Source organism: Pithys albifrons, chromosome 5 (assembly GCF_047495875.1).
Source record: "Pithys albifrons albifrons isolate INPA30051 chromosome 5, PitAlb_v1, whole genome shotgun sequence".
Classification (NCBI taxonomy): Eukaryota; Metazoa; Chordata; class Aves; order Passeriformes; family Thamnophilidae; genus Pithys; species Pithys albifrons.
The window spans coordinates 62,942,440-63,191,019 of NC_092462.1; the positions used below are offsets into that span (position 1 = coordinate 62,942,440).

General features: G+C 38.8%; 2 protein-coding genes across 3 annotated transcripts; one reads left to right on the forward strand and one right to left on the reverse strand.

Moving 5' to 3' along the window:
- Window positions 1-21,503: 21,503 nt before the first annotated feature.
- Window positions 21,504-24,100, reverse strand: CYTL1 (cytokine like 1). Its single transcript, XM_071555229.1, has 4 exons — window positions 23,888-24,100; window positions 23,737-23,781; window positions 22,254-22,382; window positions 21,504-22,088 (listed from the first exon to the last, which is right to left on the reverse strand). The coding sequence occupies exons 1-4, from the start codon at window positions 24,032-24,034 to the stop codon at window positions 22,017-22,019; spliced, it is 393 nt and encodes a 130-aa protein (XP_071411330.1). The 5' UTR covers window positions 24,035-24,100; the 3' UTR covers window positions 21,504-22,016.
- Window positions 24,101-50,325: 26,225 nt separating this feature from the next.
- Window positions 50,326-229,733, forward strand: STK32B (serine/threonine kinase 32B). 2 transcript variants are annotated; one of them, XM_071555231.1, is made up of 12 exons: window positions 50,326-50,593; window positions 77,425-77,480; window positions 85,755-85,906; window positions 150,232-150,405; window positions 174,875-174,912; window positions 185,534-185,623; window positions 197,152-197,255; window positions 201,511-201,627; window positions 202,719-202,844; window positions 208,274-208,405; window positions 209,157-209,221; window positions 229,574-229,733. In XM_071555231.1, the coding sequence occupies exons 1-12, from the start codon at window positions 50,518-50,520 to the stop codon at window positions 229,710-229,712; spliced, it is 1,269 nt and encodes a 422-aa protein (XP_071411332.1). In that variant the 5' UTR covers window positions 50,326-50,517; the 3' UTR covers window positions 229,713-229,733. The 2 variants fall into 2 exon arrangements, with proteins under 2 accessions (XP_071411332.1, XP_071411333.1); XM_071555232.1 differs by lacking the exon at window positions 85,755-85,906 and having other exon boundaries at window positions 50,530-50,593.
- The last annotated feature ends 18,847 nt before the right edge of the window (window positions 229,734-248,580 follow it).

Here is a 248,580-nt window from a genome sequence, read left to right on the forward strand (position 1 = left end):
AAATCTGAAGTGCAGTTCCTAAGGTCATTTAATATCAAAGACATTAGATATACTTGTGTCTGTTCCTGTAGGGGCAGTAGGAGGATGAGTGGTTTATTATTTATTCCTCCATCTCATGGATTTCTCAATACAAACCTGATAGAGTTGGTCTTCAGGTCTTATTTTCTCAGAGGTGTTCTAGCCCTCATGATCAGCCAGGGCAGGATGGATTCATGACAATGTCTTGCCTGTCAGACTGACCTGCCAAATGGGTGTGGTTTGCACACTTAAAGCTAAGGCATGAAAGTGTTTGAAAAGTACAAGATGTACTCCAGAAGGAAGAGACTCTATGGGTATGTCTACACCAGCTTTGGTAAACAGCCTGAGTGCCCTGCCAGAGTGGACACATTTGCCCTGACTGCATTTAAGTCATGCATCCCCATTAGTTTGACCTCAGTCGAGTCCCAGTCTATTCTACCTCTCACTAGGTCTCGCTGTTTCCTCCTCAGTGCAGCTCCACATTTCCTGGGTCAAGGCAGCTTGTTGCAGAGGCAAGATCTTGATTCTTCAAGAGCTTATCCCAATCTAAGTTGCACTCTACTCCTCACACTGCTGTGTGATTCTGCTTCCTACTCTACCACTAGGACACAGGCAATTATGGGGTGAGGTAGTGCAGGTAAGCAGTTGTCTCAAAATCAGCACCTTTTGCTTAGGATGGTGTGGGTAGGTCTGCCTGGGTGAAAGTAGGAGCACAGCAGCCCCACTAGATCAGACAAGAGTTTTGAAATCCCTGACTTGCATGAAATAGATGGAGGAGATGGCTGCAGTATATTTCTGTCTGCTTTGGCAAGGATGGAGATGGAGTTGAGCACATCACCATGTCTGAAACCCCAGTACCTGACCCTGGGGCCAGGAAGGTAAGGGTTAAGTAAGACAGATATGTAAGATGAGATAGATGACTTATCTGAGAGATTGCTTTTTCAATGCTTAACTTACTGCATCACTCTACAGCATAAGATGGGGAGGGGAAAATTACTTAGGGAGCCTGGGAACTGGTTGCTAGCCAGGAGGAGAGGCCCTGAATGAATAAAATATGCTTGCACTATAGCTTCAGCTTCTTGTTAAACACTGACCAGATGGTTCTAAGAGCTGACCAATAAACCCCTTCCCACAACAAAATCCACAGCAAGTGGGAATACTTGTTTGTGAAAGGGGGAAATTTACAAGTCCTGTGGTGCTCAGCTCCTGAACTGTTGGAAAACATAGGAGGCAGAGAACAAACTCTCAGCTGTGTCAGCACCCACAGCGCTGCTACCAATGAACCACAAGTGAAATGATGCGCTCCACCTGGTGCGAACAAGTAACCAACCACTAGTCATATTCACCTCATATACACTTCCATTTTAATTGCCCAGCATCTGTGCTGTCACCTTATTCCTCATGGCCTGACAAGGAATTAAACTACTATACATTGTAAAATGAGGAAAGGCATCATGTCTGAAGTTCATATAGCATTCTTGCTTTAAGGTCTCAGGGTGGACTCACGTTCCTGTGGTGATCATACTCCATAAATGCTTCCGAAAAGCTTTTCTCAGCTGTAAGGCTGTGAATCAGCCTATGCTTCCTTTGGATAAGTAAGTAGCAACTCTTGGACAGTTACTTTGCATCTGTATGGATGTTTTTAGGAGTGCCATTTGCCATACTTCACAAAGTGGAGCAGTGTGAACTTGATGCAGTGCCTGCCTCCATCCCACCTAGGAAATCCTCATTCCTGAGTTTATAATCCAACAGAGCTGATACATGAGTTTTCCAAAACTGAAAAGCCAGCTCCCCACATGAGCATCAAAGAGAGACTAAATCCTGCCAAGAAGATGAGAATCTTCCACCTGAAATGATGCATCCATCCTTTCTGAAGACATTTAATCTCCTTTTGTTCTCCACAAAAGGAGGAATAAAGCAATTTTCAGTTGTGAAAGCTTTAACAAGCAGACCTAGTGAGAAAAGAGGACAATTCCAGTCACCACACAAACGCTCCAATAATGCTCTCTAATTTGCTTGCTGGGCCAAAACTCAGCAAAGATCCTTGAGGAAGGGAAGGAGACAGCAGAAAACCAAATAATAGCTGCTTCACTTGTGTCTGGCTGCCTGTGCTGTGACAAGATGGAATGAGTCACTGGATTTAAAGGAGAATGAAAGGCTGGAGATTTTATTTAAGAATATAAAGTTTTCAATGGTATATGCTACTGGTTAATGTAAAGGGCTGAAATCTTAATTCCAAGGGTGCAGGAATAAGTGATTTCTTTCCTTCACTGCAGCCTAAAGATCACCCCATCATCATGAAAACTGAACTACTTTATTGCAAAGACACCGTCCTCTTTCTATACATTTCAGTTAGAACAGCTGTGAGGTTTTCCTTGATGCTAAAAATCTGTATAGCACTGGTTTCCCTTCATTTCTGTTCCAAATAAAAATGTTCAGGGAAACAGCAAATCCTTCCAGTTGCAAAAACTTTTCTTTATTGATTTAAAAGCTAAGCTTTAAGAGGTATGGGAGAAGTAGTAAGAACAGAGAACTCCAAGGATCCTCAAAGATCAATTCCACAGGATGTATTCATCAAAAGGAAAAACTAAACACTCTTATGACTGAGAATGAAGTAGAATTTGCCTTTAAAAATAATCTGAAGACATCTTATGAATTGTATAATGCAGAAAGAACTGGATGTTCTTTGCAAGAGCTGGATTAAACCTCAAAACCAGACTGGCTTGTGAATACAGCTAAAACACCTATTTCAGGTTTAATAAGATTCATTGCATGTTTTCACAATTCTTTCTGGCCTGAATCCATTTTGAGAAAATGCAGTCTGAACCTAGTGATAAGAGAAGGATATAAATCTATTTTAATTAAAAATAGAATCACAATCCCCTAAAGCAAGACAATAAACTATTCTCTTGCACTGAAAATAAGCTGACCAGATTTCTGAATGACAAATCTAGGGTATTGTGGAGCAGGTGTTATGATGCCTTATCAGAAATTGGAGGAAGACGGTTACACTGACAAGAGAAAAATTATTTTTATGGTTTACATACAAGTAGGCAGTAATATCTGAACACAGCATGGCTGCATGGTAAATAATTACATGTTTCTCAGATTCTAAAATATAAAGGGAATAATAAAAAATTCCAAAATCCACAGAAGTCTGTCTGAACAATAATAAAAAGCACAGCTTATTTAGAGATCTGTAATTACTAATATACCTGATAAATATGTCAGATAAAAATCCCTGTGAAAGCCACAAAGGTGTTAGGTAATTTGGTGTGGTGGGAGTGTTAACAAGGTCTTTCAAGCTAGAATTCCTCTAATCTTAAAACTGCATTTTACCAGGAAGGGATGTGGCCATGATCCTTCTTGCAACTTGAATGTGTTTGTGTGTGCATAGGATATTCTTGCAGGGGATACTCTTTAGAAATATATGTGTGTGCAGCTTTTGGATGGGATAGAGTTAATTTTCTTCTTAGCAATTACTGTGGGGCTGTGTTTGGGATTTGTGATGGAAAGAGTGCTGGCAAAGCAGGGATGTTTTAGTTATTGCTGGGCAGTGTTTGCACAGAACCAAGGCCTTTCCTGCCCCTCCTCTCATTGCACCAGCGAGGAGACTGAGGGTGCTAAAGGATTTGAGAGGGCACACAGCCAGGACAGCTGAAACCAGCTGAGCAAAAGATATTCCACACCACATGGCATCATGGTCGGCAATAAAGCAAGGAAAGAAGGAGGAAGAGGCGGGGATTTTCAGAGTGGTGGATTTTGTCTTCCCAAGTAACCATTACACGTGATGGAGCCTCTCTTTCCTGGGGATGGCTGAACACCTGCCTGCCCTTGGGAAGAAGTGAACAAATTCCTGGTTTTGCTTTGCTTGCATGCATGACTTTTGCTTTTCATAATAACTGCCTTTTTCTCAACCCACGAGTTTTCTCACTTTTCTCACTTTTATTCTTCCAATTCTCTCCCCATCCCACTGGGCCAAAGTGAGCAAGCAGCTATGTTGGGGCTTAGTCACTGGCTGGAGTTAAATCATGACAATGTATATGGGAAATGACAGAAAGTATGTCAATTCACATGTTGAATAGGCATGTATGTGTAGGGAGAACTGCTCAGTATACTTCCTGCCTACTTACTGCTGATGTTGCCATAACAGAATAAAGCCACTATGTGGTTTTATTCTCTCCACCTTAAACTTGCACTTCAGCCAGAGCCACTCCTTGGCTGTCTTCAGTAGATGGTGGAAGTGCGATTTCAGCTGAGTCAGGGCTGTTTGTGTTTTCTCTGGATCCATTGGGCATTTGCTCATGTGCTGAAGTACAACTGGCAGGAAATCCCACCAAAGTCAGTTGGATACATGTACTTAAAGTCCATCACTAGCATAAATGGTCTTCCTTGGAACTGACACCTGCTAACAAATGAAATGCATTAATTCCGTTACTGCTCAATGTCAGCATACAGAAGTTCTCCTTCTGGCATTCTTGGCGAGCTGGATAACTTCTCTATATGATGTTGCCATTTTCCCTTTTCTCCTGCAGCAGTCTGCATAAGTTGTGCTGAGCAGAGTGCTGGATTCAAAGTGTAGATACATGGGGGATTAAATGGAATGGGGAGGTGGAGGAGAGTTTGCTGGTGGCTTCGCAGACCACAGAGTGCTGGATTCAAAGTGTAGATACATGAGGGATTATATGGAATGGGGAGGTGGAGGAGAGTTTGCTGGTGGCTTCACAGACCACAGAGTGCCCTTCACTTGTAAGGAGATAAAAAAAGAGGATCTAGCAAAGGAGGAGCTGGAACCTGAAATAAACAGCAGGGAAAGAGAAGATGGGGTGGTGGGGAGAAGAGTAAGTAAAAGAGAGCTGAAGAAAGAAGAGACAAAGAGATGTGGAGGCAAAGATCATTGATATGGGCTGGAAGATGACCTGGCAAGAGAGAGCACTGCAGAAATGAAACTGAAAGAAGTATGAGAAATGAAAGGGGTCTGTGTCTTACTTTTGAAGAGGACTTCAATTTGATGCTGCTTGAGGTATACTCCTTTGTGCAGAATTGATCAGACCTTTGACTTGGGGAACAAGTTCCAGAGAGACAGAGTCTGGGTGGGACACCGAAGCAAAATAGCTTGCTTCAGGCCCAGCAAGAGCTGAGTGACAGCTGAGGGCCCTGAACACTTATAAATATGTGTCCTACCTCTCCTCTCTCTAGGGGCAGTGAGAAATTTTGGTTCTCTCTAGCAATAGCACTTTGTTTCCTTAGCATAAAAGGGATAACTAGAAAGTCAGGGAATAGATGGAAGATTTAACCCCTTCCTGTTGCCAGTGGCTGTGAACTAACAGAAATTTGTGGCTGGATCTAAAATTAGCTCCAAGGAAACCTGGAAGGGAAATACTGATGACAGTAGCATTTTTTGTTTGATGGTTTTTAGTTTTTTGTGGGTTTTTTTTTCCTGGATGTCAAGATTTCATTTATAAAACATGAGGTAAAAGACAATGCTTTATGGTACTGTGGAACTGGAGTCATCACAGTTCTAAGAGAAAGAAGTACCATACAGGTCTTCAGAGCAACTGGGAGCAAAGCTGGTACAGTGAGTGAGTGAAGAGGTATGGGAGGGGAATGGAGTGGCATATGGAGGTAGGAGGACATTTGCTCAGTCCAAGCAGGACTGGATCCTCAAAGACTATTCAGGATCTGGCTGATGCCCACAAGAAAGTTTCTCCATAGATCTCGCTGTCCTGAGTCATCGTCGGGCACAAGAGGAGGGCGGTGCTGGTGCCATATGTGACTGTAAGTGCCAGCAAAAGCATCTTCCTTTCTACTTTCTCCACAAAGCAGGCAGAGAAGATGTGCAGACCCATTTCCACTAGAGTCTGGCAGTTTTCTGAGTTTAAGCTGGTCTTGTTGGACAGATAATTGTTGGAATTGGTTCCCATCTATCCTAATCTTTATTTTTTGATAGGGTTTCCCTTTTCTCAATCTCAAGTTTTACCTCTGTCATCCTTTGCACAAGGGTACTTCTAACACAATCTTCTCTTCTTTGCATTGTCTAGCACTTGGCACTTTGAGCTAGCCATAAATTATACATATTTTCCTTTTTCTGTCAGATCAGTATGTGATCTGTAAATCCTGAGAAATTTCCTCTGAATTGTCTAAGCATTCATTTAATAAATATAGACACAGCAAGTCAAGTCTTTAGTGAGGGTATGATTTCATGAGTCCAGTAACCAGATTATGATAGTTTCAAGTCACACTTTTGCATAAGAAAAAAAGAAAAAAGGACACTTTAAGTGGCAGAAATGCAGTAATTCAACAATCACCTTCCTTCCTAGAAGAGAATTCTCCATCTTGCCACAAGTATGCTGTCTCCAAAGCAGAATTTATCCTTATCACAAGCCAAAACCAATAAGTGGAGACAAGAATAATAGCTTAATAGAGTACTGGTGTGGTTCACAGGAATCTGTGAACTGTTCTCACTTCAGTTGTTGCAACTTAAGGTTTGGAAAGTTTATCTTTGTTTTTGAAACAGAGATTTGTGTTCTCCCCATCTAAATCTTTGATCTGGTCTTACTTCAGAGCTTTGAACATAGACCAGACTCAAAACAAGCAGAAAGACTTCAGGTTTTGGGGTATAGACATGATGCTCCAAAAATGAAAGCTCTGAAAAGAACTAAAGCAAGAAGAAGGGATGGCCTCCTGGCTGTGATTTTTCATAGCTTTATCTGAGCGGCTCTTGCCTCCTGCAATGCTGAATAAAGCATATTGGTTTTCTGTTTTCTCTGCTGTGATATGGCTTTATTTTTCTCTGTGGGATGCCTGGTTCATTTAGGTGACTGGATGTTGTGTTTATGGTTACAATAACAAGCAGGAAGTTTTGGGGAAAGAAATAATAAAGAAATATTCACATATGTATGTATGTATGTATGTATGTACATATGTTCATTATAAAAGTTGGGTATTTATCAGCACCAACAGACTGAGATGGGTGTCTGGGGTGGGGGAGAGTAGATGAGTGAGGAAAAGCATTGCATTATCCTGTTCTTCTGGATGTGACCATTCAAAGCTAGAATTTCTACTTTTCAGAAATCAAACCTGTCTAGACAGCTTCAAATTGGAAGCCAATCCATCCATTAGTTTTTTATTAGATATGCTGTTGAGATAGCAAAATAATTTGATAGATGCAGTGAGGATCTCTTCTCTGTTGGTGATTGTAGAAACTGTCTGACAGAGTACTAGTTGTGCAAATGTCCTATTTCTTGCCTATGTTTTTTTCAATGCTAGGGCATATAATAGTCTCTAAATCTTTTAACACTCTTTTCATTCTATTACAATGGGTATAAATTCTATTCATACTTTCCTGAGAGTTTCTATTACTTTGTTTGTTGCAATTTTTGAGATGCTTGTACCCAGTCTTCTACAAAGTATTGGTGTGTCTAACCTTTGGAGAGTTTGGTGCTTAGGTGTACTGGGTAACTTTTCTTCTCAGAATAATCTCTTCAATTCAAAGGGACTAATAAAATGATGTTTTTCATACCTACATATGTTCAAGGTATGATTTAGTTGTATGATTCCTCCAATGTATTAGTCTATAAGGTATTGCTAGTACTCATAAAGGTTGACTTATTAATATGTCCCTGTATGATCTGAGTTAGTACTCAGAGAAATGAGCCTTTTATTTCCCTAGATACAAAGAGATGCATATCCTTCATGAGAACACCTTATGTAACCTTGCTATTGTTTTTATCTTAATGGAACAGCACGAACCATTAGTTTTAATAAGGATATTAAGTAAATTAGGCCCACCTTACTTGGCCATGTTTCCTGGGAACATATTTTCCTACAAACTGTTCTGGAAGATTCAGTTAGGAGCTCATTCTATGCCGTGTGTTTAAATCCCTTCCTATGTAGCGTGACATTTAAATATAGATTTCAAGAATGCCTATCTGTCTAACCTATTAAGCTGAGCCCACAGTCATTAAACAAAGTAGTAACAGATGATAATAGATAACAAGTTTGTTTGGTGGGCCATCCTGCTCTTGTATTCCCTATGAAGCCAGAGAATGCTTATACATGAACAAACTATTCCTTTTATTGACAGAAAGATACAATGTGACCTTTAGGACCATCAGAAGGCTTTTTACATCACTTCATCCCACACTGCAAGAGGTGGTGATAGTTCTGCTTTTGATATCTTAAATATCTTCTTTGTAGAGAGTCAATTAGGAATTTAATTAAAAAAGGGAGACAAAAGGAAATAGGGTGTCTTCCCTAGTGGACTATTCCTAACACTGAGTGTGTGGTCACAGAACAGAAGGGAAAAGGAAGTGAGCAAGCATGGGAGGGCAGCAACTCATGGAAGGAGGGCCAGAGTATGGCCTATTCCACACTATCAACTGCTACTCAGCTCTGTGCCCTTGAAGAGTAATTGGGATTTTTTTAGTTTGTTTTTCCTTTCTCAAGGAAAATTACTGTCCTCCAAATTAAGACATGATTCAGCTTTTCCCCCTCTCCTCCCTTCTATGACTGTTTCTGCTATTCCAAGCTGAACTTAAGAGAAAACTATTTGCAAGTGTAAAAATTAGCTCTTGTGAATGGAAAATCCCATATGAGCTGTTTAATTAGATTGGAGTTCCTTACTACTGAAACTATTCTTCTGACCAAGTCTGTATTTAATCCTTCTGTCAGAGAAACTAATATTTTTGGAGAAAAAGTTTCAAGAAGGAAAAACTGCACTGGTGGAGTCTGTTATATCTTTTAATTGAGTCCTTTCTCTGCGGAGAACCAAATACATCTCAGATACCTTTGGTAGAGCTGCACAAACCAATATTCCTTAGAGGTGCTTAACAGGAACATGGAACTGCAAAAACACATGGATGTAAATGCAGAATCATGGAAAGGTTCAGATTTAGAGAAAGTCTAGTTCATTCTCAAAACAGAATCAGCAAAACCAGGACCCTGCCCATTTGCATTTCAAATATCCACAAAGATGGAAACTTCTCAACCTCTCCATTCAACCTGTTCCAATGACTGACCACCCTCACAGCAAGAATGAATGCAGGAAGCAGAAGGGAAGGATTGCTTCCCTTGACCTCCTGGCAGCACTATTTCTAATGTAGCCCACAATTACTGTTTTGCCACAAGGACACATTGTTGGTTCATGTTTCATTTGGTGTTCATCAGGATTTCCAGGTCCTTTTCTACAAAGTTCCTTTCTGGACTCTTGGTCTGTGTATTTGTGCCTGGGGTTACTCCTCTCCAGCCTTATACAACAAGCCAAAACTATTGGCCCCAGTATCAGCCCTTGAGGTACATCACTAGGGGCCAGCCTCCAAATGGACTTCATTCTGCTGACCACAATCTTTTAAGCCTTCCATTTTATCCAGTTTTCAATCTATCTTGTCATTAATTTCTCTAGACCGTGTTTCAGTTTGTCTTTGATGGTATTATGGGAAACAGTGTTGAAAGCCTTTCTGAAGCTGAGATAAACAGCATTCATTGCTCTCCTCTCACCTACTACTTTCATTATTTGGTTGTAGAAGTCTATCAGGTTGGATAAACTTGATTTTCCCCTTCATAAATCCAAACCAACTACACCAAATCAGCTACTTTTCCCTTATATGTTCAGAAATGGTTTTCAGGAAGACTTGCTCGGGGATGGAGGTGACATTGACCAGCCTGCAATCCCCCAAATTCTTCTTACCTTGCTCAAAGATAGGAATTACTTTTGCTCTCTTCTGGTCCTTGGGAATCTCCCACAATCACTATGAATTTTCAAAGATAATTGAGAGTGGCCTTGCAATGACATCAACCTTCAGCATTCCAAAGTGAAACCCATGAGGCTGCATAGACTTAAGCAGGTCCATATTGTCTAAATGTTTCTTATATTACTCTTGTGCCCTCTGAGTAAGTTTTCCCTGCTCCAGACTTTCCTACTGGTCTCAGAGGTCTGGGATTTCTGAAGTCTGGTCTTACCAGTAAAGGTGGAGGTGAAAAACACAGTAAGTACCTTTGCTATACCCTTTAGCACTAGCTACTCCTCCCCTTTCATCAGTGACTCCATGTTGCTGTGGAATGCAGGTCCATGGACCTGTAGAAGTCTTTACAGCTCCTCACTAGATTCAGCTCCAGATGGGCTTTGGCTTGCCTAAACCTGTATCAGATTGTTCAGGTGGTATCTCTATATCCTTCCAGGGTCTCCTAACCCCATTCCTCTTCATGGGAGCTTTCTTTTTATATTTGAGTTTTGACAGGAGCATCTTAGTCACCTATGCAGGCCTTTTGGTACCCTTGCTTTACTGTGGGTAAAGACATCCTCTATGGGAAGTGTGGAGCATAGGGAATGTAATTTCAAGGGGAATAGATTTACAGTCTGCAACTTCCATTATATAACAGGATGTGAATAGATCACATGTTTGAGGGTTGATTCATGGGAATTGACTTGAAGGATAAATGACCATAATTTCTATGAGATTCACTGTTTTCTGCACTTTTTTGACAAATTTATCTCTTGCAGTTCATGTGTTGTCTAGCAAAGAGAAATTAAACATGGCAATAAACTTTTCTTACTCCAGATTTACAGAGACAAAACTGATCCTCTTCCTTTCTAGTATTACAGCAATCATCATTCAATTTATCCAAAACTATCTTCAGTATCAAGTAACATCAGAATGTGTCTGGCTATTGTTAATAATAAACCCTGAGTCGGCTGTAGAGAGGCAGATTTCAAAATCAATAATGGCAAGTGGAGTGGAGAAGACAAAAACAGTCCATGCAGCAGCTTTCTGACTTTGCAATTTGACTTGGTGAGTGAAGTCATAAATTTGTGAACAGATGAAAAGCAAAAATGGTGAAACGCCAAAAACTTGATTGTAAAAGCTGTTAAACCAACTAGCATAAAATCTCTGAAAAGGGAGCCTAAGTTTACAAAAAATATATAAATATGAAAGGTGTGAGTTATTGTTGCCAACTTCACGGTTTTCTCTGTAAAACTTACATAGCACCCAGCCAGTTTCAAAAGTTGATAGTAGTGTTTCTGCTGATCTTTTTTTCAGTACAGCTCAATGACTCAGATGGTGTGACACAGCATCTGTTTTCCTGATTGAAGCAATCAACAAGGGTTACTTATAGCTTAACAGACCAACTTGCTCGAAGTAGCAATAATAGATGGCTGAAAAGGTTTTTTAAAGAAATCTATGACCCATGCAGACTCCTTGTGTCCTAGTGTAAGTCTTAGCATAGTGCCAACTCCTGCAAGAGTGTGTGATGAGGAAGGGGCAGGATATTTGCAGAAATGTCTCCTCCTAGGGACCTCCTTTTGAGTGCAGAGCTCTGTGATATGACATAGGCCCCACCAAAGCATCTTACCGTGGCTGTTCAGCTCGAAGCTGAAAAAGGTCAGAAATAAACTGCTAAGAGAGGCTTTTGTCCATCAGCAGTAAGGTATTTATTTCTGTGCAGGGATGTGAGGTAGTTTGCACTGCACAAAACCTACTTCCAAGCACTAATGCCCAAACAGGTATATTGATACAAATACAGTACATGATTACACCATTTTACCATGTATATTAATTTATTACAATATGTGATTAAAATATTCATGCTTTGTGAGTACATATGTGTGGTTAGAGGCACAGCTTTCTGGATTCCTCTCTTGGCATTGATTCTTAGGGTGTTTTGGGGTTCTCTCCCAAGTTTTCAGCTTCAGTCCATACTCCTCCTCAGTCTGACCTTCTCAACATTCTTTCATAGGTGTCCTAGCCAAAATCTTGTAAAAAAATCTTGGTTTCCTACCACTTCCTCCCATTCATGTATCTAGGTTACCTTAATTTACGATTTCTAATATGCAATACAATGGTCTCTAGTAATTGCTAGGCCTAGATACAGTGAGCAAGAAAAGATAACTTCAGCACTTATTGCTGTTTCTTTAGTAACATGGGTTAAGCCATTTTGCCATGCAGGCAACACTTTTGCAAGGTGGAATTATATATTTTACAAAACTGGGGGTCTTTCAGGACTTTTTCTCTTTCAAGCTGCTCTGGGATGGAGCAATAGATCTGCTGTCAAATATCCATGATCACTGGAGTCAAGGAACTGGCAAGCAGTAGCGCTGAGTCAGATCACTACCTGTGAGGAAGGGCCATTGCAGTTTGCCCCAAATGAATGTAGCTGATTATTTAAGGAAGTTTCTGCATTCTGATACAGTGCAGAAAGGGTGGAATTGAAGCTTAGCAGGAATGAAGAGAAATATTGCTGTTGCTTACATCAAATAGGTTTTATAACAAATGGTAGCAGAACCAAAGCATCAGCAATGTCCAGTGAGAGCAATGCAAACTGCATGGCATAAAGGTATTTTGCAGCATATATCTAGGTATGGAGCCTGGACCTTCGAGTAATCTTTCTGAACTGCTGATATATGGATATTTCAATGGGGTTTTGATTTCTTTTTCCTTTCATATGTTTCTTTATATTGGTTGCCCAGTGAATAAATCCCACACTGCATCCAGTCCCACAGCAGTTGCCGTATGGCAGAACATACCATTAACTACTCAGCATATTTGTGTAAGATTTTGGTATTGATTAGTCTGCATAGTTGCATAAAAGGAATATCACTGCCTACTAGAGCTTACCATTTACTAGCATCAATTTTTTCATCCAATCTCTTTCATAGACACTTGATAACATATCCCAAAGGTCACTATGACTCACACTTAAAATACTAGTGTTTGTAACACTACAGTTAAAGCCTCTTGCAAGTGTTAATTCTTTTTCGTCATTTTTTTTAGTTAGAATTGTCTATTCTGATCCTGACAGTCCTCTTGACTCTCTCCAGTTGTTCAGTGGTGTATGAAATTGCATTTGATTGCCCAGGTTAAAGAGAGAAGAGCTGTGAGGCCTTGTCATATAGTATATCTTGATGTCTGACTCAAAACATTCAAAGTGTATGAAGATGCATGATGTGGTTTCAGCGGTCATGGCTGCAGAATTGGCTTTTGAAGACATTACTAATGAATCACTGTGCTTTCAGTGATCTAAGTTAAACAGTTTGATATTGTTCTTCAGGACTTCAACACTTTTTAGGAATCCGTGACTGTTCTGAAGTTATTATTTGCTGCCAAATTCTGGATTATGTTCTTTACAAAAATCAGTTTGTAAAGTGCATTCTGCTGTGATCTCAGGTCTTTGTTTTCCAATATCATGTGTCCTATGCAAGTCACTGGGAGATACATATTCCAAAGAATAGACTCCCCTTTCTTTGCCTTGACTAGATCTTTAACGGGGGAAATATTTTTTCAAACCAGTTCTGGCATATGTAATAAGAATTCATTTTAAACTTGGACCACGAACCTAGCTTTGGTCAAAAGTTTACCAGAAACAGTAAAATAGTAATCTGTTTGATTGCTGTGTGAAATGTTGGCTGTTGGTAAATACAAGAGCCATACCCAGACTATGCAAGGACATGTTCTAGAGGCAGTGCTCAGAGTTCAGAGGAGTAGGCTCAAAAGGCATCTGCTTTATTTTTGGTACTATCATCAATTTGCTGTCTGATCCTAGGCAAACTGTTTGTGTCACAGTGTTCATATGTAGATCCTCAAAATCGCAATTAAATAACTAAATAAGCCGTCTGTTTAGAGGCCTCAATGCCTGAACTTAATAATCTCTTTCTGAGTTGTCAGAGGTATTATGAGCTGTAATTAATGTAAACAAAACACTTCATGATCTTTTCTTCACCTGTCTACATCTGTATCCAGATTTTTATGCCATACTGATTAAAGAGTCTAAGTTGAAAGTAATTACTGTATGTATGAAGAGATGACTGAGAAAGCCTAATAACATAATTATCCTTATCAATAGATTTTCTTGAGACCAACTCTTTGTTGCCCTCCTTTGAAGACAGTGATGATTAAAAATGATTTTATTTGCATAATTTCTCTTCTGCATAAGTCTGGTTTGTGAGGATGTAAGTGATAAAATGCTATTACAAGAGACTGGAACAAGATTGATGCATTTGCAATTGATTGAGGAAAACAGTATTGTGGAAACTGAAGTATCTTTCTTTGAACAAACAAAGGAGCAGGATGCTCTTGCCTGTTTTTCTTTATTCCCACTCCCATTCTTTGCTTTCTTTTCTGCCAAAGTGACCAAGTGAGCTTTAGGATCAGCTGAATAGTTTTTACTCTGCAGGTCATGGCAAAATGACAAGTTATATGTCAAGTTTATCTTAGGCAGTTGGACCAGCCCTTTTTTTCTCCCAAGTGCTGAACAGTGAGCTGGGGCATGGGAGAGGGAGAAGATGTGACTCTGACCTTCTGCTCATTGTTTGTGGCCATGGTGGAAGTTTTTCCAGCCTTACTTCTCCCGCAGACTGTCATGCTGTGTCATTCTTCTTTTCTCATGCATCGCTTCATGACATTTTTTCCTTTGATGAAGAGGATTTCAAGGATGGAATATGTACCCCATGCTGCAAGTAATTTGGTCATAGATTTCTCCTACTGTGCATACAAGCTTGGCAAACCTTAGGACACAGGCTCCTAGGACTTCTTCAGTACTGCACATTCAGATAGTTAATACAAATGAGGCAGCAGTTTAATGGGGATCAAAACACTGAGTGAAGAAAGGTGCTACATAAATGCAACTCTCAGCCATACCCTCAGAAGCAGTTATGGCTTAGTCCAGCTCTGAACTGCACTAGTAGGACAAGGGTTAGGCTCAGGATATACATCCCAGATTCGTGATGTGCTTAAGTTTAGAACTGAGTTTGCAGTTCTTCTAAAAAAAATAAATTAAAAAATTTGAAAAGTGAGTTATGGCTTGTAATTAAAATTTCAGAGGAGGACACTAAGGCAAGCAGTACACTTGACAGCAACTAAGACACAGAGACAGATGCTTGAAGGCATCAAACACAAGTATATCCCAGATCTGTGGCTAGTGACAAGTTAGAAACCTACTCACTAGAAGAGGGAGGCTATAGAACAATCTAAGTGTATTTCTTTGTTCCCTTGACCTGGCCTCTGTGTCCTGATCAAGGAATAAATTTTGATAAACAGCCTGCTATCCAAGCCCACATCTTCTGTCTGTCTAACTGTCATAAGAAGACAGGAACAGCCAAACAGTCATGGACCTCAGAGAACTCACAGTGGGAAAAAATTGCTTAAATTCTGCAACTGCAGAAAAAGATCCTTCTGTATTAAACAGTGGAAAACAAGGAAACAAAAAGAAAATTGTCATGTCCAAATAGCATTTTTCTCTTTTCTAGGTCATTAGCGCTCCGTCTGACCTTGGTTTGCTAAAAATTACATTCTTGCTTCCCTCTCTCTCTCGATAGGAATAACACCTTTCTACCTCATTTAATCCAGTATTCATTCAGTGGGAAAGTCATAAGGAGACTAGAGAGATTCTGAGTCTGTTCCCTGGACTACTTCAAGTTCTCTGTTTGAATTCAAAAATAATATGAAATGTATTAGCAATCTGGAAAGCATGGCTCTTCTCCCAGGAGAATGACTGAACGACTGTGTTCCAAAATCAGTCTTTTATTTATTTTCTCACTGTTAGGAGCATTCCAAATATTGAAACATGCCTGGCTACACCTTGAAATAGTTACAACAGTTCTGAGCACAATTTTGACCCACTCCAAACACGTTTTGGATGTGGTCTAAGAGATAGCATGGACCAGAGACCATTGCCAAAAAGCATCTTGGCTGCAGACACCCTGATTAGGAAGGTAAGTGTTTAGTAGTTAGGACATGATAACAAAAGGAGCAGCTATTGTAATTCATTATCTGTTGTTCTTGTTTGGGTGGGGTTTTTTGTTTGCTCAAAACTTTTTCTTTATTATAGAGTAGTGATGTCAACTTGTACTCTAAACTTCTGCATTTATCTTACAATATAAATAAAAAAGTGAAACATTGTCTCTAGATACTTGTAAATAATTTTTCATTTGTAATCTACTGTTTTCATGATGTTCCCAATAAATCTTTCTTTCCACACTACTTGACATTGATAAAGCCTCGGCTGGATGTCTATATTTAGCTTTGAGCACTCTGCTTCTAAAGACATATGGGAGTCAAATGAATAGAGCTAGAAGAAAGGCAAGAGGAAGGGGCGTGTTTTCTAGACCTCTGACCAATGAAGAAAGTTTGAAAGAGTTGGATTTGTAGAGTAGGGAGAGAGAGACGGAAGTCTGTCAGCATATCAACATCTGCTGCAAAGACAAAAAAAACCCCAAAACAATCCAATCCCCATTTCTGTGATGAACAAATAAGGAAACAAAGGATTTAAATTCTGAGAGGGTAGATTGGGTGCCAGGAAAAAGTTTGTAATGAAAATGGGGTCTGGAACATATTGATTTGAACAGTTGTGAGTTTTCTAGATCAACTTTTTCATAAAAGACTTTCAGGCCAACTGCTAATAGGAATGACCTGGGATAGCAAGATAAGTCTTGGGCTCAAGAGATGCATTAGGAGGCCTTCTTGTTCCATGAATTTGAATATTAATGAAGTAATGTCCACATATTTCAATCATTTGCAAAATATCTTTGAAGAGGTTTTTCTTCCCCTCACATCTGTTTGGTTTCAAAATCCTCTTATCCGTCTGAACACATCCTCTTTACAGACCTGTAAATATGAAGCAAGATTTGAAAGTATATATCTATATAGTTATCTGTATTGAAAAGATAGGTATTTAAAGGGGTTTCTGTTCATTGCTCTATTATTTATTTGAGGATATATGTTTACCCTATTCTGAGGAAACAAACTATGAAAAATCTTTTGATAATAGGATTATGCCCTTACTCTGGACATTGTCTCTGATTTATGACAGCTACCAACAGCTACCTGGCAGATTGTTTTGTTTATTCTGGTGGGCTAACAGTAAAATCTTGGATGGCACAGGGTTCCTGGCCATAACAAGCCTAAAGAAGAGTGTGAATCCAAACAGTTGCACAAATAAAGTTGTTGTGTTTTGTTCATTGTAATTTTCACTTGCACTGTCATACACTCCAGAAATGAGAAGATTTTAATGTGGAAAAAACATATTGGTCAAAGTACAGTGGTTAAATGTTTGTAAGGTAAAATTATTTATAAGACTTCAGCATTGTAGCAAATTTTCGGAAAATCTCTGTCAGCATCCCATTAGTGCAACCCACAAATACCACAAGCATTGGAAAAGGTGTAATGGACAAATGGGCACTCCTAAATCTGGTATTTGCACAAACTAATGCTCTGCTCAAAGTGTACAGCCTAAAATATCATATTCCATCTCAACGCTGCATTAGTATTTGTTGTTTGCTTAAAAAAATAAAATTATAAGAGTTTTACCACATTAATTAGTAGCATGTCACATGCTATCCACTGGAACCTCATCACCTTGAATGATCTAACTATCTGTCAAAGGCTGCCATCTTTTCTCATTTCACCAAAAAATAGTGTATGATGAGTTAAGTGACCAGAGTGCCTCCTTAGGGAATGTCCAAGTGAGTAATACTGGAAAAAAAAAGAAGGGAAAGGAGCTGGTTATAGTAAAATTAATCTATACATTTTTTGCAACATTGTAAATTGTTATTTGTAATGGTTTTGCAAAGGCAGTCCCCAAGACCTTGAGATTCCACATGATATTATAAGGGAGAATTTAGCAGTCCAGGTATTTAGTGAGGCTTCTTGCAGAGGAAGAGAAGTCTGCAAAAGAAAGCCTAATCCTAGGATTGACTGCTTCTTACAACAAACATCCTTCAATAGGCAAGAAAAGGGAACAGATGCTTTGCTTTTCTGCAATTCTTCCCTAATGACTGTACAAACCCAGTATGGTTTCTTAATGATGTGCTTTTAGTAATATTCTGCAATAACTAGGCAAGATGCCAGTTAGGAAATTATAACAAATATGTCCTTCTTAATCCCTCCAGTCTCCCTGTTGGCTCGGGCCCTAATGAGTATGGATTTCTGTGTTGCAGGAATAAATGCTCAGCTGCATAAATGGCTCCACTGCTTCTTATACACCTGGTATAATAGCAAATTAAAAAGTTGGTAAACTTAATGCCTTACTGAAAGGGAGAAGTGGAATTTTTTTGCCAAATTACAAGTGGATTAGATCTCTTTATCAGTGGGTTTTTTTTCCCTGGACTGTGAAAATCTGGAAAAAGATGTAGGTGATAAAGAGGGTTCGTCTAATCACAAATTTCATTAAGACAGTCTGAATGACAGCAGGTTACTGCAAAATGAAAGAGCATAGCTTTGCTTTCAGCACACTTTCCATTAAAATGACATAAGTGATGTGGAGAGTTGCAGCATAAGCCATAGGGAATATACTTGTAAAAACACAACAACTACCAGACAAATCTGATTCTGTGGATAAAATATACAGCATCTACAAAAAGAAGATAGGCTTTTAAGGTCCATTCAAGTATGTACAGTCCCCAAAGCACCTGCTTGCATTTCTCAGCTTCTGCAGAACTAGGATGTAATAACACAGAATGGAGCTAATGGTAAGCAGCCAGGTTAAGAGTGTTCTGCAGGCAGTGGGCCCTTGTCAGTCACGAAACAGCTAAAGTTTTTAACCAAAGCAGTGTAAATGAAGTAGTGATTTCTACTCTGTTTTCAGTTCCAAAGACTTCTTGCAAGGTATTTTGTCCTAAATAAACGAGGCTACATTTTCTTCACAGAGGTAATCAGCCTGAAACAGGAATATCTGGAAGGTCGTTGAAAGAACGGGAACATAATGGGAGAAATTTGGAGTTAGGACCATGAGTTCCATTAAAATATCTAGAGAAGGCTTATTTACATCAATAAAGAAAGACAATGAGGAGTTTTGAGAAGATCCATGAAAAAATCCTTATCAAATACCTGATTTTGGAAAGTGTGTTTCTCTGAGACAAGAAACCAGCAGGGGCAGAATTGCCATGCCGTCCGTGGTTACCTGCCCATTTACCTCAAGTCCAGTTCTTGGGATAGAGTAGTATGGGCTTCTGCAGAAAAGGAAACAACTTGTTTGCAGTTTGCCTGCCGAGTCATAATGCAAGCTTTTCAACAGGCCAGGATTTTAAACCTGTGACATCTAGAGGTGGAAATTAACAGCTTCTGCTGCCAGGTTCTGAGCACATGTATTGCCTGGAGGGTGGGTTAGCTTTATAAGGCCCATGGCCTGTGGTGACTATCGGTGAATGATTGATTATCCACCAACACAGTAGATTGGAGTGGCGCTCCTAGGAGAAGGGCTCGAAGAGCAGCAGCGTGTGCTCTCGAGAGGCCAGCTCCTTAGAAGCTCAGGGATGGCTCCTCCCGCTCCCAACCCGGCAACGATCCTGAAGGAAGAAGTCCACACGAGTCAGGAGTCCACGAAGAGAAGCAAGGTTTATTGGGGTGCCCGGACTTATATAGGGGAGCATGGGACTTTCCAGAACATGGGCAGAGTAAGGGGAGGAGATAGGGAGGAGCGACACATCTCATTTGTGGGCATGAAATTAGGGGGAGGAATGAGGGGAGAACCAATAGGAGAACATAACCATATATGGGAAATGGTGCACTGCACCAACCGGGGACCAATCAGGAGAGGGTTGGCGGGAAAAATGCCCTAGGGGTTTGTGGGAAGGAGAAACCTGGACAGGGATGACTAAGGGAAAAAGACAAGGGTAGCCATTTTGGGGTATATAACAATTAAACTGGGGAAATGTCCAAATAGCTCTTAAAGCCCTCGTTGTCTTTATCGACCTTCTTCAACGGTTTTCCCGGTTCTTGCACCTCCGCGTCTTCATCCACCCAGCGTTTATAATACTTCTGCCATTTGATGAAATCCTCGTCCACTAAGTCTCCTCTGACAGGTGACCATACTACACTTTCTTGCAGGGTTCATCCATGGCTGTCTTTGTATAAACGTATGAAAAACAGAGGTTCTGATGTGATTTGGTACTTGTATGGAAGTAAATAGACCTTGATGTTATTCTAGCACTGCTTCCTTCCCCAGGAGGTATCTCAGTTCCTGGTTGAGGGATCAAAAACCTGAACATGGAGAGTCTGACAGCAAAGGATTCAACTCTACCTGTCTTTTTCCTTGATCTAGGGTTCTGCCAGTGGTCACACACTCCTTATGTGGGTACCAGGCTCCCTGACAGCATGCTAATAGGTGCCCCTATTGCAAGATATGGCTGCTGCTGAAGGAGTTGGCCTTGGATATGGCCAGGTGATGCAGAAAAATAGGGATTAGTGTCTCTAGAGTGCGTAGAATCTCCTACAGAGACTGCTGGCTTGGAGAGAAGGATCCTGAAAGGAAAACTAAGCAATGATTTTCCTGATAGTAGGACTATCTGAGCTGTTACACATTTTTGAGTTTGGCCTGGTAGTAGATCAGATTGCTGAGTTGCTACTGTCTCTACCAGATGCTTGTAGAGACACTTGAGTGGAACCCCTATAGGCAGAATGGCTCATCTAAAGGATTAGTAGGGTTAGCACATGAGGAATTAATCTTCAAGAGAGAAGTACAAAGTCTGACAGGCACATTCCTGAAATGTATACTTAGAATTGAAAAAAACTAGAAATAAAAACTCTTGTTTATTTCTTCCCTCTGTACCTCTCCTGGGTTCAGATTTTCCCACCCTTATTCTATGATTCAAAGGCACAGTCAAATCTTCTTCACCTAAAATCAGACTAGTAGTTTCTACAAGGACAAGGCAATTCCAAAATAGAGGAAAAACCCCTTTCCCACTCCCCCCCAATTTTTTTTCCTTTGAATTAATATTATTATTCACTTGTTTCCGTAGCAGTTGCCAAACATTTTGGTTTATATCATCAGGATGACAAATAGAGGAACTGGGATTGTCACATCAAAAACTGACTACAGGAGATGAGGTTTTTATAAAACATGGTGAGACCACTGACCATTTCATCAGGGTTGGCAGTGCTGCAAATGAATGGCCACCAAATACTATGCAGGAGATGAACCACTTGCATAGAGGGAAGAAAGGGATTCTCTGAGGTAATGGCAGCTAATTTCAAGAAAGGGGGAAGATCCTTCCTACTCTCGTCACGAAAGACCTGTTGGCTGTGAATGTCTCATGTGCTGCAGATATTGAAGACACCCATGACTCTGGAATTATTGCCTGGAAATTTTATTCATCTTAGTAGCTCAAGTATATCGGTTGTGTCTTAAAAAACTGTCTAAAATTTTAATAGGCTTTCCGAGCCTCTCACTCATCATTTATATTCTCATAACATAGAAATACTATTAAAAATATCACTAATTTCCTTACAAAAATGGTTTGCAGTATGAAAAAATTCTTGTAGTAGAAATTTACACACTACCAAATCATGCAGCAAAGTTTGGATTGTTATGGAAACAAAGCTTATGATGTGAAAAACAACTTGCAAGTGACTGGACAAAGTAACTTTGCAAGATTGACACCTTTAGGCTTGATCTTGAAAGACATGTTGTAACACAAGCATCTTGGATTAGAAGGCTGTTTTTATTTAGTTTTCCACAGAGACAGGTTACTTTCACCTTCATTCTCACAAGTCTGACATCAAAAACTACCAACATACATGCATGAGTTTTGCAGGCAGAGAAATCTGCCAGTACGGAGTTACACTTATTCCATCAAACACTTTAAACAAAACAAATACAGTCCCTTCCATGCCCATCTAATAAAAGAAAACCAGTTAAGTCAGGGTAGAATATTAATGATAAAGTGTTTTCTTTATATGAGTCTAGTTATTCATAAAAGAGTAAAAAAAGATCTAATTTCTGATGTTTAAACAAAACATACTTTATACATTTGGCTAAGCTGAAATATCATACCTTGCCAAATGAAAAACTGCTCCCTAATGGTCGGTTCCCTAGCAGCTCAGTAGGTATGCAAGGCATGCAATTCATTTCCTGCCAAGGCAGAGAAAAATGGGTAGGTCTGAGATAATATTGCTAGTGTGCCTGAAAAAGATGTTAGTTTTTAACATTGTAGACTGCAGATATAAATATATGTTGAATCTTGATCTCCTTGAAAATTTCCCAGGTACAACTTTTGAGTTAACTCCTGTTTAGTTCTCGGTGATGGAGTGTTCAATGGGAATTTCCAGAGCATTACAGTCATCAGTGAGGAATACCAAGTCCTGGAGAAACAAAAAAAGAAGGCTAACATTTATAACAAGGAAGGCAGAAGATAGCACAAGGTTGAGAAGCTCAGGCATGATTCAGTTTTGCTGGTTAGGGAACAGTGTGGAGACAGAGAGGGCTAAAAGCAGAGACCATGTCCCTGTTGATGCATCTTGACCTACCCTTCTGCAGTAGGAGATCAAGATGGTGTACAGACTCCGGGCTTTTTCCTTCAGCTCATTCACTTCAAGCACTGTGTCACATCTGGGGTAGGCCACAAAATCACGGAGCTTTGCCAAAACACAGTAATTCTGCAAAGCAGGCAAAAGAGGTCTGTGTAATTGTGAACCAACATAAATTTATGTTTCTTGTTCACCACTTCTAAAATTCTTACTGCTCATGTGGGAACCTTGAATTCCTACATCTATGTACATGTAATTTATGTAACCTTTATTTAGGAAAATTCATTGTCAATATTTCATAACAAAGATTTTTGGTTCAAATAAGTGCTTGGAAAAGTGCATAATACAGTCTTGGTCTGCCAGCTTATTTCTCACACGCTTTAGGAGATAACAGCGCCAATACAATCAAACCTGCTCCTGTAGTAGGCGGAGTTACCTATGGAATAGGTGCATTGTATCCCTTTTAAGGGATCACCTGATTTAGTTCATGAATTATCAAGATCTCACAGATTTGATTCCTCACTTCCTATACAACAGGATACCAGTCAAGATTTTTCACAGTAATTTTTACCTCAGATGTTTTGTTATCAAAATAAAGCACAGACAACATGAATTTAACAATGTCCTTGAGAAACAGGTAAATAAATCCTCCAGCTTTTGCTTTAAAGCAAGGGAAACTGAGGCACTGGACTCACAATTCTTGGTCTTTGCAATGATGTAAAGCACTGGCATCTCTGGAATTGGGATCTAGAGGGTCCTGAATTACAAGACTTGATGGTGTAGTTGCTCCTGCAAAAATGTGTCAGCCATTTGTTTAGTCTGATATTTTCTATTTTTTATTTACTTAACGGAGCACTGGGAAAACAAGTAAGATATATCAAATATCCCAGGGCAGAACACTATGACATTAACTGTGTGTGCAGGAGGTTATTTTGTCTGTGCTGGGAGATGACTACTGATGTCTTTTCTCAGTATCACACTTGCATATCCTCAGGCAAATTTTTTCTTTCTGGATTCAAAAAGTGGCTATTTAAATCAGAAAAATTCAGCAAGGTATTCCTGCACTTCTTTTTATTAACACTACGCACCAGAAAAGACTCAGGTTATAAAATGATGTAAAATTATTAAGTGAAGAAAGTTTATTCTGCATTTCTTCTTTTAAAGTATTATTCAAAGCTTTGTTGCATATATTTGACTTCTGAAAGGGCTCTCTCACAGTGAATTAATAATGCACATATAGTAATCACTTAAAAATATTGATTTCCTCATTTATAATTTTTAATAAATTAAAATCTTAAAAAGTTCATAGAGATTTAAGTAAGGTTCAAAATAAGGGGGTTTTTTGTCACTCCTCTCTCTAAATAGTTAAGATTTTAAACATTCCTTTTAAACCACTCTTCTGGAGTACAATCTTACAAGTTATTCTCACCTTTCATTAACTGCTTTTACTGCACAACAGTAAGAAAGAAGTGTGGAAACTTACATGTATGTCCAAGTACAGCCTGGGCAACGTCTCCACACATGAGTCCTGCAGGAAAGAAGAAAGACCTATTGCAATTTTGTTTTGAGAGGAACCTGCATCAGAAGAAGCAACATGCAGTGACTGTGCAGAACCAGCTTTGGAGTGGGCTCACCACAGCTTTGGAGGTCTGCAACTCCTTAAAAGACTCTGTGATTTCTTTGCTCAGAGACAACACCCTTGAGTAACAAGTCGGAGGGGCTGCTCTGGCCAGCTGGGCAGCAGAGAGCAGAGCAATCAGGCTCAGCAGCATCTTCATCATGGGGAGTTTGTCCAAAAGAGGAGGAAAAGAGGGGAAAAAATCACTCTCAGTGTTTAGGCAGGTACTGGTGAGCCTCAACGAGTAAGTTTGACAAATCAGCCCTCAATTAAATAGTCTCCTACATCAACAGGAAAAAAAAAGTCTGGGGGTGGTCCAAGCAGCAGCTCACTGCCGCCTTAAATTTCCTGCCAACTTTTGAGGCAGAGCTGCGAGTGCTTTCCTGACCGGAGCAGGGAAAGAGGGAATGAGGGTAATAAAAACAAACACCACTGGCCCTTTTCATTCCAGAAAGAAAACAACCTAGCGAGCATCTCAAACAGAAATATGTGTAACAAAGACCACAGTGTGATAGACCCTGATCCTGTGTGTGCTTTGACACATGCATCTCTTCTTTGAGAACCTAATTTACAGCTGTGGGACTATACAGGCTACAGATACAGAGAAATCCTTCCAGGATGGATGTCATGTATTGGCAGTATAAATCAGATCCTTAGAAGCTCTGACATAGTATGGTTACAAAGGAAACCTCTCTTGTCCAGTATAATTTACTCTTTTAATTTAATCATGCATTAATGTAATTTGTGATGGATATGGGTCAGGTGAAGAGTGAAGTTAGGCCCCTGAACTTTAGGAAAGCAAACTTTCAGCTCTTTAGGGAGACAGTCAATAGGACCCACTGGGATATTGTCCTGAGGGACAAAGGAGTGGAACAGAGCTGGTAGATCTTTAGGGAAGTATTCCATAGAGCACAAGAACTAGTGATTTCCAGGAGCAAGAAACCAGACAAGGAAGGTAAGAGACCACCATGGCTGAGTAAGGACGTGCTGGTCAAACTAAAGGGAAAGAAGCAAATGCACAGGCAGTGGAAACAAGGATAGGTAACCTGAGAAGAGTATAGAGATGAAGTTTGGTTGGGTAGGGATGGAGTGAGGAAAGCCAAGATGAAGCTGGAACTGAACCTGACAAGGGATGGAAAGATTAAGAAGGGCTTCTTTGGGTATGTTAACCAGAAAAGGAAGATCAAAGAAAGTGTACTGCCCCTGATAAACGATGCTGGCAAAACCTCTTAACAACAGATGAGAAGAAGGCTGAGGTATTCTGTAACTTTATGCCTCAGTCTTCAATGGCAGCCTCTCTTCCCACACTTCTTGAGTGGATGAACAGCAGGATGGGGACTGGGGGAGCAAACTTATTTCCACTGCAAGTAAAGATCAAGTTCATGACCATCTGAGGAACCTGAACATAGGAAAGACTATGGGATCTGATGAGATGCATCCCAGAGCCCTGGGGGAATTGACTGATGTAGTTGCCAAGCACTCTCCATGATATTTGAAAAGTCATGGCAGTCAGGTGAAGCTCCAGGTGACTGGAAAAGGGAAAAAATTTCACCTATTTTCAAAAAGGGTAGAAAGAAGAACCTTGGGAACTACCAAGGGACCTTGGGAACTGTCAGTCTCACCTCTGTGTTTCTGAAGGGAGCCTACAAGAAAGATGGAGAGGGACTTTTTACAAGTGCATGTAGTGACAGGAGAAGAGGGAATGTCTTCAAACTGAAAAAAGAGTAGGTTTAGAATAGATGTTAAGAAGAAATTCTTTTCTGTGAGGGTGGTGAGGCACTGGAACAGGTTTACCCTAGAATCTGTGGATGCCCCATCCATGGAGCTGTTCAAAATTAGAGTGGATGGGGCTCTGAGCAGCCTGGTCTAATGGAAGATGTCCCTGCACATGGCAGAGGGGTTGGAACTAGGTGATCTTTAAGGTGACTCCCAACCCAAGCCATTCTATGATTCTATGCAAATATTACCAGTTTATCAATCAAAACAATAGGGCTTGTTATGGTTGCTTGGGGAGTCCCATGTATTTACATATTAATGGTTTCAGAGTGAATACATCTCTATATGGCTGTCATAAATCTATAGAAACTATTTTGCTTTCTGACTTGAATTTATGAAACTCTGTTCTTTTATTAGATGCCAGACGGAGCTGAGAAATCCAGATGCTGGGATGCATGCCTGAAGCTGAACATATGTTGTTTTATATGTTAATTGTCCTGTAATATCTTGTGCCCTTGAATGAAGAACTGGTTATTTTGAAAGTTATGCCACACCCTAAATTTTAAAATTCAGATTTTAGTGAGGTATTCACCAAAATAAATATCTGATGAAGTACTGCAATCCCCTGACACTGTAGTAGACTGTGAGGTTCATCTGAAGCTGTGAAAACTAGTTTTGGGCAAAAAGAAGTACTCTGTATGTTGCAGAAGACTGAGTTAAATCCAGCAAAACACCTGGAGGAAAGAGAAGAGAGCTGCATACCACTGTCTTGTTATACACTTCTTTGCTTTCATAAAGAACAATTGGTTTAGTAACATCTTGTGCTTCTGAATATTAAAATTGTAGAATCTTGGAGAGGAAAGAAAATCTGAGTGTCCTGAAAGTGGGAATTTTAGGACTGGCCTTGGGCTGCCGAGTCCTATTTTCAGGAAAGGAAGTTTCCCCGTTGAGTGAATGAAGGTGCCAGAGGGAGATGGGAAGCATTTTGAGATGGCCCTATGCAGCTGGATCATAGATCTAAACACAGCTACCTAGTGCCTGTCCAAGGAAAGGATGCTACTGACTGTGAGTCTTGCTGGTAAAGAAACAGACTCTTAATCACCATCTCATTACCGTAAAGAATAGCTGAGGGTAGGAGTGAAATATTATTGTTCTGTCACATTCACATTTGGCAAGCTGCTAAAATGTAGTTGTTTTGCCAGAACAGCAGTTTTCTGAACAGCATAAATGCTCTTCCCAGTACAAGAAGTCAGTAACCCAGATGCCGCTAAGGATGGCTTAGGAGAGCAAGCACTGGATCCAGATTTCACCAAACACTCAATCAAATAAAACAATTCACTATTTTGTGAAGGGGAAAAATTGCTAGAGTAATTTGCTTTGAAGATTTTGTTCAGCTGCAGTATTCCTGCTTTGTGGTTTCTCTTTGATAAACTAAGTCAAGTAAAGTCACCTGTGATGGATGTCTAGTCAAACAGTTACAAAAATGAGCTGCCTTCAGAAATAGTGTTTATTTTCTTTTCCTGAAAAAAACCAGGAAGACTGGAGTTTAATATCCTCACCTACATCTTCTCACTGGGCCAGATTACTTGCATACTTGACTCTGACCTAAATGAGCATTTTCAAATATCTACTAGCTCATTAGGACTACCACCCGTCTCAGCATGCAGAATATGCAACTCAGTTTAAAAAAGACAAATACTCTCTTCTCAGTTATTTTCTATTTGTAGCTCATCAGCAAGATTATCCTTGATCTCTGACTACATTCAATTTCTGGTCCAGATGAGTGAATAAATTCTTTTTCTTTAAGAAACTCACTGGTATCAGGAGAACTTGCAAGTGACACCAGACACTGCGAGCCTTTTCAGTCTAAGTCACCTGGCACAGCTACCGAAGCCCTTGGAACACCAGAATCTTTGCAGTGACTGCTTTTATCCAGTCACTTATGCAAAACCACTTATTAATTCTGGTGCATACCCTGCCTTGGGCAGAGAAAGTCTTTACCAGGGAGATACAAACTGTTCTTCACAAAGGCTAATAGCATCTTAGAGGCAATATTCAAAATGGACATGGATATGGAATTTAAAGCTACAGCAGGGGAAGGGGCAAAAGATCAAAATATATTAGAGTCAAAACTCACCTAAGGATTGCCTCTGTGGAGAAGTAGCTATTTATGGTCCTTCCAGTCTGTGGGACAAGGTTCAGGCTGACAGTAGAAGGGAGTACAGCAGGAGTCAATCAGTACCACCATATTTGTTATGATCATCACACTGTGGATATCTCCTGCACAAACATATCCTCATTCATTCAGTGAGCATATGGGGTCTTTGAGGGCTCAGGACAAACAGCCTCTGAGTCTTGCCTCAACTCTTCAGGGTGATGATGTCGCTACATCTCTGAGTGCTATTTACAATCACTTATTTACTCTTATATACAGAATATTCAATGTCAAAAGCAGACACATGGGTTGAGAGGAAACTTAGAAGCCTGACATGACCTAAGTGTATATATATTTTAAAAAACCTCCAAAACAAGCTATGTTGCCTTTTTGTTTCCAAGTTACTGAAGACTCAAACAATAATACTTTAAGAAAAGTCAAAGGACTCACTATGCAGGCAGAAATTCCTTCCATGTTTGAACAGTCTACCAGGGTCTCCACCAATTTTTGACAAAAACCTTTTCAAGATGGTGATTTCTTAGGACCAAAATCCACTTGTTTAATGAAAATATTTATTTTAAAATAGTCATGGACTGTATGACACACCTCATGAAATGAGCTTCTGAAAAATAGGTGAAGTAAAATATACAAACAAAAAAACAGAAGAAGCCCTGTGTATTTAAGCAGTGCTTCAAAGCCCTGTGACTCAGCTGGTTGTTGTGGCAAAGATGCCACTTCTTGCTCCAGAGCAAGGCTAAAGTGTCCTGCTTGCTTCCATCTCAGCACAAGGCTTTTTGGAAACCCTAGCCTCTTGGTTAAGGACTTATCTGTTTGTCACGTTCCTACTTGCTGTGTAACAGTACACTTTTTTGAGCCCTTTTGTAGACATCAGCACTGCATTTTAGTGCAGGGGTTGTACAGCCTTACACACCCTGAGTCTCTGGGGTGCTGGTGCACAACATTATCAGCTGCCTGGAACAGAAGAAATGTGCCTGCATTTGAAGCTGGGCTAATCCAGTGTGTTTTGTTTCATCTTCCATGACAGCAATAGGTTTCTGCTGGTGATATGCATGGCTTGGCTAGACTAAGCAATGAACAAGGCAGGCAGGCAGGATCTCAAGAGCTGTCACTGGGCTGGTGTTGCCATGCCATTTTCCCATGATAATTAAGCAAAAGTCTTCTTTGATTATCACTGGTAAAGTCTTCTTTTTTCTTCACTGCTGTTGTTATTTTTAAAAGTTAAATATATGTATATACTGAGCAAACTGATGTTACTGCTCAAAAACCTGTTCTTAGAGAAAGTGGTTATAGAAACAGCTAATCCATTGGGGTCTGCAAAAAAAAAAAAAAAAATTAAATGTTCTGAAATCTGTAGGTCTAGCTAGCATGAGTCTGGCACTGGGCATTTTTCCCTGCAGGAAAACATAGGGAAGTGGGGAGTCCTGTGGTCCAGGATAGAGATGGGACTGTTCAGCAGGGTTAGGGAAGAGGAATAATATCCGTGTGCTGCCTCAGACCAGTGACCAAATCATTGACACCATCTGTGCTTGTCAGCACTCTCTGTGGGTCCTGTCCAACCTGCTTTGCAGCAGAGCAGGGCCTTGGGCAGCAGTATCCTGCATCTCCCAGAGTACAGGGACTCAGCCTGATGGCAGTGCTCGGGACAGCTCAGAGATGTCCACCCAAGTATCTGTCACTGCAGTGCAAATGTAGCTCAGCTTGTCCCTGTCTTGGCTGCTGTCTTCATAATGAGGCTAGTGGTATTTTCCACAGACGCCGTGGGAACAAAGCCATCAGCACCAGAGAGACGGGAGATTACATGGTTTTAGCCCTGTCAGGGATACCTCTTTTCAGTGACTGCAAGGCATATTGATTCAAGTAATGCAGGATTTAGAGTCTTAAGCCTTCACTGCCTTGCTAAGAAAAAGGCAATTTTAACTTGGAGTAACTTGCAGACCTCTCTGGTGAAATAACAGCCGTGCTTTCAGCCCAGCTCCCTGTCTGGCCATGGGCACAGGAGAGCAGCCTCCTCCCAGTGGGACGTAAGTACCTTGTCTGGACTCTATGTGGGCCTCAAGACCACTCACATGTATTAGTTACTCCAAGGCAATACTTTATTAGTACTGAAGTCAGGGACACAATAACAGGGTTTTGGGAGGGAGCCTTGTTCAGGATTAGAGAAGCAGTATTTCAAGTTATTCATGTTTTCCTGCTCTGCCCTTGCCCTCCATCCTTCTCTCTCTCTCACATGCAAATGTGACAGATAGCTCCAGGTCTTATCATTGCTGGTCAGCTTACCACACTCCCTAATTACCCTTGTGATGAAAAATTACGTCAGCCACTAAGGAGTGTATCAGAGGTGACACAAAAAAGTGTATTCATCTACCAAATTTGTCCCTGATACAAGCCCACTGGGGAATTCAAATGCTGAAAAATGCAAGGTCTAAGCTCTCTGCTGTCCCTCCAAGGAGCTCTTGTCTACACTGTGATTAATATACAAGGAGATGAGGGACTGTATTTTCTAGGACTGGTATTCCTGTACCTTTCAGAAGAATTATGTCACTAAGAGAAAATAAATGGATGAGACTTAAAGTACAGCTCTGTATAACAATCCAATCCAAGTCAAACAGGAATCTAAAGAGACTTCTCTGCTGAACTACAGCCTGCACAGGACCTTTTTAGTAGCTGCTTAGCATAATGGCAGGCACAGTTTTCTACTTATTCTTGACTAGAAAACAGCAAACATCACAGCTTATGTTGTGGTGTGTATTTCTAGTTAAAAATGACAGTTCTAGCAGGATCAAGCAACCACAAGGTAACATATTCTCATCTCAGCTGTCTGAGAAGGTAAGGTATGAGTCCACACAATACATCATGTCTTCATAGTTCTACCTTCTTTTCTGTACACTGCTTTTCATGTTTTATATTTAAGCATAGTGGAGGAAATCCTGTCATCACTGAAATCAATAACACAAGTCACAGACTCCTGCAGATCCAAATTCTCACTTTAGATTAAAACTTGTGTTCAGTTTACTGGTCCTAGTAGCACAAAAGCCCTGAACCCAAAGTAAGGGTAAATCAGTCACATTATTTCTTATTTCTCACAGAGAGTATTATCTTTTGGGGTCCTGTCTGTTGGTGACACAACACAGATTCAGAGCTGTCTTTGGCAGTGCCCTGAAACCAAATGATATGACAAGTACCTTGTACAGTTATAGTACTCCTCTATGGAATAAAAATGTATAAAATTGGGTGAAATAATTGAGGATCTGCTCTACTAGCTAAAATCCAGAAGTGATGAAAGTGAGTGGAGGTTCATTCTTTTTAAGAAAATCAATAAACTTAATAATTATATTCTTATTCTGTCAACATGCCTTAAAATAATAAGAAAAAAATAAACATCTGAGCATGTCAGAAACTGGTGTTAACACCAGAGTGTGTTTCAGATGTAATTGCCATTTAAACCTGGCAACTTTTGTTTTTAAATTTTTTGCTAAAAATAAAATAGGAAAAGGATCTCCTGTTTCTGAACCACATGTAGTGAATTCCCAGATGACAAAGTATCCCTACAAGTGTGTTTTTAGTTTGATTTTGTTTAAGTCAGGTGACTAAGAAAGGAATTAGTTGATACATGAAATGTAGGTGCATACATACATGGTACAGTTGAGAATATATGATAATGAAACAGTGGCTTGCAGGGGGATTTGTCTACACCTGAAGGTTGTCTTGCCATCCACACAGAGGCAGAGCAAGGTTGCCCCAATTCACCTGGAGAGGTGTAGGCATTCAAGAAGTAGTTTTGAGAACACCTGCAAGAATGAGGTGCCAAACAGGCCCCTCCTGCCTGCACAACTGGTTCTCAGGCACCTTCCCAGAGAGCAACTGGTGTTGGGTTAACCCAGCACCAAGTTAAACATTGGCATTGGGTTGCCCAGGGCAGCAGGTGCTGCAGGAAGGATGGGTGTTCATGGTCACCATCTGCATGAGAGGCAGGGCAGATCCAAGGGTGGCTTGAGGGCTTTCTTCAGCAGCAGTGCATCTACTTACTCTCACAGTTTTATAAAGTTTCATTTTATAGCTATTTCCAAAAGAAAAGAGAAATTGTGATACAAAACTGAAACAACATTACAGCTGGGTAATGTAGTGAGGAAAGCACTGAGGGATGGCACAATGAGAAATATTTTGTGTGAGGAATCACCCTAGTTGCAGTGTTATGTCTGTCATGTATAGAACAAGCCAAGGTCTTAAAAATCTATGCTTTTAATTTTGGACCAGTGACTAATTTCCATTAGAAGATTAATCAAATTAACATTTATTTGCCTCCTTTCTATTTGGCTGCAGCTTTTCTTGCTTTGCTTTGTTTTGTTTGTTTGTTTGATGTTTTAGAAGGGCTGTGGCTGGGAAGTGAGAACTTGGCTTGATTTAAAATGTAAATGCAATTCGATCAATCTTCCCCTCCACTATTAGTCTACTTGGGCATTTGGGCATATAGTGAAAAGCAAACGGTGACTGCTAAAGAAAAGCTACTCCCTGCTGTTCCTGTTCATATTTATTTCACAATCAGCCCATTGAAATGGTGTGATTCACACTCTGATGCTGTCATTGTCTAGCTGGCCAAGTCACTGGTGAATTTAAAGAAGTTTCTCAAGCTGAAAACTAGGCAAACTGTATTTGGGCAAAAAGCAATCTTATCAGCAATAAGAGTTAGTGAACTAGTGCAGTCATCTCTCCTGCTGGAAGCTGAGGCTACCCTTGCAAATGAGAAGCTCTCTTGAAATAAGAAGCTCTCCTGAAAAAACTGAAAATTGTTGGATTTGAAATGTAAAGTGTCCTTCTGATATACCCATACACAGAGTATACAAGAGTAAAATCATGCTAAAGATTGCAGAGGCAATTTAAATATTCATTGTTAAAACATTGTTCCTCAAATAAATAGACCAAAAAGCGTATAAGAGTGTGTGAGTGCACAAGAGGGAAAGGGGAAAGGCTGCCAACTTCCCCAGTAATCTTGAATAAATACTAAAGGAAACCCCTCTGTGTTTACCTTAAACTATCCAGAGTTAATGTTCTCATCACCTACCTTATACTGAGCAGCTTGTGTGAAATAATTACTTCCTGATAACAGAGAGACATACAGCTGAAGCGTTATCTTTACTGTATTAATCATGATCTATCTTTGTAACAAGTATTGCCATATACCCTTCCAATGACATAAACATTTAGGAGTTTGTATCAATATAGAAGATCAGAAAGTCAGATGACTGGAGACTGTATTAGTGGAAATAATTAAATCCAAGAGTGCTATGTTTTTTGCTATGGAATTTTACATAGAATTTCTACTGTAGTGCAAGAACTCATTATATGTTTATAGAGGATTTTTAAAAAAATGTGCTAAATTAATTACTACATACTTTCTCATTAATCATGGGATAAATATTAGCAGCTTGTTAGAATTACCATGAAAAAGGTGAATTTAATCTTAGGATGTTTCAGAGGAGTTACAGCCAGCAGGGACAAGGAGATATTGATGCCAGTATAAATACAGGGATCTGTTCATCTGACGTATTACATACACTTTTGGCCACCCACAGTAAAGGAGGATGAGTTTAGACTGCATGGGGTGCAAAAAGAACAATAAGAATATTCAGTGTATTGGGAGAGTTGGAACAATGTTTGTATATTTCCCTTCTACCTCTTTTTGTCACTGAAGTTACTTTTGCAACAGCTGAGTCCTTGCCTTGCTCTCGTGCCACAGCTGGCTGTCAGCTCTGTGGCTCAGGGCACTCCAGACCCATCACAGCCTGCCTTGTTCACAATCCATTTTCCAGTGGCTGTTACTGGGAAGTTCTGTAGTAAGGGTTAGAAAGGAAGATGGTCCTGTAGACTACTACACACATACATCCCAGTCTCTCAAAGTAGAAATACAGACAGTCTGGAACCATAGAGTCCAGGTAAAGTGGAAATTTTTCTTCTGTGCTGCACTTTGGATTGGGCTCTGTCTCGATGGTTGATCAGTAGCCATTGCTTTGACTGAGATGAGACCTGAAGCAGAGGCACAGAATAATGGTCCTTGGCTTCCTAGGAGAGATCCCTCAGCTGCCTGAAAGAGAGGTTGGAGGCCTTGGAGTCCAGCCCAGAGAAGGAAGCACTGGCCAGAGAAGGACTGTTGTCCCACCAGACCCTAGACTGAATAGAGCATTAAAACTGCTGTGCCAGCAGCACTGTGCAGCTACACAGCACTTTCCGAAAGGCTTGTTTTGCTCCTGGGGAACATGAAAAGTGCATGTACAGACAGCACAGCAGCTGCTACGCTGTGAACTGCACTCAGAACATCAACCCATTTTAATCATTATACGTACACTAACAAAAAAGCTGGCATCAACTTTGTTCACATCAAAAGGACACAGTTTCAATTCTTCCTATTGCATAATTTAGGTACGTGAGCTTCTGTAATAAAACAATGCACCAGGCAGAGAATGATAGCCTTGTCCACATCATTTTCTCTCTGACACCAAGGAGAAATGGAGCAAATGGAGTCAAAGAAACAGAACAATATTCAGGAAAATATCAAAGTGATCAAAGCATACTCTTTGATTCTGTTTTACACATACTTTTCAAAGAAACATTACATTTTCAAACACAGTCTCTCAGTTCTTGATGCCAATAAACTGGCTTTATTTAGCTTTATGCTTTGATAAGAGTAAGAACAAAAAAAAATCTTTAGTGAGATGCGTTTTCTAAGCTCAAGTGTTGAACTTGCTAGGAAAAGGCTAAATGTATTTGTTGCTCTTTGAGGATGCTGAGTCTTCATTGAGAGAGACCTAGTGTCAGGCCTGAGTAGCTTTATAGAGGAATCAGCACTTGCAAGCATGAGGAAAAGCTCTGGGCAGATCTTTTTATTCATCTGTATTTAATACACCTCTTTGTTAACAGACCAAGCCTCAGGGAAAAAGTTCAACTTACAGAGCATGTAAGAGCATTTTGAAAAAGGTGCCTGACCATAGTCATTTTATAGCTAGAAAATATGGATTATTTTTATGTATCTATTTCTCATTATTTTTCCAGAGAGATAGACAAGGTTTTGAGGCTCCTGATCTAAATGCACTAAAGGAAATTATTATTTTTTGATGTTGTAATTTGACCATTAATGATGTCAAGCATGAAGCTCTTCTTATACCCTGGCAGGATGTACTCCATTTCTGTCTTTGTAAAATCAGATTTTCTCTCTTTGCTGCAGCGACTGTAAAGCACAAGCTGCCCCCAGGGAGGTATTTTGTTTAGCTGTGTGGACACATTCCTGCAGGAAATATTGAAGCCAAACCACATACACACACACACAAGCACAGTATTAGAAGAATTCAAATCTTGAACAGAAAACAAATCAGTACTGGGTCTGAAATCTGAACTTTGGTGCATGTTGAATTGCGTTTTTCACATTCATCTTTGTTTTTACCAGCTGGGCTGTTGATCAATGTAGACACTTTCCAAATACAGATAACATCGCCCAAGGACAGCCCTGTATCATCTGGTCGTGTCAGAGTGAAAAAATAAAAACACAGAAATAAACAGCACTTACTTGTTTTTCTCATGTGTGAGACATACATGGAGAGTGGAAATTGTCATGAGTCAGAGTTTGCTGCAGAGTGAACTTTCAGTATGTGACTCTGGAGGAAAATCATGCAAGACAGGAGGTAAGTCATATATGCATGATTACTCTTCTATGCATTCTTTGCTGTTTGCTTATTGAAGGCAGAACTATGAAAAAGTCAATTTTTATTTTCTTCTGAGATGAAACCAGATGCTGCATCCACTTTGACAGCTAGTGCCAGTAACAGGGCAACTGCTACAGTAATATGATTAAAACTATCAGAGTCTGGTCCTTGCTTAGGACTTGGCCTCAGCTCTAAAACAGAGCTGCTATTAGGCCAGAGCCTCTCTGAAATTAAATTACATTCTAGTGCTTTATTTTTTAAATATTTACTTATTTAACACATTTATTTACTAATCTACCTTCTTTATTGATTGACCTTTTATTTATCAAGATTTTTATTTTTTATTTAACTTTATTTATTTTGTGGGTTCTTATCACAGGAAGTAAAGACAACAGGTAATTTTGGGATGTTTGCAGGTGGCTCAGATGCAAAGCCATGAGGATAAACCATGAGAGGTGCTCCTCCTGCCAGACTCAATGATAGGTGCCCCTCCTCTGCTGCCTCAGCAAAGTCCCTGAGGATCATAGCCCCTCATGTCATTGAGTGCAAGGATGATCTTTCTTGGTGATCCCTTCACTGCCAACTTCAGCACAGTGAAGGAAGAGTCAGAAAGTGGATGGTCCTGTCTTAGTTGGACAAAGGCCAAGAGGTTCCACTGTTTGATGCTGTAGTGATACAGAAGAATGACTGCACTCACAGGTAAGAACATCACAAGCTTTGCAATGAATTTTGCAGGTTGTTTTACTCAAAGGTGCTTCGGAGTAAGGACAAAGTTTTTATCAGCATTTTGGGCAGTGTTGAACATAGCATCTTTTATTAGTGAATGATACTAGTAATTAGAAAGTGGATACTTAAAAACTAGGATAGGACTAATGCAAATGACGGTGTTATTTTCCCCTTCAGATTATTCTGCTCTTCAGCTGGCATTAAACAGTAGAGGTGACAACCGTATTCTTAGAAGAAATACAAGCTAATTTTGGGTTAGACTCTGATGTTGTGAGATTCTTCCTATAGAACTGCTGTATAAATTACGTGAATTCATGTGCAATCCAAGAAGGAGCTTCAACTGTGTCAGAGACCAGCACCTGATGCTGATCTCTTTTTCAAACAGAGCACTGATTAAAAGGAGAAGATGATGTTCTTGGGGGAAATTCCTAGTTTCACAGACAGAAAAACTCTTAAGAACACATTTAGGCCTGCTATTGAATTCAGTAAGAGCACTATTTCACTTGAAACTGTGTTCACATGTGTGCTTACAGCATAAGAAACACGCAGAATGAGAAGTGGACAAATACTTGCATGCAATTTCCTAGCCAAGCAAGCTGTGCTTTGGTGGACTCTATGTTGAAGCTTTTAATGCATAATTCAGGATTCTCTTTAATAAATCATGTGGCCATTGGTCCTTCAGAAACACTGATGCCTTAGGGAATGTAATGATTTTTTTTTAACTTTTTGTTTTGGTTTGGTTTATGTATGCTTTATTTTTGTTATTATTTTTAAATTCCTTTTGGCTCACAGTCTCCAGTGAGGGAATGAAACCTACTGTTAATGTAACTCACTGGAGGATATCTTGAAGCACAGAACAAGAAGACACAACACATCATTATCTACTATGCTGCTGAGAGCTGGAGACTAATTTCCAGATAACATATGTTGTTAGCACTGCTATATGGATTACAGCTTAGGGGGCAGAGTCATAGATCAAGACTCCCACTGAGTTAGACTCTGTGTAAACATGCGATGAAAAGATGATCTCTGGGTCACAGAACTTTGCTGTAACCTCTGCACCCTTCCTTGTTCAACCTACTGCCATTTTTCTCCCCAGGTTGTTTCCTTACAATCCATTAATAACTAGGTATTTTACTTGTCTGGAAATTGCATGTCTGCTTAGCATTTGTATCATGAAATCAATAAATGAAAAATGTCTGTGTTAAATGGTGGATTTCTCGCTGTTCTGTCTACCGGCATCAATGAATCATTCCTGCTTGAGACACCAGATTTAGAAGGTAATCAAATTTCTCTCCCTTCCAAGTCACAGTTGTCCTGAGCACTGCCATTTCTGGTGTTAATCATTCACACAGGCAGAACACGTACATATATATGAAACAGTCTGTATCTGATTTGAGTGCTGTGGCTGACAGACTTGGGGTTTTTGTGTACATGGGATTCTCAGAGTGGCCAGCTTTTCCTCTGACAGTTCTCCTTAGGAAAAGAAAAGCTGGTTTTGGAGTTTATTTTATCTGGCAACATTTAGGATGAATAGCGTATCGACTGTGTTCATCTTTCTAAACAGTTTCTTCCAAAAAGTAAACTCTTCCTTTGTATTACCACTTTGGTATCTGGTCCAAAGAAGAGAGAGCTTTCATAACACCAAGAACTTGGCTATCTTTGTCCAGTTCATGTCTTCAGATCAAGAAAGTCCCAGCTCAGTTCCTGTCACTTTAATGTCCATAATTCTCTAATGGAGGCTCATTCGGTGCTGAACAGACAAGTCCAGTGCCAGGCACTGGACTCTGTGTGCCACATGCTTGAGAGTTGTTTTCTTCTCTGTGGCGGCTTCCATCTTGATGGTACTGAGGACTGAAAATGAAATATTTTGAGCTGGTGTCTTGCCAAGAGTTAGGATGAAAACCCTGAGGGCACAGGGAAGCAGGAGAGCACAGAATGAACTGTGGGCAAGCAGTCATGCTGGTAAATAAACAGCAAGTTCTGCACCGAATAAACCAAGCAAGAAACACAAGCTGTAAGTTCAATGCTGCCCAGAGAAAATTTCTGGTTTTTTTGGCAAGAAAGTAAATGACTGCACAAAATACAGGAAGAAAACACACATGCAGATGTGTTTCAAGCATGCACTGCTTTGGAAACGATCTAATCAGTAACTCAACATACCAAAGTTCCTGAGATTCAGGTAACATGTAAAGCAAAAATAAAAATAAATGGATTGGCTGTTTCATCATATTTTTCTTTTGATTTTCATAATTCTGACTGCTTTTCTTTCCTTTGCAATGTTAAGTTTCAAAACAGCTTTTAAAACACCTGTAATAATTGGGTTATATCCAATGCTTCAGTAACTACATACATGTGCATTCTACATGGGTATTGCTAGAGATTAATTTTCCCCTTGTTCAATTCAGTGTAGGAGGCATTTCACTGAACATACTACCTTCCAAAGAGTCTGGTAGTATCCTTCTTAAGAAAACTGGATGCTTTCTGGTCTATTAATTTTCAGTGATCAACCAAAACCAAATTGCTTTGAAACCTTTCAAGAACTGTGAATACCCAGCTTTTTGAAAAGGGGTGACTTTGAATGCTTTAGTGCTGGATTTTGCAAGGGAACATTTTCTGGCATGATCACTCGTATGGTTGTTGTTAGTGTTTATGATAGACAAGTTTCCGAGAATCCTGGTGAAGTAGGTACTGCGTAGTTAGTGATCTGAAGAAATCAGAAGCAATGGGAAAGGAAGAGGAACACAAAATTTTTATGTGGATTACTCTCATACTGCTGCCATGCCTGGGCCATACTAGATCTACATGAGGTGGGGTGGTTTGGCCCCTCACACTCTTGCTGCTACACTGTTCCTGGGATGAGACTCTGATGGAAACTGCCAGGACTTCTGTAAAATCCTCATTTTGTGAGCACACTCACAAATACTTTTGCCTGGAACAAGCTCCAGTGCCCTTTGTGAGAAAAGGTCACTGTTGGGCTCATAGCTGGAACAGTTAATAGCAACAAACTTCACTACCAACATAATTTTACCTCACCATTTTTCTTTCTGTGTTTTTTATCCCTCTCCAAGGGCTGTCAGTCGCTCTATTGAAGATTCCTGTAATTTCAGCAGTAAGCCACAGCAGGCTCCTCTCAATCAACAGCAGCAGCGTCACAGAAAGCACCACCAGTAACACATTTCCCTGCAAGCAAGCACGCTCTGACTTCATTCAGGCTCACAAATGTGCTACAAATCCTAAATTACCATCTCCCATCCCAGCAAGACAAAGGCTGCAAACTGAGTTGAAACAAAACAGATAAGCAAGTTGAAACATTTTCTCCCTGCAGAAAAATAACTCAAATATTTGCACTTTGTTTACCTGCAGGAACTTCAGTTCCTTCCCATGGTCTTGCTGCAGTGTTTCTCCTGCCTGGCTGAGCAGTAAAACCCTTTGGGTGGGTAAACATCACCCTCCTTTGACCTGCAGTTGAAAATTTCTCATGTTTCTCAGGAGACATGAATGGGCTCTTACTTCTGGGTACTTTGATATCAAATGAAAGAGTTTTGACAAGCTGCCTTCAGTGATGTTAATCGGATTTCAGCTTCTGAGTCATAGAAGCAGGAACAATGTTTTCTTCAGCTTAATTTCTTTAATTTCCAGTTCACCATTTGCATCTCTACTTTAGGCTCACTTTTCATCTTGAAGGTGCAATGGGGCTTTCATTACAGAAAATGCACACATAGACAGAAGAATGGATGCAGCAGATGGGAGTTGCTGCTGAACAGTGGCGTTTGCTTGACCATTAGGGCCATTTGTAACTCTCTACTCATGAATGTTTGTCGAGAAACAGAAGAGACAACAACTTTTATGTACACCCCAAAAAAGGATTCTCTTGGAAGCTGGTTCTATCTCTAGGGTTTTAATGTGAATTATAATCGTCTATGAATACCACCCTTCTCACAAATACAGTCTAAGTCTATTTTAAAACATCATCCATAAAGAGACGTGAAATCACAAAAATCATATAAGAACCAGATATTACATTGTGTCACCAGTTGTAGAAAATTCTGTGTATACTTGTTACTGTATTACTTTCGCTACTCTGCTCTCTATCATGAAAGAGTTCAGAAAGATAAAAAAGTAATTCAGGAAAGATATAAAATAAACAGGCTTGAAGGGTGATGAGCACAACTGTGAAGTTTACAGTAGATCTGAAAAGTGTTAAAATTCAGACCAAGTTGTTAAGTCTCATTTCTATATCAGAACAGGAGAAATTGGACATTGGTCCATTTTGTGTTGGGTGCCTTTTTTCTCCTGTTTTTTTTTGTCCTGGCTGATTGTGTCCTAAGCAGTCAGAAAAATATCAGACATATAAAATGACACTTTAATAAATCTATAATTATTTCAGCGTTTAACTACTTTTTAATTATGAAATTATTTTTCAAGGCAAATGTTAAAATTAAGGCATTGTAAAACAAAAGCATAATTTGAATGTGAATTTAAACTTTGACAGAAGTTTCTTTCCTGAATTCTTTCCTGCATATGCCAGTGCACAGAGGAAAACTGTTATAATATCTGAATAAAGGGGACATGGCAGAATGATAAGGAGCATCTTCACATTATAAGGACTTAAAACAGCATCAAATTAATGACATCTACAGAGCTGCATATACTAGGAATCCTAGAAAACCATAGATGTGGAGAGCATAGCCAATTTTCCACTTTTGCACTGCCTAGTCTGTATAGAAAGGATTCCTTCCCCTACATCACCAAGCATGACTATTCCAAACTGGGTGTCCAATTGTACTTTAACAAGAAAAAAATTGCTGTTGTGAATGTATGTTATCCTGCAGGTTTCCCTCCAGGAACCAGACATTCCTCACAGCTTGTTGGCTCCTAGGAACAGCTGATATATCCAGCTGCAATCTGGTCATTGCCTGCACTGATGCACAGTATTCAGGACTTCAAATAGGATGCCTCTCCTTTTACCCATTTTTCTGTTTGAATCATTGCTTGAATGTAAATTGACGTAAGCTGTAGTATATTACAGAACTAAATGCTGATGTAATGGTACACAACACAGACTTTTCACCACTCTTTTTTCCTTAATCTACATTTTCAGACTATTTGCTTTTTTAGAGAGGGAGAGAAGGAAAGAAGAGTTAAATTCTGCAGCTGATCTAATTATATGCTGCTTCACGATAATGGCAGAAACATCAGTGAGGAGTTGAGGGGTGGGCCTTGGGAAGGGAGAAGGAAGACAAAGAAGTCATGAAACAGGGGATACAATCTCTTAGAGGCCAGGCAGTCAGAAGCTTGGAGATGTCTTTATCTATGTTAGCAATTGGTTCAGTGTGACTGGAGGAGATCTGGAGTGGGAAAGAGCTGGTGCTGAGGCTGTAGTGTCCATAATGCATGTTTTGGGTGTTTCAGTTAGACGACCTCTGTTCTGATGCTGTGGTCTGACTGTCCAATACCAACAGGCTGCACTAGCTGCACTCCTGCAACATACCTTTTTGTTCTGGCACATCCCAAAGGAATCCAGATTGTGTACTGAGACTGCTCCATGATGTAAAGCAAAGCACAATAGAATGACTCAGCTGTGAGGTTTGTTTTAAAAATGCACTCGTGTCAAACCAAACCTGCAACGTCCATGTAGCCAGTGCTGAGGAAAAAAATTAAAGCATCTAGTCACAGTCCTGGGGATGTGTTTCTTCAGGGCATCTCTGCAGTAGTTTCACTTGAGGGAAGTCCTAGACCTGTGAAGATAAACATACCTTCATGGAAGGCTTTATTAATCTCTTTTTTTCATTGAACTAATGCATGATCAAGGGATAAAGGAGCTTAGTGTGTTCATGGAAATATATTTTATAGAGATTGGTGATGATTTTGGCTGTATAACAAGGTTCTGACAGATAGCTGGGCACTTGTGTTACTTGGATATGATTCCAGTAAATGCAATAGCAATAAGAAGTAAAATGCTTTTCCATGCTTATGCATGACCAAAGGTAAATTGCAAGGTGTCAGATACATAACTCCTGCTATTTTTCACAAGGTGCAATAATGTATCTTTAACCTTCCAAAACCATGTAGCTCTCAAGCACCATTAGCCCTCAGTCACAAAGCATATTTAAGCCTATTCCTCCTACTTTGTCTCCTCTACCATCCTATTGCACAGATTATAGCCCAGTATGCGTTTATGGATTGTACGTGCAGCAAATCTCTTTATGAGATAAGGGCAGGGGAGATGTGATTTAATCTGAAGAACAGCAAAACCAACAAAACAGAGGAAAATATAGACACCTTTACTCAGGCTACAGTGTTATTATTTATCTTTTTTTTCCTGAATATTATAATTATTTATTTTCTACCCTCTAAGCAATTAAGGTAGTGGAAAATGATAAAATTACTAATTTCTTGACCTCTTAAAAAAGTTTGGAGTCTCATCTAATTTCTTCAGCAGACACATGGCAACCTTCAATTTTTTTAAATTTTATTTGTAAATTTGAATATGAATTTTACTGCCTTTGCTCAAAACTTGAACAATTAATGACCACTTCTATCTAGGCTTTACTCTGACAAATTTTAGCAAATGGAATGGGCAATATTCAGCAAACAGTATTTTCCTTATTTTACACATTCAATTACTTTTTATAACAGTTTCTCCAGGTGTCACTTTTTTTAACGATTTATTTTTCTTTCATTCATTTCTCAGCTACATGTGAGCAAAATCATCATGGTTCTTGTACAAAGCTCAACATGCATGGTTTTGTCTTGTGATCTTCAGCAGATGACTTCAATTTTCAAATTATGAGCTCAGGATTTCTTATCTCTGAGATAAGAATACATGTCTTGAGCAGTTTTGGGGGTTTATGCCCAAATTAAAACAAAGAAAACCAAATCAAAACCAACATAAAACCAAAATTAAAACGTGTAGCCATACTCCTAAGAAGAAAAGAAAGAAGACAGCTGTAAGTCACCCTGGTGCTTCTATTTAGTGTTTTGCCTTAATAGCCCAAATGTAATAGCTCTAAAAGAGCAGCCTCTTAACTATTCTGTAAAGTAGGGCTCTTCATCACTTGAGCTACTTTATGAGCTCTTGAAAGACACACTGCAGGCTAGGAAAGATTGGGAAGTCTATAATTTTACATCAATCAATGCTGCTGATAAATTACTAGCCACAAGAAAGGACGTGACAAAACTCAATAGGACAAGTTATTAATGGAGAATCCCCAGTGCTCCAGATACAGCTATATTACATGAAGAAGGGGAGAAAAAAATCATTAAGCAATAAAGCCTATTAAACAGCTAAGATTGAGAGGAACAGAAACCACACAGGGCTGGTACAGGCTGTAAAAGAGAACGGCTGGGCTATTACAGTGCAGAGTAATGGCTGCACTGTCGAGCAGCAGAACACCCAGAGCAGGCTGCTCCAGGAAGGACAGATCCAGTATGGAATACTTTGGAATACCTCCTTTGGAATACTTGCTGTGGTGTAGGGCAGGAGGTATGTTAGGTTACTGATAGGACCTTGTAGCAGCTGTGCTGGAAGAAACAGCCAGTGCAGCTGCTCAGGAGACATTCCGGGGCTGTACATCTCTTACCTGCTATTGTTTGACCCTGTGATTCTCCAGCAACACTTACTTCTACAGAGCTGGCACTGGAACCAGTTTGTCTCTCTAAAGAAAAGGAAGAAACTCCAAATGTTTTAATTTGTCTGTTACTTAAGTTGCAAGAAGTCTAATTTGAAAAATATACTTTGTACATGAAAACGCGTGATGGAAAGACAAAGAAGTGAGATGTGGTCACAGCCCATGAGCATGAGGAGTGGAACATGGGTATTTGCACTCTGGTTGCAGTTTCCTGCCCAAGCTGAACATGCTCAAGCACATGGTGTTGCAGAAAGTTGATTACAACAAAACTCTGTGGTCTCCCCAGTCCATTGTCATGTATGTATTTTGACACCCTCAGAAGGCATAGAAAAATTTCTTTCCAATATCCCAAACATAAAACCAAAGGTTGTGACCAAAACCTGTACAGGCCAAAGATATTTTGTTCATGTTTTCTGTTCATTTACCTGCATGTGGTGAAGACTAATCTCCTGATTTTTTTTTTTGGGGGGGAGAGGGGGGTGGGGTGTCTTATGTCACTTGACTGTGCTCCCACCACAGCTGTTTCAGACCAAAGAGTTGCCATGGTCCTTAACAGGACAGCCAGGTATAATCTTGCAGAGAGATGACACCAGGTTTCCCAAATTTCAACCGTAACCATTGGGGTTTACTTTCTCAGACCATAGACTTCAAAACTTGAGCCATACCTTGGAGGGTACTTAGAAAAACCTTTCACAAGTTTTCCATGCTATTTCTGGTGCTGAGGGAAATAAATAATACATACCAGGTTGAATTCCACAGAAACAGGTAAAAGCTATAAAGGAACAAAATGCTCTTTATTTTGAAATGATTTCTGCTACATACTGCAGTGAAAATTGCCTAGGGTTTATCAGTCTGAGATTTAGTGTAACAGTGTCAAATCACAAAATGAGCATAATGAGCCTGATCAGGTTGTGACTGAAGCCAACTGCAGAAATATGACTCAGTAGTAATATGTCCAAACTGTGGCCAGCAATTCTGGACCTGTAATCACTTTTGATCTCAGATTCCAATAACTTCATTTTCTTTTTACTCCTTGTGTACGCACAGGAAGCTCAATTCTTTTCTCCAGACAATCAACTTCTGAGGCACTCCAGTGGGTTGGGGACTGTTTCTAAAGCCAATGCTGCCTGGAATGTTGTTTGCTGTGCATATAGGCAATTTAATCACGTTTGATTGCTTGGCCGGCATGCCAGTATTGTAGAGAAAAAGTAGATGATAAGAATAGAACCTAACTAGAAGCCTAGGCTCAAATTTACTGTCATTTGAACCCAAGTGTATTCAACCTAGTGCAGAACCAAATCTCCTCCCTTTATTGGTTTAGAGTTCTGTACAAATAAATGGTTCTAGTTTTGGTCTAATATATTACTTATACAGGCATCCTTGTTCTTTTTACTTTTATGTTCTTCTAAAGGTTCTGAAGGCTTTCTATGATTTCCTAAGCTTAGCTGGACCAAACACTTTCTTTCTCTCCTGAAATATGGTTGAGGATACAGCAGGTTTCTCGGTAAATGGCCGCAGTTGCCTTATGTTCACACAAATGCAATGCAAGTGAAAGAGCTGGCTGGCAGCCTTTTATATAAACCTCACCAAAAGCTATTGGCCTCCCTGTGTAATGGATGGTGGGAAAAGAAACACCCACATTCTAACCATGAGATTTGATTGTTCGCAAATTGCCTATGAGTTTATTCCATACTCAATTATCTTGGCTATGGCCCCTTTCATCCTCACACAAATCCATGCCTGGATGACTCATACTGGGAATAGTTCAAAACTCCATTATACTTTAAATTGGTGCGTTGGGAAATGGAGATGGGACTGCTGGGGAAGGAGCAGTGGCAAGAGCAGGTTGGAAAGCAAAACTAAACCACTTTCTTCCAGCAATGCTACAACCTTGGCAAAGTAAAGGAAACTTTGGTCTATGCTTGAACCAATTCTTATACCCTGTCACTTGAATTATGGCAGATGATGCCAATTAGACTCATTGCTGTTCACAGAAACCTCTATAAAACTCCATGTTTTTAACATTATCTTGATAGAACCTTAAGAGAAACAGATTTCTCCAAATTCATCTGGGGTGAAATAGGAGTAAGTCAATTTGCACACTCTGACCTTTCTTGGGAACAGCAACTATTTGTGCCTGAAGAGTGTCTAGAAAACTGTCAGCATGTGCTTTAGTTGGCTACTGCCATCTTCTTTAGCAAATACTCCCAATGCATAAGTTCTCCAAAATAAAAATTAGCAGAGACCATGTTCTGAGGGCAAACTATGGAAAAATGAAAATTTTCTCCCAATTTCATCATGTTCTGCCTTTTAATCACATGCTACTGATCTGAAGGGGATCAGGGGAAGCTAATGTGGTTTGGAAATGAAGTTTGAGCATATTTACCAGTGCTTGAGCTGACATAGTAGAGAGTCAAAGTGAGCTTATTGCAGTCCAGTGGAATGGAATGGAATGGAATGGAATGGAATGGAATGGAATAGAATAGAATAGAATAGAATAGAATAGAATAGAATAGAATAGAATAGAATAGAATAGAATAGAATAGAATAGAATAGGTGTGGGAACCCTATTAGTTTCCAAGGAGGGGCCTATTTTTAACCCATCATCTTTCTTTTAAAGTAATCATAATCATAAAAATAAAAGATATTTTAATATCTTGTTTTTTAACTTCAGAAGAGTATTCGAACACAAAAAAAGTCAGTGTAAACACTCTGTAATTTACAAATATTAGCATATCAACAAGGTATGCTGTGAAATCAAGAACTGTAAGGTCACCCTGTAAGTCTCATCAGAAGCATTTTAATACAAAAGCTGTAATCACAGAATTACTGGCTTTAAACCACTGAATTCCCTAAGGGAAGTTTTATAATGCAAAGGAGTGTAATCATATTTGATTTTCTTTATTGCTAAATCTGCATGAAGGTCTGAAAAAATCACTATTAATCTAAGCCAGAAAACATAGGCCTTAAACAAAAAAAGTAAAAAATATGTTAAAATTATGTTCATGCTGATTGCAACTTCTCATTTACAGAGGGAAGAAAAAAGCTCTGTTGGACTATCCTTTTTCCCTATCATGTTTTCTGCATAGGCTATGCAGCAGTTACATGTTAAAAATAAAACATGTTTTTAAGTTTAGAACTTTGTTTATCACAAGCAAAACCTGATCACCTTTTATGAGAACAGATAATCATGAGAAGTTGGGTTTGGTTTTGGCATTGCCAGACTTAGAAACTCTGACTGCTTGTAGATTAGAAATCTGTCCCAGAAGAATAAACATTGAATTGTACTGTGAATTCTTGGGCTTCAGAGAGCTGTACTGATATGCGTGATGTTATGATACAGAATTTCAGACTTATTCCTGGTTTACAAAAGCAATTGGAAAAACACATGAGTAATTGTTCTTGAAGAGTTGTTGCTAAATTTGGAACAGATGCAATGAAGTTCATACTGTTCTGGGTGGCATTAAAAAAAAATAGAAGTTACTGAAGTTATGCATCTGTTCAGAGTTCAGCATGCATTCAGGGTTGCAAAGGACAAAGGGGAGCCCAGGACTATGTGAATAAACAGCCTATGTATTCAAGGCTTGATATCAGTCATGTCAAAGGTATTGGGAAAATGCCACTGATTTCCTTGAGTCTTTGCTGGACCTTGGGCACACATCTAGGCTTCATGCCCTCTGTTCCATTGGACACCAGTATCTAAACATTTGGTTTAGCTACAACAATGCTGATGCTCCCAGGAAGCTGGTGAGTATCATACAAACAAATATTTGTTCAGAGCAAAGGCACTGTAGCAAATCATACATTTTATTGCCTTCAGAACAGCAAACTCAACAATTCTTGTCAAACTAGTTGTTTTGGTGTGTTCCTATAGAAAATGATTGTGAAGGACATTGTCTGGCAGTACTCAAGTCACGAGAGTTATAGACTAATATAATGTTACCAATTAATAAATTACAAAACAATTACTCATCAATAATTTATTGCCATATGTTCATTTTTCACATCTCATATGAACATAGTAGGCTGTTTGTCTTAACTTCCTAGTTATGCTGATGTTTAAGCATAAGCCAGAATTTTTCACAAATCAAGGGCGAATTTATTGCAAAGCTATGATAATCCATATAGGAGTCAAAAAGATTAGACATTAGTCTAGAAGGACTGACTAATTAATAAATAGAAACAACTGATTGTTCTGTAAATTGTTAGAGCTGTTTTGGTTCAGAGTGGACCTTATCATATGAAATCAAGAAAACCATCTTAGAAGACTTTTGGTCTATATGAAGGAAGTCAGATGTAAAAGAAAGACATAGAATAACACTTGGAGACAGTTGTAAGTAATTTTTATTGAATTCATATTTTCTACATGCAAAGAAATTCCAAACTGCTCCTGCTCATCCCAGGTCTATATCCTGTGGATGTGTTTCTTGTGTGTAAAATGATCAGATGGGAACTTACTGGCAAACTAGTTCTTCTTCCCACTACTTGGAGGGTCACTTTAAAACACTTCCAATTAGATTGACTTGATGTAAACCCTTATCTTAGGTAGAAGGTAAGTTTTATCAGCTGAAATGTGTTAAACCCTAAGTGCAGTCCTCCTTGCTTCTGCTAAAGGAAATAGATTAATATAAAGCACCATGTTGGTTAGTTAGTCCAAAAAAGAGCTGGGATGGGGGTGGGGGTGGGGGTGGGGGTGGGTGGGGTGGGGTGGGGTGGGGTGATCATGATCGTGATCGTGATCATGATCGTGATCATGATTGTGGTCGTGGTTGTGGTCATCTGGTCATCTGTGATTTCTATATACTACTGCTGTCTTCTGACTGAAGGAACATAACCTCAATATCATGCTATTGTTTCTGCCTTTGACTGGGTGACTAAATCTTTAAACGATGAGTAATAAACAAGCAAGTAATGCTTTCCAGACTATGTTTTAGAAAAACATTCATGGCTCAAAATTTTGAAACCTTCCCTGTTTTGCAAATGCTTTCACATGGAAATAGTGGTAAACCAAATAATTTAAGTAAAGGATATTGGTGGGTGATACAATCTGTCCATGTGTACTTATGGAAAAAATATCACTGTGACTGAATGCATCAGTTCTCTGCATTTGTATCAAGCTCTCAGCTAGGTAGCACAGAGTCTTACCCACTTCTTCAAGTCTAATCAACCTTTTTCATAGGGGTTAGGATAGGATTATATTGGGCTCAAAGACAGGTGATAAGAGTAACTAAGGCAGGTAAAAAAATCATAAGCAAGGAGACCAAAGGTTTTCCTACTTCATGCCAAATTTGTTCTTGGGCTTTTCTAAACAACTATACTGAAAGAAGTGTGGTAAATATTACAGGAGAAGACAAGAGTCTTTCTGCCTGTTTACATGAAAATACATATATCCTGGATTCAGGCTCCTATTTCTTCTCTCTCTTCTACCCTTGCAACAGTGAAGAAGGCAAAAATGCAACTTCCCCTACAGGAACTGCACAGAATTTGACCTGGATACCATAATAATACAGCTATATAACATTTTTTTTTTTACCTCTTTCCCTTCCCTCACCTTAAAATATGTTTACGGCAGCATTTCTGGAAGGCAGCGAGACAGTTATTTCTGTCTATAAATACCAACAGCAACTGCAGAAAGCCCTCATTGCACGCCCTATGGTGGGTGATTCTTGTTATACCTTAGTGGTGCTGAAGGTTTTCCCTAATTCACTTTTACGAGGAAGTCATTTTAAGATACACACGTAGATACACACACACACACACACACACACACACACACACACACACACACACACATATATACACACATTTATAAGTATATACATTTGTAAGTGTATATACATTAACAGACACACATGCCTCTGGATCAACCGCACACCCGAAGCCGCCACCTCCTCCCGCGGTCAGCCCCGGCCGCTCGCCGTCCCGCCCGCAGGTGGCGCTGCGGGGCCGGGCCCCCCAGCCGAGTCTCCCGGCGTTCCGGGGGCGCCCGGCGGGAAGGGAAACGGGGGGAATGTTTCTCTTTTCCTTCTTCCCCCCGCCCAACCTCCCCTCCCTCCTCTGTAAACTCGGTGAAGTTCGGTCGACTGGCCGAGTCCCTTCGCGCTGCCGGGGATGAACCCCCCTCCCAATCGGGAGGCAAAAATAAAATCATCCGGACCCAGGGCAACGCTCGGCCCTCCCGTCTCTCCCCAGCCTCGGGCCCTGGGAGCTCTCGCTGCGGGTGCTGGCCACCCCCGCCGGGCGGAGGAGCAGCTCTGCCCGCACTCCCCACCAGGCATCGCCCCGGGGCAGCGCAGGGCGCGCGGGATGGCCCCGCTGCCGGGGCAGGAGCGGGGTCTCCGCGCTCCCCGGTGGAGATGTGGGAGGAGGAAAATCGGAGGAGGGAGGATCCGCGAGGATCCAGGTAGATCCAGCTTTTACCGCTTACCAAAAGCCGCCAGCAGCAGGACCTCCGCCTCCTCCCCCCTCCACCCCTCCCTACTCTCCAACTCCCTCCCTCCGCTGCCCCTCCGCGATGAGAGACGGGCCAAGTCGGAGCGCGCCAGCCAGCAGCGGGCTCTGCCAGGGGCACACGGATCGCTTCCATGTCGCAGGGTGACTGGTAGCCCTGCGGAGGCTCCCTTGGTCGGGCCGGGGCCGGGGAGGCAGCTGCCCCGTCGCCGGGGTGCGGTCGGCGCGCCCTGCGGGATGCTGGCGGCGGGGGATGCGGAGCCGGCCGCGGACTAACATGGGGGGCGGCCACTCCCACAGGGCGCCCGTCTTCGACGAGAATGAGGACGGTGAGTGCGGAGCTGTCCGCGGTACCGAACCGCGCCCGGCCGTCCCCTCCGGGCTGCGCCGGGGCGGTGGCACCGCTGCCCGGGCCGGGTCCCGACCCCCGCTCCCTCCGGGAGCCGCTGGCGTGGATCCTGCGGCGGGCTGCCTACTGCGCGGTGCGCTGCCTGGGGAAACAGGGGGAAAGCCCACCTTTGTCCAGCCATCCACACCGAGGGCGTGGGTATCTGTTTTTAGGCACAGCGCAAGTCTAGCACATGGCCAGCTGAGGTTTAAGCACATGGCAGGTAACTTCATGCCTGCTTTTATGAATGGTCCTCGTTTCAGAGATCGATGTCCACGTTTTTGTTTTTGTTATAGTCGCTCCTTTGTCCACCTGCCTGTTTTAAATGATGTCTCAGTCTACATTTTTTCCATCATATTTACTTTCTGAAACTTTTATTTTAGCTTGTTCTATTGGACTTTCTACTCCCTGTGTAGATAATACTTCTTAAGAAAGTGTATCTTGTGAAGTTTTTGGAAGGCAGTGGAAAAGTTTGCCTAAAATGTAGTGTTTCTTCACTATTTATGCATTTCTGTGTGATTTTTAAATGTAGACTATACTTAGCTGGAATTATGTGAATGCATTTCAATTAAAATAGTTTGGGCTATTGAAGCAGAGAGAACACAACACTCTTAGGAAGCCAGTATTGATATATTACCATAGAAATGTTTTTAATGTTACTTATGGAATAAATAGATGTTGCTGCCTATCTGATTTTGAGTGTATTCTTTCCCAATATGTTTCATTAGGAAGTGATAGTGCCTGAATAGACATTGTTTTGGCTTTCTGGGGTTCATAACAGGTCAAAAACCTGTATGGTCTGTCCTGTATGTCCACAACACATGGAGATATTTGTACTGTTTTGCTAGTAGGGGAAAAAATCTAAATGATTGTGAAGTGCTTAAAAGGGTGAGTATACCTTTACTTGCATTTAAGACGAGACTACCACACTTGATGAAGTGTGTTTTGGTTTACAACACTCCATTGTTTGTGTGAGGAATGGGACAGATTATTTACCATTTGTGTAGTGTGGTGCCATAGCTGTAATTTTCTTGTAGGGTTATAAAATTTCAGTCGTTTACCATAGGCCATGCTATGTAAACAAATAAGAAAGAACTCCACACACCTCCTTCCAGATAAAATCTTGATCATGCACAATTAGTCTTGTAAACCTTGAGGTTTGAGAAATACCCAAGAGTGAAAGCATGCTGTTAATCTTGTCTAGATGCCCTAAGGTAAAAAGATATCCGTGCTTCTGCCTTTGTAAGACTTTTAATTGGGCTCTCTTGAGTTAGCAGTTTCAATGAATTATTATCACCTTTTTTTTTACCGTGAGAAAAGACTGTGGACTGTTTTTGAACAAAATGAATGAAGTTCAATAGTAAATTATTGCAGAGATGCCTTCGTAGCACTTCTTTTTCCATCGTACAAAACATCCCTGTAATGCAGCCATTATTAACAGATAAAAAAAGCACATGAAGCATTTATGGATTTCTATTAGGTAATTTTTATTCTTTGCATGGTTTTGTTTTGTTCCAAGGTGGTTTTCCCCATTATGCATGTTCCTTACCTAATCTTTTATTCCTCTTAAGATATTACACTTACCACAACCATCTAGTTCAGAAGAGTCTATTGCTTTTGAAACAATAACCAATTTCCTATACTACTTCCAAATTATTGTTCAGGACGGCATTTTCCCAAGTACCTAAATAATATAGGAAAATATCTTCTCTTTGAAAATGTATCTTAGAGGGCATAATAAAAAATGAAGCTGTGTTTCATAGTCCACTAGGTGCTATAAGAGTCACTGTTTTCCACAATATTGGACTCAATATGTAATAAGAAAAGGGGGAAAAAAAGATAAAGAGAAGTATAGCAAGAGAAAGTACATAAATGCATTTGTTTCTTGATAAGGTGGAATTTTGCTCAAGAATCACAATGCTTGTTAATTCAGAGACAACAGGAATGGGTGAATTGTATATGAATATGTAGGAATAATAGAAACTAAGCTATCTAGTGTGTTGTTTATAATGTCACAGCTGCCTCTTAAAATTATAAAAATAAGAAGAAAAAGGTATTGTCTGTCACTTTACATTCATACATATTAATAACAGATGTAGAATAAAACATGAATTTTGGAAGAAAATGTTTAAAACTATTTATTTTCACTCTGTAAATCCTAGAAAAAAAGTTACTCATTCAGTGTACCTCTTAACAAATAAATATATAGAAATAGTGTGTGAAGAGCACCTGTGCACTACCTACCAAGCTTACAAAGTGTCTGCTCCAGAGTTACAAGTCATGCTTTCTAATGAGAAGAGGTGTTGATCCATTGAGTAGATCTAAAAACTCTAAATTGCATATAGACTCCCTACCATGCTCAGGATAATAAACAAATGATCCAGCCAGAAGCCTGTACTACATGCTGTTCTCCCTTACTACAGACAGCATAATACATCATTATCACACAGTGATCTTTCTAAAAGCTGCAATACATAACACTTTTGCTAGCTACATTAGTTCTACATGTCCCATTTTTGTTAGAAGGATCTTCCAGAACTTCACTCTTTGAATGGTTAGAAACATCACTTTTTCTGACTAAATGTTTCTTAACCTTTTTGTAATATTTCTGTTTAATTTGGGGTTTTTTGTTACTTTAAGCTGCTCTCCCCTCTCCAGTGCTTTGAGAGACAGCAAAAATATCCCTTCCACTCTTTGATTTGTAGATAAACCTTTTCTAGTTTTCTCTTATTTCTAGTGTTTTATCATTTCCTGTGCCCCTCATCTGTCTGCATTTGAATCTTGGTTGCACTCGGATAACCCACATTATACACGGAATTGCAGCAGAGTTTTCACCAAGACCTTGTGTTGGGAAAAATGCTTCCTGTTCTCTACTGGAAATAACTCTTCTGGTAGAGCCTTTAGTTAATATGCCCTTTTCAAGGATGTATCCTATGGATAGTTCTGTCACCATGTGATCAGTTAGCCCACCAATGTCCTGCTCAGTAATTTCCATTGGTAGTTCCAATCTACATCAGAAATTTTTGATTCCTATGTATATGACCTTTTGCATGACTGAATTTTGTTCCATTTCTATTACTCATAGTCTCAAAGATTATCACCCTCTTCTTTCATTGTGACAATCTGATTCCTCAATACTTTACCCAATGTTTTGAGTTACTACCACTCTGATCAGCTCCATGCCTGTTTCAAGACGACTGATTATTTTGTGTAAAAGTATTCAGCTGGATCATTTCCATACATAATCTTTTCTGTTAACCTCCGTCAGCCTCAAAATTCCCATTTCTAAATAACAATTTTTCCTGTGTTACTTTCATGGTTTAACCTCAACTGGCAGCTCAGCCCTGCACAGGTGCTCGCTCAATCTCCTCTGGCGGGATCGGGGAGGGAATCAGAACAATAAAAGGGAGAAAACTCATGGGTTGAGATAAAGGCACTTTAATAGGGAAAATAAAAGCTGCACACAGAAGCAAAGCAAAACAAGAATTTAATTCACTGTTTCCCATGGGCAGGCAGGTTCTCAACCATCTCCAGGAAAGTAGGGCTACCTCACACATAATGATGACTTGGGAAGACAAATGCTGTCACTCTGAATGTTTCCCCCTTCTGTCTCCTTCACCCAGCTTTATACACAGAGCATGACACCATATGGTATTCAATATCCCTGTGGTCAGCTGGGGTCAGCTGGCCCGGTTGTGTTCTCTCCCAATTCCTTCTGCAACTCCACCCTTCTCACTGATGGGATGGGGTGAGGAACAGAAAAGGCCTTGACTCTGTGGAAGTGCTGCCCAGCAGTAATGAAAACATCCCTGTGTTATCAGCACTTCTTTCAACACGAATCCCGAGCATAGCCTCATACAGCTGCTATGAAGTAAACCAACTCTATTTGAGCCAAAACCAGCACAGATTACCAGCTCGCATTTTGCCACTTAGTCCTAAAATTGTTCAGCTGTGCTCATACTTTCTTATATATCACTTCACTGAAACTGAGAAAAATTAATTTTAAGCCAGCTCTACCATCTACAAAATAAGTTTGTCATGAGGGAGAAATATCAGGTTATTCATGTGCAAACAACTTCTGGTAAAACCATGTTGTATTTATCTCACCTTTTCTTCTTATCCTAGATTAAAGCACAACAACAACTAGGAAAATCTGAGAAACAGAGCCTATTTTTGCCTAGAACTTGTACTCTGGCTAAAGATATGGAAAAATATGTTCTGTTTCTTGATTTTTATTGCTGTACAGGTTGGATAGACAAGTAGGTCTGGTGTAGCTGCATCACTGCCTCTTATCAAAGTTAGGTACTTAAATGGTGTGGAACTATAATATTTTTTCAGATATTTAAAAAGCGTTTTTAAGCAAGATACGACACTAATTGTGTAGTCAGTTCAGGTAAAAGGAAAATAGTTTTATTTTGGTTGGTACTGCTGAAGCAAAGGAACTTGACTCTCCTCACCTTGAATATTTCCTATTCTCATAACAACTACCCTCTCCTGAATAGGTGTATCCAGTACTAATATCACAAGGGCAAAGGAGTAAATTTTTACTGATATTCAACTGTTCAGAAACAGCAAGAACATGTTGACAAGAATAGCAACAGAATAGTGAGGGGTATATTCACCATTGGTAAAAGTTCATTGCAAATTTTCAGCAAATATCATAAGTAATGAATATATTAGCAATAGCCTGGTGACTGTAAAGAGTGCCTTTCATGCTGAATTTGCTTGATGGTGCTCAGTTAAAACTTCAATCATATTTAAGAGCTGAAAGTGAAATAGTTAAAAAGAGTCATTTAGAAAAGAGCTGTTGCAGAACAGATATTACTACTACCAAATAGTAGTAACGTATTTGCCTACATTGTGGTGGAGAGGAAAGGATAAGAAAGGAAAGGATAAGAAAAAAAACATTAGAAGCTAGAAGTTGATTCTGCCAGGTGATCTGGCAGTTGTATTTGACTACTAGGGGCTCAAAAGGCCAGTTTTGCTACAGTTACTTTCAGAAATAAGTGTACTGAAATTTTTAAGAGCTGGTTTTTTACTTTTCTGGTACATGATCACATTTAAAGTAGATATGTATTTCCAAAGAGCTTTCACTGAGCATCCTGAAGATGCAGAGCTCAAACACTCCTTTGTGGAGGTCACTGTGACATGTTGTGCCTCAGTAATGTAGTTTTGTATGCAGAAAATGAGGCACAGCAACATACCTTGGCTTATTTCTCATGGCCAGAACCTGATTCACTGTAGTGCTTAAGTACCTACTTAACTCCAAGGAAATGCTGGTCCCACTTCTTGACCTGACTCATAAGGCTTTATTCTGCTATAGCTCAATAGAAATCTTATATACTAAAGAATATAGCATCCATCCTCAGGAGTTAAACTTCCAATTTGAAGTTGTATTTTAAAATTGATTTCTACATCTCCTGTTTTGAAAAGCCTTTAGCTTAAATGAAGGAATTAAAATTGTTGGCGAGTTTCAGAAAATATCATTATTAAATGGCTAGCTGCTGAAAAGACCATCTTGTGCTAAAAGCCTAAAAACCAGAAGCAGAGCCTAAGAAAAATGCCTGCAATTAGTATGGATTCAGGTAGCTAAATTCAGAGCATAATGGCTGAGTTTATATAAAGTGTGATGAAAGCTGAAGAACTGTAAAGTGACATAAGGGAAAATGACACAAGAATTTCAGTTGGAATCAATTTAAAGCAATGGTTAAATGTCAAAATGAGTCAGATTCAAAACAGATTATGTGCTGTCCAGTTATTGTCAGTGACATGATGGTGCTCATCATCCTGCTGCCTCAAAGCTATAAAGGATAACATCTGAGGTGGTCATATAGCTGCTGCACAGAACTCAAGTCATGAGGCTAATAGCACCCTCTTTTCAAACTAATTGTTTCATAAAATACAGCCCTACAGAACAGTTAAATAAAGGGTTTAGAATCAAAATATCTTCTGTTAGAAAAAGTAGCAAACATTGGGTGGAGAACAGTATTTCTTCTGGAATTTTAGTTTGTTTGTGGAAGTTCTCTGATGTGTTACATAGCATCTTAATTTTTTCTTTGCACAGATGAATATTCCAGTTCCCTTTAGAACAGGATGGGGTAGGATGACCACACTGTGACTTAAAAACTGCTCAAAGGAAGTTCTGTTGAAAACCACAGCTGTTGAAGGCATTATTTTATGCAGAATATCAATGTTTTAGATAAATTAGATCCAGAGTATTGGAGTGCTTTGTTTTGTTTTGTTTTATTTTATGACCACGTTGAATTTTATACAATTTTATTTTCCTTTTACTGAACTTTAGATGGGAAGTCATCATTATGTGTAGTGCCATACACTCCAGAAATCCTAACACTATTGTCTGTACACAGAACAAAATAGTAATCAGTGTTGAGTTTACACTTGCAACATGATATGAGACAGTAGGAAAACACAGACAGAAAGGAGAGAACAGAAGAACAATATGATAATTTTAGGCAGTCACAGAGGTACCAACTCCCAAATTGCTGTCAAAAGTTTGCACGGTCTGTGCTGAAGGAGGCTCAGAAGGAGTATCTTGGCTTTGCAACCACTGCCAGCCATTATCTTCCTTAGTCAGGCTTTGGTACAATGCACACAAATAAAGTAGACCTCTTCAGACACTAAATAGTAATTGTAGGTGAAATTTAATACTAGATCACAGTTTTCCCTTTTCTACAGGGAATTCTAAAGATGAATCTGGCACTTCCATTGTAGCTTCTTGCTACCTCAAATGAGTTGCCTCTCTGTTCCACCATTTGACTGTACTAAAAATGCTCTGCAATACTGGATTTATCTCATATTTTCAGGATTAGAAAAAAGATCCTTTCAAGGGACAGCTAAAGTATTGTCAATTTTAATTACTATTATCCAGATTCAACAAAATCACTGCCAGCAGTGGAGCAGTGGTTTAGAGATGGACCAGACACATTTTCAAGGTCCTTCCTAATAAGATTTTCTACCATTCTAAGATTTAGTTTTCTGTTTTGGTGGAAACATCCTTGTCAGGACCTCTGTCTTAACAAAGGCATCATGTAAGTCCTAGCTTCTGCTTCTGTAACCTTCCAAAATTTATGTAAATGCCTGGCATGACACCTACCATTTAGAGTGTTAAGGAATTTCTAATTGGCTGGCTATCTAGGAAGTGTAAGTGCTCAGGAGACGTACACATTTTATCTGTGTTGCAATATGTCTTATGTAGTGTGCCTGGATATCAAGATAGGCTTTTGGCATAACTATGTATAAATAATTCAAAGCTAGCCAAGTATCAAGCAAGATATACTTAGAGACTCCTATTTAAGATCAGGGAAAATTCTGATTATGAAATGAACTCTAAGAAAAAAATTATTGTCTCAAACTCAACACCATTGCTTTTGCAATCCCTCCTCCACAAATTCAGATATTGTCTCCCATCCCTGCCCAAAAATGGTTCTTGCAGTGAAAAGGATTTGCTCCTTCAACTGCACTGCTGTTGTTTTCTGTGCCAAAGAACAGGCTTTCAGAGACCTGGGTTTTGCAGGACTGGAAAAGCTAAATGGTGCAACAAATTGATAAGTAATTCTTCTGGGACAATTGGTTTTCAAATGACTCTACTCCTCAATATTGGCTTCACATCCCCTAGAGTTCAAAAGATCTGACACCTTCCCATAGAACAAGGGTGAACAGATCTGTCTCTTCCCATCCGGTTCCAGCCATTAGGGTCATTGGTAGCATGTGGCATGAAAGTGAAAGCATTCCTTGATGTGTGTATGAATGTTGGTTACAAACCTAGCAGTACCTACTAGGTGGGGATGAAGATTTTTGAGAACCTTGGGTTCTCCAATGAATGAAGTGCAGCCTGGAATAAAATATTGTACCTGACTGAATTAGGAAATGGCCAGGAAAATATTTGGGTGGGAAAAAACCCCCAAAACATAATAAGGAATTATGGTCTTGCTCATAGCTTCTCAAAGAAACTATGTTCTATCTTACCAGAATTGTCTTTGTACAGTCCCTTCAGAATTTGGACATAAAACCAAAGAAGGCAGGGTTTTGTTGCCTAAGCACAAGACTCTTTCCCCTCCCCCTCCCCCCCCTCCCCCCCAGCTTTCTCATTAAAAAGCAAGATTGGGAAAGAAGAAGGCAAAACCTTCCTGAAGCAAAACTTGGTGGGCAGTGACTAAGCACTGAAGGATGGAATAGAGGAAAGATTGTCAAATTAATTTTGGAGGTTTCACAACATTTCAGCTTAGCTAGAGTGAGCTAATGCTGAGATGATGGGAAAGGTGTGAAAGAGAAAAGTTTGCTACTGAGATCAATCAAAACAAAGCAAAAGTTTCTCAGAGAATATTCAATTAAAAAAAAAGGCAATTTTTAGTTCAATCTGGTAGAGGAGCTCCACAGTATCCTATGATGGTAGAACATGTTATGGGAAGGAACAAGGGGAGAATAGGGAACATATACCAAACTTAGCAGGAGAGGCATGGACTTTTTGGAAGGGCAAGAGCAGCAGTAATAGGCAGTGTGCACATCAGAGGGTTCAATCTGCCTTGAGCACAGTTCTACTTAATTCCATGAGCTAGTTAAATTTATTACCTTGAATAACATTATTTACTGCCTAATGTAAGCCTATGTTGAACTGTTGCCTAATTTGCTGTTTACATACACTTATCTCTCACCTGCTCAGTTTGACCTCATCTTTAGCTTCTTTAATTTCCACATTGATTCTCATCAACATGTGTATTCTAATAAGTAAATGAAAGAGTCTGAACAAACAGTATTTGTAAGGCAACTGGACAGTTCTGGTTTTAATAACTGGAAATTTGATCTTTGCACAAAAAAACATTTGTAGAAGTCTGATGCATCTTCTTGAATCATCATCTCCTCTCTAAAGACTGTCAGCTTTCTGTATTTTTTAATCTGACATTCTTTATCTGTCAGGAAAACTAGCAGTATCCAATCAAAGAAAACTTACTGGAAATTTGGCCCTCATGGATATCATTTAGTGATGGACTTAAAAGTGTTAGTTTATGGTTAGGTCTGAAGAATTTAAAGCTCTTTTCCAACCTAAATAATTCTATGATTCTAGGATTTCAGTTTATTTCAGTGGTAGTCAATCTGTCAGGGTTCTTCTTCCAGTTTTGCTTATGATTAATTTCTGTTACAACTAATGGAAGATTCATTATATGTATAATCAGTTTTTCACCTACACTCCTTCTCTATGGTCATGGTTACAGGTCTTGACACAATAGTATCAAATTCTGTAATACTTTTATTCTTAAAAATGTTATACCATATTTTCTGATACAGTTAGCAGGTGCAATGTAGAAACCTAAGTTAGTTTAATTCATTTCATAATTTAGACAAAGGTATTTTCCTTTTAAATTGAAGGAACTATTCTTAGAAAGCATTGCAAGAGTGGCAGCCGATTATACAGGTTTTTGATGCTCTAATGATAACTAAACATAGCTGATGAAACTGAAATTTATTTCCCAAATTTTATATCCCCATAAGTATTTTCTTTATAATATCATAACATAGTGTGAAATTCTATATTTTATGTTTCATTAATCCTATTTTGCTATGGTTGATTTCAAAAATGATTGTTTTAGATGTATTCATCAAATCTATCTTATAGTTTGTTTATCTGACTCAAAATATGAATCTAATTCATGCTTTTTATCTTCCTACTTCTACCTGGCAATATTTCATTGATTTTATTTTGACTTTCTCATTTTCTTTCTTTTTTAAAAAATATATATTAATTTTATTGAAATTTAGAAACATTTAAATAAGTTCCACACCTGATATACTTTTCTGCCCTGTCATTTTTTGCTTTGTCTTATTCTGAATAAAATAGAACACTGACACTGTCATTGTATTGCTTACACTGTTCTGTGTAAGAAAGGCTGTTGTATTTAGTAAGACAAATGTACTACGAATGTAATCTACCGCAGTGGACAAAAATACTCTCGTTTTCCTACTTTTGCAGTGATAAAGGAACACCTGCTGTTCCTTATTTAAAATATAAAAAAGCAAACTGAGTTAATCCTTCCAGTAATTATTATCTCCTTTTGATATTGGTCTGCCTCCCTTGCTGAGTGATGAGAACTGTTCTTAGCTGCCTTGTTAAAACAGAGATGCAGTATAATCACAAAATCACTGCTAGCCTTCTGGGCATCCTTCACACCTTTCTGAAACTATCTTCTCTTCCTCCTGAATTATTTTCACATTATGTTATGAAGATTGATTTTGTGCCTTTTGGAGTAAAGTTTAGATAAACTTTGTCCAAGCTGTAAAGCTGGAAAATGCTTTGGGGGCAATAGCACATCTTAAGCACGGTGAACTGCTACACAGAGCTTGAAGTCAAAGAATAAAAGATGATCACAAGATCATTCATGAGAAGTAGGAAAAGTCATTATTTTAAGTTTAGCTTCATATTTGACTGTTTTAGCACATGAAAACTATAGAAATAAACAATCTTAGGTGCAGGGCATTGCTGTAAGACAAAGTTAGTCTTTATTGAGATTGGCTTGCATGTCACGGGAGGAACAGATTAGCCAGAAGTCTTACACAGATTCATAAGATTTTTCTCTGCTTGGCATGTCATCTTTCAGCAACAGCACACCAAATATGCCATTATTGCCATATCTTTTCCAGCCCAGTGATGTATCTTTGAGGTCTCTTGCTCAAGTTTTTAAGCTAAATTACTAAAGACCCGTTATAATAGTGCAAATAATAATAGCAGATGAAAATACCTTAGAAAGAGAAATATATTTTTAGTGTGAAATTCTCCACGAAGATCTCAGTGTTAAAAGACACCTTTGAAGGATTTATTGATCTTCATTGAACAAAATTGTCAGCACTAAGAGCTCTGAGATTTTGCTGGAAAGGAGTCATAGAGCAGAGAACTTCCTGTTGATCCAGACTTTCGGTGGGGCAATAGTTGTTTTGGAGTTTGGGAGCTTCCTACTGATGAATGGGAGAAGAGACAAGCTAGAGAAAAGATGACTGGGCAGGTTTCAGCATAGCAAAAAAAAATTCATTTAGCGCCACCAGGTCTATCCTGTCCTCTTTTATTTTAAATTGCATGTTGGGAAAATTACTAGAAATCAGCGTCATAGCTGTTGGCTGCGGCTGTGGGAGACAGGACACCCAAGTGGAGTTTGCTTGGTGGCTACGCAAATTCCAGCTGTTGCCAGGATAGCATCTGCTCTCTAAATGGCTTTTCACAAAACTTTTCTAAGAGTGAGGAGAGGTCATGTTTGCTGTTTAGAAAAGATTAAGTAATGTGTGGCAGTGAAGAGATACCGTTTCAGTGGTTTCAAGCACTTGTGAAGAGTTCTGCCTTGACTTCAGATCATTGGTGCTCCTAAGCCAGGAGCCATCAGTCTGTCTTACAGGTGTCAGATGGAACACAGCCTTGGATTTTAAACACATTAATAGAATGTAACCCTTTCAGTGTAGTCACTGTCCTTTACAGGGAAAAGATACTGTTTGTGGCAATCTGTTTTCTCACTTGTGACATGCAGAGAATTTTGAATGCTTCCCTGGGCATACTAATACTAATGAGTAACTACAGGCTGCTCTCAGCCTTTCAACCTTCCTCTGTTAGGTAGACCATATCCATCTTTTGATCCACAGACATATGTGGATCAATGGCATTCTAAATTTTTGAGTGACAGGATGTCCATGCTGCAAAGAACCTTCTGCAGTGCTACATTCCAATGTGGAAAACTACAGCCTAGCAGATCACCTGGTAAAGGTTGCTGACTACTGCCATATGCAATATGGTTCTTTTAGTCTTTAGTTATTTGAAGCTGATTTCTAGTCATTTTCCCAAACTCAAACAAAGAGAAAAAAAGGGGGGGAAGAACAGGATAGACCTGGTGATGGGAAATAAACTTTTTTTTTACTATTTTGAAAACTTCTATTCTGTATTCTGAAGAAGCCAAGGTTGGTAAATATTATTTTCATAAATAGGCAGAGGAACTTCTGTGTATTGATTTACCATTTTATCCTAGTTAATAAAATATAATACAGATGTACATAGAAAATATCTCTTTCTTTTTCTCTTTATATAAACACGTATTTTTTATATGTACTTCACTTTCATCAAAACAAACCCAGTGTATGAGGTAGGGAACTCTAGAACTGAGTCACCAATATTCATTATTTAATCTAACATTTATAATTAAACTTATTTGAGGTTCTATTTCTGTGATTATACAGAATTGGTATAGGCACATTTAATGCCACTGAATGTTTCAGGCATTTAGACTAACAAACCTTCTGCTACACTGAGCAATTTTACCCCCTGCAGCTCCCTATTTGTTTGTGCTTTGCACCTAATAACTTCTGTGGTTAAAATTAAAAGTTATTTTCTTTCCATTGATATCTGTCAGCTGCTCACTCTGTTCAGCAGGCGAATCTTTTTATTTATTCTGGTTGTGTGGTGATACAATGTAAACCTTTGTAAGTTAAGTTGTGGCTTAGAGAGTCTACTGAGCCTCTGCTGTTAATGCCAACCCCCAGCCATAACCTGAGCATGGTGGCTGGTCTGAAATCCTCCTCCTCTCTCCAGTTGCCTCTGTGCCAGCTGACCTGAGGGGGATTTGGTGTATTTTGTAAGGATATCTATATTTGTTTTCCTTTGAAGCTTTTATATTTCACTTCTGTTGTGGTTTAATCCCAGCCAGTAACTAAGTACCACACACCTGCTCACTCACTCTACCCTACCTCTCCAGTGGGATGGGGAGAAGAATCAGAAAAAAGGAAATCATGTGGGTTAAGAACATAATCGAAATAAACTAAATTAAAATTATAATAATGATAATAAACAACACTGTGCTAGATACTAAGAAGAAAATTAACTCTATTCCAGATGAAAACAGGACAACTCCTAATCCTAGCAGTGGATAGATAAGACAAAGTACTTGATTTCTTTAATCATATTTACTGTTTTCAACAGTGCATGGGCCTATCAGCTTTGGTGTAATTACTTGTGGTATGTAAATAAGTATACTTATAAATAACTTGTAAATAAGCCTGTAAGGATTTCCCAGAGGTAAGAAGTGTGATTCAACAATAATCAGTGAATAAATCATCAGCTCCAAGTAAAAAAAAAAAACACTTCTGCAGTTAGTACATGCAGCAATCAACCCATCTTTTTTCATTCACCATGCCAAAACCACCCATTCCATCATTGCATATTTATCTGTAAACATCGAGATGCAGAAATATGCATTGCACTGAAATTCTGGAAGTTCTTTATGAATTAAATGTAGGTATTACTATCAGGGTTTTTTCTGTATCTTTCGTATACACTTTGAAGAGAAACAACCACAAAAAGTGATGCATCAAAACACAAAGGTGCTAACATTAACTGATAGCTCAGGATATTGCTTCAACTGAAGTTGGAAAAAATTGATTATGTTTGATGAACAACAGTTTAGTCTTGAGCATGTAGGTAAAAAAAACCCAACAAACCTTTGGGAGACCTGTTTTCCTACAAAATGATAGACAAAGTGAAGTGATTCTTATGAAAGTAAATTATTCACACAGCGAAATATTAAGAATCCTAGCTAAAATCACAAAGCATCCCCTTCGTGGCTCCTGATAATTATAAAAATCAGAGAACTGTAAGGGTGATTGTGGTTATGTTAGGCTGACTAGGTTAATTCCTAACCTCAGAAGTTAGGATTTGAGGTTCCATCTCTAAAAGAGATTTAAAAAAATATTTTTTTTAGAAGCATAACTTACTTTAAAAAATTTACAAGACTTAGGAATAAAATGTAACCTGAGTGTTGAAGTACATAGTGAAAGTAATTGAATTGCTGAGGATAAATGGGGAGCTTGGGTGAGAACTGAGCCGTAAGGAGCCCTGTAGAGGCCTGCCATGACTTTGCTGAGCTGCCCTTCATGTCTCCTGTTTCATAGTGGCCAGATCCAGGTCTGAGCTGTAACGGGGCTCCCAAGCCTGGGGGCAGTGTGATGGTGGTGGGGCAGAGGAAACTGGCCAGTTAGTGCCCTCAGAACCCTGAGAGACACAGGTTGTTTTTCACATTGGTACTTGTGACGTTTTTTGATGAGGAAGAGCCACAAGTCACAAATGCCTGGACATCTTCAGAAATAGTCTTCAAATGTTTTGTGAATTCTTAAGATTTCCATACTGTTTTCAAATCCCAAAATATAAACCAGACCTGGACAGTCTCATTTATAACCCAGAAGTTTAATTGCTACTTTCAGCAGGTTTTTCCCAGAGGAACATTACTGTTCCCAAACTGATGAGCTTTAATCTTACTGTGACAAATGAAAAAACAAGCCTATGCTCTGCACTTTCTGCTGCAAGTTAGAACTGTCATCATTCGCTTGAGGCTTATGGTAATGCTTTGGTTTAAAAACTCTAAATGGGAGGTAATCCCAGTTGAAATGGGAATCATTCTGGTGCTTTAGAGTCCATACTTGCCTCAAGTATTTCATTTGTATCAATGGTTAAAAATAGAAGAGATAATTCTTCAAGATCCAATTTTGGAGACCAACTCGTCATGTCTTCGGTTTTGAATTTAGATGAAAAAGAGAACAACTCATACTTTGTCTTGGTGTTTAACTAACATCTTCACAAGGCTCCCTAGCCTCCCATTAACATAGCACCAAGACTCATTTTCTGAAATCCTGATCTTCAAGAACAATACTCTCAGAGACACTGCCCAAAGGAGCCAAGAGGAAAGAGGTTTATTAGCTTCCCCTGGCATGTTTGGCATTATAGAGGCCTTCTTGTGGATAGGATTGATGGATGTCTCACTGAGGATTTTGTTGTTAACTTCATTTAAACTATTTCCTTTCACCTGGGGATCACTCTGATAAATGTTCTTGCAGAAGAAAACAGTTTGGTACACCGATATTTGACATTTATTCCCATAGCAACTTCCCTCAGAGAGTTTTCCAGTTCAGTTATTAATGAGGTTATTCTCATAGCAACTCTGAGGAAGGTGAATATTCCCACTTTCCAACTGAAAAAGATGCTGATCTCAGGGGAAAGTCTGCTACAGAAAAGTGAAATTTAGATTTTCTGTATTTTAGCAATACATTTTTTCAAGAAGTATCTTTTCTGCTGGACATACCTGTCAACCTGTTACTCCTTGCAACAGATTTCAGAAATTGTTTTTGTTAGCTCATCCATAAGTAAGCAATATGGTCCGTCAGAAATGCTTTTTTTCTCAACAAAAGGGTACTATGTTTTATTACTTACCAATGATCTTACATTTTACATTGGAGCAGGTCCTGAAACTTTTCTCCTTAGTTTCAGTGTTGAGTTTACACTTTGAAAGAGCTTTGTAGAGCATAGAGACTCACTAACAAAGGCTTCCCTGCTATTCACTGGCTCTGATAAGGTCCAGTACATCTCTTCAGTTGTTCCGTGATGACATCTGATGTTTCCAGTGCTGCTACTAAGTTAATAGTTTTTCTGAACCAAATCTCTGTCCTGTCACAAAACAAAACTGATTTCATAGCAAAGAAGAGGGTTCTTTAATTAGTACTTTCATTGATCTTAAAAAAAAAAAAAAAGAAATCATTGACTTGTGAGTTTTATAATAGTAAAATTTTGTTAATTGCTGCTTTATAATAGGGTACATGGATGAGAAGTTCCAATTACTTTCCACTAATCTAGGTTAGTCAATGCAAAAAGAACCTTTCTGTTTAGAAAATATGTTACCCAAATGCTATATGCTAACAGAATATAGATGCAGCTAAAGTAGCTCTGTTATGATAAACTAACCTATGGTTATAGTGAAGATTTGACACTGCCTGACTAAATCCCAATAATTTTCACATGACAATGAGGTCAGGACTATAGACTTAAATCAGTTGCATTGTTAGACAATGTATCAAACCTAATGATAACCTGATGGTAATTTCAATTACTCATGTCATGTAGCTTTAGTGCCAGGCTAAACAGAGGGAGAATCATGTTCTCTCATAGATTCATAGAGTGGAGTGGCCATTTTCACATATCCAGCTACATGTGACCAGACACAAAGAATCCTGTGCAAAAGTGCACATATCTACCACACTAATATGTATAACTATTTCCAACTACTAGCAAATCTTTTCTAATGTTCAGGCTTGTGTTAACCAGTCTCTGGCCATTGACAGACACCACTATTCATTATTTAGCAAAGGTGAGAATTGTTACCACATTTTTTTCCATCCATAAGAACATCTGACCTCTGAGTTATACACCAATATTTTAAACCCCTGATCAGTTGCTACAGGCTTTTCATGACGATCTGTTGCTACTTGCTGTTTGTTGAAAAAGAGTAGTAGATTTAGCACTCCAAATTTCACTTTTCTGTTAAATCTAAAAGTAAAAGCCCCTGCATTTGAAGTTGAATTTTTTTTATTGGCTTGATGGATGGATGATTAACCCATCATACAGAAGACAATGAGATATTGAAAAGCCCTGCTTTAAAATTATGCTGCTGAAGGATTACACTAAACTGATTCACATGAGACCATCTAGGCCAATGGCCAATCATCAGCATTCAAATTCTTGGTCTTAGTCCATGGTATCACATTTTCAGACTGATGAGATCACTGACCCTCCACCTCCATGGACACAGAAGTAGCATTAAAAGATTTTCCTGTTTGTTGATTCCCTGCAAGAGGTCAGCTCTGCACAGCTCTTAGTCACAGTCTGAGTCTTCCTACCTTTGTGTCTACACTGTGCACTAGTTCTACCCCTTTCTGAACTTGTCTGTTGTTTGATGACATCCTGGATATAAATTTAGTTGCCTTTTTGCAGTATTAGCCGACATTCATGCTTGCCACTATTGTATTTTGTCTCTTTTCCTTTTAAGCTGTCTCAGTTGCTCCTGTTTTAAATCTTATGTATTTGTCAAGGGATCTTCACCTTGGTTATTGCCTGTACCACTAGTCATCATCAGGATTTCTGAAGACCTTGTATTATCCCCCAAAAACCAAGTAAAACATGTCATTGTCTGTATTAATTATTTTGCAGCTCACATCATCAATGGTGACACTAAACAGATAGTCATCCTTTCCTGTTTTATACTGCACTGTCAATGAGGACATCCTATGAACTTGGGCTTGATCCCTACTAGATTGTTCAGCTGAATTTTTCCAATGACAGCATACATTTTGTGTTCCTTGAATCTTCTGCCTAGCTCTGTCAGCTCTATTTGACCTTCTTTTGTTCTTTATTAATAGGAAACAATTTAAAATTCATTAATTTAAATAAGTAACTTTGCCTTGAAATACAGTTGTACTTTAGACTGTATTAGCTTAAATCTTTCTAAGATTTTTTATTATTTCTATTTATTTCAGAAGGCTAATTGATTGCCTTCCTGGGATTGTCATCAAAGTCAAAAGACCTGCTTAGAAGATAATTTTAAAGTTGTCTTCACCTTTACTGCCCGTGCTCACATGTATGATAAGATACAAGTATTAGAGACAGTATATATTAACGTGACAGAGATCAGAGTTTGATCTCTACTTTGATTTAAAGTAATTTAAGTAATATGCATAAATTCTGTACTAATAAGCACTATAACTCCCCATGAAGGTGACCTTCTCATTCCACTGCCCTTGAAACTAGACTTCTAACAACTAGTGTTGTAGGTATATCATAAGGTGTCACAATTTACTTAATCCTGTTTAAATGACCATATTGCCATTGCAAGGAGTGGTCTTGCTCTCTTCTGTTCCTGCTCTCTGCAATATGTCAGAGATGGTCTCTTTGCGATTACCTCATCTTCTTGTCAGTTTTTCAAAGAATGTGTTTTACTGAGATGGTCATGTGTTCTTGTCATAGTATCACAGAAATAGGATCATAAAGGGCTAAAATACAGTGTTGGTGAGGTGCTCTTTGAGGGAAATTTGGCTTGTGTGTAAGCTCTAAAGAATATAGGTTATGTTTCTGAATTTGGGAAATAAAAATATTTTCTACTTCCTCTAATTCTTATGCTGTCTCAAAATAGCAATCTTTCCTGTGAAAAGCCAAAAGCGAAACGAAAAGTAGCATTTTTTGCCATGTTCTGATTTCAGAAAAAAATTACCAGAAATGCACACACACTCTACATGGACATGTTTATGTGGAGAGACAGCAATAACAGCAACACAGAAATCATCATGTATCAATATTCAGAATTTTTTCATTTTAGTTGAGCTTAGTTAAAACCTTTTGATTTTATAGTTCTTCCACTTCCTTCTCCAATGGAAAACAGGGAAAATGGAAGGAAGGCGCAAAGCAAAAAGATGAGAAGCCTTCCAAAACCAGATAACTCTGTTTGCTTTCATTGGACTTGAAATCATATTCTTATCCAAAAGAACAGAACTTTCATATTGCTTTATATCCTTCAAACTGAAATTATTTATTTAAAAGAAGAGTTTTTCCTCTCATCTCTTCCTGCATTTGTTAAAGCAAACCATGGCAGGCAAGAGCCTGCTTTTCAATTACTCTCTTTCGCAGCCACCTGAGAGCGCTGCTGTGTGCCAGTGAAACAGAGTAACCTGTCTGAAGACACAGAGGCAACACACTAAAACATCCAATTAGAAATTTTTATGGTTAAATTTTGGACTAATTTTGAAGAGACATAAAGCCAAGAAAATTGACTTTATTTTTTAATCTAATGCTCCCAATTGCTGTGGGAGAGAGATGCAGCCACAAGAGCTCTGATCTTTACCAGTAAACACCTACTTGTGCTCAATAAATCAGAAAGGAATAGCTAATTTCATCAAGTCTGTGTTAAAATTCTTGTGGAGCAAAGTAGAAGCCAAACATTCTTACACCTTCCACACAGAAATAATTTTTTTGTTTTTCCTCACAATAACAATCACAGCAGTCCCTGCAGTTCCTGGTGTTCCTGGTGAAGTCCCTGCTAAGGGTAATCTTTCAGTAGACTTTAGGCCAAAGCTAATGACTGTGTCCTTAATCAAAATCCTACTGCAGTTTACAGCCATGAGACTTTCTGTGCTGACTTCAGTGGCTTGCAGACAAATCTCTGCTACCAGTAAATCCCACTCAGCGCCTCACGGAAGATGACACACACATCCCTAAAAGCATCAGATGACTTTTCTTGAGTTTTGTTTTGGTGATATATCTCCAGTTTCTCAGAGGAACTCTTGAGATTGTGGCATGGTACTCAGCAGTTTCAGTTTAAACTTGCCTCAGAGAGAAGCTGTAATAATTTGCAGCCTGTTCTGCTTGTCCAAGGAGCAAACTTTCTTTTACAGGTTTCAGGTATCTTCTTGAGATATTTTTCAGAATAGATGTATTTAATGTCAGTATGATTTTAATTTGACTTATTAGAGTTATAAACAGCTCTGGATAGAAATTTTAATTTGAGCTTGAATTCAAGCAGATTCTTGTTTACCAAGGAGCCACAGTTTCCTTGTGAATGCAAAATCTTTACTTGATTTTATTTTCAACTTTAACTGAAAAGCATTACAAAAAGAATTATGCTCCTTTTTAGAATTAAGAGGGAAAAAAAAGTTTTGATAGTCAGTCCTAGAATCTTTTCTCTTTAGCAGCTTGGTTAGTTTCCAATGCTAATTTTCCTTGGAATTTCAATTTTATTTCTGGTTCTTGCAACACATGCCTGTTTCTGCAACAGTGCAAATGATTAGCTGATTCACCAAATTCATCTAGTCTATTTTTGTGGCATTTTGGAAAATGGTAGGCTGTTGTAGTTCTTTCGAGTATTCATTTTGACATATTCAGAAAATTGGCCAGCAATTTAGGGAAATCCCCACACTTTTTAGTGATGTGATGTGAGGTGGATTTCACTGATTACAGTGTAGAACCCCTTGATGCTGGCACCGCTTTTGATGAAAAAAGCATGCATTGTCTAAATATTCTGTGAATTTGATGTGTGGCTAAATTCTACATGAAGTACTACTTTGTAGGAGGATTGACATAAGGAAATAATTTCTGTAATGCCTCTCAACAGATGTTATTTAGCCCACTCTTTTATTTGTGGTATCAGCTATTGATAGAATATAGAACTAAGAGAGGCATAAATAAAATTACACTGTTGGTTTTCCAACACCATGGTGTTGAGGTTTTCTCCCCATTTCTAGCAATCTAGGGATGTTGCTTCCACTATGTCATGGTTAAAAGGTGAAATAGGTGGAAGATAACAACGAACTCAGTTTTCTTTTTTTTTTTTCTTGAAACAGACTTTCCCTCTGAAAAAATTTTGATGAATAATTAAACTTTTTTCCAAATCAAAATGACATTATATTCCTTTACAAAAATTAAGCTTTATATGGGAAAACAGAGCTGGTTTTTAAAAGTTTCAATGGAATTCAAGTTTACCTTTTCAGATTTCATTTTGTGGCAGTCCAAATCTATACTACATTTCTGTGATATGACACTTCTTCAAAGGCATTGGAAATGGATTCTTTTACCCCTTTCTGTAGATCTAAATTTTGTACCTGTTTGCAACTCCCATAACCCAACACACTACCAGTCCTGAGTGAATAAAGCACACATCATACAAGTGCTGTGACCATACCTGCCCAGTGGGAGACAGTCATCTTGCAGGTGGCCTCACAAGGAAGCACAGTATAGAAATGAACTACTGAGAAAAAACCGCTTTAGATCAATCAGGAATTCTGAAATGAAAGTCTTTGGATAATACAGAAATGTTTTGCTTTGATTGAAGAAAATGCAGTATGCAAGCATGATCAGACTGAAATGAATTTAAGTTCAAAGCAAAATAGGCTGAATTTTAAATAAAATTTTTTTGACAAAGATCTTCAATTCTTTCTAATCGCAAATAATTATAAATGAATGACTATAAATATGAAAACAAATGAATAATTATAAAATTTGTAACATGAGAATTAGAAAGATTTTATATTGAGAATAAAACACTTATTAATCCTAAAGAATTGAGACATTGTAATGCAATTTATGTGCAAAGCCTCTAAATGTGACAGAAAATGCCATGATTCACCATTAATGAGATAAAACCAGCTCTGAAACTGCTTTTTTTCTTGTTCTCCAGTTATGTATCTCTTTCTAAATAGTAGTTTTCCCAATTAAATGATATATAGCCCTGTCCCATTTTACTCAGAAACCTATGAAGCTAAAAAGATTTGTACTCTTTGCTCAACTCAGAGACATGTGTGATTTTATCATTCTGTCAGTAAAAATTCATTTCTTATTTAATTTAAACAGTATCTTACTTCGCTAGTGCACTTACCTTGAACAGAGCATGATGGAATGTGACTTCTTATGAATACCCAAATCACTTTATGACCTTTAATCTAGTATTTAGGCACTGTTCATGTTTGTCCTGTCTATGTCCATTCAAGCTGGTGATTTTATCATGAATATTGAATATATGTGACTGCATCTACTTGGTTACTCATTTTACATATCTTTGTGTGGAAGGGCAATAACAATTTTAACAAGATCTGATGACTTCTAAGACCTACTGAGGTTCTGTCAGCACAGGCCGTGGATTTCCCTGGAAAAGGCTCAAGAATCTGAAAAGTAGACAGACAGACATAGAAGACTGCAGAAGTAGTCTGAAATCCTAATACAGTGCTATCCAATGAGTCTCAGGTCAAACCATACAGGACAAATCTAGAAGGAAATTTTATTTAGTTTTTACTCTGTTTTTCTGATTCACAGAAACAGAAAGCATTAAAACACCCCAGAAGAGACTTGTAAGACAGGGCTCAGACTTACATAAAAATCTATTTTCTTGGCTGCTGGCTATATCACATCTTCTTGTTTTTGTTTTCTCTTGAGATCAGTGGGAATGAAGCTAGATGTCTTGAAATGCTCAATGTGTTAAAAATATCTCCTTACTATACACCTCCTGATGCCTTAGTGCTCATGTTCTGGTTTTGGATACTGCAAGACGGTCCAAATAAACCAGTGGAACTCAGCCAGAGAAGGAGATTGTCAAGTTCTTCCATTTTTTCTTGACTTGAAAAGCCTCTACCTTATTTTTCATTTTGCAAAGCATGTGTATGCCTGTGCTTTGGCCATGTTTGATTGGGTATTTTCTCCAGGAGATACAAAGTTCTTTCAGGTAATGATTATTGAGTATACTTGAACTAATCACATATACATACAGTAAATATTCCTCAGCTGCAGTGAGAAAACAGCTCTATCTAGAATACACCCAATATACATGTTGCCTCTTGAGCTAGATCCACTTTACACTTGAACAAATGATGAATAACAAGAGAATATTTTAATTAGTAAAACTACAAGTGAAAGGGTAGAAATGTTGTGTTCTTTCATGGTATCATAAATCAAACACATAATGATCTGTGTTGATGTAACTATTTTTTTTCTTTTTTCTTTGTTCAAGTCACCATAGCACTCATGAATAATGCAGCAGAGTTGAATGCATATAAAATGATTCATTGTTTTAACATATATCATTATGTATATAATACTGATTAAAAAAATGGGCATTTCTGCTATGACTATCCAGTGTTTTTGCACCATAGTTGTAAAAGCCCAATAGTTTGTGATGTGAATATTTTCCCCAAAGTATACTTTATGCCTGGGGATCAGTGAAGCAAGAAATATTTATTTTACCTTTCACTAGAAAGTTTTATACCAAATAAATGCTCCATCAGTGCTTGGGCATGACTAAATGAAAAGAAAGAAACTAAATTCATTTATATGCACATATGCATATATATATATGCATATATATATATGCATATGTGCATATAAATGATATATGCATATATATACATCACGCATTGCTGAAATTAATAGGCAACCATCACTTTAATACCGTATCATGCAACAGATGTCATAAATGCTGATGGATTTTCTCCCTTAGTCAGTCAAATATGTGGTTTATTCCACATTCTTTCTCAGTTTTGAATTAATGGTGATTTTTAAGGGATAAAGTTGGGATTTGGGGAAAGAGATTACAATATTTGATTTTTCCAAATTGGTGAAAATCAAAGAAATTCCCTCATACTCTTGTTAATAAAAGTCTAATTCTGGGGGTTTATCTGTATGAAAAATTTCCAGTACACAATATAAATGAATTTTGGTTTCTGAAAAATGTTGGTAGTCTTAGACTCAAATTCAGAGCCCATGTCTAAGACCTCCAAAGTATGGTGTGGTAATAAGATGAAAGTGCTCAAAGAGTTGGAAAATATTTTTTTCCCTAGAGTAAAAGATACCAAGTAAGCTATTTTCAAAAACGTAATAGTCATATTACTGTTACTGAAGAAAATGTCCTTCTGCCAGCTACACCATTATCTCAGTGGGGCTTTACACTAGGGAACTGTCATAAGCTATGACACCAACCATCACAACAGCTAAATGTGTCATTTTTTGGAGGACACAAATTTAATACTTGTGATCTCCTCATTGAGCAGAGGAAATGACGGTGTCTGACCTTGATGATATTTTAAACATTGGAAATGACAGAGGTCATGAAGAGCTGTAATTCTTCTCAGAGTAAGTGGTGGCCTTTTGGAGTTGAATTTTCACCAAAAAACCCCAAAACAAACAAAACAAAACAAAACCAAAAAGAACCCACCCAAAACAACCAGTGTGATGAACAAAATTAGCCAAAAATTTTCACAGTGTGAGATTAAAAACACCTGAAAAAAACACCCAAGTAGTACTAAGGTGTCAGTGACCTTAGCTCAGCCACTCACTGCTTATCAGGGCTGTGAAGCTAACATGACTTCGGCATGGCTGGTCTGTTGTAGATGGGGCTGTTGCTTAAAGCATCTTGGTTTCACTCAATGAATTAGTTTCAACTGAAAAAGTATTCCATGTTTTATTCTTTCCTAACATCCCAAGGGAGGGACTTCCTCAGTTTGTGAATCTGCAGTGTTGTTGAGTATGTTTGAATGATCAAAAGAGCCTTAGTTGTCTCACTTTGGTGAATTATCCCTTTCCAGAGAACCACAGTGGCTGCAAGTCTAGCTCATTTCAGATGCAGGCTCAGGTTTGTTTATATAAGTCCAGAGTAATTTAAAAATATCTTTATTTTGTCTTGCACAAAATGTGTTGCAATCATTGTACCTTAATTTAAATAAGGCTTATGAAACAGAAAGAATTTTTTTCTTAATAAAAATATGAAACTGCAACATCTCACTTTCTGATCAAGTTAAGTGTAAAAATTGCTAAAATTTGATCAATTGTTGTGACTGTGTATTTTAACCACTTATTTGGCCTACTAATAATCTGTCTTAAATTCCATGGTCTAGTACATCACTTAATTTCAGTCTTATGGAAATCTAATTTACAATTAAATTCAACTAAAATAATAAGTTGTTCTAGTAACTCAGAGAAATAATCAAACTAAAGAAGGAAGTACAGAGATATAGAATAAAAGTTATATGGACAATAAAAAAGTCCTATTCACAGCCAAAAATAAATGCTTAATCTTAGTTTTACAAAAACAAAATAATTCTTCAAACTGATGCATTTCAAAACCAGTCAGACTTCAGAACATAATTCAGTCAAGTCTTACTGAAATGTGGCTTGACTGATATTGAGATAATTACAGACTATTTCAACAGTTTTTCAGTTGTTTTGGGAACTGGACTCAGCTGAATGACTGCAAAATAAAAACAAACTCAAACATATATCTTTAAGGAACATGTTTGATAAAAAGACTTAATAAAATACGCAAGAAACATGAAAAGGTTTTAAAGCGGAGGAGTGACACAGACAACACCAGCATGCTAGAGGGAAAATTGATGCCTCTTTCCTATCAGAGAAATTAATGAGTTTAACATGTTGTTTGTAATATTTTCAAAGCTGTGCTAAATTCCTACCTAAATTAAGGATCATCTGGATAACCCAGTCAAGCACTTGGGAGGGATGACTTCTGGGAATAGGATTTCAGTGGATGTAAATTTATGTGGAATGTGGTTTTCCTAAACTATTTTCTTCACCAGACCAGTATTGACCAGCAAGAACTACAAGAGACTGCCCCGTTGGTGAATGTGTCAGCAGAGACTCTTTGCAGCTTGCTGACAGACAATCATGCTTCTCAAACATCTGGGTAACCCTAACTCCTACATGAGTCAGCAGAAAATTTCTTTTTCAATTTTCAGTTTCCAAGCATCTTATAAATCCTTTGCAAGCTTGTGCTCTTTTATTTCAGTGTCCACATTCTAAAACTGCTTTATTAACCACCTTTGTTTCCTGTAGACTAGAGTCTGCTGCTTTTAGCTCTGTCAGCTCTGGATTTGATTTGTCTCCAGCAATTACAAGGAAGGTGGTTGCTATAGCTGCACTAATGAAAGGAGCAAGCATGTTTCCTTGAAGGCAGTGTAAGCAAACATAAATAAACAAATGCTTTGTGGTGTTAATAGTGTAAATGAGAAAATGAGAAACTAAGATATTAGCACTTTTTAGTGACTTGATATATGTCAACATTAACAACTGTCTATGGAAATCTTAGCTTGAGATGATGCAATTTTTTACAAATATGTAAAGTATTATTAGTTTTATAGGATTTTCTTGTTCATTGTGATTTAAACCACATTTTTGATTGGTGAGGCATTGGCACAGGTTTCCAGAGAAGTTGTGGGTTTCCCATTCCTGGAAGAGTTCAAGGCCAGATTGAATGGGGCTTTGAGCAAACTTGTTTAGCGGAAAAACAACCCATGGCAGGTGGGTTGGAGCTTGATGATTTTTAAGGTCCCTTCCAATACAAATCATTCTTTGGTTCTGTGATTTTTCCACAGACAGTCTGTCTCCATAATTTTGCAGATTACAGTTACAGCAGTAACAGGTGCATAGATGAAGGATCATAGCCAAAGCTAGGAACATAAGAAAGTTTTAATTTAAAAAAAATCCTGTTAAGTTGCACTGAACTTTGTCATCTCTGGTTCACTGAATTTAGCTCTAACTGTGAGTTTTATCCGACAAGTGACTGTAAAAACTGCATCACACATTGTCATGTTTGTGTTTCAGTGACTTTGCATCAATTTTGCCCAGGATATTGTTGGATGTTTTAAAAACCATCAGGTCTACCCATGAAAAGCATTTGAAGGTCACACTGTTCAATCTCGTGCAACAGTAATGGCATTTCTGAGAACTGAAGTCTCACTCACTCTCACAGCAAACCACTTCAGTGTCTAGGTCAGGCTGTGATGTCGGATTTTCATGAAGTGCAAGTAAATCCAGTCTATGGCCAAGCTAAAATGAAATCTCTTGAAACAAACTTATGCTACATTTATGAAATAGACTTATAATATTAGCATTATGTATTGCATTAATGTGGAAAAGTTTGGAGAGGCTAATCATACTGGCTCATCATGGGACAAGCTTCTGTCACTGTAACAGAATATAAGATTATCCTGCAGAGCAATTACTGTAAACAATACTATCCTTATATTACCGTGTAGCTGTAGGCAGATGGTGTTACTTACCTGAATTATTCAGTACAATTTTGATAGATCTTAGTATTTCTGGAAAATGCTGAGCAGTTTCTGCTAATGACTGTGCAATGTTAACTTATGTCTTGTTACTTGGTTAGGACAGAGATATATATTTTTCTTTGGAGATACTGAGCACGGAGGCATTGCACCAAGGTGAACTGATGAACAAAATCAATGCAGCATATTTTAAAGCAAACTTCCTTTTGATTAGCTATTTGGTGTTTTAAGAGAAAAAGTGAATACCACATGGTAAAATGACATTAGTTGGAAACAATGTAATTTCTTTTCTTATCTGATTTCTTGTTCTGACTTAGCATGCTACAAACTCTTCCTTTTCTTCTCTCCTTTATTTTGCAGTTAACTTTGACCACTTTCAAATACTGCGGGCTATTGGGAAAGGGAGCTTTGGAAAGGTAAGAATTGACTTGTTTTTAGCAATTAAAAATCTAAGAGGGAATTCCTTTGTGTTTTTCTGATGTAACTTGATTAGGGTTAAAGAACATAGGTTTTGTAGCTTTTTCCTTTTTAAAGATGTCTAATCACAAGTATGAACCGACTATTCATTAAATTATTTCTGTTATAGTACATTCCCTAAAATCAATTGAACAAAAATTATTGTAATGATTAAGTCTCCCCAGTGGGGACTAGCAGGATTTAGAAATCTGCCCTCAAAACTAAAACAAACAAAAAACTAGGAGCAGTCTACTTCTTTAGACAGCCCACTAGAGTGATCTTGTTCATAAATCTCTGAACTTATTTATGTCTTTAAAATAATTGCTGTATTTAAAAGGCACTATACATAGATTAAATCCTCTTGGGACTGTATAAACTGACATACACTATAATTATGATCATTGAGTAAATGTTTGTTCAATTCAACAGGATTTTGCTGAAACAGAGAAGATTAATGTTTTGTTTACACATGAGTAGACAACCTTTCTTTCCTATAATAATGATTATAACAAGGTTTTAAATTTCAATATGGGTAAACACAAGGCCATGAATCCAGAGAAAATCATATTATAAAAATATTAGAAACCATTTGTCACAGGAACACATTTGAAGGTGAATTATAACTCATACTTAATCAGGTAACAAGCAATAGCTATTTAGATCTGGGTTTGAATGATTCTTGAGTGTATGCCAAATCAGTGCTGGTGAGATACTTCTGTAGTCACACATTAAGAACACACACAGGATTTTGCTGGTTCTTGGCCTTCATGCAGAAAAATTATTTTGATTTTAGATACTTTTTGCAGAACATGGTCTTTCATGGCATCATCTTTATTTGATTCAGTTTTCAAGAGAAACCTGCTTTGAGGTAAATAGGAGAACACATTGCTAGGGCAAAACGGTTTTTCAGAACTCCTGAAAAATCAGGGCAGCGGGAGATTTATGACTGTTTAGTATCACAGTACAGTGATGAAATGCCATGTCAAACTGGAGGACCAAGAGTGCAAGTTAGGCAGAGAAAAAGTTAAGATATATCCAAATCGCGTTGGCCCTGACAAAGATCACCTGCACCCCTTTTTCTTCAAAGCTTCCCCATTCACGCCTCTACTGTTTCTGCCCTTTCAAAGGGGCCCTCACCTTTCCATATCATGCAGGAAAATAAAAGAAGGCTACAGGCTTTTTGAAGGCTTGTCGGTTGGTGTTTGATCCACATTTTCCATGATGTTCAGAAAACTGATGGATGTTTCTATGCTATTTCTAGAAACATCTAACTTACAGGTTTATATGACTGCAGTGTTCTTGTGACTCTGCTTTGGGGAATCTGTATTGGTGAGAATAGAGTTTCACAACCCTCAGAGAACATGTTTAATGGAAGAAAGGACTCAAGCATGAGTACCCTCTAAACTTAATCTGTATTTTGCATCTGTCAAATGCAACAGGAAAGTCCTTGGCAGAACAGACTATTTTGGTTTTTCTCTCCAAATGAATGCAGGCTTCTGACAAATCACCTTGTTTTTCCTTCCACAGGCAGGGAAAGAAAGAAACCCATTTTAAAATGACCTATTATAACATAGCCAAAAGCACAACATGGTAAATCAGTCATCATTTCAAATGTGTTTCTTTGTGAGCCAGTCTTCCCTTTATCGGTCATTTAGAAACCTCACTGCTGGCAACTTTTCCTATTACTGTCCTTTTGGAAATACCTGGCAGCAGAAAATGTCAACAAACGATGCAAGACTGTTAATCTCCATTGTTGGCTGTTTACTGTTTGGGGTCTGTTGTGCTCTAGCATCTTGCAACATATAACACTATGTTCAGTATCATGTTTTCCTTAAACTGCCTGCTTCCTTTATGGCTCCACTGTGGCCTTTTCTGAGAGCAATAGGATGTTTTAAGACCTGCTCCACTATTTTATTTTATTGTTGTTGGTACAATATCTCCCTTTCTCTCTCAATATTTCTTAAATTACTCTGGTTGCTACAGCAACCTTAGGCCTCTGCAGGATATTGCTGCAGGAGGTATCTGATATGGCAGAGTCTCTACACAGTTCAGGTCGCTCTTCTGTGCAGAGCTCAAGGTGATCCTCAGCACCTCACCTTCTCCACTGAGGCTGACTGATTCAGCAACTATGCTTTGTCCTCCCAGCTGGCTTCAGAAAGCAGCTCTCTACCCTTTCCTTTGGCATTTTCAATTTACAGTCGCAATATTTGCTGTTACAGGAATTCCTAGGCCATTTGGTATCAAATGCTTTGTATCTCAAGAGCTTGTCTTTTCTGAGAAGTGGCCACCTGTTCCAAGCCCCTGCCTCAGTACACACTGTTTCTTAGGGTCATGTTAAGAGCAGGTGCCATCTCATAGACATGGTAGCACATTCCCCAGGAAAAATGAAGATACATCACAGCAGTTTTGAGAAGGGAAGGAAATGGGTGGGGAGAGAAGAGAAACCATGAGCATGCTTTGTTTTGTGGAAACAATCAGGGTGACTTGAAAGGTAGGAACTCAGGTTGTACTTTGGTAAAGGACAGATGAAGAAGGCCTGTGTAGGACCAATGACAGCCACAGCATCTGTGTAAGTCAGCCATTCTTTCATTCAAGGCAAGTGACATGCAAGCTATGGCAGAATGATGTGTGACTGCTCAGTGAATAGTTGCTCCCACCCCTGGGCAAGTGCATACAGATACTGGTACAGCCTTGGTCAAGGGTCAGTGGTACTCAAGCAAGATACAGGGCACTACTTGAAAAGTAGCCTTTGTGGCTTCAGTGACCTTGCTTTGCTAAGTAGATGAAGGTAGCTTTTTGTTTATGTTTTGGTGTCTTCATGCATAACGGGAAACAATTAGTGGTTTGTTTGTTTGTTTTTTGGAAGACCTTTGAGTAAGATATGCTTAGCATATTCCAGTTATTAGTAATTCCAGGTACATTGCAAGTGGGCAGGTCAGAAATTCTGACCAAGCAGGTTTTATTTGTATATTGTAGAGAATTTTAAATATTCAAACCAAAAATGCTGAGCTCTGATTAAAGGACCTATCTCATTATGACATGTGATACCTTAGAAGTGCCCTCTCATGTTTAATCTGGCTTTTTACTTTTTCCCTATGTTATTTATATGTAGAGCTGTCACTCTTCTCAAAAAAAATTGGAAAAATATATCTTTGAAGATCACCCAGTAAGTACAAAACTGACAAGGTGTGAAACACAAGAATTTGCATTATCCTAATAACCATAACAATAACCATGTAACTGCAGGGTTACTGCTGCAAAATAATTTGTATTCAGGCACAACAACTAGTTCTCAGGGATATTATAGTACCAATTTTCTTCAAGTTCTCTGTTCATGGGAGTAGGTATATTGAGCAATCTGACCTCCTTAAATTAAATTCAAATTATCATTTCAATGTACAAACTCTTTCCTATTTGTCTAAGGCTCTGAGACACAAGACTTGGTTCTGATTAATTTGGTATATTTGTATATATTTATAAATTTATATTTATATATTGGGTAATTTTCTATAAAACAGTGACTTGCTGTACTGAGGTAACTGAAATTACACTGGTATAAAACAAATGGGAGCCCAGAATTATGTCTACAGTGATTGAGGGTACTTTGCTAAATATTACGCAAAATAATGCAGAAAAAAGTGTGCTACTATCATAAAAGCAACATAATGCAACTGCAGAATATTAATATTTTTTGACAGTATGATAACCCATATTTTTTAGCTTGAATTAATATGAAAGGATACTAAGCAGATGTTTGGGCTGCTCCAGATGTCATGTTTTGCTCAGGGGAATCTGGGAATGAATCTCTCTATTTCAGGGAAGTTCCCTGGCAGTGTTAAGACAAACTTAGGATATATGTTCTCCAGCCTCTTTTTGTAATCTTTCCAACCCTTCTGGTAGACTGACTATGAGCATTAGTTTTTCAGAGCACATGAGTAAGGACAAAGTAGCAGTATGTCAGGCACATGCACATGGCAGGTTTGCCAGTTCCCACCCTGACTGTGAAGCATATAGCTGATTCCTGCCTTGCTGTCCCCCATGTCTGGCTGAGTGCCTTCTGCCCGCGCAGTGCCACAGCTCCTCTGCTGGGCTGTGATTCCTCATGGCAGCTGCAACTGCCCCATCTGAACTACTGACAGGACATAATATGCATAACAATGTCATGCAGGACCATGGATGCAGCGTGCACTCTAGCTTCTAGCTCTCCACCTGAGAAGCACAGAGAAGCTTTCTCTAACTACGGTTTTGCATCTCTTCTTTTTATATGACCTGTCATGAAACCATGTCATAGTGTAGTTTGAGAGATCTAATTACTCATGTGCCAAATTCAGACAAAAATATGTCTATTGAGACTAAGCGCACCAGAGCAAGCCCATAGCATCTAGAAGTCTTTTCTAGTGGGAAACAGGAGAAATATGTGTTTTGCAGCAAGTCAGATTTTTCAACTACCCCCATCTTTTGCTCTGGAAAGAGCTTCTCTGGACTTTTCTATGGCTGCTCAGCCAACAAAGCATTATGCAGCTTTCTGGAGCAAATCTTGAGCAAATTCTGCCGCAGTTTTACTCAGTATAGCTCTCTCACTTCACTTAGCTCTGCAATAACCCATAGGGCACTTTGTCACCCATAGCACTGTCTGACCTCTTAATTTTCAGATTAAACTCAACCTGTAGGTGCACTATTTTTGACATGTAAAATCAGAGGAAATCTAAGAAGGTAGTTTAGAAGTGGACCATAACACGTGTTGCTCTTGAAAAATGAAGTTTAGCCCAACAGTCATAATCTATTGGTTTCCTTCACCTGGCTCTGAGGGATAGTGGCTGCAAGTCAGTCTCTGGTCAAATTTCTTTTAACCTGATAGGTTTAAAGTCAATTTACTGTTACTTTCTCACAGAAATAATAAAATGTATCACCCTGTGATAACAGCTAAGACATGTAGGAAAACCCTCTTTATAAAGGAAATATTTTCACAAGAGACTTTTAAAAATCAGCACAATACAACTCCAAAGAAAATTAATGGAGATTCATAATGCCTACCTATAAACATATACAACACAGATGCCTACATCCAAATTAGTAATCTACAGTCTCTTTAGGGGGACATTAAAAGGGAAAACATCTCTCTAGAAATGGACATATTTAGATCTATACTGTATGTGGAGAGGGTTGTGCCTGTCCCTTTCTGCCGACAACAAACCTGGGTAGTTGTTGAGTTTGCATCTTATATTTGTTTTGAAGCATCATGCTGTCTGGATTTTGGTAAATTATACTCACAGAAAAATGAAACAAGAATGTTTTAGTGATGGGACCATGACAGGCCTTCACACTACTGTGTGTATATAGGACAATTCTGCACAGAATTCCGTCATAATGAGTCATCACAAAATTTGTTTATTGAGGTGCCAGAGACTGTTTGTCCCTGTTTTAAAGTTACTCCTTTGGAACAAAAAACCCCTCAGTTTAAACACTTCCTGTTAAGACTGCTCATGAGGAGAGCTTGAGGGCTTTTCCTTTCTTTCTTGCACTAGTGGAGAGTTTCAGCCCATTGATGTCCTGCTTAAAGGAAGACCAGACAGCCAGCAGGGAGAAGTGCTAGGCAGGATCTCCACTAGGATTCCGTGCTGTCATAGCAATGTCAGGCATTTTTTATTTTAACATCAATGTGGATGCAGGTTGTGTTCCCCGAGTTTTAGTAAGAAGCAGCTTTATTATGTTCATGAAGATCCTATTGATTTTGAAAGCATGTTGAAAGGTGTGCATAGATACACATTGTTAGAAAATGTTTACTATCATTCTGCTTTGAAGTTGTGTGCTAGGCAAGCTTCTACTAACAACAGAAGGCCTGGTTCAAGTGTGCTGAATACCCTTGTCTATACTGGCAGGTAAGAGAACTGAGTGCCTTCTGGAGTCACAGCAGTGTTTCAAACCTGTTTACATTACATATTTAGGTGCTGTGTATGGTCCTAGTTTGCCACATTGGTCAAGCCTGTAACTCTCAGTTCAGTAAAACCCAGTTGTCTCAGTAGTCTCTCTAGTTAACCCTTCATCAGGGAGGCTTTTTATGTAATGAAGTAAGAGACATCCTCAAACATCTCATCTGGCCAGGTTACACATAAAAATCATGCTGCAATTTCATGTAAGTGAATGAACTTCTGGATTAATGTTCTGAGCCAAAATCCCAAAATTTTGTACTTTATAGTGTGACTCACTAAATCAAATTGTTCACATAATCTATGACAGCATGTCAGGAATTGCCCCTGAAAATTCTGCTTATGTTTTTGGACGATGTATGGAAATTTGAACAATTAATTTCCATCCCTCCATTTCAGTTCAATCCCACCTGCTACCTCTTCTTCCCTAAAAGGCCAACCACAATTCCCCATTGTTCCACAGCCTGGGTTCTTTCCATGTAAATGTGAACCTTTATTTATCCTGAAGGCATCACCAATATTCGTGCTTTCCATAACACTCTAAGGTGGAAAATGAAATAAATCTTCAGCACTCATCATTGTGCAACATTGATGGGCTCAAAACAAAACATTTATCACCCATGTTTTCCTTAATTAGCAGAACATCTCCTGATATTAGGAAAAGTAATTAGACTGTTTACTTAATTGCACTTTATCATTATAGGTTAAAAGTACTCTATGAACACCTCTGTTTGGAGTAGGTTTGAGCTCAAAGACACATTTTATGAAAATAGAGTTTCAGACAAATAACTGTGTTTCGGTTTCCCTGGCCCTGTTCCTCCCGGTTCAGCTGTGGGAAGTCGCCTTAGTTTGTCCAGACTATTTCTGAGTACTGAGCACTCAAGTTTCTCAAAATACAACTCAGACTCAAGGAACTTATTTTTGGTTGTCACCATGTCTGAGCATGAATTTTATGAGTCTGTATTATAATTTTATGTGTGTATACTATGGAAGTGTATATGTGTGCATGTGTGGACATACATAAATATACAAAAAAAAAAAAGAATAGCACCCATACCAAGTGAATCCAAATACCACTGAATTTAGGCACTACAGAGTTGTGATACCTAAACCAGATGCTTCAAGTACATAGTCTGTTTATGTACTGAAGATTAAAATTTCAGATTGGAATCTATGACTGTATCAGTAATACACGTTGCACCAAAATAATATTTTCAATTAATATTCTCTTGGCTGTGAGGACTCATTAGGAGTGCCACGTCAAAAAGTCCTGATCAATTAACAGCAAAACCCCCCTTCAGAGCAAAAGTCTGTTGAGGATACAGTTTCCCTCCATGTGTGGATGTAGGACTGCCATGAAAGTGATGTTTACACCAACTTTGGAGATAAGACACAGAGCAATTTTATGTTTCTGTGTTGGGAGAAATCACATTTAAAATTATGCTTCTTGGTTGTAGTGCTGATGACTTTCCAGCTCCATTCTCAATGTAAACTAACATGGCAGAAAACAATCCAGGTTTTCTGGACTAAGATTTTCTTCAAGCATCTACAATATTATTTGACTTTCATAAAAACAAAACAAAACAAAACAAAACAAAAAACCAAACAAAAAAACAAAACAAAAAAAACAAACAAAAAACCCAAAACAAAACAAAAAAAACCACAACCAAACCAAACCAACACAACAAAAACCCTGAAACAATGCCACCACCACCCCCCAAAACAAAGTAAAAGGAAAGGAAATTACTGCCATAGACTAAATCATTGCAATGGTCTCTTGTGAATTCAAAAATATTGTGATAAATCTCAGTACAAAATTACTTTTTCCTTTCAACAGTAATTAAAGGAGCATAATTCTGATATTTAGATGAAATATTGAGCCTTTGGAACATAGGCAAGGTTTATGATGCAGTAATCAAGGTGTTTGTATTGACTTGTGGGAATGAGGACAATGACTGTGCATTTTCCTAGGCAGGAGGCAGTAATTTCTGTGACTAATGAAATAGCCTGTGAATTTAGCAAGAGGAGTGTATTCCTCCCAGCTTTGCCATGTAACTTCTGAAAGTTATGACACTTTTACACTTCCCTATTTCTTCTTCACAGCGGTGGGGTGTTCTTTTGTTCTTTTAATTACAATGTATTACAAAGAATCCTGCAGAGCTGTGAACTTCCAGAAGGTGTTACTCAGTTGTAGTATCCAGATCTGAATTATTTAAATACTATAACGGGTTCATTTCTTTTCAGAGTCACAACTGAAATTACTTTCTCAGGGTGTCAAAATTTGTCTTTTATTTTGCTGTCAATTAGGTGTGCATTGTACAGAAGAGAGACACAAAGAAAATGTATGCCATGAAATATATGAATAAACAGAAGTGCATTGAGAGAGATGAAGTTCGAAATGTTTTCCGGGAGCTACAGATAATGCAAGGCCTGGAACATCCCTTCCTAGTCAATCTGTGGTAAGAAAACCTTTAAAATGCCATCAGGGATCTCTTGTTTTCTCCTTATTGCTGAATCAGTTCAGGCTGTGGAAGGAAGGAGAGCTGAAAAGAATAAAAGATTTTTGGTGACCTCTTTTGTTTAGGTAATAAGGTTTTGTAGAGGGTTTCCTTAATTGTAAATACTTTTAGGGTAACTTTTTGCATTGGAATATTGAAACATCATATTCACCTCTTCACTTCTGGTTTAGTTTCTCACCAGATTGTTAAAGCAGTGTGTGGATATGTGTGTGTTCTGTCCAGCTTCATAACTTATTTTGACAATACCTGGACTGAACAACTGTTATAAAACTGTGGAATATCAAAACCAACTATTCAATCATTATTTTTAAAAGTTGATTCACAGAAAATTAAAAAACTTAAAAATTACTGACATGAAACAACAGAAAAGCTTCTTTTTGCCACTGGAATGCCTCATATTTCTCCTGTGCTAGTCACTGAATCTCTCAGCCACATATGACTGTGAGATAAACCTGTTCAAAAAAATGTAATGACTAGCTTCAACTACATCACCAACTAAAATTATTTGCTGGCTTTTATATAGTAATAGTAGTAATGGGATGCAGATTTTTCCTACCTTATCTGAAAATTACCTGTGTCATATAAAAAGAACCTAGCAAACCAAGACTGGGGAGGCATAAATGATGTTCAGTTTATGAATAGCTTGATTGACTGCAGATGGTCACAGACCATCTGTTTTCTGAGTTTTAGCTGTCTTACTAGGGGTCAGTGCCTAACCTACAGTGTTTTGCCCATCCTTTACCTCACTCCTGACCTGTATAGCTGAAAAATTCCTGTTGCCAGTTTAGAACCTTTTATGAATTAAAAGCCAAATTATGTTCTTTAGTGAACACAACTTTAGTATAATTACACTCATTCATAAAAGCAAAGCATTTGAGCTCAAAATTGATTTCAAAAGCACCAAATTCTCTCCATCTCTCTCTCTCTCTCCCATTCTCATTCTCTCTCATTCTCCCTCTCTGTCTCTGTCTGTCTGTCTGTCTGTCTGTCTGTCTGTCTGTATCTATCTATCTATCTATCTATCTATCTATCTATCTATCTATCTATCTATCTATCTATCTATCTATCTATCCATCCATCCATCCTCTCCACTTACCCTGCTGAAGGCTTAAAGGAAAATATATAAACATTTTGACAGTAAATCAAAACTCTCCCAGTATGTTTTCCAAGGTTCCAGCAACCTGTACTCTGGGGATTTCATCACTAAAGACATGGTATACCTGTGATTAAGAGCCTGTGGATTTCTCTGTCATATATTGGCTTAATCTTTTTTGAAATCACACTAACTTTTTAACACACTGTCTTTGTTAAGAGATGTGAAAGTGTCCACTGTGCAACTATCACTGTACAAAAGCAGTCACAGCTTAACATGCTCTACATGACAAACACAACAATGCTGTAGGACTAAAGAGAAGATATTTTTTGTGAAACAAAAAGTATGTTAGGTTCCAATTACTGAATTAATTATCAGATAATAAATATTCATTATTGTTTTCATTTTTCATGTCAAAGATTAAACTTGAAATAAGCAATACCTTAAAATGGACTAAGTTTGATGATTTTTATTCTTCTTGCACTCCTAAGATACTGTCACAAGATCTCAAGACTCAAATGTTATATGTTTATATGTGATATGTTTATATGAAAAATGCAGAAAATGCAAGAGAAATGTACTCTAGAACTTACAACACATTTCAGGCAAAAAGGATGCTTCAAGATGCTCTAGTGAACTGACAGTGTTCTCTATTTGATGTCTCTAGCAATAGTCATAGTTGACAAATCTATCTAGGATGCTGCTTAGCTAGAATGACAACTCTCATGGATGAGGCCTGAACTTTATCACTTGCATAAAGATTGTGACCCAGCTCAGCAACCAACAGTCCTGTCCCACTGTCACCAAGATTAGTTTTCAGATCTATGGTATGAGACAGAAGAACATGGAATAGTCTGAAGACTCACATCCAGATCTAAAATCAGTCGCCACAGTCAGGGACAGTCCTGTGAAAACACGCAATTTGCTTGTGCAACCATTAAGCCTCTGCTACCTTAAGCAACTCAGTGCTTCCTAGCCTGAAATGCCCATGGACACAACTTACTTTGGCTCTCCTTAGGGTCAAAACATGAACCTGTGAAGGTACAGCTAAACTAGTAGGTGAACAGCATCCAGGAACCTTCACAGGTGCTGCCTGATGCTCTGACTCCACAGTGAGTTCCCGAACTGCTGGACAACCTATATTCCATCCTGAGCTAGCACAGCAAAGGAAAGTCTTGAGCCCAACCCTCCCTAAAATTAATGTAGTGTACACCAAATAACTCTTCCCCTATACCAGACTCATAACACATTTCTATAATTAGACTTGTGTAATCCTAAATGAATTTAAAATAGCTTGTGATACATTTTTGGAGCGTCTATACTTATAGACTGCAGTAGGATGTTTCAGATTTCTGGAAGCTCTATCTCAGCTTTCACCTGAATTTCAAGATATTCTAAACATTGTCTTCAAATAATGACTTTTGTTACTGAACTACAAAAAGGAGAAAACACATAAGTGATCCATGAATAATGGTCACATCTGTTCTATTAAAACTAAGCCATAAGAAGCTCTTAAATATATTAATGATATTAAATTTATTTAATAATTGAAACTACATTCAATTTCTTTATATACTACCATGACAACAGGAACACTGCAAGTATGAATGGCATAGTCCTTAAATATGTTATTCCCAGAAACAATTTAGTGAAATAGCAACATTTTCATTGATTGTTGGCGAACTAGCATCCTGTTTAATGTATTTTTACTTGCAGTTTAGATGCAATAATAATTTGCATCAAATACATTTACATTGTAGCTATAACTTACATTAGATGATTAGCAGGAATCCATGAGTTTTCCTCCTGTGAGTCAATTCTTGGCATACTAATGGAAGGAAACAGCTGAATCTGCATTTCTGTTATAGTAATTGCAGCTAGATTTGCTTAATTTTTTGGAGTTAAATTTCTCTGTTCATTTCATTAATTGCATTGTAAATGTACCAACAGACTGTAAGAGAAGCTACTAATTCTGTCTTATTTTGAAAACTGGAATATTAATTTAATAGGGAATAGTTATGTCATGATGTATAGGGAATAACAAAGCTGCAGCTTGTTTAAATGCTGAATCTCTTTTGGCCTAGTCTGCGTTTCTAGGCTCTATCACACTCTCTAAGGGTTCACATCAGTTTTCAGATATCCTGCATAAGGTAGGATTTTGACAACTAAAACCTGGAAAAGCCACCAGCCTACTAATATTAATTGGCATGTTCCTAATTAGTTGAGCTATATCACTTTGTTTTCCCGAGGAAATTCAGAAGTATTTTTTCTGAGAAGGTAAGTACCAGCCTGCCATCAAGAGCACTGCTGCAGCCCCCACATCAATCGACAGGCACTGACGTTCTGTTCTCTTCACTAAAACACAACTAACCCACCTAGAGAAAGTCAGAAACACAGTTATAGTCAGGACTCAGACAAGCAGTAGTTAACAGCTTTTCCGAAAACATTAAATTGTGACTATTACTTTGGATTGTTGGATGAAAACCAAAAACAGACTTTGGAAGAGGAACTGTAATAAAAAGCATTTGCACAAAGCAGTTTGTGTGCTTGTGGTTAAACAGTCATGTAGTCTGTGAAGGACTGGGAATCCAGCTGCCCATGCTGAAGAAAACCTAGAACTGATAGTCTCTGCTGTCCAAACTGACTACTTGTCTACTAGAGAAAATGTGATGGTAGTGCCAAAAGATTTATTGATTTCAATGTATTTCTCTTGTTTGCCCCTTCCAATCTCTGTGAAAACTAATTTGCTGGCTGGATGACACGCCAAAAGTCTTTGGAAAAATCTGCATTTCTCCATTTATTTGAAAGGCAAAGTAGGTCCTTATTTTGGTTGCACTGTTCCTTCCCCTTGATTCCTCCCTTCCCTAATCCCCAGCTGTATGAAGCAAGGCTTAAGCTTAGGTAGGTAACCTAGGTCTGATCTGCTGTTCTTTGGTCTGGAAGGGACATACATGATGAAAAAATTAGGAAATTTCTTTATAAAAATATTTGCATTTTTTTCAAAGTATCATTTTCTGTAATAATAATTTCAGTGTCCTAGGGTTTTTTCTTTCTTTTTCTTTTTACATTAGGATGAATTGAAATGAAATCTTATGTCTTTTAATTTATCATATCAAATCCTAAATCCATAATGAAAAGTATATTTGGAAGAAATTCTGTCATGATCACATTTTCATGAGTTTGTGGGACCAGACCTGTTGATTTTCGGAAATTTGTCATCTGGGCTTCAAAATAAAATTAATAAAGGGGTAAATCTCACAAAAATTGCTTGAACCAATGGAATACTATCCCAGCATATTAATCTTTCTTTGAGAAATTACAGCATCAAAAGTAAAAGTTGGCAATTCAAGAAACAAATATGAAGATTGGAAAGCCCTTTGGTTTCTAATGATAACTGTACAAAGTAATGACATGTGTATACAATCTGTTATCAGCTAAATTCTTGTGGAGAGAAAAAGAAGAGGAAAGCAAGACAGCATTCTGTAGAGGGTAATTCTACTGGCTTCCATCAGTAACTGCAGCATACACAAGAATCTAGAACAGCTCATATAAAACAAAGGTAGCATCTCAACTCCAAATGATCTGTATTAAAAAGCTTTTTGAGACTCATGCATCTTCTCAGAGCTTTATTAAATTTAACTTCACAATCTCAACTTATAAATCGCATTATTTGAAGTATGAACTGTCTTTCATAACATCTGACACAGAAAGGAATCATTCTTCTGCAAATGCTTATAATGGCTTGGAGAAAGAGCTTGAGGTTGATTTATAACCTTCATTTTAGAAGTGAAATTGAATAAATGCTTAAAGATATGTGAGCCTTGTAGCCAGTTTTATCACCATTAGATGCACTTCTGGCAATAGAGATTCCTTCTTGAAATGAAAAGCAGTCCTGTTTTTTATTAGACCTTTTTTTATGTCATGGGTATTTCAGGCATAGATGAATGAGCTGTAGAAATGTCAGCTGCTAACTTGGTCCCACCTTGAGACTACAATGCTTCTCTCTAAGATCTAGCCTTTTATCCATGTTTATCCTCCCCCAAATATATGAGTGTCCCCTGGGCAAGATGAGTAGTGTGCCTGAAAGTATTCATATTTTAAATATCTTTCTCACAGTGTGCATTGGGACAGAGCCAAGTTACTTCCCCTGTACCGATGCAGCTAGATTTGGTATTATATGACTGGTTTTTGAACATGAGTAGATGTCTGAAGCATCCACTGCCTGCTTTGAAAATAACATGGCTTACCACAAAAGACAGATTTTTTTTTCCAAAACATTCATGTATCAAAGTACTTTCTCTGCTGATGTGGAACAGCAAAATCTGAAAAAAATTTGGACCATTCCTTGAAAGCTTTGAAGCATCAAAGTGATCTTATTTTTAATAGCTTTGCTTAAAGATGTTATATATTTTTAACTTGTTGGAACTTTTCTAAAGCAGCAGAGGGAAAAAGATAAAAATTTACTTTTTTCAGCTTATAGTTCCTTTTCCTAGCATAGCCAAAAGAGCATGTTTTATTTATTTAACAAGCCATGAGTGTGTATTTTGATGTATTTTATTTCTACTCATTGGTCTATGGAAACTGTGTTGGACCCACAGAAGTTCATTACTGTTATCAGTTACAATAAAACTAAGTTTCAAATGCAGTGAGAACTGGAACAAGTGAAGAACACACATTATAACAAAAATGTTCATGCATTTCTGAATAAACCTAATAACCTGTCTTCAAAAGAAAAAGGAGCTCAGAAAGAGGAACAATAGAATTCTGGAGAGAAGAAATTATTCGTTCAGTCTCAAGTGCTGGATAGGTTGTTCAATGTACACACTGATACAGATATATAAATGGAACTGGAAATTATCATTTCCCTGTGAAGGTGCTCTTTTTAGAATATTTTCATAGCAATGTCACCTTGCACTGCCCCATAGTACAGCTTTGCTCCACAGGTTGGCATCAAAAATGTCCAAAAATCTACAAACTTAGAGCAACGAGAACACCTGACCAAGTGTTTTAATGCTGGGTGGAGCTGAAAATAACCAACCAAGGAGCACCAATTACCTATCAGAGACCCAAAGCACCAGGAGGAGGTGGTGGTTTAGGTCAGTCTCAGGCAAGGTTGCTTAGTGGCTGTGGTGTTGTGGCTGCTTAACTTGCCTTGGCATCGGAGAGCTAATCTGGAGTCAAAAAATGTTGTAGGGGATTAAGAATTTGATTTCTGACATGTAATGTGACCAATTTTATGAACTTCATGAGACACCACACTATAGGCTATGAATAAAGTCCATGACCTAACAGAAAAATTGCATTTTGTTTTTGGAAGGGAGCAGTGGGATTGTAGTATTTCCTGTTAAGACCCAGGTTGGGTGTTTGCAACTGGCCTTACTGTCCCTTCAAAAGTGAGAAGTCCTGCTGAAAACAAAAGGCAAAGCTGTATTGATGTCTGTCAGAAAGCAACACATCCTGATACACATTTGCTTTTCCTGGAGAAGATGCTCAGTGCTCTTAAATGTCTTTGGTTATATTATGGTATTGCCCGCACTGGTTATGTCAATAATAGTCATTCAAAACTAGGTATCATTTCTGGACTCTCAAACCCAACCTTCCATACTGCTAATTCTTTCTAGAATCTCTCCTAGCCTAGCTGTGGGTTGGAGTATGAGCACCATCCCTGGGAAGCCTCAGATGCAGCCAGGTTGCTCCCAGGATGTAGGCGGCTTGCACGCCATCACCCTGAGTTTTGGAGCTGATCAGGCACAGACTTTTCTATGCTGTTTGATTTCAGTGTTGGGGAACAGCTACTGATGTGTTTATTGCCACAAGGTGCCTTTCTTACTTCTTTTGTGAATTCAGCTGAGGTGAGGAACACTAGGCAAGTGTCGTGGTTTAGGAACGGTATTCTCCAATTTAGTGCTCCCACTGAAACCACTCCAAACCACTCTCCACTCGCTCACTCCCTGCTCCCCCTCCCCTGCAGCAAGCTGGAGAGGAGAATTGGAGGCACATAAGGTAAAGATCACAGGTTGAGAAAAGGACACAGCAATTAGGTAAGAAAAAGAACTGTCACAGCAATAATATTTATAACAATATTTTTCAAGGATGGCAAATGATTGCACCGCCACACTCCCCGGATGGGAATACCCCCTCCACGCTGGCAATGACATGAGATGGTATAGAATAACCTGTGTCCTGGCCTTGCCCCTCCTGGCTACTGCAAAAATTAACCCTGTGCTGGCCAGAACCAGGACACCATGTAATCCTAGGCCATTCTAGATATCTGATGGTGTCTAAGTTTCTTTTCCCAACAAGAAGAAATTGGAAATCAAGAGAGAAAGATATATTTAGCATTTTGCACAGAGATGAGTGAACTCATTTGCTATAGAGGGAGCAAAGGGTGAGTGCTTTCCTCAAATAGCTAGATCAATTCATCACTGCATTAATGTAAATCTGGAATAGGTAGATATTGAAGTTTTGTAACTAAGACTGAAAAAATTTTCTGTTCTCCAGAGCCTCAGAAGAGATAATGATGCAGGAAAAAGGACAGGGAAGCAGGAGGGTATGATAATTGAAAGGAGTATAGAAAAGATTTGTCTTGAGCTGTAAATGTTCAGGATATTATTTCTAGCTATGGAAATTACATTGGACTCAACACTGTCAGCTGGTAACCTCTTGTGCTTGTGTTAGCTGAAACATCTTCACTGACTGATGAATGCATGATCCAAGTTATTTATTATTTTTGTGCTAATTTTAATACCCTAAGATAATAATTTTCAGTATTGGGATACTGTCTCAGTAAATTTTGTTCTGGTGACTGATTGTTTCCTGTGAGAAACTGCTGTCACCTTGAAAATATATCTTTAGACTCTACTTTAATACATTCCTCACAAAAGCAGGAATTGGCCTTCGGCACAGTTGAAGTTTTGATCTTTTTTGCATTAGAAACTGCAAGAGATATTTCATCTCCAGTGTGTTTTGCTGCATCTTGGGACATTTCTTAGGAGTATATCTTCTGCATCTTTCTGTCTGACAGAAACTGTATTTACTGACCAATAATAAACTTTTCTCACACAAAACTTTCACTGCAAGAGGAATTTTATTATAAATATTGATAAATATCAAACTGCAGGGAAAAATAATAGTTCTTGTTTTAAAAATTTTCATCTTCAGTCAAATTCATCTTATGAATTTACATTTAGTGCCTTGTTCTGCCTTCACAGAGAGATAGGTACAACCCAAAGCAGACCCTTATGAGGTTGGGGTTAGTCTTGGACATGTCTCAGGTTTGTGGTGTAGACAGTCACAGTAATCCTCTGCACATTTATGGCAGCAATCATTGTTTTTCCTTTTGGGTGGATACAGAGCTCCAGCACTGTTGCAGGGATATTTTCAGAGGAGCATGAGAGCAGAGTTTCACTGCTCTCAACCTAATGAGATGTGAAAGAAAGAAGAATGTTTAGATATTGCGTCAGACTCAATTGCCACTTTTGGCAAGCAGTGGGGTTTTGGTTTTGTTTTCCCCTTTATTTTTTTCATTCCATGCTGTAAAGGTTATGAATGCCAAACATGATAATTAAAGAGTGTAATTAGAGTGATAACCAAGGTCCTGTAGGTAAAGTGGTTCTTGTAATCAGTGACAGAGTAATAAGTACCTCATGCAAATCTATTGTTTTCAGTCAGGATCAATTCTTGCCTATGCTATGGAAACTGGGACTGCACTTAGACTGTACTAAAGGCTCTGTTAAAGGTAGGTTATACAAAATGCAGCTGAGCACTGCATTAACAAAACCCAGCTACTGTGGGACAGCCATCAGAGGGCAAAACTGTCTTGGGTGCACTTGTAAAACCATCCAGGGCATGAATGCAAAGGAGGTGATCATTACAGAATAAAAATTAATGCTTAACACTTTCAAAATTTTGATATTGAACAGATCTGCAATTAGTCCAAAAACGTTAAAGTTATTCTTGGAAACCACTGGAGTAATATGGCTTGGAAATTATTCCTGCTTTGGAATATATTTGAGAATTTATTAATGATGCTTTTAGTTCCAACCAGATAAAATACATACGTGAATTCCTTTTAATTTATAATGAGTTGCAGTAGAAGTCAGGGCACTTATACTAAAAACAAAACAAAAATCCCCCATGGAATTAGCAAGTAATATAAAAATTGTGATAATTGAAGTAATATTAGTGAATTTCAGTTAATATGTTACCTCTCCAAGTCATATTTCCCTTTTACTTCTCCAAGAATGTCAAATATATTTTTCACATTGCCAAATATTAAAAGTTGTGGACTTTATTGTGAAATGTCCAAAGGGAGAGAACAGAAGCCAAAAGTCTGCCTATATGGGTTTAAGAGATGTAAATAAATAAATAATAAAAATCAAATTCTGGACTGCAAGGCAGTTTAAAATTTTCAAGGTAAGAATTGTACGACACTGAGTGATTTAAAATGGAACATAGTGGGATTGAACCAAAGCAGGAAGTTTCGTAATGCATTAATGTTGCCTTTGCCTTGACTCATTAAAATTTATCAAGGCTTTTATTATTTTAAAAGTCAGCTACGGATTTTTACAGCATAAGTGTGCTCTTAATTCCATTTTATAGAAAATTATTTTTATTGTACTTGTAAAGTGCAGTGAGAACCTGATTCTAATACTTCAGAAAATTATTAAGGGTATCCTGTTTCAAAATTAATGACACTTTTGCAGTTTAAAGTTCTAATGAGAAGAGACTAACTCTCATGTTTCATAAGGACATGACACATAAAGGAGGATTTAAGGTTCCTTTCATATGATGACGTACAATTTACATCCTGAGCAAGGAAAGGTCATGGGCTATGAAGATGATGACTTTTTAAATTCCTCTGCAAAATGAATATGGCCAGGAGGAAAACTCTACCCATCAAATTCTCTCTACTTTTTTCCACTACCTAACCTAGAATTCATCCAGGGTACAGAGTAAATTCTTTCTTGCCAAAAGCTGAGGTGGTGGAATAGAATCTTTTTGACAAATGAATAAGCAAAAATTCTTTTTCTTGCCCATAACTTCCAGAGCTTCACCAGCAGATGGGCTGGGAGAAGGATAAGAGGAAATAAAGATGCAAACAAAAGTGATCATGAGCCTGGTGAGGAATCTGAACTGTGGGATGAAAGAAGAAGGCACTTTTCTCCTTCAGTGGGTACAAAATCTAACCTAATCAGAAAGTGTAACCAATATTAGTGCATAAATCAGACTCTTCAAGTATGATCTTCCTTCCTTTACTGATATTTGCAAATAAACAAAGCAGAAGAGAAACTCAGGCTTTGTTTCTCATCTCTCCAAAGATAAATGAGCTATAGACCTTTGTGCATGCTGTTCTTTCTGTGGAAATGGAAAACTCTGCAACTATTTTTAAAATTAAGCAAATATTTCATTCATCATGAACTACAGCACTTGAAATTATTCATTGAGCAGAATTTCCTTTATTTGAAAAAAATATTGAAAACCTAGATATTCCTCCACAGAGAAAATAATTTGATAAATGGTAAATGATAAATGATATCATAAAAAGGAACAGCACATTCTAAGCTGTATGTACTTAGGAATTTTAGGAGTTAAGCTTCATAAGGCACTCAAAAATTATAGAGATATAATTTACAACTGATAATATTAACCCCTGAAAGGAATAAAATATGCTGTGCTGATCTCAAGTATTATCCCTTTTATTATTGTTCATCACTTAGTAAATTGTGACATCTGTAGTCTTGACAGTAGAGTACTGCAATCCTTAGGGAAGGGTAAGCATTGCTGCTTTCCAGTCAGTATCTTCTGTTCTGTAGAATGACAAGTAGGAAAATTTTCACTTCTTTGAAGAGCTTTACTGTACAATCCAGGGTTCTATGTGCGCACTTGTATATTTTTACTAGATCTGGGAAGTCTAGTGTAGCATTATCTTCTATTTACCTTCAGCCATGGTCTAGTTGCCTGCATTTCTGTAGTCTTTAGCCAAGTAGGGTCTGAGCCAGCTACCTACAGTTGCACTATCACTTCTGTAAAAGTCTGGTGGAATACGGTGTACAACAAGGCTCACATGAAATAAAAAGAACAAAAGTCTGATTATGAACCACATTTGAGATCACTAAATTACAGAATAGTACAATAAAGCATAGGGTTTTCTAGCTTTGTTCAAGTGGAAACAAGAATTTCAATTGTAACGAAAACTTGACTCTAGTCATTAGCATATAAAGGAATAGGAAGATTGATAAGTAAGGCTTTTAAAAACCAATGAAGCATTGCATGGGTTTAGGAGGGGCAGGTCCTGTCTGACCAACCTGATCCCTTTTTACGATCAGTTGACCCATCTGGTGGATGAGGGGAAGGCTGTGGATGTGGTCTATCTGGACTTCAGCAAGGCCTTTGACACTGTCTCCCATAATATACTCCTGGAAAAGCCGGTAGCCCATGGCTTGGACAAGTGTACCCTCTCTTGGATTAAGAGCTGGCTGGAGGGTCAGGCCCAGAGAGTGCTGGTGAACGGAGCTGCATCCAGCTGGTGGCCGGTCACCAGTGGTGTTCCCCAGGGGTCAGTGTTGGGTCCAGTCCTGTTTAACATCTTTATTGATGATTTAGATGTGGGGATTGAGTCCATCATCAGCAAATTTGCTGATGACACCAAGTTGGGAGGGAGTGTCGACCTGCTGGAAGACAGGAGGGCTCTGATGAGGGATCTGGATAGACTTGAGAGATGGGCTGATCCCAATGGGATGAAGTTCAATAAGGCCAAGTGCCGGGTCCTGCACTTTGGCCACAACAACCCCCTGCAGTGCTACAGGCTGGGCACAGAGTGGTTGGAGAGCAGCCAGGCAGAAAGGGACCTTGGGGTACTAATTGACAGGAAGCTCAACGTGAGCCAACAGTGTGCCCAGGTGGCCAAGAAAGCCAATGGAATCCTGTCCTGTCTCAAAAACAGCATGGCCAGCAGGATCAGGGAAGTGATCCTTCCCCTGTACTCTGTGTTGGTGAGGCCACACCTTGAGTATTGCATTCAGTTCTGGGCCACTCAGTTCAGGAAAGATATTGAGGTGCTGGAGCGGGTCCAGAGCAGAGCAACAAGGCTGGTGAAGGGACTGGAGCATAAGTCCTGTGGGGAGAGGCTGAGGGAGCTGGGGTTGTTTAGCCTGGAGAAGAGGAGGCTTAGAGGTGACCCCATCGCTGTCTAGAACTACCTGAAGGGAAGTTCTGGCCAGGTGGGGGTTGGTCTCTTCTCCCAGGCACTCAGCAATAGGTCAGGGGGGCACGGGCTTAAGCTCTGCCAGGGGAAATTTAAGATGGAGATCAGAAAAAAAATTCTTTCCAGAGAGAGTAATCAGGCATTGGAATGGGCTGCCCAGAGAGGTGGTGGATTCACCATCCCTGGAGGTTTTCAAACTGAGATTGGACGTGGCACTGAGTGCCATGATCTAGTAAATGGACTGGAGTTGGACCAAGGGTTGAACTTGATGATCTCGGAGGTCTTTTCCAACCCAGTCGATTCTATGATTCTATGATTGAAAATATCATTGTGAGTCTCTGAAAGCAGTATTCCTTGAGACTAGCTCTGAGGTGACCTCTTCATGTATGTGTGCTATCAAAAATGAACAGTTCTTTCTCCACATAGTAAGTAAAAGCTCTCTGACCACTGTCCTATTCAGCAGCCCTGGGCAGCTAAACAGCACCACAGGATTCACTCAGAGTAACAGAGAGAAAATACTACTATTATGAGTTTTTAACCAAGTTCAATGCTGAAAAAGAATTTGAACTTTTCTCCTTGTATTTAATTTCAATTTGAGCTCTTAAAAAACCTCCATACTGCATCTGTCTCTGTCCCTAAGCAATCATGACAAGGTTTTTCCCGCTCAACAAGGTCTGTCACTCACTTGTGACATACAGAAAAATGTTTGCTCAGATGCATCTCCTGGTTTTCCTCTGTGGCTGTGTATTTTTTAATACCTCTGTCTTTCTTCTTTTTTTTTTCTTTCTGTAAATAATTCAAGAGAATCTTATGACCTTTTCAGTAGTGTTTTGATACACCAGCTTCAGGATGCCCCATCAATCAATAGAGGGTTGCCTTTGGTCCCTTCTGCAGCTGTCTGTTTAGTACAACTGATTCCACATGCACAATGACTACATAAATAGTGGCAATGGTTGATACTCCCAATACAGATTAAATCATATCTATAATTAGTATTATTACAACTTTGCCAAGCATAGCCTGCTTTCATGACATCCTATATTCATTTTTCTGTAGTTGTTATAATGAACAGTTTCATTTCACACTCCAGAAAATCTTTTTTTTGTTTGCTTTTCTCTCTGTTACTCAGAAGATAACCAAAAGCTTATCATGTCATCAAGGATCTTGTGATCTCCTGGTATGTCTGTGCTGACAAGAGGAAAAGTAGACCCTCCAAACTGTTGTCCAGCTTCTGTTTAAGCCAGAAACCTTGGCTTAACAACACCTTCAACAGCCTTGCAGGCATGATTTGTTTTTCAAGTTATAGAACGCAAGAAAGTAAGGAGGCTGTCAGTAGCTTCAGAGTAATGGAGCTGTCAGACACAATCAGGATGGGGAGCAGTGCTGTACACAGAAAAGGCCAGGAGGCATGGCTGAGGCTCTCAGCCAGGCTGACAGTGTGGGGCAGCTGGCACCAGGGGCCCATCACTGCCACAGACACACAGTTTGGTGTACATCAGCAGAAATCAATGTATACCCTGCTCAAATACTTTTCCCACTGCTTTATCAGTTGTGTGTGAAGTGTTTCAGTTCAACATTGGGAAGATGTTTTGTTTTATTCATTCATAACTCCCAGAAAGGGAGTATGTATAGTTATAATGAAATTAGATGATGGTGTCTCACAAGCATGTCCTTCCTTGAGGTACAGTGGGTTTTGTTGTAGTCTGCAATTGGTTATAAAGACAAAATCGTGTAACTATCTATTGATTAACCTGGGGGGAAAAAGTATTGCTCTTAATCTCCTGTCTTACTTATTTGGGGAAACTGATTAAAGAATAAAGAGAAAAATTCCAGTTAAGCTTGTAGAACTTTCACTCCTGCTATCCTCTAGCCTCTTTCACATTCTCTCTGAATACTGAGTTTACGACATGAAGCTGCAGCAAGATCATAAAAACATCATGCATACCATCACCCCTGCAGAGCCTTCATCTAAGGACAAGATTAGAAAAGCGAGATGTGGTGGTTCATACCTCTTTAAACATGGAGTCCTTGGGGGAAAAAATCAAATACAGAAGTAAAGCATAGAGGCATCACAGTACACAGATGAATGAGAGATAGCAGGTGACAAAATAGAGTTTAATGAAAAGACATCCTTTTTCAACTATTATTTTAACATCCTCTCACCACCATCATGACGCTGCCTCCCTCTACCAGTACCCATACCCTGATGTCGCCTCTCAAGGCAATCTGACAGACTCTTACTTCTAATTCAGGTCAATTCTTGCTCTTACAGAGAATCTGCCAGGTTCCAGGGACCAAATGAAAGACCAATTCAAAATGTTTTTTTCTCCTTTAAATTTGCCCCTCGAAATATTTCATCTTGTGGATGGGTGGTGAGAGGGACTTTCTTTTCTCCATTTCGTACTTCTGACTTTTTTCTCTGTTTATATATTTGTATAGAAATACATATCTTTGAGCATAAATCCTTTAACTATGTATTCAAGAAGCACATTGCATGTGCTGCCATAATGTTACAGAGTACTGCCCAATACACTTGCTTTACAGAACATGGTCAAGACATTAATTAGGTTCCATTGTTTTTTTTTGCCTTTAATTTCATGTAGGTTTCTATGGCAGCAAAGAGAGACAAATCAGCCAAAGCCAATAGTTAAAACTGACAATCTGCATTCTGGTCACTAACCTTGAATTGTGATGTACATTTAAATAACTAGGTTGTCTGACTGTTTGGTCACATGCACTGCTGTGTCTTCATTTACAGCAGTCTTCTGTAAAAAAGTAAACTATTATGGGACGCTAGTCTGCAATTTTGATTCTCTGCTATTTACAGAATAGTCTATTCAAATCCAATAAGGGTTTTTATCCTAACTAATGCAGTAATACTAGTAATAAAACCAGGATAGGAGCTGTTATGCTGTAGCCTAACTACATATTTTTATGAAAATTGTATGTAGAGGTGGCTGAAAATTGTTTTAACACAAAATGATATATTAACTAAAATCTATTTTTTCTCTTTCTTTTTAATGTCTTCTACTAGAAAAAAATCTGAAATACAGAATCTCCTGATTCTCTAATATTGGCCTCAATTTTCCTGCAAATTACAGTCTGGTGCATTTACTTGCTGTTTCAATCAAGAGACAAATATGAGAGGAGTTTAGGCAAAGGCAAACATCTAGTTTACACACATTTACATATGTATTTTTAAGAGAAAGTTTGTTTCTTACTGTAAGAAATACTTAGGGAAAAAAGTTCTTGAAACACACTGTTTATGTAACTGTTCTTAAACATTGATGCTAGGCTGTGGCACAGGTATTTAAGTTGTGGGTTTCCTCACAAAGAACTGCAAAGAGTGGAAATATGAAGTAATTGAAAATTTTCTTAAATTCTGATAGACAAGAAATTTGATTTTAATACCCTCTTCCTGTCAAATTAATCCAATTTAGGTCTACAAAATATGTCAGTCTTCTCCAAAATGTTCAACTGACTTTGTGTGAGCAGTGTTTCCCATCTTAAAATGCTACTTCTTTTAGTATGTGTGATGGAAGCACTGACACATTTTGTTGAAACACATACTTGCAGAATAATTCCTCCTGTTTTCAGCTGTCTTTCTGGAACATCAGGGGCTGTGAGTATATCTCCTTGTCACGTGGAAAGGAGGGGCAGAAATGCAAAGATTTCTTATCCCACCTATATTGATATAAAGTTATTTGCTATAAGCATCCTCAGAACAATCAAAGTTTTATGAACCCAGTACTGCCTGTCAAACAATGGACAGAACACAGGCTGGAAAGATTTTCACCATTCCTATGAGGATCACACATTAGCCAGGGAGAACTTAGCTACAAGCATCCCAGAACAACAAAATTTTATATAACCCAGATCAGCCTGTCTGCATCTCACCTAAAGAGATAACACAAAACAGCACACTGCCTGGAAAGGTCTTTGATACTCAGTTTATGAGACTACACTTAACAGCAAGAAAAATAACTTTTTCTGTATCAGCTCTCAAAATAATTTTTATTCATACCAGTATGTGACAATGACTATAGGGGTTGCTTAGTTGATGACAACATTTAGCTGCAGGATTGTATTTAATTGATGAAAAAAAAATAAAAGAAACCATCACAAAACACATTCTACAGGCAAATCCAGCAGTGTACCCCCCACAACAACCTTAACTAGCAAACAATTACTAACCAGAAACACAACAGCTCAACACATTTAAACACACTCAGTAACCCAAAGCAAAAGCAACAGAAAGAATATAGCCACTTCCCACTAACACATATACAGCCATTGAGTCATAGCAAATTATAATTAGTAAGGCATAGGAAAATAGAGTAAGAATTGCTTGCTCAGCCCTGCAATGTCCAATGGGGTAGGGGGAGACAGGATAGCTCATAAGTTGCCTTCCCAGAGATGGTGGAAATTTTCTCACCAGTTTTTGTTCATATCCAATCTCTTTTTACACCGTTTTTTCTTTAGGTAGATTGAGTGATTATAGTCATTATTTTGGGGGTGATAGACAGATGCCTGAGGGATGGCTCCTTAGGTCTCCATAGGGTGTTACAGGGTGTGGCAAAGAAGGGCCATGTCATTTCCATAACACTCTATTCTTCGGTAGTCCCATCAATATGACTTAAGCACGTTCAGGGTGACACTGGAGTCTCTTTATCCCCTGATAATGGTTTCTGAGAACACTCCTTCAGAGGCTGAGGTGTTCCCCTTAAACCATCAAGAGGTTATCAGGGCTATCACCCCACACTCCTAAAATACCTCCAAAAGTGACTAAACATGAAATGTTGCATCTATATCTCACTGGCACAAGCCAGAAAAGTTCCTGCTTTTTCTAAAAGAAATTTGAAGCAGCAGAATGTTCAAAATACAAAAGCTGGGGTCAAGACACCTGTGAGGAAGTTGTCATCTTTTAAGACAAGCTGAGCTAAAGTACCCAGTTCAACTGTTGAACATGTTCAGTTGAAAAATACTTCATAGCAGCTGGAAAGAGCTGCCTGAACAGTCTGTAACTTGATCAGACCCAGTTATTGGTGGTATGTAAATGACTAGATAGTGAAAGTTGTATGTTCCACCCCCTCCCTAAACACCCTCAGCCTCACCCTGAGTCCTTCTGGATGTAATCTCATGGATGTCTATGAAGACCCAGGCAACTGAATGCACTATATTTTACAGAGTGCAAGATACACACCCACGCTGCTCCTCCAAACTGGTATTGTTCAAGGTATAAGACATGGGATTTTGTACCTTATATCACTTTCTGCATACAGGAGAGATCTCATCACAAATGGTAGAAAAATGCATAATTTAAAATCCAAAACTATTAAACAGCTCAAAGGTAAATACTCTGGAGAGGACCTGCTTGTTTAATTTGAGGGTTTTTAAAGGAAAACAAATATCAGAAACTACTGTAGTGGAAGAGAGGAAAAGCCATGGCCAGGATTCTTAAGACAAATGGTCTCAACAAAATCAGGATGGATGTTCCAAATTTTCATTGAATAAGTAATAGTGGACTGGAGTATGTGGTTGCTGTTGTTACCTGTCTTTAAGGAAAAATACCAGGCAAGAAAATGATTTATGTACAGTCTGCCTTTGACAATTAAAAGGTCAGCTTTGTACAAGAAAGGTTTGCTTGGGCACACCTGTTACTTCTGCTAACATTTTAGGAAAGCAAAGCATTGGCTACTAAAGTAAACAAGGCACTTGTAAAGCCTGAGGACGGCTGTATGCGTGAGGTAGCTCTATGAAAAAGAAAACTCTAAAAGTGGGTTTGATGTGTAAAGATATGATGAGAGTGAAAAGAATCACAAACGAAAGCCCAAACTGAACCTCCTGATACAGGATGTATCGGAGATTAGGTCATTACAAAACTGAATGGGAGTCTGATTACAGTGGTGACAGCCTGCATTCAAAGAGAGGGAATTACAGTGGTGTGTTAGAGAATGGTTCAGTATTTGTGGGGATACTTAAAATCCTCCCCTTTGTCTCAGTAATTCTGCCTGTCCCTCTACGTACTGCTGATATAATCAGAGTACAGACAAGTTGAAAGCAGAAATAATGACTGTGAGAATGGCAATGAATGTGAGAATGGCAATGAGGCTTTCTGGAAAAAAGTCAGTGTAGTGGTTTGACCCTGGCTGGTTGGCAGGTGCCCACTAAAGCCACTCTATCACTGCCCTCCTCAGCTGGGCAGGTGAGAGAACATAGAAAAGACTCATGGGTCGACAGAAAAGCAGTTACTGTCATGGGCAAAAGAGACTCGACCTGGAGAAATTAGCTGATTTATTACTAATCTAATTGAATTAGGATAATGAAGAATAAACCCAAATTCTAAAACAACTTCCCCCCCATCCCTCCTTTCTTCCCAGGCTGAACTCCACTTCTGATTTCTCTCCCCCACTACCCCCCAGAGGTGCAGTGGGATGGCAAATGGGAACTGTGGTTAGTTCATCAAATGTCTCTGCCGCTCTTTCCTCCTCAGTGGGAGGCATCCTCACACTCTTCCCCTGTTATTCCAGAGGCATTACCACCACCACTGATGGGCTCAGCCTTAGCCAGCAGTGAGTCCATCTTGGGGCTGGCTGGTATTGGCTCTATTGGACATAGCAGAAGCTTCTCCCAGGAGCTGCCCCTGCAGCCGCCCTGCTATCAAAATCTTGCAGTACAAACCCCATACAGTAAGTCTTGGAGAAAGATGGATTAAGTTTTTTTCTGTAAAGGGGTACTGAAGCAGTGTCTGGAGTTCACTTCTGCTGTATCCAGGAGACTAATCTGTGAAGGATGTATGGTAGTATGATTCATCTATGAAACTACCACAGAAAGCACAAGCCTCGGGGGCAGAATAAAACATGCAATGGGTGGCAGAAGCCTTTATAAAAAAGTAAATAGAATTCTAGTAACTTTTGGGTTTAGACAAACTATAGCAGAGACCAGTGGGCTCAGAAAAATGGAAATGCCTCACCTTTAAACCAGAGGCATATTTACCGTGAAGAGTAATTATGCTGCAGAAGGAAAGAAGTATGCCTAAATGGTTGGGAAGCAGCAGATACTTAAGTACTCTGCAGAAGAAACCCTTTGCCAAAAGAGTCAAAGAGTTATGGCAACTTGAGAACAGGAACAATCATAATTCCAGTAAATGGAATCTTCCCCTGTAGTAATGCTGTTTTGGCCTCTGACATAAACTAGCATTAAAATATCTCTTAAAGATTATTTTGTCTCCACTGCTTTCTTGTTTGCCAAAGAGAAGAGAGAAAATAGGACAATATAAAAGGCTATATGAAATATACTCAGGCTTGCCACTTCAACAGCTCCTAATGCTTGCAGAGGGCAAGGAGAGCTTCTGTAACACCATGCTCTGTGGTGGGGCAGGCAGGTGGGAGGGCTGAGAGAAGACCTCTTCTGGAGGAAGAAAGAAGCTTCTTTGCTTTAGTTGATTAATTGAGTGAGCAGGGCGTAGCTGAAGTCTAACTCTGGTGAGAAAACTGAGGATTTTGTACCTAAAACTGGATACAGGATGAAACGGTGTTTTTATTTTTTATTGAATCTTTCATCTACCTTTTTTACTTTGCTTTCCAAAGTATGTAGACCATCCTGACTTGTATTTCACACATGAGATCTACTTATTAAGGCACCTCACTAACTCCCGGAAAAGAAACACCTTTGGTAGTTGGACTAGGATTCAGTTAGGGTAATATATAAGGAGGAGTTCCCTTTTAGGTGAGGTTGTATGTTTATTTGTCTTTTAAGGTCTTATTGCAAGGCAAAAGACACTGCAAATCTGCCTTCTACTTTTCTGAATTCTTAGGGTAATAAATGTGTTAAAACTCTTCAATTTGGAAGACAAAGTTTTCTATCCAGATTGATAGTGTGAATATCCTTCTGCACTCAATAATCTTTTCAGGACTTCAAGAAAACGTAAGTATTTAGAGTTCTTTCTTGTCTTTTGAGTTTGTACCTGTCATACGTGTAAATTGCAGAGAGTTGTTTTGCAGATGAGATTATTGTGCATGTACACCAATGCACGCAGTATGGGAAACAAACAAGAGGAGCTGAAAGCCATAGTGCAGCAGGAAAACTATGACGTAGTTGCTGTCACAGAAATGTGGTGGGATGACTCACATGACTGGAGTGCTGCTATGGGGCGGCTACAAGCTCTTCAGAAAAGACAGGCAGGGAAGGAGAGGTGAAGGGGTGGCTTTATATGTTAGAGAGTGTCTTGACTCTGTTGAAGTTGAGGTCAGCAGTGACAAGGTTGAGTGCCTGTGGGCCAGAATCAGGGGCAAGGCCAACAAGGCTGACACCCTTGTGGGTGTCTGTTACAGACCGCCCAACCAGGATGATGAAGGGGATGAATTATTCTACAAGCAGCTGACAGATGTCTCAAAATCTCCAGCCCTTCTTCTTGTGGATGACTTTAACCTGCCAGATATCTGCTGGGAGCTTCATACTGCAGAGAAGAGGCAGTCAAGGAGGTTCCTGGAGTGTATAGAGGACAATTTCCTTCATCAACTGGTAAATGAGCCAACCAGGGGGAAGGCCCTGCTAGACCTACTGTTTACAAACAGAGAGGGGCTGGTAGATGATGTAGTGGTTGGAGGCCGCCTGGGGCATAGTGACCATGAAATAATAGAATTTTCAGTCCTCAGGGATGTAAGGAGAGCCACCATTAAAACCTCTACCTTGGACTTCCGGAGAGCAGATTTTGGCCTATTCAAAGAACTGATTCAGAGCATACCCTGGGAAACAACCCTTAAAGGCAAGGGGGTCCACGAGGGATGGACATGTTTTAAGAGGGAGATTTTGAATGCACAGTAACAGGCTGTCCCAGTGTGCCGAAAGGCCAGCCGGAGGGGAAGACGGCCAGCTTGGTTAAATAGGGAGATTCTGCAAGAAATCAGGGATAAAAAGAAAGTTTACAGACTATGGAAAAAAGGGCTGGCTACTTATGAAGAATTTACAGATAGAGCTAGGTCATGCAGGAAAAAAATTAGGGAAAGAAAAGTGGAATTTGAAGGAAATTTGGCTATTTCAGTTAGGGATAACAAAAAGTCCTTTTATAAATACATTAATAACAAAAGGAGGGGCAAGGAAAACCTCCATTCTCTGTTGGACTTGTAGGGAAATATAGTTAAGGAAGATGAGGAGAAGGCTGAGGTACTTAACACCTACTTTGCCTCAGTTTTCACCAGTAAGACAGGTGGCCCTCAAGACAACTGGCCTCTGGAGCTGGTGGACAGGGAGAGGGAGCTGAATACCCCTCCTGTATTCCAGGAGGAAATAGTGACCGACTTACTGAGCCAGCTGGATCCTAACAAGTCTATGGGACCAGATGGGATCCATCCCAGGGTGATGAAGGAGCTGGCAGAAGAGCTTGCCAAACCGCTCTCCATCATCTTCCAACAGTCCTGGCTCTCTGGGCAGGTCCCAGATGATTGGAGGTTGGCGAATGTCACCCCAATCCACAAAAGGGCTGCAAGCAGGACCCTGGCAACCACAGGCCTGTCAGCCTGACCTCCGTGCCTGGCAGGGTTATGGAGCAGTTCATCCTGAGTGCAATCACACAGCACCTTCACAATGGACAAGGGATTAGACCCGGCCAGCATGGGTTTAGGAGGGGCAGGTCCTGTCTGACTAACCTGATCCCTTTTTACGATCAGGTGACCCATCTGGTGGATGAGGGGAAGGCTGTGGATGTGGTCTATCTGGACTTCAGCAAGGCCTTTGATACTGTCTCCCATAATATACTCCTAAAAAAGCTGGTAGCCCATGGCCTGGACAAGTGTACCCTCTCCTGGATTAAGAGCTGGCTGGAGGGTCGGGCCCAGAGAGTGCTGGTGAACGGAGCTACCTCCAGCTGGCGGCCGGTCACTAGTGGTGTTCCTCAGGGGTCTGTATTGGGTCCAGTCCTGTTTAACATCTTTATTGATGGTTTAGATGAGGGGATTGAGTCCATCATCAGCAAATTTGCTGATGACACCAAGTTGTGAGGGAGTGTCGACCTGCTGGAAGACAGGAGGGCTCTGCAGAGGGATCTGGATAGACTTGAGAGATGGGCTGATTCCAATGGGATGAAGTTCAACAAGGCCAAGTGCACTTTGGCCACAACAACCCCCTGCAGTGCTACAGGCTGGGCACAGAGTGGCTGGAGAGCAGCCAGGCAGAAAGGGACCTTGGAATACTAATTGACAGGAAGCTCAACGTGAGCCAACAGTGTGCCCAGGTGGCCAAGAAGGCCAATGGGATCCTGTCCTGTATCAAAAATAGCGTGACCAGCAGGACCAGGGCAGTGATCCTTCCCCTGTACTCTGCATTGGTGAGGCCACACTTTGAGTATTGCATTCAGTTCTGGGCCCCTCAGTTCAGGAAAGATATTGAGGTGCTGGAGCGGGTCCAGAGAAGAGCAACAAGGCTGGTGAAGGGACTGGAGCATAAGTCCTATGGGGAGAGGCTGAGGGAGCTGGGGTTGTTTAGCCTGAGAAGAGGAGGCTTAGAGGTGACCTCATCACTGTCTATAACTACCTGAAGGGAAGTTCTAGCCAGGTGGGGGCTGGTCTCTTCTCCCAGGCACTCAGCAATAGGACAAGGGGGCACGGGCTTAAGCTCTGCCAGGGGAAATTTAAGTTGGATATCAGAAAAAAATTCTTTACAGAGAGAGTAATCAGGCATTGGAATGGGCTGCCCAGAGAGGTGATGGATTCACCATCCCTAGAGATTTTTAAACACAGATTGGATGTGTCGCTGGGTGCCATGATCTGGTAAATGGACTAGAGTTGGACCAAGGGTTGGACTCAATGATCTTGGAGGTCTTTTCCAACCCAATTGATTCTATGATTCTAACTAAGAATTCAGCTGAAGCTAACATCTCTTGCCTAAAAGAATGACAAGGAAAAAAATGTCCAGTGTTTGTAAGTGGTGGAACAGCATATTTTTAGTATGGAGCCCAAAGATTCAACATTTTGATTTCCTGTAGCTTGGTTGGTCTGCTAGAACCCATGGGTTCATTAGTTCAGATGAATTTTGATGGAGAAACAACTGAGATAACCCCAAAATGGGATGTATTAGTCTTATTACAGAAAATAAAAGTGATCACAAAGACATCAATGAATTTATGCACAGCAAAGGAAAGGAGTAAGTGTCAGTCATTTTTGGAGAAAGGTGAAGCGTTTTTTCAACCAATAGTCAATAGCAGAGAGGTAGCTAAAACATCTGAATGTGTTTTTTTAAGCCTTTTCAAGCTTTGTCTGTATTAGCACGGAGCACACTGCTTGCCCTCTAGGAATGGCTTTCTAGAGTAAAACAATGGTTGCTGAGGTTTGAAGACCCGTGTTATGTTCATTCCATGGTGATTTACTTCAGTTTGGGTTTGTGGACTGGTAACGTGGTGGTGTGCACCAAATACAATTCTAAAGATCAGATTCCAGTTGCTTCCAAAATGAATCAGCTCCAAGACTGCTCTGGGAAGTGTATCAGACCATGGTAACTGGGCTGAGGGAGGGAAAAAAGCACTTCAGAAGTATGCTCCTCATCTAAATTAAAGTGTTAATTTAGACACATTTTTCTGCTATCTCCTGGATGCTAATAATTCTAAATATAAATATTAAGCTTCAGGCTTCTGCCCCTCAAGAGGCAATCAAAAGCCCAACTGTAACACCTTGCTAAGACACTGAAATCAAGAGCCTATTGTAACACAAGGACATCACAAAGCTCTTCCAGAGGACCAGCAATATATTGCAAAATAAATTGATATAGGCTTGCATGTACAAAGCTTTACTGGCTGGGTCCATAACTGATGCCATACATTGACTTCAAAGGTACTGAGAGAGTGCGAGCACAGGGTATTGGAGTGTTGGAAGGAAAACAATAGGAAAAATAGAACAAAGGGGAAAAAATTTCAGTAATGAACAGCTGAGAGAAGTGGTAGGGCCCCAAATGAGCACCTTTACCAGTGCAGCAGTGTTTCTCAACACAGTTCCGTGGGAGATTTATAGCTTTCATTAAGACCCTCTCAAAGTCCCTGACAGTTGTTTTTGTTTATGATGGCATGAGCACCCATTGTATTTCCTCAGGTGCATGTCTTGTATGCTGACTGGCTAAGCTCTGTACATGCATAATGATAGTTAATATCTTGGGTATGTAAATCATTATGTACTATTATCTCTGGGGCTGTAAAGTTACAAACTAGGAGCTGCAAGGGGAATGTGAAGAGTTACAGTCAAAAAGCTACAAGGCCAATCCACAAACACTATGTTGAAGCATTTGGCAATGCAGCTCCATGAAAGCAAAGGCACTTGGGGTGGTTCCCCTAGGGGAAAAGACCCTGCCACAGTGCTTTTGGAGTGTGCAAGTAAAAGGTTACAAGAAAAGGGTGGGCAACATATTTGGAAATGAAAGGTCCTTCCTCAGTATTAAAACAGTTAAAGTACCTAAGGCACCATGCAACAATTATTTAAGAATCAGTATTCAAGGACCAGGTTCAGAGCAGTGGAAAAATTTAACCCTCATTAAACAGCGAGCACCCACAGTTCATACCATAGATAACTCTTTCTTTGGCATTTCAGACATCCACTACTGATCTAAATGTCATTGTGTTCAGCAAAGTCTCCTGCTAATTGCTACTCTTAAATGTCCACACTACACTGCTTCCAACACTGCATGTAAAATCATTTGATCAATATTTTATGGTGGTGGCTTCTTTAGAGGCAGAACCATTGATTTTAGTACTTTATATCAAAGATGGAAGACTGTCATAATTCAACAGCAGTAATTACCTCATAGCAATTAGAGCTAGGTGTGTAGTAATAAGCAATAAGGGCAGAATACAAAAATGATAACTGGAGGCTTTTATAATTAAAATTGCTAATGGTGAGTCATAAACAGCAGCTGAAAGAGAGGAAATGAAAGATGCATCTGTGTGGCACTTTCAGCAGCCAGATCTGTTTCTGCTTATATGGGAAGCAGGTAGGTTATTGGAACAATGTTTATGTTTCAGAGAAACAAATAGTCAGCTGTAGAAGGAGCTGGTACCTGTCCATCCTCCAGTGAAGCATGTGTCTGTCTGATGAAGCTGCCTGTACTCCTTCAGCTGAAGTTCTTATTCATGTAAGAAAAGAAAAGGCTAAAATTATTTATCCCTGATGTAGATAAAAGATGAGGAGCTGGCTGAGGAGGGAGTTACTGTTATTTGCCCTTCATCTAGAGTTTCCCCTACCTTTGAATTTCTGAAGTGTCAAGAGTCTAAAAGTCAACACTGTCACGTGCAGTGTCAATGCATCAGTGGCATTTGCCTTTCCTCTAGGTGTGTTCTCTTGGCTGGGAATACCACACTGCTCCCAAACTTCTGAAGAGTACTGCAAGAAAATCATACCTTAAGGGTTACTTTGCCTCAGTTTTCACAACACTGAAAGACACATATATATGGAATAATGATGAAAATTTCTTCCATTTCAGGAAGAAGTTCTTGAGATCCAGTGAATTTACTACTTACAGTTTAGCAACTGTAATTTTTGTCTTGCACTTAAAGTTATGAACAGCATGGAATTAACTTGAATATGACAGACTTTTTTTTTCCTGAAGTCTCTGCTGTTTCAAGCTCTTTATAAATTTCCATAGAGAATGAGTGTGAAATTATTTCATTCGGTTGTGACAGCACTTTTATTGCAATTAGCAACATTCATCCCTCAGTGAGGGGAAGAATTACAGCAGGTTAAAGGCAAGAAATTACCAAACATAACTATTATATGTTTTGGGTTTGGTTTTGTGTTCTAGTTGTATGGATGAGAACGTTTGCATTAAGCCTCAATTGTATCACCAGATTTATACCAGTGTAATTTTCTGAGTTAATAAGGCCGCTCTAATTTTGTTCTTAGCCCTGAACACCATTCAAATCTCTCCTTAAGATGAAAAATCTGAAAGTATAGCTTCTCACAGAGATAGGGTTTCTGTGTGTTTAAAAGCCTGTTCTTTCCTTATACTTTTCTCCCTCTCTTACATCTTTTGGATGTTGATTACAAAGCAATTAAAATTTCTTGCTGTGGAAGCAAAGGTTTTACTAAGATTGACATCAGAACCTGTCACCACACAGTCCTTCTCCATTTTCAATAGGTTCTGAGACTTTTTGGCTAGAAATATGTAAAGGTGATAGTTGTGAAAGCACAAACTTCTCTTGTGTGCCATTACCTGGAGCAGTCTTCAGATGAGTCTCAACTTACCTAAATGTAACTGATTCTTTAGAACTCGCAAGTCTCTGCCTTCCTACTTTTTTACCATACATTTTCTTTCCTCTCCCTGCCTGCTCCTTCCTTTTTATTTCCTGACCTTTACTTGTTTCTCTTTCAACTATTTGCTCCTATTACTCTTCCTTTATCATAAAACATCTTTTCCGGCTTATTGACATCCACTAATTGGCCTTTTGAGGTTAATGAAAGCAGCATCAACACTACTACTCATTCTTGCATTATTTTTATTATGAATGTACATCTCTTTGTATTATTAATGTAGTATTTTCTGGAATAAAGAAATATAACCTCCCTTTCCCAAAGCTGAAAGTCTCTTACCTCTCATATATCATCCTGTTTTGCATATATTCTAAATATGGGTAACTAAAAATGTTGTATGTGGTCAATAATCAGTTCTATTGCTGGGAAAGAGTCTATCGAATGGAGGTACAGGAAAGACATTCAAATATATGAGAGATCATTATATCTCTTTTTAAGGATCCATCACTGTTCTGTCTTACTGACTGTTTCAGCCAAGTGTTGTCATGGTTTACTCCAAGGTACTGTGCACATGCATGGGCTGTTTCTGATTGTCTTTACCTTATAGTTAACACATAGTCTCAGATATCTACATATCTCCGTGCCTTCTTTTGTCCATTTACAGCTGATGTACACCATTGGGGCTTGTCCATAGAAATATTAAGAGCTACAGCAAGACCCAATAGTAGAAGCACATTTTCACAGAGACTTTTTTTTTAATTTGGTTGTTCTTTATTTATCTTTTCTGTAGATTTTTTTTCTTATGTAGGCTAGTGCTGTGTTTGTCTCAGGAGTATTAAGTGATCAAAATAAACAGGAAGCAGAACAGTTTATTGTCATGAATGTAAGAGAAATGTGTCCTGTAAGAGGAACTTGAAAGGATTCTTTGCTATTTGAATGGAAAACAACATCTGAAATACTTGGTTGAGTAAAATAAACAATAAAATGACAAAATTAACTTCCTCAGCATTGATATTTACTAATATTTCACTGTATTCATGAAGGCTTTAAAGCTGTAGAAGTGTTCCTGGGAATAAAGTTTGATCCTTTGGGTTATGCTATCTGTAACACAGATTATGATAAATGCATGCAAGTTATCAAAGTGTCTGCCTGTAGCAGACTCTATACAGACTTGGATTTTGAAACTGATCCATCTTTGCCCATTTGTACAATTCATTCTATAGCAAAATGGTCTCTAAAATCTTCAGACTGGTGACTAGCTGACAGTGAAGCTTTAGGTAATCTTTTTATGCGGAGAAAGAGCTAACAGCCCTTCCAATAATAAAGTGTTAGGTCAAAGGTAATTTGAGTGTTGCACACTAAGATGCCGCTCTTTCCTTGCATTAATGCTTCACGAAGAACACAGTGCTGCATTAGAGCAGCCTGTTAATACCAAGTCACATCCAAAGCGTCAATGGTGCTCTCTTTGCTCTATTCAATTGCTTTTTCCTGTGAGCTGCTGAAATGACACTCTTCATTTTCCTCTAGCAAGACCATACCAGTTTTGAGACACTTTACTCTTATGCTGAAATTCCTGATTTTGAGGACTTCGTAATGCTATCCTTTTTTTTTTTTTTACTTTTCAATAATTTTAATGTTTATTTAATAAATACTTCTGTAGGTCTCTTGAACTTCATTAGAAGTTGGAAAACACTTTAAAAAGGGTCATCGATATTATTATTATATAATGTAATGTAAAATAATACAACATATAGTCTATATAACACAATTTTATGTAATAATGTATATAACATTCTGAAATATTTATATTCAGTGAAGAAAAGGTTTCTATATTGAAAATTTTTTTAATATATAACATCAGAATGAGTATCTGGATAGAAGTGGGCAGGTCAGGCTAATTTCTGAATGACTTTGTAAATATAGAAGGGCAATAGTAAAAGGAATGTGGCCATACTGCTTTAATTACACTGACAGAATATGGTCATTTTTTCATGAATCCCACAGGAAAGCTTTTGTCATAATTGCTTGCACTGTTCTGGTAAGGTCAGCCCTAAAGTCTTTTGTACTAGTCACAGATACCCATAGTGCCAGCAAAGTCACAAAAGCCAAATGTGTTAATCCTTTCCAAATGTGTGTTCTGGAGTAACTGCTCAAAAGATTTTTGGGGATTAAGTTAGTTATATTCATGGTATAGTTGTTATGTTACCTCTGAGCCAGAATCTCTTTGGTATTCAGTCATCAAGTATTTACCACATGGTGCATTGATCTGAGAGAGGGAGTCATTCTTCACGTCTGCTCGTTTTCTTTTTCCTTTCAGGAAAGGGTCACTATTCTGTAGAACTCATTTAACTTTAAGAAACTGTAAGTCAAATGTCTTTTTTCTAGTGTAACAGATCATTTTTTTAGTAATGGTAAAAGAACAGTATTTTATATCTTACCATGAAACCAACTACTGATATGGATCCACTTATTTCACTTGGCTAGTAATTTTGGATCCCAAAAAATGGATGAGCTATTACTAGAAACTCTTTGTTAACCCTTCATCCAAAAAGCCTCTCAACCCAACAGTAGAACATAAAATATTCCCAAGCAGCCACACCCCCACTATGCTGGTATGAAAAGAAAGCATAGGGTACCATGTAAATGACAAAATGTGGTAGAAGAGAAAGCAGAGTGTTACTGTTCACACGGTTGCCATTTTTATAATTTGTTTTTACCAGACAGATTCAGAATTTTGTAATCTCCTTAAATCTTTCACTGGAAAACATAAATATAATTCTTGAGGTTAGATATATTTCTTTGTCAAAAGAATACTTTCAGTGAGAATTAATGAAAATTAAATACAGATTTTAATCAGATTTTTGCTAGTTTACAAGATACACATGTAAAAAACTTCAGTAGTTTTAGTATGTAGTACTATCAGTCAAAACAATTCAAGTTAGTTTCTTCTCAAAACATTTCACTGAATTTAGAGTCCCAAATTCCCAAATAAGAAAGGACTAACAGCTTAAGATTACATGTTAGATGGAAAGCTCATTTTTCAGAAGTAATATTGCTCAGTTGTTCCTCAGACCACAATTATTTCTTCTGTGTTTAAAACTGTATCCCTACACCACTGATTTTAAATTTTTCTTTCATCCAAAAAAACCCCCAGACTGTGTCAAACACTGCTTGTATGGAAGATGTGGTTCTGAACCAAACTAAAGTGGTAATATAATCAGCTTCTGCTAGGAGCCTGTTGTTTGTTTTCTAGTCATTCAAATACAAACATAAAGGAAACAGAAGCAAAAGTTCTTTTATATGTATTTTAATTATAATCCTAGCTCAGTACTGTGACAAGTTTGCTTTTTAGAAATGAAAAGCTAATGAACCATGAAAAGAATTAAATGGTTTTACTCACTTTGCACATGTTTCCTTACAAAATTAATCAGAAATGAAGAAGCTTGTTTAATCATGGAATGTCTTGTTGAAATGGATGTTTATCAGTCTCCCAAATAAAATATTTGCTGTCAAAGCATCCATATAAAACATGACTGTATTTTACTATCAATGGAATAAGTTGTAACTAAGCAGCCCCTTAATTAGCATTTTGTCACATCTCTTCTCAGGCAATGTTTGTCTGGAACTGAGTTATTGTTATGCAGGGTGTGAAGGTGTTACAGATTTTTTTTTAAGGAAAACTGAGAATGTCATATTCTCACTGGGAAGGTGTGTGCCTCACAGACCATCACTCTCCCTTAGAAACGAGCAGTTGTAGTAATGGTTTAAAAGATCCCCTTGTCTACTGCTGATGCTCCTTTTGTTTAGCAACTGCTTTGGTAAGAGTTGACAGGTTTTACTCTGATGTTGAGTGTATAAGCCAGGTGGATAGAGGTACTAACTCCTACTGTTACTGTCATTTCAATTTTTTCCACTTAGTTTCTTTTTTCCCAAGATTTGTGTCCTTTGGAGCAGCAGCAGTAAAAGGAGGGTAAAGTGAAATCTTACAGAAAAATCCATCAATGTCTGTTTAGGCTTCAAAAGCCGAGGGGATCATCCTATAGTCTCAACTTGGACCATTAGCATTCAAATATGGCACAGTTGCATTGCCTGATGCAGTGCAGTCTGGTGCAGACAGTTTATTGGAGTGAATGTTGGTGGGTTTCTGAATGTTTCTTGTAAGTTACTCAGCCATATCTTTAGGACACAGGATCTTAGCACTCAGCTTTGGTCAGATTATCTGAGTTTTCTGATGAAAAGCAGTTTCAGTAGCAGATTTGGAGAAAATTTAACTTTAGCGAGAAAATATTATTGAGGTTGTTTGCCATAAATGCCTAACTTCAGGGAAGACCAATTTTTCTGAAATTATATTTGCCTTTTATCTTCTCTTTATCAAATACATATTGATAACAAAGCTTCACATAATATAAATTATGGTAGCAGGGTTTTGAAGTCTTCAGATCTACGGATCACAGGTAGAGAGAGAATAATGTAATAAATGTTATAGATTCTGTTTTCTTTTTGGCAACCAGAACACAACAATAAACATTGATTTGTTCTTTTTTGCTTTAGATTACCTTGATTAGTTTTTTCTGTTTATTTGTAATAGGTCTATGTTTTTTGCAAAAAATGGTGTGAACATTTTAAGGGCAGGATAAACTCCCTTGTGTTGTTATCATATCCTGTAGCGAAAATCCACTACCACTGATATTCTAAGAGGGGGCTTTTCTTTAAGAAACAAAACAAAACAAATGCTTCCAATCCTTAGTCAAGTACCATAAACTTCTTCCAAGACCTTCAATTTTAATTATTTTAAGCTTGTTTATACACACTAGAGAACTTTCTGCATTTTTTTCATGAATACTAACTAATGCATGAACTCCATTTGTTTAAATGCTTAGAAGCTAATTTATATAGCTGAATACAGATTATTAGTCTCAATAAATGAAAACTTGAGTAAAATTCTTCTGACTTCTGCAGTGTGCTGTGGGAGATAACCCACTCTTTTTTTCCAAATCTAAGATATATACCTAGTCCAAAAAGACAATGGGACATATGTAATGAATTATGGCAACTGTAGAGGAGAAAGTAAGAAGCTGGACATCTAGGATGTTCTAGCTTTATCATGCATAGCTCTTTAAATTGCAATAAATCTGGGAAGTGATTGATCACAATCAGAATTAATTGAATTCTGACATTTAATCCCCAAGACATTGTGATGCATTTGTATAAAAACCTGACCATTTTTATTGACTGGAGACTTTAGGATGTGGGGAAATACTTTGTCTTGGAGACAAATTGAACAGTTTTAATGTCTTGTTCACAAAATTTAAAAATACTCTGAAAAACATTATGCAGCAAGCAGGAGTGCCACAGAGTTCCCAAGTGAATCTGGACTGCAAATTTGAAAAACTAGAATTTCAATTCTCCTTTTAAAAGGAGACCACAGCACAGCAATAAAAAGCAATCACTGCTGATTCTGCCTTATTTGATAAACTCAAAAGTTACAGAAGAGAACAGCAAGAGAAAAGTAGCAACTTTGTCTGTGCCCTGAACAGTTGTGGTTGTAAGATATTGTACTGGGTTTGGCTGTGGTAGAGTTAATTGTCTTCATAGCTTGGGACTGTGTCTGGGATTTGTGCTGGAAACAGTGTTGATAACACAGAGATGTTTTAATTTTTGCTGGGCAGTGATTACATGGAGTCAAGGCCTTTTCTGCCCCTCACCCATCTCACCAACGAGTAGGCTAGAGGTGCACAAGGAACTGGGAGGGGACACACAGGACAACTGACCCCAACTGACCAAAAGATGTTCCATACAATATGGCATCAAGGTCAGCATGTATAGCTGGGGGAAAGAGAAGGAAAGTGGGGTATACTTGGAGCCACCCTGAGATCAGCTCGGTTGGTTAAAGCTTGGTTGTAATAATGCCAAAGTCATGGGTTCAATCCCCTGTGTGGGCTGTTGACTTAAGAGTTGGATTCGATGATCCTTGTGGGTCCCTTCCAACTCGGAATAGTCTGTGATTCTGTGATTCCCTTCCCAAATCACAGTTATGTGTGATGGAGCCCTGCTTTCCTGGGGATGGCTTAACACCTGCATGCCCTTGGAAGTGGTGAATGAATTCCTTTCTTTGGTTTGCTTGAGCATATGGCTTTTTTTCCCTATTAAACTGTCTTTATTTCAACCCACAAGTTTTCTCACTTTTGCTCTTCTGATTCTCTCCCCCTTCCCATTGGTGGGGAGCGAGCAAGCAGCTCTGTGGGGCTGAGTTGCTAGCTGGGGTTAAGTCTGGCAAATACAGTCAGCACTGGCTGTAGGTGCAGTCCATGTCTTCCACCGATAGTGGAAGCTTTTCAGCCAGGAAAACCTGGATTTTTCTCACCATTAAACAATTTAGGAACTTAAGAATTTCTGGTAAATTTCTAGTCACCTCTGATTGGGTCTCAGTCTGTGTCTCTGAGTTTTCACAGAGAATGGGGACCCTTGGTAAGGACCAATGAATCTGTCGTTGGTGAGGCATTTGGTTGTATTGCTGTCTATCCTCCTACTGTGGACTCGGGGCTGGTGCTTTTGGAAGGTGCTGGGACAGAGTGACTGTTGCTTTGGCCAAGCAGATTGCCTGCAGCTGCAGTTCCAAGGGCTGGCTAAGCCTAACAGAACACACAGCAGCCACTGAAGAACATCACAGGTATGTGACAATCCTGGTGTTCCTAGCATGGGAAAGCCCTGGTGGAGTAGACAGATTGGCCATCTGTTCAGCAAAATCAGAAAGGCTGATTTCAGCAAAATTTCTAATTTGGCAGGAGTTGACAAAGTATATGCCTCTGCATGGTTAGGGTTGAAATAAAATGTGCAAATATCAAGTCTGGTCATAAACAGAACATTATAGGATCTATCTATCCCCTGCTTATGATCCCACCTACCTACCAAGCAAGCTGTGATCTCATGTACAGCTCACACATATGGCAATGCATCATCTTTTGTACCAAACAGGTAAGATAAATGCATCTCTTCAACTAGAGTCCAAGAGAAGGGCAACGTTTTGCCAGTTGTATCATACATTGTGATGCAGAAATAAACCCAAATTTTGAAATTCTTCATCAAGTACTGTGCTGGTTTAAAGGTGAACCAGAAGGGAAAATGAACTCACCACGAGAGAGATTATAAGTCAGAGGCTAAAATTTAATAATAATATTACAATAAATACAATGACACAAAGAGAAATTGCTTTCAACTCACAAACCTAGCAGTATAACCCAGTGCCCTGGGGCACAAACCCAAAGGGGTTTGTGAGCCCTGGTGCTGAGACCCACATGGTTCCCCCCAAGTCCAAAGCAAAAAGAAGTGAGAAACCTGTTGATGCAGATGATGGCTGCAATCTGGGCAAGAGCAGTGATCTCCTCCTATTGAGGTCCTGCTGCTCCTCCGGATCCAACGAGAAGTTCCCGAGGTCTTCTTACCCACCGCTTATGTACCCTCAGGGAGCACCCAGTCCTCCCCCTGGGTGGGGACTCACACAATGGGTGATTAACTCTGGGAGCCAGGGGGTATTGTTGAACCATTGATGGCCCATCAGCAGCTCCGCCCCCTCAGGCTGGGTGTATAATGCATCCCTGGGCAGCTGCTGCTAATGGTCCATTGTCCTTGGGGAATGAATAGAGGGGGTAGAATACACAGCTTTGATCACCCCCACACAGTGTTAACTGGTCCCTCCTGCTGAACTAGGACAGTACTTAACATGTCAAGTTGATAGTTCAATTTCCATCCCTCATTTTCCTTGATCTGCCCCAAGCATCCAGAGTGTTGTCAATGTACTTGTGAGATCAGCACCCAGTATTCCACTTTTCTATTAGTGCAATGTGAAGGCCACTCACATCAGTTCCAGCTATGGAACTTGCTTCATCTGTCATGCTGCCAGTTTTCAGCTAGTGGTGTTAATAACGTTTCTTCTGTCTTCACAGAACAGAACTCTTGCTTCTAACAAGTTCCCAACAAACATTGTATAAACTGTTATCTCAGTATCTGTCTGTGTCATTGGTCTGCCTTAATAGTTAATTTAGCCCCAGGGAGTTTCCACAAGAATGTCTGGAAAACAGAAAAGATAGAAAAGTTATCTGGGGTGGAAAAAAAAGGGAGGAAAGGGGAAATCACTGCAGCCATCTGTTGACTCATGCATTTCCTTTTTTTCATGCTCAGTTCATTGGCTCAGCAATGAGATCTGTTCCTAGCTTTCCTGAGATGCAGCCTATTAATGTTCATCACTAGGAATCTCTGTTATTTCCAGGGTATTCTGCTTAATCTTTGTACTACTCAACAGATAATTGAGAAATTTAGAGCACATGGCATGTCTCATGTTTTAACTTCTTCCTAGAGCTTTGTGAAAGGACTAACAGAACTCCTCTGCAAAATTGAAGGTAAAAGAAATCAGTCCAGTTTTTTTCCTTCTAGAGTGTTTTGCATGCCTGGTGGACCAGGTTCTCTTCTGAGTCTCAGCAAGCAAGTTTTGTGGGGTCTAATCCCCTGTCTCAGTTTAAAAGAAAGTCTATCTGGACTAGGAAGGGGGCCTCTTCCCAAAAATCACCACAACCTTTGAAATTAAGAGACTTTAATCAGAAAATGTATAAAAAAGGACAACAGCTCTTTACTACAAATATATATATACATATATATATATATATATACAAAACCAGAACAGAACAAACAGCAACACCGTTACCAAAATTACAAACAAATCAAGACCTCTCTCTGCCCCTCCAGTGCAGTTCTACTTATAGACAGCAGGAGGCAATGCTGCATCTCAGGATGCCAGAAACCCCCCTCCCTCCCAGTGTTTCCACCAGCCCAGCAAATGGCAGCCGGTACCCATGCAGACAAGGAGAGAAGTGTGGCCAGCACAAAGAGAAACCTCTCTCCGCCCAACTCCCTCCCCCAGTCCTCCCCCATCCACTGTGTTGGAATGCAAAGCTATCAGCCATCCCTCTATTTAGGCTTTTAGACAGTTAGCTGGCTCTGGGAGCAGGTAGTGGGGGCCTGGGCTTCAACCAGCCGTCTCATCCTGGCTCTTCAACTTTCAAACCACTGTGTTGGTAAGGCAGAGAAAAAAATTCCATGCTAGATTTTGAAACTATAGCATCCCCTAATCCAGCTTTGCACAAGCTTTTATGGTTTTTGTTAAGAATGTCTTTGATTCAAGGGAGGACTTTCACAAAAGTCTGTCATTTCCAGCTAAGTACTCTCAGAAGTAGATTTGATGGCAGCAGGGAGAGGAGGAAAAAGGAGCAGCCTTAGCCCCAAGACAGAGTGCTCCCTCCTGCAAGGAGTGACTTGGCATAAATTGTGCTCCCTCCTCATGAAGGCCACGTGAACCTTGAGCTAGAAGGCTGCAATAACCAGTCTTGGACTTGGATCTATTATCCAGTATCTACTGCTCTGCTATGGAAGAATGCCATTTAGTGATCAGCAGCAGTGTTCACCAGCAGTGTTTACAAGTTACTGTGAAAACACAATACTTCAATCAACAGCAAAAAAAAATGCAATGAACAACGGCAAAATGTATTTGGAAATTATTTATTGAAAGCAAAGGTCAAAATTAATTAAAAGGGCTACTTATGTTATACCATTTGTGCTAGCAGAACACCTGTATGCATATTAATAGGAGTTAAAGTCTGGAAAGTTAAAGACATCATGTCTTTTCTTATGTAGATTTTGCCATTGAAATAACATCATCAAATGGGCTTGATAAAATCAGATCTGTAAGATGCAAATGAGTAGGGGTTTAGAAGTGTTCATGTTTCACTACGTAATTTGCAAAGAAGTCTGCTGCAAAATCTCACTGTTGCTTGTGCAATTTTACTGTTGTGTAGGTGAACTAAGGTTGCAAAATGTATTAATCCGACAGAGATCTATTCTTTCAGGTCTCACTAACAGTAAGGCTGATCATGTATTCCCAAAAGGCACATACCTAAACACACTCTACTACACACACATACTTGTGGCCAGTCACACAGACTGTCACACGCAGACTATTTGACACTCACAAACACCACCAGTGGCCTTGTCCAGGATGACGGTCTGCTACTGGGAAATATATATATATGTATATACAGAGTGTGGATCTCTTTGGAAATAAGGCTTAGATGTGAGTGGTCCATCAAGTAATTGTCCGGGCATCCCAGTCTCATTTCTGCTGGCACCTGGATGTATGAACCCGAGGCTCACAGCCCCAGTCTGCTTTGTGGTGCTGACCCCCACCCTTGCACACAGCACTGTGTGTACATGTACATACACACTGTGGATCCCTGTCTCGGTTTGAGGGGAAAAAACCCAAAATGTTTACCCACAAGCAGGGGAGGGGGCCTCCTCCACAATAATCACGCCACTCTTTATCAGATTTAAGAAAAGGAATCTTAATACAAGAAGGATAACTGTTCTTAACTGCTATATATAAACAGACTAGTGCAAACCGCTTCCCCAACACCACAAGAGAAAAAAAAAAAAACAACAAAACACAGCAGGTTTTCCTCCAGGAGGAAAGTTATACTTAAGCAGTGTCAAATGTCACAGTCCGGCTGGCTGCGGAGTGAGTTCCCAGTAGTTCCCAGCCCCTCTCCAGCGAGACAGACGAGTGGTGAGCTCCCAGATGAACTCTGTGTCTCTTGTCCCAGATGAAGGAAAAAGAAAGCTGAAAGTGGGGAACCACCACGTGTCCTGCAAAACCAGCTGCACACCTCTCTCTCCCGGGTCACTGCCCCAGCCCGGGTGGGCAGGCCGCCACGGTGCAGGCGGTGGTGAGGCTGGAACAGAGGCCTGGGATCCCAGATGGCGAGGAACCAGGAGAAACAGCCACGGTGAGGAGAAAAACAGCGTCTCAGCCAGAAGCCCCAGCAGTGCCAGCAGAGCAGCTTCCCTCCTCGGCAGCCACCGCTCCTGCGTTCTGCTGAGCTAAGAAAAAAAAGATGTCCCCAAAAACAAGAGACAAACCTGTTCCCATCCAAGTGATCAGCAGTTAACTACTTCTTTTGTTAACTGCTGGCATGGGCAGTTAGTGGCAGGGGAGAGAATTTACATAATAAAACCAAACTACAACAATCCCTCCAGCAAGCGCCTTTAGACAGCCCAGTATCTGGGGAGCCTAAAGTACTTCTTAGCTAACCCAGCTACTGCATCCTGGATTCTCTTATCTCCAGCTGCCTTGAGCACAAAGACATGCACGTATGCAAACAGCTCTCTCAGTTGCCCAACAGATCCTACAGTCTCCCTGCCAGTTTTCTGGGAAATCCTGGCCCCTCCAGTAGCCAAATTCTCTTGTTGTCTGATTCAGAAATATGCACATGTCCAGTGGAGATTTATGGCCCCTTCAATAACCAGCTTCAAGGTTGCTTATCCTGTTCCCTTTCTCTGCATTTCACTCTGAGGATCAAACTCCCCTGTTCAGTCAGAGAGATCATCTGGAAAGATTCTTTCCCTGGTTCATGGAGATGGGAATCATGTCCAGTCTGTGAGTCTGGTGTGGTATCTTCTATGACACAGCTCTGGGAGCAGCCAGGTGAAGGAACAGTTCTGTTCTCTCCTGTCACATTGCCTACCTGGTCTCTTTTGCATCTGTGTGTGAGGTGACTCTTATTATGGAATTTCATGGCTTCCTTTTTGGTGTGATGACCTTGTAAGAAAAGTTTTGGTTTTTCTACTAAATATTAGCTCAAGTCTAGATAAGTACAGCTTGAATTGTGCTTCAAATATGGGCCATCAGTGATGTTGCAGACCCAGGGTCACTTTAAACATGTGCCACTGTACGTTGACTAGATTCAGAATGGCTGGGCACAGAGGATCTACCAAGATGATCCGGCATGCCAGAGGGATTGATGGAAAACCCTTTGTACATGGCTGGAATATGGATGAACCTTATGTGGCTCTATAAGGCACAAGAACAGAAAAGGTCTTTTGGCATGGTAGCATAGTGTAGGCTTATTTCTGTTCTATAGGAAGAGTCAGCACCTTCTTGCCTGATCATTAATGTAAAACAGATGCTGCCTACCAGCTGTACACAGCTGCTTGCATTTTGAAATTAAATACTCCTTTCACTCAATGGATCAGAACCTCATATACTGCCTTTTGTATATTAACTCTTATAGAAAGGTCAAATATCAGAGTAAAACCATAAGCAGAAGATGCATGGGAAGCAGGTTTTGGGTTGCTTTTGGTTTTTGCTTGTTGGGGTTTGGTTTTCTTTTTTTCGCAGATTTTGTTGCAGTTTATTTTAGTGTTGGTGTTGGGATATTGTGATGTTTGTTTTTTTTGCCCAGAGAGGGCTTTTCTCCTTCACTCCCATTTTCAGGAAAAAAAATCTTGTTTAAAATTCTCCCCTGGTGGTTCCATGTTGGCTAGGTTGTCCTGAAGTTGCTTGAGACATCAGAAGGTTCATCACAGGCTTTAAGTAAACACTTGAAGTCTCATAAGTGTCATCTCTCTTTTAAGCACTGAGTAGTCTGCTATGAGGACAATTCTTTTCAAGAAAAGGATCTTCATGTATCTTCTTCAAGAGACTCTTTCAGAGTTTTGGCATATTGAGTGTGTCTGAAAGTAGTAAAGTACAAAAACAAAAGCAACTTGAGGAGGAAATAATGTGTGTACTTGCAGTGTCTGTCATCTCAGGCCTCGCTGATTGAGATGTGGGAGATAAGCATGGTTTGCTGAAGATCAGCTCAAATGTGCTCTGTGACTACTAGAGGTGTCTCAAGTTGTTAGTTGATATGTAAACTGAGATATGTGAAGTTCATTTAAACACATACAAAATGACTGGTTCAACAAGCTTATAGTAGTGTTGTCCCTGAAACATTCTCCTCATGCTTGTTCTGTTTGGGCACATCTTCGAATTGTTAGGAAATAGTTGCCTTGTTTTGTGCAGTACTATCTGCGTAGTTTTGACAAATAATTGAAGAATTCCCTGTTGAGAGGTTTTTCTGCCTCGCTGCTCTCCCTTTATGTATTTTTGTGTGTTGTTTTCCTGTTCAAAGTAGTCTTCTAACATATAAATTAAAGTAATCTTGCTTGCTAGGTTGTGTTTTCCAGTCTTCTATAAAAATTGAAAAGCATGTAAATTAACTTATCTTTTCTTACGTACTTTGATTCTGTTGCAGATTATTAGCTACTACTTTGCCTTTCTTTTTGTGCAAAGATAATGCAGCCATTTGTAATTCAAAATCTAGAGTTGAGCTTGTATCACATTCTGCCTCCTGCTATAACTCTATTTCATTCCATTAAGTGAATAGTCAAGTAGAAAAAATCAGAAATAACAGCACAACTGTAACTCTGCTGCTCTGAAATTAAGTATGAAACTCTGGGGTATATCCTTTCTTTGATTCATGTGTGTATGTCCTTCAAATTAAGGGCTTAGTTGTTCAGATCAAAGTCAGAATATGCAGTACTTCATCATACATTTTCTTTGTCAAGTGGAAGCTGAGTTTTAGGAATCAGTGGCTGGCAAATTAGACATCTTGACTGCAAAAACTGCAACTATAATATCAGCAACCACTTCAATCAAATATAGTTAAGGAACATTTCTGATGTTCTTTAAGTAAAACAATAGAGCCCAGAGACATTTACTGACTAAACTGTGTTTTGACAAAATATGTTTTCACCAAAGGGAACAAACAGTTGAGTGACATGTGTCATTCAGAAGCAATTCTGAATGATTAGTGTTCATAGAAGAGGAAATGAAATACTGTAGAAAAAAGACAACTGAATACTGCTAAAGTACTTGAGAAATTCTGAAGGATGTTTATTTACTCTATGTGGTGTTTTTATTTATTCATAAGTTCCTGGAATTGAGGAACTGTGGAAAACTCTTATCTGAAGCATATCACTTAATGTGCAACTATCATGTAGCTGCAAAGAGCTCAAATATATTAATTTAAGGTTTCCAAAAAAGGAAGAAAAATAAAAGCCTGAAAATGTGTGTTTGTTTTTAATATCATAATATTTTTATTCAGATGTAATGGCTCAGAAGCACATGAGTGTTTCTTGTTTATCAACATTGTTAGTATTCCCTTATGCCCAAATTCTACTGTATCCTAAGTGGGCTTAACAGAGAAAAAATACTGTTGATCAGTGAATAAAATGAACTTTGGATTTTTCTTACTAAATTTTATTCCAGTAGTTAAATTCCATGAGCACTTCCAAACAGCTTCATTCTGAGACAGAAAGAGAGTAAAGAGTGGATGTGTCACTGTCAACTGTCCTTCCCAAATGAGAGTATGGGATCTTGCAAACATTTCTACTTCAGCAAAGTTTAGCTAATTGGCTGCTCACAATCAAAATACCTACTTTTGCCTTTGGTGGCCTGAAGATATCAGGCATTTCTGTCAAAATGAGTGGTTTATATCACTGGAAATACTTGTTCTTGTAGTTAATGGTCTACAGATGGATGGATGGTTTGTTTCTTTGACAGAGACAGACACACACACCTCACCCACAAGGTCTACATTTTGCAAAATTTTTGTATTTTGCAGAACTCTCAGATACTCTGTAAATTATGTGAAACATGATGTATATGCCATCATCATGCCAGGTACTCCTCTTAATTGCTTTTGTTGTACTGACTTGGGACAATTTTCCAGAGTAAACCCCTCTTTTGACAACACTCACTGTGTTTTCTGTGCTATAAAATCACTTACACATGGGTTGAGTGGTAAGAAATAACACCAAGTGTTTGTTCAGATAAAGGTAGGTGCCAATCATAGTTCAGCACTCATGATTCAAAATGAACATCCCAACATCAGCAGACAATTATATTTGCAGATGCAATAGCCCAGAAACCATTCTCTTGGACCAGTACTCACATTCCTATGAGCAGTAGCTGGTATTTATTGATTCTGCTGATTAAAAGAGCTGGCAATTCAGCTAAAGGAGCAGCACATTATTTTCATTATTAAATCTAACAAATTTCCATTAGACTTTCAAACTCATTTGTCAGCCATATCTCTTTTTTAACCAGGGAATTCCAAATATTCTGACTCTTATATCTCATTAGTCTTTCAGAAGTATGCCATTATATGCACATTAAAAGACCACAGCATTACAGCATAGATTGAGATAGTCTCTGTGCAATAAGTGATAAAATCTGATAGTTTGATCATGAAATTTCCCTCCTTTTCTTTTGAATCACCTGAAACATCATTAAACCAATTTTCTGCCAGGATTTTCAAGGAATGACTGCAGTTTGGACATACTAATGAGCTGCTTCCTAATTAAAACCAGCCATTTGAAAGAAAGGCAATTACTTTCACTGAGTATTTTAAATAATTCAATGATACACACCAAGACACTGAACTGCATTTCATTGCATTTCATGTTAGACCTGACCTGAGCTTTTATGGCAGAATGTTGCTGAAGATAGGTATTGAGAAATCCTTTGAGTATTGGGTTTCACTACTGAGACAAACAGTTCTCAGCAGCATAAGGTTATCTTATTGTTTCAAATGTATTAGTACAATGGAGACATGAATGTTACCCACATAATTCACAGGGATGCTGTGAAAGCCATTGGAAGTCACTAGTCAGTATTGCACTTGACACCCATTAATTCTTTAACTCATATCAATGTAATATTACTTCTCTTTAATTGGCTTTGACGATTTCTCCCTTTCCTGCATAAAGATGACTGAAGGAGACTTGCCTGATGGATTTTAAAAGCTCAGTATATTTGTGCTGTGTCTAGCTCCTCCTGAGGTGCAAGAAGTAACACCTGTACATAAAAATAGAGCAACAAAGCAAGCAGTGGATTTACACAGGCAATTTTTCCTCTGATAGCAGAAAGTCCAGTCCTGGAAAAACCAGCACCGCTGATAATGTTGGGTGAATAAAGTGCTCATACACTGTCACAGGTTGACTCTGTGGTAGAGTGAGATGAGGACAGGAAGAAGCATGGGATGGAGCAGGTTGCCCATGTGCCTCATCCTAAGGGCATACTGCTGGTAAACTGAACTTGAACAGTGGAACTTGAAGAGCCAGAAAAAAGAATAGTACTTGAGATGAAAGATTAGTTTCTGGAACACTGCAGACAAATATAAGGAAGAGCTGATAAGGGATGAGAACTCCCTTGACAAGGAATGGGTCTATTCTCAGTGAGGTGACAATTATGATGATTTAATAGACAAGATTAGTGCTAATGAATTGTGAGCTCTACAGTTTTCTTTTAACAAAGGGATTGATTCTCTGAATTGGCACTGTCCCTGAAACTGAGTGTTGTCAATTGAAGCAGGAGTTGATTGGAAAATGAGATTGGTTTGAAATTTCTTGAATTCATGTCTTTTAAAGTTCATAATTAACATAAAACTGACCAGTGTGCTGATTTAGTAAAAGCAGTTTATTATGAACCTAATGTGGCATTTTGAAAATGGTATTTCTCACTAATCTGGCTTCAGGAAATAAACATTCAGTTAACAAGCTCTCTCTTTCTTCTCTTTGTACGATGCTTCATTTTGTCACTTGTGGAATAATAATTGACATGACTGTGAAAAGGGAAAGAAATGGAGGTCCTAGAAAGTTTTATCATTCAGAATTCTCCAAAGTGACAAAATCCAGGGTTTGGCCCACTATCTCAAAATGCAGGTACCAAGAAGGCAAGGAACAAAACAAATCAATGGCTTCTTGTGAATTACATAAATTTCTGTTCAGAATCAAACAATACCCAGAATAGTATAATTATATATAAGGAAAGTAAAAAAAAAAAAGCAGAATTGAGTATTTATCACTTGTATAAAAGCATTTTGGTAATCTTCTTACACAGTACAATTAAATGTCAAAAATGAAGGCTAATCCACTTGTTAGAGATGGCATTAACTACCTAAAACACTATTTTATTGCCTCCCAAATCTTAAGTCTGGGTAACTAGAAAAGTAAGACTTGCTGTAGCTGGGAAGAAAGTGCCCAACTCAGAATATTTGAAAAATTCAAATGTACATGTCAGCAGATCAGACAAATATATGAGCAGGCCATCAATACAAAGAATTTGCTACAGAGAATTTAGTTATACCACTTATGTGGAAAATGGCTGGGGACTTGGAGAAAATATGAATACATAACATTCCCAGCTGTCAAACTGTTCATCTGGAAATATTTAGTTAGAGGCGTCCAGTAGCCTTTTTGTGTGCTCTCTGATGAAACCCTGGTGTTTCAGAGGGCTTCCTGCCTGCCTTTTAAATATTAATTTCATACACCATTTATTACATTGTCATGTAGACCAAACTTCAGTACTGCTGGTACCTTGACAGCCTCATGCTGCCATCAGCTGATTGTGCAATTTTCAGCCTGGAAACGTTTCACTAAATGCTGATGTTCTGCTGTTCCCTTTCCCATTCCCACTAGATCATCCTTTTGAGAACTGTCACCAGTTCTCGGCATCAGCAGCACCAATAAACAAAGCAATAGTGGCAATGAAACAAAAAATAGTTTATCCTTTCTTATAGGTATCTAAATAGATCTTTTAAATGAACATTTTTTCCTTCTGTAGTAATTGCTTTGATTGTTTTTATCAAATTTTGTGGAGTTTTGTGCAGTGGGTGTGAATATGATGCATATTTTTATAAATAATATTTTTCTTCCATATTGTGACAGAAGACTTGAGGGTGTGAGATAAGGTGAATTACAGTCTGGCATTTGAGAAAATAATTGTATTAGCCCTTTTCTATTCCTAGTATTATTCCCTTGATGATTCATTTGAGGAGAATTTGTATGTCATGCTCTGCTCTTATCTTTCTGAGCCCAGACTGTCATCACATATACCTCACTACAAATGTCATGTTACAGATGAGATCACTTTTGAGCTTTTCTGATTAAATAGTGATTTTTCTATCCTTATTTCCTAAGTAAGGAAGTGTCAGTCAGTTATACACAAAAAGTAGTGGGCTTCTTTTAGAAATACCTGCCTCCCAGCTTGTGAGAGCACTTCCTTAATGGTGCCAGTTTGGATCTGCCTTTCTACATGAACTAATGCAAACAGTCAGGTCACTGCTCAGTGATTAAGTTAGAGATGGTTCACAGAAACCATGATTGGCATGATTTGGCTGGATATGATTTGGTGCAGAGCCAAAATGGAGGGAGATGCTTTAGCACCAAGTAGCACAATACAAATCTCTACAAGCAGAGCCCTGGGCTGGGAATCTTGGGACTTGTGTTAAGGCCAACAGGGAAAGGAAGGGAGAAGATGATCTGGAGTTCACCGGTTGGATGTGTAAGACCAGCTGAGCAGTGTCACAGCAGAGACTGCACTCCTTCATAATGGCAACTGGGGTCTTCTCAGAAGTGAAACAGGGATAACCAAGTCTTTTCTAATGACAGTGGTCCATGTAGCATTTGTTCTTCCTCTTCTAAGTGATAAGCTGGTGGATAAAGCCAAGGAAGTTTCATATTGATTTCCTCATAAATATCCATTTGAAACAGGCTGTTCCACCTCTAACCAATGATGACAGATTGCTCCTCCATTGGGAAGCCAGACTCAAAAAGCTTTGACCTAGGGATCTGGCCAGGTGCAGCAAAAGAGCTGTGCTCACATTTAAATGGGAGGCTGTTGACAAAAACCAGAGCAGTGACAGAAGGCCTGTGTTTGCCATACCAATGGTTACAAATCACCTCTTCCTTTCTTCCTTTTCACTTTTGTTTTGCAGAGCAGCCACACCTACAGCTTGCATTATAATTTGCTTTCCTGAGGCAGAACCAGAAATAAGAACTGGAGGCTGACAGCCTCAATAGGATGTGTAGGATGCTCTGCAGTTGTAATTTTTTTTCTTACTACAAGTCTGTGAGGATGCTGAGTATTGTCATCATTACAAAAGAGAGGAGAGATGACAGACAGATCACAGGTCTAGTGCTCAGGAGGGTGTATAGGTGATTCCATACTTGCACACAGATTGATGAACTTACAGATAGGATGCACTTATAGGTTCAAAATATTTCCTGATTTTTTCCTGCCTATTGAAAGTTGTGGCCTAAGAATTATAGAAGAATGGGAGACCAAGAAACAAATTAAGATTTTGTCCTTCCAGTTTTGTTTGTAGGCTGTTACCCAACTTCATTCTCAGAATTTCAGCTTTTTTGAATGCTTCCACTGTATTAGTGAATCTGTACTCAAGACTAGTTAACACACAAGTTCAAGAAGAATGATTCCTGCAGTATCTGCCTCCTTCTGTCAGAAGGTACATTTGCAGCTTCAGTCTACATATTTGTATGCTAAGAGTATTTTTCCACTCTCATTTGCTATAGTATATAAATTGCCATCAACTTCTCTTAGAAGCTTGGTTAATGTGTACAACAAAGCAGTGTTTCTTTCCTGGTCTCAGTCCCAACCCCAAACATTTTTCAGTCTCATACTAGCTTATTAAAGGGATATATTGTTTCCATTGTCCCATCCAATTTAGCTGCAGCTCCCAGACTTAGCACCAAGAGTCAGATCCACTGCAATTATTACTTCAAATTAAGACAAATACAGCTTGAGGGGGCATCTTATAATGGTTTTCTCTTAGCGTGCAGTCACATAAATTTGCTGTTATTGAAGCTAGCTAAAACTTTTACAGAAAAATTAGAAGAACTTCAATTAAAGTGAATCAAATGTTCTGAAGACATCAATTAAGACAAAATTTTGTTGGAATCCTACCCTCTTCTTGTCTTGCCTGGAGAATTGTTAGACAGCCAGACTCTTGACTCCTTTGCTGCTGGGTTGTGAAGAGAAAAGAGCTCCCATGTTGGCCTTCTGCCTCCTTCCCCCATGTGCAGGCTGCTGGATTGCTTGAGACAGAAGATCTACACCCACCTTGGTGTCTGAACTGTCCCACTCTGAAGGCATCATGTCATCCGGCTGGTGCCTCTCCTACACCTCATGGGAACAAGAACCACAGCAGCATGGAAACTCGGAAGCTCCTGCTGCAAGCTGTCTTCAGGAAATACCCAAAGGTAATTCTTGGGTTACCATATGCCCAGAAACCCTTTCTGCATCTCCTCTTGTATCCTGACAATAACAATAATAAAAAAATTTAAGTCACAAAACTCTTGTGCCTTGACTGGCGTAGCATTTCTCCTAGCTTTTTAGTGTTTGGGCACAAGGTTAAAAGCAAAAAGAAAAAGAAGTTATAAAAATCTGAGATTTCCATGGATGTTTTAAACATCAGTGAACCAAATTTTGAAGCACAGTTGCTTAAATTTCCTTTCCCCTTCTGTTTTCTTTATAAAGAAACAGGCTAAGAGTGATTCAGAGTAAGATAGGACATTTGTGCTGAGGCAGGACAGGTCACAAAAGGAAGCAATACTCCAATCCTATCCTACTGAGCTGCTGGAAGAAGCAACTGCCCAGTCATGTGCTTATCAATACTGGGAAAGGACTGTAGCTCTTCAGCTGCAGATTAGGGCATCCACAGCAATTGTATCCAACTTATTCCTTATCTCATCTTCCTGACCAATAACACAACCTGTCTGGCAGGTGGCCTGTAGGTCAGGACATGCGGTCAGGAAAGTCTTCCTGATAAACACCAGTAAGTCCATCTATAGCTACTGTATTCAATTAATTTCTGCTGCATTTTGTTGCATTCTTAATATATAAATACTGATTCAAGAAGCCCTACATGTGGAAGCTGAGGAGTAGTGCATGCAAGGAAGCATGTTGCTTTCAGTATTACTCCTTCATATCTGCTTCTGTTTGTATCTAGAGAAAAAATGCCTGATGATAAAGGGTCTGGGTGCAGCCCTAAATTTAGTTCATGATCCCTCCTTAGTGCAATATTGCTTTTGAAGGTGATCTTCCTTGCTGTCATCGGGACCTCTCCCGTGTTCCTGACAGTTTGACATGCTCCTCCTCTCTGTTCCTCTATTAAGCTGAGTACTGTTACCACAAATAACATGACTCTGCCATGTTAAATGTTAAAAGAGGAAACATTGAAGGCTTGACAGATAATTTTCCAGAATAATTTAAATGTCTGGGGTGAGATAAAATGATAGTAGTTGACAACTGAAGATCCTTCTATGTGACTCTCTGAATCAACTTGATAAACTCAACTGTAAATTAGAAAGGCAAGAGTTATCTCAGTTTTATAACAAATCTTAACATTTATTGTGACTATATTTGGAATTGGAAAAACAAGATGCTGAATCTAAGAGTGGCAATAAGATTTGATTATTCATTTTCTGCAATAAAATTCTGCCATGACAAAAATATTGCTCACTGGCAGCATTTACAATGAATAAAGAGAAGTGAATCACTGACAGTCATTCCCAGAAAAATTAAACAAAGAGAAAAAAGGCAGAATTAGAGTTTGGGGGTTTCCTTTCACATGGTGAGATCATAAACTTCCATTCTTGGGCAGACAGGCCCAAGAAACACATTCTCTCTGGCAGGTATGTTTGTACCTGGTGCTCTTGATGTGAAGAAGGCCTAAGCAAGCATTGACTGCTGTTCCCCAGGATGACTCGAACTACCCTACAGTGGCTTACTCGGAGATTTGGCTAATTCATGGACAAAGTAAAGTAGTCAAGGGGTTCTTTCCTTTATTTTCCTTTAGAGATATAGTCTTACACAGACTCTGAGGACTGGATCAAACAACTTCTGTGTCTGCTGAGAGCATGAAAGAATTTTCATAACATATCACTCTCAGAACAATGCGTTTCAGAAAACGCAAATACCCAAATGATCTACCAATAGAAGATGTTCCACTTCACAAGCTAAAAAAGGAGAGGACATATATGTGTAACACACACAGAAAATACAAATGGAAGCCTCATTGCCTCCTATGGCAATGAGCATGGCACAAGAACTTCCATGAAACAGAGCACTAAGAATCGTGGGGTTTGGTTACCTGGTTGCTTGTACTTAAATTAATCTGGTATAAATAAAAGGCTGCCAGCTGAGAAATAACCATAGATATGTCCTGGTCTGAATCCTTACACTGATGTGGGCCAATACAAGTTACTCTGTGACTGACCATTATGGTACTTGTAGCAACTCAATCAGGTATCATTATGTGGGAGTAAGATGAGTTAAACACAGTAGATTTTTAAGCAGCTTTTCTTCCTTTATGTTTCACTTATATTCTAGAATTAATGTAGAGACAGCAATATAAAAAGATTTTAAAAGTACAGGAAAACTGCCTATAGTTATTTAATTTACTTATTCCTGTAACTGCCCTAAAGAATCTTCTTCTGGCTTCAGTATCCCTAAGCTGAAGGGCTACTCACTCTTTCCATGTCTCCTTGCAGTAAATCTTATTCTTGATAAAGAAGATGGTAGCATTTACATGAAACTGAACATTAACAAAAAGCTTCTTCAGATAGGGTTGAGCAACACAGAAAATTTGGGACATTTTCATTATTTGTTGTTTTCCTGAATCATGCATCATAACCTGTTGCATTTGCAACTTAAAACCTTTCTTCTCTTTCTATTCTTCTCTTTCTAATGTGACTAGAGGAATGTCTGTCTTCCTGGATCTAAATGTAGAATCAATTAAGTGATGAGATGCACCACAGTTAAGGAAGGAACTCAGCACATGTAAGATCAGCATAAGTCAGAAATGCTATTTGCCTTTGCTGATTAAACAAAAAAATGTTCACTGACAGTCATATTTATCAACCCTTCTGTGGCAGTCAAAATGTACATGCAAATGGGACTTCCCGAATCAGAAAAGACAGGCCCTAGAGAGCTGAATTTTTCACAGCTCACTTCTCTTCAGACATCAGTCTCCTCCCCTTGGGCTACCTCTGTAATCAATGGGAAAAAGAGGGAATTTCTAGAGAGTAGTTAACACACCTATGAGCAGGACCATCTGCTTACTGCACAGTGGTCATGGAGAAGCTACTTTTCTTACCCAAAGCAAAATAATAACGTGCCTGAAGGCAGTCTGGGCAAAACTAGGTCTCAGAAGCTTAATTCTAGTAAGTTGTTGAGTTCTTGCCCAGTTGGATTTTCAAGGCTTCTCTTAGATTTGGTGTATGGATGAGAAACAACAGTAAAAAGAAAAGGTTATCGTAAGTTCCTTCCAGAAAAATTGTTTTGCATGGAAATTGATTTTGGTAAGGAAATTTTTGTGGGGAAAAAATATCTTTAAGTTGAAACTGAAAACAGCTCTCTGTCCTCACTTAAAATGACAGAGACAAAATGAGGTTGATTTGCTCTGCACTACATCCTTCACATTACTATTCAGATTTTTGCTTCATCTTTTTTGTCTGCAAAATAACTTTTGTGTCTGCTAAATAACTTATATGCCAATTAAGAAGGTAAGTCTAGTAAAGTTTTGACAGAGTTTCAGTCCATCTTGTTTAATGTATTTTAATATTTTAGAAGTGTCAACAATTAAGAAATGAGGTATATTATATTAAGAGGAATGTCTGAAAATGTTAGTATGTATCTGCATGTGATGGAAAGCATTGTGCTTCACCACTGCAGTTTTAAATTAACTAGTTTATTTACAGAAAATAGGAGAGGCTTCTTGAGTGAAACCTTTTGACTGTCTGGTTTTATTCACCAGAGATATATTGCAGGGTTCTCTGGGAAACTGTTTGAAAAATGTTTGCATATTTCTAACAAAATGAAAATATAATGAACCGTTTATTGCAGCAGAGAGAAATTTTAGTTTACAGTAAGTCAGGAAGATGGAAGGGTATGATTGGAAATCTGTTCTGCTCCAGTGAGACAGTTGGCTACAGACTGTGTACATGTGCAAGGAAAGATTGACCTGCCTTTTTTAGGTTGCATACAAGGAAAAACGAAGGGATTTGTGTAGCTCAGATGAAAATCTTGTTCGTGACTAAATAAATGAAAAAGAAAGGCACTATTTTAAGCTTCTCAACCTATGCAGGGTGCCTCACGCACACAGATACACGTACACAATCACTGCAGTGTCTGAGGTTATACATAATGAAGATTTATACCTATTCTTAACTCCAACATGTGTTCAATTGTTGTTCAGTCAGTGAAGGTTTTAATGTGCTGAAGGTTAAATTTTGTTACAATTGAAGCTTAATTGTGAGTGCTGCAGCTTTGATGTTTCTTTGCTTCATAAACGTGAAAAAGAGACTCCTACAAAACTGTATCTAAAACAGAACAGTGTTGGAAGTTAAAAACAGAGTTTGGAAGTTTTAATCAATCACAAGTTGGACTGCTGAACTTTGGATTCCAAGAAAGTATGAGTCCAGACCTGCAACACTTTTTCCAGTAGCTGCTGTTGTCCAAGCACAATCTTATTGTTATGTACTATAAAACTTTGGGTTATTTGATCTGCCTGAAATCATTGTTTAGTAATTTGACTTTATCACTATAGATATTGATAACTACATTTTTAAAAATCTTCCACTAATTGAAGAATTATGACCCTCAAATAATGAGGTTGTGTGAGGGGAAAGAGAAACAGAGAGAATACTCCATGAGGCAAACATCTGCTCAAATTTTGTTCTTCACCATTCCTTTCATTGTATGCAGCCCCAGTTTAGAGAGCCAGTTAGCTGCTGTAAGGAAAAGACTGCAGAATCACAGAATTGTTTAGTTTGGAAGTGACATCTTGAGTTTACCAAATCCAAACCCCCAGCTCAAGCAGAGTTATCTAAGGCAGATTGCCCAGTTGGGATTTTAGTATCTCCCCAAATGAAGACTCCACAGACTCTCTGGGCACCCTGTTCCAAGGTGTGCCAACTCTCACAGTGAAGAAGTATTGTTTTGTGTTTAGACGGGATTCATGCATTTCATTGCCTCTTGTCCTGTCACTGGGCACCATCGAGAAAAGTCTGTCTCACTCTTCTTCATTTGTGCCCCTTAGGTATTCATACACCTTGATGAGGTCCCCTATAAGACTTCTCTTCTCCAGGGTGAACAGTCCTACCTCTCCCAACCTCTACTCATATGAAAAATGTTCCAGTCCTTCATTCAGCTGTGTGGCCCTGCACAGGACTCTCTTGCTCTTGGAAGCCAATATCTGGATGCAATACTTCAGATGTGGCTTCACCAGTGCTGAGAACAGAGGAAGTATCACCTCACTGGTGACCTGCTGACAGAACTCTTTCTATTGAAGCTTAGGATGCTGATGGCCTGCTTTGCTGCAAGGGCACATTGCTGCCTTTTGGCCAACTTGGAGTTCATCAGGATCCCAAGATCCATTTCTGCAAAGCTGTTCTCCAGTCAGGTAGCCCCAGCATGTGCTGGTGCATAGGGCTGTTCCTCTTTGGTTGCATGTTTCACCTTGTTGAACTTCAAGAGATTTCTTTTGTAAATTTATTATTACTACTACCAATTACATTCATGTTATTACTACTACCAATTACATTCATATGCTTCATGTGTTTGAAAACTATTTCCAGGATTAGTTACTTCTTCACTTTCCTAGGGATTGCGGTGAGTCTGGCCAGTCAACAGTTCCCTGGATCTTCTTTCTTGCCCTTCTTTAGAATAGGAGTGACATCACCTTTTCTCCAGTCTTCAAGCACCTCTCCCAACTGCTGTGACCCTACAAACATATTTGCCAGTGGCCTTGAAATTAAATTAGGCAGCTCCCTCAGCATTTATGGGTGCAATCCATTAGGATCCAAGTATTTATCTATGTCCAGCTCATGTCAGTCCTCTCTCACCTGGTCATTCTCCACCTGGGTCTTTCTTGGTCCAGGTTTTCCTTGTCCTTCACATATCTTGCCAGACTTAACTGCAGGTCAGCCATGGCTTTCCTAACCCTCTCTGCAAGATCAAATGGCAACACTGTGTTCCTCCTAGGTCACCTGCTCCCACTTCCACCTCTTTTACACTTATTTTTTTCTGTTTGAGTTCAGTTAGGATCTCCCTGTTCATCCATGCTGGCTTCCTACTTCCTTTGCTTGATTTTTTACTTATCTGGATGGAGCATATCAAGCATTGGAACAGGCTGCCCAGGGAAGTGGTTGAGTAACCTTCTCTGGAGGTATTTAAAACACATGCAGATGTGGCTCTTAAGGACATGGTTTAGTGACAGACTTGGCAGTTCTGCATTAACTGTTGGGCTTGATGATCTTAGAGGTATTTTCCAACCTAAAGGATTCTATAATAATAAGGATTCTATAATTTAATAATATATCAAGCTTTGCAAGTTGTGGATGGAGCTTTGAGCCTGCATCTCCAATGGGATTCATGTTGTCAGTCAATTATTCCAAATGAGCTTTTTCCTTCCCACAATTTCCCCAAGAACCTACTTTTCTAGACAAGCTGTTTCCTGTATTAGTAGTGGGGCACTTGTGTATGTGAGTAGCTTCCCTGAGTTCATCACATAAGCTGTCTGTTGCTTGCTTTAATTGGAAGTGTTTGAGACAAGCAGGGGACAAGAGAGACTAGTTGGCACTATACACATAATTGCTACTGCTGTAGTGCCATGTGCATATGAAGTGCTATAAATTGGCAGTGATAGTAACACAAAGTGATAATGAAGAACTTGGCGAACATTTGCCAAGTCATAGCACATCTCCAACACAGCTGAATGGATTTTAGAGGCTGCATTCAGATGAGAGTATCAAAGAATCCCAAGTGCCTTCTATATATGCTCTAATTCACAACCAGAATAGAGCTCTCATGTGTAATTGTGATGTACCTATTTTAAAGAAGGCTATAAATAGAACAGGAGCTAGTGGAGACTTTTCTTTCATCCACTTAGCAAAAGACATACGAAAGATAAAAGACTTGGAAAAAAATGATGAATAATGAAGCTGACTTTGGTCTCGGAGAGTAAAACTGAGTGAAGCTGGTGAAAGGTTCCATTCTTTTTGTGATAGCAGAACAATTAAAATGAGTTTTTATGATATTGCATCCAAGTCTGGTAGAAATCCTAAACAAATAGACTGAGAAACAAGCCTATTTTGCATTCATTTGAAAGTCTTACTTTATCATTGGTTAATAATGTTTGAGAAAACACAGACTTTATCATGAGACTGTGCCATTAAGTCTACAAGTATATGAGCAAATGAGCCAGAAAAGTAATTAATTTTGTCCTGAAAAACAAATTATGAGAAAGCACTTTCAGAGACTGAGCACTGGGAAAAACAGAGCTCTTAATACATGAGAAAAAATTGTTGACAGAATCATAGTACTTGCTAGCAGTGTGTCTGCATGGCTTTTTTTTTCTACTTTTGATTGTTCAAATTTTGCTACAAATTCATCCTAATTGCCTGAGATTTTCTAGGTCTTAAACAAACAGTTGTGAAGGTTTTAACTAATATTAATTACTGTCTCAAAAGTTACCTCCCATAGTGGTCTTCATTGGAATAAGTTCATTCAGCCCTTGTCTACAAGATTTGAAGAAATATCTTTGCTCCTGGTTTAGAGAGCAGAGCTGGGACAGGATGCTGCTGAGCTGAGAAAGGGAACTAATTACAGCCTTCCATACCCAAGGGTGTGGTGGTGATGGCATAAAGATGGCAATATCTGCAGGTGGAGAAAAGCTCATATACACTGAAAGGATGAGTGACATAAGTGACACAGTGCAGCAAGAGAAATACCAACTGGATATGAGCAAAAAGTCTCTGCAAAACTAATGAGTGGCTGGAACTTTCTTAGAGAGGCTGTGCAATTCCCATCCCTGAAGATTTTAAAAACTTCCCTGGACAAGATCCTGGGCAACCTGACCTAGTCAAAATTAATCCTGTTTTGAGCAGAAGAGTGGATTTGTTGAGCGCTGGAGAACTCTTCCATCCAAAATTATTATATATGTCTATCTTAATATTCAGTGAACACTACTTAATCACAGTGTAAAAGATCTCACAGGACCATGGGCCATATGCAAACCCTGAATCTAAGCTCTTTAACCCCAGAGGAACAGCAAATAGTAAGAACTCTTTCTTATTTAGTAGATGACCACCTACATTTAATCACATGGTTTCTCTCATGGTTTCTCTACCATATCACAGGAGACACCAAGATTAAGTACAAGAAAAATACCATACTCTCATAGAATGGTAAGGGTTGGAAGGGACCTTAATCATCATCCAGTTTCAATGGGCAGGCACACCTTGCACTAGCTCAGGCTTCTCAAAGCCCCATCCAACCTAGATTTTCACCCTTCTCTGCGCAACCCGTTCCAGTGCCTCTGAGTAATGAATTTGTTCCTAATATCTAATCTAAACCTGCCCTCTTTCACTATCTACAGTTATAACAATAACCCACATCCTGAATGACCTCTTCCTCCCCTAGCATGTGAAAATCAGAGGCAGAAATAAAGAAGCTTTTGTTAGGTAGAGCAAAGCATTGATTGATTAGAGCCAGGTGCAAAAGTAAAACAAAAAAAAAATTAAAAAAAACCCCAAACCTGTTCTAAGGCAAACCATCTCAAATGATCAGGACTCACAAAGAACGTAAAGAGTTTAAAACAACATTGGTCAATAAACTGTAGTTTGCACATGCAAAAATATAATACTGAAGTTTATTTCATTAGCTGAAAGCAAAGGGCATAGTAAAACAACAAACAACAGTTATTTATTTTGCATTTTGCTTTTACATGTTTAGCTCATTACTGTTCTTCACTGACGGTCTGTGGCATGGTTGTGTATCTTGTGATGATCTGAGACAAATGCATATGTGACAGTGCATATGGGAATGATCACAGAATCATAAGACAGCCTGGGCTGGAAGAAACCTCAAAGATTGTCTTGTTCCAACACCACTGCCATGTACAGCAGTGCCTTTCACTAGACCAGGTTTCTCAGAGCCCCACCAAATCTGGCCTTGAACACTTCCAGGGATGGAGCATCCACAGCTTCTAGAGGTAACCTGCAACAGGGTCTAACCACCCTTGCAGTAAAGAATTTCTCCCTTATATCTAATGTAAACCTACTCTCTGTCAATTTAAAGCCTTTTCTCCTTGCCTTGTCACTACATGCACTTGTAAATAGAATTTCTCCATCTTTTTTGTAGGCCCTCTTCAGGTACTCAAATCCTGTAATTAGGTCACCCCAAAACCATCTCTTTTCCAGGCTGAACAATCCCAATCTTCTTAGCCTTTCCTCACAGGAGAGGTGCTCCATCACTCTAATCAACATGGTGGCCCTGCTCCTCACTCCAACAGTTCAATGTCCTTCCTGTGCTGAGAAAGTCAGAGCTGGATGTAGCACTCCAGGTGAGGCCTAACCAGAGTAGAGGGGCATAATTGCCTCCCCCCACCTTCTGTCCCATCATCTTTGATGCAGCCCAGGATACAGTTGGCTTTTTGGGCTGCAAGTGCACACTGCTGGCACATGTCCAGATGATGAACAGTTCTTTCTCACATCAGAGAGGGTTTGTGGTCTTCTCAGTCTCCTGGAGAGAGTAAAAGACTTTTTCTCTATGTGAGGATGAACACTAAACTTTCTCTAAAGGATAACCCGTGGCTGAATGGGAGCTAGTGGTGTTGGTTGTATGAATATATACTATGCTAATAAGTCTGTGACATGTCTCTTACTATCTTTGTTGAGACAGAAATTTAAGTCATCTTTCAACTTAATTTCAGGCTATTTTTTATTCAGGCATTTTTTTAGCTGTCCCATATGGTCACGTCAGAGCTAAATAGAATTTGAGAAGGTATTTCAAAAAAGCATAAACAATTCTTTACAGAAGAACTTCCCTGTTCTCAAAAGTTTTGTTACATAATCTTGAAAGATATTTTTATTTATTTTTAGAGAAATGTAGGAAGAATAAAGGAGGTAATTGTCCTTTGCTCTTAACAGCATTTGGAGATATGACTCTTGTCATTCTGAGTTTGGAAATAAACATATTTCCATTTCTTTCCAACAATAGACTTCTATTAAATATTTTGCAAGAACAAATTTCAAATCCCAATAACTACTGTTTATTTTTCATAAGAACAAAGAAATCTATTGAAACATAAGCAAAACAGACATTATAAAGAAACATTTCCAACATACCTTCTTAATACTTGCATACTTTTATTTATGAAATTTTGGAATGTTGAAGCTTTGTCTCCTGAGGCTTGTCCTTGGCTGGCATAACAAACAAATGTGACATTAATTTGTCTGGCTTGGATACCCCATTTTATGGAATACATAATTCAAAGGTAAGTATTTGCTATTCCCAGTCACAGTGGGTGCAAGAGTTTTCAGCACACCTTCTCAGCACAGGCAAGTTTGTAATGCTTTGGTGTATGAATAATCAAAGTTGCTGTTTTTATCACCTATACTTATACAAGCTTATATTATACCTATATTATATTCTACCATACCTGTACAAGAGAGTTTTAGGCATTTATTTTTCTTCTCTGCCTAGATGTTCAGTGTAAAGTTCTTTGGCAAATGCCAAATTATTCAAGCATTTAGGTGACCTATTCTTTTTCAATATGGCGACTCTTGGGTAAACATATTGTTTAACATGTGCTTAACAGTGGATGAGGAGTATTCTATAACATAGTTACACAAATTGGACTGTTAAAAACAGAGAGCATGGTAAGCAGATCAAGAAATACTGGCATAAGGATCAGTAATTACACCTTCTACTTGTATCTTAATTGCAGGATAATTCATTACCCTACATAATGATGATGTAAGTGGCCTGTAATGTCATAAATTGATTCTTCATTAATTGGTCATACCTTTGAATTATAAGTATGGAGTCCTATGTTATATTTCAATGTCATAGAGGTTTAATTTTTCTTTAACAACCAAACATTTTATATGGTATAATCTATAGCATATAAATGTTGATAATTTTGCTAGCTTTTAACATACTTTCTTACCAACTCCAAGCAGAAAATTCCTTAGATATGGATGCTAAATTGGTGATTTTTTACTATTTTTGCAATTGCTATTTGCTATATATTCACACAAAAGCAGTTTAAATTTCCCTGCTACCTGAACCATACTGCTTGTCACAAGCTACATACAGACTATCAATTCTTATTCCTTTTCTAATTTTTGCTCCATTTTTTACTTCTTTCACATAAATAAGAGTAAAAAGTCTGTATGCTATACTTATGCAGTATGTTTTACTTTGTAAATGAAAGATAGAATGCTGATTTTCTATCCCAGAAGAATATAAACCCCCTTGTACATAAACTCTGTTTGTACAGATTACAAGTCAGTTAGATATAGGATCCTAGTTATTTGGAACAGTAATTTTAGTAATTTTGTTATTGGCACTTCAGTACTTGCTACTTCTTCATGTTATGTATGAGAGTTCAGAAGAATTTTCTTTGCCCTCAAACCCTTCAAGGACAAGCAGAAGAACTGGGAAAGCTCCCACAGCAGGACTTGTGCTGGAAGAGTGAGAGGGCAGTGCAGCTGGGCAGCCACATCCCTGTTTCAACCTTCCTCATCTGCATCTGCATTTACTGTTCCTTGCCTAGGCTTGCGAGTGCTCTGCCCTGATCATTTCACTTATTTCCTAGACAGACTCTAATAGAATTCTGCATTTCTCTCTATTTGGAAGTAGTTTTGATGCATTCTTATTCTGTGCAAGTGACAGAATCCAGTTTTGGCTCAGTGTATTTATGACATTCCCTGGTCATCTTTATTATCCAAATATAGCTGTAGCATTGATTTCTTCTGTTTATCAATGTAGCAAGATGACTCCATCAAATTAGCAGTCACGTAGAGCTATATATAAAGTAAAACCAGAGCAAGTCAGTGACAATTTTGCTGGTAAAAATTTGTTTCATGTATCTGAAAGCCAAGCAGAATCAGCTTTGGTAACATGTAGCTTCACACTGGTTTTCGAGCAGAAAGCAGGTCTTCATTCAAAAGCTTGTCCTTAAGTAAAAGTCCCAATTTTCGGTTTTGCTGACCTTCCAAAACAGGGTTCCCCAACCTTTTGGATCCACAGTTTCCTGGCATATTTCCTCATGAGATTGCTATAGCTGTTACAGCCCTCTGCTTTGCACTGTCCAAGGACATCTACATCTATACTGGGAAAATCTACAGTCACTAGCCCGGGCTTTATGTCACTGAAAAATTTACCACCTCCCTTTAATGCTACCAGGGGAAAACTGGAAAAGGATCATTATTTAATTTTGTAATTAGGAGATACCATGGATGAATTACTTGTCACATTCGATAGAAAGCAGAGGAGCTGAATGTATGAACTGTGCATATCTTGCTTTAACTGATTGCCTCAGGTTTGTGAAGGGTTTTGGGGGGTTAACAATGAAAGTTTTGTAATGTGTTTTTAATCTGTAAGTCACATAAGAAATATCCATCATGATATCCTTTTACCCCAGGTAATACATATGAAAGAAGAAATCTGGATACTGGGTGCCTCATCTGGCAGGATTTCAATGGAAAATTACCCTAGTTAACTAAGAAAAAGTAGTGAAAGGAGGAAAAAATGATCTTAATAATGTATACATAACTGCTTTTATGAAGAGATAGATACAAGTAATAAATACAAATGTGATATAAATGCAAAAATTGTATATTTTTAAACAAATATATAAATATGGAAACAGATATAACTTATTCAAAGAATGCTTTGTTTAGATGTGTTTCCATGGAGGATTTTGCTTAATGGTAGTTTATCTTCCAGTCTGAACATAATAAAAAATTCAATTCCCTATTGCTGTGGGCATTATTATTTTATCGTAATTTGGAGGAAGATTATTCTAATGCATTAAAAATTTTCTTCAACCAAGAGAAAGCAGACTCTGAGTCTGTAATTAGAACAGCATTCCTATAACTGGGTCATGACACTATTTAAGAAACAAACAAAAACTACTACTCCAAGTCATTTATTCTTTCATTTCAAGGGGCATTATAATTTTGTCTTTCAAGTAAGTTAGTAATGTATTGTTCGTATTCTATATCAATCAATCAGTATTCAAGTCAAAATGCTACAATTCATTCAGTAGGTATTTCTCAGTTACCTGATTAACATAAAAATCCCAAACAACTTCTGATTTTACTTCAAAAACCAATCAGCCCTTTTGTATGTCATTTGCCTTTGAGTGGATAAGAAGCTTAAAAAAAAGTAAAATTACAATGTTTACTCAAAAACTAATCTCCACGGGGCTGATTTTTCACCAGCCCCTCTCCAACCTGCAGTAACATTTTCAAAGGTTCCTTTTTCCCCGTGGCCAGCATTTCAGTTGTTGTTCATTTCAGTTCCTAGACCAATAAATCAAAGGCTTCTCTTTATTGAAATATTGAAAAAACAAGAAGCTATAGGTAATATTTCATTTCTTATGTGAAGAATGAACACTGGATTTCTGTAAGGAAGAGAGACATAGAACAAGATTGCTTGTGACCATGACAAACCAAACCGGTCAAAGCTGGTACATGAAGACCTATGAGTCCCCAATACAGAGAAGGAGCAACACCATTTGCTACTCAGATGCATGGCAGGACCTGGAGAAACTCCTGCTCTGCATTCAGTAGCTTAGAAATTGACAGCTGCAGGATCCACTTAGTGGAGTATCTATATGGCCCAGTGATCAGCTCTTTGCCATCCCCAAGCTCTCATCTGGGTCATAGACACATAGTTTCACTGGGATGAAATTCTTTACCATCCAGAAAATGTCTTGGAATGGTCTTGCAACATCTTTAATTGCACTGTGGTCTGTTCCAGGCAGAGCAAAACCATCTATGCTGGTTTGACTTAAATGGATCGACTGTGCAGGGAAGACACCATTATCCATGACCATGGGTGTAATATTAGCATAATGATGTGTGTCAGGTGTGATGGAATCCAGAGATGGAATCAAATTGTGCCTATACAGTTTATATTTTAACTACACCCCCATACTCAACACTTCTGACAGAATCAGCAGCGTTACCTCATATATCAGCACAAATGAAAAAAAAAACCAAACTCTGGCTCTGAGTTAAGGAGCAAAACATCAGAGAGGATATATGGAACTTCTCAACAGCTGCATCTTGGTGTGCATCATTCTAACTTGAGCATCAAAATAAAACTGACCAGTTCTCCATCACAGAATCATGGAATACCAGGTTGGAAGGGACTTCAGGGATCATCTGATTTAACCTGTCTTGGAAAATCATGGTCTGGACAAGATGGCCCAGCCAAATCTGAAAAGTGTCCTGTGCAGGAAGACTGCTTAGTGTACATATTAGCTATACTTCTGAATATGTTCCAGTTTAGTTCTGGTGGTGTTTTATTGTGGTAGTGGTTTCTTTTTTCTTTTTCTTTTGTTATTGTTGTTGTTGGTTTTGTTTGTTTGTTTGTTTGGGTGGTGAGGTTTTGTTTTGTTTCTGTTTGTTTTGTCTGTTTGGGTTCAAAATACTTTCTTCTAGAGGTACAGCCATTTCTAGAAGCCTTGTTGATCTGTCTGTTGGGGTCACACTTAATACGTTTACCTGGGAGGTAAGGCATAATCGCAGGAGACCAATCATTCACTAACAAGTCTGACAGTCCCTGGACTAAACCCATCTGTTGTCATCCTAGCCTGGATTGTATTCCCAGAGATGCTGAAGTCCCTGAGAGTCCCAGGGCAGTGAATGGATGGAGTTTGGTTGAGCCCTGGAAGAACACTTTATCCAGCTCCATAGTGTTCTTTGCTCACTGAATATCTGCTCTCTGGTGACTCCCAAGCTGGGCAGGTGTCTAGTTTGATCTAGGGTAGCTGCTCCTATGTTGTTATGGAGTGTAAGCAGAGCTAACAAGCAACTCTCCTCCGCACCTGACTGTAGACATGCTCTTCTATTTAAAGAGTGTTAATTCCCACAGTAATGAAATGAGACAGAGTAACAGCTCTTCTGCTTCAGCTTTTAAATCTCTGTTTTATATTATTAACAATTCACAAATGCACTTGAAGTTTGCCTAGGAGATGACAAAGGACCACAACTCCCCACTCACAAGCACAGAACACCAGAGTGCATCAGCAGAAATACATGCTTGGAGTGAAAATCCAGTTCTACCAAGTGTCAGCATTCACCTGAGTGTGAACAGATTTCACATTTATTTCAGGATCCTTCTGGTGAGTCTTTTGTCTAGACTGAACATTCATGAGTACACTTTGAAACACATTATTTACCCAGAAAAGGGAGTAATCATTACATTTAAAAGCAATTTCACAGCAGTCACTCTTTACCCTGCCTTCACCCTCTGCCTGAAAAAAATGATTCAGGACATTTATATCTCACGATTAGAGTTTCATCAGAACCATTTCTGTGGGCATATCATATGATTTCAGACACCAGAAGTGCTCTTTAGTCCCAGACTAAACACACTATTTCACTTATCATTTAAGTAGAGTTTTCAATCTTCAAATTTCAATTTGGATTTTTTTTATATATATATATGAAAAGGAACCAAACAAAATCTACACTTTACTCAGGCAGTAACTGAAGGGGAAAAATAACATTTGTAAGATGGTGGTGAGTCACTGGAACAGGTTCCACAGGGAAGCTGTGAATGCCCCATCCTTGGAAAAGTTCAAAACCAGGTTAGATGGGATTTGAACCAGTTCTAGAGGAAGGTGCCCCTGCCTTCAGCAGGGGAGTTGAAACTAGATGATCTTTAAGATTCCTTCCAACCCAAGCCATTCTATGATGATTATTCTACCTCTGTTCAATGCTACACTTCTTCACTTAAAATAACAAAAGTGTCAAAAAAAATCTTAAACATAACTCTGTATTTAAGCTTTGCTTCTGCAATTGCTCCAGACTCAGTAATGTACAGTATTTGGGGGGATTTGACTATAACTGAAGCCTTCTGGGATTTTGTGTGTGTGTGTGTGTGTGTGTGTGTGTGTGTGTCTGTGTCTCTGTGTTACAAAATTCTGTATCTCTAGAGGTGAACAGACACCATGTGCCACCTACTTTACTGTTTTGCTTCAGAGATTTGACTTATTGAGAAGTAAGCTTAATGCAGATAAAATGACTTTCCCCTCCTGGCATTTGGCAGTCAGACAGAAATGCAACAGAAGAACAGAATACTTAGAGGCATTTGCTTCTAAGAACTGTGTTCAGAAAGAATAGCAAGCATTTAAATTCAAAATGAACCATCTGTGACAACCCCTAAGCAGTGCCTCATTTCAGTAAGTGCAAGCCTGGGAATGAAAGTGAAACCGTACGTAACTGTCAATTAAAATAATCTAATATAGACTTTTCTGCCTTTGGGGAGAGGGTGGGCACAAATTTTCTGGAATCTTACTCTTTTTCATTTCCTTTGCCTAAATTTTACAGTTCAGGAGAACAGAATCACATCTGTAGCCAACATATATTACACACCTCATGGGAGAAAAGGTGCTGGAAAAGGTACTGTCCTTGTGGATCACCTCTCAGCAGTTCATATCCACAACTGGTATAAGATAATATAACTTCATATCAAAATTAATTCTAAGACAATATCTAAGGAAAAAAAGTGATTTCACATGAGAAATAAGGTATTCACCATTCTCCATTTGGGAAATCTAAAATACTGTATCTTAGACAGTTTTGTTCAGAAATTAAATCCAGAGAGTTTCTGTCAGTTCACTCAGACCAGAAATAACAGAGCAATGGCAGCATAGCCAAGGTAAGTAGAAACACATGGAAATTCCTGCTTGTCCAAGCACTATATATTTATATATACACTATATATTGGCTGGCTACACCTTTGGATTTACAGGATTTAAATCAGATCAGAATTTGGTCCTCAGAGTGTTCAGCAGGCAGTTCTGGGAAAGTGTCCAGAAGAATTCAGTTAGTAAGCATGAAGACTGTCATTTTATAAGGTATGAGTTGCTGACTGGAAAAAAATATGTATTGTTAGGCAGTAAAATTACGGTTTTATTTCTTATTGAATTTGGAGCTATGCTGCAAGCTGTAACAAACACCCAGCTAATAGAACATTGTGTATATTTACTGAGTCTGGAAAATGCCCCTGGGACAGCAGCTCTTGAAACTGCCAGGATACTTTCCATAGGCACTGAACTATAGTTGGATGTATGTGAATACCAAGTGTGTTTCAAGGCTTTCCATTTTATTGCTACTATTTCGTAAGCCATTTTGTCAACTGAATGAGGAGAGGGTTATTTAAAAATGTGAAAACCTGAGAGGTTTTATCAACACTCAGGTGTTAATATATGGTTAAAATAAGACAGTAGTATGGCAGCAGTTCCAGCTCTGCTTGCCTTCATATCCTGGTTTCACCTGAATTCACTGTTTTGAATTCAGTATGGAAATAATGTTGATAACACAGTGATGTTTTGTCTGTTGCTCAGTAGTGCTTATCCTAAGGCAAGGACTTCTCAGTGGCTCTTGCTCTGCCAGTAAGGAACTGCACAAGGGAGGCAGCATGCCTGGGACAGCTGGCTCAAACTGGCCAAAGGGACATTCCACACCACAGAACACCATGCTCAGTATAAACTGGGGGGATTTGAATAGGAAGGGTCGATTGTTGCTGGGGAACAGCCTTGATATCGGTCAGGGGGTGGTGAGCAATTGTGTTGTGCATCATTTGTTTTACTTGGCTTTTATTTCTCTCTCCCCTTTTCCTTACAATTATTATTACTGTTATTATCAATAATACTATGACTAAGTTTTACTTTGTTTCTAGTATTAAACTTTTCTTATCTCAACCCACAAGTTTTTACTTTTTTCTAATTGTCCTCCCCAACCCACTGGGGGAAGGTGGAGCAACTGAGCATCTGCATGGTACTTAGTTGTCACTGGGATTAAACCATGACACTTGAACATGCAGCGTCCCTCCACAATCAAAGTCTGGTTGCAGAATTGGATCACATCAGTGAGAATGCCTTTTGAACAAATCATTGTCTTGCCATGGAGAGATCTGCTTAATGAGAGTCACCCCAAGTCCCAGCTGTGACTACGTGATCAACCCTGAGATAACTCTTTCTTCCAGGTATTCCTTTCAAGATGAAGAAGACATGTTTATGGTGGTTGATCTCTTACTCGGAGGAGACTTGCGTTACCATTTGCAGCAGAATGTCCACTTTAATGAAGGAACTGTTAAGCTGTACATCTGTGAGCTGGCGCTTTCCTTGGATTATTTGCAGAAGTACCACATCATTCACAGGTGAGTGCATTTCATTGAGGAGTGGGCTGCTTGCTTTTGGCAGAGCAGAGAGATTTTATCACATATCTGATTACCTCATTCTGTTCATTCAAAACCTCTGCAAAGTTTCTATTGCTACCCAAGGGTGGAAATTGGCTCTGGAAGGAAGGGGAGTGGGGAGTGGGGTTAAGTGTTCTCTTTCTGTTCACAGCCATTCAGTGGCCTTGTATCCTTCTTACACTATCCTTCTCTTGTTCTGATCTCATACGATTATATATGTTTTTAACTATGGTCTTTAAACACTAAGTACCACCCATAACAGCATCCTGGCTGCTTTTAATTTATTTTTAATTCTCCAGTGCCCCAAAGTTCCTAAACAAAGAAACCATTGTAATCCAGTAAAAGAGCTTCACACAACATCAGGAGATGTTCATGGAACCAAAGGCTAAGAACAATTTGTTTACTTGCAGAATCTGCATGATGGTCAGGAAGAAGAGAGGTAGGGATGCAGGTGTAATAGTCCCAAATCAATTGGGACAATGATAGATGGTACATCCTTTTTGCACTTTTTGTATTGCAACAATCTGTTATTTTTACTGTCTTACTCTGGCAATAATAGTATTCATGTCAGAAAAAGTGCCAAGAATCAGGATCTGTTTTCTTTAAATGCTTTGGCACTTAACTGAAGCAACAGGGAAAACTTCTCCTTTTATGTTAACAAAACAACTGTGAAATTATAAAAGTATGGCCTTGAGACTTTATTTTGCTCCTCCTAGGCTAAATTAAGGATTATCCTTCCTTATTTAAAGTGGTCTGAATACACAAATAATTAGCTTTGTTTGTTACCAAAGCTGGATATGACTTTCAGAAACCAAACTAAACTAAGTTGGGCCATAGATCTTCCAGTGTCTAGTATAAACAAGTTCTTTCAAACATATTAATTGAAAATTTTCATCCCATCGACCTACCAGAGGTGCCTCATGATGTTACAATAAAGATCCAATCAATAAAAAGGTTTATCTGACATTCTGAAGAGGGATGGTCTGCATGTAATCTCTCTGATCAGAGGTGCAATGGTAGGTGGGTGTTCTGTGTGACTGAAACTGCACAAGACAAAATTCCAGAAAACATTACAACACTTGTTTTGCTTGCAATTAAAACTCCAGCAAATATTCTGAAATTTTGTGTCCTTATTACACTGTTATTATTTTTATACATTTCCTCATATTTTGCATAATTTTCCTTTCTTAGTGACTATTTTGAAAGTGGAGCTTGTAATTTCACCTTTGTTTCTAATGTGCTAAGGAGTGTTCTTGGTGAAAAACAAATTGATCATTGTATTTCTCACCTTCATTTTAGTAACGAGACATTTTATGCAAATAGGCTGGCAAACATTCATGAGAGAATCCAGTTTGTAATCAAAACGTGCATTTTGCCAGAAGTCTGTGGCTTAAAAATGTTTCACAGAAAAGCCTGTGAAAGACAGCAGATGTCTTGAAAGAATGAAGGATTGGATTGAAGCCATTGTGGTTGTTCACAGTTTTTGTGGCACTGTCTGCCTTTTCGTGGTCCCACTATGAAACACTTTGATGTCTTCTGTATTGCTTAATCATAACAAATAGGCGCTTGACTTTAACTTTTTCTTTCACACAGGTTGTAGTAAATTCAACCTGTTGAAGCTGATTTGCACTGAGGCAGGGGAAGGCATGAGGGTCTGGAGCTGGTTGTTTGTCTCCATTTTGGGGCAAGTTCTAGGATTTGTGTTTTGCTTTCACTCTACACCAAAACTGTTGATAGAAAAAGATGTGCCAAAATACTTCTCTGTCAGCCAGTGATAAGACTCCCTGGCTGGTTAGCTAGGATTGTTATTTAGGGTATAAAGGATCTGGTTCAGGACTCTGCTGTATTACAGAAGTGATGTTTATTTGAGGCTGGCAGATTGAGATCTGACTTTGTCTGTCTCACTTCACTGCTTATTGCCCAAAACACCCAACTGTGACACAAAGAGCCTTTTGCTTCATCTTCCCACCAATTACCACAAAAATCCCAGATGATCCACATGCCAGTGAACATGTTATTTAGCCAGGTAAGTCCCAGAACATTCTGCCTTCTATCTAGCCACCACCTGGAACAGTAGTCTGTTAGACAGGTCTTCAACTGCATTAAATCTCTGTAGCATATCTGGCATCAACTGTGCAATACTGACTTAAATTTGTTCAGAAGCAGAGCCAGCAGTGATGCAGAGTGAGAGACATCTAACCATTCTTTATCACTGCAAACACACCATCTCATTCAGAGATGGTGTTTATATGTTGTAGTAGCACACCTCAGCAATATCATTGTGACCAAATACTTCCAGTCAACATTCACACACTAAACTACATAACTATTTAGATCTTCCATTTAAAAATTAATACATTGGCAGCAAAGGGGGGGAAAAAGGTTAGTGAGTCAGAGAGTCATTGAGAGAGCCCCTTACTAAATTTTGTCTGGGCTACAAAGGAAGAATAGTCTAATGATTGATCAGACTGGGTAGATGGATATTCAAACTGAAGTATTACAAAGAGCTGAATATATGATGTGTGAAGCAGGAACTTAACTCCCAATATTTACAGATGTGTCTGAAATATGTTCAGGTTTCCATTACTATTGCATCCAGCAACTCAACAGAATGATTTTTTCTAGACTAACCTGTGGCCCCAGGAGCTTTCTACAAAAGAAAGTGGAAATGAAGGGGACAAGAATTATCAGATATGTATGAATGGATACAGAAGTGTATGTACTATACCATTCCCCTCGGAGATGCCTTGCAATGCTTCTCTGTTTGCTGATGTGCTTAGTGGTGTGTACTTTGAATGTGCCAATCATTTCAGCAATAGAGCTATTGTTACTGCAGGGACAAATTTACCCACAAATAGTGTAAAATACATACTCTCCTGTATTTATGGAACTTGTAATTTTATTAATCACATCCATGTGCTTAAAATCCGTATTCATCATGCACAGTCCTGCAATAGTGAATTTATTTACTATGGCACAATGATGAATGCTGGACTGTGTCTCACAGCTATCTTGTAAATGTTTGCATTTTTACAGATATTCAGCTGGAATTATAAAAACTTTAAAAGAAAACTAAAGTTTCAAGCTATTATTTGAAGACTCTTCTGGGAAGATTCTTCACTTAACTTACACAACAGCTAACTAATATTAAGATTGTTGGCCACTGGTAATAGCCACATCACAAAACCTTATTTTCTCACTGGTCTGCCATAATTATATTTTATCCACATTTCTTGCATGGAAAACTAATTCTTTGAAAGATGGATGAGCAGTGTTATACAGGCTTGGATCTCAGTACACACAGAGAGACTTCTGACAATATACATGGCCTCACATATTCTCAAATGTTGGAGCAAATCCGGCATTCTGCCATTTCAAGACAGTATGACTAAACACATTCATTACAGAAGTGCTTGTATAGTACCAGTGAATAAAGTGTTGGACAAAAGTTTTCCCATCAAAGGCTGCATAAACTTATTTCAGCCATGAGTAACTCAACCTCCTCCTTTCAAAATGTTGTTGCTCATACGTTTCAATAACACCACCTGCTTCCTCACCAAAGTAGGCTGCCCATTTTCATTCAGCCAGCTCTTCCAGCAGTAGCTCCAGTGCTGTCTCTTCCAGGATGCTCTTGCAGCAGAGCCTTGGCTCAGAGCAGTGCTGGCCCTGCAGTGCTGTGGCTGCTGCCCTGGTAACACACTCGTGATGAAAAAAATCACATTTTCACTTTCTAAGGAGGCAAGTGTTAACCGCATTGCCCCTACAACTTTTCATCATCGTTTGGCTCCATCCGTTTTCATCTGCTTAAAAAGGAGGCTGGAAGTGGCAGATGTCTGGAAAGGAAATTGCAGTAACCTTCCAGCACACTTTTTAGGATACTGGACTAGCTGTTCCGTGTGCCCAGGACACTTTTATTTCAGTGAGGTTTTTTGATGCAAACCCATTTGTGTGTGTACATATCGAAGCATACATAAAATTTTTTGTTTGAAGCACAATATGACTGTAATTAGTCAGGCTTGAGAGGTCTGTGCTCTGTGACTACTGTGATCATCACTCTCTTTTTCATTCCTACATGTTCTGTTTCCACTGGAGAGTAGCATCAAGTGCTATTCCAGGCTCTGAGTAACTCAGCAGCAGTGCAGGGTGGGCAAAAGCTAATGGAAAATGGTGACAAATCGGGCATTGCATTTTCTTCAGCAAGGCAATCCACTGCAGAGTAATGGTGTCTTGCTGCTACCAGCTAGACAAGATGTACTCTTTGCTCAGCACTGGATCTGTTTGTTCATTATCACTGAATCTTTCAAGGTGCCCAGCAGGCTGGTGAAATAAGATAATATGTCCAAATGACCAGACACTGTTTTAAAATGGGCTTTCCCAGTCTCACTTGTAACACCATACAGTGAAAGAACAAACTTTGCTAAAAAATGTTCCCTTCATAACCTTGTCCATTTTTATGCAAGCAGTAAATGGGTTTGCAAATTACTTGAAAATGGAAAAATTGCCCCTTGTTGTTTTTCACAGGTGTCACAGGCAGCATAATGCCAACCTGAGATTTAACTGGACATACTAAATAAAACACAGTTCCTTACAGATTTCTGCTCATACTAATAGCTTTTACTTGGTGGAACGTTTGTGCAGATGAAGAAAAAAAATTAATGGGGTCTGAAGTGCACGAAACAGGGAAAAAATAACCATACTATGGCTACTATTCATAAGCAGTACCAAAGATCATGACTGGTCAACAGACCTGTCCATTAATTTTCTTAGTTTGCCTTCTCATGTCTCTTCCATGGCATTGTATGAGGTTCTCTAAACAAGAGCAAGCCCATGTTATTTCCAAGGACAAACTGCAGGTACTGAGCGGTGACTTAATTCACAGAAGCAAATTAGAAAAAGCATCAAAACCAGTAAAAAAAACCCCACCATGCAAATCACAAAGCCTAGAAAAGCTGCTGAATGCTTATGAACCATTACTGATCAAAAAAGAAAGTGATTCACAAATCCTAGGCAGAAAAGGTATTTAAATTTCAGTCATGCCCTTAAAAAAGAACTAGATAATGCAAGATATAAATACACAGAGAACAAGCCTTTCAATTTCTGAATGGAGTTCTCTACCTACAAAAACAAATTAATTTCACTTCTGTTGAGTTACAGAAAAAGTTTTTTTTTTTTACCAGATGTCATAGTGCAAATCAATGAAGCCAGTTTGGAAACACTGAGATTTCCATATATAGAGACTAAATTACTAATGAAGTAAAACTGGCTGTGTTGGGCAGGAGTCATGGGACACTCTGGGATGCATGATGGCCCAGCAGATGCTCCAATTCCTGCCACTAGCACTGATAGAATCTTTTATTGTGGGCATAATGGACTCTCCCTTCATCACCCAGATGAAATATCAGAAGACCCCCATTACACTCTAATTCCTTCCATATTCCATTGCTGAGACATCCTCTTTGAAGCCAGCAGGGAATTTCTTGTTTCCTTACAGTCTTCAAGTTAGTGAATGAAGTCACCCCTTGGCCCTCTCTTTCATCTTCCTTCTTCTCATTATTGTAACATTTTAAGAGAAATATTTTGTTTAGCCAAGGGAAACTCATCTCATAAGCCCTAGATCATTTAAAATTTAGGTGTCTGGTCAATGTTAGGTGAAGGAAGATCTGATGTATAGACTGAGCTTGGCCAAGTATATTGTGTTAGGTAACAAACTGCTCATGGCCAAGGATAACCTAAATCAAGGCCATCCTAAGTGTTTGTGATGTACACAGCACAAGAGTTGGATCTCTTATTGATTTATTTTCTCTATTTAAAAACCAACACCCAGACAAGTGTAGATATGATCTAGACATAGAGGAGTGTATGACATGCATCTAGAAGAAAAAGTTTCTAATTTTTCTGGAAAGAATTTCAAACAGTTTTATATGAATCATAATTTTTACACACTGATTGAAAGGTTTCCATGAATCTTTCTTCACCTCACTGTCATTTAACTGCAACTAACAAAATAAACCTGAGAAATCTTTTTTTTACTATAGCTCTAAAATCACAATGCCATCATGAGGGCATTGTGGACTTACAAATGTCTGACTTGTTCCTACTAGTTGTAGCTCCATACTCCTCCCTACTTGAAAACACAGCTCACTTGAACTGAGATAAAACATTTCCATGGAGGGAATCAGCACTTCATGCTCTCCACACCTAAGTACACAGGAACAGGGGCCAGTGCAGAGAAACTGACCTGGGCAAGTTCCAACTCTCTGACACATCAGGAGGTACAAATCTCTTTGAAAATGGGCAATAAAAAGTTACCTAGGGAATTACATTGCTGTAGACCTTGGTGCTGCAGTGAGTTTGAAAGCCAACATCCAACAGGTCCACGTCAGCTCAGCACACTCTCTTTTGTCCATGGACGTATTATACACCTGTTTGCCGGTTCCCTGCTCTGCGTTTCCCACTTTGCAGTCACTAAGACAGGGAGTTTTTTTATCTACATCTGACTTCCTAAGGGTTTTCTTAAAGCCTACCTTTACATTTTTTCTGGGGTTATAATGACTTGCTTTGCTTTTCTGCAGAGTGTACTCCCACTTAAATCAGCTGCTGTGGCCTGTCTAAGCTCCTGTTTTTCTCCTCCCTCTGGTTTTCTTTAGCAATTACTTTACATTACCCTAACCTTTTAGGAAGAGAAGCCTTATACAAGTAGTCTTTAGGCACATGGCATGTATTAAAATGTTACATCTCCCTCATCTGCACAATTTATCACCCTATTGATGGAAAATTAAATTAGATGGTTTGTTTCCTTCCTTTCCCCACTCCTCAATATTATGAAAATTTTGGTCAAGAATCATTTTTAGACATTCAGACATTGAAGCAGAAGATGCTGACAGAATTGAAGCAGAGCTTTACATTCAAGATTATCTCAGGTCTCCATCCACAAATCTGATCTGATAAATGCTAGTTTTCTGCTTTAGTATATTGCTTGTTTCTTTGTCGCAAGTATAGTGTGAGTATTATATCTTTCTTTCACAGAAATCCATTTCAAATTTCTTCGTGTTGCTTTAAATCTTCAAGAGATTTTAGTGTAGTTGTCAGCTCCCAGCTGATGTATGTTAACAGAGACCGCCATATTAATAGCATGTTCTAAATATAATAATCAAGAGTATTAATAACTACGTTTAAATAATTTTTACTAAGTAATTAAAATGATTAGGCAGTTCTTCTAGGAAGTCATAACAGTATCCATGGTATTAATTGCCTGTCTCACATGGCACTGCTTGGTTTACCCTGGTTTTGTGACCCTCCCCTCCTTGCTCCAACCTTCCCATGCAGCTAAGAGTGGAGGAGAGGCTGAACCAAGAGAGGTCAAATCAGCAAGGATGTGAAGTCCTAACTAACAGAGCAGAGAATAAAAGCTAACCATCTCTAATACAACGTTAATCCCTTTTTTCCCAAAGCTTTGTTGTTAATGTTATATTAAAAGTGTTCTGATTTATTCGTATCTTGGAAATTTCACACCATGACTGTGTGCAGGCATATTCTCCACTGAAGTGGCAGATTTGCATGAAGTGTTCCTGAGTCATTTTTTTTTGTTTGTAGTTAGCAAAGAAATTCAAAATCTTTGGTTAAAGTATGTAGGTTGGGAAAGGAGATATGGAAAAAAGACTATAAATTTCATGTTGAGCATAAACCAAGAGCAGCATATGGACAATTGTTTCTTTCTCCTGTTTCTGCTTCAGTGGTGGTGACCTTTTTTTGCAGCTTGGATGAGCAACACATACATGAAGTATTCTATCATTCCCTGGGAGGTTTCCTTACAATGTAAGGGGTTTTTTTAATCCATGGCAAAACAACAAAGACTGAATCAAAAAGCACACATTTACTTGATTTTCTCAGGCCTGCAGTAGTTGTCTGTATCTCCGGAGTTGGGTGAACTGCTCATGGTGTAGTAGAAGGCATTTGATTAACAGATACTGCAATTTAAGTTCCTTCATGCCTTGGAAATGCATTCAGCAGCTTTTGGTGCAGCTTTAGTATTTCAGGTGAGGTGTGGTCTCCTTTGTACAAGTTTTGACTTTGCAGGTATACAAAGGGATGATAAACAATGGGAGTTGTGATAGTGATCATCTGACAGTTTCTTCTTTCAAAGTAAATCATCTTATGGGTAGGGACTGCATTAAAGATACAGATTGCCATCAGATTTGTTATGCTTAAGTTGCCTTTTCATTTTTTTCTCTTGTATTTATTCTCTATATCCTTCTTTGGGAGCTCCTCCAGCTCAAGGTTATTTTCAATCATTCCTGTATTTTCTGTAAAATTCTGTCCCAATTCCCCTGGATGGATTTTACAGAGGAGAAAGCACAGCAGCTCAAAGCTTTGATGTTGTATGACAGACAGTCCTGCTGATGAGCCTCTGCTTCTCCCAACATGTGTGCACAACTTACATTTATTTTGGGGGAATTTCCTACTGACTCAGGGGGGATAATTATATTTTTCTGAAGCAGAGGAGACAGGGCAAGACTGCAACTCAGCAGTTGTTGTGAGCTCGCACAAGCAGAACTGCCATCAGCAGAGGAAGACCTTAAACTGGATGCCAAACTGGGACCTTGCAAGGTGGGAAAAGCACTTGGTAGGCAGTACATGTTTGATGAAACAATTGCACATTCAATGAACTTATTAAATTGGGTTCTAGTGAATTTGGTAATTCTTTACAGTGATGATCAAAATCATCTCTACAGTCTGACTAACAAGAATGAGAAATAACCTCTCTCCAGTGGCTAGCAGTTTTTATTTATCTCTTCATCTTCTTATGGACATGAAACTTCCATACTGTTCTGAATGCAGAGGAGTTCCTTTCTAGTCTGATAAAAAAACAATAAAAGCTGGATTTTTTTTTTCCTTTCTAATGAGTGACTATTTTGTGTCTAATCATGTTATAGTCTCATGATTTACTTCAGTGATATTCTCAGAGGGCATTTCACACTTTGATTTTTAGGTTTGGGAGTTTAATTATGGACACAGGTATGTTAGAATATAAATAAAAGTTATTTGTCATAAAGCTGTGGGCCCTTTTTCTATATTCAGATCTGTCTTTACTCTTCTGTCAGATTTAGTTCAGAATGCAATAATTTTGAGGTTGAACCATATTTTTCCTCTGGTTTTCTTCAGATCTTAAGTTTAATTAGTTTTTATTAAAAAACAACTTCTCTTTCTCTGTAGTTTTTATGATTCAGCATCAAATGTTGCCCAATGAGACTTGAATGCTAAAAGACTTTATGAGTGATAAAGAAACACTGCAAAAATAATAGTACAGAAGGTATTAATTTTGTAACAATGTCAGAAAAATAAACTGGTTGGACAGTCTTAACACTGATCTCTAAATGTCTGGGCCATGAGTTCACAGTTTGGACCTTCAGTGAGCATGGCTTATTTTTCAATTAGCTGAGCAGCTATTCTTTGAAGAATTAGTAACAATAAAAAGAGAAATTAGTGGTAAGATGGATGGATTTGAGCATACCAAAAACAAAAAGGACATCATTTACCTGCATAAAGTTTGGCAGAGATGTCCAGAGGGGGACTGGGAGGGCTGTGCAAAATGTGTGGTAGGATGTGGGCAAGAGAAAACTGCTATGCAAATGGTCAGACCTGAAAAACCAAAATCAGGAGTGACCAGAGAAAGTGAACATAGGACAGTAATAAAGGAAGTTAAGGGGTTGATGTCAGTATATGATTTTCAGGTCAGAGGGATAAGCTTTACTGCACCACTGAGTGGTTTTGAGTATGTCTTTCTCCATCAGTGTAGGGGTTAAACAGCTTTGTCCAGCAGCTATGAATACCTCTACTCAGAGCTCTGCAGACAAAAATTAATACAGTGACATAAAAATTAATATTTTTGTATATTTCTTGAACAGGTGGTGATGTGGAGAAATTCTGTTTTCGATTTGCTAAGTTGCTTTCTCAAGTTGTTGCAATAATTGATATATGGTCCTTGTTAATTAATGCTAATTAAATGTATTAGTTATCTAGAATTCTGTCTTTAAAACCTTCAGAGAGTCACAGCATGCCTCTTCATTTGAGATGCTGCAGAATTTTCCCTCAGTGGTGCTCCTTCAACTCTCTTCTGTAAGTCTCTTCAGCCACAGAAACTCTAGAGATTCACACCCATGTAAACACATGCAATTACATATGTAAAGAGTGTTAACACTAATTAGGGTACCAGCTTATATCCCTGAGTCCCAGACTACCTATACTGCTGAAACTAAGAATTATGAGCATGTACTTATGGAAGCACATTTCCAGCAGACTGTCTTTTATCCTATCATTATTGTTTGATATTTGCTTTTGGAAAATATAGTGTCAAAAAGGAATAGCACATGAGATCTCAGAGAAATAGAATTATTAAGCCTTAGTTGTTTAGATTTTTCAATATATACATCATACCACTGTAACTTCAGTTAATGGGCTCAGTCTTTGCCTGCTCTTCCCTCCTTTATCAGACAAGATGTTACCTCACTGAAATGCAATGTGGCTTCAGTTGTACAAAAGCAGCTCTTTGAGGTAGTTCCAGGTTCCCTGTATGCTACAAACAGTTGAGATTTTGAAGGCATCCATCTGGAGGGAAGCAAGGAACCCCATGGCTCCTTCTGCAGACATCTCCCTCTAAAACTCACACAGATAAAAGGCAATACAAAGCCTTGGAAGCTTTCATGCTGCAAATGAGGAGGATGTTTTCTTTGATGACAGCAACTAAAAAAATTCTTGAGTGTGCAAGGTGCTTTAGCTACAGCACAATTAATCATGTATGAAGGATCGTGTTGTTCATGGTGTGAGATGACGTCAAACAAGACAATGAGCACGAGAAGCGTGACTGCTGCCAGAGGCTTAAACACCTGCCTGTGCCTGTGTGATAGCACCTTACAATAATTTGACTTGAGAACATCCCCAGTTGTTTTCATAATTCCACACAGCATACAAAATTTTTCTTATGTTTTTAAAAACTTAGTCCACAGTTCACCAAGATCTAAATACAAGAGACTATACTTTTTTAGTTGTCTGTCCAAACAAGTGGATACCTGCTCACCACAGCTAACAATCTATACAGCTATTCAGCTCAGCTAAAAATAGACAGTCATCTGAATGGCTTTTACACTTTGATGTCCATGTTGTTTATGTATCCATTGACTATAAATAAGTGTATAAATGCCTAATTCACAATAGAACCTAATCCAAGTGTCTTAACCTGAGAGTAGAATCACACCTCTATTTTCACTTGAAGAAACAGGAAGAATTACCTTTATAATCCTTTCAGTGAAAGTAGTTACTGTAACAGCCATTTCTCTGCACAGAGTCTGGTTTAAACACACCTTCACCACTACTATATTCTTGCCTAGTAAACTTAACCAGGATGTTGGCACTACAGTCTGTAGGCTCAAACAGTATTGCCAATGTATATTTCCTTATCCAGATTCATCAAGACTAGTTGGAATATTTGGCTGTTTGATTTCAAGCAAAAAGCAATATGTTGTTAACTCTTAAAATAGGGAGACTTCTTAAAAGGGTATTGTACTGAAATAGGAATTGTGGTTTGAGTCAAATCTAGCCTGTCATGTCTCATCTATCCTCAACTGCAATCTGCAGTGTTACACATATTTACTGTTTTGTGAGTTTGTAAATATTCCTTCTTCAAAGCATTCAAAGTTATGCTTACAAGTAACTTATTACAGTCCTTTCGAAGATAGGTGAAGCTTGATATAGAAGATTGTCATGGAACAAGCTACTGACATTTCAGGTAGTGGCAGATCAGTTTTTTAATTTTTTACCTAATAGAATTTTCTTTTCAAACACAGACTCTGCACTTCCCATACTGGTCTACTGCAACTAACCTTTACATACATTAAATCTGTAAGACAACCCAGAAGGGGAAGCATATGCAGGACACCAAAACTCACTTGACTGTGCAACATATCCAACCTCCTCTTGGTTATATGTCCTGGTTGTGTATATTATGGGATGCAAGGAGGTCAATTTGAGGAATAAAGCCCTAAATAACTATACATATGTTATGGGTACAAGCCAGCAGGAAATGATGGCAGTGGTGAGGATGATGGGAAATCTGACATTTATGCTACATTTGGGGTTTCAGATCAGAGTGAACAACACAGCCTGGGATGATTGTTTCCTGCTTGATGGTCTGCTGCCCTTCCTGGGGCTTGTGACCTTCCTGTATGTGAAGTCCACCATGCTGTACCATTCTTTATTTACCAGTCATGTTGTCTGTAACTAGCTGCACTATGGTAGGGATGGAGGAAATAGCTAATAAATGATATGACAGTATTCTGAAAACTGTTGTTCTAACAGGCAAGGCATGAACTTTCAGGTAGCAAAGTTGGAAGAGGGTTTAAGGTAAATTTTGGGGATATTATACAGTAATTATAGACTACAAACTATGGCTGGCAAGCGCACCTGTGTGTTTGGGATTCTGTTCATTTTCTTCTTGAATTTATCTGATATGCTGAGCAAACTGTTGGAGATGTGATTTATCTGAATGGATCTATTCCATATTTCATGCACTGAAAAACAAAGGAGCAGCTATATGAATTTCAGACATTACAAAACAGCACACTTAAAATTCTAGTTTTTACAACAGATAAAGCCAAACGTGCTTATCAGTAACAATGCTTTCTGAATTTGTTTTTAAGCAGAGGGCAAATGTCATCAATTTCTTCTCTCAGTTAGTTTCACACATGAATTTCTGCCCGTGAAAATTGGAAGAGGACCCATGCCTTTTACTGTAAGGAGACCGATAGTCTTGCAACTGCTGGCCGAGTATGCACTGGCTACATTATCCCCATATGCCTAGTCAAAAGCTCTCTACAATGTATCAAGGGTGGAAGCATCACCATTGCAATGCATATGCTTTCCTGTTGGGCCAGATAATTATTTACAAATGCCACACTCCAGTTAGCACCTAATGAGTCATGCACTTGCTATGGTTATCAGAGGTTTCACCTGTTCTGAAAGGTGATTCACACATAGTGTATGACCCTTGTACTCACAGAAGGTCTCAGTTATACTTGGCTCTACAACACGGAAAAGATTAGAGTCATTGGCTCTGAGATTATTGACAAATTACTGCTACGTGGTGATTCTGCAGCACTCCTCCATGTGATCTGAAAAAGCATTTGGCTGAAAAAGATTTTTATTTAAAATGTGGTGATATTATGGCATTGTCACAGTGTTGAGAGTTGCTCAAGGTTCCCCTCAGTTACACGAAAGTCCAAGGGCTGTACTCATGTCTGGCATTAACTCTAGAAAACAGTTCTAGCAAAGGAAGTGTTTCATTTATCATTACTCTGAGTCCTTCAGGCAAAATGAAAACTAACCATTGGGTTGCCTGCAAGATGCTAGTGCTGCTAAACGTTTGCTTGAAAGAGAACCACGGTGTCTGGATAACAAATTCTGGATAATTTAGACTGGACTTGCTTATGTAAAAGCTCAGTTTATAAGGATGCCGTGGTACTTCCAATTCCAGTCTCTGCGACATCATACAAAGCAGCACAGGGGAGACAAAGAACAGGTTCACATTCTCATTTGGACAAATCTTTCTAGCTTTTATAGCATTTAAGTATCTTTGCCTATTTTTCTTGCTATTGCAGGAGATAATTATTGGGAGTAAAGTAATTTTGGATCTTCAGGAAGAACAATATAATGAAATAGTCAATGTTCAGTGGTTTTATTTTAATTTAGCATCTATGCAAATTCAGAAGCTGAACCTAGCCAAAGAAGACATTTCTCTAGTTATATATACCCAGAAATGTGAAAGGTTAGATATAGTATGCCTGTATTTTAAAAAGGTCATTTTCTTCAGCCTGGGTTAACAATATCTACTACCACTATTTATCCAAGCTAAAACTGATAGATATAGTGTTTCCAAAGACCACTGGCCACCCAGACAAATGTAGATATCATTACTGCCACCTATTGCTACAAGTAGAGAATTGAAGATATTTTCATAATTGTGTATTGCCAAATGGAGATAAAATTGGAAAATAACAAGCGTGTTCCAGTTAAGGCGTTTGTAAATAAATGTGTTTTGGTGCCTTCTTTGATAGCTTTATTTTCAGAGCTATTTAAAATTGGCTAGTACAAGAACTAAAAAATCCAACATTTTCATGGACACCTGGTAAAAAATATTACTAAACTAGAAAGGAACCCCAGGCACCACACTACTCAGCATCACAGTAGCAACAATCCCAAGCCCTGGTCCAGGTGTCCAGACACTCTTAAAGATACACAGGAAGAGGCAGGGTCCTCAGAGGCCTTCATTAGTGAGAGCTTTTTCACTTGTCATAATTATTACAGCAGTTATGTCTTCCATACAGACTAGAAAATGGTCTTGTTGCCACACAGGTCGCCACACAGAAAGAAAAGGCTCAAAAGTGTGACAATTATAGCATTCTGATTAGGATCATAGGAATTCATGCTACCAGATAAATAGCTGGAAGTACTTATGGATTTTTTGTTTCTGCATTAATTTGAGTATGTCTGGTTCATGAATATTGCCTCACAGATTGTATAATAACAAAATTGCATCTTTCTGATTCATGATAAATATATTATTTGAGATTGCACATATAGAATCTTTCAAAGGTACTTCAGTTTTATGGAATGGTTTCAGATCCTAAAACCTTAACTATTTTTTTTTTTTTGCACAGAATTCTGTAGAATTCTATTGCTTTCTAGATTTCAAATTTGTCTTAATGAGTACTGTGAGAGTGGAACATCTAATTAAAATGACATAAAGCTATTAAAACACTGTAATAAAACCAGATTACTTTTCAAGTTGCAATGTTTGTTAGTCTCGAAGGGGAGAGTTAATTTTTCTAAGACATCTGACAGCTATCTCTCCAGATGCAAATCTTATATGAAAAAAAATCTACTGGAAGTTGATGATTGTGAGACTGTATCTGCTAAATGACTGCAAAACTACAAATGTGGCTTTATGCCTTATCTGGAGTCTAAAATGCAGAGATTTTTTTTTTTAATGAAGCTGAGGCTGACTAAGTAACTTCCCCTGCACAGAACATAGATCAATTATTATTTGAGATTAGAAGACAACACTGGAAGTGATGCCCTTTGACATTGCAAGTCCTCTGTGCATAAGGGGCTCCAGAAAGTGCAAAGAATGACTGGGCTGATGTAATGAATTATTGTACCCTTTGCTTCTCAGAAGATAAATTTATGCACAGACACCCTGTCACAAAATAGAAGTTTATTTTGTTTTCAAGCAGAATTAGTAGGTCTCAGCTGTGCAAAAATTTTCTCCTTACTTGAGAGATAAATAGCTGAAAAAGGTGCATTCCTTTTATTTATTTCTAAAAATAGATCAGCAAAAGCCATGCAATAATAAATTACCCGTGTAACTTATCTCTGGTTATGAGTGAATTAGCCCAAGCTTAAATATGTAGAGACCAGGACCAGTACTTTAATCTTTAGTCATCTCGATAACTTGTTTCTGCAATTGCTGTCCACACCTATAGCCAGTGGCATTTATTAACAGATATTATTTCATCACTCCAGTTTTACTCAGACAACATGAACTGTGAAAGCCTGTTTCTGAACTTAGTTATTCTGCTGGCTTGGGTGTCAGATATGGCACCTGGTGGAAACACATTCAATGACATACAAACAAGCATCAACAAGATATTAATTTCTTTACACATCTCTCATAATCTAATTACACATCTTCTCAGCTAATTTCCAGTTATACTGAATTCTTTAAATTTCAAAATTATACTGAGACACAGGGTCATGTCTTGTCATAACATTGATATGAGCAGGAACAGAAAGCTCTCAACATCTTTTTATGAAAGGACAGTAAATAGCAGCAATTACTGGTGAGATCGAAGTGAGTGGTTGTGAACAAGTAATCAGAGGTCTGTAGCAGTCAAAGTCTTTCATTCTCATTCATCTAATAGTAAGTAACAGATTCTATCTATGATCTTTTTTTAATACTGTTGAACAGTTCTTGAAGCTAGGAAGGATGTTGGTCAGGAACAAAAACCTAAAAAAATAAATGAGTGATAAGGTGTTGATAAAAGGAATAAAAGATGTATCAGACTTCATTAAGGCTATTTCTTGAGCAAACCCTCTTGGCAGGAACTCTACACAGTTCAGCCCTGGAGGATACCTCAGTTCCGCAATGCCCTTATAGAAGAAAAACACCTCTGAAGAAATTAATGTCTTGGCTGTAGAGTGGCCAGTATATACTGATATTTCCTTTATCCAAAGCTTCAATAAATTCACCTAATGAAAACCTCACTGTGTACACACTCAGTTTCTTTATGAAATGCACACATTGGACATATGTATTATTTATGAATGTAATAACAAATAGGAAGGAAAAAAAGTCCTTATCTGTGAAAGTCAGAATTTGTTCACATTTCTTTCCATAACTGGGAGAAAATCCCTTTATAATATATTATACAGTTCACTTCAAGGCTCTGATACAGTGATGTCTCATGTGAAATTGAAAAATCCATAGCTGAAGCTTATGTTTCCCAATTCATTACCATTTTTATGGCTGTTAAGAACTGTTATATACCTAATATGAATCTTAATGAAAATTATCCAGAACTACTCATGTCAATTAGCTCGCTTTTATATGGCAGATATATGTTTGTAATTGGATGTGAAACATTGGTGTGACTAAATATAAAAAAAAGCCCCTTATATAAAATAAAGTGTTCTGGTCATATATATTCGGTAGTATATAAAAGGGTTTTGAGCAAAGAACAGAGAATAATTTATTATCTGAGATAATCAGCTACTCAATAGGATGAGGTTATTGGAATTTTCCCTTTGTGACCTCGCATTGCTGTCCAGAAGTTTTTGGGGTTTTTTAATGGTAGCAACTGCCTTCCAGTCTTTAGATTTGTGTCAAATAGTCAATGCAGACTTCTAGTCTTCATATAGCATTCTCTATATCCAGGAATAAAAACAATGGTCTCTTTCAATCCTGACTGTTGGGAGTAATTTCACAAGAGAAAGCAAAGAGGATCATGAAGGTCACTGAAGGTTAAAAACTAGTTCATGTAACTTTCTGTGATCTTAACATATTTTTTCCCTCAGTGAAAACAGTAACTTTCAAATACCTATTTCACATGAGGAAAAAATATCAACATAAGAGATGAGCTGCATAATTAAGAAAAAATATTTAAACTCAATATTTCAGGGTTTATCCTACGTAACATACAGTTAGATTGGCAGCACTAAAAGTGTATGAGAAAACCTTCATTAGAGCTTAAACAATGTCTACAGAAGCCGTGTAATCCTTCCACTGACTTCAAGGGCCTTTGTCTGAATCTTGCTTGTTTTGCATCCTTATGAGAATGCAAAATCCATCTAATTTAATTTCTCTGTTGGATGTTTTGAAATAATCTTTGAGAAAAAACCCAAAACCTTAGTGCTCTGCAAGGACATAGGCTGCCCTAACTGTCAGCCAATGAATTGATACACACGTGAATATGGGCTCACCACAGCCAAACTGAGACAGGTGTATCTTGTGACCCGGGGAGTTTCATCGCCAATGTACTCTAGGGGACATTGACTATGGGCTGCATAGGAAGCTACCCAGTTGCTGCTCATGCCCTGAAAGGTGGAGATAGTTCTCTTTGCTCCCTGCAGAATTTGTCTGAACATAAACTATTGTAGGCAAAATTCATGTTGGAAAGAACATCAGGAGATCTCCAGTCCAAGCTTTGGCTTAAAGCATGATTAGACGTGTCACCAGCTCCAGGCTACCCAGACATCTTTTCAGTCGTGTCTTGAAAAACTCATTGATGGTGACCACACAACGTCTCTGCGCAGCCTGTTCTGCTGTTGGTCTTTCCCCACAGTGAAAGTTTTTCTTTATATCCAGTCTGAATTCCCTTGTTGCAACTCACACCTGTTCATATGCTAAACTCTGTCCTGTGAATGAAAGTGAACATGTGTCTGATGTCAAATAAAACCAGGCAAGAACTGCTTAAAAATCCAAGACTTCATTTCATTTCAGAACTGAATTTTACTCTGTAATTTGCCTTTGACTAATGAACTGCTGAAGCCTCAATGGTCCTCATTCTGAGAAAACCAATCACCATTAAAAAAGTGGAAATCCTTCTTTGTAAGTCACACTGGTAAAACTGCTGTCAGCTGAAATGCTCATAAGGTGTTACTGTGGGATTTTAGAAGCTCAAGAGAATAGAAATGTGATAATACGTTAGATCCTGGTCTAAGCAAGTGAGGCAAAGACTGAAATCCACCAGACATACAGTTGAAATAATGTACTTTGGATTTTTGCTGATACCAGATAAAGGGCTAGGGATTATTACCCATGTAAATTCAGACCCATGTAGAACTGCTACAGCTGACATATGCCCTCTGATAATATTAAAAAACTGTTTGAATGGCAAAGAACAGATGTCCCTGTGTTAGAAACACTTGAAATCTCTTGATAAAATGAGAAAGTGCAGGCAAAAGCAAAAACATTACAAATTTAAACATGGCAGAAATCAAGCTGGTGGTGTTTATAAATTTTTCAAAAAATATGAAAGAAGAATAAAACAGATGAACAGGGATAGCTTTTCAGTACTCACAGGTATAAGGAAAAGCATAGATCTTGTGTTTGGTGTTACGGATGTGTTTCAAAAAGGTGAAAGGAAGACAGTATCTCTACTTGCCTTAGAAGTGCTTTCCTAAATCCATTAGATTAAACTTTGCTGGAGGAACTCTAGCTGGCCATTCTGTTATCCACATCAATGGCTAAATCTTTGTTTAAGTCTCTGAAGCATTTTTATGCAATTATGTCTTACAGTAATCAACTTGAGTTTAATTCTCTGTTGTATAAATCAAAACCTGTTTGTTTCGTTCGCTTCAGTTTTATGGAATATGAATCCTCCTTCATGTCCCAAAAGCAAATAGAGAAGTTTTACTGACCATTCGGATACTATCAATTATTTGTCATATCACATCTTACAGATATCTTCTCTTAACTAAACAACATAATCTATTTGTTCTCTAGTCACAAGAAATATTTTTATTTCATTTTCCTCAGGTCTTTTTCTTTTTGACTGTTTTCTTTCAAATGCTTAGAAACCATGGAACCTGAAGGACATACATTTATTTTAAATTACAGCATAACACCTTTTTTTCAATATTTTTCTATAACCCACTTAGAATTAGTTGTTACCACTGTGAAGTAGTAGCCAATGAACCAGCCATTAATTTTTTTTCCTTGAGAAAACAGAGCAATTGATGGTTGACTTCACCAGCAATGCTCCTTTCATTTCTAGATGGATGTTTCAAGTCCAGTCAATGAAAATAGAGACAAAAAGTTACAGTGCCCTGATTATAGTTGATAGTGGTACACCTGAAACTTATTTGGGGATTGTTCTGGCATCAGAACAATGGCATCAAATGGCATCAGCACATGCTTTTCAATCTTCTTTTCTGTAACTAACTGACCTACATAAAGGACAGAATGTGACCTTGGGAAGATTATATACGGCTGTTAATCCAGATGAGCAATTCAGATTCTCCCCTTCTGATATATATATATGTAATTTCTGTCTTTTTATCTGACACTAGCAATATAATCACCTGGATTTGGTCATTCCTACTGAGATTTCTCAATCTTCTTCAGGTGATATAATCCTCATTCTTTTACCACTTACATAGCTAATAAATATTGTGTTATGCCTCTCCGGTGCTGAACTGCAGGGCATTTCAATTTTGACCTCATTTCATGCTGAATATAGGCTATTTATTCCCATATTTCTTTCATAAACATTCAAGCCCTGTGACAGAATTTAACTTAACATGGAAGATCTGACTAGCTTCCAGTTCTGTGGACTATATCAAAGACTCCCTAAATTCCACATATACATTTTTCTCATTGGTCCCTTCAATTTTTCATGCAATTCCTTGTAGCCAAAAGGAAGGGGAAGAAGTATGATGGGCTTTGAACTTAGATACATTATTTTTCATAGACTCAGACTTATTCAGGGTGGAAAGGGACCTCCAGAGGCCTCTAGTCTAATGTTCTGCCCAAGTCAGGGTCAGCCTTCAGATCAGACCAGGTTGCCTGGGGTTTTTCCAGGCAGGTGTTGAAAACCAACAAGAATGAAGACGGTATGCAGAGAGAATATCTTCAAGCATGGGATGTCCAGTCAGCCTAGGTATTATAGAAGAAACAAGTAGATTTTTAATCATTCTTTCCTACTTGGAAATTATATGCAGCACCTTCTTACTGTACTTTCCTCCTTCAGGCAGTTTTTATTTTGACACTTGTAGCTAAGGCAATTGAAGAAACCTAGAAATGGATTCATAGGCAAAACAACAATGGCAATTAAGTTCTGTTTTTTCCAATTTTTTTCTTAATTATCCACGCCTCTGAGTTTCTTAGGCCAACTGTTATATTAGTTGTGCCTGGTCCTGTCACTGAGCAAAGACTTTGGAGGTTTCTCTGCTCTCATTTCTATGTTGCCCTGATTTTTCTGTGTATAAAAAGAGTTGAGGTAGCACCTGTATAGACTGAGAAAGTTGCGTTTATGAAATCATTATCAAGCATGCTGCCATAGCTCTGTTGGTCATTGTTTGATGAAGTCAGAGAGCAGCCCAGGGCTATTCTGAATCCAAACTGTGAGTTTCCTCTTTGCAAATCTCTCTCAATTTCTCTTATGAGCTGGTTCGAGGTACCTGAATTATGAAATAAGTGTTTCAATTAATTTTCTTAGCTAAGGATACGCAAAACAGGAAAACCCTGAAGTTAAGATGCTGAATTTCACACCCTGTTGACTGAACATGCTTGCTAAGGGGAATTTTTTTTCTGAAAATCAGATGTGTAATCAAAACAGAATTTCAGTTATGTAATATGTCTGAATTTAAACTGCTTAACTAGAGAGCTTTTACCTTTTAAATCCACCTTTCTACATAAACAGTGTTTTTACTATTTAAATTAGTTTTCCTAGAGTATTTAGGTAGAGGAACTAAATATAATAGATGCTGGAAGCCTTCAGGTCTGAATATATCCAGTAACCTGCAGTGCACCTGGGCCTGCCCAGCTTCCCCTTGATCATGTTGAGCCATTCCTGCCCTGTAGCTGGCAGCAGTCAGTGCAAGGGCAGAGCAGTGCCCTTGCCCCTCTGCAGTCTTTGGAGCTTTCAACAAGCTGCCTCTGGAGAGCAGAGCTTTTAAGTGCACACTGTAAACTGGGGACAAGCGCACAACAGTACTGCTGGAAGGCACACTCTTCACTATCACCCTGTGCTTTTCTTTCTCTCCTGCCATGTGAATCTATGCATCATGTACATCTCCAGGCTTGTCAGTCTGAAATAACAGGATATTAGTTAAGAAACAGGTTTACCTTCTCTCAAGTTAGCCCATGACTTTTACTTGCTGTAAAAGCAGTTTGAAATAGCCTGGTGTGATATCTGAGACTTGGTTATGAGTCCATCAGGTTGCCCCAGGGACTGAGGGGCTGCACTGCTGAGTGCAAGGCATACACCCTGTGGTGTCTGCCCCCAGCTGCAGTCCTGCCTCTGAGCAAAATGAGCAAAGCCAACAGAGGCCACAGCAGGGAACATCCCCTAGGTAGGAAAGGCTTTATGGTCTGTGCACATCTGTATCAAGTATCAGCTACTGCCTGAATTAGTCACAGAAAGATAAGCACAGATCTAATTTTGCCACTCAACTTTCTGAACATTACAGATGTAAATTGCATGAAGAATGTATTTGATGATACATACAGTTGTCAGGTGGATTTGTCAATGCCTTTTCTGGTGGCTATGAAAATGTATCGTCTATTTAATGATGCAACACTATAACATATATTCAAACTCTTTTAACTCGTTAAAAAAATGATAGAAAAGGCACAGCCTTGTAATAAGCAATCCCTGCATGTTGTGTTGTTATACATATGCCAATAGCTCATAAAGTTGAGTTTTTTCTTTTGAACCGTTTTATTCTCAGTGAAGTACTAGTGACTGTATAATTCCAATTTTTAATTTTCTTTAAGTGGGAAAAACAGTTTGGAGTGATGTTGAATGTGTCACTGATTTTAGGCCACAGAAAGACCCTAATGTGTATGGCCTTTTAGCCATGAGAGAAGTGCAAAGTCAGTTTGTGGTTGTTAAAACTTGTGAAGACAAAGTTTAAAATATTTGATTTGACTGTCAAAACCATGACATGCCTACTTTCACGGAAAGTCATTGCTGTATTTTCAAGTCACAGTTCAGCCACAAAGACTATTCAACAGGAAATCACAATTCCAACTCTTATCAGAAGACAGTTATCAAAAACCAGAGATCATTTTGTCACTTCCAAATATATTTGATACCATCTGCATAGTAGCTCTTTTGAAAACTGTCTTTTCAATTGAGTGGTTAGATATAACATTGCATATAAAAATATATAGAATTTCCTATGATAATTCAACCAAAGAGAAGTTTTATAATATAAACAGAGATATTTATTCCCACAGTTTGCCTGTAACTCACAACTTGACCTATATCAAATTATGGAAGGAAAGGCTTTGAATATGGTAAATGATATGCCAAGTGACTACAGGGGACAGGAAACACAGAAGTCAGAGTTAGGAAGGTTTTGAGTGAAATAGGCTCTAGGACAGATGTTCCCTATTACATATAACTAGAACTGCTGCTGTGTGAAGGTCAAAAAACTACACTGCTGAATCAGACAGTTATAGGTAGCCTGTAAGTCGTGCAAAAGAAATACAGTATTTCACACCAAAATATTTGTCTAATTTTACATTTCCATTCCAGATGGCAATTCATAGTGAAATCCTTTTCCTTACATGGACACATATGCATCCTACGTTATTTCCAAATGTGTATAGAGAATTATTCAAACTAATTTCTTATTTATCTTATGTTTCCCCAGCTTCTGCTACACAAATTATAAACATAATCTTAGCGTGCTTCACAATTTCATATGATTCTCAAGAAGGGCTAGAAAGTGCGAAATCCAGAATGTTAAGGAAGGTGTAAACTCCCTTCTTCTGTTGATAAAGATGTGGAGTTTGGGTGATGACTGAGCTCATATCATGCAAGCAATATACAAATTATAATTGCTATTGCTATCTTTTTCATCTGTGATGTTTACTTGAGAAGTCTTTCTGTAAACAAAAAAATATGTTCTGGTGTAACACATTTTATTTTTGCAATATTTTCCTTTTTTCTTTATTCCATTTATGGGCACATTGGGAAAAAACTTTCCTAGGAAACATTTAAATTTGAGTAATCAAGCCATCAAGTCATCCCTTGGCTAAAAGCAATTACACAGGTAGAAACACTTGGAGTTTCATTTGCAGACTTATTGAACAGCTTATTTTCTCAGTTTATGGTGCCTTATCTTTTGAGATAAGTGGAAAATTCAGACCAAGGAGCAAAAGTTTTGCTCAGGCTGGACTGATGCCTCTCCCACTGGGTCAGTGCCACACCAAGAATAGAGCTTCAAAATTGCATGAAGTGTCGGTTGCCAGGGTCAAGGCAGTGCTACACAGCACTGCCACATCACACTCACCAAGCCTTAGGGTGAGCCAGACCAGGGACCAATCCAGCAGGCAAAGCAAAGAAGTGAATTTCCCCCAGAACAGGTTCACAACAATGGTAATAATGCTGGAGCAAGAAAGAGAATGGGAATGCCTGACAATGGTGGGGAAAAGTTGTCTTCATCCCTCCTGACAGCAGCATGAACTTAGGTTAATTGGAATGACCCTGAAAGTGAAACTCTCTAGGGCAATTTTGTTCCCTTGTGCCAAGAACGGCATCGTTGAGCTTCAGTCCATCAGAAGCTCCATCTTCCCTTATTCCAGCTCCTTTTCCCAGTATGGTACTTAATGTTACAAACAGCCAAGTAGGGATTCAAGGGCTAAAGGAGAGCTGCTAGACTGACTCAGTTAGCACAGGATAGCTCACGGGACTCAGCAGTGTGTGAGTGACCATGCCTGTGAGAGCGCAAGAGAAGCAGGGTCTGGCAGATAGAGTAAACCACCAATGTTTCCAATTAAATGATTTCTTTCCAATGTGAAGTCCCTGAAGCAATCAGAGGCACCTCCTAGATGCAAATCTTCCATCTCAGTGTTCCTGCTGCTATAAAGAATAAAGCACATAATCTTGAAAACCGAACCCATGTCAATGGTAACCATATGAAAACAAAACCACAATAAGGGGAAACCTAGAGAGCTTTTTTAGTGTTCATGTTTTCTTAGGAAAATAAAAAAATGCAGATAAAAATCATTTGCCTTTATGTATTATATGGTTTTCATTGGTTTTGTAATGATTTAAATGACTTACCCCTCATACTCAGATGGAGAAAACTAAAATTGCAAGTTTCCTTCAGGTATGAAATGTAATGTGCTCCTTTCCTTATTTTTCAGGGACATCAAACCTGACAACATACTATTGGATGAACATGGTAAGTAAATATTGACTGCTCTCTCTCAGAATCTCCAACTCTTGAGATCTCAACAGCATGCTCATGCTTTGTAAATCAGCCTCTGATGTTGAATTCCTACTTAAATCTGGGCTTTCTCTGCTAAGTCCCTCAGAACACCTTGTGGAATTTTTAAATTTTCCCTCCCATTGCAAAAAGAATGTGCAGATCTAAAACTTTCAAGGTGTGAAAACAAAAGAGTTTACTATGAATTGAGCTCACCAGGGGCCCTTCATAAAAAGAAGTTAATACTTTATTAACAGGATTTCTGTTCATCACCAAAATTCCTTTTGGGATGCCTACAAGTAGGACAGTACCAAACACTTTATTTTCTCTTTCAGAACTTCTGAAAAGCTAAGACATTTCACATAGTGTCTTGGTTTTGAGGGGAAAAACCAAAATGTTTACCCACAAATGGAGGAGGGGATTCCTCCACAATAATCACGTCACTCTTTATCAAATTTAAGAAAAGGAACTTTAATCAGAAAATGGATATAAGAAGGATAACTGTTCTTAACTGATAGATATATAGATAGATATAGATATATGTATAGGTATAGATATAACTGTAAACAGAACAGAGCAAACTGCTTCCCCAACACCACAGGAAAACAACAAAAGAGAGCAACCCCCAAACCAGCAGGTTTCCTCCTGGAGAAAAAGTTATACTTATGGGTAGTGTCTGTGTCACACCCCAACTAGCTGCAGGGTTAGCTCCCAGTTCCTCTTCAGCGAGACAGACAAGCAGTGAACACTCAGATGAATTCTGTCTCTCCCTCCATGTCCCTTGTCCCAAACGAAGAAGGAAAGCTGGAAGCGGAAAGCCGCAGTGTGTCCCGGGAAGCAGCTGTGCCTTCTCTCTTGCAGGTCACTGCTGTGGCCAGGGCTGGCAGGCCATGACACTGCAGGCAGCAGTGAGACTGGAGCAGTGACCAGGGCCCCAATCTGAACCAGGAGAACAGCCGTGGCAAGGAAAAAAGAGGAACCAGCTCACCAAAAATACAGCAGCAGCAGCAGCCAGGAGCAGGAGAAAATGGCTTCTCCTCTACCGCAGCACACACACACACACACCGCTCCTGTGTTCAGCCGAGCTAAAAAAATGGAATGTCCCCAAAAACAAAAGAAACAGTCTGTCCCCCACCCAAATGATCAAGAAGAAACCATAGCAGTTAACTACTTCTTTTGCTAAGTAATGGCATGGGCAGTTAGTGGCAGGGAGAGAATTTACATTATAATTCGAAACTACAACACATAGCAAATTATTTCTCATGTAGGTTTTGAAATTACTTTCCTAAATTTAGATATTGATTTTTGAAATTTGCCTCCAAGTCTGCAAAAGTTTTATGCCTCTACATGTAGTTCTGACTTAAATAAAATTAAAGAAAGACTAGACAAGATAAACAGATTTGAACTTTTAGTATAAATTCCATGTTCTCAAACATAAAAGGAAGGGTATGAAAAAAAGAGCATCTAATTTATTTAACCTTAAATTTTACACATATAGTCTCTCTCAGAAGTATTTAGCTTAAACCTAATGTATCTTCATGCAATTATTGATAGGAAAACATGAGAAAATACAGGCAAAGAGAGTGTTAACCTTGTATCAATTAGAACACAAATAAATACAGGAAAAGAATGAAATAGGAAAAGGAGATGGGTGTTTGCTACTGTTGGAAAGTCCTGTGCTTTGTTCACTTCAGCATTTGATTAAAAGCAGATAATCTCTGAGAAAATATAATCTTGAAATTATGCCAACGATAGCATTATGTTTCAAAATCTATTGCAGAGCCGCTACATGTCTAAGTTAATTAAAGAGGTAACAATGTGCAAGGGTGAAGTTTGTCCCTGGAAACATGGAAATCAATAAAGCTAAGTAATATTGGCATTTTAAACAATCTAGAACTTCAGTAATTTAATGTTTCAGACCCAAAAGTGTTAATGTTCCCTAGACACTAATATCAGCAAATAAGCATGAAATAGAAATGTCTTGTCTTTAAGTCCTGGGAGAATTAAAGATGCCAACAGCAACACAAAATGAGTATGAGTATGTTAATCTCTGACAGCCTTTGAAGTACAGTTACCCTTATCTCTCCTTGCCCCTCATCAAGGTCAATTAGTGAACAAAATCAGCCTCTTGTGAGAGCTTTCCTATGGAGACTCAAGTATCACAGAGAAGAACCTACACCAGAGTGGGCACTATGATGCAAAATGAAAGCATTTTTGTGATTATAAACTGTTCAGCAACCAAATTATCTGTAGGCAGCTTTGAAATTTCAGGATGGATGGCTCCTATTCTGCCAAACAGTAGCATGCTGCTCCCTCATAGCACACCTGCAGACACGTGCTGAAACAACATGCAGATGTGCAGATAGATCTTGGTCAGCAGAACTGATCAGCTCATGGATTCAAACAGGTTCAAAGACCCATTATGTGGTTGGTAGTAGGAATTCTCTGAACCTGGGAAAGGATCTACGCACACAGTTCAACTCATTTAATGAGGTGATATCCGTAGGACAGGTGCCTGTACCTGACTCATTACCACAGGCTTACTTTACAGATAACTGAAACACATAGAGGTGTTTTAGATCATCTAATCTATTTGGGACAACTTTTTTCACTATACACTAGTATTTATTTGTCTTTGGTGACTAATATCTAGAAGCTTTGAGTTAAGATGTAGATATACACCTTACAGGGTACATTGTGCAAGAAGAATGCTATCCTTAAAGTTCCTAAAAGTTCTGGTTAAACTGCAGCATAGTAACATCATTTTTACAAAATCATTAGATTTCATTTAATGGAAAAAATATGCTGAATATGCACCACAAATATGTTAGGCTGCAGACAAAGCATAACAAATTCATCTAATGAGTCTATCCAGGTGCACAGGAAGGAACTCTGTTTTAGCCTGTGGCCTCTAAGATGGCACAAGTTTCCTATACTCTAGACTTTACCCCTAGGTCTTTCTTACAGCTCATTAACAAATTATGCTTACACAAAGTATCATGGAATTGGATATGCACAACATTTCTGATCAAGACTTTGTCTCAGTGAGTTCCATTTCTTTGGCCTCACTGAAGAAACCTAGTCTGGCTGAAGTCAAAATGTAGTTTGCACCTTTCACAATACCTTACTGACTGACTTTTCATAATGTATATTAAGAATATATGTTACAGAGAGTTCTGCTCATTAAAACTAATTTCACTACGATTTCTCTGTATGGCTTAGGGAACATACCTCAGTAGAAGTAAAGAAGTGGTGAAAACAGGAGATTTTTCTTAACCCTTAAAATGATCACTCTAATTTACAATTTAAAAAAAAAACAAAAACAACAAAACAAAACATGAAAACATATGAAATATCTTCAAAATCATTCTGGCAGAGGAATTCTGAATTTTCCCATATACTTTTCAGCAAAGGTGCATCTCAACACTGCTGAGCACAGGTTCTGTTGCATCAGTGGAAATAAATGTTTGATGACAATGAAAAGCATAATGTTACATAAGAATGGGATAATTAGCTGTGTAAAACAGTGTCCAGCCCCTGCCAGAGGATGATTGCACAGTCCCCTGGAGAGATTCCCCATCCCACCTCTGAGGAGAGAATGTAAGGACAGTTTCAGGGTTCACTCTCGGAACCAGAATCAGACCTTTCTAAGGAAATTAATGCTGTCCATACAGCTTTTTTGTTATTTTTCCTTCTCAGCTTTCCCAGAAAGCTCTTCCTCTTATGACTAACATCAGTCTCTAAATTTAGTAGTAGTGCTTTGATCAGCTAACATACATCTAAACCAGAATTATTCCAGTGACAGCTGAGGGGACTACCTAGTGTTTCAAGAGAGCTATTACTATTGTATTGTAGAGAAAAGCATTATAGAATTCTCCTAATGACACTATTCTGCTTCCTCTACTATTCCTTTCATTTTAATAGTTTAGAACAATACAACTGAAATGACAGGATTTAGAACTGGAATCTGTAAGTCTGGTCCATTGTCTATTTTTTTCTGAAATATTGAAGAAATTAAAGATGTCTTTAAAACTTTCCATGATTTATTAACTATGATGTCTACGGAGATGTAGAATTTCCTAAATGCAGAAAAACAAGCAGTGGCAAAAAGATTAGTATATTGACCTTTTTTCAGAGATGATAACACTATTTCTATAGCTATTTGGTAGCAATATTGACATTAACATTACTGGTTGTTCTGGGGAAATGACGAGGCTCTACTTTTGCATCCAGGCTTGGCATTGTACAGAGTGACCACATCAGATTAAAATCTGTTTACAGGAAATCTGCAAGAGTTTCATTTCTTCTCAGTCAATTTTTCAGGACATCATTTCATAATACACAGCAAGATCCCTGCTTAGTTTACTGAGGAAGAATTCCCTGCAGGGTCAGATCCAAGACCTTGTCCAGCATTTTTTCACAACTGGTGGCAAGAGCAGATACTATTCATGGAACATGCTTTTTACCATTTAGTTATCAAATGCTTCAGTGTTTCCTATCACCCACAATTTTTGTAGTAGTATATTAGGGCATCTCTGTATATTCCTTTTAAAATGTGGATGAATCTTAGTTAATGACTTTGTTTACTGTCTCTTTGAAGCTGCAGCTGATATTGGCCTCTACAAGATTCTGGAGCAGTAAACTGTGGAAGATCAACACCCTTCATGAAGGGAAAGTGTTGTGTTCTGAAACGTTCTTCTTGCAAAAAAAAATAAAATCTTCTACTTCTAAAATTGCAGGATTTGATGAATAATAACTTGGAATCACAATATTCAATGTATTCAAAAACTTCTTCCACACTCTTTTGTCAGCAGAAGAGCCTCAGTCTTTTTAACATCTCCTTATCAGGGAGAAGTTCTGTCCCCCTCTTGCTTGCTGTAGTGTTACAGGTATGCAGGCTTTCAGTTTCAGAGCAGAAGAGCAATCACAACGGATCAAAGACCCATCTAAATGATGGGTCTTTCTTAACTCCAAGAGTCTCTAAAAAAGTGCATGACAGAGCAGGATATATAAGAAAATAGGTTTCGTGGTACTTTCCCCATATACTCACCCACCTTCCAGCTTTTTGTGGTCAAGGCATTTCCTGAGCCAGTTATGGTTTCCACACATTAATAGCTTTCAGTGCCCTTTTCCCAGATCTTTTCTGGTGCTTTCTTGAATGAAGAGAACTTTTAGCGTTCTTAACATCTTGTGTTAGGCTTATTAACTTAAACATGGGTTATGTGAAGACTCACTACCTGTTTGTTGATTTTGAAAGTGTTACCTGCTAATTTCACTGAATAAATACTACTTCCAGTCTTGAAATTGTTTCCTGATGGTTCTTCATATTGAAATCACAGATCTAATATTTCACTCTTAGACTTTAAAGGACTATATATTTTATTAGGTTTTGGGGTTTTTGTAAACTGGGTTTTTGCATCTGATAGTGATAACTTTACTCAGTAAAAATATTTCCATTATGAGTGAGCAAGGCTAACTGAAACTGGCATTTGTATGTGCCTTATTATATATTATTACATTGTTTTATCATAATCAAATTGTTCCTTAAAACTCTATTTCCTTGATTATATGTCAGTTCTCATTTGAAAATTAAAAGCAAAATTGAAAGATGTAGCCAATAAGTAATCTTGGCCTTAAAACTAAGAATGGGATGAAACACCCAAAAATTAATAATTTGATTCCCAGTATTAAAATCTGAGTACTAGAACTGGCAACATTATTACTGTATACTGACATCTGGGAGAAATCTCCACTAAAAATGTACTTGGTGTGTCTGCACTAGAGCTGGTCCTTTGTCCACGGACAATTTTCAGGGAATGTATCTTATTTAATCCTCTGATATTGATTAGCAAGATGAATGTTTCCAGCATGAAGCTATATAGACTTTGAAAGTATATCTGAAATTTTGCATGCCTAGATGGCTATCCAGCAGCCCAACCTTTGGAAATGCACAGCCTTGCTGAACCCACCTGCAGCCATGCAATAAGGTTTTGCCAGTCTCCATGATGGTAAGTGGCAGACTGCCAAGCCATGCCAGGTTCAGCTGGGTGCATTGTACAGATGAATCCAGAGAGGCTTTTTAAATTTTTCATAGGGATTGACTTTCTGAGGGCAAAACAGAGTTGAATTTCCTCCAGAATATTACTGTGCTGAGATTTCTATCAGCTCTGATGCATGCTGAGTTGGTGGCATTAACTCCAACATAATATTTCTTCTCTCTGCCCTCACATTCACCCCTTTGGTTTCAGACTCTGAGAAATGCAATGAGGTTTGAAATCATGTGCATTTTTGTCTGCTAAATGGTAGTCAGGCAGCCCCAGCTGCCTTTCAGGACTTGTTCTAATTGTCGTTACAATTTGCTCAAAAATTAAATAATAGTCCAAACAAAGATCATTTGCTGCTTACCTTAGATACTGTTATGTCAGATGATGTGGAAAAGTGAGGCATAAAAATAGCACAGCTTTCCAGAGTCATACACTGTGCTGTAGGTATTAGCTTGCCCTGTTAAGCCTTAGTGGAAGCTGACTGGAAGAATATAATCTTGAAACAATTTCCACTGGGATACTTTCTGCTTCCAATATATGTGTTGGTGTATGTGAAATCTGCAGTTTGGGATGATTTTACAAAGTCACTCTGCAGAGAGCCAAAGGGACGTGGTCATTCATTTTTTCTTCCCTTCCCTCTACCATCATCTTATTATCATATGTGGTCATGCAGCTCCAGGGATTAAGCAATGACCTCTTTGCCTGAAATACTTGAATTTAGTTAGGTACTGCTGAATCTGCTGTACACTGGTCTTCTTCACAGTTCATAAGAGCTAAATCCAAGTGGCACTGACATTCTGCTCAGTTCAATATCGTACCAGGGTGTAGTCTTGGTTTTGACATTTAATTGTTCACAATTATATCCAGAAAGGGAGGTGGAGTAAAAGATGTGAAGCTTAGACAGAAAAAAGTCCCTACAAACAGAATTTTTGTAAACAGTATGAACTAGCTAGTATCCCAGAATATTTACTGCAGTAATAGCAACCGTCCTTTGCCCTATGTGCAACAGCTGCAGTAAAAACATTTTGGAGGCTGATTCTACAGAGAGTTGGGGTTTGTCTCTTGAAATATTCACACCTGGAATGAAAAATATAGAAAAAGCACCAAAAATCCCATAAACCACACCTGGCAAACGATCAAGAAAAAATGAAACAAAAAACCAACCAAACAACCAAACAAAAAACCCCAAACCAAACAAAAAGCCCACCTAAACCAAACAAAAAACCAACCCAACCCAAATCAACAAACAAAAAAAGCAAAAAAACCAAACCAAAATGAAAAAAACCAAAACAAGTACTTGGCTTAGAATACTTGAAATAATTCAGTGGTGTGTGCAGGCAGGTAGAGCTCTGCCTCAACACCCTCCAGCCCTCCTCCACTGCTGACAGGCACAGAGGATTCACTCCTTGCTCTGACCCTGTCCCAGACACAGCCTCTCTCAATGCCCCCCAGCTCCCACCAGGCCATGTGTGCAGTCCCTGCACCAGCACAGCCATTTACTGGCCTGTGGAACACCTTCCTTTCCCTCCAGCAGCAATTAGCAGTCCTTTTAGCAGCAGGCAAAGGCTACCCACAGAGAGCCAGTGAGCCATGGAGTAACCCTGTGGTGGTGAAGAGCAAAGCTGGAGATATTCCAGCAGTGCAGACCTGGCTCCACTGCATCCCTGCTACATGTACAGGAGCTGCCTGTTGCTGCTGTACTGGCAGCAGGATGCAGGGGAGCTGTACAGAATCTATATTCCCAATCCATCCCTTACCTTGCAGAAAGGCATTTTTAACAAAAAAAATCAGTCAGTGTATACAATTTACATGTGCTATTTTGGTTTTGTTAAATGAAAAGAACTCTAATAAAAGGGAGAGAAAACAATACACTGCAGGAGAGGCAATTTTGATTGCAAATCAACTGTTTGGATCAGTCTGAATGGATATTATGCAATATATGTTTTGCAATGGGCAATCATGCTGGCAGTCTAATAGGGAGCATCACTTGCAATGCTGTCATTAAAGTGACAGAACTTTTATTTATCTGTCAAAAAAAGAGAAAGTATTAGTCTCCAGACATTCTTGCAACATTTAATTCTACATTGTACATGGAATTGCTTTAAACTACTGTCATGAGGAGGCTATATGTGGTTCAGTTATCATTTTCAAGAAGCCATCTGCCATAGTGCTATATCATGGCAGAAATTAACTGCCAATATCATACACTCCAGCCACCAGGAGCAGGAGCACTATCTTGGAATTGTGATGTCATGTTGAGCAGTGAATGCTAATTCTTATTTTGACAGCTTAACACCTCTCACACCTTTTAAAGGTATGGCTTTCTTCTGCTCACAGATTTTGTCTGGTGTGAGCAGATGTCTTCCCGAGCTGAGTATCTTAGAAAGTAAGTGTCAGTAAAATCTAAGATTTTTTAAGAAAAGTGCAGAAAGTATGCAAACCAATTCATTGAAAACTTCTACTGCATCTCCCATTTGGATAAATAGCTTTAAGTTTGGCAGTGGGAGGTGCCTTCTTCCTTTTACCCTTCAAAACTGGCTCAGATTTGGCCAAACTAGGGCCATCTGAGTATTTCAGTTCACACATGCATAGCTGCAGAGTTGTTAGAGGTTGGCAGATACATATTCTGTGGACTTTGAGCAAGATCTAGGTTAGACTGTTGGAGCAGCATAACTTTTTGTTGAGACTGTGTTTCCTTCATCAGGCACCACAGTAACATCCAACCTCAGTCAATGGGTACAACTCTTTCATCTTTGGCAGCAAACATAACAACCTCCCTCACTCAGTAACAGCATCATACCCAAACCCTGATCCTTTCTCTGAACTGAACAAGGATGAGACTTGATTAAAAAAAACAACACATGAATTTGTCACTCAAGAGTCTAGTTCAACACATGATGTATTAATCCTGGTCTGAATACAGTGCTAAACTGGGAAAGGGAGTGCCTTTCCCTATACTCTGTCCTCCATAATGGCATTGCCAGATGTACTCACAGAGAGCATAATATCTGCATCACTCAATAATATAACACTAGTCCTACAGTAGAGATGCAAAACCTAATAGAAGATTTGTCAAATTAGAAATTTGCAGATTTTCAAGGTGGATTTATGTTCAGTTTACCTGTCTACAGCAAGTCCAGATTAATAAGTGCTACTACATTGTGGTGGAGCAATTTAACCTACACTTAACATAAGCTATCCCACAGAAAAAAGCAATGACAGCAGGTTGGGGCCATTCATCCTGATTAGTTCAGTTTAAATCATCTGTATAGTTGGTCAGGCGGCACATCCCGAGGCTGACTTATTTTTCATCTTGCAACCTGCTGTCAAATGAGTGATTGTTTGGGACCTGCTCCTGTTATATACACACTATTCTGCTACTACGGATCTAATTTTATAGTTATTGTATGATAATAATACTGTTTTTCTTCTCATCTTTCTCTTTGCTCAGAGGAGACTCAGAGAAAATCACGGTGATGGTAAACTGTAGTGGATGTGACAGTAGACAGTGTCACAAGTACCTGAGATTGTGAGGGGTGGCTGTAGCTGGATCATCCAGTTCCAAACCCCATGACACAGGCAGGAACCCCTTCCACTAGACCAGGTTTTTTAGAGCCCCATCCAACCTGGCCTTGAACACTGCCAGGGAGGGAGCATCCACAACCTCTATGATCAACTTGTTCCAGTGCTTCAGCACCCTCTGGTAAAGAATTTTTTCCTGACATCTAATTTAAACTTGCCCTCTTTCAGTTTAAAACCATTGCTCTTTTTCCTATCACTATCTGTGAGTAAAAGGTCCCCCTTCCTCCTTTTTATAAATCTCTTTAAGGTACTGGAAGGCTGCTATAAGGTCTCCCTGGAGACTTCTTCAGGCTGAACAGCTGTATCTCTCTCAGCCTGTCTTCATAGAAGAGGTGCTCCAGCCCTCAGTTCATCTTTGTGGCCTCCTCTGGACCCACTCCAACAGGTCCACATCTTTCTTATGTTGAGGACCCCCAATCTGGACACAGTACTCCAGGTGGGCTCTCATGAGGGCCTGCTGGCCACACTGCTTCTGATGCAGCCCAGGATACTACTGGCTTTCTGGATTACAAGCACACACTGTTGGCTCATGTCCAGCTTCTCACCCCCAAGAACACCCAAGTCCTCCTCTGCAGGGCTGCTCTCTATGAGTTCATCTCCCAGTTTGTAACCCTGCCTGAGATTGTCCTGATCCAGATACAGCACCTTTAACTTGGACTTGTTGGACTTCATGAGGTTCTCATGGGCCCACTTTCAAGTTTGTTCTGGCAGGAAAACATTTAGGGGTGATCAATAAAACCAGTTCAACACTACAAGCAGATAGTAGGTGCAACCACACAGGAAGTGTATTCCATCACTTTGCTTCCAGTTTGATTTTTCTAGTTAGGAGTAACATTTTATAATAAGTTTTCATTAATGTTATGAATCTCTCCAGTTGAATTTCTTTCTATTATCATTAGATGTTAAATAAAGAGAAGAATATTTGTATAATGTGCTATTTTAACTTCTGTTTTTACTTTGTGTAATTGCAGGACATGTTCATATCACTGACTTTAACATAGCAACCATAGTGAAAGGCTCAGAAAAAGCTTCTTCTATGGCTGGCACAAAACCCTATATGGGTAAGTTTCTGAGACCATTAAGAACATGTAAAAAAGTCACACATTAAGGTTGATTAATAGTATACTGAAATGATTTTAAGTTGTAACAGTATACAGAGGCTGTGATCATGTTTTGGGATTTTTTGATGGTATATATGTGTTTTAGCAGTGGAAAACATGAGAGAGATAGGACACTGTTTGGATGCTGTTTTAAACAGGAGCTTGATCTCTACACTGCTACTGGTCAGGTTCTGTTTGATTTTGTGAAGCAAAATTTCAGTTTCACTACTTCCTGTAAGCCTGCGTATCTTGAGACAAGAATATGTGACCTATTTGCACCGCTGTAGGTATGACCTAACAGAGAGCACATAGTGTCAGTTTAAAAGTATTTAGCCACATACTTAATTGCTTTGCTATGCTGAGTTTCTCAAAAATATGTCTGTTTAAAATTAGAGTTCTGTGTAACTAACCAGTGAAGTTCTTGCCCTATGGCTTTTAGAGCTATTTGATATTTTTCAATTATATATTTCAAATGCATGATTGATTGAAGGCTGGGAGAATAAAATTCAGTTCATCTGTCCTCATGTGTTAAAAGGTTAAGCATCTTGGCTAAGTTAATCATTGCATCTTCCCCTGGAGCTGAAAGATAGAAGGCATTCTCTGAAGGTCATTTGTCCAACCAAAGTTAGGCTAGTTTTCTTGACTAAGTGTACATGTGATTTGTCCTATTTGTGGCTTGGTACACACCTGCTGTTTTAATTCTTTCTGTATATGGAATTGTCATTGCCTGAGCAGATGACTAGCCTAAGACTAAATATAAATGGATTCAAGAAACCATATACTAAGAGACAGGTGTTTTCTCTATGAGCCTTTTTCTATCAGACATCCTCAGGGAACACCTAACACTCATACAGTGGTGAAATATTGGTAAATTATCAAGTTCTGAAAGTGTCATTTGGGGGAACTAAAGGCCACTGGGCTACCACACTTCTGCATATTAGCATAGGAGTAAAAGCATGTGCCCAAGAATTAGGAATTTACACTGATGTTTTTCACAGCACAAGGAGCACTGTGCCACCCTGCACATGAAGCAGGCAGGCATCTGCAGGGTGCCTCCCCATCAGCTGTGAGTCTGCATCAATTTTTTCAGCTATGATATGCTTTTTTGTTACAAATCAGTAGTCAGCAGTAGCTGAAGTCTGTTGCGCTGAGCAGCTTGTGCACAGCGATCCTGGTTGGGCCTGTGTATGGCCCCACTGTGCCACTTGGGCTCAGGAACAGTGCACCAATCTATTGCTGGGTAGTTGATTAATGTATACACTTAGAAAGCTCTCAAAACAGACCAGGAAACATTTCATGTAGTCCTGATTCAAGCACACAAGTTATGCAGGGTAATGAGAATTTAGATTAAACTTTTATCAGCATTTTATGTAGGTTATCTTTAGCTGAGTGTCTAGTTCAGTGACTCTGCTTAGATGAGATGAACAGCACTGCACAGTCATGGGATACAGAGGATTAGGAGGTCAAGGGAAAGATGTGAGATGGGGAAAAAATCTTACCTTTGCACACAAATGAATCTGGTCTTAGTTCACTTCAGCTCATGTAGCTGTTCTGCCCTTGAACCCTACTCTGCACGCATTGGGTTTCCTCCATATCAAACAACCTCACAAGAAGAAAAAGTACAAGAAAATGCTCTCCTTGCCTTTATGAAGAGGTTACAGGCCCATCCACCAGCTTGTTTTCTGTCCAGTAAGCCTTCCTCACTTCTTGGAAATGCAAAGATCCATCAAAAGCTGCAAGTGCAGTCGTCGCCATTCAGAAAGTCAAAAGAGTCATCCTTGCATTTATTTGGAGCTGTAAGAAGGCAGGAAAGCTTTTAGAGCTGCAAAAATGATGGGTGAGGATTCTCTGTGGCACAGTTTGGGTATCGAAGCTTCAACAAACCAAATGTTAAAAGTTTGACAGATATGGCCAGATATTGATTGGTGCTGCTTTCCTCTTTTAGGTTACACCTTTTAATTTGTGAAGAATTATAACTTCAGGGAAGTTCTACAAAGGCTTTTGGGTTGCATTATCAAAGGCCTTCCGTGTGGGTTCTTCTGAACCATTTAGACTGAGAAAAATCGAAGAAAGCAGAACTGGGGAGGTTGGTTCTACGGTTGGTAGTAAGCTTTCATTACAGGGAATTCAAACCACTCTTTAACATTGGTGTAACAAGACAAAGTCACCTTCAAGCAATGTACTTGCTGAGTGCCTGAATGAAGGAAACTTAGCAGTTTCTGTAAGACATGCCTTATGCTATGCTCGTTTTCACAATGATGACCGTATGAGATGTGATGAAAGCTTTTTTTCTCCCTCTTGAAGGTGTATAAAGGCTTACTCCCATGGGGATCCCATTATGTTTAGTCAGATTTCAGGGCACTCTCCAGTCTTTGCCTTAGTAGAGGCACTTACAGAATTTCTCATTTCTTCCTATGACAAATTTAAGGAAATAAACAGAAAAATATTATCTCTAAAACCTCCATTTCTCTTTGCAATCTGATTGAAATGGGCTGAGAAATTGCTAAGGAGTGATTTGCTCACATGCAGCATGACTGCATAAAACTGGTATCCTGGAAATAAATGCAGTGAATTGATATTGCGTTGTAAAAATGCCCTAGCTGTTCTGATTAAGATGTCTATCTTGTAATGCGAAGCCTGGCGTGAGTCAGCTTCTGCAGCCTTTGCTTAATCCCACTTCACATTAGCCTTTTTGCCCCTAAGTCTTTCTCAGCCTGAAGTATTCCCTGCCTATTTTGCTACTTATTAAATAGTTATACAGAATGCAATGTACCTGAACCTCAGTATTTCTTCCAAAACCCTGGCAATTTCTCTGTGTTCCCCCTTCCCAGCCAATTCATTCAGACAACTGAAACACCTGCCATACATAGGCAACAAAGACGTGGACAGTAGTGTATGTAAGAGGCACAAGGCCAACAGCCTAGTGAGGCAAGATACTTCCAGCTGTTTCTGCAGCTTTTCTTCTCAAAGACATTGACCTGAAATGCTGAAGTGAAATCAACTTAGAGTTTGGGGGTTGTTGTACTGTTTAAGTGCCTGTGGCTCTGGAAGACAATGTGTGCCTTCAGCTGTCTTGGGGTAACTCGTGTGAAACTCCACCTGTGCCTGATTTGACCATTACAAATTCACTGCTCAAACCCTCTGTAGCACTCGTGACTGAGGGGTGTTCTGAAGGCTTTATTGTATGAATAGATCTTTGAAAACTCATAAGCTTTCAGACTCTTATCCTACACTAGCAAGCAATGCCAAATATCCTTTGAGACAGGCTGGCTTTTGGCAGGCACAGCTGCTGCCAACAAACGAACACATCACTTGTGGAGGATCCCCTTCACTCTGCAGTGGGATGTGAACCAGCAAAGCCAGTGCAAGGTAGGACATGGTCCCTGGCCGCAGCCTGTGCTTGGGGTGTTTATTTGTGGCTCTTTCTTCCTACAGAAGACTTTGTTTAGACCTCCTTTGTGTAAGGGAAACGTGCATTTGCCTGACTGGAAGCGCCTGTGTAAGTCTTTGTCAATTTAAACACTGTCCCATCTTTATGAGTGCAAAAAAAAAGAAGGAGAAAAGGCATTTCTTGAATTGCTTGCTTATGAACAAGGCTGCAAGAAATACACTTGTGATTTGAGGAATGTACTCTGTGTTGTGCACCTATCTCCAGTGGTGGCCCTCTACCCTGCATCAGGGTGTTCATTTACAAAAACAAGAGTTAAATGTTAAAACAGATCTAGAAAACATGACAGGTATCACCTTTTGTTTATTCCTTACTTTGGCATAATTTGTGTATTTGAGTCCTATAGCACATGCTTTTTCCTTATTGAAGTGTTTTGAAATTATTAATTTCCATACATCTGCATATTATTCATGAGCGTTGCATAAACTTTCTATTCACATGTTTAGGGTTTGTTGGGTTTTTTCTGTTTCTAGTGGTAGGAGGGTTTGGTGGGGCTAGGTGGAGGCTTTGATGTTTCCTCAGCAGAGACTGAAGTTATCCAAATAATGCACTGTGACTTTACTTCAAATCAGATTAATAAAACACATTTTATGATACAAATACACCTGGCAAAAATCCAATGCCAATAAAATCAGCCATAAATTATGTGAAAAGTTTCAGCTATCCCTTTCCTATCCTACAGGCTTGTTATCTCAGGTTTTCACAGCTTCTATCATAAGTTGCTGTCATGGTGAAGAATGACTGTATGCCTGCGATTACCAGAGGATTGTGGATTTACAGTGGTCCACTGAACTTCTGAAATGTATGAGTCATCCATATTTATTAATTAATATTGTGTGGGAGTACTATTGAACTCAGAAAAAAGCTAGTGGATGTCCTGATATCAACCTTGCAGGTTAAAAAAAAAAAAGTCTTACAGGGCTAAATTCGTTCCTGAGAGTTAAAATATAGCAGGAAAAAATTGTGATTTGAATTTTCAAAAGTGATCAGCATTTGATATTTCTGTCACTCATACTAGACAGAGCTCTGAAATTAAATGGTGGTTTTTAGCTGATTTGAATGCAATTAAGGTATTGTTTAGGTTCTTAAAAATTCCACCCTTTTCCTATGGAGAGTTTCTCTGGTGATCTCACTACCTCCCCCTTTGATCCCAGGGAAATATCATGATGCCTGCTTGAGTTGGGAGATTTGTTTGTTCTGATAAGCAAGACCCAAGAGTGGCTAAGTGAGACTTTGAGGCATTAAAACAAATACTCATCCTGCTGATGGAGTTTTCAGCTTGTGTGAGAAGCAATATGGCTGAGTGCACTAAACACTGAGCTGCAAGCAGGCATTCAGGTTTTGGTTCTATTCACACTAATGAGTTAGGAACATGAGCAGCTAAGAAACCTCAGGAGATCAGGAAAGAAGTTACTACCTCCAGGTGCTCTTCAGCTCTTTGTGCTCTCTGACCTGCTACCATCCTTTGAAATCTTCCAGCAAAACTAATAATATAATTATTTCAATAAAAATGCCACTCTGAGTTCAAGTGGTAGATTTGGTTTGGGCTTCTTATTAATTTATTACCTGTCTGAAGGAGTGATCTGTTGTAGAGCTCTGCAGGCAGATCTGAAGGGGAGTACATGTCCAGAGGAGGTGGCAAATAGGGAAATAAGTGACGACTTCCAGCAGCCCAGCAGGACTCTTCTGTCTCCTGGATAACTCTTGCTCTTTGGTCATGCCACACAACTCCCCCAGGCTTTTGCATACATAAACTGGTGCAAAGATATTTGCTTATCTGGTTGGAGTATGTGAGGCAGGAGTATGTAATTGTTACAGAGTCAGAGAACATGCTGAGTTGGATGAGACTGACAAGGATCAGGAAGTCCAACTCTTAAGTGAATGGCCTAGTACAGGGATTGAACCTTGGCATTATTAGCACTTTGTTCTAACGAAGCAAGGTAATCCCAGGATTCTGCTAGTGTGTCAGGTACACAGTCTGTCCTGCAAATCCCCAGTTATCCACCCCAGCTAATTCAGTACTGAGTAAGGAAGGCACTTCTTTATAATTTGATATTTAATAGTAGGAGACCATGACACCTTCATTGCTGCAGGGCTTTCTTGCATGGGGCTAGCAACTTGAAGTTGTTTCTCTGAGGCTGATCCAGATGTTCAGCCACTAAGGACTTCTCTGTGCAAGGGCAATAAGTGAGTTTGTTCAGTGGTTGAGTTATGCAGAGGGTTGTATGAGGACATCAAACTGAGTAAGGGCAGGAGAGGTTATACAGCCATATGGCAAACTAATAAGGCATTCTAAATGCCATGTCTGTTTTCAGGTAATGGTATCTAAATTATTTACTTTGATTGAAAAATTGCATTAAATACGAGTATTAAAACCATTGAAGTGTATTATGTGAATAATGGTCTGAAATCAGTTATATACCTGTAACAAGCCTCACAGTAGAAAATCATCCCAGCATGGCCAAGGTTTAAAAGTAGCACTTTGCCTTATACAATAGAAGTTAGCATCTGGCTAGTCTAAACCTGAGTCAGAAAGATGACTATTATAATTTAGACCCTTTTAGCACATGAGAAAGTAAACACTAGGAGGTAAATTGATAGTTTACCAAATCCACTTTTGTATTCAGGGAGAGGGAAGTTGTTTTCTTCCATTTAGCTCTTAAAACAACTCCTACTTTGGAAAGAAGATCACTTGTCATTACTACAGTTTGATTTCTGTTTTCTATTTAAACCATGACCTATAAAAATTACTGACCCCTGAATTTACTTCTTAGAGGAAAGTGAAAATTAATATTTTCTCATCACAGTGCTGAGAAACCAATTAATATTTCACTGAACTATCTCAGTTCAAGGTTCTTGTAGTATTATTCAAAAAATCAAGTTCATTTTTTATTCAGCTCAATCTGTCATCCCTTAAACCTGTTCAGCAAGGTGAAACTATGAATGAGTTACATACATCAAATAATTCACAGATTTAAAATTTGGAAGGGTCTGAACTTTCAACAGTTTATCCTGTGCTAGTCAATCAAAATACTGCGTATACTCTGTGCATTGTATATAGAGGTACATATCAATTTATATGTATATAATTTTTTCCCCAAGATCAGGGACTAATACGTGGAATGTATTTTATACTCTATGAAATCTCCAGCATTACAGTAAAACTCACACCCCTGAAATATGTTTTGCTACAATGACTGCAGCAAAGTGTATTGCTTTGCATCCCCTGCTGTAAACCACAAACCTCTGATTCCCCTTACTCACATGTAGGGTCTATGTTGAGAAGCAAAGAGATGTCAGAAAGCTGTAGTTAAACAAATGGGAGAACAATGTCAGAGATTTCATTCTTAAGAAAAGTTTTGAACATATCCACCTGAACTGAATCATCTAAAAAAAACCTCTGATGGGGTTTTCTTTTTTGTTTTATCTTCAGTTTCTCATATTGATAACATCAACATAAGGCATTTTGTAAGAACTGATCATCCTCTCTTATTTGCAAATTTGAGCTCTGCATGGACAGCCAACTCCTTACAGCTAATCCACCTCGCAAGATTCACTTGCAATTATTGCTTAAGCATACTGGTAGTAAAAGCCACTAGAAGAAAGGTCTAATGTATTCATCCCACTTTGTTTTCCCTCTTATCAGTTTTGCAAAGTTTCCAAGTGGCCTATGGAAGTCAGCTATGTCTCAAACTAATCAATAGCTCTGTAAGGTTCCTAATCAATCCTTGGCAGACTCCAGGTAGAGGCAGGTCATTGGCCACTCTTTGATTAGCTTCTTGCTAGGAAAGGAAAACTTCAATGAGTTCATCAGAAAAGATATCCCACAATGTGCTATTTAGGATACCTATCAGAGCCACTCCAAGCTCCCCATTTTATGATTTATTCTGATGAATTATCTTTATGATTACACAGTATGCTCCATCAGAAATGATAACAGCTATTCTTTGTGCCAGCCAGACCAAGTGATAGACCTCAAATTGACCATTTTTACCATGGACAGTATTTTCAATCTCACTTTTGAGCACCAAATTAAAAATGGCCTGAATTTCAGAGACCCAGAGAGCTTACAATTTATGAAGTAATACTTATGAATGCTCAGCAGATTTCCAGAAACCCTACTTCAAAGCTGTTTTACCCTAGGGAAAAACAGGGGAAATTTTGTTTCATGTTGTTTGCATTTACATTGTTATTCTCCTTTATTTCAAGCTCATGAAACATATGTTAGATACAGATAACTCTGCATAAAGAAAGGTAATAATTACCAACAAGTCACATAAAATTTCCACTTTTGGCTTTATTTTTGTTACAGACCTTTAGGAAAATATGCCTACAATATGAGATGCATCATCTATGTAATTCACACTGTAGATCATCTAACTGCTATGGAAACTGCAGTGGGTGAATTGATGATATGGACAGTGAGGCTGTGCCAGGTTGCTGCTGTTGGAGGCAGCTCTAGGAAGGCAGTTTGTCATGTCAAAGACATTAGTGTGTGGGGAGCTGTGAGGACCTGAGGGATCTACAACTGCAACTTCTCCACTTGTCTTTGAATTCACTGTTGCTGCTAGACTTGCTGTTAGTTTTTATCTACTTTTGATTTAGCATCACTATTTAAAAGTTGTGCTTTTCTCATGCAAACATCTACTGCCTTCCCTTTAACTGTGTGTTACAATATCTACAGCTTTTGGCCAAAAGAATCTGCAGAATCAAACCTATTATTAAACTCATTTATTTTCCTGGAAAGCCTTTGTTCAGTAGAAACTGTGTGAGGAAAAAGATCTGAAATGCTTTTTCTTACAAGAACTCTCTCACTCTTGTTCAAACAAACTCTTGAAGGTAGAATTCTTCCACCTGGGTAGATGCAAGGGGGTAAAAGATGAAGTATTCTTCTCATCCTGGATCTGTAATGGCAAGAGAGGATGTGTGCAGAAAGGGTGCACGCAGCAGAGCTGTTGCCCTTGCTCCAAGCTGGCAAGCTCAAATCTGATCATCCTTTGGAAGAACCTACCCAGAGCAGACTGCAGGATGGCTGTCCAAGCAGAGCCTGGGATCAAATTCAAATTTTGAAGGATTACTCACAGTATATTTAAATAACAATGCTACAGAAAAACAATGCAGAATTTCAACATTCCTTTCAGATTTTTTATTTGCTTTTATCCTAGCTAATTTGTACTCTGAATTGGTTCTTCTGGCATAATTATTTCTTACAGCAAAACCTAATGGTATGTTCTGTATTTCACAGCTCTAGCTCTTTAGAACCTGGCCAACCCCGTGACTTGGATGGCTTGTTTCTGTAAAATCATGGTCTGTTTCTGAATGAGCCGGCAAAGTCCAGGAGTCTGCCATACATTCTGGAGTCCTTCATTTGCACCTAATGTCTCAGCTCAAGACTTCTAGACAAGTCTTAGTGTGAAATGGGTGTTTAACAGCCTTGTCAAACTGGGAAAAGATCTTTTGGCTTCAGTATGGTTGAGATTCCACCCTGAGAAAAAGCCTGTATGTAGGATAATGTAAATCACATTGCACCTTCTGTCAGTCCCCCCGCCCCCCTGTCTTGTGAAACGCGTGTTTACAATCGCTTCACTGGAGCTGATGGAATGCAGAGAGACATTCCAGCTGGACTGAGAATATTGCTGCTAAAGCAGGGGGAAAGGGGCTGTCTACTTTAAAAATCTGGACCCTAACTGCTCGTATTCTGACCTAAGAATGCCATCAGCTTAAGGTGAGAAAATAGCTTCAAAACTCCAGGGCAAAAGAAAGCATTTTCTGCTGATCTCCCTAATGTAGGGTGAGTTGACCTTGAAGCTTTTAGAAGAATAAAATAAAATACAAGTCAATAATTCAGTCAGTAAAGTAGCAAAATAGCTGCACTGTTCTGGCAATGTCATAGGTTATATCAATAAAGTACTTTCACCTCTGTCTCACAGAAATCAGATAGTGATCTATCTCATTATTAAAATGTTCAAGCTATAACAGAAAGAGAGAAACCAATATTATACCGGCATAGCTCAGTAAAATTGCCACAAAAGCTATTTCCTGTGATGAGATATTATACATAATCTAGGCACAGAGACTAAAACCCATAACTAATGGGACAAAATTGAGCAAACCTTCACTACAAGGTGCCTATGGTGATATTCAAAGTAGAACTTTGGTGCCTGATGTGCAATTTGGGTGCATTGATCCACTAAAGTAATACAAAAAATCCTGCTTACCCTCTTAGCAGCTATCTATCTGGTAGACTGCACACCTGTAAGATGTGCCTACACATCCGCAGCATATAGACAAGAGTGCAAGTAGACATGACGATATAGCATGCCAAGTGAAGCTGTATCATCTAGAGGTGAGACAGAATTAATTCATTGTTGATTCATATCATACTGGACCACAGCACAAGTTTGCCTCTACTAGAAATCCACTGGTCATCTTTTCTCCAAACACACATATTACATCAAAAATCTTAATTTAAGTGTCTACAGACCTCATACAAACATGTTTACAGATAGTCCTGCTGGTCAAAGTGTGTAAGGCAACTTTCATTCATTCATTCACAGCTTTTACTCTACTAATTGGAGTTTGGCTATAACTCATTGTGTATTGTATGGCTTGGTTTCACCACGGAAGATTTGGGAAGGTCTCTCCCCACCTGGGTGTGTCCTTCAAGCCTGTGCAGTGGATTTTTTAGGTGAGGCACAGCGTGCGCAGAACTGGCCCACCCTTTAACTCCTAAGGTTCATCTGCCACGGCCGAGCAAATTTGGACGGTGAGAGTGAAGTCCTCAGGACTAGAACCTACAACAGCTCCCGGCATTCCCAGGAGGTCTCCCATCCAAGTACTAACTGGGCCTAACCCTGCTGAACTTCTGAGATCTGACAAGATCAGGAGTCAGGGTGGCCTAGTATGTTTGGATTTTGAAGACTTTCTGAAGTCAGGTCTGGAGTTGTAAGTTATTATGTTGCCACCCATAATACAAGGACTGCAAAAACTCTTCTAAAAGGAATGCCTTTCCGTTCATTAAAAGTGCTTCTCTAAATGCCACAAACAGTCAAATCCCAAACTACCAGTCAGAAGTGAGTGTGACCAGACTACATTACTCACTGCAGTAAGCATATTACAAAGTGATGCCATGGTAATCATGTGTTAATGTGGTACATTAGACTCGGTATGGTGGCCAGAAGAGGCTCACATGGTAATTGTAATCTAGCATGATGTTATGACTGGGGATAGTGTTGTTTAGAAAATCTCCAGTCAAAGTGTTTTGACAAAGCGTACTGAGATTCTGCTGTTAAATAATGAGAAAACCATGCCTGAGTTTACAGAGTTTACATTTCATTTCATATCCTCTCTTATTTACATCTGCTTTTCTGAAGAAACTACCAGTGGCATTATTTAGTATGAGGGAGGTTTTTTTTTATTTGCCTGAAATTAGTGAACTGGATCCTTGTTTTGAAAAGGTTCCCCCCCTCCCCGAGTTATTTTTATGGAATTCATTACTTTATTTACAGTTTGTTTACTTCCGATAATGACAATTTCTCACAGCATAAAGTGAGTCTCAGGATTTCTATTTAACTACCATTTTCCAGTGTTGAATACCTTTTAAAAACCTCTCTGATTTGTTTTATCCAAATGTAGGATAAGTATGAGATTTACCATATTCAACACCTCCATCAGCCACGAAGACCCATCTCACTTGCAGATATTTTTTCCACAAAATGTTTACATTACACTAAAGGTTCTAAGTCACACTTCAGATTAGGAATTCTCTTATTATTTATGTTTCTTCATATAGCTTAAAACTTAAATGGACCAGGTAAGAACTAACATATGAAATTACTGACTCTTGTAAAACCCTGGCCAGTGAAGGTTGCTTGTTGTCAGTAAAACAAGGCACTGAAACTGCATCCTGAAAATGCTGTGCTTACAAGGGTATTAAGTTCCACTGAGTTGAGTCTTTATTCATTTCTCATCTGTGAATATTAATGATCCATAGTCTAACCTTAATTAAATGCTTTTTGTTTGATTTGATTTACTGTTTTAGCTCCAGAAGTGTTCCAGGCTTTTATGGATGGAGGTCCAGGATACTCGTACCCAGTAGACTGGTGGTCACTAGGAATTACAGCATATGAATTACTGAGGGGTTGGGTAAGAATGATGGGATTTGTTGTTACTTAACAAAAGTCTCAAGTTTGCAGTGCCCCTGAATGCGCTTTTCATGAGAAAATTTGAGTTACAAAGCTCAGGTCAGAAATGTTGTCCTGGTTCTTTCCCAGCTGAAAAGATTCTTGGGAAAGTTTCATTCCACCCTCAAACACATTATGAAAGTGCCTCGGTTTGGCTAAGGAAAGGCCTAATGTTTATGGCTTCTCCACAATGCTGAGTTGCAAACAATGATTTTTTTTTTTTACAAATAGAGGTTGAGTTACTTCAGACTCTGTTGTATCTTTGATTCTTTTGGCTAATACCATGAAAGAACTAATGTAATAGCCTAAGATGTTTGGCCTAGCTATAGAAAATACTTATCTGCCAGTGCATTTGTTTCTTAACTAATCAATTATATGAATAAACTTAATGAAAAATCTTCCTGAGCATGGTCAAATATCGTAGAAGATAATGGAAAATTCTTTTTCATTTTAGTCCAAAGGATTGCAGTCTGTTGCTTTAATATATACTATTCCCCATGGAAAACAGTAATTTATATACTATTTCAGGATGATGACATAGCTAAAATATCTATGGTGGTGGGGAGTTGAGGGTATTACCTTTAATTCCTGTTTTGGAAAAGAGATCTTATTGCTTTGCAGGATTTTGTTTTCAAGGAAGAAGTATTTGTTATCATGTAACACTAACAGAGTTCTGCTACCTTGTCCTGCCAGACAATCCATCCCACAAAGATCTCACAATTTCTTGTAGGATGACAGATAAAGGAAAACAGAAATAAAGAAGAACTATTCCCACTGTTAGATGGAAAACTACATTTCAGAGTATCTGCATATTGTTACTTTAGAAGCTATACTTTTCAAAGGCTTAGGAGTTGGCTAATCTATTTTGTATTTTCATAGGAATGGCAAAAGTCATGCTCCTCATGCAAAGATTTCTCCCATGCAAAGACCGTTTCTGTACTCAAAGCACAGGAGTATTAAAAACCATTTGTTTTTTTTTTTAAAAAAAAACAAAACAACAACAAAGCCACAATTATTAGCAATTTTGCTCTACTTTTGGTCTCAAAATTAAGGAGTTTTTAAGCTGACATTCTTCCCACAATGGAGCTGGTAAAGTCTGGCTATGATAAGCATAATACATCCTCAACCCTAATCACAGACAGTAGTATTAGCTGCACATACAGTAAATTGAGAGAACATCCTGATGGTTTTATATCAACCCTTTCACCAGTGAGTGTCTCCAAAAAAGAAGCACAATGAATGATTGTGTAAGGATAGCTGAACTCCCAAGACTAATCACAAAAGATCATTTTAATGTGACAAATTCATTTAAAGGAATAAAAATTATACAGACTGTTATGCATTTGCCAAGATCCATACAGTCTTTTCTGAATAAGTCAATCCAGCTACAGACAAAGTAAACTTGCTATTGAATCAGGGTTTCTTCATTTTTAAATGAAAACATTGCCACCTGTGCCTGCTCCAATCAACCAAGCCAGCTGCTTGTTATCTCCTGAGGAGCAGCCCTTGCCTATTGAGCAAGCCAGAGGGTGGCTTGGTAGCCCATGCCTCTGTATGGACTAGGAAAAGGTGTATTTGTTTTCCTGAACTGTATTTTAAGTTTTTCTAGTCTAGACAAGGCCTAGACTGGCAGGAGTGATGACAAGAGAAGTAGTGGAGGGTTGAGGAAATGTGCTTAACCCGAGGCATGGTGCTGTCTGCAACAGGACTTTCTGCAGCTGGTGCTTGGGGAGGGCAGGAAGTAAGGGAGAAAGGTGCACTAGAAAGGAGAAGGATAAAGAATTTTATTTTCCACCTTTGAGCCATGCATGGCATATGACACTGAGAGTCTGAATTCAAGAGGCATTAAATAAAAATGAGTTGGTTTTCACTGAGCGGAATTTTTGTTTTTCTTTGCCTCTACTGCTATGAGTCCTCAGGGGAGCCTCAGTGTGCTCAAGGCATTCCAGCCTTTCTCATGCCTGGCTCCCTTCTGCCAGGCAGCCAAGACAAGGCAGTGCTGAAAGTGGGGCTGTAGCTATAGGAGCAAGTTCCACCCAGTACAGAGCTGTCTGGACCTTTTTTTGGTTATCCACATTAGTGCTAGCATTTCTCAGTAAGCTGTAGGTGCATTTTTCTTCTTAGCCAGTTGCTAATAAAAGACCTAGGAAGAAAAAAATTACATTCAAAAAGCCTTGCAGCAAACATTGATCTTTCCACCAAATCCATGAAATTAAGCTGTATAGTGCCAACAGAGAGATACCAGTCTGTTCCTGAGCTATAAACAATGCTAAAATACTGGAATAACTATATATACCATGCATTTAATAGAGACAAAGAGAAAGAATGAGATAGTAGGTGGAATTCACAGACTCTGACTTTCACTACAAAGTGAACAGTTTGCAAGAAACTTTGGTAAAACACCATGAAAAAAAGCAAAACAATTCCCCCCCCCCAAATAGAACAGAAGGGATATGACCCTCAAGTGGAGTGAATAGATGAACAACATGGAAGATAGAGAAAGACCTCAAAGGACCAAACTTATAACTACCATTTATAGTTCAAATTGACTAATATCAGTATCTAAAATCTCTGCAAATGTCAGAGAAACAAGACTGCAGAATGTTAATAATCTTTAAAATCAGGTAAGTTTTAGCAATTTTCCAGTGAGGCAAAAGCCATGGGCAGAAATATCCTTAACAGAAACACTTTGCATGAGTCATAATTCCTTATAGTTGCTATTTTTAGAGTTAATCACCATTTTCAACAATTGGTGTACATTCTGGCTCAGTGATCCTATTGGTCACATTGCTACATCAAGTCTCAGTCGGCAGTAGGTTACTTCTAGATGACAGACAGAATGTTAACCTTTCATTTTGAATAACTGTTTTATGGCAACATTACCACAGGTAGAGAAAAGCATATGACAGACTATTTCAAATTACAGTTTTGAACGTGATTCAAGAAAATTATGTATTTACAGCAGGCATTTAGGTTCTGTTGAATCCATATGGACATGACATAGCTAAATCACAACAGACTAACTGAATGTGAATCAAACCAAAAAGATTTAAGCAATACATGAATTATTTTAAGAACAACGCAGTGCCTTGGAATGGATGTGGTTTTACACATATGTTCAAAGTTAAATATGTGCATGAGTCTTTCCAAAATAATATGCCCTGGATCTTTATGAGAGTGGCTCCAACTCCTTATCAGGTTAGATAACTAACACCTAGGAATATTCTTAAATGACAATCTTCTACGAGTACATGCTAGCAAAAATCAAGGGATGACTCAGTTCTTAGTCAAGGTAATGAGTGTCTGCCCTTTCCTGCTGAGGATATTGGATTAGAATGTAACCCTAGGTTGTTTATGAATTATGATGCATCAATTTGCACGCTGCTGCTATGATGGCATTTAGCTGCAGATCTCATATCACATATTTATCACCTGCTGGGTACAACTTAATTCACAAACAATCCACTGTCTGTCCTTGTTTACAAAAATACATCGAGTATAATTTTAACAACTTGCTTCACAAATACAAGTATGTGCATAGAAAATAACAAGAATATGAACTTATATGTAGTACTGTTATTTCCAAATGCTGCATTGAATAAAAGATAAAAGATAAAACTTCATGAACAGCACTGCAAAACTGAGGGCTTTTCTTAACCTATAGAATTCAGGCACTTCAAACATATGGCAGTAGATCCATGAGTTTTAATTTCAAAACAAAAGGGCAAAGGAAAAGGATTGGGATTTGGAGTCTTCTTTTTTACTATGGTTCTTACAGACTTTTATAAGCCTTTTTTAGTTTCTCTATCTATTCCTCAGTAAAATCAGGATGACAAAGCTACTTTCAGCTAACTATTTTTAATTTTGTCAGTTTAGATCACAAGAACTGATCACTAGCATTACAAGTGAAAAATAGTAAATAATCCACATTTCACATGGAATTACTCAGGAGCAAAATTATTTGTCTATCTCATTTGAACTGATACTTTCTTACATGAGAGAAAAATTTGCAGAGGAACTGCATCTATGAGTAATTACATTCACTACAATGAAAGAAAAACACACTTGCAAAGAAGGATTAGTCTCAACATTTTTATACGATATTTTAGTGTGTCGGGTATTTCCAATATAAAGAATACTGAGCTCAGGAACATATGAGTTGTCTGCACACTTTTATCCATTCTTACTGACTTGGTATTGATTTAACTTTATCCCAGAGACCCTATGAAATCCATTCTGCCACCCCCATTGATGAGATACTCAACATGTTCAAGATAGAAAGAGTTCACTATTCATCTGCATGGTGCAAGGGCATGATAGCACTACTGAAAAAGGTAAGAAATCACAAACACATTCTGTCCCCTCTTCTCTCCCCTTCCAGAAGCCCCTCCAACAGTGCAAAGGCATCAGACAAGCACACACATTGGGTAGTCAAAATTTACAGGGTAAGAGAGCAGGCTTATTTCTAGGCTTTTCTGAAAGTGAGTAGTGCAGTCTTTTCTCTTCAAAAGCTGCATTATTCTTAGGCTTATACTCCAGTTTTTCATGGCTTCAAAGAATTTAATTTACTGATTTACTGATAGCAAAACTTTGGGGATCAATAATTCCTGCTCTGTGCCCTGGTCCCATTCCCCCCAGCCATGGTTATGCAAGTGGGAGAAGGAAGGAAGGACCACTCTGCTGTGTGAATTTCTGCCATTTCCAGACAGGGAGATCTGAAATTAAAATGGCTACATCTCTTCCTGTCCCATGTTGCTATAGTTGCAACCAGAAAAGTGGAGCTACTTTGCTGCAAATGTCGCTAAGCTACAAGAAAGGGCTCTTTCTGAATGCACCACAACCCTGGAAATCATTTTCTTCCCAAAATCCCAGGTTTTTGTTTGCTTTATTTGTCTGGCCACATTGCAAGGATCATCCATCTCTTTTAGGTATTTCAGATCATCAAAATAGATACTTGAGCAGGAAATGTTAGTGAATGTGTGAATAGAGTAATAGAAGATCGATGTCTTTCGCAGCAACGAGAGATCTAGTTTTGATAGCAGTCAGGTGGATAATTTTAATTGCTGCCAGGATGCTCAGTGTAACTTTATGTTCCAATAAATTCAAGATAAATTCTATACAAATTGTTGAGTGGCATTGAACTGAGATGATTCGTTTCACTTGGACTCTTGTGTATCTGTAGACAGACTTTTGTTGCTAATACATTTATGAACTTCATGCCTGCAACAGCCATGTAGTGGCAATTAAATTATACTCATATCCTAGGAGTTATTACTTTTTTTTTTAATTGGGACTTCCAGGATCTGTTGGAAGATTCCCTAGCCATTTGCTTACACAAAAATGTGCATCATACAATTTATGTGTGATACATTTACTCTCTCTGTGGCATCCAGTCATTTGGAAAATGACTTGTCCTTGATCACAGCTCCTCACTAAGGACCCAGAGTGCCGTCTTTCAAGCCTTGCAGACATCCAAAACTCTCCATACCTAGCTGATGTCAACTGGGATGCTGTTCTAGAGAAAGCTGTGACCCCAGGCTTTGTTCCTAATGTAAGTCAATATTCCAGGTGAACAATGTTTGCAAATTCCAACTTTAATTATCACTGCTGTATTACTTGTTTATGCTTGTATTTATTGCTCTTCAGTGATTTACTTTGGGTTCTACTTTCATTTACTCAGTCACAGCTAGGGGAAAATTTGTCCCATTTCTATAGATCACAACAAAAACTAATTAACCTTGGCTCACTTTTTGTCCCCTTTCAAATAAAAACTTTTTCCAGACTGCATTTCAGCAGTTCATGCAAATGATTGACAGAGTTAACTCTGACAAAGAATATGAAGAAGACTTGCAACTGTTAAAGTTAGGCATTTGAATAACATTTGGAAAACCTTTTAACATCCCAGTATGCTGTTACTTTCTCATTTAAAAAATACAGTTCCAAAAGACTAACCTATTTCCTTTGTGACAGTTTCTTACAATAAGAAATTCAGATTCTGTGGGGGAATATGTTGGTTTCTTTTTCACTGTGGTTCAATATTTTGGTGTTTTCTTAGTATTTCTATTTTGATCATTTATAAGTGAATTTGAGGGCCATAAATAAAAAGCAATGACTGTGATGTTGCCATGCTTCTCCACTTTGTTCAGTCATACTGCACTGTAATTCTTCTTCAAACAATACCTTTGTAGCACACCAAAATTTGTTTCTATTCTTTTTTTATGCAACAGTAAGTAAAGATGAGGAAGGGGGAATAGCTAGACCCTCTTCTCATCCAGGTAAATAGTAGAGTTCATGCTAAACATGATGGGGACAGAATCTAGCCCTTGGGAAGTTGAGAGTGAGAGGGCATTGCCTAATGAAGCAAAGGTAGCCAGGTGGGTTGCCAAGACAGTGCTGGCAGTGTTTGCTGAGCTTCTTGGCATCTGACCAGAGCCTTCCCTGAAAACAACATCCTTCAGGAGAAGAAAGCTGTGGATGAGCAAGCAGGCCCTTCCCCAGGGAACTGGGGGAAAGACCAGAAATACAGCAGGTAACTAACACAACAGGTGAAGAGTATGGCAGGTTCCTCCTATAGGCACTCCAGAGGAATGTTCACCAGTAATGAAATTCCTTCCTTTCACTTTGTAGTTCAGTGCTAGTGCAAGTTAGTGCAGTGAACTCCATTCTCCTGGTGGTGTAGATCTACAAGATGAATGAAGATTGCCTTTCCTCTTTCCTTTTTTTAAAGTTAGAGCTACTTTCTGAGATACTGGAATTGTGGACTGAGTCCTCCTCAGGCAAACCTTAACAGATTATTTAGACCTCTTACTCCTGGCTAAAAGTTCAATCCACAACCATCAGCATGTGGGAAACTTCACAACACTGCTTTGAAAGAGAGGGCCAGTTCCCCATACTCAAAGGTACAGTACAGATGGGAATCCAAGAGAGAACCAGACTCTGCAAAGCCCAGTCACACATCCTAGGACTTAACGTCAAGAGAGAGGACTTCAACCTGCTTCAGCAAAACTGACTACCGAAACCTGACTATGACCAGTCTGTTTTCTCCTCCTCCAGTGTTTTTCTTTCTCGCGCATCTGCTCACTCTTCTCCTTGCTTCCATTCAACCTTGAATTCATAGGACCATATCCTCCACCTTAACTCTGGCCCCAAGAATCAGACTCAAGGCACTTTTGTCCAGGAGTGTATAGCCAACTAATGTGATGTGCCTGACTCCTAAGCAGTGAGGTACAGCAGCTGGGCTGCAGTAACAGGACCTTGGAAAGGGACCACAAATTTTCCACATCCAGCTGGCTTGTACTCAGCCTGCCCAACACTGAGTCACAAGACGTGTGTGATGGTCTGCTCCTGGCCAGAGACCCCAACTTCTTAATTCTCAGTTCCCATGTGACTTTTGTTCCTTTTTTACACCTGAATTTAGGCTGTTTTGAAGGTATCTTATTCCTGAGAGTATCGTTTTCTGACTTCTTAAGCACAGTAAAATACAAAGCGAATTTAAATATAATTTCAGAAACAACTGTGGAACCCATATATGTGGTAATCCTCTATTAGCCATGTGGCCTGTCTCTGTAACTGATGTTGACAATGGTGAATGATAGGCTGAGAAAAGAGGAAATCCTCTTCAAATATTTTCAACTGCCTACCATTAAACATGTGTCCAAAGACAGCTATTCTTTTCACTGTTGTGGATTCACCTTATTTGTGCTTTGTCAGGAACTATAAAACTGAAGGAAAATCTGTATTATTTGAGGTATAATAATACTCTGCATTTAAAAGGAAATAGAAATAAAATGTTACATTTGTCTATCCAGAGTAATCTGAAAGTCCCTTCACAAGCTCTACCAGATCCTTCTGTACAGATTCTGATATTGCAGAGCTTGTTCCACCTGGTCAATCAGGTGTGTCAGGAAAAACAGTGAGGTAAGAATCAAAGTGGCTCTTCTACCACAACCTTTCTTTTTATTGCAAACTTTACTGTCTCATGAGACCAAGTTTGGCCACACTTTTTCCAGGAACATTCTCTCTGCTGTACCAGCCAAACTTTCCCCAGTTAATTGGTGACACTCAACAAAATATTACTTGGTTTTCAGGTTGTGTTGAGAGGGTGAATTGGGGGATAAAATACCCTGCGGTCTGGGGTGAGTTTTGAAATTAGGGTTTTATATATTTTGTCAGCTTGCCCTTGCTGTCAGGAGCTTGTCTGCCCTTTGCAGGCAAGAGGGCACATGGGAGGCCTTTGGGAGCAATATCCCATAGTCTAATATAGTCCTCTGTAGTTTGATTCCATAAATATAGCTTTTTTATTTGACTAGTACATCTGTTTCTTTATGGTTTAGTTAGTTTCTTCATATTCAGCTTGAAGTCATAAATTGTTAATAGTTTATTTAAAAATATAATTTGCTTTTATTTTTAAAGTTTCCAGATTAAAGTGATGTAAAGAAAGGAACTGAAATTGATGAAACCAATATAATTATTTATTTATTAATAAATATAAATTAGCTATAAACCTCCATTCATAAAAAATAAATATATTTTACTAAAGCTGACTGGATAATTTTCAGGGAAAGCTAACAGATATCTCAATAGTATACTTTGAGTATCCAGAACTTGCTAGGAATAAAATGATGGGATGTTCTCTAACCAAATGTTTCATTGTAGGACACCACAAGTTATACAAGCAGTTTCTGATGTGATTTTACTGCTTAGAGTCTTTGATTGTTAAAAATATCTGTCATTTATATATGACTTATTTTAATACTTCCACCTTGACAGTGACAATGGTGTGATTGAACTCTCAGAAGTCCCAGTGGAAACTGAGCTGCTTTTAACATTTTCCACCACACATCTCAAATTATTTGCAATTTTTTTTCTAAGTGCTTTGAGAGAATGAGGACAAGAAAAGAACTTGTGTTACTCTAATCACAGGAGTAGCAAAGTGCTGATCCAGTAAATAGGATGCCAAGTCAAGACTTTTTGAAAATGTATTTGGTTCATCTGAACCCTAGATACTCTGGCCATACCATTCTGGCTCTTATCCTTAAATACCCCACAAATGGTGTAATGAGATGGCTTTACTGCATGAATAGAAGTTAAAAGAAAACCAAAAGCCAATCAATCAAAAAACCAACCAAACACCCCCTCCCCCCCAAAACCACCCAAAATCAAGCAAACACACACAAACACACACACACACACACACACACACACAAACCAGCTCAAGGCCTAAACTATGCTCCTGTAATTTTTTTTGCTGAAAAGATGAAAAGAACTAAGGAAGAATCTAAGAAGAATCAAGGAAGAAAAAGACCCTATAGAAATGATATTTCCAATCACTTTGCTTAAAAAAGGACTTCCTGATATAACAAAGAATCTTAAGATTTGGTTCAAGCATCATATATTAACATAACGTTTTTTAATGGAGAATTCAGAATATTTAAGTCATGTGTGTAATGTGTAAGAGAAAGCACAATTGATTGGATAGAACAGAAAAAGCATAATAGATGAGAAGGAAGAACATGATTGGGAAAAGCCAACAAGGACTCACCAAGGACAAATCATACTTGATAAAACAGATTGTATTCAATGACAATGTAACCTCCTCCATTGATCTAGAGCAAGTGATGGGATCAAGTGTACCCTGAGGAATTTCACTGATGGTATCAAACTGAGTGAAAGAGGACACTTTGAGAGAGCCACCCTGCAGAAGAATGGGCTAAAAAGAGTGAGCTAAGAACCTTAAAAAGTTCAACCAAACAAGTTTAAGGTCCTGCACCTGGGAAAACAAAGTCCAGGGGAGTAGCACAGGGTGGGATCTACACAGCTGGGGAGCAACACTGTGGCAAGGGACCCGGAGATCCAGGTGGACAGCATGCTCAATATGAGTGAACAGGGTGCTTCTGCTGCAGCAAAGAAAGTCAATGGGGTGCTGAGTTGCATCAACAAGAGCACAACCAGCAGAGATAAAGTCATTATCACACTCCACTCAGCATTTGTCAGGCCACACATGGAATACTGTGCTCAGTTTTGGTGCCCACTATGCAAAAAAGATGTGGACAGGCTGGAGAGAGTCCACAGAGATGATGAGAGGACTAGGAAGTGGGCCATAGCAGGAAGGGCTGAGAGAACTGTTTTTGTAGAGCCTTGAGAAAAGAAGACTTATCACCATGAGATGGTATTTAAATCTACAAAGAAAATGGAGGTTTGCTCCCTTTTTAAAGGAAGTCACATGGGAAAGACAAAGGGTATTGGGTACAAGTTACTTCTGGAGAGATTCCAACTAGAAGCAAGAGGAAAATTTTTCATAATGACAACATCCAGCTATTCCTATAATCTCCCCATGAAAATGATGGATTCCACAAAATAAGGCACTTAAGATTCAGCTGGACAGGTTGCTGAACCATGTTGTCCAGACTGTGGACTTGGGTTTTTCCCAGAAAAGTTTGATCAGATGATCCTTGAGATCCCTTTTGACCTGTTATTCTGTGATTCTGTGAACCATTTATTTATATAAACATTGCTATCCCAAAAAGGCCTGCTCCTTCCTCTGTTCTCAGGGACAGGATCTAGGTAACTGAATCCACTTCAGTACTTCAGAAAGATTTCAACAATTAAGGTCTAAGAGGTGCTCTCCCTCTCTCCTGCACTATTACAGGTGCCATTTATGTTCTACAGCACTAACTGACTCACAAAGACCCTGGGCCAAATTAATGTGTCTCACTGGAGTAATATAATTGTAGTCACTCTAGGATTATATCTGTATATGACTAGGAAGAGGATCTAACTCTTTATGCTTGCTTTATATTATTAGTTTTATCTTACCTCCCTTGTTTTAACTTCAAACATCACTCTAGGCCTAAAAAAGGCAGTTTTCATTTTACATATGTGGCTGTGAAGCTGGTTCATTATTACTGATATTAACTCTTGAAAGCAAACTAAAAACCATAATGATGCTTCAAAGATTAACTTTGAATCCTTTTGTACTAGAAAGGAAGACTGAATTGTGATCCCACATTTGAACTTGAAGAAATGATTTTAGAGTCCAAGCCTCTCCATAAAAAGAAAAAGCGACTTGCCAAAAACAAATCCAAAGATGGAGCTAAGGAAACCTGCCCACTGGTAAGCTGGAAACTGTGACTGCAGTCTTTAATAGGCAAACTCAGTTAAGTTCAGTGTTTTTACCTCTGAAAACAGACTTGACCTCTCTGTCATTTTACTTACAGCATAAACCATCTCCAAAGGAAGATGAAAAGTAACCACTTATTTCAGTCAAATAGTAATAACATGTTTTAAGTTATAATAATTTTTAAGATTATCATAGATGCTCATTTGAAGTATGAAAAAGTGTTGCCAGTTGGCAAGTGCACTTCCCACACATGGACAAATAGTTACAAGCAATATTTATTCACTGTTAGTACCAAAAATGAAAAGTACCAGTGAAAAGTCTTGTTATTTATAGATGTGTTAAAACTGTCTCTTCAGCCTTGACTAATGTGTCCCATGTAGAAAGACATATTGTATGAAGAGTTTAAAGTACTGAGAAGATTAATAATAATTTCCAGACTCAAATTTTCATTTCAGTGAGGTTTTGTAAATTATGTTGCTCCTCCTAATGATTTTGAATGCTTAGGCAAGCTGTTCTTTCTAGAGCTATCAGGTCTAAAAATCCTCAGGAATTCTTTGTGGGGAACTTCTTCCAAAAGAATGAAAGATTGATTGTGCTATCACCGCCCAGTTTGATGAGTCTTTGAAATGCCTCTTGATAGTATTCATTCATAAGCCTTTTTGTTCAGTGTCATTTCTGTTGTTGTGATTTTTGTCTGTGATTCCCCATCTTTCTTAATCAACCTATTCATGCTGTTTTTTAAAGAACGTACACCTGCAGCAGTGCTTGGAAACCGTTAGGAAAGAATTCATCATATTCAACAGAGAGAAGTAAGTGCATTTCTTAATGCCTCTTTAGCATTCAGTACTAAAATTAAACTGAGAACTATTTTTTTCTCCCAGTATGAGGGAAAGTGATTAATGATCACAGCAGCAGAGCCTAAAAGACTGGATTTCCATTGATTTCTTCCTCTTACAGTCTCTGGTGTGATGATTTTGGTCTTGTAGTTCTTCCATCTCTGAAATCAAGCAGAAGACCTTGTGATTAAAGTATGTTGGAAATACATGGTAAATGTTACTGGCACTCCCCAGAGAAACTGTCAGCAATTAAGCAGAGGAGTACAATGTAAGGGGTTGCTTTTTGTACAACTCGAACAAAATCAAGGGAAGTTGTAACCTATGAAATTTTAATTATACAGACTGCAATGTTCTGATTTGGAAACTCTGTTCATACATCTCCACCACAAAAAAGTGTAATTCAACATTGGCTATTTCAACAAAGCTAAATATTAAACTTGTATCAAACATGAAGCAAGAACTTATAATCTAGAAGTCAGCCAGAATTCATGTCAATAATCTTCCTGGCCCAATTAATACACTGCATTTTTCATAGTTTACTGCATTTGAACTGCAGCCATTATGGCCCCCTTTGTGTTAACAGATGCAGCTAATAACAGGGCAGTTGTTTGTGTCTTTGGTCAAATTATTGCATTTCATGCATATACATGTCATGGTTTTATTTGCCTTAATTATATATGCAGACTGTTCTAATGGAGTTGTGAAATGCTAGAAATTATTTTAAAAGTTGTGATTATCTTAATGCTTCATCATCATCATCATGGGTAGGCTTCACGAACGAAGAATTGGGAAGATCTTAATGCTTACAATGCAGGTAATTACTGTCCACTGCAATTAAAACTGGGAAAGGGATTGCCAGCTTTGCAAAATTAATACAATATAATGAAGGAAATTATGCCATGAAATCCCCTTTTTCCTGTGGGACATATCTATGCCTGATGCTGACTGCTCACAGAAATTACAGCATGGACTTACAAAGAAAAGGAAGGTCCAACATAGTCTTCAACATTATTTTGCATGATCTTTAGCACAAGAAAGCTGTATGTTTGTGAAAGAGCAATAAACAAGAGAAGGTTTTCATAAGGGTCTTAGTGGACTTCTCTGAATCAGTTCTGGTATCAGTGAACCAGTGAATGTGTGAGCTTTGTGGCTTAACTCACAAAAATCAAAAGCATTAGGATCATTATAACAAGATTAGGAAAAAATTACATTGATAAATCAATTTAATGAGTTTCCAAGGAGTCATTCATACAACTAGTTCATTTACAGATACTAGTTGCTCACCTATGCCAGTCATATATCAAGAAAATCCAATATGCAGCAAATTTTGAAAGCTAAAACACCAGATTTTATAAAACACCTTCAAAATTTATTGAGTGTGTTCAGAAGCATTGATCAGTTTCTCTTATCATGATTTTACTGTGCTATTATTAAATCTTTTTTGTATAGGAACTTTTTTAAAATTTGTTTCATATTGCACAACTACAATTGCACAACACAGGCCATAAAGTTTCATATTGCACAACACAGGCTATAAAGAACTCTGAGAGGCTGATTGGAGATCAAAGAGTAGTACAAATAAAATGGAAGCAAAAGAAAAACCTCATGCTCTTCATTCAGAAAAGCACATTTTTTAGTTGTTGCTCATTTGGCTTTGGTAAGGTAAATGAAAAATATTTAGTATATACCTACAACAGATCCTGCATTGTCTAAAGCTAGATCACAATAATTTATTGTTTGAATGGTATTAGAGCTTTAAAAAGACGTGGAGACACTCCTGTTTTATTTTTCAAAGACAGAAATGCTAATAAGAAGGGAAGTGGAGGTCAAATGTTTGAAGTGCAAAGTGAATTCAAGTTAATGTGAAGAAAATGAGAGCAATAACAGGCACAGATTTCATCATATCAGAGAGAAGAAGCTATACAGTATATGCCAGAGTAATTCATGGTGTGCTTCCTTAGACCTTTCTAAGCCCTTGGGGCTGTATGCAGAGGCTGAGGCTGTGCCTATGTGGATTTCCAAAGCCACGTGGCTGATCAAGTTCTTAGGAACAGGTGCAGATGCTGAAAGACAAAAAGTAAGACTCCAAATTAAAAGGATTCAAGAAAAAATTTCAGACACTTCTAACTGAGCAACAAAAAGTCAGGTAGTAATATGTAGTTAGATTCTGTTTTGCTAACACCCCAGTTCCACATCATCTTGCAATCCAATACTTGTGAAATATCTGCCATGGAAAGCAGAATCTGTTTTTATTGAATGCCTTACTGATACTTCTAGACTGTTCCTCTTTTCCACTATATGTCTTTTTATCCTGCAACACACACTGTAAATCTTGCAATATGTCATACTTACTTTCTTGCCAAGAAGCTCAGAAACTCTTAGATTGCAGACAGGAAGAGTGGGGAGAGGTAGAGAAAAGGCTTAATGGGCTAAATAGAATTTAAACATAATTGAAGAGATGGAATGAAGTAAGTTAATAGTTTCACTTAGTGATGACAAAGACTGAATGTGCATTTCCATTTTTGTATTGCTTTATGTAGTTAAGAATTGAAAACTGATATTTGTAGGAATGTTTTAAGCAAGATGAGTGGCATGAGGAAGACAGATTTCATTTTAGCTAAGCCAAGCTTTCAAATGACTAGGCTTAGTTAAAAAGACTGACCTTTTTCCAGATGTCTTTACTATCAGCATTCAGTAAACATACCTTCTTGGTAGGTCTTATGTTGTCCCTGAATGCAATTTATTTGGTTGGACTGTGTTGCAACTGTGTGGCTGATATCTATGGTTTGGACAGTTATGAGATAGGATGAAAGATCTGAAGAATTAAAAAGAAGTAGGATGTTGTATATAGTCAGAGAGTGCAAACACACACTTCAGAATGATAGACCAATTGTGTACTGTTAAAATAGAAATTCAGAAAAAAGGACCTGGAGTCATGGCATTAGATATTTTCTTTATATATTGGATTTAATTGTACAGGACTTCCTGTAAAAAAATCCTGTAGTCAGTGATTATCAGCAATGGATTATCCCATGGCATCTTCTGCTGATACTATTCAGAATTGACAGGGGAGAGGTGGACGAAGAGACGGAAGACTGACTATTCCCAGTTTCCCTGTAGAAAAAGCCAGAAAACAACTCTATCAAACAAAGAAGTTCCCAGAAGATGAAACAAAACCATTTCCTAAGATTGGCATAAATGCAAAGGACTGTCCTGTGTAGTAAAACTGGCAGTTATAGAAGAGATTTCCAGGTGTAGATCTGCACTTGAGTTTAGCTAGGCATGTTCTCATTACTGTCAATCCTATAAAAGAGCCTAGGAAATTTGTGAAATCTGAAAGCAATATGGCTTTCATGTCTGCAAAATACACACTGAGTACTCGAAAATTTTTATGTGATCCTTGTCAGCAGTTATTCTGATATGTCATTTCTTCTAAAAAAAAGGTTAAGGAGGATTGAATCTTCCATCCCCAATATAATTTTCTCCTGGGACACTCATGTACAATGTCAAATAATGGAAGAGCAGACCAAAAGCAGCTTTGGGGCTGAGCAACATTTTTAAATTGAAAATACTCCATGTAAAATGGCTAAACTCTTCTGAATAGTAACTTTAACCTGCATCCTCATTTGTGCAGGAAAACATTAAACATCTAGAATGAAATCCCTTATTGTGTAAGCAGATTTTATCTTGTCTATATTTTTCTAGTGCTTCAGATAACAGAGTGACTGAAGGGTTGCTAGCTGAGAGACTTCATTCCTATTAATATCAATATTTCAGTGAATGTGAACTACAAAGTAAAATACACGTGTGTGTATATAGGGGGGTGTGTGTGGGTGTGTGTGGGTGTGTGTGTTGATATGACATGGAGGTTTGGCATCCCTCCACAGTCACATTAAGAAAAAGGTACACACTATCTTGATCCAAAGTAAAATAACATAAGAAAATCCTTTTGTGGTGCAGGAAATGTTTTCTAGTCTTCTTTAAAATGTCAGTGTCATATCTTACTTAATTTTGAAAATATAAACTAAATAAACTGTGATACAAAATAGGTTCACACACTGGTTTTCTGGAAAATTTTTGCTCCTTAGGTAGAATAATTCTTCAGTCAGATACTTCATAAACTTAATCAAAATTATCAGCCTGCTACAGAAAATAAAATCACATAACCACCTTTTACTGAGTAGAATATGTTTTTCATATATACAATATGCATGAAAATGGGTTGCAATTCTGCCAAAGTATTTTAATAAATGCAATTAACTGATTAGAAAATTATCAATATTGTTAAAAATTCCAGTGAAAAATTTCAAAACATTACTAATGATTTTGAAGTTGGAGGTTTTTTTACTTAATACTATTATGCTACAATAGCATTGTTAGGATATTCAGCTGCCTAGTCCCCATTCATCTGAACAGGCTTGCCTCTTTCCTAAGCTACTGGTTTACCTTTTTTGTTCTTCTCAGTATTTGTTCAATGCCAACACACTAAAAGCAATCTGCTACAAATTGGAGCAGTTAGTGGGCTGCTGCACATTACTTTCTCTTTTCCTACCATCACTCCTGCTGTTTGGCCATGCTAAGTTCTCTCCTAAATGGTACTGAACAGCTCTAGGTGAACAGAAAGCTCTCTGTTCCCAGAATAAACGCCAAAAATTAAGGAAGGGAGGGATATTAAGATGCTTAAAATCATATTGTCTGATTTTGTCCATATCATAGGTGAAGAGCTTACTCAATATTTTCTGCATCTTTTATAAGATCAAGTTTATTATCTTTCTCTTTTTTTGTTCTTTTTCTTTCCTTTCAGTTGTCTTCTGAGACTCATATCCAGAGTCCCTGAGTGCTCTCTTTCATTTTAGTTTGATTGAAATTGAATATTCATAATGATTTGCAGTATACTTCATTGAATGTACTTTTCTTAATCGATATTTTATTTCACTTAGTGTCTCTGGGGATATTTATATTATCATAATCCTCCTAATGAATGCTTTTTGGATGAGGCTACAGTACAATTTTTTATTTCTTGGTACTTCTGCTGACCTTAATTCAGTGTAAATCCATCTCTTTGTGAGCATTTCAAGTGGTTGCTCTGCTCTTCACTGATCCCTTTTGTAATGGATATGTCTGCTTTATGAGATTGCTCTTGCAATCTCACCTAATTAGAAAGATGCTTTTCTGAATGTGATTGAACCTGATTTCGTTTTGGGCAGTAATAACTGCTGCTTGCTTATACAAGTCCTTTCACTTCTGCCTTTGATTCCTGCTCATTATTACTGCCTTAGAATTACCAGTCCAAATGTCACTCTCTTAGTGAGCCCAGCAGGTCCAAGCTGGTAATTTTGCTATAGGTATACCTTCAAATGCACTTTCTTTTGAGAAAAGAGTGGCCATACAAAAGCTATTGTTTCAATAGCATGTTCCCTTCACAGATTCATGGAGGAAGAGAGGAAAAAAATAAAAAACCTAAAAGGCTAATGAATATCTGGAATCTCATTTTCAAATTCTTCCAGGAAAAAGGGCCTAAGTTTTCCCAAGCAAGTAAGGATAAGATTGTAATGACACTTCACCAAATGGGCATGCAACTTTGGGAATGAAAGTTTGCATGGGGTTGCATATTTGAGAGCATTCTCCATGCTGGAATGGGGTCCTGGAAGGATCAGGCTAACCAATGCAAGTCCTCAGCATTGGAGGACAGCAATTAGTTTCTATTCACAGAAAACTGAACAGAAAAAGACATCATAAAAATAATTGGAAGTCAATTTATAGGCAGAGAAAAGATAAATCTTCATTTGTACATCTCAGGCTCTGGAGAGGAACCAAAACTGCATAATTCTGGGCACCATATATTTCATTTTTTTCAGCAGGTTACATTGGACAAATCATAACTATGTAAAAGCTGCATAACAAGTCATGACTGTTCCATTGCCACAGGGGATTACCTTCATGATTTCTCTTCATCTCTCTTCATGTCCTGCACTAGCGTAAATTCTCACTTGTTATGAGTGTCTGTAAATTAAGACTGAGTCATGAAGACTGCACTCCTCTTGCTGTTTTAAGACAATATTTTGGGGTCAGTTGCTGAAGAAATGCAGAAACAAGCCAGTAATGAGATAACGTCATTATTATTGCCAGTCATTCTGATGTCTATATACCTGTTGAATATATTCATAAATGAGTTGGAAAGGGAGGTGAATGGTGACAAAGTTCACTTACAATACCATAGTAGTCAAAACTAAATCTGAGTGCAAAGAACTATTGTAGCTAATGATAACTATGGTTCTGAATTTCAGGGTAAGAAAATGGCAGCTGAAATTCAATATTGATAAAAGAAAATATGTTAGGAAGAAAATAATCTAAACTTTGCCTTTAGAATAATAAACTTAAAATTAGCTTCAGTTATGAAGGACAGAGAGTTTGAAAATACTGTGGATAGCATAATGTTTGGTGGAAGACTAAAAGGTGTTGATAGGTTAAAAGCCGCAAAAACTGCAAAAACATCTACAAAGAAATTATGGATGTCATTGTGGGTATACAGATTTATGTTCATATACACACACCGGCATCGTCCATTCTTTGTACAGTTCTGCTTCCTTATCTCAAAAAAGTTACAAACTAAGAATGGTTGCAACACAAACAGAATTGGCCAGGGGTGTGTCATGGGACAGGTTGAAGGATTAAATAGACTTGAACTAATTTAAACTCTCAGAAGAGACAACTGAAAAGACAGAAACTGGATAAAAAATAACATGTTATGATACTTATTGAGAAGATGACTAAGCAATGGTTATTCACTCTTTGTGATAATGCTGCAGGTTTAAAAGAAAACAAACCATGATTTTTTGTGCAGCGCAGCCTGTTACCAAGTGGTGCTTTGGATGCCAAACATACAAAATGATTCAGAAAAGGATAAGAGAAATTAATGAGAAAAAAATCAGCTAAGGTCCATGAGATGTGAGACCTCTGATTGCACTCGTTAGTTTGGGAAGTCTGAAATTCAGAAGCGAGTAGGATGTGCCACAGCAGACATTTGGCTTGTTCTTTGACAGCATGTACTAGTGTCTGAAATGGGCCATTGTGGGAGATGGAAATCCCTGTTAGGTGGAACATCTGGGTATGTGCATTTATGGTTTCTCACTGCTGACAATGTGTCCATTTTCATGTTGAGTCTTCATAGTGACATAAGGGTTGCACAGTAAAATGTATAGATGTATGTGTATGCATTATATGCAAGTATGTGTATATTTAGCCTTTTGAAAATAGGAAAAGAAATGCAGGCTTAGGGCAGTAAGAGATTTAGGTAAGATTCAGGTTGTCCATTGCTGTGTTTCAGGGCACATCCCCCATTGGCTGGGAAGACCTCCCATGTGGAGGTGATTTTCCTGTGTCTCACCAATACATATTTCTGTTGTGGATGCACCTTAGTGACTAGCCTAGATGACTTCTTGTTCCATAGAGTGGCTTTTGTGGATCCCTAAGTCAGGCCTGTGTTACCCACCCTTCCCATGCATTGTGTAGGGAGGCTGAAAATTATGCTATGCAATCACAAGTGAACTCCCAGCTCATTCTCTTTTTTGCCCTTCAGGCAATGAAAGAGCTGCACAGGTAACCAGACTTTTGTGAATCTGAGTTTCAGACTTGGGCAGAGAAATCTTGCATAAGGAATAGGTGGAAAGAGATGAACCCTCAGAGAGGTGAGTGCAGGCTGTTGTTCCCTGGCAACTCACAGGCTCCAATTCCTGGAAGTCCAGTGTTTCAAGAAGTGTAGGGCTGAACTAGCATATTCCCAAATGTATATTCCAGTCTGAGAATATTCATTGTCACATCTGAATAATTAGGCAGAACCACACTCGCTTCTGTGGTGGGTTGACCCCGGCTGGATGTCAGGTGTCCACCAAAGCCCTTCTGTCACTGCCTTCCTCAGCTGGGCAGGGGAAAGAAAATATAATGCATGGCTCACTGATTGAGGTAAGGACAGGGAGAGATCACTCTCCAGTTACCATCAAGGGCAAAACAGACTAAGCTTGGGGAAGGTTGATTCAATTTATTGCCAATAAATAACACAGTAGGATAGTGAGAAATAAAACCCAAATCTTAAAAACACCTTCCTGTCACCTCTTCCTTCTTCCTGCACTCAGCTTCATTCCCAAATACTCTATCTCCTCCAGGACAGAGGCACAGAGGGACAGGGAATGCAATCAGTTCCTCACACTTTGTCTCTGCTGCTCCTTCCTCCTCATACTCTTCCCCTGCTCCAGCATGAGTTTCCTTGCACAGTCTGCAGTTCTTCATGACCTGCTCCAGGGTCAGTGCCTTCCATGTGGTGCAGGATTTCAGGAACAGGCTGTTCCAGCCTGTGCCCCCCATGGGGTCCAAAGTCCTGTCACCAAACCTGCTCCAGCCTGGGGTCCTCTCTCCATGGCACCACAGGTCCCGCCAGGACCTGGACAAGTGGATCTCTGCTCCAGCCAGGACTTCCACAGGCTTCAGGGGAACAGCTGCCTCACCATGGCCTGCACCATGGGTTTCAGGGGCATCTCTTCCCCAGCACCTCCTTCCCCTCCTTCTGCAATGACCTTGGTGTCTGCAGGGCTGTCCACTCACAAATTCTCACTCCTCTCGTCAGCTGCAATTGTGCTTTTTTTCACCACCTTCTTAACTCTGTTATCCCAGAGGTGCTACCACAGTTGTTGTTCGGCTCAGCTTTGGTCAGTGATGGGTCCAACTTAGAGCTCACTGGTGTGGCACTGTTGGACATGGGGATATCTTCTGTCTGCTTCTCACAGAAGCCACCCCTGTAGTATCCCACTACCAAAACCTTGCCAAACAAACCCAATTCAGCTTTCCACATGTGGTAACCCTTAAAGCATTGATTGCATGACCCCCATGGAGCTGAAGTTTCAGTTAGAGATGCCACATTAAGGAAATTGTTGCTGACGCACAAATAGGCTGTAACCATTGATTTTTCCCTCAGTCACCTCTGAAAGAGAATCCTCTTCCCAGCACCAGAGGAGAAGCATTAAAAGCTAAGAGAAGAAATGAGATGGGATTGTATGGCCATGTCTCAGTGGTGGCTGGCTGCCCTTCTGTCCAGTCCTGCTTTGCTGTGGCAATCTGTCACACCAGTTCATTGTCACCAAGCTGTAGGCATGCACATCACCACCACTACACATGCAGCAGGAATTTCACAGTCATCATATTATTATTTGTCTTTAAATTCTCAGTCCATTAGCAAAATTATGCTTGTTGCTGTGATCTGCTCTCTGTCAAGAAGCCTCTGGATTCCAGCTCCTTTGTAAAATCTTATTTGCCCTAAAGTCTGGGGTCTCTGTGGGGATGGCAGTGGCTCAGAATATAGTTCCAGTAACACAGATGTAACTGTAGATGCAGAAGAATTGTCCTCCCAAAACATTGCACTTGGACTTGACTCAAAGGATCATTTTACCTTGAAACATTAAGGAAAATAATATTCCAAAGTAACGACTGTAATCTAGCTGAACAAGAGGGTGAACCTACATCCTGTAGGATATCACCAAAAGCTATCTAGGAAATTAATGTCTTTCCTGAGAATGAGTTTTGGCCCCACACACCTGAGAAATATCCTTATTTGTGGGCAGGTGTCTGCAGTTTTAAAACTGAATTTTAGCTAAGTAAAAAGAAAATTTTCTCTCTGTGGTTCCAAAAGGTCTAATAACCAGTATATTAATGGAAAATTTCATACTTTCCTGTTCCTTATACATATGGAACTGCAAACATATCTAAACTAGAAAAACTAGTTCACATTTTAAAATGTGGCTGAACAAGACAGATACTGTTTAGGATGAACATGGTTTGGAGCAGACAATAGCCCACTTCTAAGAGACACGTATTTTACTAGACTGAAAATGGCTTTACTATTATTGTTAATTGGTTTAGTCACCTTTTCTTAAATGACTGTGCATCATTTGATATCTTCATGTATTTACCTCATGTCTTCACTCTTATTTTGCTTTATCAAATCCCAGGGTAAACCTGAGATCTCAAGGTATTGCAGGTCAACATACTACAGCACCCAGTATAAAATTTGTCATTTGATTTCCACATACTAGTATTTCACATGTCACACACGACGCATGTGCACCTGAACCCATTAAGTTTGATTATAAATTACTGGTTGATAGAAAATTATGTTCACAGGCATTTACTGAGTGTAATTACTCAGCAGGAACCATCAACCTGAATCAATTACCCATACTCTGAGCATGCTTCCCCAAAGATTTTTGGAAAGCATGGGAGTAAATGCAACAAGTGTCAGTGGTACAAGAAGACATCCATGCTACATAGGGATACTTCCCCCAAAATTTTACTTTTCACATTCAGCTTTAATAAAGCCTAACTTTTAATCTGACAGTCATTTAAATTTAAATGGAGTTAAAATAGAGATATTAGAATGATGACTTGATAATGTACTAAGCTATCAAAACACATACATCATGGTGTTTTAGGAAAACAGACCTGAGATTATGACTATTTCTATCAAAGCAGTCAGTACCAAGAGAACCTGTTTGGGGTCAAAGACAGACTGAGTTAAATATTGGTTAGACATAGAACAACTCCTACCCCACAATACACAAGATTTTTCAAAGGTGTCTGAAATAAGTGGGAATTAGATGACAAAGTACTTTTCAAGATATAGCCCAAGTCACACAGAAAGGCATTGCTGGCAGACCCAAAGCCTGAATACGCTGCAGGCACATCTGCGTGGATGAACAGGGAATTGCTCCCTGTTCTCCTCAGTGATTTCATTACCCAGCGCTTTGCAGTGTTTATCAGCATGTTCTGTTACAGGCTGATGGGACCATTCCATTTCTGCACGCCTGAACAGTGTGGGTGCAAATTAGCTCTAATCCAGAAGCAAATTGGTTCTGCTAAGCAGTGCAGTGTGCAGTGAGCTTATACAGCTGCTAGACAGAAAGGGCCTTGAATCTGTCTTTCGGAAAGGAAAGGAATCTCTGTTTTTCTAGAGATCTAGAGAGGCAACAAGCCTGTGTCCCTTTAAACTAATCTATTTAAGTGTCATTTATTTAGTTTAAGCTCCTTTAGTGCTCAGTGAGGAGAGACTTGTATCTCCCAAGGTTGATCTGTGATACATATATTAGATAACTTAGACCAGCATTAATCTTTATTGTGGACTCTACTCCCTGGAGAGAGAGCCTGAACTAATCCTTCATTTGTCTACAGTTAGCCAGCATAAAATTCATCCCATAATTGTGAGTTCAGTTAATTTCTAAATGCCAGTTCAGCAGGCACAGGTGCTCTGTGATCTACCAGTTCTATTTGCCTCAGGTAACCACGGGCATCTTGTGCAGCACCAAACATCACTGTGAGGCAGCTACGTTTGAGTGCATGTACCCAGCCTTGGGGGCAGGAGGGCAAGAATGAGAAAGTTATGGGTGCAAACATTATTAAGGAAGCGATAAAGACTCAATACTTCCACTCTTGTTAGCGGTTAGATGGAGTTACTACTTGGACCCAGGTGTCCCAAAACACATACCTGCTATAACACAGACACAGGGGAGTGTTCTGTTTCATTTAAAGCTGCTCTGCACATATTGGTCCTCTACACAGACTCCAGAGCAAGGGGAAATTATCTGAGTTTACAGACTTTAATTTTCACTTTGGAGTCATGTGACTCAGCTCTGATGTTGCTGAGTGATGAATGTCGTCTCTGCTTCAGCCACTCCTGACCTGGTCTGCCTCAAGCTTCCTTTGGCACAGAGCAAGATTGTGCCTTCCTTGTTTACTCAGAAATGCATACAAAATTCACACGCTTCTCAGTGAATCCTGTTTCACTGAAAAGACCTCTGAGATCATTCTGTGCAGAGGCTAAAGAAAATAAAAGCCCGCTATTAACTCTGTCATGCTTACTGCTCCTCTGCTAGGTGTAAAGAGGAATTTTTAATAATAGAGAACATTAGCTATATACAACTGTCTTTTGAGACAATTTTAATTAGCTATATAATTACTTAGTTTAATTAATTACATCTCCACAGCTGGGATTCTTTTGAATCCATTCTCATTTTTAAGGTGTTTAACTCTCCTTCCTTTATTTCTAGTCTTCTTTTTTCTTATCCTGTATTTTCCACCTTCACTGCTGTTTTCTTCCTGTTTTTTAAAGGCAGAATACAGGCAGTCTTCCATGCTGCTCCATAGTTAGCATGGTCCCTGGCATAATTTTTCCCAGACCTAAATCACTCTTTGAAGAAATTCCCTTCATGTTTCAGAGGTTACTGTAGACCAAAGGCTGCCTAATAGACAGCTGGAATACAGCTCTGTTTCGAAGATTAGAGAGTTTAGCCATAAGGACGAGGCAGTCTGTGCCACTCAGCTTCCAGGCACCGATCCCTACCTGTGGGAGCAAACATAACTGATGCCTAAAATACAGAAATTACTTTCCCATGCAGCACCCTATTTGCTGCTTGAGATGAGAGCCCTCCTGGCTCCCACTGGGGAATGGGAAGTGGTTGAGTAATTTGTCAGATGTTCAGGTTACCAGGTAACTTAATCTTATGGAGGATTATCAATTAGTTCTGCTATGTGCTATGAAATCAGAGCAGTACTTTTCAAACTGGGGAATGTTGTAGAATGTGGGCAGAGACTTGACTCTATTCCTGAAGATGTACACTGAGGAAAGGTTAGCATTTTCTTCTTTATATATGGAAGTGCAAAATACGCAAATGATCTGAATTTCTGTTCAACTCATAGGCTTATTTTTGCTAACTTTTTTAAAAAGAAAGGAAATACAGGGAGTTTCACTCCTTTCTGATGTATTTTCTGGTTATTTTATATTGAAAACTAAAAGTACTCTTCCCAAGTATACTTATTCAGTTTAAAAAATAACTCGATCAGGATACTTCACTAACTTCTTCTTTATTTTATCATTTCACTAAAAAATATAGTGGAATGAAAACCTCCACACGAGAAGTAGCAATCGGAATAATGGAGATATAAAAGAAAGAGTGACACTCATTTACAACTGTAAAATACTGCCAGCTTCTTCAGTTTTTACAAAAATAGAACACAGCAAGAACCAATTTATAAGAGAAACCTTAAGACAGAAAAATATTAAGTGACCATGTATCAAAGTATCTATTCTTATTCCCAAAAGAGGAAACCAGATCACAAGCCAAGCAGCTTATTGTCCAAGAAATCATGCCCTGTTATCAATATTTGTACAATCACTGCCTGCAATTGATGTTAAAATGATGGAGGAAGAATAATGGTTGAAGTTTTTAAAGTGGAGTATGAGATGCACATGCATACAGCCCATTGTTTTTGAAAAGCCATGTATGTGTTCCTACATTATGCTGCCAAAATCTTGCCCTGTTTTTGTAGTATGTGCACTTTAATGATGTGGATGAGCTGCTATAAAGCTTAAATAAGGGATTTTATAAATGATAAAGTCTTGCATGACCTTGGAGAATTGACTCTTCCTGGCTAAAGCATGACAGATTGTAGGTGCTGTGAACAGTTTTACTCAGTGTCAAGCCAAGGGAAGAGAGTCCTTTTGGGGCTGCTGGGTGAGCTGATGCAGAAAATGAGCTGGTATGACCAACACGGTTAGTTTTCACCTACCTGCCACACATTTCCCACTGAAGACTTACTATTTAGGACAGAGATATAAACCAAAACCTATCCATTTTCATGATGGTTATACCAACATGTAAAGTTCAAGTTACCCAGCAGCTTTCTGGTTACAATTTTTATCACACTCATTCTTTTGAACCTTCACAGTCTAAATACTTCTTTCTAGAAAAAGTTACTCTGCATAAAACCACTTAAAAATGGGAGAAACATAGGCATATAGTGTGTACTTGTCCCACAATAAGCGCATCTTATTGGCACAGTTAGACTCCCAAGTCCCATTAAGTCTTCCTTTTTACATTTTTTGACTGGAAAAAGGAAGATGGGTGGGGATATATTTTGTGGAGTTCGAGTGCCATAAATTTTCCAAACTATTTAGGTTGAGCATTTCATTTTTATTTTATGTGGAACCAAGCAGTGAAGCCAGTTCTGATGAGGGTTATAACCAGTGGCTGACTATATCAATTTCTTTCGGAAGCAAATTTTGGACCACTTTGTAAAACAGTGCTTAGTTATTACCAAGACAAATTACTCATGTTCAGGTACAGGCAGTTGCAGGGTGGAAAGAGTTCAAGAATCACCACCTTGAGGAAGAAATCATTTTGTTTACATGTGAAATCATTCATCTGGGCATTTTTTGATTATGTTTGCATGCAAATTTTTGTCCATTACCACACTGAAAAAAACTAAAACTAGAAACAAATAGTGGGCAATAGCAGTGGGTACCACACTGACACTTTTCCTGCCCTCAGTGCCAAGATATCTCACTCCAGCCTTAGCTATCTACAACTTGTTATGATCTTGGTTAGACATGTTGAGCGTCCCCAGCTCTGCAAGGATCCCTGTGAGGCACTGCTACAGTCAGGGTCCGCTGACTTTATGGAGTCCACCTGTACATTATACCACTCCGTAAAACTTACTTGGGTAGAATTTCTGCAACACCGAAATATCCAGCAATCTCAGTTATATGGCATAACTTTCATATTTCTACTTTCTATGATCAAGATATAAGAAAAGAGTGACTATATCTGTCACTTTCTGGCTTCTACTAAATACTTCACAAAATCCCATTGCTAGATCTTTTCTATTGAGAACAAAAAGTTTTCAGTGCTGCATTTTGAAAGAGTCTATATTTACCAGCTGTTATTCTAAAAATACAGCATTTGGACATTAGAACAACCACTGTTTTTCTGAAATCCCCCTTGGAACTTCAGTGTCTGTGTTCCAGTAGACAAAACACAGTGACATGATCAGACAAATGCAGATGAAATAGTCCCTCTCTGAGCACAGTCATACCCCATGACAGATCAGTCATTTTTTCTCCTCTGATTCAGACATGTTCAGAATAAGCCTTCTAGAAATGCCATCTGAACAAGCCATCAGCATTACTTCCGGGTAGCTGCTAAATATTAGAACTGAGTTGGGTTTCCATTTGGGATTCATGAATTTCAAAAAGTCAGCACAGATGTGCCTCATCTGTTCTGACCTCAGGTCCCATTTCTTGGGAAGAATAACTGGGATAAATATTCCACAGATTTATCTGCTCCTCAGGATTTCTTTCAAGGGGGTACACGTTCCCATTAATATGGCTTTTTCTCAAATAAAACTACAGTTTCTAAAGTTCATCTTTTTATGTACTCTTTTTCCCGAAACTAAAAACAAAAACATCTGTTTTCTCCAGCAAAGTGTTTGAAATATCAAGACCAAAGTAAAATAGTAAATCTGGAAATGGCAAAGCAAATCCACTGGCCTCTCAGACCATTCTTTTCCCTTTACACCCAGCACACTTGACTTGCAACATTGGCAAACTCACTTAAAAATTTTCCTAGTAAAAAGAGTTTCCTGTGGGATATGGCAAGCGTGGGAGTCTCAGAGGAGGGTCAGGTCTGCCTGGCTTGAGGTCTCTATTGTCAGCAGAAACTCAGTCCTCTTGATGGCTGCTAAGAGCATTGTGAAACAACTTGCGTTTCTGAGGCTTCAGTTTCAGCCTGGCAGGAGCCACTGACAAGTACATCAGCGGCACAAAGGTGTTATCATGCACCAAGCAAACAGACAGCAGTGACAGGCAGTGTAACAGCCTCCACACAGCTCTCAAACACAGCAGCTACATTTTCTAAAGCCTGATGTCATTGCTCTGTACTGCTAGAGGGTTTTAGCATGAAGAATTTTTCCCTCTCCTCTGAATTCCCTTCCACTGACCAATATCAGATTTGAGATCCAGCATCAGAAATCAATGCTGCAAGAAGTCTACTGTAATATCTGAGTATTAAGATAATATGAACCTTAAAAGCATTCCATGGCTCAAATAGGCTCTTTACCAGAAATACTGAAAAAGCCCAAGACTTCACTGGAATTTCAGTTACTGTTCTTGATGTATTTTTATAGTGACTGGTATAGGTTTTTTTCTTCCTCACTCCTGGACAGGAGTCTGTTCAACACTGTCACACACTACCAATTCCATGGATCTATGGTGGAGGGAAATAAAACTCAGCTTCTCTTTGTTGGTTCAGCAGAACCACTCTCAGTTCCCAGCATAATTGCCTCTGAGACTACTTATGTATTTGTACAGAGCAGAATAAATGTAATAGACACTGTACAAACTCATTTTTGTCCTCTTTTCTCTGCAGGTCTTTTTGTTCCATAAGACTAACAACTAGAACCAGCTGTTCATTTTTTTCACCCATAGCTGGCCATTTTGTTATTTATTCTCAGCCAGTAGTATTCAGCACAGGAAGAGATACCTGGTTTAGAACCACAACAAAGTCCTCATCAAGTCATTCATGCTCCCTGGGCCTTTATCAAGTTATCACAGTCTGTAGCTGCATCAGGTAAAAGGCAAGATAAGTCATTCACTGCAAAGCAGCTTCCTACAAATGATTTATTGCACAAGGGACATTTTTTAACAGAATGGCCCAGCATGCATTTATTTTGCCATGATTACAGGAAACATGTCAAGGTACTCACATATTTTAAAAGCTGAGAACATCTGACAGAAAACTGCTCTGGATTTGACAGCAAGAAATTAAGAATGCACCAAAAAGAGAGACATTTCAGTTGTGCAACTGTCCAATATTTTAACTGAAGAAACTGTATGTACACAGCTGCTGTACTGAGATTTCCTGGGGTCTTGACCTGAGGCTGTCTGCAGTTTGAGAGAAATACAGACGAATACCTTTTTCCTTTTTTTTTTCCTGAAAATGCAGTTGTTTGGGAGAAAGTCTTAGCATATCTGAAATTCTGACAGTTATGTTGAATCTGCAACTTTTCATACTTTATCATTGAAATTATCTGACTAAACAGGCTAAGGACAAACTTCAGAATTCTGCTTCATCTAGTGAACAAAGTTGAGCTATAAGCAATTCCCTGGTGGTCCCAAGCTTGCTACTGCATTTCATTAGATGCTTGTGATTTCATTCTAGCCTGCTATACCTGTAGTGGTCTTTTTTTAGTTCAGTATTTTATTTTCAATGCTAGCTTTTAGCCATTCTGCTCTCTTTACTTTTGTAATTTTATATATTTTATAATGTATATATGCATAAGTACACAGACAGTATAATTATATTTTGCTTGATTATATGTGTCACCTTCTTTTCTTAATCATCACAGACACCAGACTGTAATTCTCTGTTTCATTCAGGCCGGTGAGACACAGAGCAGTACTTAGAGGCAGAAAGCTCTCAGCTTCCATCATTCTTGGCAGCAGCTACCTCAACATCTGATGTGGAACTGCAAGCAAAGTCCCATGCTGCTTGGTGTGTTCCTTCTCATTGCACCCTTTGTCTAATCAAGAGCTGCAAATACAAGCCTATAGAATGATCTGTCACCAATTTATCCAGAAATAGCTCCTATGGGCATGGGTTTGATAAGAATACAAGCTTTCATTAGTCCAGACATCGCTTCAACGTTCTTTTTATTTCTCTTTCTTAGCCACAACATATCCAGTAGAGATTTAGGACTAGAGCTTCAAACCATGTGAGATTTCTGAACAAATATAATTCCTGTTCATCTTCCCCCAGCTATATTTTTCTCTACTTGACAAGAGAGAAGTTCAGGCACAGAAAAGTGTTGTAATTTGTCCAAAGGCTGATAGAGGTGGAAACAGAATCAGCATCTCCTGATTCTTAGTCCAACTTCCCAGCTCCAAGGGCACCCTGGTAACAGGTGTTCATGTGCCCATAATAACTAACCCCTAGAGTGAAATCTTTAATGTAATTTTAACCACTGAACAAAGTGATTTATACATAATTAAATAGTTAAATGAGAGGAGTTTTTTACTACATCAGCAGGTTAATAACCTATTGCCTACTTTGATAATTTGAATATATGTGTAGTGAATCTAGATACAGAATAGTAGAGCTGGGAAGTAGGACCAGAATAAAAGAAAATAATGGAAAAAATTAACAATAATTAACAATATTAACCACCTCTGCAGAGAGTGAAAAATTTGAGGCTGGTCAATGATATCTTTTGAACTCACCATGGACTTTATTTCACAGAGTCACAGAATATGCTGAGTTGAAAGGGACCTACAAGAATCATCAGATCCAGCCCTTAGCCCTGCACAAGACCCCTCCCTAAGAGTCACACTATGTGCCTGAGAGTGTCATCCAAACGCTTCTTAAACTCTGTCAGATTCCTTATATGCATGCTGCCTTTGTGCCACTTTGAGTGGTTCTCAAAAAAACCAAAAATGATGTTTTCTTGCTTCATGTTGTTATTGAGAAAACTCCTATTTCCCTTCTAAATTAAGCAGTAGAGTAAATGCCTTCTTTTTCAGCATTTTATGAACGAATTAAATACATGATTTCAGGAAGAAAGCACTTGCATGTCTTATACTAATGCACTGATTCCTCAGGTCTCCATAGAGCCAAAATCTGTCTCACTCCACTATTTAGCAGTTTGCAAGGTTTGCAACCCACAGTTTGCAATATGAGTTTCCAAGCACTCTGGTTTCAAGTCTCAAGTCTAACTCAATTATTCTCCTGGTAGTCTCCTGGAACTTTTTTGAAAGCCTGGTTTAAAAAACAAAACAAAACAAAAGGCAACAAACAAATCAAAACACCCCAAACCAATAAAATACCAAAGTCATCTCATTTAGTGTCTTCCATGGTGACAGGACAGTTTCAGGAATAAGTTACATTCTCTATTCATCTATGTAGAAATTATATATTTCAATTTTCTTAGAGTTCTTGTGCAAAAATCCACTGTCTTGATGCTTTGTCAACATTAGTTTAAACAACTGATTCTAAAGCGGTTTGATTGATAGCTTAACTGGAGACAAATTTCTCATAAACAAAGAAACCTTCCTAAGTTCTTTTGTCATGAACATTGGTGAAAATAATTCATTGGCTTTTCAGCTAGGGACTCATATTTTTTGTGCTATCCTCTAATAACAGTCATACCTGTAGACTCAGTGCTAATCATTTTTTCTCTGGTGCACTTGACAAATGTCATCATTAGGGTAAATGCTTTTAGAAATTTCAGTCTGTCTTACAGCTTTTCATTTAATGTGTGTGTGCTTTTAATCATAAGATTTTGGACAGTGTTTTCATTATTTTTATTTTAAATAGCTTCCTTTATTCCTTTGTTTAACTATTGCAGAATTTTTATGTCCTTTTACATTCTCTCCTCAGTCTTCAGTATGGTGTCTCTACAGCCTTTATGCCACCTGCAAGTGTTTCACCCTTTGAAACTGACTCTTGAAATTTAATTTTTGCATGTATTTTCTATTAATGAGTATTTTTTAGGTATTCAATGTTACTTGCAAAGTTGGAGTCATTTATAATCACTGTAACAAAGAGCTTCCTCCATAGTGTCTCTGGTGCTAAATCTTGGTGCCTTTTTCAGGACTACAACAGCTGTTTCCCATTCTGAGAAAAGAAACAGTCAGGGAAAAATTCCTTCAAAACAACATCTGTTCATGTTTTCAAAAAAATGGGTCCTACCCCATAGCTCCCCTGTGAATCTTTACATCCTTCTGGAAAGTTCTTACATGGTGTCTGAGTTAGGAGGAAACAGTGAATATCACATGAATTACATAAAATCAGAGAGGTTGCTAACACTGGAGAAAAGAAATGCTGAGAACCTCTATGACAACACAATTGGTGAAGGCTGCAGGTGCTGCTAAAGCTGTTGCTGTTCTCTAGAAAATTACATCAAAAGAAGAAAACTTTGCAGTTTTTGAACAACATAGGATTTTTTTACTGTTGTTCCTTGAAACCACTTATGGAGCTTTGATAACATATAAATTAATAACAAGGGGAATACCAAATATACTTTCACCTCATGTTTTTTTTCTTTTACTGATGAAGGTTACTAATACCTTTGTAGGACAGCAGAGGGGAGTAGCTACTTACTGCTGTTGTGTGCCCAACCAACAACTTCCATCAGCCTCGAGCTACCTGGAGGTTTTGCCAGGTTACAGTCTGAGCAGAGCTGCTAAAACCACTCTGCTCTGCTGGCTGCTTATGATCAGCTTTAAGGGGAGCAGGATTTGACCAAGACCTAAATGCACATATTTAGGAGGAAGCAATCATCAGCATTTAGAAGAAATGGCAGCTATAAAGCTCAAGCAGTTAATAGAGATCAAATGGTGCAGGAATGTTTTATACCCAAGTGTATGTGATTATCCACAGGGCAGGTAACAGCTGTCATTCCATACAGTTACCTGCACATGATAGCTATGTCAATGTTTTTAACTCTTGACAGATTGAGAAGACAGCAGGATCAAAGTGGACAGACTTCCAGCATTGACAGCAGAGCATCCCTTCAGAGCCACGAGAAACTCCAAGATGGACGAAACAACAACTTGCTGGGACATGGCTGCACAAGAGGTTGCAGTAGCTAGTGAAGTACAGCCCCACGGAGCACACACTTCCACGCTGGCAGGGTGAGGGAAGGTCCTTTCTGCGCACACCTTCTTCTTCCCTGCTTGGATCCCGGGATGCTGACGCTCCAAAAGAAGGATCCACCACCAAGGACAAACCCACACAGCACAGCAGTTGAGCTTTTCCAAGTACAGTTACACTCTTTTTTTTGACTTTGTCACTGGAAAAATTACCATCAGCAACCAAATACAGTTTTTTAAGTAAGTGTCATTTTCATTTTCAAAATCCTGGAAGAAAACTTGAAACAATTCATTAGGCAGCCACTCAAAGATTGCCACATTCCTGGCTACTTGCAAGAGATAATGTTATATTGGGGCCAACTTTATCTTGAAGGCTTTACATTACTCCCTCTATCTCTGTTAATTAAAATGGTTCAGCTCAGAATTTTGTGAAACTGCTGGACACAGCTGTTCCTGAGCACCTGTTGTTGAGTTTATAACAGATGTACATAATGTAAATTCATGAATGTAGTGTCAAACAGGCCAAACACTGACTAATTTCATTAAATACCTGAAACGCATTGAAAAGGTTGAAGCCTGAGCATATTCATTTTGTTCTGTAACATCATGTGTTCTGCTTTGTAGTAAAAGGTGTGACGCTGGCCAAGTCAAAGTTTTGCTAGTGACTTCAGTGGATGCAGGATCAGATACATTAGTTATGTATGTCAAAGAAAGACTTCTTTATTTGTAACAATAGGCTGACTGAGCCAGAGTTGAAAAGCAGCTTAGTAAGGAGAGCTAAAAACATTACGAATTTGCTCAGATCCATAGTTAGGTGTTCTAAAAATGTGAAAAAGTTACCTGTGTCTCAGTTTTCATGGATCTATTCTGGATGAGAACTGACTTGGATAGAAAGAAACATACTTTAGTCAAAATATTGCTGACATGAAACACTTTCTTTTTTTTTTTTAAACAGAACCCACAATTCCAAATGTTTATGGTATTTGCAAATTGTACATCCACATTTTGATAATAAATGCATGCTAATCCTGTCCTATTGTGCTTTTATTTTGAAGGGTTTTAAATTTCATTTCAACTTTTTAAAACAAATAAGTTGGGGTTTTGGAAGTGAAAACCATTTTATTTGTAATAATCTATTTTTACTGTATTGTTTCCATTCTATCTTTTATGAAACAAAGTTTTTTGTAATTGAATCTATTTTAAAATTTTGTTTAACATTATATGTAATTTTGGTCACAATTTTTTCACCAATACAGATTTTTATCACTCCATGAAATTATGGTGTTCCTATCAACAACAAGCAGTTTACAAATGTACTAAGATTTTACATCTGTCATGCACACGGTGTTGGTCTACTTGCTTAATTTGGGCATAGACTGAAATAATCATAGGATCAAACAAAGGAGGTGAATTTTTCTGGTCATAGGAGGACCGATCTCATTGTCCAGAATAAACTATTTCATGTCCATCCTCTCTTATAATGACCTTTTATTTTTCTTGATATTTGTTTCCCTTGGGAAGGACCAAAGGGGATATTTCACATAATTTCTGGAAACACCTATTGTTCTGTTCCAATTAAAATGCACCACGATCTTGGACCTTGATCTGGATCTTGATTCTGGAAAGAAAAAATGTTTTATTTACCTGAGTAATCCCACAGAATTTAATGTGGCTACTCATAAGTAACTGTTTGCAGGATCTATGATGTATTGGGTGATATAGACTAGAGCCATGGAATGTTTGCAAACAGGACCAGTAATTTATTAAGATTTTCCAAGTAAAACTTTGCAAATGGGAAAACATGGGGGGAAAAGGAATTGCACATTTGCTTCTTTTTCTATGATTACAGTTATTTTGAGCAAGAAGAGTTATTGTGGGTGATTTTGTACATCAACCACATAGGATGCCACTATGCCAGCACCTTAATTTAGACTGGGAGAGCATTTTTGAAGTTAATGTTTCAACCTTACAGCCCTACTGCATTTTGGTACATATTGTAGCACCTGAATCAGATGGTTTTTGGATGATACAAAACTAGAAGATGTGTTCCAAGAGTGCACTAATGCCATCTACCCAGCCTTGGGCTCGTAGACCACAGGAACAGGTGAGAGAAAATCTGTAATGGAACTTCCCCAAATGTGTCTCCTGTGTATGTCAGGGTGGCAGCACCCATTGCTCTGCTCTGCAGAGCCCTCCTGTCCACTGCACTGCCAACTAATGCCCACACAGCCCCCAGGGAGCCTGGCTGTCCAGGAGGAAAAGTTCATAGAATGAAAGATTCACAGCTTTAGAGCTTAAGTTCATTGGTGACTGCGTTAAAGATTGGAGAAGTTTCCTGCAGATAGAATTTAATTAGCAGCAGGATTCTACCAAATATTTGCAGACTGATCTGGCTGTTGCTGGGTGTCTTTTCCAATGCTTTACTAAGCTGTTTTTGAGAGAAGTCTGGTTATTCAATGGATTGCATCCACTTAAATATATTTGCACAGAGTATTGTGCATGAATGCGAGTTCACTCAGACACTTTAATTTCACGCTTGTTGTCACACGATCATTTCTCGAACAACTCTACTGATTGCAAAAAAATGAAATCATGGCACCAATCAGCTTTATCCAGAGTCCATGGCACATCCACTGACTGCAAGCTGTACCTCATGCTGCATATAATTATCTATGTCAACTTATTACACAGAGGAGTGAATACCCTCAGCTATATCATGGAGACACAATATTGAATAAAAGAATCAAGGAATGCTTGAGGTTGGAAAGCACCTTTAAAGACCATCCAGCCCAACCCCCTTGCAATGAGCAGGGACATGTTCAACTAGATCAGGTTGTTCAGAGCTCCATCCAACCTGGCCTTAAATGTTTTTAAGGATGGGGCATCAACCACCTCTCTGGGACACCTACACTCTCATTTCACATTTTCTTTCAGCCAACTTAGCTGTAAGGATCTGGCTTTTCATGGGAGGCCCTGATAATGATACAGAAGAAGGCAAAGAAAGGTCATTCTGAATAATATGTAATTTGCGAGGACAGAACACGTGCTACAAGAAAAGTCACACAGTCTGGGAATACACCTGAGAAATGCTTGGTTGGGACTTGTCTCATCTAACTTTAGATGTAATAAAAATTAGTTACCTAGACCCAGACTCAAAAATAAAGACAAAAATGGGGGGGGCGGGGGGGAGAGGGGAAATAATTGCTTTTAAGATGTGGTGCACTCTCCCTGTCCTGATTGTCTGTTTAGCAGAGGGTTCTCCCCGTAGCTCTGCCTCCGTGGACTGCAACATCAGTGCACACAGCTCAGATGTGGACATGCACATTGTGCACTGACATTTAGTCAGATGAATCTTGTTTGTGATGGCACACACAATTTGTGGATATGCAGTCTAATCCTTATGAAAACAAGGGAACATTTCTGATCACATCAATGAGAGGAAGAGAGATATAAATAGTTTTCATCTTTACATGCAAAAAGTGGTATTAGAGGTACAAGAAATTGCACAAACATACTCTTGTCTTGCTTTCCAGCAGAAATGAAAACAGGGAAAGCAATCTAAATAAGCTATAGAAGGTTTTTACAAAAATGCTCAGGGAGATGGAGGAGAAAAACAAAATGGGACAGTCACAAAACCAAAAGAAATTCCTTGGGACTCATTTATTCTACATAGCTTTATTGTCTTGCAAAAGCAGCCAGTGATCTTAACTCCCAAAGTCTCATCTGGTTTCTCCAAGTAATTTCAAGGATAAAAATATTTTTTCGCATTTCTGTTCCAAGGAAGAGGAAATGAAGCCTGGAAAAGCTGTTTGCTGCAACCACAGTTTATTGCACTGCTTCTTGGTCTATGGTGTTGCAGTTCTGATTGCACAAGCCCATTCCCACAGCATCATTCCATGTTAAACTCTGCCAGATTTACCTTCTGTTCAGTTTGCTCCTTCTACTATTAAATATTGGCACAGTACTGTAAATGTTTAGTTACCAACTGTCATAAAGTACAAATGGCTTCTTTCACCTGTAGTCTTAAAAAAAATTATTAATATAATATTTCCGGATGATTTTCCTGTAGATTTGGGGTAACTGGAGGGTTGGTTATAGATCTTGGCACACTATTCAGAATGAGAGCAAAGTATATGATAGAGGAAGTACTAGGCGCCAATCCATCCATTCCATTAATTTAGATGTTTTCTGCTTGCAGAAACAGGTGATCAGTACTTCAAAATTATTTCTGACAGTTTAAACTAAATCTATATATTGGTGCAATGGGGTGTACTGAGAAGCTGCAGTTGGCTGAATCAGACACAAAGCACTATTTTGTTTTCCTGTTGGCTGGGTATGCTAACATTCTGCTGTGAAAAAAGTGGCTGCCAAGGTAGAAAAAGCTTAGAGGTTTTGGGCTGGTACATTTACAGTTTTGCTTGGAGCTGGAAAGCAAGGCAATATTCAAAGGGTATTAATTAAAAAACCCACAGGTATCCTCAGGTGTCCTCAGTGCTCTAGTGCCTGCCCCAGGAGGAGTCCTGGAACAAATCACTACCCTGCAAATAATCTCCATTATTTCTAATTTTGACACAGATTTCATTCATGGCAAAGTGAGTTCATCTATACAGACTCTGACTAAGAAGCAAAGGATGTCAAGACCCCACCTCTCAGCAGTGCTGAGCTGCTCAGACTCTGAATTTTAGTGCAGCAAAAGGGACAACAACTTGTAGCACCTGCTGCGGCCAAAGTCATCAGTCCTACTAGGAAAAGCAGGATCTTGTTTTTCCTACACATGCATTTCAGTTTACTTCCTTAGCACATGTTACCAACAGGCCTTAGGGTAATTTTTGAACAAGGGATAATGTAAAGCTTTTAGAGATCTTTCTGTGGCCACACAAAATCTTCCATGATAGAATGGTGTGATCTTTAAATAGAAGCTTTGTGGTTCCTCCTCTAGAGAGCATGCTGTTAGCTAAATGACTAATTTTTTATGCATATTGTGCTGAATCATCTCAGCTTCCATCAGAGTAGTTACTTCTGTTTATCTGTATTTTAATTATTGGATCAGCTATGCTCTGGCCAGCAAGGAAAAAGGTTTTGGTATTTTTAGCATATGCTTAGCAATGCAAATGATCTTGCTATAATCGTGTTTGTGAGAAAACACACAGTACAATCAGGACCTCGGTAATGACTGATATTAGCTATGCTCTATACATCAATGAAATTGGCTCACTCTCAAACTCCCTTTTGTGTTCTTTTTAATTGGAAAGGAGGAATGTGTCTAATCAATTAAACCTTTTTTTACAAAATTGCCCAACTGTCCTCATGAGTCCTCCCAGATACTCCAAATTATAACACAGGGCAGAAAGTTTTGCTGTTCGGCGCTTGGGGGTTTCTTTAAGTCCATTATAAACAATGAAGTAAGCTCATAAAAACTTTGGTAGTTTTCAATACTCATTACAAGAAATACAACTGAGAACAATCCTAAAATGCAAGTCCTTCTAAAATGTATGCCCATGAATACAGAGTTATGTAAAATCAGTGCACTTTAAATGAAATTAGATTTAGTCATAGGCACTTTCATGGACAAAACTACATTGGAACTAGTGCTTTGGAGAATTTTTTGAATCTTACCTTCCACTATTTTGATGTGTGCTATATTACAGCCCTCTAATTTTCCCACAGAGATTATTTTGTACTTGAAAAATCCCTCTTGGAACAGTACCATACAATTTAATTAGTACTTTTCTATATGATTTTGTAGTGAGTATAATTTTCTCCAGTCTGTGGGTGAAGATACTGAGGCAATTTTGTTGTGGTTAATTAGTAATGAGAGATGTCTTGAGTCATAATAAATACTATATCCACACATTAAGGTAAGTGAGACACTATTGCAAGGAATTTAAAGCTTGAACTTGTTTAGTAAGACATAGCTTGAAGCCAGGGATAAACTGGAAAAAGTGTTTAGGGCAGCAGACAACAGTAAAATCAGCTTAACAAATGTCAGAGTGTTTCACAGGGTTTCTGCAGCCAGAATTTCTCTTATTTCAGTATTGAGCTCAATATTACATTTTTCAGAGGTACACTGAACAGCTAATAAAAAAGTAAGCACACTAAAGAGAGGAAGACTGCTTGTCTTGTATATTAATAGGTATTTTAATGAGATTCCTGAAATAAGTTTTCCCCATCTTATAGGCACAGCTATTTGAGTAAGTGGCATAATGTTTTTCCCCCCACAAGTGAGTGGCATAACCAAGAAGTCTGGGCAGACAAACTGTCCTGGAAGTACATAACTGACAGTGTGCTCTCAGATTATGGCTATAACTTTCATTACTTTATTATTTTCTTCAAGGCAAAGTACCTGCTAGAGCTTATAGCAGTAATATTGAATCCTCTTGGCCAATTGTGTGAACTATATTTAAAAATAACAGTCTTTAATTTTATTCCACTTTTTTTTTCTATTTTGAAGACTAATAGATCCACATAACTAGCCTTTTCTGGATCCTTCATTAAGTCATATTACCCTCACTGTAATTTGTCTCCTCTTTAAATGCACAAATATTCCCCTGGCAACACACTCCACAAACACACTTCTCTGTTTTCCTCTCATGGGGTTTTCAGTCTTTCCACACGAATGAAGCTGTCTGTGTCTCTAAGACAGTGTGTTGCCCCTCACTGGGAAAAGCTCTGTGACTTGTGCTGATTGTTTACAGTTGCCCTATCAGGACTATAAATTACTGGTATGAGGCCACATTATCATATTTAAGATGCATAAACTTGCTAGTGCTTCATACTATCATGTTTTGTAATGCTGTGGGGTGTTGGGAAAAAGAAGTCAAAGGTTTTGGTTGGTTTTTTTTTTTTAGTAACAGTATTCATTGAACAGCTATGTGCACAGTAAAGCTCTGGGCTATTTTATTGCATGGTTTTAGCATTTTTGTACCACTGCAATGCATTAAACTTCCTGAGTTTGCTCATTCCAGCCTTGACAGTGTCAGTACAGATTTTCACCTTCCAGTCAGTTGTGCTGACACTCTTATTGGTAGGACTAAGATTATTGGTTTACTGAGCCAGTATCTATACCAGGGACATGGCCTTGTTTTCTTGAAGAGCACACATATGGATGAATAGATTATTTACCTACATTTTTCTCCTTGAAGCAAAAGGAGCATTTACTTTATTTGTGCTAGCTGAGAATAACAAATTAAACCTTTTCCATTCAGCACACTTCAAATAAAAACTTTTCTCACTTCCTATCAACTGTTTAAGTCAACTCACAAAAGAATGTTATGAGATTTAAAAGGGTATTACCTGCTGAAAATATGCTTCTATTTTTCTTGAAGACATTTATTCTAAAGCTCTTTCCATTAAAATAATGCAGCCATCCCTGTAATCTTTTACACTGTTATATGCTCATTATGTGGCATATAAATATTAATCTATAATTAAAAGGATTGGCTGTGAGAGATATTTGTTACTTCATCAGCCTCATGTTCACCAACAGCTTTGGAACACAAGTGACAAGTCAAAATACAGATAGAAAAACATGCACAGGAAAACATTTGTAACATAGCAAACAGATTTTTGCCATCGATGGATGGCAGAAGCCTCAATCTTCCAAGCTAAATAATGTGTTTCAATATAATGAGGTGTAATGCAGCCACATCTGTATAATGTGTTCAAAAACATAATATTTCTTGCTTTGTCTGTAGGGATTTGATATCTGCAGACTTCCTGCCAGAAAATACAGAAATGGATGTTAAGTAGGTTGGAGAGAAGGGAGTGCTTCTGGGAGACAGAAAAAAACACCCTGGTCCAATATTTAGAATCTGATAATTTTTTGTTGTTGAAAATTGTATTTTCCCAAGTAAGGATGTTTTTCTTAACATAAGAAGGCAAGAAAAGGCATAAAACAAGCATTTAAACATACCTGTGTTGCTCCAGCCATAGCTTAGTGTTATCTGGATGTATTGTATTAAGGAAAGTTTTTTTGCAACCAGCTTGTACATGATGAGCTTTCTCTCATGCTCTCAGATAAATTTCTCTCTGTTTCTGTCAAAATTTTCTGAAGTTTTTTAAACTTCTCTTCTACACCTCTCTGGTTTTGCCCTCTGTCAATGCCCTACTGTTAAAGACCCTCTTCCTCTGTGAAGAATTTCTGCTTAACTCTGTACTGAGCACCTCGGCCTCCCACCAAGTCTTATCTTCAAGTAAAATCAACTTTTTATTAGATTTAGTAACAGTAATTCTTTGCACTTCAAAGGTCTTCTTTAACCATATTAGATGCCATTTGTCCTGTGGAGATATGAAATCACATCTTTGGCAGTCCATCCTTGGCCCAGGCTTAGCTGGATCTTCTGGATTCAGAATTTTGAGGTAGCTCTAATAAGGTACTTGTGAAGATAAAATATTCAAGTGTTGTAAATTTAGATGCCTGAGCCTCAGAGCCCAGGGAAATCCAGAAAAATGTGCTTTTACTTCACAGGGAGACCTCAGGGCACTCCATAGGAAGATTTCACAGGCATTTCTGGGACCTGAGCAGCTGCATCAGTCATGCAGAGCTCACCAGTCAAATGTCCTAAGCACTGGGGTGTGTCTGAAAGTCCTACTTTTCTTGAGGCAATAAAACCCCTATCCAGCTCAGATCTACAGCTGTTCTAGAGAGAGTATAAGGCTAGACCAGCACTTACCATGACAGCTTAACACTGAGAAAATTATTATAGAAAATTGAAAACTTGAGTTTTACACTTTCCAAAGCTCAGGGAGCTTAAAATAAGTCCTTCCAGGAGAGTAGCCATACATTAGAAAGAAACATGATTTGTATTTGGGTTGGGTGTCCCCCCCCCTCCCCACCTCCCCAGTCTCTGAATAATTCCAGATTAACATAATCATTTTAAAACTCTTCAGTTTGGGGAAAAAAATACTATGAAAGAAAACAAAATGTCCTTATACCAAGAACTGTAAAGAAGAGCATAATGCACACAGTAGACTTGACATAAAATTATGGAAAAAACCTCTAAATTCATGCTGCTCAAGTACCACATCTACATTACTTGCTCTCAAGATCAGCTACAGGACAAAAAGTTACTTCTCCCTAATCAGTATTCATATGAAAGTGTTCAAACTGTAACGCAGGATCCTGAGAGACTGGAACACTTCTCAGTTCCATCTTTTTAAAATGAGAATGAATTCTATTTCAATGTTAACTTTGAAGTATTTCAGGCATTTTTTTCCACATCAGTTAGAAGAAAATTATTTGCTTCAACAAATCTTAATGCCTGTATATTTTTGGTTTTGTCTTTCCCTAGATGATAAATATTTCCTTACATTATAATTTTATTTTTAGGTAAGTCCAAACATTTTGTGAAACCACATTTGAAAACATCTATATCCTGGTTATAAAACCTACTAGAAATGAGGCTTGGTTTTGAATTTATATTATTCACAACACAACTACATCAAGTGATCCCTTCTGTTGCATGAAGAATATGGCATACTGGGTGGAATGAGTTAGAAAATGGGGGGGGGGGAGGTTAACACAAAATGCAACTGGCAAGAGCCTTTATTAGCACTCATGAAGAATTTTGTTTTGCCAAAAGAACAGAAGTATGTATCACAGGGGAACATGAGGCTCATAAGGCTAAGAAAATTCATTCCATTTGCTACAAAACCACATTGGCAAGAGAACACCATTCAGGCAGCCTGTAGGGCAGTCCATTGACAACATGTGGAAGAGAGAGAGGAATGTGCAGGGAGCCCCAAATAAGGACCACTATGTCCTTTTTCTTTTATCAAGAAATTATGTTACCTGAAAAGGCTTCTTCAATGTAAAGGATGCAAGGGAAGCTACTAGTGCTATTACAGATCCATTTCCATTGGAAGATCAAAGCAGCAACATAAAAGCAAGTGTCAGTTGAAGCATTTTCTTCTACATTCAAGGTAAAGGGTAAAAGCTGCTGAATGGAAATCTATGGAACTATCTTCTTCTGACATGCTGATGGTAATTATCCTGACTGATATAAACCTTGTTAAAAACCCACCAGTGTCTGCTCAAAAACTGTTGGAGATGGGGACTATATGGACATGGAAGAATGGAGGAGGACGAGGGATCGCCGAACGGAGTTCGACGTGTGGAAGGTCCAGGAAGGCCCCGAAGAACCCGGACAATGACACTACCATATGGACCTTCTAAATCCCCAGTTTTATCCCCAGTTTTATCCCCAGTTTCCCCAGTTTTTACTTAAATAAAGATGTCTACTGCTCTCCCAGTTCCAGAACCTTCTCCCAGGCAGGCAGGTGCCTAGCAACAGGAAAACAGCTACCATTGGCCAGCTTCCCCTAGGGGGCAGCCCTGGCCCTGCCTGTCACCAGTCCACGCCCAGGTTCACTCCCTCCTAGTTTGCATACCCTATGGGCTGGGGTGGATTTGCATGCTCCGCCTCAGCTCCACCCCTTTTCCAGAACCTTCCCTACCCCAAGTTATATAAACCCCTGTTTCCCCCCAATAAAGTTGGATCAGCCTAGATCTTCGGATCAGGTCAGACCACCCTCGTCTCCTTGGTGTTTGTTCTCTGCTTGCGCGAGGCAAACCATACCTTGGGTCGAGGGATAGCCGCGAACGACAGCTCAGCAGGCAGTCTGCGAACCCCGTCGCTGGTCTTGGTCCCTTCCCAATAGAGACCAAGGCTCGCGACAAAAAACTGAGTCCCTCTCCAAGTACATCTAAAGGAAAGATGGCTAGCAATGAAAAATTCAAGTCTTTTACTTTCCACGAAACATGAACAAATGCATAGACAAAATAAACATGAACAGATGCATAGAAAAGCATCATTTATACTGAAAGTAGCTTTGGTCTCTTGCCTATCATTTCATATTTTCCCCACTCAATGATTGATATTCTATCCAAGTCTGGTGTATGACTCAAGATGATTTATTTTCAAGAGATATAGCTTTGTCCATTCACCCCTTACTGAGAAGGAAAGTAGAGAACTCTATTTTGCTATAGTTAGCTTTAAAGAATGTGCCTGCATCTCTAACACCTTTCTCACCTGCTGTCCCCAACACTGCAAACTGATGCAAAAAAATCATCACAAGCACACAGTTTGGGTTTCTCTGCAGAGCACAGTCATTGCACCTGAGCCCAACCTCAAGTTCACACTGTCTAAAGATTCAGATGAAATCAAGGCAAATGCTCTACAGACTCATCTACAAGCAGCTCTCAGCACCCCAGTTTATCCTATTCCTGCGACCGGTTTTGTACCCGATTAAAACCAAGTTTACCAGCAGTGGACTGGGGAGAAAGACACAAGTCACAGAGTGCTTGGATCCTCTCTGTGATAACAAGACCCATTAGCATTTTGCATCAAATTCCGTAAAACACTAAGAAACCTAAACTCAAAACTATATAAAACATCAAAGCTTCCTTTGGTGGATAGTTCATTCAGTGCTGTTGCAGAGTGTTGGTGAACTGAGAGAGCTGGAGTAGTAGCTGTGGAGGAGAAGGACAAGGTGGTGGTGGTGGTAAATCAGAAGAACTGAAAATGCCTGGGTTGAAAAGCTGAGTCTGAGAAAAGAGTAAGAGGAAAACAAGGAAAAAGGCTACAGTCTGAACAATGAGATTGGGCTGGAGATTAAAGCTGAGACACAGCCAAGAGATACGGACCCTAGAACTGCTGTCAGAGCTTAGCCAGGAGGAGGCTGCAGGGTAAATAAGCAGGGAGAGGAAATGCACAATGAGCAAGGGCATGGAGGGACCTGGGTTGCAAGTGGATCTGACAGGCCAGGACAAAGCAGATTCTTGTGGAATTGAAGGAAGAGTTGGTGCTCAGTGGGTCATATTACCTTTCAGAGTCTCAATTTTTCACTGTTCCCTGGTGTTAGAAAATGCTGTGAATCTTTTAACAAAGCACATCTCACCCCTCTGTAGTTTCCCCCAGAAAAATAAAGGAAAATAGGGAAAATACAACTACTGGGAATGGAGGTCTGTGCAACAGAGCCAGTTCTTTCAGACGTCCCGAGGAAAAAATGAGTGCAAATGAGGCACTGTATGATAAGAGCTCACCAGCTCCCATGAAAATATTTCCCCAAACCCACTATTTTGGGACCACAAGATGCAATTTTTTCTCTTCAAAACAATCAAAAGACTCTCACAGCAGGGACTTTTGGTGGCTCTAAAACTAGACAGAAGGAAAGCTGACATGTATAAGTTGCCAGGACTCAGGAAAGCAGGAAAGGCACCTCCTTTATAAACTGGTTTTCTGCAAATCTTCATTATCTGACAGAAAAGTCTGTCTTGAAAAATTTCTACCAGCTCAAAGCAAAAAGGGAATACTGGTTTTTTGGCTTCTTGACAGATCTAACTGTTTAAACAAAAAACTATTATCAAGATATTGTTGTAGAAAAACAGGGAGAAGTTAGAGTATCAGGAAAAGGAGGATTAGCATTAGAGCCCACAAAACCAGGTTCAAAGTCTGAACACAGTTTAGCAGACTTAGTGGAAAACTTGTTTTTCTTTCCTTTAAAGACCAGCAGTATTTTTCAGAAAAGTTTTGTCTCTTCTACAGGGGATTTTTAATGTCCAGCAATTATGGCCAGTGTTTCTATTATCCAAGTAATAAGAGAAGTAGCATCCCAGATTTACAGCAACAGAGACTTTTGGAACCTCAGTAGGATTTAGATGGAAGCAGGATGTGGTAAATTCCCTTTCCAAAGCCAACATGCTCTCTTCTCATTTGCTTATCAGTGGTGGGACTTCAATGAGAGAGTCCTGTCAAATGCATGCACAGAGGAAATTTCCACTGGCTATGCTTAATGGCCTCTCCATTAATATTGAATTAGACAGTCCTCTGGCAGGCAAAAGGAAGAACCATCTTCACCTCAGAAGAAACGTTTTGAAAGGAAAAGTCTTACCTGATGGTAGAAACACATGCTCTTGTCTACTTGTAGCTCAGTGTTACAGACACTGAATGAGACACATATTCACAGGATCATGAGGCAATCAGAGCTTGTAAGACACCTGTTGAAGGTGCTCATTGCTCAGGTTGCAAAGTGTGGATGGATTACTTCAGAAATATCATGAGTGTGCATTAGTTTTTAATATAAAAAAGTAGAAAAGAAATGAGACTTTTTTATGTTTGATTACATTTTCTGTCAAGACTGGATATTCCAAGTTTTTCTTTTATTTGTTTAGGATCATGTATTATTTCAATAGGCAGCATCTGGTCTCAAAAAATCAAACAGAAACAATTTATAAACGCCAGCAATTCCCAGACTGCAAATGCCATGGGACTTTGGTACTCTGCAACAGAACAACATTCCAACTCATTAAAATATACTGATGGGAAAGGGAAACCACAGGCAAGAGCAGAGCCCTGGGTCCCTCACAAGGCAGAAGATGTAAACAAAACCACACTTGCAAAATCCCACACACATACTGCTCAATAAGGTGTGACAGTCCTGTGTCTTGTGAAAATGAGCAGCTGATAGACACTGATTGGGAGCAATTTTCCTTTGAGTAACCAGCAGCCACTTAACCACAGGGACAGGCTGCTGCTGTGCCTCCTGCTCAGGGAGAAGTGGCTGTGCAGGCAGCTCAGAGAAGGGATCAAGCAGCTGGCTTTGATCTACCAGGAAATGAGCCCTATGCTGACTGATGCCATCAGGCCCCAAGGAAAGCAGGAGTGCAGGATTTTTCGATCTCATGCTCTTTTAATCCGTGTCAGAATTCAGCAGGAAGGGAAGTGAAAGAAATCCCCAATTTTCTAATCTTCCTTTATGGTGATTTCATGAGGTTTAATGGATAAGTACTGATAGTATTTTAAGTACATCTGTGTTAAGATTAACTTCTTACAGGCTTGTATTTAATGCAAACATTCTGCACCTGCCTCCCTCTAATTTTGATTCCTTTTCCAAAGAGCTATTGCACCTTCTCATCTCTCATTCTTATACAGTTTTATCAAAGGTGAGAAATTCACATGGAAGGTAATCTGCAATGAAGGAAAGACTCCTGGGCACTGCCAGTGCCCCAGTGCACATTGAAGGTTCAAGTGACTGACCAGATAATTTTATTGTCTCATTTGGGATTCTGACCTGCACTTCAGGAGTGAGAATTAAAGATCTTGGTTTCTGAACACAACCTGGTCGCTTGTAACAGGAGCCCCCCCCTGCAAGCACACAAACACATGTCTAGCAGTATGCAGCAGATTTTGCACATAAATGCTTTGAGGCAAATTACAAGGAAAAGCCAAGAGTAGGAATAAAACCAAACCCTTCACCTATAGCTTCAGAAGTCATTAATTCCTTCTACACACAACAGCATTATGAAGTGAGATGTGGAGGGTACTCCCATTTTACCTGCTCAAGATGTCTGGTGTGTGCCTGGTGAGCAGGTGTGTGTCAGGTGAGGGGAAGCTGTGTGAGGAGCAGCTGAGGGCACTTGGTCTGTTCAGTTGGAGAAGAGGAGACTGAAGGGAGATCTCACTGCAGTTACTCGTGAGGGCAAGAGGAGGGGCAGGCACTGATCTCTGCTCTGCGCTGACCAGTGACAGGACCCAAGGGAATGGCCTGAAATTGTGTCAGGGGAGGTTTAGGTTGGATCTTAGGAAAAGGTTCTTCACTCAGAGGGTGTTTAGACACTGGGACAGGCTCCCCAGGGCAGTGGTCACAGCACCAAATGTGACAGAGTACAGGAAGTGTTTGGAGGATACTCTCAGGCACGTGGTGAGACTCTTGCAGATGATCCTGTGCAGGGCCAGGAGTTGGGCACAACCATCCTTGTGGGTCCCTTCCAACTCAGCAAATTCTGTGATTCTGTGATCCTGATGCCTTAAGATCTTTTATATATTTGTAGATTCTAATATAGCTGTATAGGTTCATACACTTAAGGTAGCAGGTGACAGTTACTAAACTTTTCTCTCACAGTTTGTACACATTCTTGAAATTCTTTTTAATGCTCTTTTCAAGGAAAAGATTTTAGTAAGGACATTTTGTTTGGAACACATACAAAAAATACATAATAAGATATCATTGTAGTCAAAGCAGAAGGCCTAGAAACCTTGGAGAAGCCCCAAAGGATTCATGTGATGTGAGGGTGATGATGGTGAGGAAGTAGGGGGGTTTTGAGGCATGCCAAGGGGCAGACCTGAGGGAGGTTCTGGAGATGGACAGTTTGGATGTATCAATCAGATATGATAATTAATTAGTGTTATAAATCTGTGAGAATTTTATACTGTGGTGTGCACCTATGTATTTTGCTGCACCTGAAAGCACTTTCATTAAAGGACCTGTTCACTATTTCATCTATACTAATATTGTCTCAAAAGTTCTTTTCTTCGATTGTAGTCAACAATCCTTCAGGCTCTGGCTTGAAATAAAAGAAAATGAGATGACCCTTCATAATACAACCCAAAAACCAATGTAGGGACTGCAGTACAGGAGGGCAAGGGAACCCAAAGCCAGAGGAGATCCAGGGCTTCCCAGTTCCTCCTCTCACACCTGAGCTGATGCTGGTCCCCACCAGTACACAGGCTACCTGGGCTGGGGGAGACTTCTTCCCCAGTCCCTGTGAATTAGGGGATTTCTACCTAGGGAATTAGGGGGAATGTCTCTGCAAAGATCTTATCTTGGATCTAATCACTAATATTTTATTCTGACATTACGCTGTCACTGTAAGCCAATATTGATAACACTTCCTTACCTGTGGGTCTGATAATGAATAGGTCTAATTTCCTGAGTTTCCATGTATTCATTCTTGCCCTGTGTTCAGTTATAGAAAGTGTCACTTGGAAATGGAGCTACAAAAGAACTTTTAAGCTCTTTGGAAAGGGCAATTATTGATAAGTAGTTTTCTATTTTTAATATTTTACTGGAGTCATCAATGACCGAGTCACATATTCCTGCTAAGCTCAACAAAGGAAACCAATGGAGTATTGAACTCTCAGATACATGGACACAACTCTCAACTTCTTCCACATAATCTTAATTCTTTCAGACTTGCCTAGATTAGATAGTATTTCTAGTCTTTGGCTTTCGTCTGAGTGCATAAACAAAAGCTGAAAGCAATGACAAAAAAATACTTTCTTCTGTACTTTTAATGTCAACTCATTATGTTTACTGTTATTGATTCTTCCTTTTAAAACCTTACCATTTTAATGTTACCATTTTTGTTATGTGTCTCCATGTTTTTCCTCCCTGACTGCTGTCTTGGTTTGAGATAAGCAACTGCCAACCCCCCCAAGCACAGAGAGAAAAGCCTCCCTCCTAACACCAGGGAAAGGGAGGAAAAGAGAGGGGAAAGAAAAAAAACACTTCAAACTGCATTTATACTAAATCTACATATATTTTTACAGAAAGAAAGAGACAATTAGAAGAGAGTACAAATATTCACTCACACAAGTCTACAACAACAAGTTCCCCACCTCAACTTCTTAACAAACACACAAATTCTACTGTCCTAACTACACATTACTTAAGAAGAAGCTTATTCCCCAGGGAGACAAACCCAAGCAGAAAGGAGAGACCCAGAACAACGCATTTTACTTTCCTGAGGTACCCTGTGAGCCAGTGGTGGGCCTGGTCCTCTCCATCCCCCCTGGGACAGCATCGTGCGTCCTCCCAAGAGGAGGGCTGAGAAGCGACTGCCTTAACCACTCCCACACTGGTTCCTACTTCCCTGGAGATGATGTCATAATGTGGTATGGAATACAAAATTACTGGCTAGAAGAGGTCAGCTGTTAGCTCAGCCCAGCTCAAGTCAGCTGACAGTTTCAGCCTAGTCCAGACTTCAGAGCCCAAATCTAGGCCCACCTAGGTGAACCCATAACACTGCTTCCAAACAATTGCTGTGATGCTGTTTTTCTCCTAGCTTATTAAGGGTCAACAGCAACCTAATACATTCTGCTGGGAGCGCTGTCTTATATAGAATTAAAATTCAGCTGACACTGAAGCTCTTTTGGTATTTACATCAAAAGAAGGTATCATAAAACTGTAGAGAAAACTGTAATACTTTTGAAATCCTTGAAAGTTTTACCACTGATTCCCATGGAACCAGGATTTCACCCTTCCTATTGTACCAACTGTATTCTGTCCTGGTAAGCTTCTCCCTGAAGTTTAAGAGCCCAGGGCCAGTTAGGATATCCTTTAAGACAGTATGATCTACAGTGTCTGTTCGAAATTGGAAACAAGTATGGGTAGAATGTGCTCCCCTGGAGATCTGGCACATGAGAAGCCAGAACCCTTGCAGAACTCAGTTTTAAGAGTACAAAGTCCTTTGTTGCTTCAGGTCTAGCTACTGGTTATCAAACAGGTAACCTGCATAGGAGAGTCTGTAGCAGAGTCTCCAGTTGATCATACCATGAAAATCTGGTTTAAACACCACTTGTGAAATTCTATTGCATGTAATTTCAAGTTACCCATTTCCAATGAGATAGAGAGAGATTAATTTTATCAGCAATAACATTCCTCCCATGAGAATCTTACATCTAAATAATGCTCACATTTCATTTGTGTTCCATAAGAGTTATGTGGTAGTGGCAAACATTCTGATGAATCAGTTTATATTGAACATGAAACCCAAGAACTAAGGGTCAGTGTCAGCACTGTTTTTTTTCAGGGGGTGGATTCCCTTAGAGAATGTAGTTATATTTTTTTATTGCATCTTTTATTACTTCTTGGAATAGTAGGTGTCTAGTTATCCCAACTGTTCTTGAAATTTAAGTAAATGTGCCATATTCTAATAATACTCATCCTTACACAGGCTTTGTTTGAATGAATTCTGTATTAATATTTTATTTCCTAGAAAAAAATGACACTTTTTTTCTGTCTATAGAGGTGAAAAGGTGGGAGTGCAAACCAGCTACAGAAATGTGCTGCAGCCTATGGCAGACATAATGGTTCTGAAGTAAAGCTCTGTATTTAGGTGCTAATTCTAAGTATATTATTGCTCAGAAAATTTATAGAAGAATAATGGCAGGCTTAGAAATCAAAATTTCTCAGAAAATAAGATAATTTATACTTTTTTAAAAAATAATTTTTGTAATTCCTATTTTTTTGACAATGAAAAACTTGGTTTTGTCTCTTGGGAATGAGGAAAATCAAACTGAAGTAATGTTAAATATTTTTTGCACAGTATTTCAAAATTAAAACAAAAGGTAATTGAAATTGAAGAATATTCCATAGCATGTAAACTATGGTTAAAAATATTTCTACCTTATTTCACTGGATAATCTCAACAGTTACAAAACTCTAACTCTTTTAAAATTATTTTATCCATTTAGTGTGCTGAGATTGAAGTGCTTGGTTTATTGCTTAGCCATGTTAGCAATGGGCCACAGGTCCACAAGCACCTACACTTATGAAAAATAGGCTCATTTTCTGCATTTCACTCCTTCAAACTCCTTCTCAGCTAGCTGATGACTGTAATAGCTTGTATTGTAATGCAATTTCAGGAGCTGTATTACACAAAACCCTACAACAAATGTGGGAAAAAGGTCTAGTAGTAGATTGAGTCATCAGCTAAACTATTTATTCAGAGTGTGCATGGGAGTAGCTCAACAGTACCTCAAGTATTTAAGATGGAAATTTTTTTCAACTGCAGAAAACCCCCTCAGGATGTAATAAAAGGAGGGTTAGAAATGTCTTATCTCCCAAAGCCTTATTAGTTATTTATGCACCAGAAGGTGGTATTTGGATTGTGTTTTGTATTCTGGTGAGTATCTGCTAGAGAGGCCACCCAAATCCTCTGCATTACTTAGGTGAATACAACCTTAGCCCAAGCTGACCTGAGAGAGAACACAACTCCTCTTATCAACATATTAAGTGCTAAGAGTGAAAAATTTAGGATGCCAGCAATTCTATCTGGGGCCATGTTCATCTGGAAGCTTGTCACTGT

Coding starts and splice junctions, on each gene's coding strand:
- CYTL1 (XM_071555229.1), bottom strand. CDS start 24,034: ATGATGAAGATGCTGCTGAGCCTGATTGCTCTGCTCTCTGCTGCCCAG. Junction 23,782..23,887: donor TGCAGACCTCCAAAGCTGTG/GTGAGCCCACTC, acceptor TCTTTCCTGCAG/GACTCATGTGTGGAGACGTT. Junction 22,089..22,253: donor TGATCTCCTACTGCAGAAGG/GTAGGTCAAGAT, acceptor TTGTTTCTCCAG/GACTTGGTATTCCTCACTGA.
- STK32B (XM_071555231.1), top strand. CDS start 50,518: ATGCGGAGCCGGCCGCGGACTAACATGGGGGGCGGCCACTCCCACAGG. Junction 150,406..174,874: donor AAGTACCACATCATTCACAG/GTGAGTGCATTT, acceptor CTTATTTTTCAG/GGACATCAAACCTGACAACA. Junction 208,406..209,156: donor CTAAGGAAACCTGCCCACTG/GTAAGCTGGAAA, acceptor TGTTTTTTAAAG/AACGTACACCTGCAGCAGTG.